The sequence below is a fragment of the Plecotus auritus genome, assembly GCF_963455305.1.
Source record: "Plecotus auritus genome assembly, chromosome: 13".
Lineage (NCBI taxonomy): Eukaryota > Metazoa > Chordata > Mammalia > Chiroptera > Vespertilionidae > Plecotus > Plecotus auritus.
This window is the reverse complement of record NC_137779.1, coordinates 2,200,621-2,488,978: the sequence shown is the minus strand read 5'-3', so window position 1 is coordinate 2,488,978 and position 288,358 is coordinate 2,200,621. Positions and strand designations below refer to the sequence as shown.

Below are 288,358 nucleotides of genomic sequence, written 5' to 3'. Positions count from 1 at the left end.
ATCAATTGATCATCTTTATTCTCTGTCTACAAGAAAGAAACCTCTGTCTAGAGGCACAACAATGAAAAAGATGTAGTCCCTGCTCTCCAGGAGCTTCCAGTGTAGATGACCTACATTGCTCTGAGGTCAGGATGGAGGCATAGGCAAGCACTGTGCTCTCTTCCTGCCTGACCACAGCTAAACTACCACCACAGAACAACCACCCTTGAAAACCACCCGAACATGAGCTAAACAGAATTCCTATACATAAGGGTATAAAGAAGACACCATATCAAGACTGGTATGAGGGGTGGAGATGTGAAAGGGGCTGGCCCAACTTTTGGCAGGTAAGGATCCAGAGGGGTTTCCAGTCAAGAAGGCAGAGGAGGTAGTGAGGTGCTGGCATCTTCCCTCAACCACATCAAAATCACAACTAAACGATAGAACAACTGTCATTGAGAACCACCTGAAATCTAGCTGAATGGAAGTCCTGCAACTAACTGTTTAAAGCAGAAGCCACATTGAGATTGGTGGGGGGCGTGGAGACACTGATTGGGCTAGTCCCACACCCACATGTGGTAGATAAAATTCAGGGAGATATCTTGGCTATGAAGTACCCCCTGAGAAGTGAGGGGTTCCAGCCCCACACCAGATCCCTCAGTCCAGGGTTCGAGTGCCAAGAGACAAGTCTCCATAACTCTGACTATGAAAACCATCATGGATTTAGGTTGAGTGAGATGGAGACTGGAGTCCCAGGCTCCATACAGACAGAGCTGGCAGATAGGAGCTATATCTGAGTTTCATCAACCTGGCTCACACCCTTTGCCCCCCCCCCCGCCACCCAACCCAACTTGCTGGCCCACCCAAGCTGGTTTCCAATGGCAAATCCATATGAATGACCTGTCTTGGTTCATGCTTCAGACTTTCTAAAATCCTATATAATAAAAGAGTAATATGCAAATTAACCATCACTCTGCTACACCCACAAGCCATGCCTACAAGCCACACCCACCAGCCAATCAGGAGCGAGTATGCAAATTAACCCAACCAAGATGGCTGCAGCCACGGAGAGAGCAGGAGAGAGGCTGGCTTGGGTTTCCCCGGCGATGGAGGAAGCCAAGCTTTCCGCACACCCTGGCCAGCCCAGGCCTCCACTCAAGGTTACAAAGTTTCAATTATAGAAGATACATAAATCCTAACAAAAATGGCGGCAACCATGGAGCTGGAGAGAGCAAGAGGCTAGGGTTGCCCTGACAATGGAGGAGGCCAAGCTTCTGCAGCCCTGTCCTGTGTCAGCCTCAGCTTAAGGCTACAAAGATTCAATTATGGAAGATAAATTAATCCGAACAAAAATGGCAGCAACCACGGAGCTAGAGAGAGCAGGAGGCTAGGGTTGCCCCTGGTGATGGAGGAAGCCAAGCTTCTGCAGCCCTGGCCTGCTTTGGCCTCCGCTTAAGGCTACCGAGTTTCAATTATAGAAGATAAATAAATCCCAACAGAAATGGCTGCCACCACGGAGCGAGCAGAAGGCTTGGCTCCGCTCCAGGCTACAAAGTTTCAATTGTAGAAGATAAATAAATCCCAGATACCAGGGCCTCCGCTTGGGTCGCTAGGGGGTGTGGCCAGCCTGCAACCACCACACCCCCCTCGCCAGGCCTCCCCACACCCCAAGGGAACTCCCACCTGATCTGGGACACCCTTCAGGGCAAACCAGCTGGCCCCCACCCATGTATCAGACCTCTATCCTATATAATAAAAGAGTAATATGCAGATTGACCATCACTACAACACACAAGATGGCTGCCCCCATGTGGTCAAAGATCCTGCCCCCATGTGGACACAAGATGGCCACCACAAGATTGCCAGCAGGGGAGGGCACTTGGGAGGGACCAGGCCTGCAAGGGAGGACAGTTGGGGGCGATCAAGCCTGCAGGGGAGGGCAGTTAGGGGTGACCAGGCCGGCAGGGGAGGGAAATTGGGGGTAAACAGGCTGGCAGGGGAGCAGTTAGGCATCAATCAGGCTGGCAGGAGAGTGGTTAGGGTGTGATCAGGCTGGCAGGCAGAAACGGTTAGGGGTAATCAGGAAGGCAGGCAGGTGAGCAGTTGGGAGCCAGCAGTCCTGGATTGTGAGAGGGATGTCCGACTGCCCGTTTAGGCCCGATCCCAGGATTGGGCCTAAACGGGCAGTCAGACATCCCTCAAGGGGTCCCAGATTGGAGAGGGTGCAGGCTGGGCTGAGGGACACCTCCCCCCACCCCCGTGCATGAATTTCATGCACCGGGCCTCTAGTCTTACAAATAAGTATCTGGCCTCAGCATGCCCTGTACCTCTCATAAAGTGGGCCAAGACTTGGCAATAACAGCAGCAGAACTTTGCAGCTTGGCTTCTCCAGGGCACCTCCAAGCCCAGCACAAGTAAAGCCATCTGCAGATCACTTTGTAGCTCATGCCGGTGGCCCCAGGCAGAACACAGATGGTGGCTTAACTTGGCCTGCAACTCCTGGGAAGCCTCAGAGCTAGCACACCCGATGGAAAGCTTCAGACCACATCAAAACACCACCCAATAACCTCCACAAGTAACACACAAAAGGGGTGGACTCAGAAAGCACCAGAGCACCCCTGAAGTCCTGCTCTGTAGGGTGGGCCCCTACACGGCTGATCCTCCACAGTAGTCAGCAGTCACAACCAGTCCTTGCAGCTGATCAGATTGGGAGCAAATACCCCCCATTGACATGCCAATAGCAATCAAGGTTCAATCTGAGTCTTGTGTAGGGTGTTCACAGCCCAAACGGGAATGGAGTTGCAACTGGAGTGTCCAGCTCAGGTGAACAAAGAGGCAGTGCCAGTTGACCCTACAGAACACCTACTATATAAAGCACTCCACCAAGCCTAGGAGATGTAATAGCTATATCTAAAATATAGAAACAAATGCAGAAAAGCAGGTAAAGTGAGGAGACAAAAACAAAACAAAACAAAAAAAAACATGTGACAAATAAAAGAATAGAAAAAAATCCAGAAAAAGAACTAAACAAAATGGAGACAAGCACTCTGCTAGAAACAAAGTTCAAAACACTGGTTATAAGGATGCTCAATAAACTTAGCAAGAACTTCAACAGCATAAGAAGGGACATGGAAACCATAAAGGAGAACCAGTCAGAAATAAAGTGTACACAATGGGAATGAAGAATAATTAGCCGGGGATAAATAGTATAGTAGATGAAGCCAAGAATCAAATCAGCGATTTGGGAATATAAGAAAGAACAAAATCACCCAATCAGAACAGCAAATAGAAAAAAGAATCTAAAAAAAAAAAATGAGGATGGTGTAAGGAGCCTCTGGGACAACTTCAAGCTTACCAGCATTCACATTATGGATGTGCCAAAATAAGAAGAGTGAGATCAAGAAATTGAAAACCTACTTGAAAAAATAATGACAGAAAACATGGTGAAGCAAATAGACATGCAAGTCCAAAAAGCATAGTCAAAAACAACATGAACCCAAAGAGGCCCAAATCAAGACACATTATAATTAAAAAGCAAAAGATTAAAAAACAAAATAAAAATCTTAAAAGCAGCAAGAAAAAGAACAGTTACCTACAAGGGAGCTTCCATAATACTGTAAGCTGATTTTTCAACAGAAACTTTGCAGGCCATAAGAGAGTGGCAAGAAATATTCAAAGTGAGAGGGGGAGAAAAATGGCGGCGGAATAGACAGACCTGTTCCGAGCCTTGTCCCGGAGCAGAAAGAAAGAACAGCTGAGGGTCGCACTAGGAGTGTTTGTTGGCAAGTTGGGGGACAGCTGAACTCCAGAAGAAGGTGGGAGACTGCTAGACGGGGTTCCCTTGACCTGGCAGCTCCCACTGCGGCTGGGTCCCCTCCCGGAGCTGCGGGCTTGGACGCGGAGTCGCCGCCATCTGGAACCGGAAAGTGGAGCTTATCGGAAGCCTGAGAATCCACAACTGCGGCACCCACGGAACAGCTGCGAGCCCCAGAACAACGCTCCCCAATTGGCGCAAACACACGGGTTCAGAGGAGCTCTACACTCCACCACGGAAAGGTCAGATCTCGCCTAGGATAAGGTGAGGTCTCTGGTCCCAGCGCGAGAGAGGTACGCGCGTTTTGCGGGAGCTGGAGGACCAGGGAAGTATGTGCCTAGAAAAATCCGTGGCTGTTGGGGCTGGCGTGATCTGTGAATGTGGAAGGGGGTCCTCAGAGCTGCTAACAGAAGGGCTCTCTAAAAAGCAACCCGTTTTGATCTGAAGTGCAGGGACACCCTAAGAATTTCAGGGGTGTGCTAGACTTACGCGCAGCCACAGAGTGCGCACACTTGGGCCTTTTCCTCTTGAAATTCTTGCTTCTGATTACTAAGCCCAATTCATAGGTTCACCCAGTTGGGGACACCCTGGGAGACTACAGGGGAAAGTTGTTTTTCTGGAACCTGGGGATCGGAGCAGGGAGTGACCATCGGAGAGCCAGCTCTGAGGCAGCCCACTCCCACAAACCGGTAGTGAGTGCCACAGGGAAAGAAGGCTCTAACACTCCCTAGAGAGGCCATAGATAAACCCAGAAGTCAATCCAGAAACACTGCCACCCAGGGGCTGAATCACAAATTGACTCTTGTGTAATCAAAAATAAGGGAATAGGAATTAAGACACACCGCCTGCTTAAAATCAGGACTGGCTTACAACACTGAAGAGCAGTGGAACGCAGGGAACTGCAATACTGTCTGGACTGAGAAACAGGCGTGCCAAACAGAACAACAGAGGAAGTGAATGACCTTCACTACTCCACATTTTATTTTTATTTTTTATTTTTTTATTTTCATTTTTTGTATCTTTTACTCAAGAAACTAATTTTTTCCTCACTTGATTTTACCTTTTTAATTATTACATTTTTATTTTCAATCCGTATTATTACTATTGCTATTTTATCTTTTTTTTTTTAAGTGTCATTTTATTTTCTCTTCATTTTGTTTTGGGATTAATGTTCTACATTCTATTTTTATCTTTCCTTTAGCATCATTTTACTCTATCTCAAATCTACCTTTATGCCATCACTCTCTTCCTCACTTTTCCCTTTTCAGTGTCCTGTTTATCTTACCCCTTTCCTGCTTTAGATTTTCCCTATTCTTTCTGTTTACCCCCTTTTAAAATTTCACCCTACTTATATATCTAATCTCCAATCCCCTGCTCCAAGTCCATACACACCTCTCTCTTCGCTGTCTTAACTATCCAAAAAATTGTTTTTCTCTCTGTCCTTTTGTTGTTGTTCGTTTGAATGTAGATTATATCGAATTTTTATGCTTTTTTGTGAGATTGTTTTGCTTATTCTTCTTTTGTTTATTTTTTTTGTTTGTTTAGTGCTTCTGTTTTCCCTTGCCTCACTCAATATTAGTTGGTGTTGTAGTTTGTATTAATGCCCAGGTACTTGTTGCTGGCATTTGCTGGGATAAGTGATTGTTCTATTGGAGTTTTATCCCCAATATATATAGTCTGTTTCCCTTTCTCTCTTAGTCTCTTTCTTGTCTCTCTTACTCTTTTTTCTTCTTTTTTTTTCCCCATTTCCCAATTTCATTTTGACACCCCTTTTTTTTCTTCTTCTTTCTTTCTTTTTCCTCTTCTTCTTTCTCTACTATCCCCTAATTTGCCTTTCTCTGGTGGTCACCTTTATTGGAGGTTATTAATATCGTGAATACATTTCTGTTCAGTGCCTTGTGTGTTGTACCTGGTAGTGCTGTGTTTTGTACCTGTAAATCGACGCAGGAGAGAGAGAACTACATAACCAGACACCCAGAGAAGAGAGACCATGGGGAGACAAAGACACAGCCCGCATATGAAAGAAAAGCAGGCATCACCAGAAAAGGAAGTAAACGAAATGGAAGCAAGCAACCTTCCAGAAAAAGAATTCAGAGAAATGGTCATAAGGTGGCTGAAAAGAATGGAAGACAAATTCGACAATATGAGCAAGAACCAAGAGGAAATGAAGAAGAACCAAGAAGAAATGAAAAATGACATCGCTGCTGTAAAGAACTCAATAGAAAGCATCAAGAGTAGACTAGAAGAAGCAGAGGACCGCATCAGTGAGCTAGAAGACAAGATGGGAAAAAATACCCAAGTAGAGCAACTTCTAGAAAAAAAAAATTAAAAGGCAGGAGGAGAGCCTAAGGGAACTTTGGGACAACACAAAACAAAACAACATCCGCATAATAGGGGTTCCAGAAGGAAAGAAAGCTGAGCAAGGAATAGAAAACCTCTTTGAAGAAATAATGACAGAAAATTTCCCTGATATAGAGAAGAAAAAACCCACACAAATCCAAGAAGCTCACAGAGTCCCAAGCAAAATGAACCCCAAAAGAACGACGCCAAGGCACATTATAATTAAATTGGCAAACACCAACAACAAAGTAAGAATCTTAAAAGCGGCCAGAGAGAGACAGAAAGTTACATACAAAGGAACCCCCATCAGACTAGCAACTGATTTCTCAACAGAAACTCATCAGGCCAGAAGGGAATGGAATGAAATATACAAAGTCATGCAAAGGAAGGGTCTGAATCCAAGAATACTGTACCCAGCAAGGCTGTCAATCAAAATTGAAGGTGAAATCAGGAGCTTCACAGACAAAAAAGGACTAAGGGAATTTATTACCACCAAACCAGCAATGCAAGAAATGCTAAAGGGTCTGCTATAAAAAAAAAAAAGAAATAGGAAGCGAAGAAGGAACACAGGTGTAAAGAATAGGAATGGCGACAAATAAGTACCTATCAATAATAACTTTAAATGTAAACGGATTAAATGCCCCAATCAAAAGACATAGGGTAATGGATTGGATAAGAAAACATGACCCATATATCTGCTGTCTACAAGAAACCCACCTCAGAAAAAAAGACGCACACAGACTGAGGGTGAAGGGATGGAAAAAGGTTTTCCAGGCAAATGGAACTGAAAAAAAAAGCTGGGGTAGCAATACTTATATCTGACAAATTAGATCTCAAACTGAAGGACATAACAAGAGATAAGGAAGGCCACTTCATAATACTAAAGGGAGCAATCCAACAAGAAGAAATAACTCTGGTAAACATATATGCACCCAATACAGGAGCACCCAAATACATAAAAAAACTCCTGGAGGATATCAAGGGAGAGATTGACAGCAATACAATCATAGTAGGAGACTTCAATACCCCACTATCACTATTGGACAAATCCTCTAAACAAAAAATCAGCAAAGAAACATCAATCCTAAATGACTCACTAGACCAGATGGAATTAATTGACATCTTCAGAACATTTCACCCCAAAGCCACAGAATATACATTCTTCTCAAGTGCACATGGGTCATTCTCAAAGATAGACCATATGTTGGGACATAGGCAAAGTCTCTTCAAATTCAAAAAGATAGAAATCATATCAAGCATCTTCTCAGACCACAGTGGCATAAAACTGGAAATCAACTACAATAAAAACAACCCAAAGAAATCAAACACATGGAGACTAAACAGCATGCTATTAAACCATGACTGGGTTACCAGAGAGATCAAAGAAGAAATAAAAAACATCATGACAATAAATGACAATGAAAACACTACAATCCAAAATCTATGGGACACAGCAAAAGCAGTCTTGAGAGGGAAGTTCATAGCTCTACAAGCCTACTGCAAAAAACAAGAAACAGGGGTAATAAATTACCTAACCCAACAACTCAAAGAGTTAGAAAAAGAGCAACAAGAAAAGCCCAGTGTAAGCAGAAGGAAGGAAATAATAAAGATCAGAGCACAGATAAACGACATAGAGACCAAAGAAACAATACAAAAGATCAACAAAACCAAGAGCTGGTTCTTTGAAAGGATAAACAAGATTGATGAACCTCTAGCCAGGCTCACCAAGAAGCAAAGAGAGAGGACCCAAATAAACAAAATCAGAAATGAAAGAGGTGAAATAACAACAGATCCCACCGAAATACAAAGGATTGTTAAAAAATACTACGAACAACTCTATTCCAACAAACTGGACAACCTGGAGGAAATGGACATATTCCTAGAAAAATATAACCTTCCAAAACTCAATCAGGAAGAATCTAAACAGCTCAATATGCCAGTAACTATGGAAGAAATTGAAGCAGTCATCAAAGAGCTTCCGGCAAACAAAAGCCCGGGGCCAGACGGCTTCACAGGAGAGTTTTACCAAACATTCAAGGAAGAACTAAAACCTATCCTCCTCAGACTATTCCAAAAAATTCAAGAGGAAGGAACACTTCCAAGCTCCTTCTATGAAGCCAGCATCACCCTATTACCAAAACCAGATAAAGACAACACAATGAAAGAGAATTACAGGCCAATATCCCTCATGAATGTAGATGCCAAAATCCTCAACAAAATTCTAGCAAATCGGATCCAGCAGTACATCAGAAAGATCATACACCATGACCAAGTAGGGTTTATCCCAGGAATGCAAGGATGGTTCAATATCCAAAAATCAATAAATGTAATACATCACATAAACAAATTGAAAGATAAAAATCACATAGTCATATCAATTGATGCAGAAAAAGCATTTGACAAAATCCAACACCCTTTCTTGATAAAAACTCTCAACAAGGTGGGAATAGAAGGATCATACCTCAATATAATAAAAGCTATATATGATAAACCCACAGCTAACATCATACTCAATGGGCAAAAACTAAAACCATTTCCCCTAAGAACAGGAACAAGACAAGGATGCCCACTCTCACCACTCCTGTTTGACATAGTACTGGAAGTATTAGCCATTGCAATTAGACAAGAAGAAGAAATAAAAGGCATCCAAATTGGAAAAGAAGAAGTAAAGCTGTCCTTATTTGCAGATGACATGATATTGTACATAAAAAACCCGAAAGACTCTATCAAAAAACTAACAGACTTAATAAATGAATTCGGCAAGGTAGCAGGATACAAAATTAACGCCAAGAAATCTATGGCATTTCTATACACCAACAGTGAACTTACAGAAAGAGAGACTAAAAAAGCAATCCCATTTTCCATCGCACCAAAAAAATTAAGATACTTAGGAATAAACCTAACCAAGGAGGTAAAAGACCTATATGCGGAAAACTACAGGACACTGAAAAAAGAGATAGAGGAAGATCTAAACAAATGGAAGAACATACCATGTTCATGGATTGGTAGAATCAACATCATCAAAATGTCCATACTACCCAAAGCAATCTATAGATTCAATGCACTCCCCATTAAAATACCAACAGCATATTTCACAGACCTAGAAAGAACTCTCCAAAAATTCATCTGGAATAAAACAAGACCCCGAATAGCCACAGCAATCCTGAGAAAGAAGAATAAATTAGGAGGGATCTCAATACCAGATTTCAAGCTGTATTACAAAGCCACTGTCCTCAAAACAGCCTGGTACTGGCACAAGAACAGACATATAGATCAATGGAATAGAATAGAGAATCCAGATATCGACCCAAACCAATATGCGCAATTAATATTTGACAAAGGAGACATGAGCATACAATGGAGTCAAGACAGTCTCTTCAATAAATGGTGTTGGGAAAATTGGACAGATACATGCAAAAAAAAATGAAACTAGATCACCAACTTACACCATACACAAAAATAAACTCAAAATGGATACAGGACTTAAATATAAGACGGGAAACCATAAAAATACTAGAGGAATCCACAGGCAGCAAAATCTCAGACATATGCCAAAAGAACTTTTTCAGTGATACTGCCCCTAGGGCAATGGAAGCCAAAGAGAAAATAAACAAATGGGACTACATCAAAATAAAAAGCTTTTGCACAGCAAAAGAAACCATCAACAAAACAACAAGAAACCCCACTGTATGGGAGAACATATTTGCAAATGGTATCACGGATAAAGGTTTAATTTCCAACATCTCCAGGCAGCTTATACAACTTAATAAAAGGAAGATAAATGATCCAATAAAAAAAATGGGCAACGGACCTAAATAGAATCTTTTCAAAAGAAGACAGAAGGAAGGCCAAGAGACACATGAAAACATGCTCAAAGTCACTTATTATCTGAGAGATGCAAATCAAAACGACAATGCAATACCATCTCACACCTGTCAGAATGGCTATCATCAACAAATCAACAAACGACAAGTGTTGGCGAGGATGCGGAGAAAAAGGAACCCTCGTGCACTGCTGGTGGGAATGCAGACTGGTGCAGCCACTGTGGAGAACAGTATGGAGTTTCCTCAAAAAACTGAGAATGGAACTCCCATTTGACCCAGTAATCCCACTCCTAGGAATATATCCTAAGAAACCAGAAACACCAATCAGAAAGGATATATGCACCCCTATGTTCATAGCAGCACAATTTACAATAGCTAAGATTTGGAAACAGCCTAGGTGCCTGTCAGCAGATGACTGGATCAGAAAACTATGGTACATCTACACAATGGAATACTATGCTGCCATAAAAAAGAAGGAATTACTACCATTTGTAGACACCTGGATGGAATTAGAGAACATTATGCTAAGTGAAATAAGCCAGTCAATGAAAGAAAAATACCACATGATCTCACTCATTTAGGGATAATGAAAAACATTATAAACTGATGAACCAAAAGATAGTTACAGAGGCAGTAAAGCATCAAACAGAGTGTCTAATTACAGCGGTAAGGTTAGGGAGAGGTGGGGGAAATAAGAGATCAACTGAAGGACTTGTATGCATGCATATAAGAGTAACCAACGGATGCAAAACATTGGGGGGTGAGGGAAGGTATGGGAGTGGGGTTGGGGGGGGCAATGGTAAGATATGTACACATATAATACCTTAATAAAAATTTGGAAAAAAAAAAAAAGGCAGTTACATAACCAGATATTTTATATCCTTTTTGGGAGCTGGGACAAAGATGTTTCTTTTTATAATGCAAGTATAATTTTACTTTTGCAGATCAAGTATAAAATGGAATTGAAGTTAGACACTTTGAGAAAAACTTATTGATTGCAAGACCTTGTTAGCACTTAACACTTCACCCAAAATGCCTTCAACATTTTCTTTGGAAGACTTCTGGAAAACTCACTGAAGTCTGAAATTTTGTTTGGTGTGACCGGGAATCAAACCGTGACCTCCTGGTTCATAGGTCGGCGCTCACCCACTGAACCACGCCAGCGGGCTCCTCTAATACTTTAGACAACAAATTAGATCATCTTATACTAGTGGTGTTTCCTAGCAATGTGTTTTGCGTATTGTTGTATTTTAAGATGTTAGCTCACAAAAAAGGTTTTTCACATACATACGTATTAAATAAAATTGAAAATATGTGCCTTTAAAAAAAAAAAAAAGAAAGAAATATTCAAAGTGATGAAAAGTAAGTAACCAAGATTACTCTACCCAGCAAAGCTATCATTTAGAGTCAAAAGACAGATAAATAGCTTCCCAGGAAAGAAAAAGCTAAAAGAGTTTATCACCACCAAATCTGTATTACATGAAATTTTAAATGGTCAAGAAGAAGAAGAAGGAGGAGGAAGAGGGAGAGGAGGAGGAGGAGGAGGAAAAATGAAAAATATAAACAAAAAGTGTCAATAAATGAATATCTATCAAAAATTGAATCTAGAAAACCATATAAACAAGCAAGCAGAACAGAAGCAGACTCATAGATGCAGAAAACATTTTGATGGTTGCCCGATGGGAGGGTGTTTGGGGAGAATGAATGAAAAAGGTGAAGGCTTTAGTAAGTACATATTGGTTATTACAGAATAGTCATGGAAATGTAAAGTACAGCATAGGAAATATCCTATCTAATAAAAGAGCAATATGCAAATTAACCATCACTCTGCTACACCCACAAGACATGCCCACCAGCCAATCAGGAATGAGTATGCAAATTAACCCCAACCAAGATGGTTGCAGCCATGGAGCAAGCAGGAGAATTGGGCTTCCCGGCAATGGAGGAAGCCAAGCTTTCCACACACCCTGGCCAGACCAGGCCTGCACTCCAGGCTACAAAGTTTCAATTATAGAAGATAAATAAATCCCAACAAAAATGGCAGCAGCCACGGAGCTGGAGAGAGCAGGAGGCTTGAGTTGCCCTCGGCAATGCAGGAAGCCAAGTTTCCGTAGCCCTAGCCTGCCTTGGCCTATGCTTAAGGCTACAAAGTTTCAATTATAGTAGATAAATAAACCCCATATATCAGGGCCACCACTTGGGTCGCCGGGGGGCATGGCCGGCCTGCAAACCACCACAGTCCCCTTGCCCAGGCCACCCCATGCCCCAAGGGAACCCCCACCCTGATCCGGGACACCCTTCAGGGCAAACCAGCCGGCCCCCACCCGTGCACCAGGCCTCTAGCCTATCTAATCCTATCTAATAAAAAAATAATATGCAAATTGACCGTCACTCCAACGCACAAGATGGCTGCCCCCATGTGGTCAAAGATGACTGCCCCCATGTGGACACAAGATGGCCACCACAAGATGGCCAGCAGGGGAGGGCAGTTGCAGGGGACCAGGCCTGCAGGGGAGGGCAGTTAGGGGTGACCAGGCCTGCAGGGGAGGGTAGTTAGGGGCAAACAGGCTGGCAGGGGAGTAGTTAGGCATCAATCAGGCTGGCAGGGGAGTGGTTAGGGGGTGATCAGGCTGGCAGGCAGAAGCAGTTAGGGGTAATCAGGAAGGCAGGCAGGCGAGCAGTTGGGAGCCAGCAGTCCTGGATTGTGAGAGGGATGTCTGACTGCCCGTTTAGGCCCGATCCTACTGGGATAGGGCCTAAACAGGCAGTCGGACATCCCTCGAGGGGTCCCAGATTGGAGAGGGTGCAGGCTGGGCTGAGGGACAACCCCCCCCCCCCGCCCCGGGGCATGAATTTTGTTCCCCGGGCCTCTAGTAGTTAATAATATTATAATAATATATGGTGTCAGATGGGTATGAGATTAATTGGGATGATGACTTGGTATGTTATATAATGTCTAATCACTAAGGTGTACACCTCAAACTAATATAATATTGTATGTCAACTGTAATTGAAAAATAAAAAATGATTTAAACAAACAAAAATAAAGAATCCATAGGGATATCTCAGCTGACAAGTTCCCCACTTAAGGATCAAGAGGTCCCAGCCCCACATTGAACTTCCCAGCTCAAAGCAACAGTGCCAGGAACAGAAGTCCACAATAAATATGGGTGTGAGAAAAGCAAAAATTCCCTCCTTGTATGATGGAGTGCTGCTGTTGACCTTGGCATCCTCTTAAAAGGCCTGTAGAGACTCACTTGCTCATAAACACTTACCCCAAGCTCCAGTAAAAAGTGCCAGAACTTACAAGGAGAGACTGAATTGACTGGCTTCAGAGTAAGGACTATAGGGAAGCTCTCTCCAGAACACAAGTGTTGGCAAGCACAGTTGTACCTTTATTAAGCATCCCCCTACCAAGTCCGGAGGAACAGGTAGGAACCATAATCTGAGTCTCCCTCAACTTGGCTAACCACCACTTACCCAACCAGGGCGATTCCCTGAGTCACCACTCCACCTGACTCTTGCACAGATCAGAACCTCTTTCAGTGTTTTTTTCTTACAAGTGGCCAGCCTTTTCCCACACTAGAGAATTTCGTAAAATTTCTCAAAGGCCCACAAATACCAAACAAGCAAAGGCTGGGCTCAGTTTGCCCTGCACCTCTAGTTAAGTGACCCCAACCCCAGTACCAGAGGCAGCAGGCCTCAGGTCACAAAATAGCCTCTCCCAACCTTTGCCAGCACATAACATCTTCCAATCACAAATCACTGTGTGGCCGCAGGCGGGACACAAGAAGCAGCTGACTTTGGCCTGCAACATAGCCTCTCCCAAAAGGCCTAAGAAAAAACACATCGGGTGACCAGCTTCAGAATAAACTTAGTTTCACAAGTGACATACCCAAAAAAGGGTTCTGCAGGTAAAAGTGCTTCACTAAAGTAAACTCTCTGTGGGGTCAGCCCCACACAACAGCTCATCTGCTGCAGTCATGGCAAATCCTCATATCCAGTCAGCCTGAGGTTCCATTTTACCCATAACATGCTCAGAGCAATCAACTACCACAGGAGGACATACACAACATCAAGGGACACCCCTGAAGCACTTGGCTCAGGTGACCAGGGAGACTCATCACTGGAACTCAAAGGACACCTACCTTATAAAGCAGGGGTGGGAATCTTTTTTCTGCCAAAGGCCTTTGGATATTTATAACATCATTTGCAGGCCAGACAAAATTATCAACTTAAAAATTATCCTGCTCTATTTGGTCAAATATTTCATTAACTCACCCCTAATGCCTTGGCAGGGCCAGACCAAATGATTTTGTGGGACTTATATGGCCCACAGGCCAGATGTTCCCCACCCCTGATACAAAGCCACCATGGCAAAACTGAAAGACATATCCATAACAAATCTATCTAATACACAGAGACAGGCACAAAAGATAAGCCAAAGGAAGAGGCAGAGAAACATGGCCCAAAAGAATAGGAAAAAAAACTCCAGAAAAATATATTAAATAAAATAAAGGCAAGCAATGTTTCAGATGTAAAGTTTAAAACACTGATTATAAGTTTACAAAATGAACCTATGGGAAGAATAGGTGAACTCAGTGAGGATTTACACAACTATATAGAAACCATAAGAAACAAAAACGAAGAATTTAATAACTAAAATAAAGGATATATTAGATGGAATCAACAACAGATTAGATTAAGCAGATGATCAAATCAGCAATTTGGAAGACAAAGTAGAAGAAAATACCTCATCAGACTGGCAAAAACTCAAAAGAATTAATGAAAATAGTTTAAGGAATCTCTGAGGAAAATCAAACATAACAACATCCATGTCATAGAGGAGGAGGAGAAGAGGGAAAGCAAGGGATTGAGACCTATTTGATTAAGTAATTTCTAAAAACTTTCCTAAGCTGGCAACAAAAATAGAAACATAAATCCAGAAAGCACAGAATCCAAGACAAGATGAATCCAATGAGGCCCACACCAAGACACATTATAATTGAAATGTCAAAATAAGAACCTTAAAAGCAGCAAGAGAAAAGTGAGCTCCCATAAGACCATCAACTGATTTCTCAACAAAAACTTAGCAGGCCAGATGGCATTGACTTGAAATATTCAAAGTAACAAAAAGCAAGGAACTACAACCAAGATTACTCTACCAGCACAGATATCATTTAAAATAAAGAAGTTTCTCATCACCAAACAAGTATTAAAAGGAATGTTAAAGATTATATTAAAATGGAAATAAATACATACCTATCAATAATCACTTTAAATGCAAGTAGGTTAAATGCTCTGACCGAAAGATACAGGATGGCTGAATTGATACCAAAACAAGATCTATTCACATGCTGCCTACGAAAGGCTCACTTCAGGTAGAAAGGCACACACAAACCAAATGCAAAGGGATGAAGAAAGATGTTTCATGCACAAGGAAACAAAACAACTGGGGCTACAATACTCATAGCAGACAAAATAGATTTTAAAACACAATGGAGTTTCCCCAAAAAATAAAAAATGGAACTACTTTATGACCCTGTGATTCCACTTCTGGAAATATATTTGAAGAAATCTGAAACACTAATCTGAAAGACATAATCAACCCTATGTTCATTGCAGTGTTGTTTACAACTAGAGGCCCAGTGCACGAATTTGTGCATGGGTGGGGTCCCTTGGCATGGCCCACAGGGATTGGGCCAAAACCTGCAGTCCAACACCTCCTGCCGCTCCTGCCTGCCGCTCCCGCTCATCCGGGCCCTGCTGCTCCTGTCACAGGCTCACACTCCTGATCAGGAGAGGCTGGCGCTGCCGCAGTGGCACTCACCAGCCATGAGCCCTATGTCTGGCACCCATCCCAAGGCAGGGGGGGGGTGTCACCTGGGATGCTATTGGCCCTCCAGGCGGGTGGTGGAACATCCTTGCTGGTCCAGGATCTGGATCCGTGTTGCTGATGTTCGTGCCGGTTGTTGGGAGCCACCTGGCAGCCACTTTTATATCGTTTCTTCCTTGCGGAGAGTCTAGGGAGAGGAAGCAGCTGTGGTGCCTGAGGCTGACTTCCAGGAGGCCGGTGGCGCTGTCAGGATCATGCCAGTGATACTGGTCCATCAGTGCCTAGCCCATTCTTCAGAGATTGGACCTGAGGGAGTGAGTGGCTGCCATGGGGCTGGTGGGCTGCCGGGATGGGTTGGTCAGCTAGCGGCACTCCCGCTGTGGGGCCACACTGACCACCAGGAGGCAGCTCCTGCATTGAGTGTCTGCTCCCTGGTGGTCAATGCACATCATAGCGACCAGTCGATGGTCATTCGGTCATTTGGTCGCTTAGGCTTTTATTTATATAGATAGCCATGGAAGCAGCCCAGTACCCATCAGTAGATGAGCAGGCAAAAAGCTCTGGTACATTTATACCATGGAATACTACTTGGCCGTTAAAAAGAAAATCCTACTTTTTGGGATAGTATGGATGGACCTGGAGAGCATTATGCTAAGTGAAATAAGCCAGTCAGAGAAACACAAATAGCATATGATTTCACTTATATGTGAAATCTAATGAACAAAATAAATCAACAAACAAAATAGAAATTGACTCATAGATACAGAGAACAGACTTATAGGTGTCAAGGGGGAGGGAGAGGAACAGGGACTGGATAAAAAAAATAAAGGGATTAAACTAAAAACTAAAGGGATTAAACTAAAAATAAATAAATAAATAAAACCCATAGACACAGAAAACAGTATGGAAATTACCAGAGGAATGAAGGATAGTGGGAGGTAGAAGAGGGTAGAGGGAGGATAAATGGTGATGGAGGGAACCTGACGTGGGGCGGTAAACACACAATACAATATACATGGGATGTATATAGAAATGTACACCTGAAACCTATATAATTTTATTAACCAATATCACCCCAATAAACTCAATAAAATTTTTATGTATTTTTTGTTGAAAGTATTACAGATGTCCCCCTATTTTCCCCATTGACTTCCTTCTCCCCACTCTTGCCCCTCCCCAGGCCTTCACCACACTATTCTATGTATCCAAAGAATTTATATGCATATATGAATTTAAAATTTTTTAAATAATAAATTATTTTAAAAGCCTAAAACAGACAAAAGAAAACATTTCAAAATAATAAAGGAATCAATTCAACAAAAGGATAGAACCCTTATATCCTTCATTCAGTTCATTTACGCACTGAACATAAGAGCACCGAAATATATAAAGCAAATAATGATAGACATAAAGATAGATATTTACAGTAAGACAGTATAGTAGGGGACTTTAACACCCCATTGACATTAATGGAAAAATCTTTCAGGCAGAAAATCAACAAGGAAATGTTGTGGAGCGAGCGCGAGTGAATGACCACTGGAGCCCAGACCAAATTAAAATTTAGGGAGCCTTTATTAGCCAGCCAGCTGGCCGGCCAGCCGGCCGGTGACTGCTCTACCTTTCTCCACGCAGGGAGTCCAGAGAGCAGCCCCCACCCTTTGTGCAGGACCACTTTTAAGCACATTAACCACATCCTGTTTTTGCAGAACAAGTAACCCAAGACAAAACAGTTTTTCCTAAGCAACGTCAGGATCATGCCATTGACGACCATGTTATTCACAGGGTCATCCTGTTCTTCAGAAAGCTGACAGTGTTCTGTGAAAGAAGGCCTATGTGCTGGGAAGGGGCCATGAGACCATATCTCAAGGCCTAGCCTGGTGTCAGCACTGACAACTCTATCTGGGGCATAGTCCACGGCCTCTCTGGAATGGTAGTAGTAAGCATGCTCAAAAATTCCCACTCTCTAACATTCCCTACTGGTTTTATGTACATGAGTCAAATCATTGACTCTTTTGGGTTATTGTTGGCAAGGGAGTTATATCGACCCCTGAGGACTATAAGCTTGATAGAATTAATTCTCTGCTGAATAAAGTCAGTGGGCCTGTTTATAAGATAAGGGCCAAGAATGAGGGCCAGGACTAATCTTTAGAGGGTCCGAAGAGTCCTGGACTCTCTATTTTCCTGGGCTGTCTTAAGCCAGGTGTGATGAAGCCACGTCAGGATCCCGTCGACCTTGACTGCCATGGGGGGTGGGGGTCCTTTCCAGGTAGGAGTCAGTCCTTGCGTGGCAAATTTCTTTACCCAAACAGAGTAACCAGGGTGGAAGGATGGACCAGATCAGACATGCTTCTGGACTGCTTTCTGAGTGGACTGTAAAGCCTGTAAGAACTTGAGTAAAGATTGGTTATGGATTTCAGCTTTTCTAGATTGGGTTTCCATGTAAGCTGCTGAGGTGGGTAGGTCAGGGTTTGGAAGAGTCACTAGAATCTGTAGAGGCCCCACTGATTTTACATCAGCCTCCCGGGCTGCTTTATCTGCAGCCTCGTTCCCTCTTGCTTCTGGGGAGTCCTCTTGTCTCACATAGGTAGAGATGGAAAGACTTAATTACATCTGGTAGTGCTAGTTGGCCCATCGTCCTTGCTCTGCTCATATCTGCCTAACTGCCTAATATATTACCTCAAGGATCCTGACTCTGAATTCTTTTAGGGAAAATGGACGTCAGTGGGCTCTTCTAGCTACTTCCTGCTGAGGAGGGTCAGAAGTTTCTCTCAGAGCCAAGAGATCCTTGCTGTCTGTCAGAGGGACAATGAGGCCTGGGCACAGAAGGAGGTGGGCTTGTGACCTGGCGGAGACAAACTGTAACAAATGGTCCGGTGGAAAGGAAAGAAAACCTTTCAGTTTTAATAACTTCTATTTAAATAGAATTTTTCTCCTCAAAATTACCCCATGTTTATCAAAAGAGCCAAATTAAGACTAATTTATCTATGGTATTTAATTTGGCCTGATTGTTTGCATAAACATAACAAGAATGGTAACTGACTACCTTTGCCAGAATTTCATGATTGAATCTTAATGTGCCCCGTAAGGCCAGGAAGCCAAGCCATCCAGCTGCCGTCAGGCCTGCCTGTAGTATCTGCTGAGTTAGGTGAATCCTCACCTGTAGTGACCCTACCAGGGCCCACGCCCTAGGTTTTAAGGCCCATCTCAGCCCTCCTACTAGTTGCGGCTCAGAGTGCATGGGGGTCCCGCAAGGATGTAGAGGTGCCCTTATTGCTCCCCTTCTACTCTGACCAACCACCAGTGATGGTAGGGCATGGGCCTGATGCTCCAGCACCAGGTATTTTCAGGGCTACCAAGCAGGATACCAGGCTTTCTCCATGGCACTCTTATTGGCTTCAAGTCTTCAGAGTTCAGGCAGGGCTCTTTAAAACATGATACTCCAGTCAAAGTTTCTGGTTAATAAAACTACCATTGGAAACCAGTCTTATTGAATTTATGCAAAGAAATGTATTGCCATGATTTATTTATTAAGTATTGCCAAATTTTGGAGGAATTGTATAAGGAGAAAAATATACTGACCTGCTTTAAGATAGAATTTTCCTTGAAATTATTTACTCTTCCTGGCTTACTGGCCTGTATTATTTAATCAATTTCTTTACAACATTTCTCTTCTCCATTTTATCACATACACAACCCTTATTAATTTTACACTTCCAAATTAGCCTTTAACCCTTCTTTCTATGTCCTTTAAAGATGCATAACCATGCCTCAGACCTTCTACTTAGTATTTCTTATTCTTTGAAATCTCAATCTTTTAATGACTCCTAAAAATAAACAGCCAGAATTTCTTAGATTAACATTGATGGACACACTTTAAATGTACTTTTTCAAGAAAATATATCTACATATTGTATTGGTCTAATTTAGTTCAAAAATATTTCTTTTTGACAGAGATTTTTAAAACTTAAACTAGTTGTCAGCCTTAAAGATATTATATCTTACCTTTGCTGAATATTCCACCACCACCCAAGAAGTACCCAGTAACCTCGCCCTGCCAGGCTCGGACAATGAGATTTTTTTTTTATGTGTATTGGAAGGGTTAAAGAGAAGAAAACAGGGAAGAGGAAGATCCACTGTGTTTTGCAGAAAGCCTTGAAGCCAAAATAGTTCAGATAAGTAAGAAACCAAGGACGCCAGCAGAGCAGGTTGTACCCAGCAAAATCAACAAAAACCTATCTCTCCCTGCTCTCCCCGCCAAGGACCCCCCTTTTCTGCATTAACTATTTACTCTGTCCTTTGCAGGGGACATAAGGCAAGTGGTCTGAGATCCTGTATAACCAGGCTTTTTACACTTAAGGAACAGCTGCTCTCGCTCCCAGATTTTCCTTCTTTACTCCAAGGCCCCAGAGGATCTCAACCTTCACCACTTCTGATATCTCCAACCATCCCCTGTCCCCCAGCCTAGGGCTTCTCTATCTCAGCAGGCTGAGAGTGAATTCCACCGCCTCTACCCTTTCTCACACCTGCTCCAGAGCAGTTTTCGGCTCTCTTCCTCCCCCAGAGAGAGACTCACTGTAACTCTATCAGGAAGGGCAGGCAGGTCCCAGTTCTCAGGACCACATGATTCTGTTTGCTAGGAGGGCTGAAAAAGGCAGCCTACAAAGCAGTTAATTATGACTAATCTTAACCCAACAAGCCTTTGTTTAAACTTCTCTGGATTGGCAACCTTCACAAATTAACCCTAGAATTCCAAAATTTTAAACTAACACAGCAAATTACAAATCAAGGAAAAGCAATTAAAAGTTCTCTACTGTCTTCCCTCTAAAGCAGGGAGGTGCACTGTCTTTAAACAAATTAAACAACAAAAAGAGATAACAAATACTGTCATGTGTACAGCCAGATGGCACAAAGAAGCTTTCACTTCACACAGACCCTCACACTCACATTTATACATCAGACAGTCTGAGTTTTTGACTTACGCGGCGGCGCTCCTGCACCAGCACTTCCCCGTTCCTGTCCCACTCACAAAATTTCTGTAAATCAAAAGCGTTAACGGAGGCTCTATAATCATCCGCTCGCCGCTTGAATTCCTGAAATTTTTCAAAAAACATTGCAGGGGAGTACAGACAGAAGAACATGAAGCAGACTGACCCATTCTAATGCTAGAGACAATTAGACCACAATAACACAGAATAACAAAAGACAAAGACAACCGACTGAGGATCACCGGGCACCATCGTGCGCCGGGATCTGGTCTCGGAAGTAGAGCTGCGTCCAGCCTTCCAGAGACCCCAGATGGGCGCCCACAGAACAGAACCAGAAATAAGTTTCCTACCAGTAAGAACCAGATCCAAGTGGCTCCAATCAGAGTCAATCAGGAAATTTAGCAGGCGGGGTCTCCGACCTCTACCAGTCCCCGGGGCTGAGGAACGTCTCTCAGAGATCTTCCCCTAGGTCAGAGAGTCTGGGGACCCCGGTGGGCTCCGGTCACAGGACCAGGCAAAGGCTGGTTATCTCGCTGGGGCATCTCCAAATGTTGTGGAGCGAGCACGAGTGAATGACCACTGGAGCCCAGACCAAATTAAAATTTAGGGAGCTTTTATTAGCCGGCCAGCTGGCTGGCCAGCCGGCCGGCGACTGCTCTGCCTTTCTCCACGCAGGGAGTCCAGAGAGCAGCCCCCACCCTTTGTGCAGGACCACTTTTAAGCACATTAACCACATCCTGTTTTTGCAGAACAAGTAACCCAAGACAAAACAGTTTTTCCTAAGCAACGTCAGGATCATGCCATTGACGACCATGTTATTCACAGGGTCATCCTGTTCTTCAGAAAGCTGACAGTGTTCTGTGAAAGAAGGCCTACGTGCTGGGAAGGGGCCATGAGACCATATCTCAAGGCCTAGCCTGGTGTCAGCACTGACAACTCTATCTGGGGCATAGTCCACGGCCTCTCTGGAATGGTAGTAGTAAGCATGCTCAAAAATTCCCACTCTCTAACAGGAAATAGTGGCCTTAAATGACACACTAGATCAGATGGATTTAATTCATAAATCTTAGAGCATTTCATCCCAAAGCAGCAGAATATATATTATTTTCAAGTGCACATAAAACATTTTTTGGAATAAACCACATGTGAGGCCACAAACAAATTTCAATAATTTAAGTAAATTGAAATCATATCATAGCATCTTCTCTGAGCACATTGGTAGAAAGCTGGAAATCAATTACAAAAAGAAAACTGAAAAACGCAAACACATGAAGCTAAATAACATGATAAACCAAAAAAAAATGGGTTGAAAATGAGATCAAGAAAGAAATCAAGATACCTTGAGAAAAATAAACATTAAAACATAACCTCAAGTCTATGGGACACAGCAAAAGCACTCTTCAGGCAGAAATTCATAATAATGCAGGCTTACTTCAAGGAACAAAAATAATCTCAAATAAACAATCTAACACATAAAGGAACTAGAAAAAGAATAACATACAAAGCACAAAATGGGTAGAAAGAAGGAAATAATAAATCAGAGGAGGAATAAACAAAATAGAGTCTAAAAAAGAGACCAAAAAAAAAAAAAAATCAATGAAACCATGACCTGGTTCTTTGAAAAGATCAGCAAAATTAATAAGTCTATAAGCAGACTCATGAAGAAAAAGAGAGGGCCTAAATAAATGAAATAAATAAATAAAAGCAATGACAACTAACAGCACAGAAATACAAAGGAAATAAAACACTATCGCCCTAGCCAGTTTGGCTTAGTGGATAGAGCATAGGCCTGCAGACGAAAGGGTCCCAGATTCGATTCCAGTCAAGGGCACATGCCTGGGTTTGTGGGCTTGGTCCAACATGCAGGAAGAAGCCAATCAACGATTCCCTCTCATCACTGATGTTTCTACCTCTCTCCTCCTCTCTAAAATCAATAAAAATATGTTTTTAAAATAAATAAAATACTATGATGGCTAAATAAATGTGTAAGAGTCAACATCCCATTGTGTAAAATGTACCACAGTTTTTTAATCTAGTCATCTACTGATGGGCACTTGGGACTGTTTCCAGATCTTAGTTATTGTAAATAGTGCTGCTATGCACATAGGGGTGATACTTTCATGCATTCTAGGAATAAACCCCACCAACAAATTAGACAACCTGGAAGAAAAAAAAGAGTAAATTCCTGGACACATACAATCTTCCAAGAATGAATCAAGCAAAGATAAACTGAACAGACCATTGTCGAATCAGTAATCAAAATCTCCTAACAAACATAATTGCTGGACCAGATGGCTTCACACTTGAATTTTACCAAATATTCAAAGAAATTAATGCAAACTTCTCAAACTATTCTGAAAAATACAAAAGTAAAAAAGGCTCTCAAGCTCATTTTACAAGATAAACATTACCTGGATTTCAAAACCAGACAAAGTCAATACAAAAAAAAAAAAAATACAGAGCAATATTCCTGATGAACATAGATGCAAATATCCTCAACAAAATCTTAGCAAACCAAATTTAACAATACGTTAAAAAGATCATACACCATGATCAGGTGGCATTTATTCCTGGAATGTATGGAAGTATCACCCCTATGTTCATAGCAGCACTATTTACAATAACTAAGATCTGAAAACAGCACAAGTGCCCATCAGTAGATGACTGAATTAAAAAACTGTAGTACACTTTATGCAATGGGATGTTGATTCTTATATGTTTATTTAGCCATCAATTTCCTCAGCTTCTTTTGGCCTTAAAAAGTCCTAATGATCTCACATATATTATAAATTCATCCTAAAGCTTATCAAAGGTCCTAGGACCCATATGGAGTTCTTTATACTTTCCTAACTTGCCATTTAATAAGACTTCCATGGGTCAAAAGTAGTGGATCCAGAAATGGTTTGAATTTACTTCCATCTTTGGAAATCCTTCAGTCATTAGGGTCCAGCAGAAACACACAGCATCCTTCAAACACTGCTTCTCTCTCTTTGCCTGGTACTGTGAACCACTTGGCAAGAAGGCCATCACTTTCTTACTAATTAATTTAGGTCTAATTGGTTTCAGCCCCACCCAGCAGTGCAGGTTGTAAGGGAGGCCAAGAGCAGGCATCTTCCACTAACAGTACCTGCTGGAGCAAAGCAGCCACCACTGAGCAATTCACTGCAGGCGGAGGAGCTCCTAAGGGTAAACAAAGAGAACTCACCCTCCCCCCAATGAACTTCAAAGAAGTTCAGGCTGTTCAAGCTGCCAGGGCACCTGGTGGCCTTTTATTTTGCAGTCGCCATTCTAATATAGCACAGTCTACAAGGAGCTACGAAGCTTCTACCAGCCTGGTGCTGTGTATTGTTGGGAAATTTTCAAGTTCTCCAAATGACTGTTATTTCCGTACGTGCCATACTCAGGACTAGTTTTATCATCTGATCCCCAGAGATCGACACAGTGCATATAGATGGTGCACCATTAATATTTGTTACACAGATGAATGACTTAATGAAGACAGAGAGGATGGAAGGTAGGAGAAAGAAAGGAGGAAGAGAAGGAGGGTTGACTTGTGGAGTTACTCCAAAATGTCACAATAAAATAGCCAGTGGGCCAGCCCCTCACCCACAGCTGTGACCACGCTACTTAATGTCTCTGAAGCATCACTTCTCCTCTTTCAATGGGAATAACATCTGCACCACATAACCACATACTTAACAAGTTATGATGAAGCTGAATTTATGAATCGAAAGCATTTTGTGAACAGTAAAAGATAGATGTTGCTGTTAAGATTGGAAATCCAATTTTATTTTTATTTGTTTTTATTTTATTTTTTAATTACAGTTACATTCTATATTTTATTAGTGTCAAGGGTACAGCATAGGGGTCAGATAATCATATAATTTACAAAGTGGTTCCCCTGATATTTAAGTACCTACCTGGCACCATGCATAGTTATCACATTTTTTACTGCATTCTCTATGCTGTACATTACATACCCCAAACGATTTAGTGACTACCAATTTGTAGTTCTTAATCTCTTCATCTTTTGCATCCAGTCCCCCAAACCCTCTTCCCTCTGGCAACCATCTGTCTATTCTCTGTATCTTTGAGTCTGTTTCTATATTTTGGTTCATTTATTTTGCTCTTTTGATTTCACCAATAAGTGAAATCATTTGGTATTTGTCTTTTGTCTGTCTGACTTATTTTACTTAGTGTAATACCCTCAGAGTTACACTATGCTGTGGCAAATGTAATATCCCATTCTTTTTATGATCAAGTAATATTCCATTGGAAATGTGCACCACAACTTCTTATCCACTCACCTAGTGATGGCACTGGGGTTGTTTCCATATCTTGGCCATTGTAAATAACACTGCAATGAGCACAGGGATGCTTATATTCTTTCCAATTAGTGTTTGGGGTACCCAAAAGTGGAATTGCTGAGTCATAGAGCAGTTCTATTTTTAATTTTTTTAGAAACCTTCCTACTGTTTTTCATAGTGACTGCACCAGTCCGCATTCCCACCAGCAGTGCAGAGGGGAACCCAGCTTTGCATTGTTCTCCATCCTGCCTGTAGTGAGATCAGACTTACTGTCCTGTAGCGATATTGTAGTCCCACGGAGCTTGTGAAAGGCCATCACCAGTAGCTTGTGCCCCGAGTGTACAAAGAAGAATGCACCCCAGCTGCTGCCTTGGGAGCCCACAGTTGGTGATAAAGGCCCACGTGGAAGTGGAAACCACAATGTGGGGAGTGTGAACATGCAGTCAAGACCCATGTCATCGGGGCTGGAGTCCGGGAGGAGGGGGAGGCGCCGGGCGCAGCAGGAGCCTGCAGCAGAGGCAGGAGTCTGAAGCTTTGCAAGTTTCAGCAACTCCTTCGCTGTGTGCATGTTTCAACTTTCTTTTCATTCAATATTATGTTTTCCACATTTACCCGGGACGCACAGTGTCTACGTGTTTTCTGGCTTCTTCCTATGTTGGGAAAATTCCATGATTACAATTTTTTTTTTTTTTTTTCAGCCCCGGCTGGTTTGGCTCCGTGGATAGAGCGATGGCCTGAGAACTGAAGGGTCCAGAGTTCAATTCCGGTCAAGGGCACATGCCTGGATTGTGGGCTTGGCTCGGTCCCCAGTAGAGGGCGTGCAAGAGGCAGCCGATCAATGATCCTCTCTCATCATTGATGTTTCTATCTCTCGTTTCCTCTAAAAAAATAAAATAAAAATAAATAAAAAATAAAAATATATTTTTTTAATTATTTTTTTTAGAAGACAAAGGAAGGTGCCGGCTGGGGAGAAGGACGTGACGGGGTTTCGGTCCCTCTGGCCCAGGTTGCAGAAGACCTTGCGTGTTGGAATGAGTATTTTGTATTTTGATGTTTGAACCAAAGGGAATCAAGATTAGATTATTAAACAGGATGGAAACGATTGTTGCTGCCGCGGGGGGCCAGGCAGCTCTGCGCAGTGCAACCAGAAGCTGGCCCGCTCCCTCTGCGCTTGCTGTTTCCTTGAATGGTGTCTGCGGACTCTGTGTGTGAACCAGGCAAGGGAGCATCGACTAGGGGTGCCTGTGATACCTTTAAGCAGCCACGCGCTTCCAAGGCCCACGCTCAAAGAGTAGCCCCCCTTCACGTCACAGCTGGAGGAGCAGCAGCCACGTGGCTGCAGGGACCCCGCCTCCCACCCCGCTGTGCGCTCATTCTCCCTGGGGCTGCAGGGACCCCCTGTGCCCTCATTCTCCCTGGGGCTGCAGGGACCCCCTATGCGCTCACTCTCCCTGGGGCTCCGGGGACCCCCTGTGCCCTCATTCTCCCTGGGGCTCCAGGGACCCCCTGTGCGCTCACTCTCCCTGGGGCTCCGGGGACCCCTGTGCGCTCATTCTGACAGCGAGTATGTGAAAGGGACACAGAGAAGTGAGGGACGTGACATGCTGTCATTAAGTGATCACCATTTCCTCCCTCTGTTAGGACAGGAGATGTCACTTTCTCATCGGGAAGGACACACAGGGAAACACCAGGTCAAAACCTGCTTAGACAAAGACAGGCGAGGGGAGGGGGCAGCTGAGTGCAAAACGGAACACGGTGTTCTTATGGGTGGCACCCCCCACCCCACTCCCACAGGCTCAGATACAAATCAGGTCTGCAAGGAACTTCAAAGGCCCCCAGTCTGACAAACAGCAATAAAACAAGAAACTGGAGAGTGAGGGCATGGGGGAGGGGTGGAATCTGCCTCAAGTGCAGGAAGGAAACAGAGCTGACCCTCAGGATGGCTCTGGAGTAGTAATGAGCACTGACCCTGCTGGAAGCAGCCAGGCTGCCCGCTGAGCAAGCAAAGAGGTCACCGCAGAGGGATCCCAGGCCCAGATAAGTGATGGCACACTCTTCCTGGCTATGCTTCTTCCACACACACACCCGCCAGCCCACAGCCTGGCCCCCTCCCAGCCCACAGCCTGCTCCAGTCCAACTGTCACAGCAACCATTCCCTCACCTCCTTGATCCAAAGGGAAATCTGTGAAATGTAAAATCAGTCCTTCCGGGCTCACCTGCCCTTTTCCTCTGTATTGGGCTGGGGTCCAGGGTGCACAGCAAGGGCCAGCTCTGGAATCCAGGGCATCTGGTTCTATTCAGACCCAGTCACTGGCCTCGGAAGCATCTTGAAAGCATTTGCCTGTCTCAACAAGCTAAAGTGAGCTATTGACTTCAGGCTCAACAGCCGGCCCTAACGTATGCTTCTATTTGGAAACAACTGGAAGTAAGACAGAGTTTCTTTCTTTCTTTCTTTCTTTTTTTTTTTTTTTAGGTGGAAATAACAATAACATAGGACTTTGAGTCAGAAGACTAACCTCCATTCCATCCCCTGCTTGGACACTCGCCTGAGACTGCTGTGTGGTTGTGTTTGGTTACCTTAATCTCTCGGCAATTTTGGTTTCTCAAATGTCAAATCATGTTTAAATTCCTCTCTCAATAAGTAATTGAGAGGCTTAAATAACACCATATGTTAAGAGCCTGGTGCAGTGCCTGGCTTCCAACCCTTCCTTTGTCAAAGGCTTAGCTGAGGATGATTTACTGGGCCTGCTCTGTCTGCCTCACAGTGCGGTGTGATGTGCAGATGAAGCATGTCTAAGTAGTGACTATAAAGGACTCTGCAGATATAAGGGATTATAGTTGGGATCAATATTTTACCAATAATGTGTAATAACATTTCAAAGCCAAATACTCTGATTCCTAAGATCAGTTAAGGGAAACTTGGAAATGAGAAGTTCCTCGACCATCACTGGACCATCACTGGACCTTTGCCTGGCTGGGCTGATGACTCGCCCTCTCAGCATTAGTCCATCCATAAGCACATTGTTATCCGATTTTCAGCTTCTTCCTAAACACTGCCCTCTCCCCATCCCTGGGCTCTGCTTTCCTGAACACCACTGAGAAGCGTCCCGCAGCCTATCCGAGAAATACCCGCCAAATGCCAAGTGCTAGTATGTGCTTCATCCAAGGTCTGGTGGGGATTGCTTCCACCTCTACACCCCTGCGCTGAGTCCATTCCCACAGGCTTTGCAGCGAGATGAAGGTTAGACCTGAGGCACCGTACCTTTAGCCAAGTGGTGGAGCCCAATGAATGTGCATGAGCTTGGCATCACTGAGAACATTTCTACGCCATCAAATCTCACTTCTCTGATCTCAGAGACTAAGAATCTCTAAGCCCTAGAAATAGGGGGAATTTGCCTGGCATTCATCCTCAGTGTGTAACTCACTGACGGACTCTCATCCTCACAATCACCCAGTAACGCTGTGCAATGTGGCAGACGAGGAAACCTGCAAGTGGCCGAGTGGCACTGCAGGGTTCCTTGCTCAAAATTCCCTGCTTCACATCACAGCTGCCACCACGCTGGCCAGGTCTGTCTCCGTGTGTGCAGGGGTGGACATGCGAGAATCCCAGGAGAGGAAAGCAGCAGGAGGAGCCAGCACCAGCCCTCAGGAACCCAGAGGAGCCCTGGGAACAGAGGGATTCCATGAAGACCCTACACAGCCTCAACCAGACAGTCCCAAGAAATACCCTCCGTGGAGAAGTTTGGACAGGTGAAACGAATTCCCATTCTCAGCTCTACTGAAACTTTTCCTGAAGAAGCCATATACTCAGCCTTAAAAAAGAGAGCATATACTTACCCTTCTTCCTAACTCCGTAACACTTTTTACTATTGGGAATTGTTTTGTTTCCATTGTTTAGCTGTTTATTGTATCTCTGTAGGAAAAACATCAGCAAAATAAACAGCAAGGGAAAACCAGAAACCCAGGCCACTTTACAGGGACCAGAAGCAGATGTGACAAAATGGAAAGGAGAAAAGTGAAAAAATATTTAACTAAAAGGTTCAAGAAAAGGAGATAACAAATGAAGCAGAATGCTTTGGCAGAAAGAACACTTCCTCCAAGAAGCTGTCTGTGATTCTCCAACTCTGAACTAGATGCTTCTCTTAATGTTCTTCCTCTGTGGTAACCTAAAGAGGTTGGACTCCAGCAGTGAAGTCTGAAGTTGTGGAATATTTTCTTATGTCCTGCATGTAGCATGGCTATAGGATGTCAATGTTCCCGAAAGAACAAACTCAGGGAGACTCGGGGGCCACCCAGCCATGACGGGCAGCCATTGACCAGAATGGCACCCCAGTGCTTTAGCACTGGTGGTCTTTGGGCCTTTGCTCTGTTCCCACTATAACAGCAGAGCTTATCCTGAGGGAACTTGAACATGGAAGTGAATCTGACTTGCTGCCTTTTAACATGTCCTTACGCTCTCTCCCCGTTGGCCAGTCCTCTTAGGTTGTGTCCAGGCTACTCTGCTGATCTCATTATCTATTAGCTAACTAGAGGTCGGATGCACGAAATTCGTGCAAGAGTAGGCCTTCACAGCCCTGGCTTCATTCAGAAGGTCATCCAGACAGTCGTCCGGAAGGTCAACTGTTCAGTGGTTCCGCTGTTCAGCCGTTCCATCGATTTGCATATTATGCTTTTATTATTATAGATAAGAACACAGCAGAGTGATAAACAACAGAACACTTCCTGACTCTTTCCTTTTAAGGCTTACAACTCATGCTTGACACCCCATAGCTACAGGACCACACAATGCAATAGCTTGCCAATGTGCAACAGTATGGTGAATCAATTGACATTATTTTTGAGTCTTGAGCATCTTTACCAAGTGGTTCCTCTCTCTTCTCCTATCAGCAGGTTTTACACACCGTACCTACCCTGATTCAGGTCACTGCCTATAAATATTAAACACATACATTCAAAATCAAAGCCTCCAGCAATTTCTAAGACCCTTAGCATCCTAAGGTTTTTTAGTCTTTCTCCAAACTACCTCTCCAGCTTCATCTTCTACCACCCACTTGATGTGTGGGGCCACACACTCACACCACAATTTAGCCAGACCCAGTGGCTTCCTTTTTTGAATGTGCCACAGTCATTTACACTTTTGTGCTGCTATACACACTACTCCCTCTACTGAGAATGCCTTCCTGTTGACCTTGCCCTTCACTGGATAACACTAACTAAAGCTTCAAGGTCAACCTCAGATGTCACATTTTCCCTGACTGAGGACGAGTTAAAACTCACTACTCCACAGGCTTAGAGCACTTAGTGAACGCACACTCTGGTCTAGATCACATGATTCACAGGACTTGGTTTATCTTCCCTGTGACTAACTCATCAGCGCCCAAACTAAGGAATTGTGTCCTGCACACGGTGTATTCCCAGCATATTACAATATTCCCTGCACGTCGCATAAGTACTTGATAAATATGTCCTACATAGATGAATGGAAATAAAACAACTGGGTAGTCAGAAAGTAACAGTGATTAAATTATCAGATACAGAATTAATTTGGGCAAGATGCTCATGTTCTACCCTATCTTAATGTATAGCCAAATACATTTTTAATTTTTTGTCTAGAAATGCGACTCCTGAACTTTATTCTAATGAAAAAAAATTTACATGCATTTAGACATAACATAGATTTTCATAGATAACTCTTGAGCATAGAAAAAGAAAAGAAAATAACTACAAAATAAATCAAAGTATTTCTTAAGCTTATTCTCATTCAGATTGCAACTCTTCAGAATTCCTTCGAGATGTTGATATCTGTACTTGTTTACACTTTTGTCTAATATACCATTAATGACATTAGTCATAAAACACCTCTTAAAATAACTGAAGAAATAACTTATAAAATGTATATGTAGAACAGTCCACTTCCAGTAATGATGGTGTGAACAAGTTGGGGGATTCCCTTAGGAGAAAACAAGCATAAAACTAGACAAAATTAGAAAATCAACCATTTCAACTCATTGAAAACATCACAAGGCAGGCAACAAGTTGACGAGTATTTACTCATGAAAAGTTATTAAGCAACTAACGAGGATGGCATGACCATGGCCTGTTGCCAATGAATGCTCCTATTGTCCCCAGATGAGGCAGTATCCGCCCACAGCTGTGGTGTGCATCTGACCAAATAGATAGATACGCAGCAGAAAGATTTCAGGAGCCAGAGAGACATAGGAGAGCTGACATAATCAGCTCCCCACTTATGCCTGCTGACTGCTAAACTACACAAGTTGCTGAAACCCCAAAGAACTCAGCAAAAAGTGTAAGCAAAGCTTTAAATGGGCTGTGCCTTTTAATGTTCTGCTCAAACCACAAACAGCTCCTGCAGCAACGAACTTACTGTTTTTCTGTCTCATTGGCTCACCTGAAACTACACAAGTTCAGGAGGAATGAAAGATCTAGACCATCATGCTAAAAAACATATGAGCAGACAACTACACACCACAGAAGAGAGAGCATAGGTAGTTTGAGTCCAAGCAGGTTGATTAAGTACTTAACACAAATTTAAAAATAACTGTCAGAACAGAAAAGAATTCAAACTCACTAGAACCTATTATTTACAATGTCCAGTTTCTAAAAAGTAACAATAGAAAATGTATTAGACATGGAAAGAACAGGAAAGTACGCCCCACACTTGAGGAAAAGGAATAGGATCAGAAACTGACCCTGTGTAGGCCCATGTGCTGGCTCTAGGATACAGGCTTTAAATAGCTATTATAAATATGCTTAAAGAGCTCTAGGAAAAAATGTTCAAATTGTTAAAGATCATTATGCTAAATCTAAGTGAACAAATAAAATATCAACAAGGAAATTAGAACTATTTTGTCTTTTAAAAATGCAATTTGTAGAAGTGAAAAGTATAGAGAATGAAGTGGAAATTTTACTAATGGGCCACAGAGTAAATCTAAGATGGTAGAAGAAAGAATCACTAACTTGAAGATAAATCAAAGAACATGTCCAATCAAAGAATAGAGAGAAAACAATTAAAGAAAAATTAATGATCTTGAGGTCTGTGAGACATTATAAAGAATCTACACTAATAAAAGGGTAATATGCTAATTAGACCGGACATCTTCCGGACGTCCTTACTGACAAAGCTGGAGATGTGGCTGGCCTGCAAACCCCGTGGCCCTTTGCCCAGGCCAGCACCGTCCCCCACACCATTGGGGGCATGGCCAACCTGCAAACTGCCCCAGGCCCCTCACCCAGGCTGGCACCACCCCCCAGTGGGGACACCCACCCCGATCTGGGGCCCCTTTCAGGGCAGGCCAGCCTACCCCCACCCGTGAACCAGGCCTCTATCCTATATAATAATCCTATATAATAAAAGGGTAATATGCAAATTGACCCTAACGGCAGAACAACCAGAACGACCACTGGACCAGTCACTATGAGGTGCACTGACCACATCTTGGTCCCTTTCCTCAGCCGACAGGTTATGATTGCCTGATGGCTACCAGATGTGGGGCAGGGCCAATGAGCAGGCAGGAACAGCTGACCTCTTGGTCCCCTCCCCTGGCCATCTGGCACCAATCACCCAATGGTGAATGGGGAGCCAGGGGTGGGTGGTGGCGGGGGACGGGGCCAGCTGCTGGCAGCTGGGGAAGATGCCACCAATCGCAGGCCAGGCCTAGGGACCATACCCATGCATGAATTTCATGCGCCGGGCCTCTAGTCCTATATAATAAAAGCCTAATATGCTAAGTGTCAAGTTGTCCAGTTGACCAAACAACCAATCAAAGCGTGATATGCTAATGATAATAAGGCTGCTCTACCACTTTCTATGATGTCACTGACCACCAGGGGGCAGATGTTCCAACCAGTAGGTTAGCTTGTTGCTGGGGTTTGGCTGGTTGAGACTGAGCAAGACGGGCCAGACATGCCCTGGAGCCCTCCTGCAGTCCCTGCTGGCCAACCTCCCACATCCCTCCCTGGCCCCTGATCGTGCACCGCTGGGGTCCCTCAGCCTGGCCTGTGCCCTCTTGAAATCTGGGACCCCTTGGGGGATGTTGGAGAGCCGATTTTGACCCAACAGCAGAACAACCAGTCACTATGATGTGCACTGACCACCAGGGGACAGATGCTCAATGCAGGAGCTGCCCTGTGGTGGTCAATGTGCTCCCACAGGGGGAGTGCCACTCAGCCAGAAGCCTAGTTCATGCTGGCAAGTGCAGGGGCAGTGGTGGGAGCCTCTCCCACCTCCATGGCATCACTAAGGATGCCCTACTTAGGCCCAAGGGCTCCCAGACTGTGACAGGGTGCAGGCCGGGCTGAGGGACCCCCCCGCACCCCGCCGAGAGCATGAATTTCATGCACTGGGCCTCTAGTCAGTAGATAAGTGGATAAAAAAGCTGTGGTACATTTGCACCATGGAATACTATGCAGCAATAAAAAAGAAAGATCTCTTACCCTTTGAGACAGCATGGACAGGCCTGGAGAGTATCATGCTAAGTGAAATAAGTAGTCAGAGAAAGACAAGTCATATGATCCCACTCATATGTGGAATCTAAGTAACAAAATAAACAGATGAATGGAGTGGATCCAGAGACAAGGAAGCATGGAACAGAGTGGGGATCTCAGAGGGAAGGTGGGGGAGGATGGGTGGGAGGTAATCAACGAAAGACCTTGTGTGCATATATGCATGGCCCATGGACACAGACAATAGGGTGCTGAAGACCTGTAGTGGGGGGAGGGGTAACTGGGGGGAAAAGGGAGATAAATGTAATACTTTCAACAATAATTATTTTAAAAAAATTATAGAATTTTTAATAAAATAAGAAAAGAAAGAAAAAAATTATACAACGTTTTATATTCACATATCTATACTAATAATAGCCTAGCTGGTCGTCACACCCTCACATCATCACAAGATGGCTGTACACACAGCGGAGGCAGGGCCTCCACGCAGCATGGAGGAGGTAGGTCCTGGCATCTCCACCACCTCGCGCGGAGGAGGCGAGTCCTGGTGGAGGAGGTGGGTCACAGCAGGGGAGGGAAATTGCAGGCCATCAGACCAGCAGGGAAGCAGTTAGGCATCAATCAGGCCAGCAGGGGAGCAGTTAGGGGGTGATCAGTCAGGCAGGCAAGTGTTTAGGAGCCAGTGGTCCTGGATTGTGAGAGGGTGCAGGTCAGGCTGAGGGACACCCCCCTTGAACAAATTTTGTGCACCGGGCCTCTAGTATCTTATCTAATAAAAGGGTAATATGCAAATTAACCATCACTCTGTCACAAAGATGGAGGCGCCCATAGCCACAAGATGGCAGCACCCAGTCCTCTCAGTCCCGCCAGAGTCCCCAGTCCCAGGGAGCCAGCCACTGAGAGAGGGCAGCATGAGTGGCCTGGAGGAATGCTTGCCTTGTTGCTGTGGTGATGAGGCAAGCATTCCACACCCGGATGCAGATGGGCCTCTGGCCAGGCCAGGGCACGGAACGCTTGCGTCATTGCCCCAGAAATGAGGCAAGCTTCCACACCCGGTGTGGATGGGCCTCTGGGCCACAGAGAGCCTCTGGGCAGCAGGCACAGAGTGGCCAGGCCCCACAGAGAGCTACTGGTGCATGGATTCATGTGCAGGGCTACTAGTCTATACTAATAAAAGGGTAATATGCTAACTAGACCGGGTCAACTGGACATCTTCTAGACATCCCACTTCCTCCCTCAGGGGGCTGAGGCAGAGGTGGTTAGGGGCCATCAGGCTATCAGGGGAGCAAGCACTTAGGGGCATGATCAGGCCAGTGGGGGAGCAAGCAGTTAGGGGCATGACCAGGCTGGCTCGGGAGAGCAGGCAGTTAGGGGCGCAATCACGCGAGATCAGGCTGGTGTGGAGGAGCAGGCAGTTAGGGGCACTACAAGGCCAGTGTGGGGCAGCAAGCAGTTAGGGGCCAATCAGGCCGGCAGGGGAGGACAGTTTTATTGGATGTGGATTCTTAGTCAATAGCTCTTTTTTTTTCTCTGCACTTTGAACGTGTTCATCCAAGGTCATTAAGCCTACATTTTTATTTAATGAAAAATCAGCTATTAATTATAATTGTTTTCTTGTATGAGTTTTTTTCTTTTAAGATTGTGTCTGTATTTAGCTTTAGCAGTTTTACTATTCTGTGTCAAGCTATTTATTTATTTATTTATTTATTTATTTATTCTACTTGAGTTTTGTTGAGCTGTGTGAAATGTTAGTTTCATCAAGTTTGGGAATGTTTAGGACATTATTATTTAAAAATATTTTATGTCCCTTTTTTTTAAATATATTTTATTGATATTTTACAGAGAGGAAGGGAAAGGGATAGAGAGCTAGAAACATCGATGAGAGAGAAACATCGATCAGCTGCCTCCTGCACACCCCCCACTGGGAATGTGCCCGCAACCAAGGTACATGCCCTTGACCGGAATCGAACCCGGGACCCCTCAGTCCGCAGACCGACGCTCTAACCACTTAGCCAAACCGGTTTCGGCTTTATGTCCCTTTATTGCTCTCTTTTTCTTCTGGGTATCCCATTATACATGTACTAGAGGCCCAGTGCACGAAATTCATGCACAGGTACAGTCCATAGGCCTGGCCTGCAATCAGGACTATCTTCCCCAGCTGCCTGCAGCCAATGCCCTCCGCCCCCCCCCCCACCGTCACCCACCCCCAGTTCCCCATTCGCCATCGGGTGATAGGTGCCTGATGGCCGGGGAAATGGACCAAGAGGTGGTCAGCACATCTCATAGTGACTGGTCCAGCAGTCATTCTGGTCTTCCTGCCATTAGGATCAATTTGCATATTACCCTTTTATTATATAGGATAGAGGTCTGGTGCGTGCACAGGTTGGGGCTGGCTGGCCTGCCCTGAAGGGGGCCCCGGATTGGGGTGGGGGTCCCCACTGGGGGAGCGAGGCTGTTAGGGCAGGGGCCACGGGGTGTGCAGGCCAGCCATGCCCCCTTTGAGGTCCCCCTCCAGCTGGAGGCAGGGCCTGCCTGGGTGAGGGGCTGAGGGTGGTTTGCAGGCTGGCCACACCCTGATCAGGGTGGTGGCCCAGGCTGGGGAGCAGTGCTGATCTGGGCAAGGGGCCTGGGGCAGTTTGCAGGTCAGTCACACTCCAGATGGGGGGTGGAAGTCCCCACTGGGGGGTGGGGCCGACCTGGGGAAGGGGCCTTGCACAGTTTGCAGGCTGGCCATGCCCTCAATGGGGGTGGGGAGTCCCAGCTGGGGGGTGGGACGGCCTGGGTGTGGGGCCATGGGCAATTTGTCGGCTGGCCACACCCCCAGCTTTGTCAGGAAGAACATCTGGAAGACATCTGGTCTAATTAGCATATTACCCTTTTCTTAGTATAGATGGGCACTTGGGCTGTTTCCAGATCTTAGCTATTGTAAATTGTGCTGCTATGAACACAGGGGTGCATACATTCTTTCTGATTGGTGTTTCAGGTTTCTTAGGATATATTCCTAGAATTGGGATCACTGGGTCAAATGGCAGTCTCATATTTAATTTTTTTGAAGAAACTCCATACTGTTTTCCATAATGGCTGCACAGTCTGCATTCCCACCAGCAGTGTACAGGTTTCTTTTTTCTTCACATCCTCACCAGCACTTGTCATTTGTTGGTTTGTTGATGGTAATCATGCTGACAGGTGTGAGATGGTATCTCATTGTCGTTTGCATCTCTCAGATGATTAGTGACTTTGCGCATTTTTTCATATGTCTCTTGGGCATCTGCATGTCCTCTTTGGAGATGTGTCTATTTAGGTCCTTTGCCCATTTTTAAATGGGATTGCTTGTTTTCCTTTTGTTAAGTTGTATGAGTTCCCTGTAAATTTTGGAGATTAACACTTTATCAGATGTATCAGTGGCAAATATGTTCTCACGTGCAGTGGGGTCTCTTGTTATTATGTTGATGGTTTCTTTTGCCGTGAAGAAGCTTTTTATTTTTGATGTAGTTCCATTTGCTTATTTCCTCCTTACTTTCCATTATCCTAAGAGATGTATCCATGGGCATATTGCTATGAGAGATGTCTGAGATTTTTCTGCCTATAGTTTTTCCCTAGGATTTATAAGGTTTCATGACTTACATTTAAGTCTTTTATCCATTTTGAGTTTATTCTTGTGTATGGTGTAAGTTGGTGGTCTAGTTTCATTTTTTTGGATATGTCTGTCCAATTTTCCCAACACCATTTATTGAAGAGACTATCTTGACTCCATGCTCTTGCCTCCATTGTTAAATATTAATTGAGCATAATGGCTTGGGTCAATTTCTGGGTTCTCTGTTCCATTGGTCTATATGCCTGTTCTTGTGCATCAGTGCCAGGATATTTTGTTTACAATGGCTTTGTAATATAGTTTGATATCTGGTATTGTGATCCTTCCAACTTCATTCTTTTTTCTCAAGATTGCTGAGACTATTCAGGGTGTTTTTGATGCCATATAAATTTTTGGAATATTTGTTCTATATTTGTGAAGTATGCATTGTTATTTTTTATGGGAATCAGGTTGAATCTATTGATTGCTTTAGGTAGTATGGAAATTTTAATAATGTTAATTCTTCCAATCCATGAACATGGCATATGCTTCCACTTATTTGTACCTTCCTCAATTTCTTTCTTCAGTGTTTAAATTTATTCCATACTACCTTATTCTTTTTCTTTGTTGCAATAGTAATGGGATTGTTTTCTTAGTTTCTTTTTCTGATAGTTCATTATTGGTATATAAAAATGCCACTGACTTTTAAATGTTAGTTTTGTATTCTGTTACTTTGCTGAATTCATTTATTAGGTCTAGTAATTTTTGAGTGGAGTATTTAGGGTTTTCTATGTACAATATCATGTCATCTATGAATAATGACAATTTTACTTCCTCCTTTCCAATCTGGTTGCCTTTTATTTCTTCTTCTTGTCTGATCACTGTGGCTAGGACTTTCAGTACTATCTATATATATAAAAGCCTTCTATGCAAATTGTCCCCATGGGAGTTTGACCAGGAGACTGATCACTCGCTGTGAAATGTGCTTACCAAAAGGGGGCAGAAAAAAGGGAGGCCCCAGCTGGCCCTGATTGCTGGCTAGGCCTAGGGAACCTACTCATGCACAAATTATGTGCACTGGGCCTCTAGTGTTGAATAAGAGTGGTGAAAACAGACATCCCCATCTTGTTCTTGATTTTAGTTTTTGCCCATTGAGTATTATTTTGGCTGTAAGTTTGTCATATATGGCCTTTATTATGTTGAGGCATGATTCCACTATTCCCCCTTTACTGAAAGTTTTTATCATAAATGGGTGCTGGATTTTGTCAAATGTTTTCTCTGAGTCTATTTACACGGTCATGTGATTTTTATCCTTCATTTTGTTTATGTGATGTATCACATTTATTGATTTGCAAATATTTTACCAGCCTTGCATCCCCAGAATAAATCCCACTTGGTCATGATATATGATCTTTTTAATGTATTGCTGTGCCCAGTTTGCTAATATCTTGTCTAGGATTTTAGCATCTATGTTCATCAAGGATATTGGCCTACAATTTTCTTTCTTTGTAGTGTCTTTGTCTGGTTTGGGAATTAGGGTAATGTTGGCCTTGTTAGAAGTGATTGGAAATCTTCCCTCCTCTTGAAATTCTTGGAATAGTTTGAAGAAGGTAAGTATTAGTTCTATCTGAATGTTGGTAAAATTTGACTGTGAAGACATCTGGTCCATGACTTGTTTACTGGAAGTTTTTGATTACTGCTTTAATTTCATTAATCTATTCAGGTTTTCTTCCTGATTCAGTTTTCATCCAGGTTGTCCAATTTGTTGGCATATCCATGTTCATTTTCTTACAATCCTTTGTATTTCTGTTGAGTCAGTTGTTACTTTTCCACTTTCATATCTGATTTTATTTATTTGGGTTCTCTCTCTTTGATTCTTGTGAGCCTGGTTAAAGATTCATCAATCTTATTTATCTTTACAAAGAACCAGCTCTTGATTTTATTTATATTTTGTACTTTTTAGTCTCTATGTCATTTATTTCCACTCTAATATTTATTATTTTCTTTCTTTTACTAACTCTGGGCTCTGTGTTCTTTTTCTAGTTCTTTTAGGTGTAGGGTTAGATTGTTTATTTAAGATTTTCCTTGTTTCTTGAGGTAGACCTGTAACGTTATGAACTTCTCTTTCAGGATTGCTTTCACTGTGTACCATAGATTTAGGGTTGTTGTGTGTTCATTTTCATTTGTTTCCAGGTAGTTTTTTATTTCTTTCTTATCTCATTAGTAACTCATTCATTGTTTAATAAAATTATATTTAGCTTCCATGTGTTTGAATGTTTTTGAGCTTTTTGTTGTAGTTGATTTCTAGTTTCATGTCATTGTGATCTGAGATGTTCGATATGATTTCAATCTTCCTGAATTTGTTGACTTATTTTGTGTCCTAACGTGATATTTTTGAGAATGCCCCATGTGCATTTGAGAAGAATGTATATTCTGCAGTATAGGGATGAAATGTTCAGTAAATATAAATTAAATCCATATGATTTAGTGTATTGTTCTAAGTCACTGTATTCTTCTTGATTTTTTTCTGTTAAAGATCTATCTAGTGATGACAGTGGGTGTTATTGTCCCCTAGTATAATTGTATTACTGTAAATCTCACCCTTAAAGTCTACCGAGAGGTGTGTTTTTTTAAATATATTTAAGTGCTTCCATGTTGGGTGCATATATGTTTACAAGGGTTATATATTCTTGTTGGATTGATCCCTTTATTAATATACTAGAGCAGTGGTCAGCAAACTGCAGCTCACGAGCCATTTGCAGCTCTTTGGCCCCTTGAGTGTGGCTCTTCCACAAAATACCATGGCCTGGGTGAGTCTATTTTGAAGAAGTGGCATTAGAAGAATTTTAAGTTTAAAAAATTTGGCTCTCAAAAGAAATTTCAATCGTTGTACTGTTGATATTTGGCTCTGTTGACTAATGAGTTTGCCGACCACTGTACTAGAGGCCCGGTACATGAATTCGTGCATGGGTGGGGTCCCTTGGCCTAGCTGGTGATCAAGGCTGATCAGGGCCATGGGAGGTTGGCCAGGGGAGGGGCTGTGGGAGGTTGGCCACAGGAGGTTTTGATCGGGACCAGCCAGCCAGGGGGAGGGGCTGCAGGAGGTTCCTATCTGGGCCATCAGGGGCTGGCTGGCTGCGGGGAGTGACCGCGGAAGGTTGGCCAGCCATGGGAGGTTGGCTGTAGGAGCACACTGACCACCAAGGGGCAAGCTCCTGTGTTGAGCATCTGGCCCCTGCTGGTCAGTACACATCATAGTGACTGGTCGACCGGTCGCTCGGTCGCTTGGTTCCTTAGGCTTTATATATATAGATAGTAACCTTCTTTGTCTCCTTTATGGCCTTTATTTTATGTCTATTTTGTATAAGTATTGCTACAACTTTTTCTTTGTTTCCATTTGTTGTAGTGCTCACTTTCAACCTGTGAGAGTCTTGTTCTGAGGTGGGTCTCCTGTAGTACAGCATATATTGGTTCATAGTTTCTTATCCATTCATTTACCCTATGTCTTGTGACTTTAGTATTTAACCCATTTACATTGAAGGTTATAACTGATAGAGACTTATTTATTGCCATTTTGTCTTTTTACCAATGTTTCTCTCTCTCTCTCTCTCTCTCTCTCTCTCTCTCTCTCTCTCTCTCTCTATATATATATATATATATATATATATATATATATATATATTTTTTTTTTTTTTCCTTCTTCTTCTTCTTCTTCTTCTTAAAGCAGACCCTTGTAACATTTTTTAGAATGCTTTTTTGGTGCTACTGAACTCCTTTAGCCTTTTAGTTTGTTTATTTTGTTTTGTTTTTTGTCTGGGAAGCTTTTTATTGAACTTCCGATTTTAAATGGTAGCCTTGCTGGATAGAATAGTCTTGGATCCAGTTCCTTGCTTTTCATTACTTCTAATACTTTATGCCATTTCCTTCTGGCCTGAAGTATTTCTGTTCAGAATTCATCTGACATCTTTATGAGAACTCCCTTGTCTTTAACTTTTGCCATTTTAATTTTGATGTGGTTTGGTGTTGCATTCATTGTGATTGGAATTCTCTGTGCTTCCTGAACTTGTGTTAGGGAAGTTTTCTACTTTCTGTTATGATTTCTTCAAATAGGTTTTCTATCCATTTCTCACTTTCTTCTCTTTCTGGTACACCTCTGATGTTGATATGTTTCATTGGTCCAAAAATTCCCTTAAGGTATCTTCATGTTTTTTAATTATTTTTTCTTTTGCTGTTCTGATTGGGTATTTATTTCTACTATGTCTTCCACCACATCTAACCTACTTTTTATCCCTTCCAGTATATTTTTTATATCATTGTTCACTTTTGGCTGGTTATTTTTTGTGGTTTCTTTTTTTTAATAATATGTTTTCATTGATTTTAGAGAGAAGAAGGGTGAAGGAGAGAGAGAGAAACATCAGTGTGAGAGAGAACATCAATCAGCTGCCTCCTGCATGCCCCCTACTTGGGATCAAGTCTGCAAACTGGGAATGTGCCATTACCAGGAATTGAACCAGTGACCTTTTGGTGCATGGGACAACACCCAACCAACTGAGGTACACCAGCCAGGGATATTTTTTCATGGTTTATATGTGCTTTTTCATGCTGTTGTAGTGCTCACTAAATTCCTTGAGCATCCTTATAACCATTATTTGAACTCTATATCTGATCATTTGCTTACTTCCATTTTATTTAGCTCTTTTTCTGAAGATTCCTCCTATTCTTTCATTTGGGGCCTGTTTCTTTATCTCCCCATTTTGGCAATCTCTTTGTGTTTGTTTCTATGTATTACATAGAACTGCTATGACTCTCAGTCTTTGTGGGGTGGCCTTATGTAATAGGTGTCCTGTGAGGCCAAATGGTACAGTTTCCTTGACCTCATGGGCTGGGTGCTCTAGGCATAGCCCTTGTGTGGGTTGTGTGAGCCCTCCTGTTGTATTTGAGTCTTGATCACTATTGGCCACACTTGGATGAGATCAACCCTCAGTTCTGGCTGACTGTGATGCTCAACCCCAACCACGGCATGCACGCTGCTGTTCAGGTGCAGTCTCAAGGTATCTTGTTAAATTCAATGGCACAATCTTCTGAGCCCCTACACTCCATGCTCTGGGAATGTCTCTTGTGGGTTACGTGTCCTCTCTGTTGTAGTTGAGGTTTGATTGTTGTTGGCCCTTTTGCAGTTAGAGTTAACCTTTCAGGCTGGGTGACTATAGGGATAAGCCTCAATCACTGTATATGAGATGCTGTGCAGGGGCTGCACCCCAATAGGTGAGGTTGTTTCCAGCAAGGTCTGGTGAATGCTGGGATCCCCCTTTGGTATGCACTTGTGTGGATAGTTAGGATGAGCTCTTGGTTGTGTTGGTTCTGAGTCCACTGGGGAGGGTTTCGGGTGCAGGTCACTGTCATCACTATTTGTGTCTGCCTCTACTGCACCTGTGTGGAGGAGGGGCCAGTCTGTGTGAAAGCATCTGCTTCTTCCAGCTGTGATAGGATCCAGCCCTCTGCCACTTCCACCTGTCAGCTACTCAATGCAGCCAAAGCCTTCCATCTCTACCAGAGTCTCCAACTCTAGTCACCTCTGGAGGGCTCGCTGCAGGTTCAGGCTGGGTACCGCCAGAAGTCTCTGTACAGAAGCAAGTTCAGCTGCCATGAGCTGGGCAGGAGGCGGGGAGGGGTAGACCAAGAGTCTACCATTGGGGATGATGTTGGCCTGCAGCAGGGGGTTAAGCCCTTCCTCCTGGTCCCAAATAATAGCTTCCAAGAGTCTCACACTTTGAATGTCCCTGCTCAGAGCCACTCTCCTTGCCCACGGCCCTGTACCCAGTGAGCGTATCCAGAACTTGACAAGACTGATTCAAACAGAGGTGGTGCCACAACCTGCGTGGGGGGGGGGGGCGGGGGGCGGAGGGGCACTTCTTCTTCATCGGGCAGTGCAGACTAAACTCACAGGGGAGCTCACATCTGCTGCCACAACGCGGCCACAGAGCCCAGCACTCACCCATCTGGCTCCCTGACAGAGCCTCCCCAGGAGACAGTGTGCAAGCCCAGCTCTGCGAGCTCCAAGGCGATCCCTCCCTGCCAAACCCAGTGGAGGGGGCCAAACATCAGCCCTGAGCAACACTCCACTCTCGGTGCAGCTGGTCTCAGCAGGACAGGCCAAAATTGCGACTTCCAGTGCCTTCAGACCCTTAAACCCAGCAATTCAGCCCAACACCTCAGGCCTGCACCATCCCCTTGATCCTCCCACCCAGCAAGATGGGGCACACCAAGCAGCTCCACAGGAGGGTGGGGCGCAGACTGCACTTTGGAGGGAGAGACCGCCCCTCTCCCTGATAGATCCTCCCTCCCCCCAACTGGTGGGCGGAGTATGACATAACCTGCATCTGCACTGGGACATCCCCGAGACATTCAACCACCAATCAGCATGTGCCAGGGGCCCTGGGTCCTTCCTTCACCACTGCATGTGTTGCTGTCTTCCCAGTCTGCGAGGCAGTCTGGCTGGGTCCTTCCTTCTCCTCCTCCCCCTCCTCTAATCCTGGTCTTTCTACCCTCCTCCATAATGAATCTCTTTCATTAGTGCTGAATAAACTTCCTCTTTAACATGCCTTGGTCTCTGACTCCCGTTTCCTATGCCTCGAACCTTACATTTGGTGCCATGAAACCCAGGAGGGTGTGAGCATCCCATTTGACCATTCACGGTCCGGGGTGCCCCCCTCTTCTCTCCTCATGGCTCGGGACCCTCAGCTTCCTCCCACCCCTGGCTCGGCAGCATCAGCGGTAAGTCCCAGCCCATGTTAATTCCTGGCAGTTGTTTCTCCGGTGTCTCTGTCCGTAAACTGCGGCCCGCGTCAGAGATTGCCTTCTGGGCATAGCCCTCCGGGCCCCTCCAGGAGGGGTTCCGAACCTGGGGAGGCAGCGAAGACATTTCTGCCCCCCTCGGTTCTCCGGCCTTTTGGCCTCCTTCCAGATCCCAGGAGGTAGGGGAGACATCCCCTACTGTCCCTCGGTTCCCCGTCCTGACCCCAGGTCTTGGTATGGGCAATCAAAAATCTAAACCGGATCCTAAGACGCCTCTAGGGTGTCTCCTCACCAATCTGGCTACTTCCGTAACGTGGCATGGCCTCAGTATGAATTGGAGTGGGTCCAGAAGACCCAAAAGCGGGACTTAACATCCTCATTGACCTTAGTAATTTCTGCCGATGAGCCAGGAAGTGGCCTGAGGTCCCATATGTCCAGGCTTTTTTTTATCTGAGTCCCTCCCTCTGCTCCTTCTGTTTCACAGCCCAGGTTCTCCTAGCTCGTGAGAAACCCCCTTAAACCAGTCCTCAGCCTCTCTCTGTCTTATGACTCTTTCGACCCAGCCGATCTTTCATTTCCACCCCTCTCCCTCTCGCCGCCCTGCCTTCTGCTCCCTCTCTTCCTCCTCTTCCTTCTTCACCACGGCCGCCCCTTTCCCAGCCAGCAGCCGCCACTCCAGGAGCCACAGTTGCCGCCTCGGGCCGTAAGCTGACCAGAGGCCACCACGCAGCACAAGAGCCGCCCACCTGCTGTCCTGCCAGCCACTTCAAACAGCTAAGTGAGATTTCTGCTTTGGGTTGCTCTTCCCTTGTACAATACTGAAACATTAATTGCTAGACATGTTTAGAAATATTTAATGGAAGGTATGTGAAAGAAAGAAAGAAAGAAAGAAAGAAAGAAAGAAAGAAAGAAAGAAAGAGGGAGGGAGAGAGGGAGGGAGGGAGGGAGGGAGGGAGGGAGGGAGGGAGGGAGGGAGGAAGGAAGAAAGAACTTCTAAATTTAACTGTTGACAAGAATTGTAAAAGGACCCACTCACCTGGACAGTCCTGCCCCAGGGGTTCAGAGACAGTCCTCATCTGTGTGGCCAGGCCTTACCAGAGACCTCCGACAATGCTCGTTAGAACCCAGCACTCTTCTCCAGTATGTAGATGATCTCCTTCTCTGCAGCCCCTCCCTGGGCATGTCTCAGAGGCATACAGCTGGCCTCTGTTGGTAGGATTCTTCCACCATGGGGTCCCAAACTTTGCTCTCCTAGCGAAGCCCTGATACCAGGCCGCTAAAGAAACACCAGTAGGCCCCTCTCCTCACCCTCCCTCGTTCGCCAGGCTTTTTCTAACTCCAGGATACCCTTCTGGCATCTCCCTCTCTCTCTCTCCCGGACATCTCTAGGCCTTTCCAACTATTTACTGATGAGAAACAGGGAATAGCTATGGGGTCCTCACCCAGCCTCTAGGGCCAGCCTTCACCCCCGTAGCCTACCTGTCCAGACAGCTTGATCCCACGGTTCGGGGATGGCAACCCTGCCTCCGGGCTCTGTCTGCAGCCACCGCTCTCACCAAGGAGGCCCAGAAGATCTGCCTCCAGCAACCCTTACAGGTCTTCTCCACCCATAGGCTACAGGACCTTCTGTCCCACCGATCCTTATCTCTCCTTGCCCCCTCTCACATGCAGAAACTCCATCTCCTGTTCCTCGAGAGTCCTGACATCTCCCTAACTCAGTCCCCAGCCCTGAACCTGGCCACTCTCCTTCCCACTGCCTCCACCCAACCTGTGGCAATGCACTCCTGCCCTGAGGTCGTCGAGGCCCTCAATCAACCTCGAGCCGGACTCTCAGATTTCCCTCTCTCTAATCCTGACTTAACTAAACTGCACATGCCCTACCACCCACAATCATCAGGTAAGATCGAGAGGATCAAAGGCCTCCTTAAAGACCATCTAACTAAACTCTAGAAATTTGCAGCTCCTGGCCGGACCTCCTGCCCATGGCCCTGACCGGAACCTGGGCTACACCAAGGAGCCCCACTTTCTTAAGCTCCAGGAACACTCTGACAGGTTTCTGCCCAGGCCAGAACCAGCCAACCAAGACTCCCAAGGACAACCTTCCAGCCGGGGGACTCAGTCCTCCTCAAGAACCTTACCCCCAGGTTGTATTTCAGCTCCAGGCCCAGAAAAGCAGCAAAACCAGACAAGTGATGCTGTAGCAGCCTCAGGACCAGCTTTTACCTCCCAAGTGACTCAACAGGATCCCTGCACCCCTCATCCAGCATGGAAAACACTCCCTGTTTTTCATTCACTTACCCCATGGCTCCTCCCATCATTAGACCCACTGGTATCTATTCCTTTAATTTTGCTCTTTGGCCCCTGTCTCATGCACTGTTTCACTAATTTTTTGCAGAACAGAATGTAGGCATTCACCAACCAGAATGTGGGAGAGATCTATCTGGCCTTAAATTCAGAACCTAGAGACACTTATGTCACCAGAATCCTTGAGACCCTGGGCAGACACCCCTGACGACGCCCCTTCTCAGCAGGAAGTAGCTACAGAAAATGGACCTTCACCCCCTGACCTTGCCTGGACTCTCAATTTTTTTAATATCACCAAAAGCCTGGAATGATAGATCCTCCCTTCCCCCAACTGGTGGCCAGAGTATGACGTAACCTGCATCCGCGCTGGGACATCCCTGAGACATTCAACCACCAATCAGCGAGTGCCAAGTGCCCTGGGCCCCACCCCTTCCCATTCCACCCTGGGCCCAACCCCTTCCTGTTCCTCCCCTCAAAAGTCGTGTTCACCGCTGCACGTGTTGCTGTCTCCCCAGTTGCGAGGCAGTCCGGCTGGGTCCTTCCTTCTCCTCCTCCCCCTCCTCTAATCCTGGTCTTTCTACCCTCCTCCATAATGAATCTTGCTCGTTAGTGCGGAATAAACTTCCTCTTTAACATGCCTTGGTCTCCGACTCCTGTTTCCTGCGCCTCGAACCTTACACCCCCCCAAGCCACACAGTGTAGGCACTGCCTGGGTTTCTGTTTAAGCCTTTCCGGAGAGAAGAGGGCCCCTCCAGTCACTGCTACGGTAGCCAGCAGACCCCTCAGAGGGCCGTGTGACTGCCCTGCAGTGGGAGTGAGGAGAGAAAAACATCGATTGGCTGCCTCTACATACTCCCTACCAGGGATGAAGCCCACAGCCTGGGCATGTGCCCCAACTGGGAATCAAACTGGTGACCTCTTGGTGCAGAGGACAACACTCAACCACCTGAGCTGCACTGGTTGGGCTAAAGATGGACATTTTTCATGATAAAGGGGACAATCCATTAAGAAGATATAACACTTATCAACATGTACATACACCCAACCTGGAAGCACCAAAATATATAAAACAACTACTAACAGACCTAAAAGGAGAAACTTACAAAAATACAATTATAGCAGGGCATAAATACCCCATTGATAACAATGGATGAATAAATAAAACAAAGCCAACAAGGAAATATTGGCCTTACCAGGCACATTAGATCAAATGGGCATAATTGATATTTACAGAGCTCACATCCCCAAACAACAGAGTATATTTTTTCAAGTGCACATGAAATATTCCAAAGGATAGACCATATGTTGGGGCACAAAATAGTCTCAATAAATATAAGATAGTAATCATACTAAGCGTATTTTTGGCCACAATAATATGAAACTGAAAGTCAACTACAGGAAGGAAACTGGAAAAATCACAAATATGTAGAGATTAAACCATATGCTACCGAACAGCTATTGGGTCAAAGAAGAGATAAAGAGATACACAGACAGAAATAAAAAATTATAATAAAACATACCAAACCTTGGGGGAGGCAAGAAAAGTGTATGTACTGGGAGGAAAGGTTATAGCATTACAGGCCTGCCCTACCTCAAGAAACAAGAGAAAGCTCACATAAACAATCTAGCACTGCCTTAACGAACAACAATGTAAAGAACGTACAAAGCCCAGAGTCAGAAGAAAGAAGAAAATAATAAAAATTAAAACAGAATTAAAGAAAATAGAGAACAGACAGTAGAAAAATTTAATGAAACAAAAAGCTGGGTCTTTGAAAGGGTAAATACGGTGGAGCAACCTCTGGCCTGACCCACCCAAGACAACAGAGAGAGACTCATTAAATAAGATCAGAAGTGCAAGAGGAGACGCTGCGATGGACACACAGGATAAAGGGTTATACAAGGAAACTGTGAGAGGGTATATGCCACCAAGTTGATAACTCAGAAGAAGGGAACACATTCTTAGAAATGTATAACCTTCCTAGAATAAACATGAAGAATTAGAAAACCTAAACAGACTGATTAGCAATAAAGAAATTGAAACAGGGACAAAAAACCTTCCAAAAATAAAAGTGCAGGAGCAGGTATTTTCACTGGTGAATTCTATCAAACATTGAAAAAGATTTAATACCTACCCTTCTCAAACACTTCCTCAAACCAGAAGAAGAGGGAATATTTCCTATACCAAATCCATGAAATGACAATACAAAAAGAAATTGCAGGCCAATATTTCTGATAAACACAGACACAAATATCTTCAACAAAGTGCTAGCTAATCACATAGGAATACATGAAAAGATAATGCACCACAACCAATGGGGTGCATTCCAGGAATGAAAGGATGGTTCACATCTGCCAATCAATTGTTGTGATATATCACATTAATAAAATAAGATAAAATTATACAGTTCTATTAATAGATGCAGAACAAGCATTGACAAGATCCAACACCCATTTATAATTAAGACACTCAGTAAAATAAGCATAGAAGGATAGTACAAATCCTCAGCAAATATGGTGACCTATTGAAAGCTTTCCTTCTAAGATCTGTAACAAGACAAAGATGCCCACTCATTCCACTCTTATGCAATATAGTACTGGAAGTCCCAGTCAGAGCAATCATGTAAGAGAAAAAAACAAAATGCATCTGAATTGGGGATGAAGAAACAAAATTGTCATACAATTAGAGAGAGTATTGTCATTATGTGGATTTGGTATTAGGGTAATGTTAGCCTTGTAAAATGAGTTAGGGACTGTTCCCTCTTTTTCAGTGTTTTGGAAGAGTTTGAGTGATAACTTTCTATATATAGATGACATGATATATATTACTCTTTTATTAGATAGGATAGTTCTTTGGTATAGTCTTTAGGGTTTTCTATATATAGATAAATATCTAATAAAAGAGTAATAAGCAAATTAACCATCACTCTGCTGCACCCACAAGCCACCCCCAAAAGCCACGCCCACCAGCCAATCAGGAGCAAATATGCAAATAAACCCAACCAAGATGGATACGGCCACAGAGAGCAGGAGGGAGGCTTGGGTTTCCCCGGCAATGGAGGAAGCCAAGCTTTCCGCCTGCCCTTGCAGGCCTAGGCCTCCACTCAAGGCTACAGAGTTTCAATGATAGAAGATACATAAACCCAAACAGAAATGGCGGCAGCCGCAGAGCTGGAAAGAGCAGGAGGCTAGAGTTGCCCCCGGTGATGGAGGAAGCCAAGCTTTCCGCACACCCTGGCTGGCCCAGGCCTCCGCTTAAGGTTACAAAGTTTCAATTATAGAAGATACAAAAATCCCCCCAAAAAAGGGCTGCCACCACAGAGCAAGCAGAAGGCTTGGCTCCGCTCCAGGCTACAAAGTTTCAATTGTAGAAGATAAATAAACCCCAGATACCAGGGCCTCCGCTTGGGTCGCCGGGGGGCGTGGCTGGCCTGCAAACCATCATAGGCCCCTCGCCCAGGCTGCCCCACGCCCCAAGGGAACCCCCACCTTGATCTGGGACACCCTTCAGGGCAAACCAGCTGGCCCTCACCCATGCACCAGGCCTCTATCCTATCTAATAAAAGAGTAATATGCAGATTGACCATCACTCCAACACACAAGATGGCTGCCCCCATGTGGTCAAAGATCCTGCCCCCATGTGGACACAAGATGGCCACCACAAGATGGCCAGCAGGGGAGGGCAGTTGGGGGGGACCAGGCCTGCAAGGGAGGGCAGTTGGGGTGACCAAGCTGGCAGAGGAAGGAAGTTGGGGGCAACCAGGCCTGCAGGGAAAGGCAGTTGGGAGGGACCCAGGCCTGCAAAGGAGAGCAGTTGGGGGTACCCAGGCCTGCAGGGGAGGGCAGTTAGGGGCAAACAGGCTGGTAGGGGAGTGGTTAGGGGGTGATCAGGCTGGCAGGCAGAAGCGGTTAAGGGCAATCAGGAAGGCAGGCAGGCGAGCAGTTGGGAGCCAGCAGTCCTGGATTGTGAAGGGATGTCCGGGATCGGGCCTAAACGGGCAGTTGGACATCCCTCAAGGGGTCCCAGATTGGAGAGGGTGCAGGCTGGGCTGAGGGACACCCCCTCCCCCATGCACACATTTCGTGCACCGGGCCTCTAGTTAGAAATAATAAACAAATAAAATTCCAGGATATAAAAAAAAATCTGTTGTGTTACTATAAATTAACAATAACATATGGGAAAAGGAAAGGAAGAAAACAATCCTATTTGCAATGACAACAAAAGAAACTCAACAAAGGAAGAGAATAAACTCAACAAAGGAAGAGAAAGACCTTTCATTGAAAACTGTAAGACGTTGTTGAAAGAAATTGAAGACACAAAGCAAAAGATATTGCCTGTTCATGGACTGGAAGAATTAACATTGTTAAAATGGCCAGGTTATATAAAGCAATATACATATTTAATGTAATTCCTACCAAAATCCGAGGGTCATTTTTGAAAGAAATAGAATAAAAAAATCCTCAAATTTGTATGGAACCTCAAAAGACCCCAAACAACAAAAGCAAACGTAGAAAAACACACAAAGCCAGAAGTATCACACTCCCTCACTTAAAATTATGCTGCAAAGATACAGTAATGAAAACAGTTGGGTATTGGCAGAAAAATGAACAACAGACCAGGGGCAAAGCATTGAGTGCACAGACATGAACCCACACCACGAGCAGCTGACTTTCCACAAAGGGGCACAACATGCAGGGGAGACTCTGCGATGGCTGCAGAGGAGCTGGGAATTATGCCACTTGCTCGTGGTTCCGGATGAATTTTCCACTCAGTTACAGAGCAACCAAACTGATAGCTCCTCCCTTCCGGCATCTGGTGGACGGAGTATGACGTAACCTGCACCTGCGGCCTGGACATTCCTGAGCACCTAACCAGTCACCTTATATGGACTACACATTGAACCACCAATCAGCACCTGCCAAATACCCTAAAAAAATACACCAAAATAAATGCACGTTCTCTCTGTGGACTGTGTCATTACTGCACTTTGTCATCAGTGCCACGCTGTTTCAGTGTATGTCCCTAGATGCTTTACTACCTGCTAGGGAATTTGCTTCATTGTTCCCCTCACCAGTTCTCCTGCTTCTCCTTGTAGCTAAAATTCCAAAGTGCAAAGTAATTGCTTTGTGATTTTGATTACATGTTAATTTTGGAAATATTGCCATTCAGGCAATAGCTGGGAGTGATGTAAGCAAGATGGTAGATTGAGGAGACTCCTTTGTTTCTGCTCTTAAATTTACAACAAGTCAAACAACTATAACTCAACAAAGGATCCCCTGCTCAACAAACAAGCATGCCTGAGATTTTCACTCATTGGTGTAACTTAAGGTGGGCGTATTCAAACCAGGAGGGGAGGCAGGATGAGAGGAGAGCTGGGGCAGTGGCCCCAGGTGTAGAGTGGCGGTGGGTACAGTCCTGGTGGAGAAGTTGGTCGCTGCCCTCACTCCACGGCCTGGGGTGGAAGAGGCGCAGAAGTGTGTCCCTCAGGGAAGGCTGCTCCCTTCCCCCTCTGCACTGCAGCAGATCCCAATAGAGGCAGCTGAGATGCCTTGAGCATCACAGTAGAAATGACATCCAGTCATCACAGTAGAAATGACAGCCCTTGCTGTCAAGAAGGCAGAGTTGCAGAATATTGTACTTACTTGCATTGCCCACCCATCCCAGATCCCTAGCTGAGACACCTCAGACAATACAGCAGGACCAGCGGCCATTAGTAACCAGGAGGCAGTGCTGGGAGCTTGCAGATCTGGTTCTCCACCACCTGCCATATTCCCCGGGGCCGTGGGGGAGGTGCCCTAAGCCTGAGGTGAGCCCCTTAGAGCGGACATCTCCCACTGCAGAGGACATATGGCATTTACCTTAACAGCCTTACTATCATTCCAGGCCTTTACAGAGGGGTCAGTGGAAAGAAGAGAAAACAAAAACTTGCTCTATAGCACCATCTACTGGAAAACAGATGAAAGAACCCTGTTTACAACTTGCTCGATTAAGAGCAAAACAGTGCCTAAGTAAGAAAAGTGTTCACTGCCTCAAATACATAAGCAGAGAAGCAATTCATTGATGCCATAAACAAACAATGTAACATGGGAACACAGAAAGAAAGTGAAAAGTCTCCAAAACCAAACTCACTTCATGGGAGACTGCAATTTAAATGGCAGATAACCCAAGACTGCAGTTAGTAAGTAACACAATGAGGTACAAGAAAAATAAAAAAGGCAGGTCAATGAGCTCATAATAAAATTAATGAACAAAAAGAGTACTTTACTGAAGAGAATTTTAGTACTTTACTAAAAAGCACCAAACAGAAATTCTGGTCCTGAGGAATTCAATAAAGGACGTAATGAATGCATTAGGGAACAATGGAAATAGGAGAGAACAAATGGCAGAGAGCTCAAAGTTAAAAATCAAAAATTACCCAGGAGGAAGAAGAGAAATAAGAATTAAGGAAGAAATGAACCTGGCTGGGTGGCTAAGTAGTTGAGCCAGGAGTTCACAGTTCTATTCCCGGTCAGGGCACATGTCCGGGTTGTGGATTTGATCCCCTGTCAAGGGCGTGCAGGAGGCAGCCGATCAATGATTCTCTCTCATCATTGATGTTTCTATCTCTCTCTGTCTCCCTTCTTCTCTGAAATCAATAAAAATATATTTTTAAAAAGAAATAAATTAACTGCTTGATCCATTAGAAAGAGCAGCATAAGGAGAATAGATCTACCAGAGGAAGAAAGGAACCCAGAGCCCATTCAATGAAATAATTGATAAGAACTTCCCCAACCCAGAAGAAGAAATGGACCCTAGAATTCAGGAAATTAGCAGAGCACCTAGTTATCTCAATGCAAAGACCTTCCAAGACACATTCTATAAAAACTGTCAAAGACAATTCTCAAGGCAGGGGAATGCAACCCACCCAGGAATCCCTGCAGGTCACCATCAGAGTTTTCAGTAGCCACATTACAAGCCAGGAGTGAAAGAAATATTCAAATTTTTGAAAGAGGAAAACCATCAGCCAAAGATAATATATCTAGCAAAGTTATCCTTAAGATGGGAAGGAAAAATCAAGGCTTTTAGAGACTTTATTACCACAAGATCTGCATTATAAGAAATGTTAATAGCTCTTTTACCAGGAACACAAAGACAAAAGTGTTAGTGGCACCAGTATGTTACCAGTGATTGGACCTGGGTTCATCAATCTCAGTACTTGTGTTCTGGCTAAGAAAGAATTCAGAGCCAAGACATAAATATAAGTGAAGTTTATTTAGAAAGTCACAGAAGTGACTTTAGAAGTGAACCACGGAGGAAGTGAACCAGCGAGGCTACATGGGCTCAGGAAACAAGTTTCAGAGGAAAAGGGGCCCTTGGAACTTAGAAGAAAGAAAGCAAGTATATACACACCTAAGGGAAGGACAAGGAGAAAACTCAAGCATGCTTCAGAGAAACCGTGTGCTGGGGGAAAAGGAGAGGAGATGCAGGTGTACTTGGAAGGGAGAGAGAAAGACAGAGAGAGAGAGAGAGAGAGAGAGAGAGAGAGAGAGAGAGAGAGCGCTCTGCATTGGGCCCTTCACCCTGAGGGTTTTTATCCCCTTTCCAAAGGTGGGGATTTTAAGGGAGGTCCCAGGGGAGGATCTCAATAGAATATGCATCAGCTTTTCCTGACATGTTATTTCAGGGTTGTGGTCTCCACTGATTGGTCGGCAGTCAGGGGAGGGTGTCATTCGTCATCCCAGCCAGTCCATAAGTCACCTGGAGTGACACCCTCCCTGGCCTTGCTGTTTTTCTAGGCCCAGAGCTGAAATACAGCTGAGGCTGAAATGTCATCTCTAGTTTGACCAAAACTCTGTCTCTGTGGTCAACAGACCCAAGATTTTGATCCTAAGATTATTTTATGTGAATCAGAACTTCATTGTCCTGAGGGCCCAGTGCTTAAGGGAGCGGTCCTACAAGGCCTTTGTATGGGAGTCATAGGAGGCTGTTCTCTTCTAAGCCCCTTGTTCCTCCTCTAAGGGGATCTAAAACCACATGACTAATGACATGCTAGGGGAGGAGAGTCCAAACTGCATGGTCAGCAATATAAAAGATCATGGGGTCTAAACCTCATGGTCAGTGATATGTTTGGGGACTAAAGGTCACCCTGAAGGTGGGGTCCTTGTTTTCTCAGTTTTTCCCATTGCTAGGCACCTGGGGCTTTTTTCCCTGGTGACCTTCTGTACCTGGCCCACCATCCTTGCCCTGCTCATGTCTGTCTGACTGCCACCACAGAAGTTTACACAACTTTGAGTAGATGACAGAAGCAGGAAATTTAAACTCTACTTCAGAATAGGATATTTAAACATAATAGTTAAAGGGAAATGACATTAATAACTGATACTCCAACTTGGTAATAAATGCAAAACATAAAAAGGGATACATTGTGACACAAAATATAAAAGGGGAGGAGCAAAAAGGTCTGATTGTGCACATGTAAGTAAAGGTGAGATCCAAGAGGATGAACTATTGTCATATATAAGATATTTCACACAAACCTAATGGTAACCAAAAAATAAAAATCCAGAGCAGAGATGCAAAATATTTTTAAAAAGGAAATGGAGAAAAATAATAGAAAATCACCATTTTAACATAGCAGATAGAAACACAGCAGAAAATAAATAATGGAGATACAGAGCAAACAAAAGACAAAAGATAAATGGCTACAGTAAGTCCTCTAATATCAATAATCACACTAAATATAAATGGACTGAACTCACCAATCAAAAAACACAGCATAGCAGCATACATTTAAAAAGACAAGAAGGAAAAAAGTTAGGAGACCCTTCTCACCTCCAAAGATACACACGAGCACCATGTAAAGGCATGGAGAATGTTACTCTGAGCCAATGCTACTCAGAGGAACCTGGGAGTAGTGGTACTTTTATCAGACAAAGTAGATTTAAGGACAAAAAATGATAATAAGAGTCAAAGATGCACATTTTATAAGCATATAGTGGACAAGTCATCATAAAGATATAACAAATCAATATATAAGCACCCAAACAGGAAGCACTAAAATATATAAAGCCAAAACAACAGACCTGAAGGGAAAAGCCAAAACAAAAATACAATTATGGTAGAGAATCTGACTTATAGCAAAGGAAAGATAATACAGAAAGTAAGTAAGAAATGTGTCCTTACAGGACACATTAGATGAAATGGTCTCAATTGATATTTATAAAACCTGCCATCCCAAAATGATAGACTGCACATTGTTCTCAGTGCACACAAAACATTCTCAAGGATAGAGCATATAATGGGAGACAAATCTACTCTCAATAAATATAAGAAAATTGAAGTTATACTAACCATGATTTCTGACCACAACAATATGAAATTGGAAATCAACTACAAGAAGAAAGATGGAAAAACCACAAATGTGTGTAATTTAAACAACATGCTACTGAACTGGTTCAAAGAAGAAATTTTTAAAAGAAATAAAGATATACATAGCCAAAAATAAAAATGACCATGTGACATATCAAAATTTGGGGGATGCAGCAACAGTGATACTAAGAGGGAATTATATAGCATTACAGGCCTTTCTCAAGAAACAAGTAAAATCTCAAATTAACAAGCTAACACTTCACTTTAAAGAACAAAATAAAAGAACAAACAGAACCTGGAGTCAGTAGAAGGATGAAAACAATGAAAATCAGAAGAGGAAAAAATAGAGAACAAAAAGACTAGAAAAAAAAACCTTAAAAACAAACAGCTGGGTCTTTGAGACCCCACCCAGTACCCTACAGCCATTGCAGCCAAAGATCTGCTACTTCAGCTGCAGAACCATGGACACCAGGACTCTAGTCTCCCTGGCTATAGGCTCCTGTGAGTCCCACAGTGTGTGACCCTCCTGCCAGCTTGCTGCTGCAGCCACAGGCCCTGCTAGTCCTGGCGCCTAGGCCCTCCAGTGACTTGGGGTGCACGACACTCCTGCCAGCCCGCCACTTTGCCCATAAGCCCTCCAGTGACTCTCAGGGTGTGCGACCCTCCCACCAAGCTCTCAGCATCAGCAACTTGGCACCTAGACTCTTCAGTAAGAGCAAAAATGGGGAGACAAAAAAACAATCCCCCAAGGAAAGAAAAGGAGACAGCTCCAGAAAATGAACTAAATGAAACAGAGGCATGCAATATATCAGAAAAAGAATTCAGAGTAAGGATCATACAGTTCATAAACCAGATGGATGAGAAAAATCAACAACTTATGTAAGAATCAAGAGGAAATAAAAAATGATATATCTACAATAAAAAACACAATGGAAGGTTTCAGCAGGAGACTAGAAGGCAGAAGACCAAATTAGTGAGTTAGAAGACTGGACAGAAAAAAACACCCAATTTGAACAGCAATTAGAGAAAAAAATTAGAAAACAGGAGGAGAGCCTATGGGAGCTTTGGGACAACATAAAAAAGTAACACATATAATAGGGGTGGCAGAAGGACAAGAAGGGGAACAAGAATTAGAAAACCTAAACAAAAAATCAGCAAAGAAACAGCAATCTTAAACATCTCACTAGATCAGATGGACTTAATAGAAATCTTCAGAACATTTCATGCCAAAGCTACAGAATATACATTCTTCTCAAATACACATGGGACAATTTAAAGATAGACCACATATTGGGACACAGGCAAAATCTCTACAAAATCAAGAAGATTGAAATCATATCAAGTATCTTCTCAGATCACAATGGCATAATATTATAAATAAACTACAATAAAAACAATAAAAAAATTCTAACACTTAGAGGCTAAATAGCATGTTATTAAACAATGATTGGGTTGCCAAAGAGATCAAAAAAGAAATAAAAAACATTCTGGAAACAAATGACAATGAAAACACAAAAATCCAAAATCTAGGGACACAGTGAAAGCAGTCCCAAGAGGGAAGTACATAGCATTACAGGGCTACCTCAAAAAAAAAAAAAAAAAAAGAAAGAAAGAAAGAAAGAAAAAAGAAAAGAAAGAAAGAAAAACATATAATAGATTGTCTAACTCTACAACTTAAAGAATTAGAAAGAGAGCAACAAGAAAAGCCCAGAGTGAGCAGAAGGAAGGGAATACTAAAGATCAGAGTGAAAATAAATGACATAGAGACAAAAAAAAAAAAATACAAAAGATCAATAAACCAAGAGCTGGTTCATTGAGAGGATAAATAAGATTGATGAGCCTCTAGCCAGGCTCATCAAGAAGCAAAGAGAGAGGATCCAAATAAACAAAATCAGAAATGAAAGAGGAGAAATAACAGACCCCACAGAAATAGAAATAATTGGAAAAAAATATTCTGAACAACTCTAATCCAACAAACTGTTTCAACCTAGAATAAATGGACATATTCCTAGAAAAATATGACCTTCCAAAACTGAAGCAGGAAGAATAACAAATCTGAATAGGCCGATAACTATGGAGGAAATTGAAGCAGTCATCAAAAAACTTGCAGCAAACAAAAGCCCTGGGCCAGACAGCTTCACAGGGGAGTTTTACCAAACATTCAAAGAAGAAATAAAAGCTATCTTCCTCAGACTATTCCAAAAAAATTCAAGAGGAAAGAACACTTCCAAGCTCTTTCTATGAATCCAGCATTACCCTAATCCTAAAAACAGATAAAGACATGGCAAAGAAAGAGAACTACAGGCCAATATCCCTCATGAACATACATGCTAAAATCCTCAACAAAGTTCTAGCAAATCAGATCCAGCATTACATTAGCAGGATCAAACACCATGAACAAGTGGAATTTATTCCAGACATGCAAGGCTGGTACAATATCCACAAATTAATAAATGTGATACATCACATAAATAGAGAGATGAAAATCACATAATCATATAAATTGATGCAGAAAAAGCATTTGACAAAATCCAAAGTCCTTTCTTGATAAAAACTCTCAGAAAAGTGGGAATAGAGGGATCATACCTCAACATAATAAAAGCCTTATATGACAAACCTACAGCCAATGTTATACTCAAAAACTAAAACCATTTTCCCTAAGAACAGAAACAAGATAGGGATGCCCACTCTCACCACTCCTGTTCGACATAGTACTGAAAGTGCTAGCCACAGCTATCAGACAAGAAGAAGAATGAAAAACATCCAAATTGGAAAAGAAGAAGCAAAACTGTCATTATTCTCAGATGACGTGATATTGTACACAGAAAACCCTAAATACTCCATCAAAAAAACTACTAGATTTAATAAATGAATTTGGCAATGTAGCAGGATACAAAATTAACACCCAGAAATCTATGGCTTTTTTATACACCAATAATGAACTCACAGAAAGAGAAACAAAAATTTTTAAAAATTCAATTTACCATTGCAACAACAAAAAAATTAAGATACCTAGGAATAAACTTAATCAGAAGGTAAAAGACCTGTATTTGGAAAACTACAGGACATTGAAAAAAGAGATAGAGGAAGACATAAACAAATGGAAGAATATACTGTGCTCATGAATTGGAAGAATTAACATCATTAACATGTCCATACTACCTAAAGCAATCTATAGATTCAATCTAATTCCCATAAAAAATAACAATGCATAATTCACAGATCTAGAACAAATATTACAAAAATTTATATGGCATCAAAAACACCCTGAATAGCCTCAGCAATCTTGAGAAAAAAAGAACGAAATTGGAGGGATCACAATACCAGATATCAAACTACATTACAAAGCCATTGTAAACAAAACAGCATGGCACTGATGCACAAGAACAGGCATATAGACCAATGGAACAGAGAACCCAGAAATCAACCCAAACCAATTAAATGACCTTCCAAAACTGAAGCAGGAAGAATAACAAATCTGAATAGGCCGATAACTATGGAGGAAATTGAAGCAGTCATCAAAAAACTTGCAGCAAACAAAAGCCCTGGGCCAGACAGCTTCACAGGGGAGTTTTACCAAACATTCAAAGAAGAAATAAAACCTATCTTCCTCAGACTATTCCAATTAATATTTGACAAAGGAGGCATGAACATACAATGGAGTCAAGACAGTCTCTTCAATAAATGGTGTTGGGAAAATTGTACAGATACATGCAAAAAAATGAAACTAGACCACCAACTTACACCATACACAAAAATAAACTCAAACTAGATAAAAGACTTAAACATAATACGGTAAATCATAAAAACCTTAGAAGAATCCTTAGGCAGCAAAATATCAGACATATGTCATAACGATATCTTTAACAATACAGCTCCTAGGGCAATGGAAACTAAGGAGAAAATAAACAAAATGGGACTAGATCAAAATAAAAAGCTTTTGCACAGCAAAAGAAACCATCAACAAAACAACAAGAAAGACGACTGCATGGGAGAACATATTCACCAATGTTATATCTGATAAGGGCCTAATCTCCAAAATTTATAGGGAACTCATACAACTTAGTAAACAATCCAATCAAAAATTGGGCAAAGGGTTTAAATAGATACTTTTTGAAAGTGGACATACATGAGGCCAAAAGATATATGAAAACATGCTTAGAGGTGCAAATCAAAACGACAATTAGAGCCCTGACCGGTTTGGCTCAGTGGATAGTGTCGGACTGTGGACTCAAGGGTCCCAGGTTCAATTCTGGTCAAGGGCATATACTTTGGTTGCGGGCACATACCCAGTGAGGAGTGTGCAGGAGGCAGCTGATCGATGTTTCTCTCTCATCGATGTTTCTAACTCTCTATCCCTCTCCCTTTCTCTCTGTAAAAAATTAATAAAATATATTTTTTTAAAGAATGACAATTAGATACCATCTCACACCTGTCAGAATGGTTATCATCAACAAATCAACAAACGACAAGTGCTAGCAAGAATGTGGGGTAAAAGGAACCCTCGTGCACTGCTGGTGGGAATGCAGACTGGTGCAGCCACTGTGGAAAACAGTATGGAGTTTCCTCAAAAAATTAAAAATGGAATTCCCATTTGATCCAGTGGTCCCACTTCTAAGAATACATCCCAAGAACTTAGAAACACCAATCAGAAAGGTCATATGCACCCCTATGTTCATAGCAGCACAATTTACAATAGCTAAGATTCAGAAACAGCCTAAATGCCCATCAGTAGATAAATGGATTAGAAAACTGTGGTACATCTACACAATGGAATACTGTGCTGCTGTTAAAAAAAAAAAAAGGAATTCTTACCATTTGCAACAGCATGGATGGAACTGGAGAACACTATGCTAAGTGAAATAAGCCAGTCAGAGAAAGATAAATATCACATGATCTCACTCATTTGTGGAATATAATGAACAACATAAACTGATGAACAAAAACAGATCCAGAGACAGAGAAGCATTGAACAGACTGTCAAACTTCAGAGTGAAGGTAGGAGAGGGTGGGGGGAGGGGTAAGAGATCAACCAAAGGACTTGTATGCATGCATATAAGCATGATCAGTGGACATAGACCCCAGGGGTGTGAGGGCATGTGCTGTGGGAGGTGGGGTGGCCAGGGAGAAGTCAATGTGGGAAAAGGTAGACATATATAATACTATATGTGATACTTTCAAGAATAAAAAATTTTAAAAATAAAAACAACACTTCCCCCCCCCCCAAAAAAAAAAGCTGGGTCTTTGAAAAGATAAACAAAATTGACAAAGCTTTGGTTAGACTCACAAAGGAAAAAAAGAAAGAAGACTCATAAATAAAATCAAAATGAAAGTGTAGTTAAAACAAACACCAAGAAATACAAAAGGTTATACAAGAATATTATGGGGGGGGAAAGGGTATGTCATCAAATTTGATAACCTGGAAAAAATGAGCAAGTTGTTAGAAATTTATAACCTTCCTAAACTAAAATAAGAATTGGAAAACCTAAATGGGCTCAGGCCCTTCCCATGTTGCTCAGGACCCACGGGGGCCTACCTCGGAGTGACCTGGGTGCTGAGAAAGTTCCTGGGACCCAGGCTTCTGGGCACCAATGTATGCAAATTAACCTCTATCTTTGTTGGGTTAATTTGCATACTCACTCTGATTGGCTGTGGGCGTAGCGGAGGTACGGTCAATTTACATGTTTGTCTCTTATTAGGTACTAGAGGCCCAGTGCACGAAATTTGTGAATGGGGGGGGTGTCCTCAGCCCAGCCTGCACCCTCTCCAATGTGGGACCCCTCGAGGGATCTCCGACTGTCTGTTTAGGCCCAATCCAGGTAGGATAGGGCCAAAACGGGTAGTCTGACATCCCTCTCACAATCCAGAACTGCTGGCTCCCAACTGCTCACCTGCCTGCCTTCCTGATTACCCCTACCGCTTCTGCCTGCCAGGCTGATCACCCCCTAACCACTCTCCCGCCAGCCTGACTGATGCCTAACTGCTCCCCTGCCAGCCTGTTTGCCCTTAACTGCCCTCCCCTGCAGGCCTGGTCCCCCCCAACTGCTCTCCCATGCAGACCTGGGTCCCCCCCAACTGCCCTTCCCTGCAGGCCCAGTCGCCCCCAATTCCCTCCTCTGCCGGCCTCGTCAACCCTAACTGCCCTCCCCTGCAGGCTTGGTCCCTTCCAACTGCCCTCCCCTGCTGGCCTGATCACCCACAACTACCCTCCCTTGCAGGCCTGGACCCTCCCAACTGCCCTCTCCTGCTGGCCATCTTGTGACAGCCATCTTGTGTCCACATGGGGGAAGTCATCTTTGACCACATGGGGCAGCCATCTTGTGTGTTGGATGATGGTCAATTTGCATATTATTCTTTTATTAGATAGGATTAGATAGGCTAGAGGCCTGGTGCATGGGTGGGGGCTGGCTGGTTTGCCCTGAACGGTGTCCCAGATCAGGGTGGGGGTTCCCTTGGGTTGTGGGGTGGCCTGGGCGAGGGGCCTTTGGTGGTTTTCAGGCCAGCCACACCCCCCAGCAACCCAAGCGGAGGCCCTGGTATCTGGGATTTATTTATCTTCTACAATTGAAACTTTGTAGCCTTGAGTGGAGCCAAGCCTCCTGCTTGCTCCATGGCCACAGCCATTTTTGTTGGGATTTATTTATCTTCTATAATTGAAACTTTGTAGCCTTAAGCGGAGGCCAAGGCAGGCCAGGGCAGCTGGAAAGCTTGGCTTCCTCCATCGCTGGGGAAACCCAAGCCTCCTGCTCTCTCCGTGGCCGCAGCCTTCTTGGTTGGGTTAATTTGCATACTTGCTCCTGATTGGCTGGTGGGAGTGGCTTGTGGGTGTAGCGAAGGTATGGTCAATTTGCATATTACTCTTTTATTAGATAGGATGATGGAATACTACTCAGCCATGAGAAAAGATGAAATATTGCCATTTGCAACAACTTATATGAATCTTCAGAGTATTATGCTAAATGAATTAAATCGGACAGAAAAGGACAAGAACCATATGATTTCACTCATATTTGGGATATAAAACAATGAGAGAAAGTGGACATATGTAATATTTTCAACAATAAAAATAAATTAAATAAATATTTGTTTAAAAGAGCTGTGTTTTTTTTCTGAGAAAACCCTTTCTGGAAATTATGGTCCTTTAAAAGTAAGATGATGGTAATAATGGATGCTGGATTTAAATATATGCATATTACTTGCAAAATAAAACATTGACCACCATACATTGGTCTTATTTATTTATTTGGGATTTCTGTAGGCTCTTTTGGTGGGTGGGAGTTGATTGTTTCTTATTTTGGGGGTGAGGGTTGATTGTTCCTTATTTTTCCTTGAAAAATGCCATTTCATTCAAAGGCATCTATAATAATAAAAGTGTAATATGCTAATTATACTGGACAACATTCAGGACGAAGCCGGGGCTGTGATGGAAGCCCGGGTCCTGGATGCCAGAGGGAAGCCGGTGCCGGCAGCGGGAGGAAGGCAGGCCTAGTCTGCATGAACGGCGTGCATCCGGCCTCCAGTTTCGTTATAACACTGATGAAATGCCACCGCGGCAACTCTTTTTTCATGTCCGTTAGCCTCCAGGGAAGTGGGTTTCTGTGTATGCTGGGGCTCCCAGGACTCACAACGCGGTTATTGCCTGCAGGTGCCCTGCTGGCCACCAGATGGCAGGTTAGCTCCACGCTCCCCTCCCCTGTCCCCGCCCCTCGGGTCCCTCTGCCCTTTCATCCTGGGTGACAATCATTCCGTCTTTCCAAAAGCATCTCATTCCCTCTCCTTAGGATATTCCCTCCAGGCGTATCTGGGCAGAAGTACGTCATATCTCCGCCTGGAGATGAATTTCCCAGCCTTGTGAGGAGGCCTGCCTCTGCGGCTTGTTGATTAAATCCCTGTGAACAATACAAAGACCTAAACCAACTGCTGCAGGGGCCGGAAGACGGTGAGGAAGGCCGGGACAGAATCTTAAATGCCCACCCCTCGCACACACCCGCGCGCACGGGGAGGGGCGCGGGGACACCCGCGGGTGGAAGGCGAGGCTTGTTGGGTGGATCGGAAGAAACGGGGTTCCCTGGATCCAGACAAGGAACCACCAGGAGGAACGAAGCGAGCGCCGCGTGGCGCAGCGCCGAGCGCCAGCCCTTCCCGCCTCGAGCAGGGGCTCTGCTCCTCGGGGGCGAGGCCCTGGAAGGACTTGGCCTCACCGCCGAGGTCCTGTCCCACAGCCACGCGGACAGCAGGGGCAGCGGCCCATGGGAGAAGGGCAGCGGCCCATGGGAGAAGGCACTTGCTGATGGAGTCACGGCCGCGCACCTGCCATCTTCCTGCGCCAGCTGCGTCCCAGCGGACCGACCCCCACGGGAACCTCGGCGTGGCCCTCGGCCCTGGTCCGAAGCCGGGATCATCGCGTGCCCACACCTCCGACACCCTCCCTCCCTCCCGCCCCCCGCCACCCCCGGGGCTTTGTCTTGACGGAACTGGCTGGGCTGGCTGCAGGGAAAGTCCGAGGCTTCCCGAGCCTCCGCTGTAGCCGCCCCGCCCGCCCGGAGCGGGTTGGGGGACAGGCCCCGGGGGTCCGGGGGTCACAGAGGGAGGCGCCAGGCTCTGCGCTCTGTTCCAGCTCCGCCTGAGGAGTCAGTAGGGCTGAGGCCCGCCTCAGTCCTTGCGTTTTTCTTCCACTTCCCGGAGCTCCTCTCTTCTCTGCTCTGGAGTTTGACAGACGGGCCCACATTCACACTCCTGCTGGCGAGCTGCCTGACATCATCATACCCCTTCCCTTCTTCCTTCTTCCTCCTTCCTTCCTTCCTTCCTTCCTTCCTTCCTTCCTTCCTTCCTTCCTTCCTTCCTTCCTTGTTTCTCTCTTTCTTCTTTCCTTCCTTCCTTCCTTCTTTATTATTGAAAGTATTACATGGGTCGTCCTTTCCCCCCATTAACCTCTTCCAGCCACTCCCGTCCACCCCCATTGCCCATGGGTTATGCACATATGCACACATATATACATATTGGCTGATCTCTTCCCACCCACCCTCCCCTGCCTTCTCTCTGAGGTTCAAGTCTGTTCATGCTTCTATGTCTCTGGATCTATTTTTGATCATCAGTTTATTTGGTTCATTAGATTCCACATATGAGTGACACTTTATCTGACTGGCTTATTTCTCTCAGCATAATGCTCTCCAGGTCCATCCATGCGGTTACAAGTGGTAAGAGTTCTTTCTTTTTTATTGCTGTGTAGTATTCCATTGTGTAGATGTACCATAGTTGCTGTTTTTTTTCCACTCATCTGCTGATGGGCACTTAGGCTGTTTCCAAGTCTTAGCTATGGTGAATTGCGCTGCTATGAACATAGGGCTGCATATAGTCTTACGTTTCCTGACCTAGCTTCTCATCCCTACAATGGAGACAACAGAACCTCACCGCACCTTCTTGTGGGGCTTCATTCCTCTCAGACTAACTTTTCCTTTAAAATAAATTGAAATTGCAATCTCTATTCCTACATTCTAATCAAACTCATTGTTCTACAATGTCAGGATGTCATGTCTGAGAAAACAAGCTCCTTGAATTAATTTACAATAATGTGAAAATGGCTAATATTAGCCTCTCTCTCTTATAGTTATTTAATGCTGTGTCAGAATTTTTAATCTACAAAATATTAGAAGTGAGGTGATGCTTAGAGGTCATCTGGCTCCACCTCATATTCTCCAAGTGATGGAATGAGCCCTGAAGACACTGAGTGGGGCCCAGTGCCCAGAGCACTTTATGGAAGAGCCCGACCAGAGTGCCACAGATTCAGTGCGCTCGGCTCTGTCCAGGTCCCTCTGACATTCCACAGGGATTCCATGCCTGCCTGTTTTCCTCGGCTTCTTCCCATTGGCCACATCTGAGCCCATTAGTACCACTCTCCTCTTCCCTCCCTTCTTCTTAGCCATCACCTCCCACTGGGACTATATTTCTCAGACTTTAATGCTTAGAATTCTTCAGGGAAGGGCTCCAGGTGCCACATTTAAGACACTTAAGAATGGAGTTATTTTGTAAGAACAAGTAGAAGGAATTTCCAGACATGAAAAAGCTACATGAGCAAAGGTGTAAGGGTGTGGAGCATCTACACTGATGACGGTAAGACAGTGCAAACTACGTCAACACTAAGGAAGGAAGCAGATCGGGTCTCATTTTCGAGTGTGAAAGTGACAACTGATAATAGAAGGAAAGCAAGAAAAAATGATGTGGCTAAGGACCCATCTGCCTAATCTAGTGAGTCTACTTTGAGAGAAGATCAGACACAGGCAGCAAGCGGGAAGGATGTTGGAGGAAGTGGAGAGAAGCTGGCCCGGGGGCTTCATGAACAATGAATGCTCAGGCCTTCTCAGGCAAACAAGTCAGACAATGCTTGTGTCCCACTCCCTCCAACATCCATAGGGAGAAATCCTAGCTCCCCATGTCATGGTGTTGGGGGGGCCCTTGGGAGGCAATCAAGTCCAGCATCTTGAGTGTGGAGTTGCCAGCCTCTAGAATTGTAAGAATTAGTGTCTGTTTTACCCAGTCTATGCTGTGCTTTCATCACTGCCTGGGCAGATAGAGGTAGAGGCATTGGTCATTTTTTTTCTACCCAACGTATGATGAAAATTCTGAAACCTACATTTGAGTTGAAAGAATTTTATAGTAAATATGTATATTCTAGAGGCTCAGTGCATGGATTCGTTTACTGGTGGGGGAGTGGCCTGCAGGGATTGGCCACTGTGGGAGTGCTGCACATCCCGATCAGCCGGTCCCGGGCAGCCGATCAGCTGTGGACCCACCCTCTGAGCGGCTGTTGAATGAGGAAATTAGTCTGAGCTGATATTTTGGGGTAATGTCTTGGGTAAAGGTGTGTTCTGTGTCCTGGAGGAACCTGGCGGAGAGCTTTGCACCCCAAAGCCACTCGGTGAATGTCCTTGATGTGTGATGCCAGGTCGGTGACACCATCAGGGATGTTCAGGGTAGCCATGCTCCAGGATCCTCAGCCATCAGGACAGCCTCCCCAGGGGGTCCACAGTCATGGCCCCTCTCGCCATCTGCCTATGCCAGCTCCCCATGCTCTTTCTAGAACACACCTTAGAGGGCCTGCATCAGCTGATGAGGTCAGGCCAGAGTCTAAATTGTCTCAGGTATTTGATAGGTGCAGAGACTCGGCCTCACTCTGGGCCTGCTAGCAGCTGCTCCCACTGTGGGAGTGCGCTGACCACCAGGGGGCAGCTCCTGTGTAGAGCGTCTGCCCCCTTGTGGTCAGTGCGCATCATAGTGACTGGTCTACTGGTCATTCTGGTCGTTCCACTGTTGGTCGCTGGGCTTTTATACATATAGATCCACCATATAAATCCCACCACTTACCTTGTTAATTTCATGTTTCATGTCATGGAATATTATTAGCTTCATTTTGGTGTGCAGATCTTTGAATTATATACTTGAACACATGTATGTATTCATGCAACCACCACTGCAGCCAGAATGATCTCTGTTGATAGTTATACCCTCTGCACTTTTTACCCTGGTGACCTCTGATCTATTCTCCATAAAATGCAGTTTTCCTTCACTTAGCATAATTCCTTTGCAGCTCTTTAAGCTGTTACCTATAGGGTGTGGCAAAAGTAGGTTTACAGTTGTTCATTTGGAAAATCATACAATAATTAATAATTTTCACATACTCACAACTGTAAACCTACTTTTGCCCCACCCTATATATCAACAGTTCATTCCTTTTTATTAACAAGTAGTATTCCATTGTTTGCATATAATACAGCTTGTATATCTACTAACCTGCTGCAGAATATCTGTGTTGTTCCCAGTGTTTGACTAATACAAACACAGCTGCTGTGTGTGTGCAGGTTTTTGTGCACACGCTCCCTCCAGCACTGTATGGGAACCCAGCTGTGCACATTCCTCAGCACTCAATATTGTCCATGTTCTATTTTTATCTATTTAATGTACAGTCACTGTGATTTTAATTTGCATGTTATTGGCTAATGCTGAGTATCTTTTCATGAGCTTTTTACTAATCCTATGTCCTTATGAGTGAAGTCTCTATTCAAGCTTTTTATATTAAAAATTTTACTATTTGTTGTCTTACATAAATGCAAATTTTCATGCAAGTATTATTCTGATATGTCCTATACATTTCTAAACGCCCTATGCAATGTCTGTAAATTCAACTAGCAAACTCCATGTAGAACTTTCTAATTTTAGTGTTTCCATGAGCCTGCATTGTATAAACCTGCAGTGAAGTGTTTGACAACCCTTAGGGTTCATTCCTCCTTAGTTGGATTTCAGCAAACTGCTTCGAACACAGGCTGTCATTACTAAATTACACAGCTACTAATTGATCAATGAATGTTCCAACATGCTCCCCAAGTTCATGCCGTTGTATTCTAATATCTCACAGACCTTAATACCATCCACACACTGCGTTCACCTGTGTATTGCTTCAAAGTGTGAACCATATTACCAATAGATAAAGCATCTATTACTCTATGACAACATATAATCAATATGGTATTTGATTAGCAAACTGTGTCTAGGATAGTCTACTATTAGTACAGGCAGTCCTCGGATTACATCAGAGATCCATTCCTATGGCGCGACGTAATGCGATTTTCGCTGTAAGTCGGAACCCACCTACATAAGCACCTATGTCACTCACATGGAGCACATACACAGCAGTAATGAAGTGAAACAGTAAAAAATTTTTAAAGAAAGATAATTCCTGACCTTTACTTGTGGTAAATAAATAATAAAAACCATAAAGCACAGATGTACATACGTTGAAATGATGGAACTTTTTTTATGAATACTGTAAATGGGAGATGGTGATGTAACCACAAAACAGCGTACGTTGAGTCCGACGTAACCCGAGGACTGCCTGTATTTCGCTGAGCTGTGCGTTGTGTACAAGCTCCAGTGAAGGGTTTGACACCTAGAAAGAATGAATACACAGTTGGATTTTGACCCACTGTTTTCTGCACAGGCTGCCATTACTGAATGTGACCCTACCTCTTAGGTAATAAATTTTTCCACCTATTCCTCAGGTAAGTGACATTACATGGCAGTATTCCAAAGGGGTTACCAGCATTCCAACCAATTGACCTATGTGTGTATTCCTTCAAAGAGTAAAACCTATCCTCTAATTGATTGCATATCTTAGTCTACGACATCACGTATAAAAACACATTTGCAAAAATTGCTAGCTCAGACCAGATGTGACGTGTGCATTCTGTAAAACAGGTAGCAAAGTGTTTGAAAACTCGTGGAATTAATTCATAGCAAGTAGGATTTGGGCCAACTGTTTCCCCCCAGACTATAATCACAAAGTGTAACTCCTGGCAACTATGTCAGGAATGCTTGAACACGTTCCCCGGGATATGGCATTCTGTTATAACATTGACAGGAGGTACTACCATTCCATCAATGAGTCTACCTGTGCATTCCTTCAAAGAATGAACACTACTCTCAAAGGTTAATGCATGGATTCATTTTTGACTGAAGAGATCAGTGAATTCACACCCAGCAGGAGTGGGGCAAGCTGTTTCTATCACAGACTATTATTGCTAAAGGTAACTCCTACTAACTACAAAAAAGTGTACAACAATGTGCAGCTCACAGAAACAGTGAGACCAACTCTTCTGGAAACTGTTTCTCAGTAGCATTTACATCTTTGGTTTCCAGGCTCTGCCAGACTCATTTGGAAAAGGTTTCCCCCTTTCAAAACTGCACTAGTGGTCCTCGTGTGGGTAAGTTGGGTGTCTTCCATGAGGTAGTGCAATGCCTGTTACTGGCAGAGCTTGCATTCCATGGCAGGAGTTCCACTGGGGAATAAGTATAATCTGTGACTAACACAACAGCAGTGTGCCTAACTGCTTGTCACTCATTCGAAGAGAGTTCGCACACTTCTCTACAGGCTGTACACAAAGTCCATCTGATTGAAACACTGACACTAGATTTTCAAAACAGACTTTCCCAGCCACGTTTACAAACGTATTTCCTATATTCTATTTCATGGATGGATGCATGCATCCCTGTCAGGGATATGTGTCGCTGTTGGAAGAAATGTGTAGGTCAACCCATTGTGTGTAATGTGTGTGTTTTTTCCTGTGAAATATCTATATATATAAAAGGCTAAGTGCTCCACTGACTGGTAGCTATGATGTGCACTGACCACCAAGGGGTAGACACTCAATGCAGGAGCTGCCATGCCACCCTATATAATAAAAGGCTAATATGCAAATTGTCCCCTCAGAAGTTCAACCAACTGGGAGTTCGACCACTCACTATGACGTGTGCTGACAACCAGGGGGCAGCACAGAAGAAAAGAAGGCCCTGGCCAGCAGCCAGGGGAAGGAAGGCCCCAGCTGGCAACCGGCAGCCAGGGTAAGGAAGGCTCCCATCGGCCCTGATTGCTGGCCAAGCCTAGGGACCCTAGCCGTGCATGAATTCCATGCACCAGGCCTCTAGTTTAAAAATAAATAGCACCACAGATCCAGCACTGACAAACCAACACTTGGCTTCCCCCAAGTGGGACACAGGCCCCACAACCACCCCAGAGCAACACCCCACCAAATCACAGCAACACTGTTAAGACCCCATAGAGGAAAATGCAGCCCATAGCCCAGCCCAGCCCGGAAACGGTCATTGTGGGTATTGGGTAATGGTGTCACATAGCAATGCCCAGCTTCCTCTCCCTAGCCACTAGCCTCTTTGGAGTTTGTTCAGCCCAGGAACCCAACTTGCTTTATAGCCAGGTGCAAACATTTTACAGTTCAACCAAATGTCTGTGAAGCATTTTCCCATGTCTCATCTCATTTGGTCTTCACTGAAGTCTTGGAGTAGGCAGATAGGAAACTCAGTAGAATCCTATTTTCTTTTCATTAGCTGGAAAATGGAGATTTAGAAAGTTTAGAAACTTGACCCAACTGAAAAGAAGTAAGAAATGGTGGAACTTGAAAATGACTTCAGGTTTTCTCACTTCACAGAATATAGTCAAACACTGCTGCAGTTAAATATTTCACCCTTTGTTCTCCCTGTGTGACCTACAATAATAATCTGCTTCATGTTGATATTTACTGCTGTGTTGCTGATAATTACCTGAAAGAGAAGTTGGCGTGCTTCACTGGGCTGGAAAAAGTTTAGCTAAGTCAGAAAGCAGGTCTAATGAAGCAAGTTTATTCTATACTAAAGGCCTGATGCCCTTGCAGCCCCAGCTTCATCTGGAAGGTCGTTCGGCTGTCCAGTATAATTACGCTTTTATTATTATAGATATACTAGAGGCTCAGCGCACGAAATTCATGCACTGGTACAGTCCCTAGGCCTGGCCTGCAATCAGGGCCATCTTCTCCACTGCCCGCAGCTGGCCCCACCCCCCCACCACCACCCACCCCCAGTTCCCTGTTCTCCATCGGTTGATTAGTGCTTGACGGCCGGGGGAAGGGACTGAGAGGTCAGCTGTTTCCGCCATTGCCGGCCCCACCCCCACAGTGGGTGGCCATCAGGCAATCAGATCCTGCTGGCCGGGGAAAAGAACCAAGAGTCGTCAATGCACCTCATAGTGACTGGTCCAGCGGTCGTTCATTCTGGTCATTCTGCCATTAGGGTCAATTTGCATATTACCCTTTTATTGTATAGGATAGAAGGCTGGTGCACTGAAGGGGGTCCTGGATCAGGCTGGGGGATCCTGTTGGGGGGGCCACCAGGGCAGGGGCTACAGGGTTGGAAGGCCAGCCCCACCCCCAATCAGGGTGAGGGTCCCTGCTGGGATGGGGCTGGCCTGGGCAAGGGGCTTGGGTGGTTTATAGGCTAGCCATGCCCCAAATCGAGGTGGGGGGGTCCCCACTGAGGGGCGAGGCTGGCCTGGGTGAGGGGCCAGGGGTGGTTTGCTGGCTGGCCAAGCCCCCAGCTTTGTAAGAAAGGACGTCCGGAAGATGTCCAGTCTAATTAGCATATTACCCTTTTATTAGTATAGACTAGTGGCCCAATGCACAAAATTCATGCATGGGGGGTTGTCTCTCAGCCTGGCCTGAACCCTCTCCAATCTGGGATCCCTCTCACAATCCAGGACCACTGGCTCCTAACCGCTCACCTGCCTGCCTGCCTGATCACCCCCAACCACTCTGCCTGCCAACCTGCTTGCCCACAAGTGCCCCCCCGCCACCTGCTCACTCCCACCTGCCCCCCCACCCCAGCTGGCCTGATCATCCCCAACTTCCCCCACTGCTGGCCTGCTCACCTCCAAATGCTCCCCCACCAGCCTGACCACCCCCAAACTGCCCTCCCCTCCTGGCCTGATTGCCCCTAACTGCCTCTGCCTCGGTCCTGCCACCATGGCTTTGTCCTGAAGGATGTCCAGAAGGTCTCCTGGAAGGTCTCCCAGTCTAATTAGCATATTACCCTTTTATTACTGTAGATAGAGGCCTGGTGCATGGGTGCGGGCTGGCTGGTCTGCCCTGAAGGGTGTCCCAGATCAGGGTGCGGGTCCCCACTGGGGGGTGTGGCCAGCCTGGGTGAGGGGCTGAGGGCTGTTTTCAGGCTGGACACACACCCTTCAGGGTGTGGGTTCCTGCTAGGAGGCCTGGCCGGCCTGGGTGAGGGGCTGAGGGCTGTTTGCAGGCTGGCCACACCCCCACTGAGGTGAGGGTCCCTGCTGGGGGGTGTGGCTGGCCTGGGCGAGGGGCTGAGGGCCATTTGGGGGTGGTTTGCAAGCCGGCCAAGCCCCCAGCTTTGTGCAGAAGGACATCCAGAAGGTCTCCAGAAGGTGTCCCTGTCTAACTAGCATATTACTCTTTTATTAGTATAGATCAGTGGTTGACAAACTGTGGCTGCCAACCTGCTTGCCCACAAGTGCCCCCCCGCCTTTGCTGCTCTTTGGCCCCTTGAGTGTGGCTCTTCCACAAAATACCACGGCCTGGGCGAGTCTATTTTGAAGAAGTGGCGTTAGAAGAAGTTTAAGTTTAGCCGAAACCGGTTTGGCTCAGTGGATAGAGCGTCGGCCTGCGGACTGAAGGGTCCCGGGTTCGATTCCGGTCAAGGGCATGTACCTTGGTTGCGGGCACATCCCTGGTGGGAGGTGTGCAGGAGGCAGCTGATCGATGTTTCTCTCTCATCGATGTTTCTAGCTCTCTATCCCTCTCCCTTCCTCTCTGTAAAATATCAATAAAATATTTAAAAAAAAAAAAAAGAAGAAGTTTAAGTTTAAAAAATTTGGCTCTCAAAAGAAATTTCAATTGTTGTACTGTTGATATTTGGCTCTGTTGACTATTGAGTTTGCCGACCACTGGTATAGATAAAAGGCTAAGTTGACTTACATGATACATATAAAGCCCTGGCTGGCACCAATTGCATGCATATATTTCAATCTGTCATTGTCAATCATGAATTTGGTTGACACTTCTATTATAGAGAAAGGGCAAATAGCTATATTAAAATATTTCTTCTAATTAATTTCCTTTCAATGTGCACAAATCAGTGCACCAAGCCACTAGTTATAATATAATGTCCTTTACTGAGGAGCTTGGAATATTCATTTTACAGTTAGTGGGAGTTTCTTTCATTAATTATTCAGTCTAAAACACAGATTGCCAAACTCACACTGGGTAACAATTAATTCTGGGAGTTTTCAAGCACTTTATTACAGGTTTTACATCACGCACAGCATGCCACTTTTCTTTTTCCTTTCTTTTTAATTTTTATTGTTGAAAGTATTGCATAGGTCCTCTTTTTCCCCCATTAACCTCTTCTAGCTGCTCCCCCCCCCCACCCCGACCCAGGCCTTCACCACCCCATTGTCTGTGTCCACGGGTTATGCATATATGCATACAAGGTCTTTGGTTGATCTCTCCCCACCCACCCTCCCCTGCCTTCCCTCTGAGGTTCAAGTCTGTTCATGCTTCTATGACTCTGGGTCTATTTTTGATCATCAGTTTATTTGGTTCATTAGATTCCACATATGAGTAAGATCATGTGATATTTATCTTTCTCTGACTGGCCTATTTCACTTAGCATAATACTCTCCAAGTCCATCCAGCACGCCACTTTTACATGTGAGGGTGAGAGTAGGAACTAGAAGTTGCAATACAAACCACTAGAAAAACAAATATGCATATATTCTGCTATTAAATCATTTTTTAAAAGCAACCATTAGGTCACTAATTGGTTAATTAAATCATTGTTGCTCTTTTGTACATGTTTTTGTAATGAAGTGTCATTAAAAAAAAAAAAAAAACTGTCACCAGGTCAGCTTTTGTGATTTAGCAAGAAAACCCAGGGAGCCAGAGTCCTGGGCCTGTTGGCACTGAGCCCCGTCTCGGGGTCGTGTTCACTGGGCATTCATCTCCCTGGCACCGAACCCGCCACTCTCGGCCCCAAGTCCATCTACACTAATAAAAGAGAGATATGCAAATTGACTGTACCTCTGCGACGACGACAGCCAATCAGGAGTGAGTATGCAAATTAACCAACAAAGATGGCGGGTTAATTTGCATATACAGATGCAGAGTGGCTGGCGGCAGGGCAGCTGCTTGCGCACACACCGGTGACAAGCAGCCTGCATCCCAGGGACAGGCGTCCTCGGGACCCAGGCCGCTCTGAGCCTGTAGGCCCGCATGTAAGCCCAGAGCAGCCAGGGTCCCAGAACGACCCCCAGCCACACGCAGGTGCGGAGCAGCCGGGGGTGAGGCGGGAACATCCACTGCATCACCATGGCAATGCGGCGGATGTTCCGACCCTGTGGCCGCTTACGTGTGTGCCCATGCCAAGCAGCCTGCGTCCCGGGGACAGGCGTCCTTGGGAGCCAGGCCACTCTGAGGCTGTAGGCATGCACGTAGACCCAGAGTGGCTGGGGTCCCGGAACGACCCCCCCAGTCACTCTGGGCCTACATGTGCAGGCGCGGAGCAGCCAGGGGTGGGGCAGGAACATCCCCGGGACCCTGGCGCTCCGAGCCGGTGCACGTGTAAGAAGCCAGGGAAAGGGCAGGAACATCCCCTGCAGCAAGCGAGCAGACAGCAGGGTCCTGCTTGCCCCTGGCCGTGGCAGCGAGAGGCAAGCAGTCCCCTGCAGGGCCCCCATAGAGAGCAGACAGCAGGGCCCTGCAGGCTCCCACAGAGAGCAGACACCAGGGCCTGCGGTGGCATCAAGCAGGCAAGTCTGCAGTGAGCAGAGAACCACAGGGAGCAGGCCTAAGCCGTCAGTAGGACATCCCCTAAGGGCTCCCTGATTGGAGAGGGTGCAGGTCGGGCTGAGAGACCCACCCCCCCCCCCATGAACGAATTTCATGCACCAGGCCCCTAGTCTTAGAATAAGTGCCCAGGACTAGAGACCTTCTTTAGGTCTCTTTCATGAAGATCAGAAGGAAAGATTTCATTTATTTTAAATATATGTTTATTGATTTCAGAGAGGAAGGGGAGGAAGAGAGAGAGAGAGAGAGAGAGAGAGAGAGAGAGAGAGAGAGAGAGAAACATCAATGATGAGAGAATCATGGATCAGCTGCCTCCTGCACACCAACACTGGGGATTAAGCCTGCAAACCAGGCATGTGCCCTGACCGGGAATCAAACCATGACCTCCTGGTTCATAGGTCGATGCTCAACCACTGAGCTACACAGGCCTGGCCAGAAAGAAAGATTTTTAATTTTTTAAGTAGTTTCACTAGTTCCATCTAAAATCTGTTCCCATCACAATACCCTGTTGGTGGGTTTCACTGACCAGTCCAAGGCTCAGTAGCATCTTCCTGCTTTGGAGTAGGGTCAGGCATCATCGGTTACGAAGCCTCAGGTCCAGGTTCAGTCCTGTCCGCTGCTCTGAGTCAGGCTGATTCCCGAGAAAGACACCGTCCTGCGTGGCACTTGGCGCAGATTCCTCCTGCCACAGGCTGGGCTCCTCCTGCCACTGCCCAGCGCTGGCTGCGCCTTGCCAGGAGCCACACTCCCCACCGCGAGCCATGCTCTCTACTGCGGGGCACTACACGACGCCCTCTGGCGCATGCGCGTGCCCTCTCATTAACTTCACCTGCTGCGTGTGTGCCTTCCTTTGTGTTTCTGCTGCTGAGCACAGCTGTGTGATGTGGTCCATGCAGCTCTTAGGACGGGAAGCTGGGAGAGAACATGTGGGAGGTGAGCATTTATCTGGAACAGCACCGCACCCTTTATTTGAAACACTGCACGTGGTAGTTTAGGTCCAGATGTTAATGCCTTAAAAATTGAATCTGAAATGCACACATGCATATAAATGATTTGAATATATTGTTATTGACTAACTTTTAACAGGTCTTGTTAAATAAACAGGATACACTTGAAATAAAATATATGGACATTTCTGCTACAAAATAACATATTGCTAGGGAAAATACATTGTCTTCAGCAGAATTTCCTACTGTAAGTACCAGGGCTTCTGGGAAAAAGAGTATCTGGGGCTGGGCCACTCTGCGCTCAGAGGCGGGCGGCCCAGAGAGCATCTCTGAGCCCGCGAAAGTGTGCCTCCACCGCCCAACAACCCTGGGGACGGCTCTCCCAGGGGTCCTCAAACTACAGCCTGCGGGCCACATGCGGCCCGCCGAGGACATGGATCCGGCCCGCCGGGTGCCACTGCCTGTCCTGCTTAGCAGCCGACGCGTCCCGGGCCCACAGTGCGCATAGGAATTTGTTCATAGTTTTTTTTTAAACTATAGTCTGAGGGACAGTGAACTGGCCCCTGTTTGAAAAGTCTGAGGACCCCTGCAGGCAGTGAGCCCTGAGCGCAGGTGCTCCCACTAACTTTCCTTAAGGCTGGACTGGAAGGCTTCAGCTGGGTCAGCCATGGCACTCGGGACATGTCTTTCCTGTAAAGGCTGCAGCTCCGCTGTGTGGTTTGCCTGCTTAGGAAAACCGGCAGAGAAAGCAACACAACTCACATGGAATACTGACATCATTCTCCTCCTTCCAGCCAAGATTGAGGAAAGATGTTGTAGAAACAATATAACGAACTGTCTGTAGCTCACACACATTTCTCCTCCCACCCTCAGCTCCCACACAGCCCACTCCGGCTAGTACAGCTGCTTCTCGCCATTTCACACCCGACTCAGTCAGAAGGAAAGAAGGGCAGCATTGCCGTGAAGACACGCTTCCTACAAAAACCTCCATACAAGGAACAGAACCAGCTGCAAAGCTCACTGCATTTCCTGTGACTCTTAACTGGTAGAATATGTTAATCTGCATGAAGAAGCAAAAGGTTGGAAGGTATAAGATTCTCGCTTTGCATTTACTTCTCTCTACTGGATCTTTGTCAAGACTTTCTCTCTCTCTCTCTCTCTCTCTCTCTCTCTCTCTCTCTCTTTGTCTCTCTCTTCTTTTCTTTTAGACTGTGTTTGAAATTTTTCTTTACATATTTTGCTTGAGGAATTGCAATGAAGTCATCCAAAAAATAAAGCACATTTCTGTTTGAGTTTGTTAGGCCCTGTATTCATTTATTCAACACAAATTCATGACTCCATTGTGCCAAGTCCGGTGCCAGGATCCGGGATGCACAGAGTAAATCCAGTTATTCACCACCTGCAGGAGAACTGCCAGGCTGAATCAGCTCCCCGCAGTGACAAGGTGATGAAGGGCTTCACGGGTAAGGGTGTCCACACGGTGCCCTGGACACAGATGGACATGCAGCCAGAGCGTCCTGCATGTCAGCGAGGACGTGGCGACGGCTGCTGGAGTCACCAGCTACATGAACTTAACTGCGACTTTTCTTCCTTTTTTTTTTTTTTTTAACTACTTTTCATTTTCAAGATGCACTCCCTTAAGATCTATAAGATGATTTCGGAAGTCGACTTTCTAGTCCTAAAAATCAAATTTTTATTTTTTTGCTCCCCCTTAAGGACAACAAATCAATGAGCTTCATTTTTCAAACATCAGGTCACATGGTTGACTTACTTTGGCCATACTTCTCCTGGGATGATGTTTCTTCATTATTTGACCTCGATTTGTAACTTTCTAGAGTGTATTCTGAAATTTCATTTTCTGCAAGAAAAGAAAACCAAATTATTAATTTCAGGTGCCACAGGCATCATCCACATGAGAAATGTATGTTTGAGTAACATGATGCCTCTGTTTCTATACAGCAGTGGAGTCAGCATTCCTCATGTCCTCAATCATTCTTATTGTTTGTGCTGAGTCCCACAGGCATGTGCGAGGCAGTACAAGAATTGCAGAAGTCACACGACAGCAGCTGGGACTCAAATGTTATCCTTTGGGAAAGAACAATCAATAGCCCTTAAAAACTGGGAATGAAGCATCAGTGGCAGCTTGTGAAACAATACTATGGCACTTCCTGTTGTGCAGGTACACAGAGCAGCCAGCCCCTGCTCCTAAGTCTACTTGTAGGGTTTTGCTGGAGACACAATGAGTCCTCTGTCACATATGTGGCTAAGTCAGCACTGTCCAATAGCAGTATAGCACAAGTCTCACATGTCATTTTAAGCTTTCCAGTAGCCATGCTCAAAGAGTAAAATGAAGCAAGGGAAATTGAGTTAGTAATATATTTCATTTAACTAGTAGACCCAATATATTATTATTAGATATGTTGTATTCTTGTGTGTGTGCATGTGTGAGTGCATATGTGTGTGTGTGTGCTGAGCCTTCAGAATGAGGTGTGTGTTTTATCCTTACAGCATATCTCAGGAGGGACTAGCCACAGGTCAGGCACACAATAGCCATGTTGTGGCTACTGTGCTGGATGGCACAGGACTAAGTAACTGCTCAGAATTAAAGAAGGAATTTAGTCCAGACCCACATTTATGGAATGAATTGAATAGATGGGTTATTCTGGATAATTTCTAAGGTCCCTTCTCACTCTGATAGATGTTGAGTCTATGTATTTTAATAGGTATTTTTCTATGCTAGTTATCTACATATATAAAAGTCTAATATGCTAAGTGTCCATCCAAACAGTAGATATGGTGCACACTGACCACCAGGGGGCAGATGCTCAATGCAAGAGCTACCGAGCAGCAGTGACTTGGCAGCGCTGGTTCTCTGTTCTCAGGTGACACACCCTGAAACCAGAGAGGAGGGAGCCCGATTCCTTGCGGGGCCGCATGATTCCACCCTCAGCCGTGGGTTCTGTGGTTGCTGGAACACTGTCGGCCCGAATCTGGTTTACTGCACACTTGTGTTTGTGTTCCACACCCTGTATGACAGCAACTTTGTAGAGTGCCCTCTCGTACCCCAGAACCCCTTGGGGGATGTCAGAGAGCCAGTTTCAGCCCAATCCACGCAGGCCAGGCTGAGGGACCCCACCTGCCGAAGGGACCCTGCTCACTCCGCAAATGCCCTTTGAGCCACAGCTCCACCCCAGATGCAGCCAGCTGGGGAGGGACCACAGGAGGTTGGCACCAGGGTGTGTCCCGCCCATCTTGCCCAGTCCTGCCCCACCGGCTACCTTCTAATTAATTTTCTTTCAATGTGCACAAATCTGTGCACCGGGTCATTAGTATAATATATTTTTTGTTTCCAATAACTTTTTAATCAGAATGCTTAGAAAAAAATTTGCTAACATGTGATTGAGGGAAGTTGAGTGCATTCTTTCAAAATGGGACTAAAGCTTTGATTTCCCACTCCTAGAAAAAGAACTCTTTGAGAGTAGGGCCTGGTCTGTCCTGTTGACAGATGTATCCCCAGTGCATGGCACACAAAAGCTGTTCAGTGAATGCTTATTGCATGGATGGACCGACAGATAGACAGATGGACGGACGGATGGATGGATGGATGGATGAGCTCTCTTTTTTGTTTCTTTTTGTGAATAGACACTTTCATAACATAATTCCAGTTCCTGGAGCTGCTCTAGTTTCTCTTGGTTTTGCACTCTTTCACTATAGTTCCTGGAGATTCAAATTCTCTGCTTACTCTAAGTCAAACAGTTGCTTATTTAAGTGACAACACATCAGATAACAGAAAAGCTCTAACTGACAGACTTCCCCTGTTGCAACCCATTGTTTCAGCATCTTGTGCTTCCATCTGCTCTCGGCGGTTCACCTTTCTTCCAGATCACGTGTGCTTTCCGAAGCTTCATTAGGAAAAGCTGGACGATGATGAAGAGAATGAAAATGAGGAAGGACACGAGTGTGAGCAGCAGTATGCCGCTTTTCTTCCTCACCAGTCCGTCATACTGAGGATGTGCAGCTGTAAGGAAACGAAACGGATTTTAGGTAGTTTGAGGGAGCACACACAGCCCTTCCAAAAGACAGGGCGGCTGATAGGCAGCTCAGATGACAAGAGGAAGAGCTTTAACCTGAAGGTGAAAAGATTCAGACTGTTTACTCTCTGAAAGCAAGAATATAAACAAAGTAATTTTGTGGGATAATTTGGAAAAGGTTTTTAATTTATATAAATATTGAACTAGTTATTTTTCATTTCTAGGGAAAACGTGAGAATATTGACTTAAATGATAGTGGGGATTCAAATTAGCTGTAAGGAATAATCTTTTTAGTAAGTGTGGTTTAGCAAGAGAGATTGTTAACTTTAAAAAAACTATGCAAATAAAATGAATATTTATTGATCTTGACTAGGTTGAACGTGGTCTTACATGAAGGCATTTGGAAATAAACTCGATGAGCCCGTAAAGGTCTTTCTTAAACCTAGGATTCTGATTCCATGGGCTCTAGCTTTGCTCAATGTCCTGGCGCCCTCAGCCCAACCAACAAGCAATAGGGAGTGCAGGCTCTGTGCGGAACGCCATGCCTGGGGCTGCAGCAGGCACGCCCCTATCATTCAGAAAAGTTCTCCATGTGTGTAAACAAATAGAATAATAAAAACAAAAAGAAGTAAGCCACCTATGCCTAAACTTAGATCCACACGTGTCACTATTATACTGTGTTTAGGGGTTCAGTCAGGAAAGTTCCAGTGAAGAAATTGACATTGAAAAGGGTTCAGGAGAGGAGTGAAGAGGTCTTTCCTTTCATTGAGGCAAGTTACAATAAGCGAGGGCAGGGCGATCTAAGCGAGATCTTTTCAGAGAAAAGTATTCTTGTCGGGACTTCACAGAGGCAGAGCTGCAGAGGACGGAGGCAGAGTGCACTCCATGGAGGGGGAGGGTTAAGGCTCACTCGCAGGAGCCACAAAGGTTCCTGAACACAGGTGGGAGAAGTGCGAAGGGATGTTTGGATGGTAAGGTGCTCACATGGATGACAGAAGGAAAGCTGAAGTTGTAATACTGCATGCAGGAGATGATGCAGGTCAGGATCAAAACACCTGAAAGAAACGACACAAAGTCCTTGGACTCAAAAGTCCCCACACACACATGCATACACCCGTGCACACACATACACATGCACAGACAGTAGTGAAGGAGGACACCATAGTTTGGGCCTGCGTGACACTTTAGACAAGCTGGTTTTGTGGGAACAGAGGTTGTTCAGTTGTTAGCAATGTTGAATTTGAGGCGTTGGCAGAAAATTCAGCTTGAGAAATGTAGGAAATGGGATGAAACAGGAACTGATGTTCAGGAGAATATTCTGAAAATACGAGTATGAAATCTCCTGCCTGGTGGCAGCAGGAACAGTCTTGGGAATGGGTCAACGCTTTCAGTATTAAGGAAAGAACCAAGGATGGGGAAGTAAAATCAGAAGCACGTCTATGTACAGGAAGTGACAGGAGGGAGGAAAGTTAGCTAATGGGCACAGGAATGGCAGCAAATGCAATGGACCAGGGAGGCAGGAGGCAGCTAAGTCAGGGGGCAGCGATGTAAGCAACAGAAAGGTCAAGAGGAATGAGGATTGAAGAAACCATTGGACTTACTGGTTAAGCGGTTAGAATGTCAAGTGTTTATTCTAAAGGTGGTGGAACACTTACCAGTCGTCAAGTCAGAGTCTTGAATGGTTTGTTCTTCCTCTTCCTTGTCCATCACTGATGTACTAAAATCTTCCATCGCTGCAGCTAAGATGAGAGAAAATAGGACATATGCCTCTGACTGTGTATATTGAGTGTGTATATCCACACAAGTTAGTCCAAAAGCAGCAAGCAGCTTTGGCGACCAAATTCAGTGATGCTCACTAAAAACAATGAGGTCACTTCTGAACGACAGATGTCTTCCCAAAATAGTTGTGAATGGTCTGGCTTACTTTGCCTTATTTTTTTAAGGTTAATCTTTATTGAACATTTACTTTGTACCAGGCCTTAGACTGAGCGAGTTACTTCTTACCACAGCTCTGGGCCAGCAGAGTTCTAGAAAACTTAAATAAATTGTCTAAAGTTCTGCAGCAAAGCAGTGGGAGAGTCAATACTGAAAGTCAGAACCCAACATTAAAACCATTATTGTGTACTTTCTTCCTGAACCAGGTCTGTTAGTGAGAAGGGCCTTAGGATGCTTCCAGGTGACACCGGGACAGTGAGGAGGCATCAGAGCTCTATGGATAGGAAACCTGCAGCCTGAATGCACAAAGCCATGACTTTATGTTAAAAGTAGGCTCAGCTGTCATTCAAACCTATGTGTGTGCCCCCCGCCCACCCCCAGAAGTGGGATGTAACAAGATGCCTTTGCTAGGGAGGACAATTTATAAAAATCATAAAAATCTTTTCCTGATTTTGTTGTTTATCCTCCCTATGTTTTTCCCATTGTAATATCTGGCTCTTTAGCCCATTACACAAGGGGAATGAAACCATCTATTCTTCTACTGAAAATGGCTATTGTTAACAGTAATAAAATTGTAAAACTTGAAAACTGAAAGGAGTTTTAGAAACCATATTTTTAAACTCTTATGTTTTATACTAGTGGCCCGGTGCATGAAATTCGTGCACGGAGGGCCGTGTCCCTCAGCCTGGCCTGCACCCTCTCGCAATCTGGGATCACTGGCTCCTAACTGCTCACCTGCCTGCCTGCCTGATCGCCCCTAACCACTCTGCCTGCTTGCCTGCTTGCCCCCAAGTGCCTCCCCTGCTGGCCTTCTCACCCCCAACTGCCCCCCCTTGCCGGCCTGATCGCCTCCAACTGCCCTCTTCACCAGCTGATCACCCCCAACTGCCCCCCCACCAACCTGCTCGCCCCCAACTGCTCTCCCCTCCTAGCCTGATCGCCCCCAACTGGTCCCCCTTGCTGGCCTGCTCACCCCCAACTGTCCCCCCACCAGCCTGATCACCCCCAACTGCTCTCCCCTCCTAGCCTGATCGCCCCTAACTGCCTCTGCCTCGGCCCCACCACCATGGCTTTGTCTGGAAGGACGTCCAGAAGGTCTCCTGGAAGGTCTCCCAGTCTAATTAGCATATTACCCTTTTATTAGTATAGATGAAAAGGCAGAGCAGAAAATTGAGTTGTTTAGTAGTGGTGTCAGCCAACTTAAAGACAACTAGATTCTAAACATTTATAAAAATATTGGCTTATGAAGCAAATGATGTGGCTGTTCCACTTCATATTTTCAATTTCCATTCTCCTTCAAAAAACTATATGGCACATAGTGTTATTTATCAGTTTAAAACCCCTAAACATTTATTTTTAAATATGATTCAAGATAAGCAATTTCTAAGTGTGATCTGATACTCAGAAGTATGCACGTGATGGTGCCATGAGTGCACTTATCCCACCAAATAACACTGTTATAGACGCCTCTGAAGAGACTCACAGCCTCTCTGGGCAAGACTCACGGTGGCGCTCACGGCACCACGGCCGGCCGCCTGCATCCTGCCCGCAGTGGTTGCTATGCACTTTCTGAGTGCTGGCTGTTACCAGAGGCTAAACTGAGTGAAATAAAACATAACTTAAATATGTGATCATTGTCCAGAGTTCACCATCAAGTGGGCTCACTGTCTGCAAGTTATAATGCAGGCTTTCTGCATTCTTCTGCTTTTATAGTTCAATTTTGTCATTAAAACTATCTGAGTTTTTGACAACCAAGTAAGTGACAAACTTTAAAAGGTGACTTTGTTATTTGATGATAAGAAACATCAAATCTCCAGATCCTGCTGCTTTGCTCTTTGTTTTTGGTCTATTCTAGATGGGAAAACAAAGAAATGAGTCTCCACAGTGGACATGCAAATGTTACAAGTGTGTGTGTGTGTGAGAGAGAGAGAGAGTGAGCGAGTGCTTACAAGGTGCTAGCTACTCTGAACCCTTGATGGTGAACTGTGGCACTTCTCCGGTCACCACAAAGCTGGAGGGAGTCCTGAATGGTCTTGTTACAAAAAAAAAAAAATGTTCTCAAAACTTACAAATGGAAAACCGAGTTCCCAAAGAGGCAGGATTTTTTTTAAGTTTGAATGATTTCCACACTTACCAGTGCTAGCGGCCTGCAGGGCATCTCGTGAGGATGGAGAGCTTTTCCCCAGGGCATCTGAGGCCATCTCTTGACGAGTAACTAAAAAAGGGGAAAAACAAAATTCTGCCACTATGAAGACCAATCCTGCCCACAGTGTACTCAGCTGAATAGGGTGGAGGATGTATTCTCCTGCTGCCTGCTCGCCGAGGTTTTGCAGAAGCCTCAGAGCTATTGCTTTGTAGCTCGCGGCTGGTGTGTGGCCCTGTGGCTGCCACTGCCCGGCTGCCCAGCTCCCTGGCTTCGGACTGCAGCCTGTGACCTCTGGGGAGGAGCGTCTGGCACCCTGGGCAAAGGGTCTCCGCTTTCTCTACTTGTATCTCCCTGCCGGTCCCCTGCCTGTCCATCATTTACCCACTCACATATCTAACCACTCACTGTTAGATGGCTTTGGATCAGGCTCAGACTGGGTTGAGTTCCAATGCTTGACTTGCTTGTTGCTGAGTGAATTCGAATAAGATGCCTAATGTTTTGAATGCTCAGTTTCTTAATACTTATTATATGAAGATACTAAGTGTATTTACCTCTTGACATTTTTTGTGAGAATTAATTCATGCCACATGTTTAGCACTATGCTGGCTATTTATTAAGCACAGTGCTTATTAAATGGTAATTTGTATAATATAAAACAGTATCTAGAAATGTTTCCAGAGGTTCTGCTTAGCATAGCTGTGAGCTGTCTGTGAATAGGCCTGCACCCAAGGAGCGTATTAAAAGGTATCTGTTAACTTGCAAATACTGATAGGTGACAAGGGGTATGTCCCTATGAAATCTATGAGTATTTCATTTAATCAAACGTTCCCTGGTTTTAGTATCTTCTTGTTTTAATCAAACATTAAATTTTTTTGAAAACTGTTTAAAAAGCCTGAATTGCATACAAGAGTGCCAAGGAAAGGAAGAAGAATCACTAAGGAAACACGAGAAATAGTGACATGGACTGAAGCTAAAATGAACTCAGTGACCACATTGTGGGAGCGGCTCTAGAGTTAAGCCCTGGACTGACCTGTTGGCAAAGCCACAAACAAGTCCCAGCTTAGAGGGCACAGCTCTCTTAGCATAATTAAGCTTGACCTTATCACACCCCCTAGATCCTTCCTGGGTAGCTAATGGGCTGTGGGAGGTGCAGCAAGTGCTGCCAAAACAAGTGAAACTCACAAGAACATTGTAACTATGGTGTTTACCTCTGACTATAAAATAAAGTCTCCGCTTGCTGGCTGGATCCTTCTCTGTGGCCTCATCCAGGCACAGGATATCCACTGAGCCCCAGCTATATTCTCTTTGTCTATCTTTTCTTTAATCCTTCACCACCCCTCCTCAGGCTCACCGAACCCTTGCCCATGCCAGCATAATCACAAAAACGCTAGAGAAAATCGAAGAAACAGGAGAATTACTGGCAAGGAAAAGAGGAAAATGCTCGAAAGCGAGGCAAATAGAAGTACTAGAAGAAAATGCAAGAAGAGCAACATATGAGAAATATTGGGGACACATAGAATAAAACTTATCCATGATTAAGGTCTTCTAGAATAATGTATACTATGTAAAATTAGGTAATTATATGTTTATGTACAAAACAGGATATATATATATATATATATATATATATATACACACACACATTATATATCTTGTTGGATATATAATAATGTATGTATAGATCTATAATAATAAAAGCATAATATGCTAATTAGACCAGACGTCCTTTTGGACCACCTTCCAGACAAAGCCGGGGCTGCAAGGGAAGCTGGTGCCGGCAGGGGGGGAAGGAAGGCCTGCTCTTGCACGAATTTTGTGCATCAGGCCTCTAGTCTTATCTAATAAAAGAGTAATATGCAAATTGACCGTACCTCCGCTACACCAACCAGCCACGCCCACCGCCAATCAGGAGGGAATATGCAAATAAACTCAACCAAGATGGCTGCAGCCACAGAGAGCAGGAGGAAGGCTTGGGTTTCCCTGGCAATGGAGGAAGCCAAGCTTTCTGCCTGCCCTTGCAGGCCTAGGCCTCCACTCAATGCTACAAAGTTTCAATGATAGAAGATACATAAACCCAAACAGAAATGGCTGCAGCCACGGAGCTGGAGAGAGCAGGAGGCTAGGGTTGCCCGTGGCGATGGAGGAAGCCAAGCTTCTGCAGCCCTGGCCTGCTTTGGCCTCCGCTTAAGGCTACAAAGTTTCAATTATAGAAGATACATAAACCCCAACAGAAATGACTGCCACCACGGAGCGAGCAGAAGGCTTGGCTCCGCTCCAGGCTACAAAGTTTCAATTGTAGAAGATAAATAAATCCCAGATCCCAGGTCCTCTGCTTGGGTCGCCAGGGGGCATGGCCGGCCTACAAACCACCACAGGCCCCTCACCCAGGCTGCCCCACACCCCAAGGGAAACCCCACCCTGATCCAGGACACCCTTCAGGGCAAACCAGCTGGCCCCCACCCATGCACCAGGCCTCTATCCTATCTAATAAAAGAGTAATATGCACATTGACCATCACTCCAACACACAAGATGGCTGCCCCCATGTGGTCAAAGATGGTTGCCCCCATGTGGACACAAGATGGCTACCACAAGATGGCCAGCCAGGGAGGGCAGTTGGGAGGAACCAGGCCTGCAAGGGAGGGCAGTTGTGGGCGATCAGGCCTGCAGGAAAGAGCAGTTAGGGGTGACCCAGCCGGCAGAGGAGGGAAGTTGAGAGTGACTGGGTCTGCAGGGAAGGGCAGTTGGGGGGACCCAGGCCTGCAGGGGAGAGCAGTTGGGGGGGGGGACCAGGCCTGCAGGGGAGGGCAGTTAGGGGCAAACATGCTGGCAGGGGAGCAGTTAGGCATCAATCAGGCTGGCAGAGGAGTGGCTAGGGGGTGATCAGGCTGGCAGGCAGAAGCGGTTAGGGGCAATCAGGAAGGCAAGGAGGCGAACAGTTGGGAGCCAGCAGTCCTGGATTGTGAGAGGGATGTCCGACTGCTCGTTTAGGCCCGATCCCAGTGGGATCCCAGATTGGAGAGGGTGCAGGCTGGGCTGAGGGACAGCCCTTCCCCAGTGCACGAATTTCATGCACCAGGCCTCTAGTGTGTATATAAAAACCATATGTACATACATAGGCAATATTTGTATATTTCCTATGTTGCATGCGTATATAGCTATAGAACCTGTTTTATGCATAAATATATATGAACTGGAGTCTATAGATAAGAAACTGGGTTTGTCCTCTCTGTGGGCAAGCTGCTGGACACACCCCATTAGACGGTTTGATGGTGGGAGTGGAGACTTGTCCTTCTGGTTGATCAGATGTCACAGCCCTTGGCTAGTCCACGCAGCACCACCAGCTGCCACGACTATTTAAATTCAAATTAATAAAAATTAAATACTATTAAAAAGTTAGTCCCACAGTTGCTAGACTTTGTTTTTAATCCCATCTTCAAATAAGTGATAGGAAATCAGGATTCCGTGTTGGTCACTTGGAGGATCAGCTCGCCAGCTGCTGCCGCGCCCTCCTCTCTCCCCAGGAAGGTTCTGTGCTGCGGGTGCTCTGGTTTAAGAATGGTCTTTCAGGAGCATCAGATACATCAAGTCTCCCTTCTCCTTGGTGACCTCCCAAGGCCCCGACTGCCCTGTGCTCCCTCCACTGATGGGCGAGGCGGAATATCTGCGTCAGGTCACAGCCCTCCGCAGGCTGTGGGTCCGAGTCTCCTAAAGGCAGCTGCCTCCAGGAGCGCTCGCGGTTTGATGAAAGCGACAGTGGGAGTGGTGGCGGTGGCGGTGAGGGGATGCGGTGAGCAAGGGGCCTTTCACGAGCACTTGCTTCCGTGGACCACAGAGGGCACTCTGCACCCGCCTGCAGGCTCCTGCCCCCCTGGCCGGGGAGCCCTTCTCAGGAAGCTCTCACCTGAGAGGCCTGATCGCGCTGCGCGCTGGGTCCCCGCATCCTCGCTGCTTCTCAGAGGATGCTTCTTGGCTCAAAAGGTTCTCTATCGGGTAAAAAGTATTTCTCCCACTTACGGGGAAGGACTCAGAAACTAGAGATTCTGAAAATGGAAGCACCTCGTCTTCGCGTTTAATATTTGATGTTTTGGTGATTTTGTCATCTTGTTTTGCTCAGAATATTAACATGATTAAACTAAAATCTTCAAAAACAGTTTTAACAAAATACATCTAAAGAATAATCATGACAATGTCACCAAGTGAGTGCTTCACATTCACATAAAATAAAACAGACAAGCTTAAATGTGTTTCAGTTAATATTGTCTCCTTTTGGGTCAAATATAAAGATGTGGTGTGGTTCACATGACCTCTCTGAAACGTGACTGCACTACAGTGAGGCGCGGTCCAGTGACCTGGCCGTCATGATCAGAAAGCCAGCTGACACTGTGAGCACGTGAGGTCAGGATCAGAAAGCCAGCTGACACTGTGAGCAGGTGAGGTCAGGATCAGAAAGCCAGCTGACACTGTGAGTGCGTGACGTCAGGATCAGAAAGCCAGCTGACACTGTGAGCACGTGTCGTCAGGATCAGAAAGCCAGCTGACACTGTGAGCAGGTGAGGTCAGGATCAGAAAGCCAGCTGACACTGTGAGCGCGTGACATCAGGATCAGAAAGCCAGCTGACACTGTGAGCCCGTGATGTCAGGATCAGAAAGCCAGCTGACACTGTGAGCGCTTGACGTCAGGATCAGAAAGCCAGCTGACACTGTGAGCGCGTGACGTCAGGATCAGAAAGCCAGCTGACACTGTGAGCACGTGACATCAGGATCAGAAAGCCAGCTGACACTGTGAGCCCGTGATGTCAGGATCAGAAAGCCAGCTGACACTGTGAGCGCGTGACGTCAGGATCAGAAAGCCAGCTGACACTGTGAGCGCGTGAGGTCAGGATCAGAAAGCCAGCTGACACTGTGAGCACGTGACGTCAGGATCAGAAAGCCAGCTGACACTGTGAGCGCGTGAGGTCAGGATCAGAAAGCCAGCTGACACTGTGAGCGCGTGACGTCAGATCAGAAAGCCAGCTGACACTGTGAGCGCGTGACGTCAGGATCAGAAAGCCAGCTGACACTGTGAGCACGTGACGTCAGGATCAGAAAGCCAGCTGACACTGTGAGATTGTGCCTAGGGCGCGGTTCCCAGGCAGCAGGGCGGCCGTGGGGGGCCGCGAGGGGGGCGGGTGGGGAGCGAGGGGTGTGGGAAGAGCTGCCCAGCTGGAGAAGCGTCCATCATTGAGAGAACTTGCTGTTAAGGAGGGCTTTGCTGACAGGCCTCTTCCTCTGGAAGGCTTTTCCCCTTTGTTTCATTGTGTGTGATAGTATAATACTGAGGAAAATCTAAAATGATGACAGACATCATCAGTTCTTACCCAAATCTTCGATCCGGAAAGAGACCACCAGCCTCCTTCCGCGGAGGCCCTCGTGGCGCACCACGCAGTCCACGGAGGCGCTCCCGCGGCGCGCGGGGATCCTGAGCGCGCTGCTGCTGTTCCAGGTCCCGAGGGCTCCGTCAAAGGCGTGCGCGGTGTCCCCTGCAGGCAACAGGCGCTGCGTGAGGCCAGGCCCTGGCTGTTTGCTGTTCCTGGTGGGTGTGGCTCTCAGAAACCAGGGCCTGGCCATCTTGCCGGCCTGGTAGACTCCTATCCTCGCTCTGACCACAGACAGCTGCCTGCGTGTGCTTGGCCTGGTCACAAAAGCAAGCGGGTGAACACAGGGGAGAGGTTCCTGTGAACCCTCCCCTACTGACAACCCCAAAGCACGCCGTGCCTGCGCCGGAGCAGCCTGGTGCTGCTGGAAACACGGAGACGCAAGCCTTCTGACCCAATCAACCAGCAGCGGACGCAGCGCCTGAAGAATCGTGATTATATAAAACCACATGTAACGCTGCTGAAATATAAACAAGCTATACACATTTCTAAGCATGACAATTACCCGCTTCCATCAGAAGGCTTGAAGTTTAGATTCTTTGTTACATAATTACTTACTGTCATTGAGGGTATGACACTGTTCTACGCCGTAAATGTGCTTTCAATGTTAACCCTACTAAAAAGCGTAAGCTCACAGGTAATAGCTCTATTTTGTCTTTTAATTTATAAAGTTTTGTCAAATTTTAAGATGCTGTAATATTACGTTTTAGATTTCTACCTTGCTTTGCACAAAACATGTTATAATGTTATTTGTGATTAGCCTTCCAAGATTAAAACGTAATAGTGATTGGTTATAAGGAATGGATAATTATTGAATGAGGTTTTTTGACACCTCCTACCACCAGAGGGCGACAGACCATTCACAGAATCCTTCGGAAATTGAGGAGCCAAGGGTCTGCACTCACCTGGGAGCTCCGTGTGGTTCCCCAGCCGCCAGGTTATCTGTGGGGGCGGCCTGCTCCTCACCGTGGAGCACATCAGTGCCACCTGCTCTTCCCTGTTTTGCGTTCTGATGACGGAAGCTTCCAGGGTTGACTTGAGAGGAGTTGCTAGAAAAAAAAAAACAGAGTTTTCTGTGCTGAATTAGCTGGTCTGCATATCTCAGGAAGCCTGGAGCCTGCTCACGCAGGGGTCACTGAGGGTCTGGTCTGAGTCATGGCATATTCTCCACCTGACCTCTCCCAGAACAGAGTTAAGAGTTTGCTGTGCCTGTGGCGATAGTCAGATAGTTGTTACCCAGCATGTGATTAGTCCCTGGGAATCCCCAAACTGACTGTCTTACAAAAGCAATGCTTCACATTTGATATATGACTGTTTTGATTGGTTGAGCACTAGGTGAGGAATAGAGACCTGAATTCTAGCTCCACCTTTGTCACCAACTAGTTATAAGAATTTGGGTTAGTCCTCCGATTTTGTGGTTTATCAGTTTCCCGGTCTGTGACATGAAGAAGTCGGGTTTTAAATTGGTTGTTTAAGCCCTAAACTTCCTGAGTCTATGACTCACTTCACCATAAGTTACTTCTGCTCTCTTCCAACATCAAAGGCATGTGTCTTACAAAGGGCTCCTTGATCTCTTTCTTCCTGCTCCCGCCTGGGACACACTTTGTAGTTAGACTCTCGCTCTCCCCATTCTACTTCACTCTTTGGTCCAGACCTGCGTTCTTCACATTCATTTCCTCATCCACCTGCCAGCCAGGCGTTGGGCAGCCAGCACCAAGCATGGCTCGATGTGTTAGATTCCGAACTAGTAGTCTAGTGATAGACTCCACCCCAAACTGTTCATGAAGAGATCACGTAGGGAAAAAGGATCGTGTTCAAGTGCAATGACGGAGGGGTGCACAGGTGCTGTGACTGCCAGGAGGGGACAGAAGGCCCTGGGCTGAGCACATGGGGTCTGCCCCAGGAGCCCCCCGCTTTCCTAACGCTTTGTCACCATGCCATTGCTTTATGGAAGGCACTGCACTATACTAATTCAGTAAGAGAAGGTATGACATGGGAAATCATGTTGTTAATTGAACTCTTCTGCCACAGAAAAAGCCTGCATGTAAAGATAGTGGACTTGAGTGTGACAAAACTGACATCCCTGAGCTGAGCCAGGTCTGGTGGGTCAGGAGGCTGTCACTGCTCCTCGAGTCCCGCCCCCCCCACCCCCGCACCCCGCACCCCGCAAGAGAGAGGAAATGGCTTTGGCAGAGGATGTGAGCCGATTCTCCAGTGCAGTTACACCTGACGTCATTGCTGTCATAATGCTCTCCTTTCTTTACACACACGTTTTGCCCTCTGGAACTAGTGTGCCAGTGCCTTGTGAACAGGGGTTGTGCCTGGTTCGCCTCTGATTCCCTAGAGCCTCGTCACAGGTCATTAAATATTAACTCTTTTTTAGTTCCCTGGAGAGGAAACTTAGTTGAGTCCAAAGACAAATTTCATGAATTCACATTTTAATCTAAGGGCTTGCAACTCAGAATGTTCCTTTCTGTTTCCTTCCAACAAAAGATGGCAGAGGTGCCCAGGTCATAGCTGGAGGGAACCTTCTAAAACTAAAATGTTAAGTTTAGAAATGACATGTAATGTTCCTGAGCACCCTGCTCCCTCCCGGCACCCCACTCCCTCCCGGCACCCCGCTTTGAGGCACTCACCCAGCACCACCACTTTCACTGCCTTAGTGCTCACAGAGCCGCTGTAATGTAAACACGTGTACACGCCTTCGTCGTGCGGGGTCACATTGGCCACACGGATGGAGAGCTCATTGGGGGAGTGATGAAGAAGCTGGTATTTGGTATTTTTTAAAGCTGTATGGGGTGAGTGGGGGAGAGCGTGTTATGAGGAAAGGTACCAGATGAATACAGACTCTTGGTGGATTGATTATTAGCAGGAATAGCTCTCGATTTCCACACTTTGAAGGAACAAATATCAATCTTGGATTGAGTTGGCTTACAAATTCTAGTGTTACCAGCTGGGTGCCTCTCCATAGCTTGAAATGAGAGTAGGAAATAAAATATGCCAATCCTGGTATCTGTGAAATAAACCATTTGCTTTATTTATGTTTGTAGGAAATTAAGAACACTGTGCTGGTGGAGGGTTCTGTGGCAGGAGAATTTTAAAGAATTTTAGACATTACATTGTGGAAAACACCCCACTAGCCCTGGCTGGAGTGACTCAGTTGTTTGGGCATTGTCCCATGAACCCAAAGGTTGCTGGCTGGATTCCCGGTTGGGACACGTGCCAGGTTTCGGACCCAGCCCCAGGGGAGTGCGCAGGAGGCACTCTCAAATCCATGTCTCTCTCTAAAAAAATAAAAATAAAAAAGTTGTGTGGTTTTTTGTTTTTTATTTTTTTTAAAAAGGATGCTTTAAAAAAATGCCCACTATGATTTACCTTTTTGAAATCTGATTCATTTGATATTGTCTTGTCAGAATGAGTGTGAAGAATGTAAAATAAATGCATTGATATTCATTGTTCCAGCTGGGTGCTTTTTATTTTTAGACTAGAGGCCCGGTGCATGAAATTTGTGCATGGGGTGGAGGGTTGTCCCTCAGCCCAGCCTGCACCCTCTCCAATCTGGGACCCCACCGGGATCGGGCCTAAATAGGCAGTCGGACATCCCTCTCACAATCCAGGACTGCTGGCTTCCAACCGCTTGCCTGCCTGCCTGCCTGCCTGCCTGATTGCCCCTAACCACTTCTGCCTGCCAGCCTGATCGATGCCTAACTGCCCTCCCTTGCAGGCCTGGTTCTCCCCAACTGCCCTCCCCTGCAGGCCTGGTCCCTCACAACTGCCCTCCCCTGCAGGCCTGGTCACCCCCAACTGCCCTCCCCTGCAGGCCTGATTACCCACAACTGCCCTCCCCTGCCTGCCATCTTGTGGCAGCCATCTTGTGTCCACATGGGGGCAGCCATCTTTGACCACATGGGGACGGCCATCTTGTGTGTTGGAGTGATGGTCAATTTGCATATTACTCTTTTATTGGATAGGATTTTTAAAGTTCATTATTATTTGAAGTTCCCCCAAAATTATGACTTAGTCCTTCCAGGTGTTTAGTTAATGGAGGATTTAAAAGTCACGCTCTGGAGGATTCCAGCCGGCAGCCGTGTTCCTCTTGGGTCTTTGGGGAGGCCCATTGCAGTCTGAGGCCCTCAGCTAACCAGTACTCCCTCCTTCCCTTTCTTTTTTTTCTTTTCTGTTGAGATTTAGAATATAAACAACAGAAACCAAGATGGCGGCATAGGTAAGCACCTAAACTGCTGCCCCGCACAACAATTTCAAAACTACAACTAAAAGACAGAACGGACACCATCCAGAACCACAGGAAAGCTGGCTGAGTGGAAATTCTACAACTAGAAGGAAAGAGGAAAGCTCACGGAGAAGGAGCGGCAAAGAGCAGAGGTACGGAGACACGTGCGCACAGAGAGGAAGGGCGGTGGAGTGCCTGGCTGGCTTTCTCTGGCGGGAGGGGGAAAGAAGCCCCCGACAGCACTGAACCCCAGTTCCGACTGCACTGAACCTCAGTTCCGGGCGAAACCCTGTGGACCCAGGCTCATACAGGGAGAGTTTGGACTGTCAGGTAGAGAGAAAGGCACACGGAGACTCGGAGACTCAGGGGAGCCACAGCGGCAGGGGTCTGGAGGCGCGAGTGTGCACAAAGACTGACTGTGGAGGTTGCCACGGGCTGTCCCTAGCAGAAGGGAGTCGGAAGCTCCTGACGGCACTGAACCCCAGTTCTGACTGCACTGAACCGCAGATCCGGGCGAGCCCCTGGGAACCCACGCTCTTACCGGGGAAATCTGGACTGTAAGGTGGAAACTCGGGAACCTCGGAAGGCAGAGGTCTGGAGACCCACCCAAGGGCAGGGCTGACGGGAAGCCAAGACTGTCTGCTCCACCCTGAGACTCCACCCCATCCAAGCTGAGCACAGAGGCTTTTGCAGTCTGGCAAGGCTAATCCTATAAGGCTGTCTCCAGCACTGAAAATCTCCCAGTGTAGACACAGCTGATCCTCACAGCCAACTAGCCTGCAGGTCAATTCCTCCCCGTGATACCAACAACAATCAAGAATTAACTACAACAAGGCTGTACACACAGTCCACAAAGGGGTGCACCAAGAGTGTCCACCTCAGGTTAACTGGGGAGGCAGACCCACGGGGCCATATAGGAAACCTAACACACAAAGCTACTCTACCAACTCAGCAAAGCAGTGAAAAATGGGGAGATGAAGAAACAGATCACAAACGAAAGAAATGGAGGAAAACAAACAACTGGATATAGAATTCAAAACCACGGTTATAAGGCTCTTCAAGAATATCCTAGAAAAGGCCGATAAATATAACGAGACCCTCGAAGATATGAAAAAGGATCAACTAGAGATTAAACATACACTGACTGAAATAAAAAATATTATACAGAGACCCAACAGCAAACTAGAGGAACGCGAGAATCAAGTCAAAGATTTGAAAAACAAAGAAGCAAAAAACACTCAACCGGAAAAGCAAAAAAAAAGAATTCAAAAAGTTGAAGATAGTGTAAGAAGCCTCTGGGACAACTTCAAGCATACCAACATCAGAATTATGGGGGTGCCAGAAGAAGAGAGAGAGCAAGATACTGAAAACCTATTGGAAGAAATAATGACTGAAAACTTACCCCACCTGGTGAAAGAAATAGACTTACAAGTCCAGGAAGCACACAGAACCCCAAACAAAAGGAATCCAAAGAGGACCACACCAAGACACATCATAATTAAAATGCCAAGAGCAAAAGACAAAGAGAGAATATTAAAAGCAGCAAGAGAAAAACAGTTAATTACCTACAAGGGAGCACCCATACGACTGTCAGCTGATTTCTCAACAGAAACTATGCAGGCCAGAAGGGAGTGGCAAGAAATTTTCAAAGTGATGAATAGCAAGAACCTACAACCAAGACTACTCTACCCAGCAAAGCTATTATTCAGAATGGAAGGTCAGATAAAGAGCTTCACAGATAAGAAAAAGCTAAAGGAGTTCATCGCCACCAAACCAGTATTATATGAAATGCTGAAAGGTATTCTTTAAGAGGAGGAAGAAGAAAAAAGTAAAGATAAAAATTATGAACAACAAATACATATCTATCAACAAGTGAACCTAAAAATCAAGTGAATTAAAAATTTGAGGAACAGAATAATCTGGTGAATATAATAAAATCAGGGGCATAGAAAGGGAATGGACTGATAATTCTCAGGGGGGAAGGGGTGTGGGGGGTGCAAGAAGAGACTGGACAAAAATCGTACACCTATGGATGAGGACCGTGTGGGTGGAGGTAAGGGCAAAGGGTGGGGTGGGAACTGGGTGGAGGGGAGCTATGGGGGGAAAAAGGAGAAACAATTGTAATAATCTGAACAATAAAGATTTATTAAATTAAAAAAAAATAGAATATGAACAAGCCTGGAACTGTTAAGCCAAGAATGGCTGAGCAAGGAAAGCTATTTCTCACCTGGAACCACAGCTGTGTCTCTCCCGATGTTACATGAACTAGAAGGAGGAATTCACCTCAGCACTATCGATGTTTGAGTCCCTAATTCTTTGTCGTGGGGGCTGTTCTGTGCACTGTAAGGAGTTTAAATGCATCCCTGACCCCTGACCCTTGATCTCAGCCTTTCTGCATACTAAATGCCAGACTCACCATGTCCCCTTTCCCCATTTATAGCAACAATCTTCCTGCAGGGTCCACCAGGGGCAAACTTGGCCCTTGGCTGTGACCCACCCAGCCAGATCCTGGCCTCCTGGAGAGACATCTGGTCATGCCATCGCCTTAAAAAGCCCAAAACAAAACATCCAAAAGCATTATGTAACAGCATCATCTATATATATAAAAGCCAAGTGACCAGAACGACAGAATGACCGCAATGACCAAAATGACTAGTCACTATGACGCGCACTGCAGCCCCTCCCTCTGGCTGGCCCCGCCCCCCAATTGGCCCCCCACCCTGATCGGGGGCGGGGTCAGCTGGCCAACCTCCGAGTGCCCTACCTCCTGCCGGCCCAGCCAGATGAGCACCCATTGGGGCGGGCTGGCCGGACCCTACTTGTGCATGAATCTGTGCACCGAACCTCTAGTCTCTACATGAAGTTTCTTGGTCAGAACTTTTAACCATAGTATTGGAATCTCGTCTTCATGGTTCATTTAGCTTGAAATAATTATTAGTTATTTTACATCCACCACATCAGTGCTTCATGGTTTCAAAGCCTGTTACTTTGTTAAAGGCTCTGCTTTTCAAAGGCAGAATAAAGTTTGCTGTTTTTGAAGATGTTCCAAGCCTGTGGCCTTGGAATTGTTGAGTGGGGATATAAAATGACCTCAGTATGAAGAGGAGGGTTAGAATCCTGCTCTCAGAAATGAATGAAACAGACATTTAAGAATCCTGCAAGCAAAACAAAAATGTAACTATGTGAGGGGATGCATGCTAACCAGACTTATTGAATATATACTCATGTCAATCATTATGTTGTACCTCTGAAACTCATATGTCATATGTCAATAATCTACACTAATAAAAGATAAAGATGTAAATTGACTGTCACTTTGCAACACCCACCAGCCAATCAGGAGTGAGTATGCAAATTAGTGGGACAAAAATGGCAGCAGCCACAGAGCTAGCCAAAGTGAGCAAAAGGCTTGGGTTAGTCCTGGCAATGGAGGAAGCCAAGCTTCCTGCCTGCCTGGGCCAGCCACTGAAGGAGGGGCCTGTGAGCGGAGGACACGGAGCCGGCCTGGGTGTGCGGGAGGCTTGGGTTGCCGTCGCCCAGGCTGGCCGCCAAGGGAGGGGCCTGCAAATGGCCCTCAGCCCCTTACCCAGGCTGGCCACGCCCCCATGGGGTGAGAGTCCCCACTGGGGGGCGTGGCCAGCCTGCAAACAGCCAGGTTGGTGCAGCACCCCAGCAGGGACCCTCACCTGATGGGGGTGTGGCTGCCTGCAAACTGCCCCAGCCCCTCACCCAGGCCAGCACCATCCCCAGTGGGGACCCCCACCCCAATGGTGGCATGGCCAGCCTGAAAACCACCACAGGCCCCTTGCCCAGGCCTCCCCATCCCCCAAGGGAACCCCCACCCTGATCGGGGCACCCTTCAGGGCAAACCAGCTGGCCCCCACCCGTGCACCAGGCCTCTATGCTATCTAATAAAAGAGTAATATGCAAATTGACCACCACTCCAACACACAAGATGGCTGCCCCCATGTGGTCAAAGATGGTTGCCCCCATGTGGACACAAGATGGCTGCCACAAGATGGCCAGCAGGGGAGGGCAGTTGGGAGTGACCAGGCAGGCAAGGGAGGGCACTGGTGGGCAATCTGGCCAGCAGGGGAAGGCAGTTAGGGGTGACCAGGCTAGCAGAGGAGGGAAGTTGGGGGCGACCGAGCCTGCAGGGAAGGGCAGTTGGGGGGACCCAGGCCTGCAGGGGAGAGCAGGGGAGAGCAGTTGGGGGGGGGGGGGACCAGGCCTGCAGGGGAGGACAGTTAGGGGCAAACATGCTGGCAGGGGAGCAGTTAGGCATCAATCAGGCTGGCAGGGGAGTGGTTAGGGGGTGATCAGGCCGGCAGGCAGAAGCAGTTAGGGGCAATCAGGAAGGCAGGCAGGCGAGCAGTTGGGAGCCAGCAGTCCTGGATTGTAAGAGGGATGTCTGACTGCCTGCAGTCAGACATACCTTGAGGGGTCCCAGATTGGAGAGGGTGCAGGCTGGGCTGAGGAACACCCCCCCCCACATGCACGAATTTCATGCACCCAGCCTCTAGTCTATACTAATAAAAGGGTAATATGCTAATTAGACTGGGAGACCTTCCAAAAGACCTTCCAGACGTTCTTCTGGAGAAAGCCATGGTGGCTTTTACCTGAAACTCATATGAGGTAGAGACAGTTGGGGCCAAGAGGGGAGGGCAGTTGTGGGTGATCAGGCCAGTGGGGGGGCCATTGGGGGTGATCAGGCTGGCAGGTGGGGGTGAGCTGGCTACAGGCAGAGTGGTTAAGGGCAATCAGGCAGACAGGCAGGTGAGCGGTCAGGAGCCAGCAGTCCCAGATTGTGAAAGGGATGTCCGACTGCTGACAGTTGGACATCCCTCAAGGGGTCCCAGATTGGAGAGGGTGCAGGCTGGGCTGAGGCACACCCCACCCCGTGCACAAATTTCGTGCACGGGGCCACTAGTCTATATATATAAAAGGATGATATGCTAAGTGTCTGTCTGTTTGACCACTCAACCATTCAACTGGCAGCTACAACAAGCACTGACCACCAGGGGGCAGACTCTCAATGCACAAGCATGGAAACATGGAAAAGACTGATGTATCTCAGAGAGAAGGGGGTGCAAGGGCAGGAAGAGATTAGCCAAAGATCTCATATGCATACTAGAGGCCTGGTGCCCGGATTCGTGCACTGGTGGAGTCCCTTGGCCTGGCCTGCACCCTCTTGCAGTCGGGAACCCCTCGAGGAGTTTGTGCAGAGGCTGGTGGAGGAAGGGGGAAGTGGAGGGCACAGGACACAGTGGCCACAGGCATGGGAGGGGGTGCCTGGGCTGCTGCCTGTCCATGTATATGAGACTGACAGCATGACGTGGGTGAGGGGCAAGGCCAGTCAGGAAAAGCCGCTTCTGATATGAGCCCCTTTCCCAGCCGCTGGGAGGTTCCCGTGCAGACGCCCGGGGCACAACCACGTGTGGGACAGCTGGTGGGGCTCCGCCCTCTGCGGCACTCCCACGGGCTTCTGGCCTCCCCATGTCTGTCCGAAGACCCCTGGGGGGAGCACTGGGGCAATTGATGTTTTTCCACTTACCAGGATGCTGGTTTAAGAAGATGGTGAACCCCGAGGGGGCCAGCCACTGCAAGGGCCCACGCTCCATGGCGGGCGCCACACAGCTCAGGGTCACCGGATGGCCCTCCTCCACCTCCACAGTCTCCAGGGGGCCCACCAGGGAGGCCGCTGCGAGTGTGATAATAAACAAGTCATCTTTTCTGTCAAACAACAGTTTAGCAGTCGCCATCTTTGCTCACGTGACTTGGCAGCCACCATGTTGGCCACATGATGTGCAGCTCCCCTGGGGGCCACCATCTTGAAATGGCAACACCAACCCCTTCCTTTGAATTAGCCAATCGGGAAAGACTGTGAGCCTGAGCTCCAATCAAGGGTGAGGGACAGGTCACGTGTGTCAGGATTAAAAGCCGAGGGACCGCCTGCTCAGGGCGCATGCTCCCTGACCATGTGCGCACCCTCCTGCAGGAGGAAAGCCGTCTGCCCTGCTGCCTGGCTCCGAGTGTGCTTTGGACCCCTGGACTTGGGGGCGCACCTTATTTCTTACACAAGGGAGAGAAGGGGTGTGGTCAGCTGGCTCCAACACCCACTCCCACCGGCAGGGACTCAGCCTCAACCCACCTACCCATTTATTTGAGCATTTATACACATTTCATTCAGAAACAGGATCTCAGCCAGCACCAACATGCGAGGCAAGGAGGGCTGAAGGGGGGAAGTCTGGATGGGAAAAGGGGGCAGTTGAACATCTACTGGCACTTGCTCTGTCCGACGTCAGTTCCTCTTACCTACATTTATTTATTTATTTATTTATTTATTTATTTATTTATTTATTTATTTATTATTTAATATGTTTTTATTGACTTTTAGAGAGAGAAGAAGGGAGAGGGCTAGAGAGAAACATGAATGAGAGAGAAACATCATCCATCAGCTGCCTCCTGCATGCCTCTGCTGGAAGTCGAGCCCACAACTGGGAATCGAACCAGTGACCTCTCAGCTCCTGGTTGACACTCATCCACTTAGCCACACAGCCAGGCTTACCTGCATTTAATTTAACTTTCAAACTAACCCTAGAAGGAAGAATTATGCGGCTCCCTCTATAGAAGAGAGGCTCAAGGTCACACAGCCCTGGGCGTGGGTCGCACCCAAGTCTGCGCGCTGCAGAGTCTACAGCCCTGGAACTCGGCTGGACTGAGTGATGAGCCCCAGGCCCCTCGGCCTCCTGGCCTTGCTGATGAAGGAGCAACATGTGCCTCCCGCACCTTGCAGGCATCCAGGATGGAGGGGAGGACGGGGCTCCCCCTCCCCCTGTCACTGCCCCAGGGAACAGTAAACAACTGATTTGAAGCAGCTGTAAGTTTATCCTCCCAAAAGGACAGTGATAGGAAAAGTAAGTTGGCACATTTGTTGCTATTTCTTATTTCTTCAAGTTTTAAATTTAAAACATACTTTTTCTGAGAATGACAATTCTTATCAATGAGAGTACAAAACACTCACAGAAGCATGAGAATATTGTGCGGTTAGAAATTATGAATATGAAATATAATGAGTTTTACTGCATTAGTTTAAATTTTTAAAAAAGAAAGAAAGAAGAAGGAAGTTATTTGCTTGTGATAAATTTCAAGTATTAACTGGTTTGGCTCAGTGGATAGAACGTCGGCCTGTGGACTCAAGGGTCCCAGGTTCGATTCTGGTCAAGGGCGTGTACCTTGGTTGTGGGCACATACCCAGTAGGGAGTGTGCAGGAGGCAGCTGATCAATGTTTCTAACTCTCTATCCCTCTCCCTTCCTCCCTGTAAAAAATCAATTAAAAAAAAATACTTTAAAAATTTTTTTTTTCAAGTATTAGGAAAAGTACTTTGGAGAGCTCTGGAAATTTAACTGTTCCATTCCAGAATTGTTCCAGAATTCTGCTTAGGTTGGGTCATTGGAAATATTCTAATCTATAAAATCAATCCATAATCTACATTATAAAAAGCCATGGCCGTAACACCATAACGACCAAACGACCAGTCGCCAGGAGGTGCATTGATGGGTCTCGCGGCGTGGCAGGTCTCGATCCGGGTCTCAGTCCCGGGCACAGTGGGTCTTGGTCCTGCGGGTGTGTGCGGGTGGGCTGGGCTGTGAGCACAGCGAGGCACACGCAGATGGGCGAGGCCACATGATTTTGCACACTGGGCCTCTAGTTGAATAATAAGGATATTAGTAGAGAGGCTTTGAGTGACAACAGAATTTTTCTAAGGTTAAACAGCTTCTGAGCCAAGAGTTTGAACCTAGAAGTAACTTCCATTGTTTCCATAACCATTTCGTTATGATTCTTGCTTTGCTCTCTAGTTCTTGTGTGTTAGCTTGCTTCCCACAAACTGACAGGGCTTTCTGGAGGGCAGTGCATATGTTTTTCATTTTTCTAAAATTCATTCCTTACAGGAACGCTCACTGTGAGCTTAAAAGACATGGTTGAACGCCCGCTCTCATGCTGGCGCTGCAATGCAGGCAGCAGGCAGGCACTGCTGCTCTCACCTTGCTAATAGAAACAGAGACAGGAGGAAGGTGGCTACATTGAATCAATGACAGAGTAAAAGCTGGTATTAATCAACACGCTCTGATTTCATCCTTGGGGCCAGAAGTTTATACTTAGCAATGTTGCCAATGTTCTTCCCTTTGGTAAAAAGGATTGCTGAGACAGGAAGCCTGCATCTGGGAGATGAGAGGGGTGAGACTTGTCAGCGGCCTGTTTATGAATAAATTAGAGGCCTGGTGCATGAAATTCTTGCAAGGGGCTCAGCCCTCGCAGCCCCGGCTTCGTCCATAAGGTTGTCTAGAAGGCCATTCTGCTGTCTTGTCTAATTAGCATATTATGCTTTTATTATTAGAGATGTCTCTCATTTTAAGGATCATGGTCTTTTGCTTGGGATACATGCCTAGGAATTAAATTGTATGGCTTTTTAGCACATGGTAAGAATTGTGTCTCCTAACACTATGTTTGCTCCTGTAATTCAGTATCAGGCGCTGACCAGACTGACCACGACTGGAGATGCCTGAGTTTAGATGGAAAGGGGCTGTGAAAGAGGCATAGAAAATTCGTTGTTTTCTTTACTCTTTGTTCCAAGCCTTGCTTTCGGCTGTATACGCCTATTTGTCCTTTGAGTTGTCATGTAGACCCCGTGCTTGATTTAGAGGCAGGCGTCACTGTAGGCAGGAGAGCAGCCTGTGCCATGGGGCTTGAAAAGCTTGCTCCGCGTGTCCAGGTGAGGTGAGAGGGTGGGAGAGGAGAGGGTGGGAGGTGAGAGGGTGGGAGAGGAGAGGGTGGGAGGTGAGAGGGTGGGAGAGGAGAGGATGGGAGGTGAGAGGGTGGGAGAGGACAGGGTGGGAGAGGAGAGGGTGGGAGGGGAGAGGGTGGGAGGGGAGAGGGTGGGAGAGGAGAGGGTGGGAGGTGAGAGGGTGGGAGAGGAGAGGGTGGGAGGTGAGAGGGTGGGAGAGGAGAGGGTGGGAAGTGAGAGGGTGGGAGAGGAGAGGGTGGGAGAGGAGAGGGTGGGAGAGGAGAGGGTGGGAGGTGAGAGGGTGAGAAAGGAGAGGGTGGGAGAAGAGAGGGTGGGAGAGGAGAGGGTGGGAGGTGAGAGGGTGGGAGAGGAGAGGGTGGGAGGTGAGACGGTGGGAGGTGAGAGGGTGGGAGAGGAGAGGGTGGGAGGTGAGACGGTGGGAGGTGAGACGGTGGGAGGTGAGAGGGTGGGAGAGGCGAGGGTGGGAGAGGAGAGGGTGGGAGAGGCGAGGGTGGGAGAGGAGAGGGTGGGAGAGGAAAGGGTGGGAGAGGAGAAGGTGGGAGGGGAGAGGGTGGGAGGGGAGAGGTTGGGAGGGGAGAGGGTGGGAGGGGAGAGGGTTGGAGGGGAGAGGGTGGGAGAGGAGAAGGTGGGAGGGGAGAGGGTGGGAGGTGAGAGGGTGGGAGAGGAGAGGGTGGGAGGGGAGAGGGTGGGAGGGGAGAGGGTGGGAGGGGAGAGGGTGGGAGAGGAGAAGGTGGGAGGGGAGAGGGTGGGAGGGGAGAGGGTAGGAGGGAGCACTGCTCCTAAGCTGCAGGACACATCTTATAATTGACCTTTCCCCATGATCCTCTTACTGACATTGAAGATGGAACTGGAGCGCCTCTGTTCAACTGTTTTCACCTAAGTTTGGAGTGAGATCTTCACCTTCTTCATTAGAGGGCTGGGGTGTGGGGTGCCCTCTCTGCTCACCACTTCCTCCCTGCAGGCTTTAGAAACATGCACCCTTTCTCTGGGGCCCTGAGCGCTTGTCCTCCTGCTCAGTGTTCCCTGTCTGAGCTCCAGAGTTCCATGTGGCTCAGAAATGCTCGGGTGCGGGGCTCGGCAGTAAGGGCCTGTGGTCTTTCTGGGTGTCACCACTCCCATTGGTAGGTCATGCTCATGGAGTGGACTGTGGCCTTCTGGGCTTGGCTGTTACTGCCGCAGCTGGAGTCATCCCTCTGTGCCCCGCATGTGCTATGAGGCTGCTTGCTGAGTCGAGCTGTGAGGTCTATTTACCGGGACTGGTTTGTGTACGGAAATGGAACCTGTGACCTTCCCCATCTCCACCTCCAACCCCATCAACCAACTGTCCTAACAGTGGGATGGCTTCACGCCAGAGCACGTGACCAACCTTCAAGCAAAAGGGCAAGCAGCCCTCATGGCCACCTGCCAGCACACAGAAGTGCAACATGGCCCTTCCCGCGTCCTCAGTGCTCTCCAGGGTTTGGGATCGCAGTGTGGTCTCCACCTCCACTGGAGGTCATCACAGTAGACTGCAGAGAATGAAGTATTCTTCCTTTCTCTTACTTTGTTGGTTAGATTTGCATATGATAATATTAAAAGCTCCAGAACAGAGTCTGTCCTGCAGGGACCCCCAATGGACATGTCCAACTGGAGCTCATTATTCCTACTGCTACCATGCCACGCGCACACCTCACACAGACGTACCACCTCTTCTTCCAGTGTTTCTTAGTCTTCACTAATGTCAGCACCAGCATTGAGAGTCTCTCTCTCTCTCTCTCTCTCTCTCTCTCTCTCTCTCTCTCTCCTCTCTCTCCAAAGCATATCTTTAATCCATTATTCCTCTCCCTCTCTTTATTTATTTTTTTACTACTATTACTACTTTAGCTGAGGCATCCTGGTTTCTTTCTTTGCCCATTGCAATCACTTCCTTCTAGTCTCTGCTCCCTCTAGTTTATCAACCTCATCTGTTTCTATAATTACATTTTTCTAGACTACTTGGAAAGGCTCCATTGCTTGTAAGAATCAGACCAAAATTCCAGAAGGTTCCTTCCTTCTCCTCAGCACCACTGGCTGATGCTCCTTTTCAAATGCTCCATGCAAAGGCCATTTGCTGCTTTCAGGGAGGTCCAGGCTCCTGGAGACACGTGGCTTTGGTCCCAGCTGTTCTCTTGGCCTAGAATACCTTTCTTCTCTCTTTCAAGACTCAACTCAAATTACACCACTTTTGTCAAACTTCCCAACAGCCTTTAGGCTCCACCCTCCCCACAAGGGCCTACTGACTCTCCTCCAGGTCCCACAGGCTTGGACTAGACTCTCTCACAGCACTTAGCACATAGTGGTTACAAGTCTGTCTCCGTGGCTAGGTTACAGTTTTCTTGGAAAAACTGTTGGCCATTCATGCATTTCATATTACCAGGTCCTAGCACAGAGTGAGGTTTTAAGTATCAGTTGAATTAATGACTAAAAAATAAGTAAATGCATAATGTATATATTCAGTAATTAGATGCTGACTTTGTAGTTATTACGCTGAATAACAAAGATTAGAGCTAAGTGAAGACCAGACACATGCAACCAGAGCCTTACTCAAACCAGAGCCTTATTCCATGACCGGTGCGGTCTGAGGCAAGCTGTGCTTCCATCAGAGAGTTACAAGGAGGAGCAGTTCTGCTTTGCAGATAGAATAAATACATGAAATAACAAGTGTGAAAATTAATCTGTCAGAATCCAATTATTTTCAATATAACTTTAAAGAAATTGGCTCAAATACATGTCAATGCACATAAGGCTATTCCTGTCCAAAGAAGAGTTAGGAGGACCCACTCAACCTGTAGCTGTGCTGTTGTCTCCTGTGTTCGACCTCCACCCAGTAACCACAGTGGAGGCTACAGGGGTGGGTTTTCATCATCCACAATACAGGGCAATGGGGTTAATTTTGAAAAATTCTTCATTCTTATTGTTTTAACCATCCTAGTACCTATTTATGCCAATGACAACCTTAAAAAGAGGGTAGGCTCCAAGATTATGGGACTTTTCTGGTCTATAAATTTTTTGCAGCCTTAGAAGTTGTACACTAGAAGCAGATTTTCTGCTTCTTTACCAACAAGAAAGCAACATGGTCAGCTCCTTTCTTGTTTGGGACTCTAGTGGGCCTGAGCAAGGTCCACAGCCAGCACACAGCCCTCGCTGAGGCCAGGTGCCCACTGGGCCTTAGGTGAGTTTTCACACTGGGGTTTCTCAATAATGGATCTCCCAACGGTGTGAGCAGTGGCTGTCAAACTTTTGATCCACGTTATGAAAGACATTATCTGTCACAACCCAGTACACACACACACACACACACATGCATATACTAGTACAAGCATACACACACACACATACATGCACACAGATTGGTTCACAAGAAAATACTTTTACTATGTGCTTTGTGGGCTGCTACTTACATTGTAATTAACTACTTGTGATAACTTGGGCAGGTTATCTAACTCCTTTTAACCTCAAATTTTATCATATGCAAATTAGGGATGTTAATACCTATCTCAGTATCTTTGCTAAAATTAAACATAATTAACAAAAATTACCCAGTACTGTGCATTGCACAATAAATATATTTCTCTCTTCTCTTTATTAATAATATTGAGTATATTTCCAAATAACTTGTCTTAGGTTTACCATAAAACATAGTCATTGCTGTTTTTATTTACAATTTTATTTTTGTAGGCAGTTTCACATGACAATAACTTGAATCCTGAAAAAAGTTAAGGGCTTTAAACTTCAGACTAATTTAAAGCGTTCTAATTTTAGCTCTCTAAATGTGTTTTTTTTTTTCTGAATGTGAGTAGCTATTATTTAAGTCAGTTATTACAGGAACTAATATTATTTATTACCAAAATTGAATACTTATCAAGTGCCTTAGGGTACAGGGATCAAACAAGAAGGCACAAATTGAAGTGTATAAAGTAAAACATAATTGAAATGCTATGAAAATAGGAAATCTAGTTTTTAAATAGAACCTTTCCAATGCGATTCTATGGTGAGTGCAGACTTAGAAGGATAGTTGCATTTGTGAAACACACCTCCAGGCCCAAGGTTTGAAAACACACACACACACACACACACACACACACACACACACACACCAGCAAGCAGCACTTTCATGTGTGGTTTCCTCTGAAGAATCTGATACTAGCTGCAATCAATCAAGGACCCCACCTTGGGCAGGAATAATTTTACCTGCGCTCAAAAGGTAACTGAGTCTTTAATTTGTGCTACATTGGCATTAAAAACCAAAAATAAAATTTGAAAGTAATAATACAATGTAAAGTATAATTGACTCTTAAGACATAAGCACTAGTTTCACTGACCTCTTGAAGAGTCCTGGAGCACTTTGCTATGTTCAAAGTGCTTTCACATTTGAAATTTGAATCTTCTAACCAACCAGGGAGTTTGGTAGATCAAACATTGTTATCATCTTTATTTCAAGATGCAGACACTGGATATCAGAGTCGTTCTATCATTTAGCTAAGGAGATTTTACATCCAAAACGGATGCTCTTTCAGCTGGTACACTTGTTACATTCTGCCACACAAGGTCCCCCAGAGACACACACTGCAGTAATCCCTGCTGTCTTACCCTTAAATAAACTCACTAACACCCCTCAGCTGTGTCATTTTGGTGTGCCTTGGGACCTCTGAGCACATTTACCCGGGTTACCTTCTATAGCAGTTCCTCTGAGAATGCAGTTGATTGACTGGTAGATTTGGCAAAACATTAAGTCAAAAGAGCATCAGAAAACATTACCTGGTAGGGAGCACCACACCAGCAAACTGCAAACTCTCCACCACATGCTGCTCTGGGTGCTGTCACCCTGGCTTCCTCCAGAGCCTGAAGGCGAGGCAGAGTGGTTTCTTTTGAAGGGGTGAGGCCGCAGCTCTGTGACCTCATGGGCGCCCTCCTCCCAGCTCTGGAAGCCCCCGCTTAGCTAGCTGCCCCCGACACCTCCTGCTGGAACATGCACAGGCCACACGTGTCACCTTGACTGTGGAGAGACGAGTGATGTGTTGGTGGCACAAATGAATCTACCCACGTGGGTAGTACTGGTAAGTCAACTAGTTGCAAGGCCTGGGGCGGGGGCCGGGGGGAAGGTGTGGGAGAGATATCAAAAAGCCCCTGTATGGTAATGTGACCTTATTGTCACAGTACTTGTCTAGTTTATTAAACAATTATAATTAAATAAGTTGGCTGAACCTTATTTCTAATTCTGGCAACAATTTATAATGGTTATTAGGATCAGAGTTCATTCATTCACATATTTACTCATTTAAAAAACCTGTATATCTACCCATCCATCATCCATCCATCATCCATCCATCCATCCCTTCATCTATTCAGCCACCTAGTGTGCATTGTTTTAAGATATAATCATATATAACAGATAAATCCTTGTTTTTAGGAGATTGTGATCTAGTTGGGGGTGACAATATATAAATGAACAATTTTGATATTTAATCCTCAATAATTGGACAAATTGAGATAGACTCAACTTCATCCTTCCAGGGATACACAGCAACATACTAATAAACTTATGTTTAGAAAATAGAGGCTACCCTGTAATATTTGAAAAATTATAAAGGAAGTATTTTCTGGTTCTAATTGACATGAGTGTTAATAGTCTGTAAATGTGTCAAGAGCTTGGGTAGGGAAAATTCTATCCATTAAAAATGTCTTTCAAATATTTTACCCATTTCAACAGGTAGAAAGAATAAGAAGAGGAGAGAGAATTGACCTTCCTTAAGAAGTTTAGTACAGCCCTGGCTGGTTTGGCTCAGTGGATAGAGTGTCAGCCTGTGGACTGAAGGGTCCCAGGTTCGATTCAGGTCAAGGGCATGTACCTTGGTTGTGGACATCCCCAGTAGGAGGTGTGCAGGAGGCAGCTGATCGATGTTTCTCCCTCATCGATGTTTCTGACTCTCTGTCTCTCTCTTTTTCTCTCTGTAAAAATATCAATAAAATATATTAAAAAAAGAAGTTTAGCACAAATCTAATATTTCTCAAATAGTATGGCGACATGAATGCCTAGGGCCATCAGCTGAAATGCAGATGGATAGGGTCAGCCCAGCTTGATTAATCAGACTCTCACTTGAATGGGGAGCCACCTGTGCCTACCACGCTCTCCAGGTGTATCTGGGAGTCTGGCCGCGCTGACTGTGAGAGTGTGGAGCAGAAACCCAGAGAGTGGGCGCTGCTGCCAGGCAGTGGGCGGGACCGTAGAAGGTTCTCCTGTTGGTTGACCGTATTGAAATATATGGACGCCCTTATGGAAGCAGGGAGTGTTGCATTGTACCATTTTAAAGAATAAGAATTAAGGCCATGCTGGTGTGGCTCAGTGGTTGAGGGTCGACCTATAAACCAAGAGGTCACTGGTTTGATTCCTGGTCAAGGCACATGCCTGGTTGTGGACTGGATCCCCAGTAGGGGGCACGCAGAAGGCAGCCGATCAATGATTCTCTCTAATCATTGATGTCTATCTCTCTCTCCCTCTCCCTTCCTCTCTATCTAAAAATCAATAAAAACAACATTTAAAATAAAGAATTAAGGACTTTGCCTGAGGTTCAGCCAACTTATTTAATTATAATTGTTTAATAAACTAGACAAGTACTGTGACAATAAGTACTTGTAGCAGAACTGAGAATACAAAACAACACTTTGAGTCTTTGGTCTGATTATTAATTTTTCCTCATAAGGTTCCCTCCATGGACTCCAGTTTTTATACTTAAGGCTCCATGGGTGTCTAAGCGTTTGACTTTCCTGCTAATGCCATGCCCTTGCTTTAGGGTGAGGCTTTATTGTTGTACCCTGTCGCCTACCCTCTTAAGAAAGCCCCAGAAAAGAACACATAAAGTTCACGGTAGGTGAGAACTGACCAGGGCTAGTGGCCAGCCTCTCACATGTCACCTAGAAGACTGCTGCTCTGTGGAGGGTGCTCTGACTTTCCCAGGCAAAGCACAGGCAGGGCCACCCGCGGTGCTGTCGGTGACATTCTGGACTCAGCAACACACGTCCTGGCTGATTTGTCAGACCTTGAGCTTATCATGTAACTTGAGTCTATGAGGAGGTAAAAAAGTCACTTTTACATGAAACAAAGTTAAAATGCCATCAAAGGACTTTTCATTTAAGCCCTTGAGGCGGGGGGTTGGGGGAGAGGGGTGGAGTTGCACCAATTTTTAACTAAATTCAGGCAAGGGGCCTGCAAAAGGTTCACTTCATTTCTCAATTGTTCAGTTGTGGTCTTCTGTTGAGTAAAAAAATGTACAGAAACACAGGTGAAAACAATGAACACAGGACTCAGGTGACCAGAGAATGAAATAGTCTGAGATTGAAACTTAAATTTACAGTGTAATCCATCCCAAATGTATTGATTTAATATAGTTTTAGTGCAATACCTATGAATGGATTCACATGACATTTACCAGTTGTTCATTTAACTGCAGACAGGTAGACTTTCTCTTCGCTTTCCATTCTAAAACTCAATTTTGATCTTCTTCTTCTAGCCAAAACTCCCAGTGGTTTCCTCTTGCATGAAGGACATAATCCAAACTCTTTAGCAAATCCTGCAAGGCCACCACACCCTGGCCACAGTCTACCTGTCAGCCCCTTTCAGCACTCCCCAATGTATACCCATAGGAAACTCTTGTTATATTTCAAGCATAGTTGTAGGCACACTGGGTCATAATTCACACTGTCCTCTCTGCCAAAAGCAGCCTCTCTTCTGGGGAGACTATTCACCCTCCCAGCCCAGGTCAAGTGGGGCGCTTCTCAGAGCTCAGTGGTGACCAGTGGCTGAGAACACGGTTCCTAACCATAGCTTACCTTCCTCACCTGTGCAACAGGTGTAATGACAGCACCCCGACATGGCTGTGGGGAGAACTGAAGACATTAACATACTTTAGTGCCCGGCACATAGTAAACACTGTATGAGTTATCTCTGACTGTCCTCTCTGCTCCCAGAAAAATTTCTCTATTTTCTTTGCCCCATGATCGTTTCTCTCTATATCCATGGTCAGCAACATGCAGCTCTTTGGCCCCTTGAGTGTGGCTCTTCCACAAAATACCACAGCCTGGGGGAGTCTATTTTGAAGAAGTGGCATTAGAAGAAGTTTAAGTTTAAAAAATTTGGCTCTCCAAAGAAATGTCAATCGTTGTCCTGTTGATATTTAGCTCTGTTGACTGATGAGTTTGCCGACCACTGCTCTATATCATACTAGTTTTATTTTTATTTGCATTAGATTTAGTTGAACACACATCTGTCTCCCTTGCTAGACTCTGAGCTCCCTGAAAGCAAAGTTTGCTTCTTACTTACCGGAGTGTCCCTGAGGCCTGGCACAACCCTTTCTTAAGATAGCTGTTTTTAAAATACTTTTGACATATAACTGACTGTCCATATTTGAATTGTACGATTGGGTAAGTTTTGACATACACATACACCTATCAAACCATCACCACAATCCATCGCCCCGAGAGCCCCCCGGTCTTTTTAATCCTCTCTGGCCCTTCCCACATCCCCTCTTAAAACAACCACCGAAGGCTTTCTGCACTGAAGCTGGCTTTAATTCTGTAGGTGCTGTGTGAATGGAATCCCACAGTGAGCACTCCCTTGCCTGGCTCCCTCACTCAGTGTCATTATTCCAAGGCTCATCTATGAGGAGCATGTGCAGGTCCCTCTTTCCTGCTGGGTCAGGGCTCAATGTGTGAACACACCCCAGTTTGTTCACCTTTCGCCTGTAGGTGGGCTTCTAGGCTGTTTGCCATAGTACAGTTTTTAATTCTTTCCTATTACATTGAAGCAATTGTAGGAAAACTTTAAATAAAGGAAAACTGTATTCTCTCACATTAGCTTTTCATGACAATCCTTTAATTCAGAGGGAAAGTTCAAGGTGAGCAGTCGTTAAACCAGGTGGCACACAGTCCTTCGCTGGCACTTGGGTGTACACTCTGTGTACCACCCAGACTCTCTCTTGATCTCCTGGTGGCCGGAAGATGAGACATGCCGGCTGGGCTCCTCTCTGAAAATTGCGCTCATTGGGAAAGAGCCGTCTCACAAGGGTCACGCCTGCAGGGCACCCGGGGTGGAGCTGAAGGCCTGCCCTGGCCTTGAGGAGGGGCGGCGCAGAGAAGAGCTCCTGCTCAGAGCTCCTGCCAGGTTGGGTGAGGCATTTGTTGGGACTGCATTTCAGCTCAGCTCCTCTCTCAGCCTGGTCTTGCTCCCTCCATGGATATTGACCCCGGAGCGCTCTGCACACCCCTGCACACAAATCTCCATTCAGCCTCGGACCCAGGCACCTGATCTGGGCACTGGAAACAGAGCGAGTGAGGGAGAGCATGAATGAGCTTCCACTGGAGATATGGACACTGCTCGCTGTGCTCTGAGCCCTGAATGGATGTTTGGCTTATCATTCTTCCCAAGCATCAAAGAAAATCTCATCACAGACTTCACTGGGCAATGAGAAGTGTATCCTTTTCACCCATGGTGGTGATATTCAGCTTGTCAGAAAACTTGACAAATGTCACAAGAGTTTATTGGGCTCAAAGAATAAACGTGGTGGTGGGGAAAATGCTGCGAGCCGGCTGTTGATGACGTGCACTGTGGTTTCTCGGCCCCTCCCACTCTCTCAGACCCACTCTCCAGCCGCAGGGGAAGCTGCCGCTGTGCTGCCTCGCAGGGTGCAGGGAAAGAAGGGGTCACAGTGGCCAACCAGTGACCTTTCCTTCTTCCTAATGGAACCATGGCTGCTGGCCGCCTTGTACGGGGGAGGCCTTGCAGCGGACGGCATTTGTCATGTTGATCCCCGTTGCCTGAAGTTCTCATGCCATGTTTTGGTGCTAATAGGAAGTAACACTTGATGGGGTGGGGTGGCGTGGGGACAGATTTTAGACAAACAAAAAAAGTTCCTTTCTATCTCCCATCATCACCTTGGTCAACATAGACCATCTTGAGAAAAAAGCAAACAGAAAAAAGAGACATTTACTAAGCAGGTGAAAGTTGGACTGCTTCAGGGGCCACAAAACACAGGGGATTTCCCCTGGATGGAAGCCACTGGGTTTTTGTTGCAATTACGAGAGAGGCCTGAACTTTCTTTTTGCCCTTTCATGGGTTTCTGTGAGGAGCACGTGGCCTTCCCCGAGGCCTGGGCAGGAGGGACTCACCTGCACTTCCCAGCAGGCGCTGTGAAGGCCAGTCCCCCCCAGTGCTGGGATTTGGGGGACTATTGTAGACTTACACAAAGTGCCAGTGAAGTCTCTAAGCTGGAGCAGCAGCCTTTGTAATTGGTTATTGATTGAGAAAAGGCTTCCTAGGATCAGCAGAACTTTAGTGGGATGCGTATGGGGGTAGGAAGGAGAGAGAACTAGACCAGTGGTCGGCAACCAGGCTGACATGGCTCAACAAACTCATTAGTCAACAGAGCCAAATATCAACAGTACAACAATTGAAATTTCTTTGGAGAGCCAAATTTTTTAAACTTAAACTTCTTCTAACGCCACTTCTTCAACATAGACTCGCCCAGGCTGTGGTATTTTGTGGAAGAGCCACACTCAAGGGGCCAAAGAGTCGCATGTGGCTCGCGAGCCACGATTTGCTGACCACGGAACTAGACTTGTCATCTGGCCCCTGCCACTAGCAGCCATGTAGCCCTGAGCAAACGACTTCCTCTTGGTCTCTGTTTCCACAATCATAAAATGGGGAGAATAACTGCGTACAAGGTGATTGGGAAGTATGAGTAAATACGGTACCCAAGTGCCCACTCAGTGGCACATGGACCCTCCATCCATCTTTAGACCCCAAAGGCCTGGGAATGCACCTCATCCCCATAAGCCCTGCAGGTCAGGTGTGCCTAGAGAAGGGTGGGAACTGAGCTTCTGTTCCCAAGGCTCTGCTAGAACTTAGTCTCATTAAACAAAACCCACGTGAAGGCTGATTTCAGGAGAAGGCACACAGGACAGCAGGCACCAGCTCTGGGTCTCGGCTCACAGGTCTCTCTCCGGACAGGGCTTCCCTCCATGTCCTAATCCACAAACGAGGAATTAGATGAGAGCAGTGCTTTCCAAGCTGTGTCCCTCAGGGGCCACAGAGTTCTGCAATATTTTCTTCAAAATTTATTTATGAAAATATTTTAAACTATTAATCCAGGATCTAGAACCAGGCTGACATGGCTCAAATCTGCCATGTGACTCACCAGCCTCATGACTTTGGGCAAACTATTGAATCCTTCTAAGACTCAGCTTCGACTTTGGTGAATTGGGACTAATAATAGTATCTGCTAAATAAATCGTGGAGGAGATGAAAGAGGCTTACACATATAAATTACTTAGAACTTGCTGGCTGTCACTTTGCCAGCTACTGGACACAATCTATTCATTTGTTATGCCAGGCAAACCAGTGTCTGCGTCAGACTCTGTGGGCTTAGAACAAATTCCAAATGCTTTATTCTGGTCTACAACAGAGGTCAACAAATGTTTTCTATAAAGAGCCAAGGTTTGTAGGCCCTATGGCTTTAACTGCTAACTTCTGCCATTGTATTCTGGAAGTAGACAGAGGCAATGTGTAAATGAATGATTGTGGCTGTGTACTAATAAAGTTTTATTTAAAGACACTGGAATTTGGATGTCATATGATTATTATGGGTCATAAAATAATATTCTTTTGATGCGTTTCAACCATTATAATTGTGGGCCATACAAACACAGGCTGTAAAAACATTCTTGCTTGTGGAATGTACACATACTGATTGTGGGCCAGACTCTGCTTGTAGATAATAGGAGTCCTGGTGTACAGGACCCCGTGTCTTCAGGTCTGCCTACTTCTGTAACCTCAGTTCCCCCACTTTGTGCCATCCCACTAAGCTTTTATTTCCTAACTCTTGTATTCTACCCCAGCCAGCTCCTTTCCACAGGGAACTTCTGCACTGCCTATCTTCCTGGAGCCTCCTTATTTGGCTCTTCACCATGACCCACTTCTGTTCAACCTTACCTGTCAGTGTTAAGTGCCACCTGCTTGGGGACATCTTATATAAAGTAGTACCCCCCTGACCCACACACCTCCCAAAGCTACTCTCTACCATATGACCCAGATTTTTTTCCTAAACAGCATTATTGGTCAGCAGCTGTAATTATGTATCTTGTCTATTTACCTGTTCATTATTCACCTGTCCACTACCTGAGAACAGGTAGTGGACAGCTTTCTTACTTGCTATGGTAGCCCCAGCCTGCCACCCTGCTAGGAACATAGAGTTCAATCAATGTTGTAGAAGGATGAATGAGTCCACAACTTCAGATCCTAGTTTTATACGATGAGTTATAATACTTGATATCCTCACTTGTAAAATGGTGATGAGAATCAAGTGAGAATGTGTTCTTAAGACTATGCAGAGTTATACAAAGGGAAGGTGGTAAGTCATTATGGCAGTTTCTTAGACAAACCACAGAAGTCAGCCACTCACTTTTACATTCTCTTCTATTACAGAAGCTAACTTGTGGGAGAATAGGAAAGTATTCTCAGTATGAATGAGGCCCTTTTCCTCCCTTGTTCCTGATACTCCCCAACAAGAAAATGGCTATATGTATAATATTTATGTTGGCGACAGCAAACATGATTATTTATTTCTTAACATGTAGTAACGCTATCTGTAGAAGTGGGGATCTTTGGGTGCAGCTGGAATAAGAATTTCTGGAGGCCCCCACAGGAGGATGAGACCTGTAGAAAGCTTTATTTCTGTGGAATCAAACCCCTGAGTTTCCAAGGCCCCTCTCCCATCTTCCTGCCAAGAAGAAGTCCCGTTTTGCTTTCAGCAGAGCTAAAATCAAACCCAGTGTTCCAGTCTCTGTTCCGCATGAGGGCACCATCCAATCCAGCATCAGAGGAGCTCAGATTGTGTTTCCTGCTGCATGAAGTCCATCATCCACTGTATGTGGGGTCTGCATGGCCGTGGGCCATGTGGCTATAGAGGGAACACAGGGGAGTACAAAGTCCAAGGAACTGGAGAATGAAGGTGAGCAAGAGCATGAACACCTTTGTTTGAGGGATTATATATTCGCAATTTTTTGTGGGTTTGCAATGGCCCTGTCTACTCTAGCCAACCCATGGCTTCCCAGGCTTGGCTGATAGGCAACTATCTTCCCTAGTCATCCTGATTCACTGCACATGCACCATCTCCCCTTAGGTGGACCCCTTCCTCAGGCACTGGCAGGGAATGGGTCAGTGATTCCTGGGGAGTGAAACTGCAGCTTCCTGATGAAGCTGCCCAAATGGCCATGCTTATAATATTTGGCCTCCCTTTCGCTCCTTTTCTATTATTAATAACTAGCTAATTGCAATGTTATCAGCCCCCCCCCCCCCGTTCCCTTAAAAAGAAACTAGCTTCTTTGTAATCTTACAAATGGCGAATGGATGAAGGTCTCTATCTTCTTGTAACTGTTTCATGCTGTCAATGGGCATAGGCCTGCCTATCCCAAGGCTCAGAGGTTCTCCCGTGACTGACAGAGGGACAAGGGAGCACACGGGATGGGGAATCTTCATGCTGGAAGAGGGATTTGGCAAAGTCCAGGTCAGTCTGGTGTCCCTGGGAGGTGGCATAGGCAATGTCAGAGGATGATGTGCTGGACAAGCTGCCATTTTTGGATTCTAGAAATGACCAACTTGACAAGAAGGTTAAAAGGCATAAGTGAAAAGTGAGAACACTTACAGCAACTAGATGTTTGGTGACAGGAAAAAAACCCATGTGACAAAGGGAAAGACTAGGTTGGAGAAGTGGCTTCACTGGAGGCAGGTGAGTCACACCAGTCTGAAGCCCTTTGACCATCATACTTAAATAAAGCAAAGGGAAATATGCTAAGACTAGAGGCCCAGTGCACGAAATTCGTGCATGGGGGAGGGGTCCCCTCAGCCCAGCCTGCACCCTCCCCAATCCAGGACCCCTTGGGGGATGTCCAACTACCCATCTAGACTGCCCGTCAACACAAGGGCAACCAGGAAGCTAAGTAAGCCTGGGTGGCTTCTCATGGCCAGGAGCAAGCCATCTGGGGTTTATGTTTATTTCTGGCAAAATGAAGTCTTTTTATTATCTCTTCAGAAGGAAGACTTTTTTGGTCCTCAACTTTAAAAAAATACATTTTGTTTATTTTAGCTTAAACAACTTCCAAGCACACGGATGCATTATTTTCCCTGTTTGCAGGCAGGCTTTACATATGTCGGGAAGGGCTGAGTGAGTGTGGGCTCTGTCACTTAGAGAACAGGTAAGAACCAGCCACAAGGCCAAACACGGCTTGGTGTTTTGTAATATGTGAACATTAGCTGCTATGTTTCTGTCAACATAAGAAACATTCAAACCTGTGAAGGATTTTCGTGAGTTTATTTGAGCCAACCTGTCAATAATTGTCGGGAAGCAGCATCTCAACAAACTGGGATAATGCTCTGGAGAATGGCAGTTTTTCACCTTGTTTTATACATTTCAATCAAAGGAGGAGAGGTAGGTGGGCTACAGGAAATCCACTGGTGATAGATTAGAGAGGTGAGAGAAAGCAAAGCAGGGAAACCTCTGAGATTGGATAAAAAGTAAAATGACAGACAGGTACCTCTTTTTGCTTAGGTGGGTGCAGGATAGTTAACAGTCAACAATGAAGTCAATAGCAATGAGGGGATGTGTGGTCTCCGCAGAGCAGTGCCTATGCTTCGAGGGGTCCAGAAATAGGGACATTACTTTCACATTTCAATATGTTATTGCAGATGCAAAAAAGACAATAGGCTCAGTTAAGGGAAGATGCCAGTCTAGAACATGACTACCCACCATCACTGCTTTTAGTTAAAAGGTTTTAGTTTCAGACCATCCTTTGTAGTTACTGCAGGTCTCTGAGTGTGTAAGGCTGCCCTGCAGGCCTCCCGAGCGGGTCAGGTTTAGTGTGTGGTCCCTTTCGTCCACATCTCCTCAGGATGTTAACCCTGCCAGAGTAGGATCTCGTTGTGTCCATGAAAACTGGCATCATTTCCTGGGCATACATTTTCCTACATGGTTTATTTAAAATCTATTTGCTTAACATATCATTACTTTAAAAATGGGGTCTATGTAAAGATTAACAACAACTAATATTGGAACAATTGTAACAATATAGGGTAATAACAGTCACGTGAGTGTGAAAAACGGGGTCTGTGGCTCTGGGCAGCGTGGAGCCTGCTGGGCTGGATTTCCTTTCTCTCTTACCCACATTCTCACACGTGGACGGCTCCTGAGGCACCTTCCGCATGGGCAGCGGTGAGGCCAGACGCTCCCACGTGGGCAGAGGAAGCGTTTTGGTGCTTGCCTTCCACCCTGGGATGGGTTTCCATCTCTTGAGCCTGATGACTCACAGGGACGCCCCATCTGAAGGGACCAGGCCCCCGTGCTGCCCAGCATCCTCCGTCTCCATCAGCAGTCGGTGGCCCTTGGCCCTCACACTCTCAATGGACATTTACCAGACCATAGTGACCACAGTAACAGCTGAACACATGACGGAGCACAGACCACTCAGACTTTAATACGAGGCCGCTCTGGGTTGACTGAGGACAGCTTCTACTAAAGCAGCTAAGGACCGCGGCAGGGAGATGCCTGCCGGCTGTGTGTGGAGCCCAGCCAGGAGCACGCAGGTGCCACAGGCATTCGTGATGCAGTTGGCGTGGTTTCTTTTTCATAGAGACCTCCTTCTCCCAATAAACACACCTGATTAGCACAGGAAAACAGCCCTGCGAGTGAGGAAGAAGCCAATATACCTCTGAAAGCGGGAGGTTTAGACTGGCCTGTGCATCACCAAAATACACGGCTGTTCTCACCTCGAGTGGTGATCAAAGAGCCAGCACACATTTCCCTGGGGATCCTGCACAGCACCCAAGAATAAACAGCTGCAAAATCTCATTTTTCTAGGAGTGATGGCAGCTACGTGGCACCAGGTCAGACATTTATAAGAACTAATTGTATATAAAGTTTGACTGCTCATCATTTTAATTTTAAATCTACACACATTGAGCGTAATATTACATGTACTTAAAAATCAAGTTATTTCTTATATATTATAGAGGCAATGCTTTTCCTTTTGGTGATTTTTCATAATGGCTAGTCACTTTTCTATGAAAATTCAATATATTGAAGTATTAAAGAGAAGCAAATCTCATTTTAATCCCATCTTAAAAAATGAAGAGCATCTTCCATCACCTAAGGAAACATCCCCCTTCACCTTTGTAAAGTGAATATTAACCTAAATAGGTGCTAACTTGCTCCTTCCCCAGCCTCCTAGGCCAGTCTGGTCCCTCCTGGCCCAGCAGCTCGCGCCTCTGGTTCTCACAGGGGCAGGACTACATTTAAAAGCAAACAGCCATCTGAGCACTTGGTGGAACAGTGCAGCTGTGACAGAGCCTGTGCGTCAAAGGCGGCTCCTCTGCATGCTAACACACACATCCGAGTAAATGAGAAGAGCAATCGGTACCACCTTCCAGCTGAACACTGGGCGGCAGCGCCCAGGCTACAAGGAACGCCTCCCTTTTCAGGGCACTGGACGCTTCCAGAGACAAGGACTCCAGGTGAGTGCAAGAAGAGGCTTTGTTCATACAAACGCACTGGGAGGAAGACATGATGGCAATGCTGAACACAGCTGGAGGGCAATCGGGATGCACTCCAAACACCACTGACAGAATGACCACGTCAGCCTAAAATGCAAGAAAATCAACAACACTGATTTATCAAACTGACATCACTCTAGAAAATATTATTTTTATTTATTTCTTGCAAAATCAGCTTCCAAATATAAGGTTACTTTAAAATAACTCTTTGGTTAAAGTATCATCCAAATAAAAAGCGGAACCTGCTGGAAGCCCTGCACTACAGGGTGAAAATGCCTCCCTCTTTCAAGCCGCCAGTGGCTATTTAACCAGCCATCAGAGTCTATGACTCTAGATGTCATGGAAACACTGTATCAGGAACTGCAGGCTGGGTGAAGCTGTAAGGCCCTGGCTACCAACCAGCGGGAAATGAAACTCAGCTTCTGCATTAAAATGGGCAGTCACTCCTGCCCACCAGGAGAGATGTGGGTTTGAAGTCACGGAAACCAAGAGCCACCCATGGGTGATACTGGGGTGTTACTAGAGCAAAATGCTGCAGACTTTCAAGCCTAGATTAAATCCTTCAGTTAATGTCACCTGTTTGTCTCCAGTAACTTTCTACACGAAAAGAAACCATTCCTTCTGCAAGGAGCCATTTGGTTTTGATCTGCATTTCCTCTCCCTTCCTTTCTTCTCCCGGCCCCCACCCCCTCAATCAACATTTGTTCTTAAGGAGCATCAGGCTGAGATAAAACATAACCAGCCTGCACTTCAGGTTGTAATATTAACCCAGAATTTTGGGATGAATATGAAACCACGTTTCTTTCAATACACATACATTCAACATGATTTCTAAAGAATTTCTCATTTGGAGTTTAAGTTTGGTTGTTTAAATAGATAAATGTGAAAAGAGAATTTAATGTGAATCAGATTTTTAGGCCATTTTGAAAAGTAATCTGGATAATCAAAGCAGAGGAATGAACTCTTTGTGTACTCAGTGTTTCCCACCTGAATTATTCAGAATGATTTCAGTCTCTGCCTCCTTTTGCTCATGCAGACAACAGCTCAAGGCTCTGTGCACACTGGGCCAAAGGCAATGGATTGCAGTCCATCCTGGGACTAAGACCACCAGAGGGAGGGGGAGGAGAGCCCATGTGGAACTTGGTTCTGTGTAAGTACAGACACAGCCCAGAACATGCTGCTCTTGTCCGGGAACCCACACGGGCGGTATTCAGGCATTGTCCTGGGCACTGAAGGCCATGGAAATGTGTGCAGAGCCTAATGCACAATGTACTAGCAAATGTGATTGAGCAGTGGCTCATGTCTTTATGGATAAAAGAACGAATGGCAGGCCAGTGCAGCTCCATGGCTAAGTGTCGAGCCAGCACCAAGAGGCCAGCGGTTCCATTCGATTCCCGGTCAGGGTACATGCCAGGGCTGTGGGCTCCATCCCCAGTAGGGGGTATGCTGGGGGCAGCCGTTCGATGTTGATGTTTCTCTCTCATTGATATTTCTCTCTCTCTCTCTCTCCCTTTCTCTCTCTAAAATCAATAAAAGCATATTTTAAAAAAAGAAGAATGAATGGCAGCTATCCTAGAGCCAGGATAAAAAAACAGCCCTTTAATGAGTATGTCACCATTTGAAGATTAAAACATTCATATTAACCACTGGTGTCAGCATAGAGTTACTTCCATATTCAGAAGCTGTTTGCACAATGCTAGAAATCAAGATTTGCTTCTTAAAATGTAAAATTCATGACACATTTCTTTAAGTGACTTTAAAACCCCCACTCTAATCCTCCGGCTGATCAGCACACATTCCCTCTTTGTTTCAAGGATCATCAAATTCCCGTGTCAAACAGGCTCATGGACCTGTTTTATACACCAGGCTTCATGCACTTGGGTTTGGAAGCGTCTTCAGCGCTGCAGTAGCTATTGGTTCTGTTTGCACTGATGTCCCTTTGTGGCTCACATCCTCACACAGTGAGCTGCACACCTGGCCACTGTCTGCTGCCCGCAGCCCTCAGCTAGCCACACAACTGAACAGACTCTGATAACTGATGTTTTGGCTTGATTGTCTTTTTTTTTTTTTTAATGAACTCCCTCTAAATGCAGCAAGTCTGAAGAGAAGCCACAGGGTGTGGTTCTCCTAACTGCATCTAAGTAGCCCTGTATACATATTTAAAATTACCCTAGAAAAGCAAACAAAAATGGCAGCTCAGGTAGCAGTGCAAGCATAACTGTCACCACTTAAACTAGATCCCTGACTTGGTTTGCACATCCCTCGTGTAGCTGGCGCCTCTGTCGCGGGCCTGGTATGACTGACGTGTACTGCATGTGAGTGGACGACACCCTGCCCTGGGCATATTGCACAAGAATGAGCTTTTTGCTCATTCAAATAATGTATGTCACACACACCCTTTCCGAACGTCAGACTCAAGGGCCAAGGAGGATCAGAAGTGCTGGGCTCCTTCAGCGGCAACACAGACCGTCAGCCACTTCGTGGTTTTCAGTTCTTTGTTCCTACAACTGACTACTTCACACACTTATCTTATTTCCTCCTGAGTATCCACAAGTGCTTCAGAGAGCAAAAGTGCTCTGTCTGCCCTTTCACAGAGCGTGGCTCTGCACAGAGCGTGGCCAGGGGCTCGGGACGCTTGAGCCGGGTCCCTGCCACCCTCTGGGCAGCGTCGGAGCTGGTGGCCCTGGTGGTCGTCTCTCGAGGGCAGAAGTCGAAGTGTAACCTCAGAACAGCTCTTTGCAGGGCCCGCTTGCTGATAACCTGAGAAGAACCCTTCAGCTTGGCGCTGCCTCACGGGAACATGGAGTTAAGAGGACCTCCCACCACCACACTGGCAGCTCAGGTCCCTCCAGCTGGGTGCTGGATGTGCTCCCTCCTCCAGCACCGCCTCCATGGCTGGCTCCTCCCTCCGGGAGCCTCGGGGTCTGGGCCAGAAAGGAAGGAAGGCTACAGCCTCTGCACTAGCAGGTGCCTCGATGTGGGAAGACAAGTCCCGAAAGCCTTGCTAACCAGAAAAGAGTCCAGAGAGAATGAGCTTTATCTCTGAGCCAAGTTTGTTTCCGATGCACAGTCTCCATCACGAGCATTTTAAAGCATGAAAGGGAGTGGGCTGAGTCATTCTGCGCTGTTGCTTATAGCGTGGAGCAGACTTCTTCGCTGTTACTAAACACACAATATGTCTCCCCCAGGCCTTCCAAAGCCTGTTTCCTTCCCCGGGTGTGGCTCATTCCTGTAGCAAGGTCTCTCTCCAGTTGAAGCCCCCAGTGGGCCCATGGGTGAGAGGAAGGATGGGTGGGTCCCTCAGCTGCCAGATTCCAGTTTCTCCCAGTTCTTCACAGGAGCAAAACCCCAAGTACGGAATCTGAAGGAAGAGTAGTAAAGAACAGGAAACAGATTTAATGCTGCAACTTTCACCTAAACAGAGATCTTCAGGTGGCCCTTGAAAATAAATATTCATAGGAATTAATAAGGGCTTTGTAGACAAGCATCCCCCCAAAACCCACAAAGAAAATGAAATGGAAAAAGCTGGTAGGCTCGAGGGAAGAGCAGTCACACCACAAAAGGACTCATCAGAAGGGCTCGTTAGATGTGCACTCTCCAGTGAGACGAACTGTGCACAGCTGGCTGCCCTGTGGTGTGGCAGGAAAGAGCACAGGACATGAAGCTGAGGTACTGGGAGTTAATTCCTAATTTAAAAAAATGTTTTTATTGATTTTTAGAGAGATAGGAAGGCAGAGAGAGAGAGAGAGAGAAACATCAATGGGAGAGAAACATCTATGGCTGCCTCCTGCCCGCCCCAAAGGGATCAAGCCCGCAACCCGGGCAAGTGCCCTGATCCGGAATCAAACTGGTGACCTCTGGTGCATGGGATGGTGCTCAACCACTGAGCCACACGGCCCAGGCAATTTCTCATTTCATAACTGCAAGTCAAGATAAAAATGAAGCTTAAACATTTCTGAAATTATAGTTAGACAATAGGAAAAATTACTCAATTTTTGAAAAGCTGCTGGTTTGTTTCACCCAGCTTTATTTATTTATTTCCATGTGTATCTGCAACATTCAGAGTTGAAGCTGGTCCTTCCTCACTTCAGGACTCATAGCTTTTAGAAGCTTATTTTTGTGTGTCCAGAGCTGCATTATAAACAAGACAAAAATCTCTGCCCTCAAGCCGCTTACAGAGCAATGGGAAGGACAGATGCATAAATAAGCTTTTAAAAACACGAGAAAAGAATTGCAATGGGGTTTGAACCAGGTTCTCTGGGATCACACAGAGGGGACATCTGAGTGTTCCGGAAGGAAATGGCGGGGGCGGGGGGTTGATGGCATGAAAAGGAGGAGTCCGAGGTGCCGGCCAGCCTCCTGGGCTCTCTGTCTCCCTGCCCTCTCTTGGGCTTGCTCTTCAGCCTGACAGTCTAAATCACTGCTTCCCATGGCCTCCCAGCCAGGCCCTCTCCCAGCCGAGCTGTCAGATGCTGTGCTTTGGCTCACTCACCGTTCTTCCTCCCACCCACAGCCCCTCAGGGGAAGCCAGACAGTCTGCTTAGTCTTTTAGCTACTTCCTATATTTTAGCTCAGAAACTAGAACTAGGTCAAACAGTTCTTTTTCTCTCACACAAGACCTAGTAAGCACCTTACACAGGTTACCACCACTCAGTAATGTTGGTGAGAGAGTCAATAAATGCATCTTCCCAGCTCAGAAAACTCAGCTGCCAGCAGTCACTGAACGGTTCTAAAGTCGCTGGGGCCACAGGCCCTGAATCGCAAGCATAATTACCTTTCGGACCATTTGTACAAAGTCCTTGGAGTTCTGAGGTGACAGGCCCTGAAGTTGGCAGGTACATGCTTCAAGGGAAGATGCATGGGCCACAATCAAGATGTTATTTCCTGGGGGGAAAGCAAGAACTGGGAAGACCATTTCTATCAAGACACATGCAAACGTTGGAAACACTGGAAGCCAAGCCTGGGCAGGGGCAGACATTCTCAAGGACACAACTTGGCCAAACAATATTTCGGAAATACTTAGTATTGTGAAGGCAGCCTAGTATCATTTTAAAAACCACTTTACTCATGAAACAACTATAGATTCATAGGAGGTTACAGATGTAGGTTACACGCACACATCAAATCACTGCTAAACTTTGCACAACATGGGTTTGAACTGTGCAGATCCACTTATGTGCAGGTTTTTCATTAGATGCTGTAAATGTATTTTCTCTTCCTCATGATGTTCTTAGTAACATTCTTTTTTTGTAGCTCACTTTATTGTAAGAATAGTATTCATACATAAACAAACAAAGTATGTGTTAACCGAAGGCTCAGTAAGGCTTCCAGTCAACAGTGGCAATTAGTAAAGCTTTGGGGGATTCCCAGCTGCATGGAGGCCGGCGCCCTTAACCCTGTGTTATTCAAGGGTCAACTTTACATGCCATAGGCATCATGTTATTCCTAAGTATATGCACACTAACATATATTTATATATTGTGTGGTACATATGTAGACTATGTATGCACACACACAGGCAGCGAAGTCCATGCACCCTCCACTTGCAGCTTCTTGCCTAACTGCTACACTTTCCCAGCCAGGAAATGCACATAGCCCAGTGCACATCGCTCACTTAGGTTCCACCAGGTGGACCCAGTTCCATCACGTTCAACCTTCTGTAAATACCACCACGATCAAGATACAAACCTGTTCTTTGCCTACTATGTGCTCCGTTCCGAGCATTACAGCCCCTCACCCTCACCCTCGGCCCAGTGGTTTCATTAAATACTGTGAGTGTATTTTTCATGTTGCCGCACTGAGACCTTCTGGTTGAGAACATGCTGGGTCTCTTTCTAGTAGGATCTCGGAGTGGTAATGAAGTGAGCGATAACTGAAAGGGGGAATCACTCACAATACTGTTGACCAGGGATTTCCATTGTTAACATTTTGGTGTATATAATTCCAGTCTTTGCTCTGTAAAGATTCATATTTTAACTTGAAAAAAGCGATGAGAATGTATCTACTCTTCTGTAACCTGCCTTATTTTGACTAAACATTTTATAGTGAAGACTTTTATATATCATTAAATATTTGAGTTCACTGTTTATAAAATTCAATAGCAAACAGATTTGAGTCTAACAGAACACTCCTTGGTTGGGGGCAGCAGTGACGGGATGTGCATTTGCATAGGGATATTTGTGTGGGGGTGTTCACCCACCTGGGTCAAATTACAGGAAAAACAGTGGTTTGCTAAAGAACTTCTAGAAACTGTACTGGGGAACCTCCATCACAGAGTGCAAGAAACATCTAAGTTACTTCATATCAAAACCAAGTCTGGTGTATCCCCATGGAATGCTCACCGCTCCAGGTATTCAAGTAAATGTCACAAATTTAACACGAAAGCATACACAAGAGTCTGGAAATATTTACTAAGCAAGTTAAAACATCTTGACTAGCCTATTAACCATGATGGAGAAATGGCCACATGTTTAAATATGGAGTCCAAAATAACACCACTTACCTTTACTTTTACATTCACTTATTATTTCTTTTGTTACTTGGAAACTTCTACTGATGTAATTGTCATAGGATTCTGAAACCACTAATTTGCTGACTGGAATGTGAGGTCTGTAATAGAAAACGAACAAAGGCAATATAACATGTTGATCCTAAGACAAAGCAATTGATATTACTCTTAAATTTTATTTCAAGACCCTTCTAAAGTTCCCATAATTCTGTTTATCCATTTCCCTAGAAGGGAAGGGGTAGAGTATTCCCACGCTTAGACATGGGGTTGAAATGTACACAATGTACAGAAATAAAGGCTATGGGTGCACAGTGTCAGAGAGACCAGCTCAAAAGTGATTCAGTGCAGGCTTCACTTGTTACTAGTAAATGATTGATAAGCAGCTTGGCCAGTTTTACTGACCATCAGTCCCAGGTCACATAGCCAAGAGGAAGCAAAGTGGAAGTTAGATCTCATTACCTATTCAGAGCACCAGATATTTCCTATGCCCCTTTTTAGTAGCCTTACAAATAATAACCTGCAAGGATAGGTTTTATTTCTTAAAATGTTGTTCCAGCTTTATTGGGATATAATTGACATATAACATTGTATAAGGTTAGGTGTATGACATGGTGATTTAATACACATGTACTGCAAAATGATTAGCACCATAGCCTTATCTAACATGTCCATCATGTAACATAATTACCATCTGTTTTTGTAGAAAGAATAATTAAGATATACTCTTTTAGCAACTTTAAAGTGCATAATATCTATTATTAACTACTAGAGGCCCAGTGCATGAAAATTCATGCACTGGAGGGGAGGTCCCTCAGCCTGGCCTGCCCCCTCTCACAGTCTGGGAGCCCTCAGGGGCAGGAGGCGACCCAGCGATCAGGGGAAGGCGATGCCCCATCACACCTCTGCTGCTGCCACTGCCGGCAGCACAGGCCTTGGCTGGCCCTGGTTACCTGAGCCTCAGGCAGCCCTGGGTGGCTGAGCAGCCGCCATCCGAGGCTTGCCTGCACCTCGGACCGGCCCTAGGTGGCTGGAGGGCAGAGGGGACTGGGGGACTCTGGAGGCAGGCCCTAGGTGGCTGGTAGGGCTGAGGGGACTGGGCACCACCATCTTGTGGCTGTGGGTGCCACCATCTTTGAGGGTGTGACAGTCAATCAGCATATTCCCTCCTTATTGGTTGTGGGCGCCATCTTTGAGGGTGTGACAGTCAACATATTCCCTCCTTATTGGCTGTGGGTGCTGCCATTTTTGCGACAGTGTGAGGGTCAATTAGCATATTTTCTCTTTATTAGATAGGATAAGCACATTACAGTCATATACATTAGATCCCCGGGATGTATTTATCTTGTAACTGGGAGTTTGTGCCCTTTGACCAACAACTCCTGTTTCCCCCCAGGCCTGGTAACCACTGCTCTAGCGTCTGTTTCTCTGAGTTTGTTTTTTGTAGATTCCACATAAGTGATGTGTTTAGATGTTTCTGAGATCCTGTTTTCCTTTCCTTTGGCTATAGACCAGAGGAGGATTGTTGGATCATCTCATAGCCTATTTTAATTTCTTCAAAAGTCTCCATTCTGTTGTCCATAGGCCAGGTACCACCCTATAAAAGGTTCCCTTTTCTTCATATTCTTGCCAAGAGCAGATAGCTTTTGCATTTTGATGATAAGCATTGGAATAGGTGTGAGGTGATAATTCATTGTAGCTTTGATTTTCATTTCATTGATGAGTGATGTTAAGCATCTTGTCATATACTTGTGGGCTATTTGTATGTCTTCTTTGAAAAAAATACCTATTCGGTCCTCCCATCAATTTTTTAACCTAAATTTCATTTTTTCAATTACAATTTACATTTACAGTATTATTTTGTATTATTTCAGGTGTACAGCGTAGTGGTTAGACAATCACATATTTTACAAAATGGCCGCCTGATATTTCCTGGACCCTTCTTGGCATCATACATAGCTATCACATGTTGACTATATTCCCTGTGCTGTCTTTACACCCCCACGACTGCTCTGTAAATACCAATTTGTACTTCCTGACCCCTTCACCTTTTCGCCCATCTCCCCTCTGGCAACCATCGTGGGTCTCTGTGTCTATGCGTCTGTTTCAGTTTTGTTTGTTCATTTATTCTGTTCTTCAGATTTCACATATAGGTGAAATTACATGGTATTTGTCTTTTTCTTGACTGGCTTCTTTTACTTAACATAATACTTTCTGGGTCCATCCACGCTGTCACAAATGGTAAGATTTCATTCTTTTTATTTTAAGGCCAAGTCACATTCTGTTGTATATTAGTACCACTTCTTTACCCGCTCTTCTGTTGGTGGACACTTGGGTTGCTTTCCTATCTTGGCTATGTAAACAATGCTGCAATGAACATAGGGGTGTTTATATTCTTTTAAATTAGTGTTTAGAGTTTCTTTGAATACATGTCCACAAGTAGAATCACTGGATCATAAAGCAATTCCATTGTTAATCTTTTGAGGCCTTTCCATATCGTTTTTCACAGTGGCTGCACCAGTCTGCATTCCCACCAACAGTCCACAAGAGTTTGCTTTTCTCCACATACTTGCCAACACTTGTTTGTGGATTTATTAATGACAGCCATTCTGACACATGCAAGCTGATATATCACAGTGGTTTTAATTTGCATTTCTCTGACGATTAGTGAGATGAGCATTTTTTCCTATGTCTATTAGCCATCTTTACATCCCCTTTTTAGAAGTATTTATTCAGGTCCTCTGCCCATTTTGTACCTGGATTGTTTGGGGGGGGGGGTGTTGTGTTGTATGAGTTCTTTATACATTTTTGTATATTAACTCCTTATCTAACGTATCACTGGCAAATCTTTTCCCATTAAGTAGGTTGTCTTTTTGTTTTGCTGATGGTTTCCTTTGCTGTGCAAAAACTTTTTAGTTTGATGTAGTCCCATTCGTTTATTTTTCCTTTGTTTCTGAAAGGGTTAAAGAGAATAAAAGGGGGCAGAGAAAGACTTACTGTGCTTAGCAGATATCCTGCAGAAAGCTTGCAGCCTTGAGCACAGCATAGCTCAGACAACCAGGAGACACCTGGCATGGCAGGAACCAAGGACAGACCGGACCCTACGTCAGCAGAGCGGCTTGCAGCCAGCCAGGGTTAATAAAAACCTCTCTCTCCCTGCTCTCTTCGCTGATGCCTTTCTCGGTCTCAGCCCACCTGCACCCAGGTGCCCGGAATAAAATCTCTTTTGATACATTATGGCCTCATGTCATAGGTATGCTACCCCAGCCCACTTGAACCTTTCATTTGGTGCCAAAAACCCGGGAAGGTCTAGTCAGGGTCTGGTAAGAGCCATTGCAGGGTTCCAGAAACCGGGCACTTGGCACTCAGAGACGTGATCATCCGGCTCCTGAGCTCCCCTTGTGTCCTGGGAAGCCCCCAGCCACGCTCCTGCATGGCTGAACTTCTGCTGAACTCATGACACTGACTTGGGCCCCCAGCCTTCCTCCAGACCGGTCTGGGTCGTGCCTGTGACTGGATAGCGGACGTCTCCTTGCCTTGCCTCCTCCTGCATCAACACCGGGCACAGATTCACGGGTAAGTGGCTTTAGTTTGTTTTCCTCTGTCGGGACTGTCCTGTCATTTGGGTTTGGAGCCAGGCTCCGGGCTGATACTGTTCAGCCGGCCCCACGGAAATCCAGCGCTGGTCAGGACAAGTCCTGGGGGGAACCAGGTTCCCTCGCCCCCTCTCCTGACGGGGATGCCTGTCACGGAGGGGGGCTCCATCCGTTTGTGGTGAACATTAGGGGGAGGCGGGGATGCCTTTCTCGGCCTTAACTTCACGGAAAGCAGACCTTAAGCCACTGCCAGTTGCCATGGGGAATTGGCAGCTGACCATTCCCTGCACCACACCCCAGGCTGTCTACCTAAAAGCCTTCAGACCCTGGAATTCATGCAGGACTTCTGGTCTCAGTATAACGGCACTTTCAATTTCCAAATCCTAACTGACCTTGACAGTTCCCCACAGGCAGGGCAAGTGGTCTGAGGTCCTGTATATTCAGGCTTTTTCACACTCAGGACACATCCTTCTCTCTGTGACAGCTGCTCTCCCTCACAGCTTTTCCTTCTTCACTCTGAGCCCTCAGAGGATCTCAAATCCTCCTCCTCCTTCACCACTTTGATCTCGCCAACCATCCCCCTGCCCCCCAGCCTAAGACTCCTCAGGCAGCCTGAGATCCCACCACCCTACCCAGCAGATCCCACCGCCACCACCCCATCTCACACCAGCTCTGGAGCAGCTTTCAGCTCTCTTCCTCCTCCAATTCCTGCACTAGCCTTAAAGGCCCCCTTGGAGAGATTGCTGGTGCCAAATCTGGCTTCATGCCCAGGGCCACGCAGATACCCTCAGCCAGCAGGCCCCTGCCCTCCCAGTCAGAGCGGGTGTTGTCCCTAACAGGGACCCACAATGGAACTATCAGGAAGGGCAGGCAGGTCGCAGGTCTCAAGACCACACTGTTATCTGCCTAGAAGGACTGGGAAACGCAGCCCACAAAGCAGTTAATTATTTAAAAAATTAGCAGAGGTCACCCAGGAAAGACACGAAATCTGGCAGTCTTCCAATCTCCTTACAGAGGCCATGAGAAAATACACCAATCTTGACCCTACAAGCCCAGAGGGGACAAACCCCCCAACGAGACCTTTTAAACATGACATTTAGGGTCTTTAATAACAGAGACAAGGAGACCCAAAACCGAAAACAAAAGATGAGACCAGGCCAAGGCTGAGGCCCAGAAGGAGGCCTTCCAGCTCCTAGCCGCTCTCACGATCCCAAACCAAGTGCTGGTCCTCCAACCAAGAGTGAGTCAGGGGCTAAGCCTCCTCCGGGCCCTGCTTCAAATGCAACAAGAGAGGACACTGGGCCAAGTCCTGCCCCAACCCGAGACCCTCGCCTGGGCCCTGCCCAAGGTGCGGGAGGGAAGGCCACTGGAAATCAGACTGTAGTCTGGCCCCTCCAGGTCGGACCTCAGCAAGGCCTCCCTCTGGATACGGTTTGGAGCTCCAGACCTCCTGGGATTGGCCACCGAAGACTGAAGCTGCCCAGGCCCTGATAGGGCCCCACAGACTTACATCACCAGGACAGAGCCTCGGGGAACAACTGTGGTGGCAGGTAAGCCCATCTCCTTTTTAATTAACACTGGGGTCACTGCCCTCTCCGAATTCACTGGGACCCTTGTCCCCTCCTCAGCCTCTATTATGGGGGTTGACAGATTAGTCTCACAGTAGCCACCTCACCTCTACACTGCATCTCACTAAATTCTCCCTTATCCACTCTTCTTGCCCGACTGAAATGGTACAGACATCCCCTCATAAAGCCCAGCTGTCCCAAACGACAGTCACCTACTTCAATTTCACTCTCACCCCATAAAGCCATGCCGTTCCTTAGTCTGTAAACGCCTTATCTCCTCCATCACTGTCCCCTCCTCTAAACAAGAAATACTCTCCTTTCTCAGGCTCACTAGGTACTCTCACCTCTGAGTTCCCAACTTCAGTTTTCTTGCAAAGCTCCACTATAACATGACATGGCAAAGGGACTCCTCACTGAGCCTTTAAATCCCAAGACCAACATTCTCACCCTATTAATGCTCTGACCTCAGCGCCTTCACACACACACACACACACACACACACACACACACACACACACACACACACCTCTTTTTCCAAAGACAACTTTCTTTACTACAAAATTATAAACGCTTACTTATTAGTCCGGCTACTATAAGAAGCTGAACTCATTATCACCCAAACCTTAGCATGTTATCTCTAAGGGAAAATGTGGCAGTTTTAAATCCAACTGGCCAGAGGCCTGGGAACAGACTGCTCGGCCTATTCCCTTCTCCCCCTGCCTTTTCTCCATCCTCATTCCCTATACATAATTTTCCAAAGTCTTTGGAAACTCTGAAACTTTAGAACATTGCTAGATTAAATCATAAACATCTAAATATTCCAACAAGTTATAAATTCACCTGATTTTAGCTTTTATTACAAAAAAATCTACAAAGTAAATTTAGAACTGTTAATATAATGCTTTGTTAAAGATATATTTCTTAAAAGTGAGAATGTTCATCAATGTCAATCTAAGAAATGCTGGCTGTTTACTTTTAATTATCATTGGAAAATTAAGATTTAAAAATTATATGGTTTTAATAATGGAAGGCATGGACATGCATTTTTAAAGAAAGTTAAAATTATAAAAATGTTTATGAAAATTACAAAAGGTTTGTAGGGAAGAATATTAAAAAATTATATAAATAACACAAACCAGTGAGCCAGGACAAGCAGAAGAGAAAAAATGAAATAATGAAACAGCAGTCCACAGCCATCTAGTAAATCCTATCTTCCCTGAACTAAGGACACTTAAAAATAAATAATTTAAGAATAAAACTCATTTTGGTATATTAGACTACAACCCTCCAAATTAATGGCTCTTTCCTTCCACCAGACCATTGGTCATAACTCATTGTTCTAACTTTTATCCCAGTAATACCAAAATGTATAAAACAGTTTGTCTCCACCAGGTTACAAGCCCCACTTGTACTCAGGAAATACCATGCCTAAACACCATCAAAACCTCCTTTTGTGCCCAGGCCTCATCATCCCTGACCCCTAGGGCAAGGACAACAGGCCAGATACAAGTGTAAAATCTCACCAGAGCAGAAAGCTCCACATGCCTAGTAAGGGGCAAAACTGAAAACAAACAAACAAAAAAAAAAACTGCCTCTAGAATAACCTACCCTCCCACTAGCCTTCCTGAGAAAAATAGGCCCTCCACATACCAGCCAAATGGCTAATGAGTTGTATACCCAGGATTCCACATTCCTACAGATTGTTAGTGACAACATTGCCTTGCCTGGCGCAGACTATCCCATCTGAACAGTGCAAGATATTTTTGAACTCATTACAGACCTCTGGCTCCAGGGCAATTTACAGGGTTTCTCTTCAGATCACATCTATTTACCTTCATAGTGCTTCTAAATCTCGCAGATCTCTTATATCCCTAAGATGGTCCCCCTACTCACCCTAGACTATCTTTTAGCCAAAAAGGGAGGGGTTTGTTTAATTGCTGACACCTCCTGTTGTTTTTATCTAAAATCTACAGATCAAATAAAGGAAAGAATACAGCGCATTCTACAGAATATGCAATGGCTCAAGGAGGTCAGACAGGACAGCCTAGAGCAGTCCATATGGTCCAGCCTACAAGCAGCTCTGCCCAAATTAACCTAGTTTTTACCCCTTTTAGTCCCCCTGACACTATTTCTCCTCCTCCTCCTCGGGTCCTGCATTTAAAAATTAGTTGCCAAGTTTATACAAACAAGATTACAAGTCTTAGTTAAGACAGTAGCACAGTTTGTCCTTACCCAGGTAAAGGGACCCTACAGGCCTATACCCCAGGAAATAATCTAAATTTACTCCTTAGGCATGCATGACAACCCTTCTCATGCAGGAAGTAATAAAAGAGAAACGGTGACCCATCCCCCTTCTTTTCCTTTATATATACCCTTTAAGATGGGAATGAAAGGGTAAAAGAGAATAAAATGGGGCAGAGGAAAACTTACTGTGCTTAGCAGATATCTTGCAGAAAGCTTGCAACCCTGAGCACCGCATAGCCCAGATAATCACTAGCCATCTGATGCTGGGAGGAACAAAGGATGGACCGGACCCTTAGTTCAGCAGAGTGGCTTGCAGCCGGCCAGGATAAATAAAAACCTACCTCTCCCTGCTCTCTTCGCTGATGCCTTTCTCAGTCTCAGCCCACTTGCACCCAGGTGCCCAGAATAAAATCTCTTTTGATATATCATGGCCTCATGTCATAGGTACGCGACCCTGGCCCACTCGGAACCTTTCGGTTTCCCTTGCTCAGGAGATGTATCAGAGAAATGCATTGTTAAAAGAGATGCCAGAGATTTTATTGCCTAAGTTTTCTTCTGAAAGTTTTATGGTTTCCAGTCTTACTTTTAAGTCTTTAATCCATTTTGAGTTTATTCTTGCATATGGTGTAAGAAGGTGGCCTAGTTTTATTATTTTTTTTTTTTGCATGTATCTGTCCAATTTTCCCAAAGCCACTTGACTGTCTTAACTCATCTGCATGTTCTTGCCTCCTTTGTCACATATTAATTGACCACATAGGCATGGGTTTATTTCTGGGTTCTGCCAAGTTTGTTCCTCTTTCTCAAGATTAGCTATGGCTAGTTGGGGTCTTTTGTGGTTCCACATAAATTTTTTATTTGTGCTAGTTCTGGGAAAAATGCCATTGGTATTTTGGTAGTAATTATACTGACTCTATAGATTGCTTTAGGTAGCATGGACATTTCAATAAAGTTAATTTTCCGATCTATGGGCATGGTATATACTTCCATTTATATCTTCTTCAATTTCTTTCTTCACAGTCTTATAAATTTCTGAGTATAAGTCTTTTAGTTCCTTGGTTAAATTTATTCCTAGGTAGTTTGTTTGTTTGAGACCATTGTGAATGAGATTATTTTCTTAGTTTTCCTTTCTGAGTGTTCATTATTAGTGTATAAAAACGAAATGGAGTTCTGAACATTGATTTTGAATCCTGCTACTTTGTGGAATTCATTGATAGGTTCTAGTAATTTTGTGATGAAATCTTTAGGGTTCTCTCTATACAGTATCATGTTACCTGTAAATAATGATATTTAACTTCTTCCTTCCCAATTTGGATATGTTTTATTTCTTCTTCTGATTGCTATGGCTAGAACTTCTAGTACTATGTGAATAAGAGTGCTGAAAGCAAACATTCCTGTCTTATTGCTGATAATAAGGGAAAAGTTTTTCATTTTCTCTGAGTATGTTAGCTGTAGGTTTGTCACATATGGCCTTTATTATGTTGAGGTATGTTCCTTCTATTCCTTGTTTGCTGAGAGTTTTTATCAAACATGGCTGCTGGATTTGTCAAACGTTTTTTCTACATCTATTGATATGATCATGTGATTTTTATCCTTCCTTTTGTTTATGTGATGTATCATATTAGTTGATTTGTGGATATTGTACCAATCTTACATCCCAGGAATACATCTCATTTGATCATTGTCTATGATCTTTTTAATGTATTGCTGAATTTGATTTGCTAATATTTTGAGGATTTTTGCACCTATGTTCATCAGTGATATGGCCTATAATTTTCTTTCTTTATAGTGTCTTTATCTGGTTTTGGAATTAAAATAATGTTGCCCTCATAAAAATGAACTTAAGAGTCTTCCAAACACTTTTCAAAGAGTTTTTCAATCCTTTGCTCGCTCTCTCTTCTTCTTATGATACTCCAGAAAATGCTATTACACTTAAAGTTGTCCCAGAGGTCCCTTAATCTATCCCATTTTTAAAAACTTTTTTTTTGCTACTCTCATTGTTTTCTGCTGCCTTGTTTTCCAAATTGCTGATTCAATTCCCACTTCATTCCTTCTAGAATAGTCTTAATTTCAGAAATTGTATTTCTGACTGGTTCTCATTATGTTTTCTATACCCTTTTTATGCTTACTATCTCTTTGTTGCAGTGGCCATTAAGTTAATCCATTCTTCCTCCAAGTTCCTTGAGCATCCTTATAACCATTGTTTTGAACTCTGTTTCTGATAGATTGCCTTCAATTCATTGAATTCTTTTTTTTCTGTGTATTTCTCCTGTTCTTTAATTGGGCTAATGCTTCTTTGTCTCCCCATTTTGAGTGCCTCTCTGTATTTGTTTCTGTGTGTTAGGTAGATCTACTATGTCTCCCAGTCTTGGTAGTAGGTTCTGTGGGCCTCAGTGTCCTTGATCACCTGAGTTACGTTCTCCAGGAATGTCCCTTGTGTGGATTATGTGAGCCCTGCTGTTGTAGTTGAGTCTATTGTTTTTGGCCCCTGTGTGGGTGAGGTTGACCCTCAGGGTGGCTGACTGTGAGAACTGACCCCGGGCCACACTGTACTAACTGCTGTGTGGAGGCTGACCACGTGAAGGGGAATTTGCCTCCATGGGGTCTGATGCCTGCTGAGATCTCCCTTTGGGTGTGTGGCTGTGGCGCTAATTAGGTTGTGCTTTGATGTGGTCTGAATCCTGCAGGGTGTGTTGGTTCTGGGGCCTCTTGGGAGAGTCTCCAGTGCAGGTCAATGTCAGAAGCTGCCTGTGACTGGCCCTGGGCTACCTGTTAGGAGCTGCAAAGCAATGATGTTTCGTGTTGTCTCTACTGTGCCTGGGTGAGTGTGAAATCAGTAAAGTTGTGCCCCATGGCTAGCTTCTACCAGCACCAAGCCGGTCTGGAATGCCTCGGCCACATTTTACTCAGACTGTGTACATTTTACTATTAAGTTGTATGAGTTCCTTATATATTTTCTATATTAAGACCTTATCAGGTATTTGATTTGAAAATATTTTCTTCTACTCCGTAGGTAGGTTGATATTTCATTTGATGGATTGTTTCTTTTGCTTATAGACATCTTTTAGTTTTATGTAGTCCCACTTATTAATTTTAGCTCTTGTTATCCGTGTTTTTGGTGTCATATCCAAAAAACCCATTGCCAAGATCAATGTTAAACTGGTTTTTCCTTATGCTTCCTTAAAAAATTCAGTTCTTATGTTTAAGTTTTTAATCTATTTTCAGTTAATTTTTGTGAATAATCTAAAACCGGTGTCCAATTTCATTCTTCTGAATATGGTTTCCCAATAACATGTATTGAAGAGACTCTCTTGTCCTCATTGAGCATTCTTGGCTCCCTTGTGAAATATTAGTGAGTATATATTTGAGGGTTTATATCTGGGCTTTGAAGTCTGTCCCATGGGGTTATGTGTCTGTTTTTATGCCAGTAGAATACTGTTTTTATTAGTATAGCTTTGTAGTATACTTTGAAATCAGAAGTGTGATGCTCCTTTTGTGATTCCATATACATTTTAGGATTTTTTGTGTGTGTGATAAAATCTTTAGGGTTCTCTCTATACAGTATTTGTGTGGAAAACATCATTGGAATTTTGATAGGGATTGCATTTAATCTATAGATGCCTTTGGATGGTATGGAGAGTTTAACAAGATTAATTCTTCCAATTGATAAGCATGGGGTATATTTGTTTGTGTCTTCAGTTTCTTTCATCAAAGTCTTGTAATTTCCAGTGTACAGATATTTTACCTCATTGGTTAAATTAATTCCTAAGTATTATATTGTTGATACTATTATGATGGGCCTATATTTTTTTTTATTTTCAGATGTGTCATTGTTAGTGTATAAAAAAACAATGGATTTCTGTATGTTGATTTTGTATCCTGCAACTTTACTGAATTTGTTGATCAGTTCTGACAGCTTTATGGGGATCTCTAGGATTTTCAATGGATACTATCATTTTCTAACAAAGACAATTTTTCTTCTTCCTTTTCAAATTGGATGACTTTTATTTCTTTTTCTTGCCTGATTTCTCTGGTTAGGGCTTTCATATTATAATCATAGTGGGAAAAGTTGGCATCCTTATCTTGTTTTTAATATTGGAAAAAAAGCTTTCAGCCTTTCACCATTGGGTCTGATGTTAGCTGTGGGCTTGTCCTATATGGCCTTTATACTGTTATGTTTCTTTTTTTTTTTTCTTGTAACAAAACTTTTATTTTTTTAAATTTCTTTATTGATTGTGGTGTTACATATGTGTCCTTATTCCCCCATTACTCCCCTACTCCCCCCTCTCATGCCCTCACCCCCCTGTTATCTGTGTCCATTGGTTAGGCTTATATTCATGCATACAAGTCCTTTGGTTGATCTCTCCCTCTTACCCCCACCCTCCCCTAAATTCCCTCTGAGGTTTAATGGTCTGATCGATGTTTCTCTGTCTCTGGATCTATTTTTGTCCATCAGTTTATGTTGTTCATTTTATTCCACAAATGAGTGAGATCACATGATATTTATCTTTCTCTGCCTGGCTTGTTTCACTTAGCATAATGCTCTCCATCTCCATTCATGCTGCTGCAAATGGTAAGAACTCCTTCTTTTTTACCGCAGTGTATTATTCCATTGTGTAGATGTACCACAGTTTTTTAATCCACTCACCTGCTGATGGGCACCTAGGCTGTTTCCAAATCTTAGCTATTGTGAATTGTGCTGCTATGAACATAGGGGTGCATATATCCTTTCTGATTGGTGTTTCTAGTTTCTTGGGATATATTCCTAGAAGTGGGATCACTGGGTCAAATGGGATTTCCATTTCAGTTTTTTGAGAAAACTCCATACTGTTCTCCACAGTTGCTGCACCAGTCTGCATTCCCACCAGCAGTGCACAAGGGTTCCTTTTTCTCTGCATCCTCGCCAGCACTTGTCGTTTGTTGATTTGGTGATGATAGCCATTTGACAGGTGTGAGATGGTACCTCATTGTCATTTTGATTTGCATCTCTCAGATGATTAGTGACTTTGAGCATATTTTCATATGCATCTTGGCCTTCCTTCTGTCTTCTTTTGAAAAGTATCTATTAGTTTCCCATTTTTTGATTGGGTTGTTTTGTCCTTTTATTAAGTTGTATGAGTTCCCTATAAATGTTGGACATTAAGCCCTTATCGGTGATAACACTGGCAAATATGTTCTCCAATGCAGTGGGCTTTCTTGTTGTTTTGTTGATGGTTTCTTTTGCTGTGAAAAAGCTTTTATATTTTGATGTAGTCCCATTTGTTTATTTTCCCTTTAGTTTCCATTGCCCTAGGAGCAGTATCAGTGAAGAAGTTGCTTTGAGATTATGTCTGAGATTTTGCTGCCTATGGATTCCTCTAGCATTTTTATGGTTTCCCGTCTTATGTTTAAGTCCTTTATCCATTTTGAGTTTATTTTTGTGTATGGTGTAAGTTGGTGGTCTAGTTTCATTTTTTGAATGTATCTGTCCAATTTTCCCAACACCATTTATTGAAGAGACTGTCTTGACTCCATTGTATGTTCATGCCTCCTTTGTCAAATATTAATTGAGCATAGTGGCTTGGGTCAATTTCTGGGTTCTCTATTCTATTCCATTGATCTATATGTCTGTTCTTGTGCCAGTACCAGGCTGTTTTGAGAACAGTGGCTTTGTAATACAGCTTGATATCTGGTATTGAGATCCCACCTACTTTGTCCTTCTTTCTCAGGATTGCTGCAGCTATTCAGGGTCTTTTTTTATTCCAGATGAATTTTTGGAAAGTTTGTTCTACATCTGTAAAATATGCTGTTGATATTTTAATGGGGAGTGCACTGAATCTATAGATTGCTTTGGGTAGTATGGACATTTTAATGATGTTGATTCCACCAATCCATGAACATGGTATGTTCTTCCATCTGTTTACGTCTTCCTCTATCTCTTTTCTCAGTGTCCTGTAGTTTTCCATGTATCGGTTTTTTACCTCTTTAGTTAAGTTTATTCCTAGGTATCTTAATTTTTTTTTTTTTTTTGGTACGATGGTAAAATGGGATTGTTTTTTTAATCTCTCTTTCTGTAAGTTCATTATTGGTGTATAGAAATGCTACATTGCCGAATTCATTTATTAAGTATAATAATTTTTTGATGGAGTCTTTAGGGTTTTCTATGTACAGTATCATGTCATCTGTGAGTAAGGACAGTTTTACTTCTTCTTTTCCAATTTGGATGCCTTTTAATTTCTTCTTCTTGTCTGATCACAATGGCTAGTACTTCCAGTACTATGTCGAACAGGAGTGATGAGACTGGGCATCCCTGTCTTGTTCCTGTTCTTAGGGGAAATGGTTTTAGTTTTTGCCCATTGAGTATTATGTTGGATGTGGGTTTGTCATATATGGCTTTTATTATGTTGAGGTATGATCCTTCTATTCCCACCTTGCTGAGAGTTTTTATCAAGAAAGGGTGTTGGATTTTGTCAAATGCTTTTTCTGTGTCAATGGATATGACTATTTGATGTTTATCTCTCAATTTGTTTATGTGATGTATCACGTTTATTGATTTGCGGATATTGTACCATCCTTGCATCTCTGGGATAAATCCTACTTGGTTATGGTGTATGATCTTTCTGATGTACTGCTGGATCCAAATTGCTAGAATTTTGTTGAGGATTTTGGCATCTATGTTCATGAGGGATATTGGCCTGTAATTCTCTTTCATTGTGTTGTCTTTATCTGGTTTTGGTATTAGGGTGATGCTGGCTTCATAGAATGAGCTTCATAGAATGAGCTGTTCCTTCCTCTTGAAGTTTTTGGAATAGTGTTAGGAGGATAGGTTTTAGTTCTTACTTGAATGTTTGGTAAAACTCCCCTGTGAAGCCATCTGGCCCTGGGCTTTTGTTTGCTGGAAGCTTTTTGATGACTGCTTCAATTTCTTCCATAGTTATTGGCCTATTGAGATTTTTAAAATCTTCCTGATTGAGTTTTAGAAGGTTGTACTTTTCTGGGAATATGTCCATTTCCTCCAGGTTGTCTAGTTTGTTAAAATAGAGTTGTTCATAGTATTTTTAAACAATCCTTTGTGTTTCTGTTGTTATTTCTCCTCTTTCATTTCTGATTTTGTTTATTCAGGTCCTCTCTCTTTGCTTCTTGGTGAACCTGGCTAGAGGTTCATCAATCTTGTTTATCCTTTCAAAGAACCAGCTCTTGGTTTCATTGATCTTTTGTATTGTTTTTGTTTTGTTTTGTTTTGTCTCTATGTCATTTATTTCTGCTCTGATTTTTATTATTTCCTTCCTTCTACTCACTCTGGGCTTTTCTTGTTGCTCTCTTTCTAATTCTTTGAGTTGTAGAGTTAGATGATTTATTACCATATTTTCTTGTGGTTTTTTGTTTGTTTGTTTGTTTTTTATGTAGGCCTGTAGCACTATAAACTTCCCTCTCAGGACTGCTTTCATGTGTCCCATAGATTTTGAATTGTTATGTTTTTATTGTCCAGGATAGTTTCCAGGATGTTTTTAATTTCTTCTTTGATCCCTTTGGTAACCCAATCACTGTTTAATAGCATGCTATTCAGCTTCCAAGTATTTGAATTTTGGGGCTGGTTTTATTATAGTTTATATAGAATATTATGCCATTGTGGTCTGAGAAAATGCTTGATATGATTTCAATCTTTTTGAATTTGGGGAGACTTTGCTTGTGACCCAATATGTGGTCTATTTTTGAAAATGTCCCATGTGCACTTGAGAAGAATGTATAATTCCGTGGCTTTGGGGTGGAATGTTCTGAAGATGTCAATTAAGTCCATCTGATCTAGTGAGTCATTTAAGATTGCTGTTTATTTGCTGATTTTTTGTCTAGAGGATTTATTCAGTGATGTCAGTGGTGTATTAAAGTCCCCTACTATGGTTGTCGATCTCTCCCTTGATATCATCCAGGAGTTTTGTGGTTTTTTTAATGTATTTGGGTGCTCCTGCATTGGGTGCATATATGTTTATCAGGGTTATATCCTCTTCTTGTATCAATCCCTTTAGTATTATGAAATGGCCTTCCGTATCTCTTGTTAGGGCCTTCACTTTGAGGTCAATTTTGTCAGATATAAGTATTGCTACCCCAGTTTTTTTTTTTTTTTTTTCATTTCCATTTGCCTGAAAGATATTTTTCCATCCCTTCACTTTCAGTCTGTGTGAGTCCCTTGTTCTGAGGTGGGTCTCTTGTAGATAGCATATATATGGGTCATGTTTTTTTTTTTCCATTCAGCCACTCGATGTCTTTTGATTGGAGCATTTAGTCTGTTTACGTTTAAAGTTATTATTGAAAGGTAATTGTTTGCAGCCATTTTTATTTTTTGTGTCTGTGTATTTTCTTACCTTTTTATTTCTTTTATTTACACCAGTCCCTTTAGTATTTCTTGCATTGCTGGCTTAGTAGTGATAAATTCCCTTAGCCTGTTTTTGTCAGTGAAGTTCCTTATTTCCCCTTTAATTTTGAATAATAGCCTTGCTGGATAGAGTATTCTTGGATTCAGCCCCTTGCTTTGCATCACTTTGTAAATTTCCTTCCATTCTTTTCTGGCCTGATGTGTTTCTGTTGAGAAATCATTTATTAATCTAATGGGAGCTCCCTTGTATGTAATTTTCTGTCTCTTGCTCTTGCAGCCTTTAAGATTCTCTCTTTGCCCTGAACACTTGCCATCATAATTATGATGTGTCTTGGTGTGGATTATTCGTGTTCATCTTGTTTGGGACTCTGTGCTCGTGTGATTTTTTTCTTCTCCACATCACGGAAGTTTTCTGACATTATTTCTTCAAATAGGTTTTCTAACCCTTGTTCCTTTTCCTGTTGTTCTGGCACCCCTATTATTCATATGCTGCTTCGTTTCTTGTTGTCCCATGGCTCCCTTAGGCTCTCCTCCTGTCTTTTAATTTTTTTCTCCAATTGCAGTTCAGTTTGGGTGTGTTTTGCTTCCCTGTCTTTTAATCCACTAATTCAGTCCTCTGCTTCTCCTAGTCTACTGTTGAAACTTTCCATGGTGTTTTTTATTGCAGTTATATCACTCTACATTTCTTCTTGATTCCAACATAAGTTACTGATTTTTTCATCCATTTCTTCTTGATTCATACATAAGTTGATTTTTTCCTCCATCCAGTTTATGAACTGTATGACCCTTATTCTGAATTCTTTTTCTGACATATTGCTTGCCTCTGTTTCGCTCAGCTGCTTTTCTGGCGATTCCTCCTTTTCTTTCCTTTGGGGGTTTCTTTGTCTACCCATATTTGGTCTCACCTACTGATCTAGATGTCGAGTTGTGCAGGAGCTGCTTTTTTGGTGACAGTGGTTCCTCAGGCTACGGTTGCTCTTCAGGCCGTTGCTGAAGTGGCTGCTCCTCAGTTGGCAGCGGCTCCTCTGGTGGATGCTGTTCGCAGCAGTGGTGTCTCCTCTGGCTGGTGGGGGAGGCTGCTCACACAGCTGCTGTTCCTTGGACGGGGTGGGCTGCTCGTGTGGCTGCTGCTCCTCAGACAGGGGCGGACTGCTCACATGGCTGCTGCTCCACAGATCAGGGTGGACTGCACGCTGATGCTGTTCTTTAGATGGGGCAGGCTGCTCATAAGGCTGCCACTTCTTGGACAGGAGCAGGTTGCTTGCCAGGCTGGTGCTTCTTGTATGGGTGTTGGCTCCTCATGCAGCTGCTGCTCTTCGGACGGGGGACGGGCCGCTTGCTTGGCTGTTGCTCCTCAGGCGGGAGTGAGCTACACGTGTGGCTGCTGCTCCTCGGACGGGGGTGGGCAGCTCACCCAGCTGCTGCTCGTCAGTTAGGTGCAGGCTGCATGTGGCTGCTGCTCCTTGGACCAGTGCGGGGTGCGCAGGACTGCCGCTCCTCAGACATGGGTGGTGTGCTCACATGGCTGCTGCTCCTCGGTCTGGCGGGGGGGGGGCTGTTCAGGCAGCTGCTGCTCCTCGAATGGGGGCGGGCTGCTCGCGGTGCTGCTGTTCCTCACATGGGGGCAGGCTGTTCACACAGCTGCTGCTCCTTGGACAGGGTATGGGCTGCTTGAGTGGCTGCTGCTCCTCAGGCGGGAGTGAGCAGCACATGCGGCTGCTGCTCCTCAGCTGGGGGCGGGCCACTCACCCAACTGCTGCTCGTTGGACTGGTGCAGGCTGCATGTGGCTGCTGCTCCTCGGACCAGTGCGGGCTGCTGCTCCTTGGATGTGAGTGGTCTGCTCATGTGGCTGCTGCTCCTTGTTCCGGGGCAGGCTGCTCAGGCAGCTGCTGCTCCTCGAATGGGTGCAGGGTGTTTGCAGCGCTGCTGTTCCTCGTATGGGGATGGGCTGCTCACACAGCTGCTGCTCCTTGGATGAGGGAAGGCTGCTCACACAGCTGCTGTTCCTCGTATGGGGGTGGGCTGCTCACACAGCTGCTGCTCCTCAGACAGGTGCAGGGCGCAGGCTGCATGCAGCTGCTGCACCTCGGATGGGGGTGGGCTGCACGGGGCTGCCACTCCTCAAACGTGGATGGGCTGCTCTTGCGGCTGCTGCTCCTCAGATGGGGCAGGCTGCTCACGTCGTTGCTGCTCCTCAGACAGGGGAATGGGCCACTTATACAGCTGCTGCTCCTTGGACAGGGGCCGGCCATGTGAGGCTGCTGCTCTTAGGCCTGGGGCGGGCTGCTCATGGGGCTGCTGCTCTTTGGACAGGAGTGGGCTGCTCATGTGTCTGCTGCTCGCGTGGTTGCAGTGCCCTGGACTGCCAAGTCTCCTTCGCCAATTCGGGTTGGATGCTACTCGTTTCAGCTGTTCTTTCTATCTGCTCCGGGACAAGGCTCCGGACACATCTGTCTATTCCACTGCCATTTTGTCTCTCCTTGTAATAAAACCCGTTCCTCTGCACCGAGCAGAGCTGCGGAAAGACAAAAGCTTCAGAGTAGCCGCTGTCTCCCGCACCATGGCCAGGAGTCCAGCTAGCCTGCAGCCAACTCCTCAGACTGCTGAGATGTCAACAGTCCTGCTGTGCAGCCAAGTCTCTTATGTTTCTTTTATAGCAAATTTGTTGAGCATTTTTATCATGAAGAGATGGTGTATTTTGTCTAATTTTTCCCCCTGCATCTATTGAGATGATAAAATTACATTTATCTTTTACCCAACTAAAGGATGTCTATGTACCATGTTTATTGAGTTTTTTGTGCTGAACCACCCTTGCCTCACAGGGATAAATCCCACTTGGTGGTGATGTAGGATCCTTTTAATATGCTGTTGAATTTGGTTTGTTAATATTTTGTCCAGAATTCTTACATCTATATTCATCAGGAATATTAATCTATAGTTCCATTTTCTGAGGTGTCCTTATCTGGCTTTGGTAGCAGGGTGGAGCTGGCAAATATTAGGTCACTACTATTTAGAGTTTCTGATCTATGAGATATTTATCTTGTTTTTGAGTCATATTTTTTGTTTTCTTATTTTTGCCTTTCATTTTTTATATTTAGAGCATGGTGGGTGGAGGTGGTAGTGAGTTCTCAAAGTGATTCACACAAAGTCTTGATCAGAACACATCAATGCTGCTATTACCACGATTACTAGAAGGACTTACTGAGGCTCTGTGCAGAATGCCTTCTCCCAGCTTTTGAATATAACCCTTCTAGCACCCTTTCTGCAAATCCCGAGTTTATGGATGACAAAACTGAGCCTCGGAAAGGCTGCTGATGACTTGCCTATTTTATGCCATTAGCAACTCTTCAGAGCTTTGATTTGAACTGGGGCCTGAGATCAAAGCCTGTGAATTTGTCCTCCACTCTGGACCATATAAATTTTTGACAGTGTCATCCTCAAGGCTGCCCCTCTGTGCACTTGGGTTTACTGTCCAGAGAGAAACACTGTTGTTCTATTTGAAGGAACCTGACCTCATACTTCTAGGAAATAGCCTCTGAATCTCAAAACACCCTGGGGGCTTGGGGAGAGACATGATCACCACTCATTAAGGATGCACCTCATTGTTCTGGAGCAAACTCTTTCGCTCCAACCTCTCATCCAGTGCTATTACCACTTACATTGCCTGGTCTTGCACTTCCCTTCCCCAAGGAGAAAAGGCCTCTTTGTATGGTCCAGACAGTAATTTAAAAAGTTAAACCACATTGTAAGTAAAGAGCAAGTGGCCACTGGGATCCAGTTCCTCCTGGCCAGCTCTTGCCTTTGGCAGTTCTTTTTTATTTTTTACACCAACTGCTTTTTATTACTGAGTTTCCAAACCTTTCACAACATGATAAAAAAAAAAAAAAAAAAAAAAAAACAAGAAAAAGAGGGAAAAAACCCAACAACATGACAATCACTGCTGATGTCATTCCCACTGTTCCCAGTCAGCTCCAAGCCCTCTGTGTGCAAAGCCCACATCCATGCACCTACACGAGATGCAGGCTTGGAGACTCTTTATTCTGGTTGTAGCAGCTTATGATGCAGGTGCAGCCAAATACAAGCTCCAGGACATACTGGACACAGACTTTACAACGTGGGCTTTGAGGTGCAAACATGGAACAAAAATCTATACGGAACTGATAGAAACCGTGCACAGACCAGGTGGGCCTGGGAACACGTGTCAGTCCTGCCTCCTTGAGTGCTCTCCTCTGCACAGACCAGTCAGATGAAGATGCAGAGCTCTATAGTTAGTTAAATTATACACTCTATAGATATTATACTGACTTTAAAGTTACACATAGACCAGGAAATACCCATCAGTTCATTCAGATCGACAGACCCTCTGGCTGGGCCACTGAAGACCAACCGGGCACATGGAGGAAACCCGCCCACGCTGTGTGGCTCACTAGTGGGCAAACTGCATGCCTGGGCTGTGGTGGCTGCTGCTCTCCTCGTCGGAGCTGTCGTTGTAGGCCTCACGCCTTTGCCAGCCTCCTGAGCCCCGAGTGCTGTCAAATTCCTAAAGCTCCACCTCCTCTGTGTCTCTGATGATGTTCAGGACTTCTGGTCAGGATGGCAGAAGGTCTCCTAGTTCAGAAAGCTTGTCGGGGCTGACCCAGGTGTTCTCAGGAAACTGCACGTCAAACTTTATGTACAGGTTGCCTTTCTCAAATGGGTTACGATACTGTGGCATTCCTTTACTTGAACCACCCGGATGCACCCCGGCTTGATGACCTTGCCGGGCGGGTACTTCACCACATTCTGATGGGCATCAAGGTGCTTGAATGTGAACTGGAAGCTGCTGAGAGCCTCCACGAGGCCGATCTTGTGCGTCATGTGCAGGTCGTTGCCATCTCACTGCAACACCTCATGTTCTTTCTCTTGTAGCAAGAGAACAATGTCGCCCGGCTCCACGCCGGGGGCCTGGTCTGCTTCCCCCATGAACGTTATCCTCTGGCCATGCTTCATGCCCTTGTCCACGTGGACCTCAAGAATCTTGACTTCTTTAATCACCTTCTTCCCTTCGCACTTTTTACAGCGGTCCGTCTCATTAATGACCTCTCCTTCTCTGCTGCAGTCGGAGCACACAGACTGCATCTGCTCACCATCCCCGGGGCCAGCTGTCAGATCACGATGCGGACACCGTGACCCCGGCAGGCAATGTACTTCGGAACAGCCCTTGACTTTCCACCTTGGCCACTGCACGCACTGCAGAGCACGTTCTTGCTAAGCTGTAGTGTGGAGGTCTTGTCATTATACAGATCTTCTAAAGACACTTTGAGTGGATGCATCATATTCTCCTCTTCTGCCATTTCGACTTCTACTCTGATTGCCCATGAAGCCAAACAGTCCCCCACCAAAAATGTGAGAGAAGATATCGTCCATGCCACCGCCTCTGCTGCTGCCTTCCCAAAGGCCTTGTTCTTCATATCGGTCATATAACTCGCGTTTCTCAGGATTTGATCGTACTTCATACGCAAAACTTATATCTTTGAATCTGTCACAAGCATTTGGATCCTTATCAGGGTGGTATTCCTTGGCTAATTTTCTGCACGCCTTCTTCAGCTCGTTCTCGCTGGCACCGGGCGGCATGCCCAGGATGTCATACAGCTTCGTATCGACCATGTTCGCCATGGCAGCCGGCTGGGCGGCACTCAGGCAGGAAGGCAGTGGAGCAGACGGAGCGGCGGAGCAGTGGCACAGGCCGAGGAGACAGCGAGGGGGAAGCACCTTTGGCAGTTCTTGACTTGAAGTTGAACCCATGAAGGGCCTCCATGTTTGAGCCACCAGTCCTGATGGGCATGGGACAGAGTCAAAGATTTCCCACCCTATCAGCAGCATGTGCCATGCTCTAGCCACACCCGCAGGGCACATACACTCAGCGTCAGGTGGCCTCCAACCACCAACTAGACCTGGAACCCGGAGCTTTGGGTTCTCAGGAGCCATCCCTGGAATATGATTCTCCCAGTAAATGCTCGCCTCCTCACCTTGCTTGGGCTAGGCTTCTGCTTTGAGCCCCACAACGAAGTGTGTGTCATCGCCCCTGTGACACTCTGAATCCATAAGCCCCCCCCCCCACCCTGTTTCCTAACACACCAAGGCAAGGCCTTCTCTGAAGCTGCATCCAACTGCTGTATATATGTTTTCTGCCTTGCTCCTTTGGGTCCAGCGCCCTAAGATTGGGATGCTTTCTGCCCCTGTGAGGTCTGCTGCCTGGGGGTGACGTGACACTGGAGATCAGTCAGCAGCCTGGTTAGTTTCCCTTCACCTGACTCCCAGCCCTGCCTCATCCTGTTCTAAGGTGACAGGGCTCTTCAAACAGAACCTGCTTTAGCTATAACAGCCTGTCAGTCCTTGCCTGTCACTATGTTTCTTCAATCATCTTCTAAAGGCCCAATCCTTTGCATAACTAATTTCAGAGAAAAATTTTACCCCAGGTGGTAGCTCTCACATGCTAAAGCATGTGATAAAATATTGACTTTCACAATTGATTTATAAAATCAGAGGCTGAACCTTTTTCCCCTCTTAAAAACAAAATGATTGAATTTTCATTTTCTATAGAGGAAGAGAAAATCTGGAATAAAGACCCTGTTCTGACTCTCAGGTTCCTGGCATTCATCATTCGGCTTATACTACTAATGGGGTGTGAGGTCTGTGTGTGCCGTGGCAGGGGTCGTGTTACATGCATGCAAACTCACAGATAGAATGATCCTGGAGATATTTGTAAATCAGCTTGGGAAGAATTGCAGGACTCACTTAAGGGAAAAGCTGAAGCCCAAGTGGACCTGCGAGGTGCTGGGTGGTGAGTGAGGAAAATTGTTTTACCAATGTTGGCAGCAATTCACCCTCTTTCCAGGCCAGAAAGATGATGACTGTTGGCATGAGACAACAGCTTATTGCTATTTTCCTCAAAGAATAAAAAACAAATGGCCATAGTGTGAACAGGACAAAATTTGAAGGATATTAGTAAGGGCTTTAATTTTATTTTTAAGGAATGTGAATTCCTCTAAGCAAGAAGTAGGCAGGCACATTAATTATTTATGGAATTCCATGAGATCTTATTTGCAGAGCAGGAAGATGAGCATGGGGAAAAAGATGTTTTCGCCTACCTTAGCTAGAAACTCATATGGCTGAATTTGTGGTTTGGGTAGGTATTTGAAATGAAAGGTCAAAGGGTATCACAGGGAAGAAATCTCTGCTTATATTGGTCACTTGTTCTAAATTCTGCCCTAAGAGTATGAACTTAATTTCCCACCCTAACGGTTATGGCTATGTATGTGTCCCTCCACAAAGACATTTTACAAATGTCTGAGTGAATTTCTGATAGTTAATGTAACTGTATCATTATTGGTTAATTCTGAATTGTTTACATCTGGGTTATTCACTTGTGATCAATGTACAAACACTTCTTTTTAACCTCAGCACAGTCTGGTTCAATGGAGAAAAGCAAAGGACTGAGAACAAGAAGACTGTAAAGGAGCTTACGCAGTCCTTCACACGCAGAGAATGATCAATAAAGACTAGTTGTTATGATTATTACTGTGATATGTGTCCACTAGACATACAACTTTAGGCAAAGCCACTGTATTCTCTTATATATAAAAGTGGCTTGTTTATATTCTGGGATGATGGCAATAATAAATGATAAAGAGAATTAAAAATGCTTTGATCCCTGGCTGGTGTGGCCCACCAAAAAGTGGCGGGTTCTGTTTCTGGTCAGGGTACTTGCAGGAGGCAACTGACAGATGTTTCTCTCACATCGATGTTTCTCTTCCTCTCGCTCAAGCAATAAAAAATGTTTTGAAAAATTAAATATGACAATTTACGACATGGTCACTTCCCTTATCTCCCAACAAGCTTCTGGAACTCTCTCATCATTGGCTGGTGCCTGACCCTGGGACACAAAGTGGTTTTATTATTCACTGAAAGAGGTAGAATAAAGTCAGGAAAATCCAGTGTGTACGGGGGTTGGGGGGGATATAATCTAAAGTAAGCTAAATACAAGAGGATTCTGGCTTCCTCCACTTTGGGTGTTTGATATCATAGCTTGGCCTCCAGCAATGTGGATAACTGCCTGTGGGCTCTGTCAAGTCCTTCATCTCCTTAAGGAGCTGGCCTGCTGTAGAAAGCACTTCCACGTTGGGCTCAGGAAGCAGCAGTTTCGGGGTTACCTGTAGGTTGTATCAACACTCAGGTTGGCTGCAGCTAGCTCTGACGGAGGCATCCACGCAGGTAATGTGTTCCCAGCGACCCATTTTGTCCACTCAAATAAGCCAGGCTCTACACGGATCTTCAAGTGATTTTCTTGTTGTAAACCTTAGAGGTAAAATAAAATAAAGGTGAAGGAAACACCACTATGTTCTCAGAGAAAAAGCAAATAGAGGCCAAATTGTTATAAAAATTCTGGTCAACCTTCCATTCTCTTTTCAACCAGATATTGTTATACTAGTAGAGCAAAATAAAGTGGAAGCATGTGGGTTTGGACCACGTGTTCAATTTTTGGAGTTACAAATGTATGAGTTGAATACTGGGCCTTATCATCAGAATGGACGTATGCTAGCTTGAAGTGGTATGTGGTTTAGAAATAAACCACAAGTCATTATCCCCATAACTTACACAGTTCTATGACTGCTACGATTCCTTTTCATAAGTAAGTGCCAAGACTGTCTTATGAAGACACTTGAGAGATTCTCTTAGCATCCACTAGTCTACAGTAGCTTTCACTTTATTTGAATATCCTGTAAATTATTCACTTTCTCTATCAGAGTATCCAATGTTGATTATTTACAAGTGCCAGCATACAAGTTCGTGTTTTATTGCTGTGTAATTACCCTCAGAGTGGGGAATTGGCCCCTATTAACTCTCTTTATATTGCCTTAAGCCAAGTTTTTCTATGCAAATTTAATACATAATGCATTTTAATATGTAAATACATTCTGGTTTACTTAAGACTAATGATAGCAGTCTAATACAGTGTAAATTATTTGTAGGCTTAGCTGTTTCTGGCTCATTCCTTTGTTTGGTATAAGTAAACAGTCCCACGTGGTTTCTTCTAGTTTTCTTTCCAGTGAAATGAGAATGGCGATCCCTAGAACTCAAGCTCCTAGGATTTCAGGGTGAACACTGAGCACCTTTATAGCAATGGTGCTTTTACCTTCCCGTGAAGAAACCAGATGACTGAGGTTTGCAGGCACCAGGACCACTGCTCCGGGGAGCAGGAGGAAGAGCGCCGTTGGGGAGCGGCCCTATTCAGGGCACTGCAGGCTCTAAGCAATTGCCAGACAACAATACTTTACATGCCTGCAATTCACCCAAGAAAAACATTTTCAAAAAAATTATTTGTATACATCCTTTCATCACACTTTATGCTGGTAGCATATGGTTTGGGGACTTTTATAGAGACATCTTCCAAAAGAATCATTGCTAAAAATTCCAAATTTGAAGCTTTGACTTGGCTAATATCCCATGAGTCTAGGAATCTGCCTGGAGACAGAAGGATGGACTAGTTGACCTTTACCAAGTCTTACCTTTCAAGATGTTGTGTGCAGTCTGAACACAGCGCAGGGATGGGGAACAATAGACATGGTCAATAATGGTGTTACTTTCTAATAAGGCTTCACCTGCAAAGAAAACCAAAGGAGAATCAATCTGATGGACTCAGCCTCCACGTAGGCAAGGGGCAGGGACTTGCTGACCTCTCCTTTTCTGGGAGGGATTACATACAGCCAGCAGTTTCTGCCTTTTTTGTTTGTTTGTTTGTTTGTTTCCAACAAATCCTTTGATAGAGATTTATTTGTAGGCAAAGAAGCCAAAAGACTCCTTTTCGTCTTTTTCTTTCCTTCTCTCTGGTGTTACCAAGTGACAAAGTTTCCATCTAGGAGATCTAGAAGCATGATAATTCTCTGATTTCAAGTTTGTCTTAAAAGTAGAAGGGTTTATATTCTCAAAATTGGGTCTTGATTTAATTTTATCCTGTGCTAAACATATTCTCGGCCATATTCTTGGACATCAGAGGTAAATCTCAACACCCAAAACTTCAACACTGTCTCCTGGAACCCAATCCTTCCCTCCACTGGATAAAGTCCCAACTCCCTCACAGTAATCAAGGTCTTCCCCAGACTGGTCTTTATTCATCATCCAGCCTCCTCTGTTGCCCTGACCACAATCTACGCTCTAGAAACTAGACAGCCTGTCCCTCCACACTCCATGCTGCTGTTCATGTCTCTGACTTCCTGTTGCTCTTCCCATAGAGATGCCCTTGGGAGAGCAACAGGAAGTCAGAGACTAACCCTTCCCTCCCTCCTGCTCCTTCTCTATCCAGCTGGCTTTGACTCAAGATTGCAGCTTACCTCTCTTCCCCACTTTTTTGCCCTCATAATTCTTTTTCTTTTGATTAGAAGGTTGAAATCAATGTAGTCTTTATAAATTTTGTTTTTCAATTACAGTTTACATTCAACGTTATTTTGTATTAGTTTCAGGTGTACAGCATAGTGGTTAGGAAGTCATACTTGCAAGATGTCCCTCCTGATATTTTCCGTACCCACCCAGCACTATACACAGTTATTACAATATTATTGACTGTATTCCCTATGCAGTACTTTACATCCTCACAACTGCTTTGTAACTACCAATTTGTACTTCTTAATCCCTTCTGTAAAGAGCGCCTGGGAGAGCACCTGAGCAAAGGTTGTCAGCTGAATCTAGCACTGTCAGCAAAGCCATGTCCTGGAAACATACCTTGCCAAAGGCAGGAATGTTGTCAGTCCTGACCTTTAGCTCAGGCGCCAGGGGGTGGGTGCCATTATCTAGGCTCACTCAGGCGCCAGGGGAAGATGCAATTATCTGGGTCCAGCCAGGCCTGACAATTATGAGAAGCCACAAGAATGAAGAATGCAGCCTGATCTTTAAAGCATGATTTCACATAATTTCCTTTGTCTTAAATTCTAGTAAAACATCCTGGTATCATACTGTATATAATAAACGCACTGCACTAGGTCTGAGTCACTGTCTCTCCATCCGAGAACAGTGTCCACCTGGTCACAGCTTTACTTACTGTCTCTGAGAGTGTCTCTCTCTCTCTCTCTCTCTCTCTCTCTCTCTCTCTCTCTCTTCTTTCTTCTTCTTCTTCTTCCCCTTCTTCTTCTTCTTCTTCTTCTTCTTCTTCTTCTTCTTCTTCTTCTTCTTCTTCTTCTTCTTCTTCTTCTTCTTCTTCTTCTTCTTCTTCTCAATCCCCAGTCACCCCTATTCAGGTCTCATTCACTCTCTAGCCATGCTAGTTGTGGCTAAACCCACATCCTTCACCTTTCCACTGAGTCCCCTCAACCCACCTCTTCCCTGGAAACTATCAATCTGTTTTTGGTATCTATTTCTATATTATTTGTTCATTTATCCTGTTCTGTATTTGTCTTTTTCTGACTGGCTTATTTCACTTAGCATAATATCCTCTAGGTCCAGATGGTAAGATTCCTTTTTTTTCTTTATGGCCGAGTCATATTCCATTGTATATATGTACCACTTCTTCTTTAGCTACTGTCCTTTGATGGACACTGGGTTGCTTCCATATCTTGGCTATTGTAAATAATGCTACAATGAACATAGTGGTATTTATATTCTTTTGAATTAGTGTTTTGGGTGTGTTTTTTTAAGATATATGCCCAGAAGTGGAATCATTAAGTCAGAAAGCAGTTTCATTTTTAATTTTTTGAGGTAACTTCATACTGTTTTCCATAATGGCTGCACCAATCTTCATTCCCACCAACAGTGCACATCCTCACCAACTCTTGTTGTTTGTTGATTTATTGATAAGGGCCATTCTGGTTTTAATTTGCATTTCTCTTATGATTAGTGACATTGAGCATCTTTTCATAAGTCTATTGGGCATCCACATGTCCTCTTTTTAGAAATGTCTATTCAGGTCCCAGCCCATTATTATTATTTTTTTTTTAGCCTCACCTGAGGATATGTTTTTATTGATTTTAGAGAGAGAGAAAGAGGGAAAGATCAATGTGAGAGAGAAACATCAATTGGTTGCCACCCATACAAGACCAGATGAGGGATCGAACCTGCAACCCTATGGAGTCTGGGATAACACTCCAACCAACTGAACAACCAGGTCAGGACATCCTCTGCCCATTTTTAAGTCAGGTTTTCCGTTTCAGTGTTGAGTTATATGAATTCTTTATAAATTTTGGTATATTAACCCCTTACCTGATGTATCACTGGCAAATATCTTTTCCCATTAAGTAGGTTGTCTTTTTGTTTTGTCGATGGTTTCCTTTGCTGTGCGAAAACTTTTTTGTTTGATGTAGTCCCATTTGTTTGTTTGTTTGTTTGTTTGTTTTGCTTCTCTTGCCCAAGGATACATATCAGAAAAATATATTGCAAGAGAAATATCAGAGATTTTACTTCCTTAGTTTCCCTTTATGATAGTTCCCTTTATGATAGTTCTTCTAAAACTTTTATGGTTACCAGGCTTAAGTCTTTAATCCATTTTGAGTTTATTCTTGTATATGGGATAAGAAGGTGGTCTAGTTTCATTTTTTTATGTATCTGTCCAATTTTCCCAAAGCCACTTATTGACTGTCTTCACTCATTTGTATGTTCTTGCCTCCTTTGTCACATATTAATTGACCACATAGGCATGGGTTTACTTCTGGGTTCTGCATTCTCTGTGGTCCATTGATCTATATATATGTCTGTCGTTATGCCAATACTATGCTGTTTTGATTACTATAAACTGGTAGTATATAGTGTGATACCTCCAAGTTTGTTTCTCTTTCTCAAGATTAGCTATGGATAGTTGGGGTCTTCTGTGGTTCCTTATAAATTTTGCCAGTGTGTGTCATAGCGACCAGTCGACAGGTCATTTGGTCACTTAGGCTTTTATATATATAGACTAGAGGTCCAATGAATGAAATTCATGCATGGGGAGGGGATCCGTCAGTCCGGCCTGCACCCTCTCATAATCCGGGACCCCTCAGGGGATGTCCAACTGCTAGTTTAGGCTCCATCCCTGCAGTCAGACATCCAGTAGTCGAACACCCCTCTTGCAATCTGGGACCACTCCCCTAACCACTCGCCTGCCTGCTGGCCTCTAACTGCTCACCTGTCTGCCTGCCTGTCTGCTCACCCCTAACCACTTGCCTGCCTGTCTGCTTGCCCCTAACTGCTCGCCTGCCTGCCTACTCACTCCTAACCACTCACCTGCCTGCCTGCTCAGTGCGCACCATAGCGGACGATCGTTCCAGTTGTTCCTCCATAACAGTTGCTTAGGCTTTTATATATATACTAGAGGCCCAATGCACAAAATACATGCAAGAGTAGGCCTTCCTTCCCCCAGCTGCCAGCACCAGCTTCCGTCTGGGACCCAAGACCCAGGCTTCCAGCAGGTTCCTGGGACCCAGGCTTCCCTCTGGCCACCAGCAGGGACCTGGGACCCGGGCTTCCCTCACAGCCCCAGCTTCATCTGGCAGGTTGTCTGGAAGGATATCCGGTCTAATTAGTATATTACACTTTTATTATTATAGACTAGAGGCCGAGTGCATGAATTCATGCACTCGGTGGGGATCCCTCAGCCTGGCCTGCACCCTCTTGCAGTCCAGGAACCCTCGGGGGATGTCCCCCTGCCAGCTTAGGCCCGTTCCCTGGGGGATTGGGCTTAAGCTGGCAGTTAGACATCCCTCTGGCAGCCCGGGAGCCCTCAGGTTATGTCCAACTCCTGCCACTGCTGCTGAGCTTGCAGCCATCAGCCCGGTTTGTGGCTGAATGGATCTCCCCCGTGGGAGCACACTGACCACCAGGGTGCAGCTTCTGTGTTGAGTGTCTGCCCCCTGGTGGTCAGTGAGCATCATAGAAACCAGTCATTCCACCATTAGGGTTAATTTGCATATTACCCTTTTATTATATAGGATAGATATTTATGTTCCTCTGTTTTTTCTTTCTTCTTAAAGAAGTCCCTTTAACATTGTTTGTAATACTGATTTGGTGGTGATGAACTCTGTTACCTTTTCTTGTCTGGGAAGCTCTTTTTTTCTCCTTCAGTTTTAAATGTGAGTTTTGCTAGGTAGAGCACTCTTCGTTGTATATAGATCCTTGCTTTTTATCACTTCAAATACTTTGTGCCAATCCTCTGGTCTGCAAATTTTCTGTTGAGAAATCAGCTCACAGTCTGATGAGAGCTCCCTTGTAGGTAACTAATGTTTTCTCTTGCTGCTTTTAAAATTCTCTCTTTAACCTTTGGCATTTTAATTAGGATGTGTCTTTGTGTGGGCCTCTTTAGGTTCATCTTGTTTGGGACTCTCTGCACTTCCTGAACTTGTGTGTCTTTTTCCTTCACCAGGTGGGAAATTTTCAGTCATTTTTCAAGGAAGTTCTCAATCAATGCTATCTCTTTCTCCTGATGGTACCTGTATGATGCAGATGCTTTAAACTTCATGTTGTCCCAGAGGTCCCTTAAGCTATCCTCATTTTTTAAATTTTCTTTTTGATTTTGCTGCTCTCATTGGGGTGTTTTCTGCTACTTTGTCTTTGAAATTGCTGATCAGATCCCTACTTCATCTCACCTGTTGTTCATTCCTTTTAGTATATTCTTCATTTCAGATATTTTAATCTTCATTTCAGACTAGTTCTTTTCTATGTTTTTTATATTTTTTATGCTTACTATGTCTTTGTTATAGTTCTCATTAATTTAATCCATCCCCCCCACACCCCAATTCCTTGAACATCCTTATAACCATTGTTTTGAACTCTGTTTCTGATCGATTGCCTTCAATTCATTGAATTCTTTTTTTTCTGTGTATTTCTCCTGTTCTTTAATTGGGCTAATGCTTCTTTGTCTCCCCATTTTGAGTGCCTCTCTGTATTTGTTTCTGTGTGTTAGGTAGATCTACTATGTCTCCCAGTCTTGGTAGTAGGTTCTGTGGGCCTCAGTGTCCTTGATCACCTGAGTTACGTTCTCCAGGAATGTCCCTTGTGTGGATTATGTGAGCCCTGCTATTGTAGTTGAGTCTATTGTTTTTGGCCCCTGTGTAGGTGAGGTTGACCCTCAGGGTGGCTGACTGTGAGAACTGACCCCGGGCCACACTGTACTAACTGCTGTGTGGAGGCTGACCACGTGAAGGGGAATTTGCCTCCATGGGGTCTGATGCCTGCTGAGATCTCCCTTTGGGTGTGTGGCTGTGGCGCTAATTAGGTTGTGCTTTGATGTGGTCTGAATCCTGCAGGGTGTGTTGGTTCTGGGGCCTCTTGGGAGAGTCTCCAGTGCAGGTCAATGTCAGAAGCTGCCTGTGACTGGCCCTGGGCTACCTGTTAGGAGCTGCAAAGCAATCCATGTTTATTGGTTGCCTTTGCTGGGCCTGGGTGAATGTGGGAGGAGCTAAGCTGTGCCCCAAGGATGGCTTCCACAAAGCTCTTGGGACAGGTTAGTAAAAGGTCCAAGGACCCCAAGACTTTCCTCCACCTGCATTAGCCTGCTGTTAGGCTCAGTAACTGAATGAGTCTCTGGTGACACAAGATTTGCGTGAGGTAGGTTCTCAGTGAGCCAACAGGTCAGTGTAAGAGCGGCTCATCAGGCTGATACAGGTTCAAGTGCATGTTAGTGCTGTGTCAGAAGCCACTCAGCAAAAGTTTGAGGGTTCACCAAAGCTAGCTGCCACCTGCTGTGTGCCTGCTGACCTTTTTTGGGGGTGTATTCTCAGGGACAGAGGGTGAGGCCAGCAGAGTTCATCAGGCCCAAAGAGACCAGGATTTAGCCATGTGAAGGTAGGGCTCTGCACAGGAACGGTGGTGCCAGGAGGTGTGTGAGGGAAAAATGGCCCATACCATAGAGCCACATGCCTCAGTCTCTCCCTGAGCTGTGTGGACCCTCAGAGCCATCCAAGGAGTGTGCACTGAGGCCTCGGCTGGCATGAGCTTGGTAGGGCCAGGCAATGGGGAGTTGGGAGGGTGGGACTATTGCATTCCTCTAGGGTGATGCTGTATGAAGAGCAGTGCTCAACCCAGGAATGATGGTGTTTGGGGGCAGGGCTGGAGAGGGACTCAACACAGGGACCCTGGTAGCTGTCCCTTCAGCTCTCGCTTGACACACGATTCCATATTTGCTCCAAGCCTCCTTCTTCTGTGGGAGCCCAGGGTAACTGGCTGCAAATGAGATTTTGTGTGTTTGGCCCTTTAAAAGGGCACCTGGGTTTCTTAGGAGACTCCTGTCTTTTCTTAGCAGACAGAATCCTTGCTGATTTCTACAGCCAGGTATTATGTGGGCTCCTCTTCCCAGATCTGGTGCTCGGGGCTGGGGAGCCTGGCGACCTGTGTAGCTGGGATAGCCGCCCTTTGGGGCAGGGCCAGCCCTTTTCATATCTCTGCCCTTCCTACCGCATCACTGCGGCTTCTTCTGTAAGTCCTTGGCTATAAGACTTCTGTTCAACTGGTCTTCAGCTGGTCATGCAGGTTTATTGTTCTACAATTTAATTGTGATTCCAGTTTGATCCTGGGAGGAGGTGAGTGTAACTTCCACCTACTCCACTGCCATCTTGGGTCCCCCGCCTCCCTTGTGCTCCCATAATTCTGTGTACATTGTTTTATTTTTGGATGCCACCTTGTGAGGCATTTATGTACTTACAAGTTTGTTTCCCTGAGGGTGGGGACTCCTGCTTGGATCCTCAGCACCTAGCACTGTCTTGCACAAAGAGTGATCATCAGTACAAGTGAGGTCACTGGATAGGACAAGGCTGCTGTCTCTCTGGGACAGGCTCTCTGCAAAGAACTGAGCATCTTCAAAGGATCAACTGGCCACTGTACATCCACCCTCCAAGGTTCCCTGCTCCTCACCCTTGTGCTAGAAGCTGACCTCTCTGCCACACCAAGCATGACCTTGCCCATCACTGGTCCATACACCCTCAATAGGAATCACACCTTTTTCACTTTGGTAAAGTACCCGGTGCCAAGTGCAGTGTCCTAAACTTTATGGTTATGTAAGAAATCCCTTGAGGAGTCCTGGCTGTTTTGGCTCAGTGGATAGAGCATCTACCTGCAGACTGAAGGGTCCTAGGTTCAATTCTGATCAAGGGCACATGCCTGGGTTGTGGGCTTGATCCACAGTGGGGGCCATTCAGGAGGCAGCCTATCAATGATTCTCTCTCATCATTGATGTCTCTATCTCTCTCTCCCTCTCCCTTCCTCTCTGAAATCAATAAAAATATATTTTAAAAAAGAAGAAACTCCTTGAGGAAGTTTACTATCTGTAGAGAAGTTATAGAATCCCTCAAGAAGTGTCCTGTCATGCCCACTGGAACCAGAATCCTGAACATGTGACCAAGCCAGTTGTGTGATTACTCCAGGACACTCACCCACTAGTCTTGCTTGCATGCACCCAAACACAGTGATTGGAGCGTCTTTCTCATAGTCCCGGAAGCCACCGCTCCGCTGAGGTAAGCTGTGAGGCATGTTCAGGTTGGTGCGAATGTAGCGGCCTAGAAAAAAGTCGTACAAGGCTATGTGAGTTTCTTGTTTCCTTTAGGATTTTCATTGCTGATCCTGACAGCCTCTCTATTTCCATTCCTTTTTGGCCAAAGAGACGAAATTGAGCTTTCTAGAAAATATCAAGGCCGACACTTTTCCTTTGTTAGAATGTCTGGGAATCCACTCCTCTATTCTGCTGACAAAAGTGACAAGAGGTGGTTTTTAAGTGAAAATAGTAACCAGACACTCTTCAGCAGGGGGCTGCTCTGAATTGTAACCTCCCTGTGTGAAACAGGCCACTCAAAGGAAAATGGAACCAGCATGAGTCAGGGCGAATTGAGCGGGGAGCTCTGGCCATGGAATCAGGATGCCCCTCCCTGCCTCTGACTTGGCCATGTGACCGTGGGCGAAACATCTGCCTTTGGCCCCTGGTGTCCCAGTTTACAGATTGTAGACAAGAACACTTAATCTGTTCCCTAACAAGACAATCAAGGAGGGCTTATGAATGTAATATATTCCAGGCTTTTCTACAGCCCACTTAGCCAGGAATGAGCACTCCATCTAGATAAATGTAGCTTGACTGTGCCATCTAGAGGCCATGATAGGCATAGCAATGCTGAAGAGGACAAACAGCTACTCACCTTTGGCATCAAAGCACTGTGATAGCCAGTACTTCCCAAAGACGACGTCCATCCTCTCGCCATGCCGACACACGAAGAGGCATCTCTTTTGGGGGCCAGGCTGGCTGCTGGCCCTCAGAGGCTGCAGGTAAGGAACAGCTGTTAGTGGAGAGAACACGAGACAGTGGACAGGCCAGGCCAGGTGCAGGCGAGCTGAGCTCCAGAGCAGGTTCTGCAAATGTAGGTCTTGGCCTATCCTCCTGCAGACCTCACAGGTTATTTTGAGGCGCAAATGTGATGAGCTACAGGTGCTTTGAGAAATCAGAAGGGTTAGAAAATGGCCTTATCAGTGCAACTGCTCTTGGCAGTAGGAGCAGTTACTGCTTTGAGGTGAAACTAGCTGGCACGTTGAGAAAGCCACTGGTGGGACAGCATCCTCCCCCCACAGAGGCCTCTGCAACTCCCTCAGGGAGTAAGGATGCTCATTACCACAAACACGTCTGCCTCACCACTACGTGCATGGTGTTAGACCACATGGTCCAGTGGTCTCCTCCAACAGTGAGGGCCTGCCTTCCTGTTCTAACCATGGTTTAGGCTCTATTGTCCAACTCCTACAAGTTGGTGCTCCTGGAAATGGTTCTGGGAGGACAGTTGCTGTGTCCGGTGATGAAACAGGCAGGTCTGGTCAAAGGCATGTCCAGATGACGTTGGTCTCTACAACTGCCGGGTGGATCGCGGTAGATGTCCCTCTAATGCCTTCTTTCTGAGAGCCATTCCCAGTTTCCCTAGGGCTACAGCATCATGCTGGCCAGCATTTACCTTGGTTCCCAAGGAGGAAGTTAATATATGGGTGGTGGCATGTCTTCCCCACAACTTCCCTTATTGTTTTCTAATTCCAGCCCTGGCCTCTAGCCAAAGTGATCTCTAGTCTCTTAATCCTCAACATGTTTGAACTTTCAACTTGCCTTTGTATTGTTCAAACTACTCTCCCAACTCTTCATTCTGAAAACTTTCTGACATATACCAAGCACTCCAATGTACACTGAACACTCACTGTGCACCAGGTACTGTGCTATCAGCCTTATTCTTGCCTTTAATATTTTTCATTAAAGTATAATTGACATATAACAGTACATTAATTTCAGGTGTACAACATAGCGATTTGACATTTATATACCTTACGGTGTATAAGTAACCAGCTGTCACCATACAGAGTTATGATATTACTAGAGGCCTGGTGCACGAAATTTATGCATGGGGGTGGGGGGGTGGTGTCCCTCAGCCCAGCCTGCACCCTCTCCAATCTGGGACCCCTTGAGGGATGTCCGACTGCCTGTTTTTAAATGGGCAATCGGACATCCCTCTCACAATCCAGGACTGCTGGCTCCCAACCGCTAGCTTGCCTGCCAGCCTGATCATTCCCTAACCACTCCCCTGTCAGCCTAACCGATGCCTAACTGCTCCACTGCTGGCCCAATTGCCCTAACTGCCCTCTCCTGACAGTCTGGTCACCCCTAACTGCCCTCTTTTGCCACCCTGGTTGCCCCCAACTGCCCTCCCCTGCTGGCCCAGTCACCCCTAACTTCCCTCCCCTGCCATCCCGGTTGCCCCTAACTGCCCTCCCCTGCTGGCTTGGTCGCCCCTAACTGTCCTCCCCTGCCAGCCTGATCGATGCCTAACTGCCCTCCCTTGCAGGCCTGGTTCTCCCCAACTGCCCTCCCCTGCAGGCCTGGTCCCTCACAACTGCCCTCCCCTGCAGGCCTGGTCACCCCCAACTGCCCTCCCTTGCAGGCCTGGTCCCTCCCAAGTGCCCTCCCCTGCCGGCCATCTTGTGGCAGCCATCTTGTGTCCACGTGGGGGTGGCCATCTTGTGTGTTGGAGTGATGGTCAATTTGCACATTACCTCTTTATTCTATAGGATTCACTATATTCTCTGTGCTTTCTATTACATCTCCATAACGTATCTATTTTATAATTGGAATTTGCACCTCTAACTACTCTTCACCTTTTCACCCACTCCCCCGCCCTGTGTCCTCTGATCTTCACCATGGCCTATGATTGCTGCTGCACAGATGATGCGCTCCCCTCTGCAAAGAGCCTTCCTTACAGCCAAGACCAGATGCTGTCAGGACCCCGTCTCCGCTCTTCCAGTCTCCAGTGTGTATGTATGTTAGTGGCCTCATCCTTAGTAACAGGTGCTCAGGGAACCTGGAGTGCCTCTGAGGGCATACCCTGGTGGCAGCCTCACCTGCGAGGGCTGGCAGACGATGGTGAGGGGCGCCATCTCCCCCAGGCCCTGGTCCTCGTACGACCATCTGTCCAATATGCCGTCACCAAATGGGAGCACGTTGGAAGATGATGCATTTAAGATGGAGTAAGAACTGCAGAAGGAGATAAAGAAGAAGTTCACTGCACCAGCTGGGAGTCCTCAGCCCTTCAGCCGTGGACTCCTGGAGCGTGGGGACTGGCAGCAAACACTCTGGGACAGTCTGGGGCTGGGAAAGCTCAGCAGGAGTGACCCCTTCCGGGGATGCACATCTTGCTTTATGCTGAAGTCAGCTGTTAATCAATTAGGGGCAGATGGCGTCTCTGTTTGGAATAGAAGAATTCACCCCCTGGGCAAGAACAGGCCTGCATTCTGTGCTAAGATGCCATAGGCATGGTCGACATGAAGTCAGGAAAGAATAATGAAGTGTCAATTTTGTCCCATTGTTTCCACCTATGTTTCAGGCTCAAAAGAAATAAACAATTCCTGTTGTCTTTCATCTTTTCTGTGGTGATTTTCATCCTGACCCACACATTCCAGGCAGCATTTCCACTGACTCCACCACTTTGCCTGTGGCTCCTCATAGTTGAGAAAACCTCATGGCCACTTCCCCCTCCCTTACCCCCCCCCCCCCGCCCCCCACACACACACTTCTACCTACCGGTCCCCAAGCCCCTCCTTCCTCTCAGAAACACCTCCAACAAGATTACCCACAGGGCATTTCCGACCAGATGCTGGGCTGCGAGCCTAGAGCTCCCCTTGGGGGTGACACCAGAACTGCAGGAGCCCAAAGAGGCCTTGCTAAAGGGAGGCAGCAACTCACGCCAGGTTGAAATTACTGGAGTAGTAAACCTCCAAAAAGCCTTATTTAATAAACACTGCGATTTAAGCATGGCTGTTAGGCAAATCCGGTGACCATCTCCGTCAGCATCCCTGGGCAGTATCAAGGGAGAACATTTAGGTTTTAGATTTCTCGCTTCTTTAGAACGAGGGCAGCCATAGGTCCCAGTCAGCCCTGCACAGTCTGGTTTGTATCTGCTGACCCAGGATTCTGTGCAGTTTAACATCCACTCTGGATTGTTTATTTTTAACACAGTATTATTCTTAGAATTTTAACTTTAAAAAAAAAACTTCTTATAGTTACCAATATAATAAAGCTAACTGGTTGTTAGTAAAAATTCTTTCTAGAAATTGTACGGGCATAGGCAGTTTGGCTCAGTGGATAGAGCATTGGCCTGTGGACTGAAGGGTCCCAGGTTAGATTCCAGTCAAGGGCATGTTACCAGGGCTGCAGGCTCAATTCCCGGCCCTGGTTGGGGAGCCTGCATGAGGCAACCAATTGATATGTCTCTCTCATATTGATGTTTCTCTCTGTCTCTCCCCCTCCTTTTCACTCTCTCTAGAAACCAATGGAAAAATATCCTTGGGTAAGGATTAAACAAAACAAAACAAAAAACCTGTCTGATTTTAATAATTTTAGCACCCTTTTCATTCTCCAAGGTGCCCCTTTCTATAACTGTAAATAGACTCCCCCTCTCTATACACAAAGGTCACCCAAGCTCACACCTGAAGACTGGTGTTTCAGCCCCTGCACACATCCTAATCACCAGGGGAGGTTTAACACACGCATGCCGGGCCACTCCGCATAGACCAGGACTCACAGTGTGGGGTGGGTCCAGGGACCCAGTTTAACAAAGATGCCTCAGTAAGTGTGATGTGTGGCCAAATGAAACCTATTTTGGTAAAATTTAAGCAACTGTAGACCAAGGAAATCTTGTGCGGTTCACAGAGTCTAACAGACCGGTTATTCTCTTTTGTTTTAAATTGAGACCTCCCAGCATCTCAGAGTTAAAGAAAATCCAGTCTCACTCTCCGATTCTCAAGCCTGAGGGCCCCACATGCTGGGTGGAACCGCCTGCCCCTGCTCGCCCTGCCCCATCGCTGCTTCCTTCGCTGCTATGAGGTCTGAGAGCCCTGCCACAGGCAGTTCCAGGAGCGTGCCCCCTTCCACTCTGGGCTGAGGCCTGGGCTCCCTGGAGCAGTGGGGCTGTCAGTTCCCGCAAGACCACAGGCAGAGCTCACACCCAGCGCCGCTTCCCAAGTGCCAGGCCTGAGGATAAGCCCAGGACCAACCATCCACCCCAATTCAGAAGACACAATGGGCCACACACTGACAGCTGTCTAGGGACACTCAACCAGGAGAGATGCTCTGAGAAAGGGGGGAGGACAGTGTTCCTCGGGACACACTCAGAGACCTGAGGATAGGGAGGAAGGGTCGTGAAGGGTCACAGGCCCCAGGCTCCACTTGTTGCTTGAATCTCCTCCCCAGGGCCCACCAGGCCAGCCAGGCCAGACTCCATACCGCTGAGGTTAGCGGTGAGGGAAGCCTGCCTCCCTGAGCCATTCCCACCTCTGGGGTAAGTAGAAAGTGCCCTTCTCTTACAGGATCAGTTTTGGAGAAGAGACAATTGACTTGCTGAGCATATAAAGGACTAGAAAATGCAGGTTAGAAAGAAGAGAAAATCATAAAGCTAATGACGACTTCAGTTCAGTGCTGCTAGGCAGGTGCCCTGATCCCGGTAAAGCTAGGCCCTCCCCTGCAGCCCCTCCTCTCCCCCAGCTGACTACAGTTCATTATCACATACACTTTGTAGATCAGCAAACAGAGGCTCCAAGGGTAGTGCAGCCTGGCAAGGTCACACAGCTAGTAAACGGGAGAGTCAGGAGGACTGTTGGAATAAAAACTCCAATTCTTCATTCCGATGTCCTAGTCCAGGGGTCCTCAAACTTTTTAAACAGGGGGCCAGTTCACTGTCCCTCAGACCGTTGGAGGGCCGGACTATAGTTTAAAAAAAAAACTATGAACAAATTCCTATGCGCACTGCGGGCCCGGGACGCGTCGGCTGCTAAGCAGGACAGGCAGCAGCACCCGGCGGGCCAGATAAATGTCCTCGGCGGGCCGCATGTGGCCCGCGGGCTGTAGTTTGAGGACGCCTGCAGCCTAGTCCCTCACGTCAGTGTTTCCGCACTCAGCAGGGCTGGCTGTGGTCTCAGGAGAACAGCACACGAGTCATCTCTCAAAACAGAAGATGACGACGCAGACCTCCCTGGACCCAGGGACGGACAGCACTCATTTCAACCTGAGCTCTAATCTGGGCAAGAGTGGGCTGGGCACGGGGCCTGGCAGGCTTCCATGTCCGCTCCTCGTGTGTGAGCCTGCTTTTAGGAACGTGATCTAAGGGCGGTGCATCATCAGACAGAGCCTTAGTCCTCAGTTTACTCATGAGTGTTATGCTTCACTTGCTTTCACAGGCTAAAAGGGCAACTTTGGAAACCCAATTTATTTATTTTTATCTTCAGAAACATTTCTGAAAAAGCAAATATTTAGGGAACATGAGGCAGCTCCGACTTTCTGGTCTGAGCCACCAAATTCTGGGTTGTTTGTGGGGTCGCGTGAGGGGACTGGAAGGAAGAGGGAGCTGCTGGGTCCCGGGGATCAGGGAAGATGTTCTCTCCCCACTCGGGTGTGTGCTGCCAACCCGGGCAGCGATCTATCCTTTTCTCCCACCAGGCAAAACACGCACTGAAGCCGCCGTCTGCTGCTCTTCTGTGGTGACCATACGATGCTGGGCCCGCACCACTGTGCCCAGAGCTTCCAGCTCAGCCACGTGGGCCTGGGGCACACACAAGAGGAGGAGGACAGACCTCACACACACACTGGTGGGACCCCTGCGTGTCCGGGGAGGGTAGGCTCAGAGCTCCTCCGAGTAAGAAAGAGAAGGCGCCTTTATTTCTATTTTATTGTCTGCGACACAAAGCTAGCCACAGGCCACGCCCAAAGACGACCAGGGACCGTGTGTCCCCAGTCTCTGCAGTTAGTTGCCTATTTCCTTGAACACACACTGTCATCTAGACACTCACGTGCAAGGTCTGAGCACTGGCTCAGAGCCACCTACTAAATGAGGGCGTGTGGGTCTCCTGACACCTGCAAACGCTGTCATTGCTGGCCTGGCGGTGTCTCGGGAACTGCCTCGCTGCTGCGCTGGGGAGTCGGGCCATCCCAGCAACGACCCAGGACACAGCGGACATAAACCTGGAACCATGAAAACTCAGGACCCACACTTCAGCTATCAGAGGGGGACCCCAGCAGCCTCAGTTTAGTCTCCGATCTGGAACTCGGACCGACAGTTACATTGGACGGGGCAGCAAGAGCTACCCATTGCTCAGTTCTCCCATCCCCACGTCAGATCTTCCCTGGAGCCTGGAGCCGACAGGCTTTCTTCCCAGGGCCTCCATCCGCAGGAACTGCTGCCCTGCGTGGCCAGCGTCAAGCCCAGACCCCACCCCTCCTGGAAGTCTGCAGGCACAGGCCTCGGCCAGCTCACCTGTGGAACACCCAGGTGCTGCATTCATCGGCCTTGGTGATGTAGTTCTCGGGCAGGAGCCCGGAACCGCCGGTGGTCAGGGAGGTGCCGTAGACCCAGCCCTCGCTGGTGCTGGCCTGCTCCACGGGAGACATGAAGATGAAGTCCCCCGGGACCAGCTCCAGCTCGTCGTCATTCTGGGGGGTGTAGGGGTAGATCACCTGCAAGGTCTGGAGAAGAGAGGGCAGTGAGGCCCAGCCTTCCTCCCACCAGGCGGCCCCAGGTTCTGCGTGAACACGTGCAGGGGGCTCAGCGGGTGCCATGGCCTCAGAGGGGAGCCCCTCAGCAGGGACAGGACAAATGAGCTTTAACAAATAAGAGACAAAGAGGCCACGTTATTTTTAGAAAATAATTCATTTGAGCGTCTCTTTCCTAAGTGCCAACCGAGCCAAATGTGGGTCAGGCAGGCGACCGAGGACAGTGCTGACTGGAGGTGCCCTTGGAAAATGCCATCGCCTCCCTGCTCTCCGCTCCAAAGCGGCTTCTCTCGGAAGGCAGGCGGCCAACCAGCCACCGAGCACTGCCCCGCCTGAGGGTGACGAGCACAGTCTGTGGAGGCCGCTGTTCAGGAGACGCCAGAGTCCCGAGTCAGGTCCAGCCCAGGCTCCTTGCAGCGTCTTCCCAGAGACGCCAAAAAGGCTTGGGGCAGCCGCTGGGCAGCCGGGAGCTGCGTCCCGGGTCCCTGTTCCCAACACTCCAAATCGATGATGAGCTTGTCTGGTCTAGACCCTGAGGTTCTAACAATTTTTCATATTTTACAAAATCTAAAAGAAATGTTAAAAGACTATATAAACTTTAAGAAGTCAGTTCTTCTGCTGTTAAAAAAAACTAGGAAACAAATGTAAGTGCTATTAATAAATGTAGTTAAACTGGATGGCTACTGTTTCATCAAACCATGTGGTCTGTTTTTGGATGGATTGCCCATCTTCACTGTCAAAATCCCTGAATTCTGGTTTCAGCTCTGGCCCTAAATTATTCCGCTTCAGACCAGCCCCCTAACCTCTGTGACTCAGCTTCTCCTTCGGGGATAAGGACAGTGTTACTCTTCAGAGATGGCCTGGCCGGGCCTCAGCGCAGTGCGGATTCCCTCAAACGGTGGCGCCAGGATGGTCCACATCCCCCTGCCCCCGCCCCAGCAAGCAGCAAGGCTCCTGGCTTTGCCTGCTCCCTTCCCCGCTGCTCCTGTCAGGAGCCACAGGAAACATTACCTCATGGTTAGCAAATCGGATATCCCGGGAGAATATGGCTGCCAGCCAGTCGCACCCTAGTTTGACATCGATGCTCTGGGCTAGCTTCTCCAGGGTGGGCAGGTGGCTGGCTTGGAAGTGGTAAGCCAGGGTCACGTGCAGCTGCTTCTTATGAGGTTCCACGTGCACTTCTAGAAAAGGAAGGAGCCAGGTGCTGTTAGCCTCGGCGCTGCCATCAGCGGTGGGGCTGAGGGAGAGCCCCGAGTTCTGCCTCCCCAGGCACAGCGCAGGGCCCCGCTGTCAGACAGCCGCACCTCCCTCCCCGCACAGTGCGGGGCACAGACCGGAACACCGCCTGAGGGTGACGAGTGCAGTCTGTGGAGCCGCAGGCAGGTCGGGAGGCAATCATTCCGGTTGCTCCCCTCACGACAACCCCGGCAGGAGTAGCCCACCACTCAGAGGGGGAAACCCAGCCCGAGAGAGATGCACTCATTCACGCGAAATAGAGCAAAGGTCCTCAAGCGACTCTCAAAGCTACGCTGCCTTTGTTTTGATGAAATCAAGTCTCTTAGCTTCTGAGTGGCTCTGATGGAGAAATGAAGAAAAACAAATATTTTCTAAGTTTAAAACAGGGATTCTCAACAGCATTTGGGTGAAAGGACTCTGTTTGGGTGCTGCCCTCCTCGAGGCCACAGCAGCGCCCAGAGTGTGACCACCGGAAATGACTCAGACATTGCCAGCCGTCCCCTGGGGCAAACATGCCCTGGTTGGAACCCCCGGCTTAATACAGACAGACCGCTCCTCTAAGACACCCCAGAAACAAGCAAAGCCAGCTGCTGCCTCCAGGGCCCGCTCTTCTTCCTCGTCTGTCTCTCTGAGTGGGGAGCACAGCTCCTGTCCATGCCAGACTCTGAAGAAGCTGCAACCGGAGAGGGTTAGGGTAGCAGTGGCCACTGGTGGTCCATGAGGTCCGAAAGGTTGGCGACTGCTGGTTTAGGGGGTTGAGAAACGAAGAGGCTCACTCAGACCACACAGAGATGCAGCGGGAGCTGGGTCCTTGGGTTCTGAGCGCTTTCTCTGTGATACTGCATTGCTTCTCTCTGGTGCGAGCCTGGAAGGCCAGGGCTCTGTGTCTCGTTCACACTGGATCCCAGTGCTCAGCACATGCCAGTGTCAGTCCTTGTTAAATGAACAAAGACACATGAATGGATCTCCCTGTGGAGGGCAACACTAAATCTACCTGCTGAAGGAATCTGGGGGTCCCCCAAATTCCAGAACACCAAGGCGAAGCCCTGATGGCTGGCTTCTAGGTTACAAGGAGCTGGGTACGCAGTTCTGCAAACCACCAGCAGGGGGCGGCGAGAGGGCCCAGAAACCGACTCAGGGGCCGGGGAGGTGGGGAGTGGTGGTAGGGGAGGGGCATCTTGGAAAGGAAGGGCTGTCTCTCCCTCCTGCCAGGAAAGCAGGCCAGGCCCAGGTGAAACCCGCTTTGCTCCTTCCTGTGTGAGGCACCTGGGTTTCGTGGCTACAACATGAGTTTGGTTTCTGTGGGGGTATTCGTGGTGCAGAGGGTGAACAGGAGCCATTTCCCTAAGAAAAGAGGATGCACACTGGACACCACCGTCCTCTCTACTGGCCATTTCTTTGAAATGTTCAGGCCCTGTGACATGACAGGCACCCCAAGTCCAGAAGCAGACACTCGTCCGGGAGCAGGGGGTTGGAAAAGGGACCTTCCAGGCTGGACAGGAGGGAGCCCGAGCAGCTCGGGGGCTGGCCCTCCACACACTCCCGGCCCAGCCCTGCTCAGGCTTTTCCGGTGAAGAGGTGCCCGCACAGTCCCAGCTGGGCTGGGAGGACACCGCCTCGACCCCAGGTGGCCCTGTCCTGCCTCCACATGAGGTGGCACAGGCAGCTTGGGTCCCTCTGGCCCTGCGCTCAGCCCTCCGCCAGGGCAGACGGGGGGCCTCCGTGGCCCTCTCTGCTGGGGCGCCTGCCCTGCAGGGACCCCTTCGTCTAAATCGACATGGCCCTGAGAGCTCCTTCCTGCTAAGCGGGTGAGCCACCCTCCAGGGATGCCCTCTCTTCTGGGCTCTGCTAGCCCCTGTGCTCAGCCAGGCCCCCAGCTCCGCCGGGAGGAACCACGTCTGACTGTCCTATTCATGGAGACACCGCAGCTTCCCACTGAGCCCCTGCCTCTGACTCCACTCTCAGGGAACCCAGACACTGCCTCACCTCACTGTCTGTCTGTCCTGCAGCTCGGGGAGCTCATCTGCACCTGTGGTCAGAGAGGAGGAACACCCCCCGCCCAATGCCTGTCGCCTGTCACCATGCATCCTGAGCATCCCTTCAAGCTAACTTCTTTGGTGGGAAATCGCAGCAGCTAAGAGCTGCCACGGAGAGAGCAGAAGAGCTGTTGGAGAGGGACTAGTGGGAGGCTTTTGAAGCTTAGGGGCGTCTAATGGTTTCCTAGGTGAAAGGGCGTGGCTCGGTGGAGATGACTGTTACTTGATTCTGAGAGGTTCCACTCTCCTCTCTGGGCTGTGCTGCCCTGGCCTGGAGTGCCCAGCCCAGGTGGGTGCTGTGTGGGAGGGTTGGGGGGGAGGAAGGTTCCTAACTCAGGTGGCTCAATGGGGAGCAGGTGTCTGTGCTCCTTCCGCTTGGTGTGGGGGAGTAGCCCTGGGCATTCTCTCGGGAAAGTTAGCAGAGCAGCACAGAGGTGTGCTCCCGGGAGGGGATGTGCTCCTTGTCCTGCTCGGACCCTTCCTGCAGGCCACCTCCCAACCCCATCCCGCTTGTCACAGCACCCTGTCTCCCCCACTCTGAGGGACGGCCCGGCTGGCCAGCCTGGCTCACCGGTTTTGGATGCAGCCTCCGCAGCAAAGTCAGCAGCGAACTTCTTGAGGACGTCGGCGCTGCCCTCCTCCACGAAGAGCCCGATGAAGTTGGAGGAGGTGTAGAGCTCCAGGGGCAGCGGCACCGAGAACTTGCCCTTCCAGCGGCTGACGGTGGCCTGCAGGGCCTCCCCCAGAGCATCCGCCTTGCTGTCCTCGCACTGGAAGGGAAGCGGCGCGCTGCACGCAGGGGCTGGGGGAGCTTGGCTCCACAGTCCTCAGGGCACCCTCTGCCCAGGCTGAGGCTGAGGCCACCACACACACACACACACACACACACACACACACACACACGCATCCCATCTGTGAGGAGGGGAACTGCACACTCCCAATGACCTGGAACTGGATCACACAGCTCTTACGCCTGTGACTCCCAGGTCCCGCCAGGCGGCTGGGGTCTGGGCACCACGTCCCGGCAGGGCTGGGGGTGCCGCTCACCATGAAGAACTGGCAGAGGGTGATGTGGGGGAAGATGTTGTGTGCCTTGTTCTTTCCGCAGATCTGCTTCGACTGCTGCCAGAAGTCGGAGAGCTTCTGGGCTAAGGGACCCGTGGGGCGCAGGTACAGCACGTACTCCCGGGGCAGCGGGTCGTCCAGGAAGGGGTCGCCCACGTGGGAGAAGAGCCTGTGGGAGAGCGGGCAGCCTTGCTGGAGAATGGCTAGCGGGGCGGCGGGGGGCGGAGGGGAGGCTCAGACGCGGCTGCAGCTGTGTGGGAAGGGCTTTCCCTCTGTGCTTGAGGAGCTACCCCTGGCAGCTCACACTTCACAGCCGACCTCAGCCACCGCCTTGCCTGCCGGCGCCTTAGCCCATGGCTCCCTCAGAAACCTGAAGCCTCTCCAGGAGCCATTCTCAGGTAAACCCCAACCCCTTCCTAACCCAGGGCCATTCAACGGGTTCCTTCAGCTCCGTCTAAGATTAAACCTGGTGCCTCCCAAAGACAAGGGAGGCTTGGGAGCCGCCCCTGGGCTCTGCCCTGGGCAGTGACATCCTGAAAGGTGGAGAGGTCTTTTCCTAAATTGACTTGGGCAGCATCCACACGGGTTCTTTATATCTGTCCGGGGCTGGAGGGCAGGCAGCTATTGGATAGGGGCTCTCTTAGAAGCACTTGGCCACCTTTAACCACTGCTAAGGAGAAGCACGCCCTGGGCAGCGTGAGGAGGCAACTGGCTGGATGAATGGTCCAGTCACAGGGTCTTCCTCGCCCCACCCCCCAGGTTCATTAAAGAGGCCACACAACCTTGCTCATGCACATATATTTAGAGTCGATCAAGTGTCATGTTATCAATTTAGTTATTTTATACCAACCAGTCACATGCGGCTTGAACACTTCTTCCTCCGGTGGACGCCAAAGCTTTTTGTCTAAAAGAAGAAATCAAATTTCTATGGTTAGTATTTTTAGCCTCCTATCAGCTGCTCATGGCAGTGGCAAGAGGTGAGTGTGAAGTAAGGGACTAAGCCTCTCAGAGGTGGGCAGACATGGCAGCAAGGCTCCCCAAGACCACAGCCAGGCACTGGGACACAGCACGGGCCTGCAGGCACCTGAGCCGGGTGGACTATGTCAGCAGGCTCCACATTGGAGTTTTAGTTCTGCTTCCCTGCAGGTTGTCATGTCTTGCTTTTGCCTCCTTCATTCTTGTGCACTCACTCTGACTGCCCTAGATCCCTTACAGAATGCTGTTGCTTATTCACAGCTCTTGGCAGAGTATACGAGAAAGTGGGCCAAATGCCCACCAAGGACATTTGATTTGGTTTAATTCAATGCCTCCTCCCGCCCACCTCCAGCCACCACCACCAGGCTCAGGAGGATCCGTGATCTCCAACCAGTTCACAGACATCTTTAGGGTCCGGTGTCCAGAGCAGCGCTGCTGACCCTCCCACTGCTGGAGAGACAAGGATGGCTGTGGAGCGAGGCCCTTGCGCACCAGCACACAGCACAGTAGATGCTTCTGAAGTTTCAGTCTGGTCTCCAAGAGCCGAGAGTTCTGGGTTTGTGCCCAGCTCTGCTATTCACCCATCCATTCGTGCACTCATGCTTACGACGCCCATTCAAGAAACCCTTAGTGAACTGCTGTGATCTCATCAACACTGTGCTAAGTTCTAGGAACACAGCGAAACAACACTCACATGGTTCCTGCTCTCATGGAGATTTCAGCTGAGCAGGCATGAAAACATTCATCTGTACAGATAGTTATTTAATTACATCTGTGGTCGGGGCAGCGAAGGGAAGTAGGGGAACCATAACATAGGACAGGGAGACCTAACCCAGGCCCAAAACACCTATTGTTTCAAAAACAATTGAGAAAAGGAAACTCATTTGTGGTACAATGTGCTATTTATATAAAAGATCCATTTTTTTTCTATGCCGTTCCCCTGGTGAAATATACCCTACTGAAGTTTACTTTTCTTTAAGCACTAGGAGAATAATCTGAAAATGAAAGGTCTAATTAAGTCATGATCTCCGTGACTCAAAAACAAATTTTGGAGGGGGTTCAAAACTATAATTGAGACAGATAATGAAGGGTTTGGGTGATAAGGCTCTGATAAAAATTTATGGAAATCCAAATTCTTCTTTGTGAAGAAGACAAGTCTGAAAAGGCTTATGGGAATAACACCTCTCCTTCTGAAACTACTCAAAGAAACTCAAGAGGAGTGAAGGCTTGTTTTAGGCTCATTTATGAGGCCAGCATTATTCTGATTACAAAACATGACAAAGACATTACAAACGTAGAAAATTCTCAACAAAATATTAGCAAACAGAATTCAGCAATACATTAAAAAGATCACATACCATGATCAAGTGGATTTATTCCTGTGTGAAAGTTTGGTACAATATCTGCAAATTAATTAACTTGATATACTACATAAACAAAAGAAAGAATAAAAATCATATGATCATATCAATAGATGCAGAAAATCCAGCACCCATTTATAATAAAAACTCTCAGCAAAGTGGGAATAGAGGAAATATACCTTAACAAAGGCCATATATGACAAACCTACAACTACATTATACTCAACAGGGAAATGCTTAAAGTGGTTTCCTTAAGATTGGCAACAAGACAGGAATGTCCACTTTCACCACTCATATTAAACTCAGTATTAGAAGTGCTAGCCATAGCAATCAGATAAGAAACACAAATAAAAAGCATCCAAATTGGAAAGGAAGAAGTAAAACTGTCATTATTTGCAGATGACATGATACTTTGTATAGAGAACCCTAAAGATTCCACCAAAAAAACAATAGAACTGATAAATGAAGTTATTAATTAGTGGGACACAAAACAAATATTCAGAAATTGGTTGTTATTTTATACACCAATGATGAACTATCAGAAATAGATACTAAGAAAACATCCCATTTTCAATAGCCTCAAAAAACATCCACAACAACCTAGGAATAAATGTAACCAAGGAGGTAAAAGACCTGCACTCAGAAAATTGTAAGACACTGCCGAAACTGGTTTGGCTCAGTGGATAGAGCGTCGGCCTGCGGACTGAAGGGTCCCGGGTTCGATTCCGGTCAAGGGCATGTACCTTGGTTGCGGGCACATCCCCAGTGGGAGGTGTGCAGGAGGCAGCTGATCGATGTTTCTCTCTCATCGATGTTTCTAGCTCTCTATCCCTCTCCCTTCCTCTCTGTAAAATATCAATAAAATGTATTTTAAAAAAAAAGAAAGAAAATTGTAAGACATTAAAGAAAGAAACTGAAGAAGATACAAGTAAATGGAAGCATATACTGTGTTTATGGATAGAGAGAATTAACATCATTAAAATATCTATACTACTCAAAAGCAATGTACAGATTCAATGCAATTTCTGTAAAACTACCAATAGCATTTTTCACAGTAGAACAAAAAAATCCAAAAATTTATATGGAACCACAAAGACCCTAAATAGCCATAGCAATCTCAAGAAAGAACAAAGGCCGAAACTGGTTTTGCTCAGTGGATAGAGCGTCGGCCTGCGGACTGAAGGGTCCCGGGTTCGATTCCGGTCAAGGGCATGTACCTTGGTTGCGGGCACATCCCCAGTGGGAGGTGTGCAGGAGGCAGCTGATCGATGTCTCTCTCTCATCGATGTTTCTAGCTCTCTATCCCTCTCCCTTCCTCTCTGTAAAATATCAATAAAATATATGTATATATTTTTTTAAAAAAAAAGAAAGAACAAAGTTGGAGGGATCACACTACCTGATATCAAACTATACTACAAGCCTTAGTAATCAGAATAGTGTGGTATAGGCATAAAAACAGACACATCAATGGAACAGAAGAGAGAACCAGAAAGAAATACACACCTACATGCACAATTAAAATCTGACCAAAGAAAAGGCAAGAATATATAATGGGGTTAAAGACAATCTATTCATTAAACAGTGTTAGGAAAATCGAACAGATACATGCAAAAAATGAAACTAGACCACCTTCTTAGACGATATACAAGAATAAACTCAATATGGATTAAAGACGTAAAAGACCCAAAACCATAAAACCCTTAGAAGAAAACATAAGCAATAAGCTCTGACATTTCTCTTAGCAATATTTTTTCTGAAATATCTCTTAGAGTGAGGGAAACAAACAAAAAAAAGTGAACTAATGGGACTACATCAAACTAAAAAGTTTTTGCACAGCAAAGGAAACCATCAACGAAATGAAAAGGCAACCTAGTGAATAAAATAAGATATCTGCCAGTGATACATCAGATAAGGGATCAATAACAAGGATTCATATAGAACTTAACACCCCCTCCTGAAAATCCAATTAAAATATGGGCAGAAGACCTAAATAGAGACTTCTCCAAAGAGGAAATAAGATGGCCAGTAGACATATGAAAAAATTCTCAAAGTCACTAATCACCAGAGAGATGCAAATTAAGACCCTGCTGAGATATCACTTCACACCTACCAGATGACTATCATCAATAAATCAACAAACAAGTGTTGGTGAGATGTGGAGAAAAGGGAGCCCTCAAGCACTGTTGGTGTGTATACAGACTGGAGCAGCCACTGTGGGAAACAGTATGGAGGTTCCTAAAACATAAAACATGGAAGTGCCTTATGACTGGGTATATGTCCAAAACATTAATTTGAAAAAATATATGTGCCCCATGCTCATTGCAGTGTTATTTACAATAACCAAGATATGGAAGCAACTTAAGTGTATATCAACAGATGACTGGATAAAGACATTTTGGTATATATATACAATGGAATACTACTTGGTCATAAAAAAATGAAACCTTACCATTTGTGACAACATGGATGGACCTAGAGGATATTATGCTAAGTGAAATAAGTCAGCCAGAGAAAGACAAGTACCATATGATTTCATTATGTGGAATCTAAAGAATAGAATAAACAACCAAACAAAACAAACTAACTGGTAGATACAGAGAACAAACTGATGGTTGCCAGAGGTTCTGGGTGAAAGGAGAAGCGATTAAGAAGTACAAATTGGATAGGTAAGCACCTAAACTGTTGCCCCGCACAACAATTTCAAAACTACAACTAAAAGACAGAACGGACACCATCCAGAACCACAGGAAAGCTGGCTGAGTGGAAATTCTACAACTAGAAGGAAAGAGGAAAGCTCATGGAGAAGGAGCGGCAAAGAGCTGAGGTACGGAGTTGCGCACGCAGAGAGGAAGGGTGGCGGAGTGCCTGGCTGGCTTTCTCTGGCGGGAGGGGGAAGGAAGCCCCCAACTGCACTGAACCCCAGTTCCAACTGCATTGAACCTCAGTTCTGGGCGAAACCCTGTGGACCCAGGCTCATACAGGGGGAGTTTGGACTGTCAGGTAGAGAGAAAGGCACACAGAGACTCGGAGACTCAGGGGAGCCGCGGCGGCAGGGGTCTGGAGGCGCGAGTGTGCACAAAGACTGACTGCGGAGGTTACCACAGGCTATCCCTAGCGGAAGGGAGTCGGAAGCTCCTGACTGCACTGAACCCCAGTTCCGACTGCACTGAACCGCAGTTCTGGGCGAGCCCCTGGGGACCCACGCTCTTACGGGGAAAATCTGGACTGTAAGGCGGAAACTCAGGAACCGCAAAAGGCAGAGGTCTGGAGAATCGCGGGCAAGGGCAGGGCTGATGGGAAGCCAAGACTGTCTGCTCCGCCCTAAGACTCCACCCCTTCCAAGCTGAGCACAGAGGCTTTTGCAGTCTGGCAAGGCTAATCCTATAAGGCTGTCTCCAGCACCGAACTTCTCCCAGCGTAGACACAGCTGATCCTCACAGCCAACTGGCCTGCGGGTCTATTCCTCCCAGTGATACCAACAACAATCAAGACTTAACTACAACAAGGCTGTACACACAGTCCACAAAGGGGTGCACCAAGAGTGTCCACCTCAGGTTAACTGGGGAGGCCGACCCACTGGGCCATATAGGAAACCTAGCACACAAAGCTACCCTACCAACTCAGGGAAGCAGTGAAAAATGGGGAGACGAAGAAACAGATCACAAATGAAAGAAATGGAGGAAAACAAACAACTGGATATAGAATTCAAAACCACGGTTATAAGGCTTTTCAAGAATATCCTAGAAAAGGCTGATAAATATAACGAGACCCTTGAAGATATGAAAAAGGACCAACTAGAAATTAAACATACACTGACTGAAATAAAAAATATTATACAGAGACCCAACAGCAAACTAGAGGAACACAAGAATCAAGTCAAAGATTTGAAAAACAAAGAAGCAAAAAACACTCAACTGGAAAAGCAAAAAGAAAAAAGAATCCAAAAAGTTGAAGATAGTGTAAGAAGCCTCTGGGACAACTTCAAGCATACCAACATCAGAATTATGGGGGTGCCAGAAGAAGAGAGAGAGCAAGATACTGAAAACCTATTGGAAGAAATAATGACAGAAAACTTCCCCAACCTGGTGAAAGAAATAGACTTACAAGTCCAGGAGGCGCACAGAACCCCAGACAAGAGGAATCCAAAGAGGACCACACCAAGACACATCATAATTAAAATGCCAAGGGCAAAAGACAAAGAGAGAATATTAAAAGCAGCAAGAGAAAAACAGTTAATTACCTACAAGGGAGCACCCCTACGATTGTCAGCTGATTTCTCAATAGTAACTATGCAGGCCAGATGAGAGTGGCAAGAAATATTCAAAGTGATGAATAGCAAGAACCTACAACCAAGACTACTCTACCAAGCAAAGCTATTATTCAGAATGGAAGGTCAGATAAAGAGCTTCACAGATAAGAAAAAGCTAAAGGAGTCCATCACCGCCAAACCGGTATTATATGAAATGCTGAAAGGTATTCTTTAAGAAGAGGAAGAAGAAAAAAGTAAAGAGAAAAATTATGAACAACAAATACATATCTATCAACAAGTTAACCTAAAAATCAAGTGAATTAAAAATCTGATGAACAGAATAAACTGGTGAATATAATAGAATCAGGGGCATAGAAAGGGAGTGGACTGATAATTCTCAGGGGGAAAAGGGTATGGGGGGGTGCAGGAAGAGACTGGACAAAAATCATACACCTGTGGATGAGGACAGTGTTGGGGGAGGTAAGGGCAAAGGGTGGGGTGGGAACCGGGTGGAGGGGAGCTATGGGGGGGAAAAGGAGAAACAATTGTAATAATCTGAACAATAAAGATTTATTAAATTTTAAAAAAAGTACAAATTGGTAGTTACAGAATGATCATAGAAATGTACATTCCAATGTAGGGAATAGAGTAGTAATATTGCGATAACTATGTATGTGACAGGGGTACCTGAGTTATTGGGGGACCACCTTGTAAGTTGAATAATAGCCTAACCACTCTGCTGTACACCTGAAGTAAGCCTAATATATAAAAAGCCAGGGGCCATCACAACCAAAACAACCAGATGGGTGACCGAACAGCAGGCTGTGTGGGGTAACCAGGCTGGCAGGGGGGTTAGTGAGGGATGACCAAACGACTGAAAAGCAGGCTGCATGGGAAAACCAGGCCGGTGGGGTGGGGGGGGAAGGTGGGGGCAACCAGGCTGGCAGGGGGTGCAGTAAGGGGCGACCAGGCTGGTAGGGTGGGAAGTTGGGGGCACTAGGCTGGCAGAGGGGGGCAGTTGGGGGCAATCAGGCTGTCAGGCAGAAGCAGTTAGGGGTGATCAGGCTGGCAGGGAGGCAGTTAAGGGCGATCAGGCAGGCAGGCAGGTGAGCAGTTAGGAGCCATCGTTCCCAGATTGTGAGAGAAATGTCCGACTGCCGGTTTGGGCCTGATTCCGCAGGCCTAAAGTAGCAGTCGGACATCCCCAAGGGGACCCAGATTGGAGAGGGTGCAGGCTGGGCTGAAAGGACCCTCCTCCCCGTGCATGAATTTCATGCACCGGGCCTTTAGTATAAAATAATGTTGAATGTCAATTGTGATCTATATATATAAAACTCTAATATATAAAACCCTAATATGCAAATAGACCGAACAGTGGAACAACTGAACAACTGGTCGCTATGATGTGCACTGACCACCAGGGGCACACGTGGAGCATGGAGGGTGTCAGCTGCGGAGGAATGGTGGAGCAGGTGAGCAGGGGCACCAGACCAAGGCTGTCGCTGTCATTGGGGTGAGCCTCTGGTGGTTACTGAAAATTCTTTGCTCCCACGCACTGTGGTCCCGCCCAGTGCTCGCACCTCCTGCCAGCGCTCGCCCTGCTCACACCTGCTGCTTGCACTCAAATCGCTGCTCACATCTGTTGCCAACCCCGATCACTCAGCACCATCAGCGGGTGCAAGCAGTGGCTTCTGGCCCCAATCGCCCCTCAGAGTTTCTCCACCTCCCCCTGCTCCTGAGGGGTGATCAGGACTGGCAGCCGCCTCTCACACCCGCTGCCGGCACCAGCCCCACTTGTACCCGCAGCCAGTGCCAGAGCCGCCACTTGCACCTGCTGCTGGCGCCTGGCACCGGTCCCAATCACTCGGTGCCGTCTGTGGGTGCACAGGGCAGCTGCTGGCCCCGATCACCCCTGAGGGCTTCTCCGCCTTCCCCTGCTCCTGAGGGGCGATCAGAGCAGCAGCCGCCACTCACACCTGCTGACAGCACAGGCCCCACTCACACCTGCTGCTGGTGCCAGCCCTGATCATTCCACGCTGTCAGCAAGTGGGAGTGGCAGCCGCGGGAGCAGGGTTCGGGCAGACAGGGACAGGGGCCTGTGGTGGGAGGGGCCAGGTGGGGGCACAGAGGAGGGGCCAAGACCCTCCTCTGTGCCCATCGCAGCCTCGCAGCCCACAGTTCCTTTCAAGGTGCATGAATTCGTGCACTGGGCCCCTAGTTGAAAAATAAAATTAAAAAGTGTTTTATGGAAAGTTATTGTATCTGATACACCTTCTCTAGCAAATGTCACCAAGATAAAACAAGCTTTAGCAATAGCACAAAGGGCTCACCTTAGTCATCAGAAGGAATTTCCTGGCAGTATTGCTACAAAGCTGTTTTGGTTTTCTTTGAAAGTTTCTGGTAAGTAGTTAGTGATCTGAAACAGGTGTGAGATTCTCTATACAGGAGGAGAAAACTGGTTTCCAAGGAGGCCTGGACAGAGCTCCTGCTGGAGGCGTGGGTTCATTCTGTCCCCAGAACTCTGTCCACAGGACAGACTGAGCACGGGCAGCAGCAGGACACGTCCCGTCTCCGCCTCACTGACAAAAGACGGTGCAATAGAGCTCCCGCCAGTCTGATGCCATGGCGGTGGGGTGTGCAGGGTGAACCCCAAACATCAGGTTGAGCTTGAATGGCTGCTACCTATAGAGTGACTCAGAGTTGGCAGAGACAGTGGAGATCTTGAGCAGATAACAGAGGAGTAGCCCTTTAAACCCAAAGGGGAGGAGGCCAGCCCGAGAATCACAGCAGCGATTGTTGAGGTGGGACCTCGGCAGTCGGAATCTGAGGCCCATGAGCTGCGTATGTTCTCAGGTGAGAACAGAAACTTGCCTCCTGGTCCTGGTCCTGCTTAATCTCCCCATTATGCTGAAGGTTTATTCTCAGCAGAATGTGAAAAAATGATGCGAATTCTCAGGCCTCACCGCAGTGCCCACGGCCAGGCCTCCTCAGCTGGGATGGCGAGGCCTGGGGTTGCCCTCAGCTCTGTCACATTTTGGGTTCCAGGTTGGTCTGGCTCCAGGGCCACAGCTCCCCCCACCACCAGCTGGAGATCCTCATGACCCTGTCACTCTGCACACAACCAAGGAGCACTTCTTCCCCCTCTTCTCTACCTCTTCCTTCCTTCTTTTCTTTCTTCCTTTCTTCTCTCTTTTCTCCCTCCTTCCCTTCTTTCCAATCTCTATTTTTCCTTCTCCTCCCAGGGAACTCTTAATAGGAAACCAAATGACAGTAAGAAATGTACTGGATAGAGCTTTCTGATTCACGCCTGATCCAGTAGATCAAGCATGTCAACTCGCGGCCCGGCCCACATGTGGCCCACAACGAATATTTTTGCAGCCCAGCCAATATAACGGCAAGAAACATTTCAATAAAAATTTTGTAACTTAATTTTTATAATATCCTGTTATACATAATTATTAATAACGAACTACAACGTTCGCTAATGACTGATTATAGAATCGTGTTGCATTCATTTCCCTTATGTGCCTTACGCGCAGGCACCATTTCTCTCTACTAATACTAGCAGCGAATATTTTAGCAGCCGATGGCCACGTCATTAGTCTTGTACTGACTTGTTTGGTGTGCACAACAGAAAATATTTCACTTTTGGAGAAAAAGAAAAATAGGTTTATTTGCTTTACACTTACTACTTTGTGCAGTTTTTCAGTGTCTGGTCAGTTAATTTTCAAGAAAAAATATTAACTTTTATTAAAATGTTCTATTATTCTATGTTAAGGATTACTCATTTATTTCAGCCCTTTGTATTCAGCATGTCTCTATCGAAATAAATCTACATTTCTATGAAAATGGAAGCTTTTGTTTTTTGCAGCCCGTGTAGCCTTCGAGTTTGACATGCTTGCAGTACATGCAGGCTGGTCCCACTTCCAGGCCCAGCAGAACCACAGGTTAGAGCTGGACTGGAATTTCCTACTTCATTGTCCCCAGGCTGGTTTCCTCTGCAACCGCACTGGTCCCTGGGGTCCAATGTGGCTCTGACCCTTCACTTCCTCTCCGCTGAACAGCAGCGTGTGCCAGGCTCTGTGCTGCCACTGGGAACACACAAAAGAGGAAAGAGCGGCCCTTGCCCCTTGCAGGGGTGAGCAAAAGTAGAGTTACAGTGCGAGAATCTGCATTTATTCCTGTGTCACTGTGTGCTAATGGGTGCACTATTTATTGGCAGGGACCCACTCCTGCCCTGCAGAAGTCACAGTGGGAGGAAGAAACAGAGGCAAACAGCCTCCTCGCTGCCTGATGGCGCTGCCGTGGCTGAGTGCCGAGGGGCGGGAGAGCTGTGGCTGAGCTCACAACTGAACACAGAGCTCCTCTAGGTCAGGAGGCCTCAGCAAACCCAGAGGTTCTGGGGGACAGTTTAAATTCTCGAGGGAAACAGCAATACGCGTCATCTGGTGGACATCCCACAAGCTACTAGCTCAGCAGCCACAGTTCCAGTTAGGTTGTGTTGCATTCCTCTTGACTTCCTATCGTTGTGAACTGGGATTTTGGAAACGGTTGTAATAAGAAGCAAGTGCCCAATGAAAACCGGGGCGGAACAGTACATGAGAGCGGCAGTGTCCAAACTGATCCTAAGGTTTGAGCCGCTGTGCAGTGCCCAGCAAACACACATCCTATTAGTAGATAGTTGTGGTTATTTAAGAATGAAATAAAAATACTATTTTTCTTTCAGTTGTGTGTGTTATTTTTCACATGGCCCTTACGCTGTCAGGAGATGAATACGCACTAAGTTCTCTGGGTCCACCACTAAGTGAATTATGAGGCATTCACGTTGGCCTACAGGCTCTACGTTAAATGATTGAGACACTAAGGATGCTGTGAACTGAGAAAGGTTGGGACTCTGTCCTAGAAGAAATGATGCTTGATCGAGATCTTAAAAGCAGAGTAAGAGCTGGCTAGAAGAAGAAGGGTGGGAGAGGGGGTCTGAAGTGGAGAGCATGACAGGAGCTAAGGTACGTGTGCAGGGGAATTAGAGTTCGTGCTGCTGGAACAAAGATGGTAAAGCTGGAAGGAAGTAAAGATGAAGCTGAACAGGTAGGCAGGGGACAGCTCAAGAAGGAAGGTGTGTGGGCCAGTTTAGAGGGCTTGGCCCTGATTAGCTTATGGAGTGGGGACAATAAAGAATGGTAAGTGAAGAGGCGATCAGAACTGCACATGAGGGATGGATTTGGGGAGACTATCACCACGCTGGTGACTACTTAGAAAGGGCGTGTTGAGAGGCTGAAGTATAATGACGAGGGGATGTTGGGAAGGATGTCTGGGTTATTGAATGGGTGACTCCTGGAGAACTGTAGCTTGAATGTATGTGTGGATGGTGGGGACACCCATGAGTGAGAATGTAAGAGTAGAGACACGTTTGGGTTGGGGTTGGGGTAGTAATGGCTGCTGAGCTCAGTTATTGTTCCCTGGAGAAGCTGGGGTCTGGGTTAACTGCCAGACCAGATATCATTAACAGACACCGCTCTAGCTGGGTACTATGTTCTTCGAGTTTTCGGCTACTTCACTTTGATTCCTTGTCTCTCTGTTTGCAAGCCAGACATTTCTTTAGACTACCCATTGAGTGCCTGCATCCTGTCTAAGGAGTCCCTTCAGATCTCAACTCACTCAAAATTGAGGTCAGTAAATACTCAAGCCACCTGGCTCCAGTGGACAGGCTAACCCAGACCCCAGGTTCTCCAGGAAGCATGATACATCTCTCACTTGTCTTCAAGTGACGGGTCAATCCCTATTTTATTGAACTAATAAAACTCAGACCTGAAACCTGAAGCAAAAATATTAGGAAGCATGTATACTCATAGAAATGGAAACATATCCCCTCAAAATAGCAAGACTTTGATTTAATGAATTAGAAACCTGATTTGTTAAGCTTTCCAATTACTTGTTCTGTCCTTAGCTTTGGATTGCTGATAGACGTGTACTCACGGCCTCAGGGCCTCATTGCTCTGTGCACTGGGGCTCAGGGACCAAGGACTTACTGGCTCAGGGACCAAGGACTTACTGGTGTAGGAAAAGAGTAGATAATGGGGTAAGTGTAACCCTCCAAGTGGATGAAGCTTCCTATGCAACCAAAACTAAATATTAAATGTCCTTCATGTATCTAAGAAAATCTCAACTTTAGAAACATTTAATGCTAACTGTAAGATTTTTTAAAATGTTCTTACCCTGTAGGATATTAATTGTTAAATTTTCCACATCTAATACTGTAAATTCAATTAAAAGATGACCCAGTTATTCACATAGCTCATCCTTTTCCCTAGATCTACTCTAGGCTGGGGGATGGGCAAACATAGGTAGAATCTAACTCCTATTTTTCCTGGTTGGCGACTTCAGTGTATTACATAAAGAGGCCACTTGTGCCACAAAGCAACAAGGAGGAATTCATTTAGGGTGTATTTAAATACAGATGCTATCTGGTAATGTGATTTTAGGTAGAAATATCAGAGGCCTCTGTTGTGCTCTATGAGGAATCCCCTGCCCAGTGCTACTTTCATAGGATAATAGGCAGCTTAACAGTCTTCCAGAGACTGACAGCTACCCTGAGGACAGAGGGCAAGGTGGTGACTGGGCATCTATTTGCTTCTCTAGTTGGAGAAAACTGTATATATAAAAGCCTAAGCAGCCAAATAACTGAACAACCGGTCAGTATGATGCATACTGACCACCAAAGGGCAGATGCTTAATGCAGGAGCTGCCCCCTGGTGGTCAGTGCGCTCCCACAGCCAACCTCCCGCAGCCCCTCCCCGCCCCCAAGACCAATTTCCCTTGGCCCCGAACACCCCGTTCGCCAGCCAGGCCGAGGAACCCCACCCATGCACCAATTCCTGGGCCTTTTAATATAAGAATAAGAAAGTCAGTAATGACTGAAGACATTCCACACACCAGGCACCTAAAGACTTAAACCCTCATAACAAATGTGAAGCCGTACTGTTAGGAGTCTCTGGACCTGGTGGCTCTGCCTGGCACTCGGCTGTCCCACGCCTCTGTACGCGTTTTATGGTGGCTGTCCCAACCCAGGGGCAGGTTCTGAAGCCGTGGCTAAAGTCTGACTCAGTGAAAGGAGTCTGCTGAGTAGTTGAAGCATTGAGCCCACAGCCTCTCACTGAGCCTGGGAAGCATCTCAGCCAATAGCCTCCCACCTCCCTCTTCTCTGGAAACCAGGCAGAAGTGGCCCCAACACTTTTGCTAGATGTAATCATAGAGCTCTGCCCAGACCCCTGGGGTGCCTTTCAGGATGGAATGGGGTTCTCAGCAGCAGACAGAACCCCATGTGCAGAGCTCCCCCATCACGGCGGGGGATCTGAGGATGGACACAAAATAAAGCGCAGACATGTATCCATGCAGTCCACTGGCCAGGGACAGGAGATGCTTACAGAGCTACCAATCTGACCCCTGATTCATAGCCTGCACCTCCTCTCATGCATCACTGCCTACTGATTGAGACTTCAGTTTCTGATGTGGTTACCCTCTCATCCACAGGGGCCAATAAGATCCATACAGTGTTAGTCCCACTTTTAATTGATGATCAGAGGCCAAACGAATGTGGAGAGCATTTGAGGAGCAGCTAAGAGGCACACAAGCAAAGGATGGGCACACGTGGTCCTTCAGCTAAGCCTTCCTGGCTTAAGGAAAATCAAGGCCAAACCTGCTGCCTAGTGGGTCCTTAAAGGAGCTAGAACATGGGCACTGGTTTTCAGGTGCCTCTTCCCTGAAGGAAGTCATTTCCCAATTTGGTGCTTTAGCTTCTTCATCTTAAAAGAGGAGGTGATGAATGGCACACAAGGACACTGGTGAGAAAGAAAGATGTGACATGTATAAAGTGTTCTGAGGTCCTCAGAAGCAACGATACGTGATAAAGAAACTGATTCTTGACTGCCAAGAAAGTTGAGACCTCTCTGTTTATCCCTCCTTATCCCCAGACAAGATAGTACTTCCTCCACGGTTGTACCAAAGACTGTTTCTTGTTTCCGCAGGCCTTCAGGAGAGGGGCCTCAGCAACATCTCGACTACTCAGGTCCTTCCATGTGTCCCCCTCCTTCTACCTGTGACCAGGCTCACGCTACCTCTCCATACCTGCCAGAGTTGGTCACGCTTTCCCTACTTAACAACATAATTTATTATGTCGCTTTAACACAAGGAATTTCAGCTACTTTTTGTCGCCAAGGCCAGTGAGATAGGCTTGCAAAGAGCCTGGGCAGCTCACCTTAACGAATTCATCTCTGGGGCCCCAGCCCCTCAGGCCACCTCCCTAGGAAGCTGAAGGAAATAGTGGAGGGCCCTGTCAATAAACTAACCCAGAATGGCCCCGTTTCCTTCAGAGGAATGAACCCAATGGAGGAAGATGGATTGATCACAGAGACCCAGGTTCAGAGTCAGGCTCCTGGCGGGGAACCCTCTCAGCCAGTGGGTTAATGGCCGATGTTTTTAGAGGCTGTAGCCTGTACAGCTAACAGCCAACGGAGCAGCAAGCCAGCTGGGCGAGGGACGCTTCCACCAGGACCAGCCAATGGCAATGAAAATGCTACAGCTTTCTGCTGTTGTTTTAAATAAAACTAATCAGAGAAGGGGGATTGGGAGCTATTTGGGGGCTTAAGGACTCCAGTTGGAAAACTTCACCCTGCCATGCCGCCCTTTTCCTCTCCCGCCAACAAGACTCTCTCCCAACCCACAAAGAGCTGGTCAGCAGCTTTCCTGGGGAAGGGGTCCACAGGGCACGCTGCTTAGGTTCCGGTGCTTTCCTGTGGCAGGGCCCACGCCCATAGGAGAGCCCTTGTTTTGATCTTGCTGAAAAGGTGCTGGAGCTCTGGCCTGGGCTGTAGGTGGGAACCAGCCATTAGACCACGGGGGGAGCAGTGAGCGTGTCCCTCCTGGCCTCTGAGTGCAGCGCCCGGGGGATAGGCAAGACCCCTGCCGGGGTCAGGGAGCTGCTGCGGAGGCACAAGTGGAGGGTGCAGTGTGACAGGAGCATGTTCTGGGGAGCAAACTCTTCCTGGTGGACGGACTGTGACTAATTAGTTACCCTAACATTCCTTTTCCAAGTCTCCTAAGTGGGTAACAGTCGCTGCCCCTTGCAGGCAGATGAGGCTCACGGCAGCATTAGTGTATCTGAGAGCTCAGCACATACTTAAAAATAGCATAGGCCTTTGCGATTATCTATCATCTCTGCCGTTTTCCTAGAATAAATGTCTCCAATTCCATGCTAATGGACACATTTCAAGACTGGCATCATAAGACCCAGATCTCTTCTCTGCTAAAATGATCAACAGCCACTTGGGAAGGTCTTGAGGAGTGTTTGGGATTTGGGGAGAGAGAAAGCTTTCCAGACAAGGCAATCCACAGGAAAAGGGGCAAAGGGGCGAGCGGCTGGGGGGGGGGGGGGGGGCGCGCGGGGAGCCACCTGCAGAAGTTGCTGCCACACCGAGGCACTTCCCTGAAAGCAGGAGCCCACTGTCTGTGAGGAAGCAGGTGGGAGCCGTTTTGGTCAGGAGGGAAGTGGGGCGTCACCGGGGCTCTGAGCTGCGGAGGGGAGGAGTCCAAGGAGAGCACAGCCAGCCCCGAGCTGGGTGTCTAAGTCGTCCGGTACTGGGTGAGGCTAGCCGGGCTCCCCTCTTCCTCGAGGACCCTAAGAGCCTAAGTTACTTGCACTTCCTTGGGGTCTTCATTCCGGCTCTGCAGAGTGACCCCAGGGAACTAGGATAAACATTTCAAAGGTTCATGATGACGTGCATGACGAACTATTATTATTCCCTAACAAACAAGAGGATCAGAAGCTGCCTCTGTTTTGCCCAAAGACACACAGCAAACTGGGGACAAAGTGATCCCAAATCATATTAAATGCGGTCCAGAGTGTTATACAGGCTCTCAATGAATATGGCCATGATTTGCGTTTTTATGCCGGTCTCCTCTCCAGCCATCTACCTCCTGTGTGACTCACACTCTTTTCCTCCGAGGGACACCGGAGCTTCCGCGGGGCAGTGCTCCAGCCAGCAGCCCAGTTCAGTTTCGAGGTTGCGGTGTCATCTCCAATTCCTTGTCAGCCCAGAAGGTTCTGTTTCTAGGTTACAGGTCCTATAGGAAGCCATGGGAACAGGCAGCCTGGAAGGCAGTGTCTGTCCTGCAGAGTCTGTGTTCTGAGGAGGAATGCCCTGTGGTTTAGGGGCAAAGGTGTCCATGGCATAAGGGGCTGTGGGGCTCTGTGGGGGTGGAGGTTAGAGAGACACTGGAGCCGGAGGCCTTGCTGGCTGGTAGCCCTGGAAGTGCCCTGGTGTGGCAGCAGCTTCTGCAGGACATGGAGCCAGGGGCAGGGCCGGGCGGGCGGACAGGCCCCAGCAGAGGCTAAGCTCCCTCAGGGCGGCATGCAGCCCTGCCCGCAACGCTTCTCACAACATTTAGTCACCTACAGTTCCTCCACACAGCCTATGAGGCAGGCAGCACATCACAGATGAGCAAAAGGAGGCCCCAGAGAGGTTAAAGACTTGTTCAGCTCATGGGATAGCATAAGCCAGAGGTGTGACGAGAAGTCTGACCTGCCTGTTCTTGTCCAGACACCTGAGGGGCACTGGGTCTCAGGGTGAGAGAAGGAGGCCCAGTGGTTAATCTCTGCAGCAACAGCTGGCAGGTGGGATTTAAAATCCAGAGAGGGAACAGCCCCTCAGCCCCCACCAAAGGGCCTGGGAGGAACAGGGGAAGATGAGGCATCATTTCATGTTGCAGAGACTAAGCTTTTCTTCTTCTAATTCCCACCTCCTTCCTCACTAAACCGCTACAACCAGCCCAAAGTCCCTAAACACAGATGCCTGTTAGTCCTTCTGCAATGTTTCAGCCCAAAGCTACACGAGCGGCAGACTCACAGCCTGGGTGGGTTAGAGGAAAGCACCTGACCAAACAGACCACTGTCACCGTCTGTACCTGTGCATACGTGATGTATTAGCTAACATGTACCTGCGCGCATGTGATGTATTGGCTAAACATATGCTGAGAAGCAAGGCACTGTACTAAACATTTTAAATAAAACTAATTCCTGCACAGGCAGGGTCCCTAGGCCTGGCTGGAGACCAGGGCCAATTGGGGCCTTCCAGCTGCCGGCCAGGGCCTTTCTTCTCTCCGCGCTGCCCCCTGGTGGTCAGTGCACGTCATAGCGAGCGATCAAACTCCTGGTCTCCTGGTTGAACTCCTGAGGGGACACTTTGCATATTAGCCTTTTATATATAGGCTAGAGGCCGGGTGCACAAAATTCATGCAAGAGTAGGCCTTCCTTCCCCCCGCTGCCAGCACCGGCTTCCCTCTGGCACCTGGGACTCTGGCACCGGGGACCCAAACTTCCCTCCAGCCGCCGGCAGGCACCCAGGACCCCGGCTTCCCTCGAAGCCCCAGCTTCATCTGGAAAGTTGTCCAAAAGGATGTCCAGTCTAATTAGCATATTATGCTTTTATTATTATAGATGCTCTCATTCAGTCCTCCCCTGAATGACAGGTGCCATCATTTCCCTCACTGAACATGTGAGGAAAGTGAGGCTGAGAGGGAGTGCAGAGCTTGGCCCAGGCCCCACAGCTGGGAAGAAGATACGGCATTGATGTGTGAGCACAGCCACTGGCCGCGTGTCCTCCGTGGCCATGTTTCTGGACCACAGTGAGGTCAAGTGCCGCGACACGCGTCCCTGGAAACTTGCTACCAAACATTACATCACTGCTCTCTCAACCCAACACTTGACAGTGTCCGTGTGTTCCTTAAACAAGTTCATTTTGTGTCAACTGTTGCCAGGCACTGGATGAAGGGCTGTGACTATGAAGATGGAAAAGATAGCCCTGCCCTGAAGGGAAGTCGTTAGATGGCCACTTCAACAAACAGCCGTTGGAGAGAGAAGAAGCTAAGGCTGATGGAATACTTATTATGTGCTCTGGATTGACAGGTGCCATCTTATTAAACTTTTAAGCCAACACAGTGGGTGGGCTGCCTCCTGTTTCCACACGATGGCACTGAGGTGTGGAAAGTTCACACACGCGGCTCCACTGCACGGGGAACTGTTCGCAGTGGCTGTGCTGAGATCAAACCAGGTCTGATTTCAAACCCAGGTCCCAACTTTCCTGGCGCCTCCAGAACCCTCCCTGCAGGGAACGCCTGAGGCCGGCTTCAGGAGGAGTATGCGGGTGAATGAGTGATTCCTGGGTTTGAAGAGTGAGATAGGCCTTCTCTGAGGGAGATGGAAGGACCAGTCCAGAACCAATGGAAACAGCTGATCCGAGTCCTTCAGCGTGAACTCCTCCTCAGCTCATTCCTGCCACCTGGTGAATTTGATTTAGGGGATTCAAGGTGAGAGTCATAGCTTGGTACTTAAGGGAGGGGTAGACTGGAGTGACCAGGACACAGACCTAGAGTCAGACAGAATGAAGCTGCAGGCTCCATGAAGCGAACTCTCTCTGGCTCAGCCCCTGCCTGAGTGAGTGAAGGCTGATGCACTGCCCTGCCTGGCACGTGAAATGGCATAAGGAAGTACCAGCTGCAAGGCAGCCCAGGCCTGTCTCCCGCCCCCTTCCCTGTAAGGTACCCTTCCATAACACAGCTCTTGACTGAGTCTTTGGAGGCTCATGCTGCAGCTGAGAGCCCAGGGGTTCCACAGGCTGAGCTGCTGAGTGGCCAGGCCGTTTCCTGAAATGACTTACTGCTTCCTCTTTCACGGGGCACTTTCTGTTTAATAAATGGGACTGCACCAAATACACCGGGACACGGAGAGGCCCCCAACCTTCAGGCTGCCTTTGCCGCAGCCCGACTCCAGCAGGCTGGCCCCTTCCTGGGCTCCGGGGACTCTGAGGATGCCTCCTTCAGAGTGGCTTTTTCTTCTTTTTTAAAAATAAGGTCTTGTCTTGCCACTGGCCTTCTGAGAGCGTACAGCCCTTCTATCTCAGGGGCCCTTGCCCTCAGACTCAGGAAACAGCAGGAAGGCGGTGACTGGATTCGTGTGATGGACAGAACATACACCTGGCTGTGTGCTGTCCCACCGCCTGGAGTATCTAGGTTATAAGACGCCTACTGATGCCCACCCTGCCAGCCTGGGCGTGTGACTGTGCCTGAGCAGAGCCTGCAACGTCAAGATCTGCTGACAGCACATGGTTCAGATGCAACAGAGGACGCCCACAGATTTCACAACGGAGGCTGGGGCCGCTCACTTCAGCTCCCGTGCTGCGCAGGAGCAGCCCCGGCCAGGGTGGTGGAACTGAGGGCCAGCTCTTTGCGCAACAGTTAGATCTTGAGGCCACATGGCTGCTGCTGTGTGGCTCCTTGGACGCACCCACAGAGGCTGGTGGCCGTCACCCCCTCCCCCCCAACTCCTACCCCCTCATCCCAGGCACGTTCCCAAGGGCATCTGTGCTTAGACTGCGCTGCCAACCTCCTAACACCCCTTCCCGACTCCAGGCAGGGCCAACGTGCTGGGAGCCTTAGGACCACTCCTGGGGAGCAGCACCGAGAGGCAGCTCTAAGCTCCCTCAGCCCCGGAGCTGATCTCCTGCACCAGGGCCTCCTCACCCCTGGGTGTCCCAGGCCTACCTCAGGCCTAACCTCTGGGCGTCCCAGGCCTACCTCAGCCCTAACCTCTGGGTGTCCCAGGCCTACCTCAGGCCTCTCCTCTGGGTGTCCCAGGCCTACCTCAGCCCTAACCTCTGGGCGTCCCAGGCCTACCTCGGGCCTCTCCTCTGGGCGTCCCAGGCCTACCTCGGGCCTCTCCTCTGGGTGTCCCAGGCCTACCTCGGGCCTCTCCTCTGGGTGTCCCAGGCCTACCTCAGCCCTAACCTCTGGGCGTCCCAGGCCCTACCTCAGGCCTCTCCTCTGGGTGTCCCAGGCCTACCTCAGCCCTAACCTCTGGGCGTCCCAGGCCTACCTCAGGCCTAACCTCTGGGTGTCCCAGGCCTACCTCGGGTCTAACCTCTGGGTGTCCCAGGCCTACCTCAGCCCTAACCTCTGGGCGTCCCAGGCCTACCTCGGGCCTCTCCTCTGGGTGTCCCAGGCCCTACCTCAGGCCTAACCTCTGGGTGTCCCAGGCCCTACCTCAGGCCTCTCCTCTGGGTGTCCCAGGCCTACCTCAGCCCTAACCTCTGGGTGTCCCAGGCCTACCTCGGGCCTAACCTCTGGGTGTCCCAGGCCCTACCTCAGGCCTCTCCTCTGGGTGTCCCAGGCCTACCTCAGGCCTCTCCTCTGGGTGTCCCAGGCCCACCTCAGGCCTCTCCTCTGGGTGTCCCAGGCCTACCTCAGGCCTAACCTCTGGGTGTCCCAGGCCTACCTCGGGCCTAACCTCTGGGCGTCCCAGGCCTACCTCGGGCCTCTCCTCTGGGTGTCCCAGGCCTACCTCAGGCCTCTCCTCTGGGTGTCCCAGGCCTACCTCAGGCCTAACCTCTGGGCGTCCCAGGCCTACCTCGGGCCTCTCCTCTGGGTGTCCCAGGCCTACCTCAGGCCTCTCCTCTGGGTGTCCCAGGCCTACCTCAGGCCTCTCCTCTGGGTGTCCCAGGCCCTACCTCGGGCCTAACCTCTGGGCGTCCCAGGCCTACCTCGGGCCTCTCCTCTGGGTGTCCCAGACCCTACCTCAGGCCTCTCCTCTGGGCGTCCCAGGCCTACCTCAGGCCTCTCCTCTGGGCGTCCCAGGCCTACCTCGGGCCTAACCTCTGGGTGTCCCAGGCCTACCTCGGGCCTCTCCTCTGCGTGTCCCAGGCCTACCTCAGGCCTAACCTCTGGGCGTCCCAGGCCTACCTCAGGCCTCTCCTCTGGGTGTCCCAGGCCTACCTCAGGCCTCTCCTCTGGGCGTCCCAGGCCTACCTCAGGCCTCTCCTCTGGGCGTCCCAGGCCTACCTTGGGCCTCCCCTCTGAGGCATGGCAGCCTCCGGGGACCAGCTATAACCACTGATGATGTGAAGGGAGGGGAGTCTGCAAATAGGGGCTCCCCTGAGACCTAGGTACTGGACAGGGAAACAGATCGGATGTAGGGGGGAGGGGCAGGGAGGAGAGTGCACAGAGGGCCTGGCTCAGCTCTGGGTAACTGAGTGGCTTTCCAGGCCAAAAGCGGGAACCGTTTTACACAGCCCTTCTCACTGCCACATGCAGGCGCCACCGGCTGCAGGTGGCCTGGAGCCCTCTGGGCACGCACGGTAGCGCTTATGCCTGAAACCCAGCTCAATTCCTTCCATCCGAGTTGACTGACCTCCTCCTTAGCCAGCTCACACTGCCAAAGGGAGGGGTACCCTTTCCTGAGGGACAGGGGGCTCTGCAGGGTCTGGATACAAACAATTTCTGAATAAGCTCCGAACCCCAGGAAGCGGGTCATCTAATAGCCAGCGAGTAAGAAAGCCAACGCAGATGACACTCAAGCACCCTGTGAGATGAGTCATCTTTAGCCGTGAGATTCACAAGAGCTTTCTGGCCTGTTTTCTTTTTTTCTAAATGTAAATCCAGTCTTAGAATTGTAGGACCTTGAGCCAAAGTTGACAAAGGCTAAGCTGACTGTCCCCAGCTCAGAGGATCCTAAATGAATCATTTCTTCTGGCCCTGCTTCCCCTCAGCTGAGAAGGCCTCCCTCAGGGACAGGAGGGGAGGCCACCCTGGAGCCTGGGTCAGGAGCTGAGGGGACATCCTGCTCTGTGACGCCTTTCATTGACATGGGAAGCTTTTCTGGACCCTCTGGACGCGCTAGACAAAGCCCTTTGGTGCCAGACCATCACTCCAAGTGGCCTCCATGCCTCCCATGACTGAAACCTGATCCTCACTTTCCTTAAAAAGGAAAAAAAAACTATAAAATGTTCAGGCCTTTTCCCCAGAAGACAAGTCAAAAGGTCGTTTCCCTCTGGGTTATCTGAGTTGCTCCGTGAAAAGCTGGTGAGCAGACAGAGACAGAGGCTGCGGGCTCCTGGGCCCGAGCACTGAGCTGACTCCACAGTGAGCGCAGTGTGGCCACAGCACCTACGTACTGCCTCTGATGTGCTCGGCTGAAACCCATGCAAACACCCGCACCATCGGAGGGTGAAGGCGAGAAGTCATGTGGTCTGACTTCTCCATTTTACAGACCAGGTAGCTGAGCTTAGACAAGGAAACGACTTTGTTATGGCCATGATGAGCTGGTCTGCGACTGGCTTCAAGTCCGGCGGACACGTCCCTGGGATGTATCTTCTCCCCATTCCACCCAGGCCTCCTCTCCACCTGGTGGTTCCTTGCGTCTGGGACAGGGACGCACTGGCGGTGCAGCCAGGTTCCATCCCCCCATCACGTGTGACCTGGGCAAGTCCCTTAACTTCCTGGGATCGTGGGAAACAAAAGGGCCTACTGAGACCTCCGACGCCACGCCCTACCTGTGAGTGCACTGCGGGTTCTCCTGCCTTCCACACGCCAGGGAGGAAGTCGGTGTTTGTTTAACCTTAGGAGGCAAAAGGGATTAAAAAGGAAAGGTACCAGGTGTAGTACTGATTTGGGGCTGATCTCGAGGCGTGCCCTGCAAGGGAGGGTGGGAGAAGGTCATGCAGAATCCTCAGCGGGCACTGATGCCAGAGACCAGAGCAGAAGTCACACCCACCACGCCTGGTGCAATGCAAGCCCTCCGCAGGCAGGCCCTGTGCCGAGCCCCTGTGCCCAGCCCTTCCCTGCGCAGCCCCAGCCTCGCGCTACTTCACTCCAGCCTGGAGGGGCATAGGCTTGAGCTCTTTAAACAGTCCCGCTCCGTCGGACCCCATCCTGCTCTCCCTGCTGCAACACAGCTGTGTCCTTCAGTCACTGCTCTGTGTTCAGTAGTTTAGACCCAAAGAGGAGAATTCTTTGGGAAAATGAGGTGCCATTTGAGCTGATGAGGAAGACAATGTCCTTGGTCTGCACACCTGAGCCTGGCTGACATGCCTTTCATTACATGCAGGTGGGTGAGAGGGCACCTCTCTCCACCGTCCTTTCATCCACCCAGGTATGCTGAACACCGGAGAAGGGCCAGGGCCTGTGCGAGGCTCTGGGAAATCCAGCGACAGACAAAACGCAGTCGCTGGCCGCAGGGAGCTGTGCTGAGACAAAACACAAATCTGGAGCAATAATCACAACGTCCAGGCATGCCTGCTCCTGGTCCTTTCAGGTCCAGGTGGGTCTCCAGCAGAAGCCTGAACTTGGCCACACAGTGGGCAGGATCCGAGCTACGCCCTGATGCACGAGTAGCCGAATGTTGTCATCCAGACAAGAAGGGAGAAGGGACAGGAGGTGTGATGGGGGAAAGGTGGGAGGTACGAGAACACCACGGTTGCCAAGGGGTGGAGGAGGGCCTGCAGGAGGGAAACCTCACTCAGGTACCTTTTCTCACTAGGGGAGATTCTGTTTCCAAAAGACGGGGGTCGATACTGTTCTCTTAGTTGTGGAGACAGGCCCATTGGTGATGGCCTTCCTTCTGTGACAGCCAGCAAAGCCAGAGCCTCGCCTAAGGCCACAGGAAGCGCTGTGAGGGCATCTGCGCGCTCATGCCCTCGCACAGCACCTGTCCCCCGCGACACAACGGGCCGGGCCGCCTGCCCGGAGGGCTGTGAGCCCCTGGGCCAGGCTTCCACTGGCCCATGCTGACTCCCAGGAGCCTGGAGCCTCTGTGGTACTCAGGGAGCTCCCCGCCCACTTGCTGAAGGAACTGGGCCTCCGCTACCTGCAGGAGCCGTTTGAGGTTCTGGGGATGCAGAAAGGAACCAGACACATCTCCTGCCTTTCAGCTCGGCTATGACATGGGACCTGAGGAAGCCGTTTCTGGTAAGAAATTACTTCTGTTTTAAAGCCTGAAAAAAAGACCTGTCCACAGCCTGAGAGATGAGCTCTGGAGCTGGCAGGCCCTGCAGCTCCCCTACAGTGTGACCTGCTCCTCCCGCTGCCTCCTGCGGGTGGAGGGAGAAGTCTGGGAGGAGGCAGGTAGCAACTCCTGCCCGCCCCCACACAGGCCCCTGAAAGGGCTGCCTCAGCGCCTGGCCAGGCAGTGCGCACACTCCAGCTTGCTCAGTCCCACACACTCACAACTCATGCTCATACATGCTCACACTCACACACACAACACATCCTCACAGTCACACATGATTACACTCTCACACATGCTCACACACATATCTGCCCATTGACACAGACATGTGCACACACACAACACAAGCTCACATATTCACACTGCACACTCTCATACACTCAGGTCTCTCACACACTCATACACAGCCTGAGCCATTAAAGTGACAGCACTCACATTTTCCATCTATCGGTGGTTTCAAAACAGGAAGCCAGAGTGGGGAGGAGAGCGGTGTGAAGGGCCAGGTGCAAGCTGGACTCCTCCCAGCAGGTCTATCTGCAGCGCCAGGCCACCCCCCGTCCCCCGCCCCCAGCGCCAGCGCCCCGCCCCCTCCCGCTTCCTCCCAGCAGCCATCCTGCCCAGGCCACTGGCAGCCTGGGTCCTGACTGTACAGCTGGCCACGTGGCATTGAAGACAACCCCCATCAGATTGCTTCTCTCCTCTGGCAGGGGTTTGCTGCAAGGAAGAGGGGAGCACGCTGCGCCTTCCGGTGTGCCCTGTGGAGCCCCCTCTTCTAGACACCAGCTCTGCAGGCAGGAGCCCTCAGGGACCATTCCTCTGAGGCTCCCTCCCTGCCCCGTCCTCTGCTGCTCGCTCCGTCACGCCCCCTTCTGTTCTGTGCTTGTCCCGATCCCCTCTATGGAAAAATGCTCTCTGATAGCAATCTGTGCAGCACCGTGTATTTCAAAGTCTGCACAACCAGCGTCTCCTTCCATTTCCATGGGGTTGCTAACACTGTACCCACTTAGCAGACGAGGCAGCTGAGAATTAGGCAATCAGGCACCTGTTCCCGGACTGCAAGCAGATGCTCTCACCCCATTTCCAGGAGCATCACCTCTCACACCTCCCCCCGGGCTCGACCGTGGGGTGTCTAAGATGAACAGGCCCATCACAGCAGCAGAGCAGACGCTGACGGTGAGGAGCTGAGAGGAGAGGAGACTGAAAGGGAAGGAACAGGCTCAGCAAGGCTGGCGCTCCGAGGCCCACCCCGGCCACACGGCACCTCCTCTCACACCTGCGTGCACACACACACCAAACCACATGCAGAAATCAGCGCTGGCTGGCTTGGCACAGAGGCGCCTGGCACAGAGGTGGCCTGGCACAGAGGCGCCTGGCACAGAGGCGGGGGAGATCTGTTTATACTTTAATTGCCCAAGTGGTTGGGGCTGAATCCCGCAATTTAATGAGAAAGACTGAGGGAGAGCCATAGTGACAGGTCGTGGCTGGAGGTGAATGACATTTCTGGGACTTTGCGCTCTCTCTCTCTCTCTCTCTCTCTCTCTCTCTCTCTCTCTCTCTCTCTCTCTCTCTGAAAGAGATTATTAAAAACATTTTCCCCGCAGCAGTGACCTTCAGAGGAGCTGGCAGAGAGCAAACCACACGCTCCCTCTGCACTCTATTCCTAACAAAGGGTCTCTGAAGAAGGGGTGTCAGCAGGCAGCTCCCCCAAACCAGCGCAGGAGAAGCAACCTAGTGACAGTGCTCATGTGGCTGGAAGGAGAAGAGAGAACAGAAAACCAGGCCAGACTGGGGGTTCCTGCAGGCTAGCACCTCTGTCCCACACAACCTCTTCCTCAGGTCCCTTCCCACAGGCTTCCCGTATTCACAGCTGGACTAGAGAGCGGGCATCCGAGGCCCACGACAGAGGGTGGTTAGGTTTGGGAGAGGCCCTGGGACCTTTGTTCCTGTAGGTCTTCCGGGCAGAAATGAGAGACTCCTGGACTAGGGAGAATTCCTTGTTCTTCTTGGCTCGCTTTGCTTCTCCTCTCTGAAACATTGTCCAAATCTCCTTCTCCAAGTCCCACCCTTTTCTTAAATGCCTCTTCTGACCCTTCCAGGGTTCAACGCTCCCTGAGGTCATAGACTGTGACCAGTGGAGTCTCGCTGACTGACAGTAAGAAAGCAGAGGCTGAGGTGACCTTGGATTCCACCACCTCCAAAATGCATTGTCACTGCTGTTTCGGGAGGAGGGCAGGGTTCTTGGGGCTGGGCTCACTGTGAGGCGAGCCCCCAGCTGTGAGGAGTGCCAGCAGTGGATCCAGAAGCACTGCCCTAGCGCAGCTGGGCTGGGGAATTGCTCAAGGCTGGTCTCCTTGCTCAGCAAAAGGTTCCAGGAAGCAGAAGCCATGGGAGAGACACAGGGCTGCTTGCTCCAGAAGAGGCCCTAGTAACCCGGCCACCGAGGTGGGGCCTGGGCCTCGTGAGGGCCCTGTGGAGGGGAACGGCTGTGCTCCTTGCTGTGGGTCTGCTTTTCCAAGCAAAGCACCATGGGGCTCATCAAATTAGGCCGGGGCAGCCAAGGTGCTGAGGCTGCATGCTTGAGCACCCTGCAGCTCGGGTGTGGGGAGTGAGTAACCACTACATGAACTGGCTCATCTTAGAGGGATGGACTTGAAAGAAAGCCAATCTGACCTCCAGTTATGTTCATCAGCTACCTTCTGACATGAACCCAAATGATGCTTTATCACTAAACAACCAGCACATGGGCTATTTTTGTGGTTAATTTACATTTTTGTTTTTGGGGTTTCTTTTTGCTTTTTGAAACGCTTCATAAATATATTTTCACAAAAATCAAATAATTCTTAAAACTCACTTAGAAAAAAAAAGGCAGAACATGAAAATGTTCTATGAGCTCTGTCCAATGTGGCTCACTGGTTAGAGCATTGGCCCATGCACCAAAGGGTCTCGGGTTAGATTCCCAGTCAAGGGTGTGTACCTGCAGGCTCGATCCAGTCAGGGCCAGGCAGGAGGCAACCGGTGGATGTGTCTCTCTCACACTGATGTCTCTCTGTCTCCTCTCTCGCTCTCTCTCTCTTTCTCCTTCCTCCTCCATTCCTCCCTTCTACTCTCTTGAAAAAGCAATGGAAAAAATGTCCTCCAGTGAGAATAAAAAGAAAAACAGAAACAAACAAAAAATGTTCTATGAACTGCAATTGAAGAATTTTTTTTCTGTGCAAGTTCCTATAGAAATCTAAATCATATAACAACTTCAGTCTTTAAAATATGTTTAAGCCTGTCTACATTAATTTTTAATAGAAAATAAACTGCATCATTTTCAAGGTGAAAACAATGACTAACTTAGAAGTACTTTTACTTTATTGGGGTTTACATTATCAGGGTTTAGTTTATTGGGGTTTACTTTGATGACTGAAAATCAAGTTAAGTATCAGTGTGCATTTTTCAAGTAACGAGGACTTAAAATTCCTAAGAACAATTGCGTTTTCAGTTAGATTTCTTCTCCTAATCCTCCTGTCTCATTTATACAATTATTATCTCCCATTAAAGTAGGCCTTCTGCTGAAAAATGTGTCTAAATAACAGGCTCTATTTCACTTCACAAGTAACACAATTAAATGTTATAAAACACAAAAGTCTATCCACTACCCCCATTAGTGCTCTGTCCCTCAGCGCTGTCTCCATGCCCGCCCTCCTGTCTGTGCCGCCCTGTCCTCTGTGCGGGGCCAGAGCCTGGCGGCCAGTGCCCAGCAATACTCAATTTTCTAACACGGTTTGTTTCCACCACGTTACAAGCGCTACTCCCACCTGGGCAACACCACCTCTAGGCACCACTGCCGCCTCCTTCTGTGCCCAGGCCTCCGCATCCCTCTGACAGAGAGCAAGGGGCTCTTGGCTCTGAGACAAACCTTCGACCCCCATCAGCAGGAAGCAGTTAAGAGATCCAACACGCCCTTTCCCTGAAAGAATTCAGAGCCAAGATCCTTGAGGGGGTGTGGGGTCAGTCAAACAGACCCAGAGCAAGGATGATGAGTCACCTGGAGGAGAAATGGGCCCTGAGGTGCGCTTCTCCCACTCCCACTGCTCTGAAGCTACAATGGAGGAGCTGAGTAGAACTGGCCTTCAATTTTAACTAATCAGAGTTTACGGTTTCAGGGACATAGAAGACATACGGTATAAAGATGAAGGAAAGAGAAAGGGAATTAACAAACTGAGAGGGACTAGGCAGACTGCAGAAGGTATGTGTAAGTTGCAGAGGGTCTGTAAAGAATTAAAGTTGAGGAAGTAAAAATGGTGAGGAGGATATAAAGAAAGGGATAAAACAGGAAGAAAGGATATTGGAGTAGGAATACTTAATAGAAGGCATGAGGCATAGAGATGCATTTTGAAGAGAAAGGTTTATGAAAGTCATAGAAGGGTTGTGAAGAGAAATCTTCAAAGGAAATTATCGGCATACCGAATAATAAATCTAATTAGATAAATGAATCTAAAGTACACTAATTTGTTTGGTTCTTTTCCAGTCATCAGACTTAAAAGGGTTAATCACATGTAGCAGGGGCAAAATTAGTAGTACTATAGCAATATAATAAATTTCAAAATAAAATCTAGTGTAGTATAAGGTTGATAGATATCAATCAATCTAATCAGAGGGGGAAATGATTAGGGGGACTTATAATCTAGAGAGCACTTATAATCTGACTTAAGCTGAAAAGTAATCATATTATTTTAAATATTAGAATACATATACTTATGTGCATAGGGGGTTAAGTTTCTTATGTACGAATAAGGGGTTACGTTTTTCTTAAAGTTTCCTTTTCAAGGCCTGTGCGAAGCAATTGAGAAGTGACTCAGCTGTGAATCCAGCAAGCAGAACCGATAAGCATGGTCAGGAGTCAAAACATTATCTCATTAACATCATCTCATCACCTGATGACTAATTATAATAGCTGACGTCTGCAGACCCCCAGGCCTCACATAGCTGCACTCCTCACCCCAGCCCCTTCCCCTATATCATCCTGTCCCCTGCGCCTTGCAGAAAGGCAGGATTTAATGCTTGTAAGCATCTTCTTGGTTGGTTAGCCTTCTCAAAGCGCCTAATATGATTCAACCCCGCCTTCACTATTAGACACAGCGACAGGCAGCCTGAGCCCACCCAGGGGTTTCCTGGCAACACTAACCCCACATTAGTGTTCAGTACCTCAGAGTTGTTCTTAATGCCCCCCCTGCCTTTGCTGCCCCTTGTCCTCTGTGCCACAGCCAGGGCCCAGAGCCCAGAGCCCAGCGCCCAGAGCCCAGCGCCCAGAGCCCAGCGCCCAAGGCCCAGCACCCAGAGCCCAGCGCCCAGAGCCCAGAGCCCAGCGCCCAGCGCCCAGCGCCCAGAGCCCAGCGTCCAGAGCCCAGAGCCCAGAGCCCAGAGCCCAGCGCCCAGCGCCCAGCGCCCAGAGCCCAGAGCCCAGCACCCAGAGCCCAGCGCCCAGCACCCAGCGCCCATGGACTGGTACAGAGCTCAGGATGCTGGATCAGATGGCTTATGTTCAAATCACAGCTGCATCACTGTGATCATGGGATAGTCATTCAGCCTCTCTAAGCTTCAGCCACCTCCTGAGTAGAATGGGAATAATATTAGGACCTGCCTCATACGGTTGTTCTATGAATAAAAAAAAAAAATACACACCAAAAAACCCCACACAGAACCTAAAGCACTTAGCACGCTGCAGGCACACCTAGGCTCTCAGTGAACACCCACTGGCATCCCAACCCTGAGATGACGGATGGCGGGTTCTTCTCAGGCCAGACGTCCAGGCTCCAGACGTCCCCTCAGGCGCCTATGGTTCCCCAGGAACATATCAGGAAAGTACGTCTCCTGTCTTCATCGGGGAAAACTGTGCTCACACTTCAAGACTCGGTTCAAATGCCAGTTGGGCTCACACTTGTTCCTGCAGCTCCCGGCCCCACCCACGTTAATGCTGGCTGGTGGCACCTCCCTAACCTAGCCACAACCCACTGAAGCTACTGTGTCTCTTTAGGTCTTGCTTTTTCACAAAATACAGCAGCATTTATAGTTCAGAGCTGAACAGTATTCCTCTGCTCAGTAGATGCCAGGTACCAAGCAGACACTCTATAAATATTGAATGAATAAAACCAAATGGTAGCCCTGTGGACGTTAGGATGTATGGAGCATATGGTTTTGGAGAAATATAATCCAGATTACATCTTTCCAGAAACCAGTTATTTCTGGGTATAAATGAAGTTAACCAAATCAGATGCCATGGAACACGGAAAAAAGAGAAACTGGAGGAGAGATTAGGGCGGTGCCACCTGTTCAGGGGGATGTGTTCTCCGTCCTGTAGGTTCGAGCCTAAAAGCCTTACTCGGAAAGGGATGCTCTCAAACCACCACCCAGCTCCAAGCACACTCTTGCATCAAGGCATTTCGGTGGAAAGCAAATAAATTCTGTCAATCTGCCAAATCAGAGCGTGAGCAAAGCTGACAATTTACCTCCTCGGAAAGGAAGCCTTTGGAAGAGACGCCTGCTGCTCTGTTATTGTTAGGCAGGAAGCAGTCACTTGAAAACCAGTGACAGCAAGGCATTCAGGGCACCAAGAGGCTGGAGAGGGGTGGGGAAAATTGATCAACGTGTTCACTGTATGCCAAGCACCTACCGTGTTTCCCAAAAAATAAAACATCCTCCGAAAATAAGACCTACTTACAGGTTTCCTTCTGAGTGAAATATAAGGCATCCCTCGAAAATAAGGCCCGAGGCTCTGTCTCAGAATGAAAATTAATTTACCGTAAACTGGTGGCTAGGGCCGCCCCGACTGGCGTCTAGCAACCAGTGACGTTACGCGGAGTCCTGACGTCACTGCTGTGTGGAGGCGGAGCGGAGGTCGGAGTGAGCGGTGAGCGCGGGGCGGGAGAGAGGAGGAGACTTTCACAGATGCGTGTAGAAGAACAGGAGGATTAGAGCGGATGGGACGCAGCGAAGGTGGTGAGTGCTGGTCTGTATCTGGTGACACTACCTGATGCTCGCTGCCACCTTCATGATGACTGAAGGTTCTCAGTCAGTGGCAGACCCTGCTCCAGCCCAGATCCAGGCCCCAGCAAGCCCAGTGACAGTCCCCAGGCAGGCCCCAGGGAGTAAATGTCTGATAAAGGGGTAGGGGGGATGTCTGGTGAAGGTGTTCAGTGGCACAGGGGTGGGGGGGAGGGGGATCACTTCAAATGACACAGGAGGATCAGAGGGGACAATCAAAATGACACAGGAAGATCAAAAGGGGTTACTAAAATGGTAATCCCCCCTCTGATTCTCCTGTGCCATTTTGATTCCCCCCTCTGATCCCCCCTGTGTCATTTTGAGTGATCGCCCTCCCCCCACCTTGATACCCCAATTCCTTTTTTTTACCCCTAGAAATGAGCGCAAAAAGAAAAAGCTACTCCGTGGAGTACAAGAAAGGAATCGTGGAAGACTCTTGGGGCCAAAATCTTACTGCTTTCTGCAAAGAAAAGATGTTGAGTATCCGATTGGTCCAAAAATGGCGAGCAGAGTATGGTAACCTCATTGAACAAGTGGTCAAGGGAAATGCTAAAAAGCGCAAGTGTGGATCAGGTCGGCAACCATTATTTTCCGAGCTGGAAGACCTGATCTGTGAATGGGTTGTTGACAGGAGAGCAAAGGCTTTGGTTGTGAATAGGGCTCAGATTCAAGAATTTGCCCTTGCAATGGCACCACAGTTTGACATAGCCCCCGAAGACTTCAAAGCATCACAACACTGGCTGGATAATTTCCTTCAGCGAAGTGAACTGTCTTTAAGAAGATCTACAACACTGTTTAGGTTGGAAGATACTCAAGTTATTAAGCGAGCACTTGCATTCAAGTCCTTTATTGATGATGCTGACTTCTCTAAATACAATCTTTCCAACATGATTGCTATGGATGAAACTGCAGTGTTTATGGGCCAATCATCTCAAACAACAATTGAACAGTGGGGTGCCTCCTTGGCGTACATTCCCTCCACTGCTTACGAAAGTGCACGTTTCCTGTATTTTGGCAATTCGTCTGGATGGCACTAAAATCCCACCTTTAATCATTTCTAAGGGCAAGAAGGAAAAGATTGAACGTGTTTTGGGCGTTTTTATTCTTGAAACTGAAAAAGCCTGGGCCACACAAGCAGTTATAAGGAAGTGGGTCGATTTAATGCTGCTGCTTGTTATGCGAGGGAGCCAAAGAGGTCTGCTAGTCTGGGATGCAGCCAGCACTCACCGCGCTAAAGACATGAAGACATTTCTTCACGAAAGAAAAATAGATCAGATAATGATTCCCGCAGGAATGACGGCCTATCTCCAGACTCTTGATATTGCAATAAACAAGCCATTCAAAGACAATTTGCGCATGGAAATTAATGACTGCATTGAAAATAGAATGGAGAGAAATCAGCGTGGAAACTTTGTGAAACCTAAACTGCAAGAAGTTGTGACTTGGGTGAAGAATTCATGGGAGAAAATCACTGATAGTTGCATTGCAAATGCACTGCGAACAGGCTACCTTGACAAGAAGTACTCATTTAAAGACAGTGCTATTGCTAAACATGAGAGATTTGGTCCACTGATTCTGAAAGAAATGGAGTCACAAGAAATTCACCAGGAAATTCAGGAATTGGATTGTTATGATGATGTTCCAGAAGATGATGACATGATTGTCATTGAATAAATGAGTAAATTCTTGATACTGTAGGATTCACAGTTTGTCTGGTTTGTGTTGACAACTACCGTACTACCGTACCGTATACAGGTAATAAATTTCCTTTATTTTCATTTAACAATAAATGTGTACCGTATTCTTCTTCATGGAAAAATAAGACATCCCCTGAAAATAAGACCTAGCGTGTCTTTGGGGGCAAAAATTAATATTTTCGGGGAAACACGGTAGGTACTTGACATAAAATAGGTGCTCAAAGAAACCCAGGAAGCAAAGCATTATCATCCCATTTTACTGATGGGAAATCGAGTCTTGATGAGGTTAAGTGACCAAGTCAAGGTCAAATGCTGAAGTAGTTTTTTGCTCTGTAATGAAATTCTTCCACCAGCAACTCTTATCTAAACCTTTCTCCCCTATAATCCATCCTTCTCTCTGCTGTTAGAGTCATTTTCAACAATGAGTTTAGTTAAACTCTCCACTATTAAAACTGGTCCATGGTCCCCTAATGTTCACAGAATGAAAATTCAAATATTCAGACTCATTAATGGAACATCGTAATAGGCTCAACTCCCAGTGTAGCTCACCCTGCACCATCGCACTTGACCGTGTCTCCCTGCTGTGCTGTGGGATCCCATGCTCAGGTTCTCTGGCTCATGTGTGGCCTGTCATTTTGCTTTATTCTCATTGAAAGCCAGTACATTCCACGCCTTCCTCCTTTACATTTAGACAATCTCTCCCAAGCCCTCTGTCTCACTTTCCCTTGACTAAAAGTCATATAACTGGCACTTCACACTGAAGTTGCTCCCCCTACAGTCCCAACAGTTCTTCATGTCAAAGATAATGTGAAAATGAATGGCTAATATTTACTGAACATTTATATACGGATCTGTGTAATCTACTCTGACGCAGAGTACAGATGAGGTTCAGAGTAAAATTATGTACCTGCCTCCAGCCGGTTGGCAGGCAGCGGTGACATCCAGATCCCTGCGGTGACTCAGCTGTGAGTCTCCGTCTCCCAATGCCTCGCAGCATGTCCTGTGTGACACTCCTTTGCCTCTACTTTTTACTTCCGACATGGCAATTATTTTCCCCTACTGTTCCTTCTGTTCTCTGTCAATTCTGACTTCTACGCGCACTTTAATTGCTGGTATTCCTCGAGAATCTTTCTTTTTACGTCCTAGCCGCTCTCTAGCCGAACTCAGCTCTGCCCCAGCTCCCACTCCACATGCTTGCCCACTTCTCTCTCTTATCCTGCTCCTTACTGGGAATCTCCACTTGAATATCTTGCTTGATTAAACCTCATATGTTTAAAAACCAAGCTCACCTTTCCCAACTTCAAACCTGCTTCTCTCCAGATTCTCTCAGTTGATGACACACCATCCATTTAATTTCCCAAGTTAGGAACTTAAGATCAACCCTTGACTTCCCCCTGCCTCTCTCTCGTCTCAGACCCAAGTCTGAGACCTGTCCGAGTCTGCCTAAACTCCTTACACCCCTGTTCTCTCCTACCTGCCATCTCCCCTCTGTGCTAAGCCACTGTCACTTCTCTCTGTGACTATATAAGTTTTCAAACAGATCCACTGCTTCCAGTTCCGCCCTTTCCAATTTATTCTCCACGTAAGCAAGAATCACACTGCTGTTCTGCTTAAACTCTCAACAGCTTCCTGCTTCCCTTAGGTCGGTTCTCAACCTTTCTAATGCCGCGACCCTTTAGTACAGCTCCTCATGTTGTGGTGACCCCCAACCATAAAATTATTTTCGTTGCTACTTCATAACTTTAATTTTGCTACTGTTAATGAATCGTAATGTAAATATCTGTGTTTTCCGATGGTCTTAGGCGACCCTGCTAATGGTTCTCAACCTGTGGGTCGCAACCACTGCTGTAGAGCCTAAGACCATCGAAAACACAGATATTTACATTATGATTCATTAACAGTAGCAAAATTAAAGTTATGAAGTAGCAACGAAAATAATTTTATGGTTGGGGGTCACCACAACATGAGGAACTGTACTAAAGGGTCGCGGCATTAGAAAGGTTGAGAACCACTGCCTTAGGATAAAATTCCAAAACCTATGTATGGCTAACCAGACAGTAGGCTCTATTTTCTGGCCCCTCCTAGCCTTATTTTAGGCCACGCCCCCTTCTCTATTTGCCCTCATCACGATAGATTTCCTTCTGTTTCTTGTTCATGTTAACATGCTACATTTTCTCACAGCTGCACATGTGAACACAGCATGTCTCTTCAGGAACATTCCTCCATCCTCTACGTGACAGCTGCTCACTGTCATGTCCCAGGTGAACCCTGCGAGCCTTCTGCCTTCTCCAGGCTCCTCTCCGTGCCTCCACAGCCCTCTGGCTTGCATCCTGCCTTGGCTAGCAGACTGTTTTAACTTCCTCCTCCATTCGCCTAAGCTCTTCTTGAGGAAAAAAGACTAGGTCTTCATCCTGCAAGACTCATCTCCTAGCATAGTGACAATGTTGTTCATTGGATTAAAGAGGAAACAGCATGCGCCTAAACCTTACACATTATAAATCCTCAGACCTAAAAGAGCCAGGGATGTGGACTGAGGCCGAGTCTCTCAAACACTAAGGATGCACTGCCTTTTCTGAAAGGAGATGGAGGCAGGACAAGCAGCAGGAACTGTGTGTTAGCAGTGAGACATGCTTATCTGCACATTTTTTTAAAAATGGCCATGCCATTGAAATCTGTTGAATAAGGAATCATTCTCAACCTCCCCATCTTTCTCACACCCCTTCCTCTATTGGGCACCGAAGCATCCTAATGTGGCCGGCTGCCTTTGCTGCTCCATCTACACCTCCTCTATCCTGGATCTTCATCTCTCGCCTGGCGTTCCCACTCTGGTTCCCCTAGTCCAGTGGTTGGCAAACTCATTAGTCAACAGAACCAAATATCAACAGTACAACGATTGAAATTTCTTTTAAGAGCCGAAAACCGACTTCTGCGCATGGGTCACGAAGTTTCAATCACACTGTACTTTCGCGCCTGCCCGTGGTATGTTGTGGAAGAGCCACACTCAAGGGGCCAAAGAGCCACATGTGGCTCACGAGCCGCAGTTTGCCAACCACTGCCCTAGTCTTTCTCCCTCTCATATACCATCCACACTGCTGCCAGAGTCATTATTCTAGAACTCATATTTGGCCATATTACTTCTACTTAAGCCTTCAGAGACTCCTTTACCTACAGGATAAATCTTCGCACACGGCATCCAAAGTACTCCCTCACGGTGCCCAAACTCACCTTTCTAGGCTCCCCCCTGTCATTTCCCCTCTTGTCCCTACATCCCAAAAGCCCTGAACTCTCTCTCCGTTAGGACAGTCCTTCCTTTGTAGTCTTTGCACATGCTGGGCCCTCTGCCTGGAACCCCTCCCCATCTCCGCCCATACATGTCTTCCGCATACTTCTCTGTGTCCAGGTAAAATATGTCTCCACCATACAGTGCCCCCACCAGGGACTCGCCCATCTGTTTGGATATCTGTCAAGCTGTGTTTTCCTTTACTGAACCCAAGAAGATAGGGCAATGTCCTTTGCTTTTCTGAATCTCTGGAACCTATCATACACTAGGTGTTCAATAAATGTTGAATAAATAAAGGAATGCAGTCTAGTCTTTGTGAGTCAGGGTGGTGGAATAGGCCTTCCTGTCTGTCTAGGCTTTTGTTTCTTTCCTTAATTAGAAGATTGTATATTTAGCCTCTCTTTGTGATGAACTGTTCTTGTTAGAGAAGAGTCATATTACACTAGCTTTCTGTTACCCACACATTGATGGGCTACCTAACTAAATTGTGTTGCACATCTACAATTCATATAAGAATTGGGAATTGACACAGTTTGGTGTGCTAAAAACAAGATCTTACCTGCATTCAAAGGCCACTGGTTATTATCTATGTCATTGCTCTAATGTTATTTTGCTGATAATTTATGCAGTTCCCCTTCTCTATTCAACTCCCTAAGTGCAAATAATTGAAGATTGTCAAAACAGTCCCAATAATTGTGACCTCCGTGGGCACAGGGACTCAGAAGGTGCAGAAGAAGTGCTGGCCTCCACAAAGGGAAAGGCCCCTCCTGAACAGCTCAACAATGACAAAATGAGTTTATATGAAGTTTGATAGGAAACAGGAAGGTTAAAAAAAAGTGCAATATGGAAGCCATAGAGAAGTGCTTCCCAGAAAAGACAGATCTGAAAATGCAGAGGGAAACGTTTGGGCAGATAAAGGGGTTTTCTTTTAACCTCAATTTTCACTGATGGCTCATATATATATACACACACACACACACACACACACACACACACTGAGTGGCCAGGTTATTATGACCACCCCATCAGTACTTCGTTGGGCCACCACCTTTTGCCTTCAATACTGCGGCGATTCTTCTTGGCATTGACTCCACGAGATGTTGAAAGGTGATGCGAGGAATCTGACACCATGCCTGATGAATAGCACTGTCCAGTTCTGTGAGATTTGATGGTTGTGGAACCAGCTGCCTGATGGCTCTTTTAACTTCGTCCCACAAATGCTCAATTGGATTGAGATCTGGTGCTTGTGGGGGCCACCTAAGCAAGGTGAAGTCTCCCTCATGTTCTTGAAACCACTCCTGCACAATACGAGCACCGTGGCATGGCACATTGTCTTGTTGGAAGAAGCCATCTCCATTGGGATACGCCATCAACATGATAGGATGAACTTGATCAGCAATGATACTTAGGTATGTTGTGCTGTTCAGACGTTGTTCCACATGAATTAAAGGGCCCAAATCATGCCACGAAAACAGCCCCAAACCCTAACATTGCCCCCACCAGCTTGAAGGGTTGTACTCATGCATGTGGGGTGCATGCTTTCATGCTGTTTCCGCGAAATCCTCACTCTGCCATCTGCATGATGCAACTGGAAACGTGATTCATCAACCACATGACTTTTTCTCAATGCTCGACTGTCCAATCCTTGTGTTCCTGTGCGAACTGGAGACGCTTTATCTTGGTGACTGCAGACAGCAAAGGTGTTCGAACAGGCCTTCGGCTTCCATATCCCATAGGATGCAGTGTACGGCTAATTTGCTTACAAACGTCAGGTGGGTATAATAATCTGGCCACTCGGTGTATAACTGAGAGTATTACAGATGGTCCTCTTTTCCTCCCCATTGCCCCCTTCCACCAGTAACCACCTGCCCTTGTCCTTCACCCTGTGTCTGTGTCCATGGGCACTGCATATATTCATGTACGTTCTTTGGTTAATCTCTTCCCGCCTTCCCTCCCCCTTCCTTCTGAGATTCCTCAGTCTGTTCCTTTTTTTTTTTTTTTTTTTAAGATAGGGCTGAAAAAGGGAGAATTGAACTCATCATAATTCTGTAAGACCAGCATGTCTGATGAGAGGGAAATGATTATTCACTCTACTTGGGTTGCTTTAAGGGAAACTTCTTGAGGAAAGCTGGGTCTTAAAATACTCGCTCGGTGAGGAGTTATTTCAAGATGTGAATCACTGTGGAGGCTGCAGGGGGTTTGCATGTGGAGAGAGAGGCCTTGTCTTCAGGAGGCTGAGCTGAGCCAAATGAGCAGTGTGCTGACCCTACCCCCCGGCCTTTCTGGACAGCTGGTTCCCAACCCAGTGGCATCCTAGAAGCCTCAACAACTGGTAGGGCCATGAATATCACCCAAGCGAAAGGGCCGGGTTACCCTTGAGCCCTTCCGTTTCTCCTTGGCAATCCCTGTCTGCCCAGGCAGAGTCCTGCCCAGGCTCCATGTTCTAAACACTTTCCAGTTCTCTCTCTCTTCACTGTCACTGGGCAAGGCCTCCAGTGGACCTTTAGGCAAAGCTCCATCCCTCTTTCTGGGCTCATGAAGATCAAAAGGCTTGGAAGTGGAAATCTCGAGAGGAGACATTAAATCTCAGCTGCTGCAGTCAGCTGTCCCTGTTCTCCTGCATCAAGATTCAAGTCAAATGTCACCTCCTCTGACACTTCCCAGTTCTCCCAGGCGGAAGACACTACCCCTGCATCCTTAGGTTTCTGTACATGCTTCGTCATACACTCTTCTCATCACTGTGATCACCTGCTTACATGCCTGGGTTCCTTTAAGGGAAGGACTGCATCATAACCAGTCTCCCTCCCCGGAGACTAGCACGAGCCACTCAGTGCGCCTCTGTGAGGTAACTGTATGAATGAATGCACAGCATAAGGGAGGAGGATTGTGAAAAGGAGATTCCGTCTGTCCACACCCAGTTAGAGACAAGAGCCAAGCATGTGGAATGGCAAGACTTGGCAAGGTGAAACTCTGACCTGGGCCAAGCTTCAGTGGCAAGACGCCTGAGCTGCATAAACAAGCCACCTGGATGTCTGGGATGTTTCCAGTGACTAATGGTAGACACACTTGAGGATGTTAAGACTCCTCTTTCCAAAGTCAATCCCTTTACCCAGTCAATGCCAGGCATCTTTCCCTGATGCGCTTAAACTGGGACCGGGGAGCCCAGAAGTAATGGAGCTTGAAGAAAGCACTTTGCATTCATGATGATTTGGATTAAAATTTAATTGGGACTTGAGATGGGTTGAGTGGGAAGCTGCTAAGGTTGGTCTTCCGTGCTAAGGGAAGCATGTTTTTTGTTTGTGTGGAGTCACTGTTTGTTCACCCAACCCTCCACTCACACCACAGAGCTGAGAGCTGTGGTGCTTCCTCATTTCCTATTCAGCACGAGGGCTCTGGGTCAGAGAGAGAAGGTCAATCACATAACCAACACAGGTGGGAGACACTGAGTTGGAATATCCCAAAGGCCTTTACACTTCTCTTTGATATTATGTAGGTGTAGTGATGGGTGTAGTGATGGGTGTACCCCTATAAGTCAGGAATGCCAACATAGCACATTGGGGAAATGAAAACGTCTCATTGAGGAAAGAAAGAAGAGTGGGAAGGAAGATAGAATTCAGACACTATTTGAAGAGAAGAAGCCATTTTGAGAAACTACAATATAAAAAATAGCTCAGCTTTTTGAGTCTTAAGGATAATAACTATTAAATGGAGCCCAGAACACTGCCAGGCCCTTCGAAGGGCCTAGGAAATTCAGGGGAGGCCTTGTGACCTCACACAAGCGACCTCACTTGAGGGCTATTTTAAAATAGCTTGTGAGCTTAGGGAATGGAGGCTTGTTGGGAATGAGGAGTGGAGGGTGGAAGGACATGCCGTGATTTCCCCTCCATTATAAACACGGGGTCAGGGTGCTGCCCTGGGACTTCACACGCTGCGTTTCCACGCTGCAGGCAACACCATGGGACGACCTCAGCTCACCTGGTGGTGAATTGAAGTCCAACCAGGAGCAAAATGCCCGCGTCTCAATTAGGACACAGACACCTAAAATGGGCAAGAGTGTAAAGGGAGGCCCACACACCTAGTGTCTACATGCTCACAAGTAACAAGCCAAGTGAACGAACTGGCAAATGAAATGGGTTTTATCCTCCCAGTTGACAAAGCTACCTTCCCAATGGCCTGGTCAGATTTCCCAGACTCCTTGGCATCCCATGAGAGAGCGAGGCAGCTTGGAAAGAGACAGCGTGGCAGCCCGACCCCTCTCCCTGTGGCCTGCCCCACCACGCCGGGTCCCAGAGGGCCCGCATGCATGTGTATGGACACCTCGGGAGCAGGACAAAGTTCCCACACAACTTCTCCCTAGTCACCCCCAGGGCTAGAGGTCTGTCTTCAGGAAGCTGGGCATGGGGCGGGGGTGGGCGGAGGGGCGCAGGACATAGTCTCCTAATCACTTGGATCCCCAATACCTAGTGTATGGGGGTGGGGTTGGGGGGAGGTTACACAGGCTCTAGGTAAGTATGTCTCCATCAACTTAAGGACTCTGTACTTTGCACTGAAGGGTATGGCCACAGGAAGATCAGAATGGGCCTCTGGTCTAAGAACAGGGCTGGTACAGAAACTTCCATCTCAAGTGAATAAACAAGACAGAAACCAACTCACAGATACAGAGAACAAACTGATGGTCACCAAATGGGAGGGGCTTGGGGGATGGGTGAAAAGAGGATGGGATTGAGATTTATAAATTGCCGGTTACAAAAACAGTCATGAGGATGTAAAGTACAGCATAAGGAATATAGTCAATAGTATTGCAATAAGTATGTATGGTGTCAGATGGGTACTAGCCTTATGGGGTGATTACTTTGTAAGTTATATACAGGGTGGAGCAAAAGTAGGTTTACAGTTGTTCCTATGGAAAAATAATACAATAATTAATAAATTATAATACAAGAATAAACTCTGTGTTTCACAAACTCACAACTGTAAACCTACTTTTTCCCCACCCTATAAATGCCTAATCACTATGCTGGACATCTGAAGCTAGTATAATAATGTACGTCAACTGCAAAGAGAAAATAAATAATATAAAGGAGGTGTGCCAGTCCTTCCATGCATCTCTAAGATAACTAGGAGTTCAAGCGGATTCCCATGGGGCCTGCAGCGGCCTCGCTGGTCTGCCAGCACCAATCAGGAAGGCTCACTGGTGGGCATGGGGGACACAGGGACAGATCCAGGACCTATTTTTTAAAATTTTTATGCTGAAAGTTTTCAAACACTGACAAAGCAAAGAGCCTAGTGTGACACCCCCACCTCCCAATTTGTGGCCCAGCTTTAATAATTACAAAGATTAATGTTTCATCAACTTGTTTATCTATTCCTCACCTTTTTTTCCTGGAATATTTTAAAGCAAATCCAGACATAGTAACATCTCACTCCACATTCTTTGTCCTCATGTAGTTTAACACAGCCTAGTCATCACTGTGCCTCTCCACCTGATGACTAATAGTATCCTATCTCACATTTATGACCACTCTTTAATATCACTGAATATCAAGTCCACATTCATTTTTCCCTGATTGTCTCAAAAATGTCTTTTTACATTTGTTTGAACCAGGGCCCTGGACTTACTGTAGCAGGATAGAAAGGCCTTCATGTGGTTTAAGAACCAGAACCTCTCACACACCTCCTCCTGAAACCCAGCAGGCATCGCAGCTGACCGGAGCCGCAAGATCAGAACGACAAGCCAGCTGGAGAGGCTGGCCTCTGAGGGTGAGGCTACTGGGAGCCGCGGGCAGCTGGGTCCCCACTGCTTTCAAGTCGCTCTCTCTGCAGCCCATGTCTGAGAACCAGTGCCCAGAGCTTCCAAGCACTCACAGGATTTAGGTCACCGAGAGTGGCCGTGGGTGGTGAAAGTGAGCTCCTACTCTCCCTGGCACTGCCTCTACTTTTCAGGATTCGCTCTTTCTAGTTAAAGGCCAAAAGCAAACGCATGAGGTGCTGCACAGAGCTGAAAGCAGGGACTGCAGACCCATCTCTCTCTGGCTCCCAGCATCCTATCATTCTAACTCAGCCGCCACGTGGCCACCATGCTCCCGGCCACGCTAGATGCTGCAGGACACAGACACCTCTCCTCCTACATTACAAACTCCATAGAGAGAGCGGCTGTATTTTATTTTGGCACTACCAGGTTTTAGTCCATATTAGGCACTCAATGTTACTGAATGAAGTACCTAATCCAACAGCAAATTGTTGAGTATTGACAATGAGCCTGACCCTGGACTAGACCAGGGCTCACAAACCCCCGAGAGGCTCATGTTTAAACGGGGAGCTGTCAGTGGAGGACAAAAGCTCTCTAATTGTAACAGAAGTCACGGGTCTTCAAACCTCAGACCCAGGAGAGAGCTATGGGATGGCTGGCCCCAATCTCTGCGAGCCCTGCTTCCCAAGTTGAACCCCATCTGCTCCAACAGGAACCCTGGAGAGTGGTCCTATCCAAAAGGAAGTGCATCCCCCAAACAGCACCTGCCCTGCCAGGGTCGGTGCTCCTGAAAGGGGGCCACGGGGGGACGCCGATGGCGAGGCTCCATAGTAACCTCAGCAGTCCTTGCAGCCTGCTGAAGCCAGGGCCCAGCCGGACAGCCACAGGCTTCCTCTTCAACATGAGCTGAACCACAGAGGGGGCAGGGGTTTGCCATCTGGACTCGCTCTGGGTGAGAGGTGAGCTCTCAGTGTGGGGAAGGTAGCACCAGCTAGCCCACTGAGTGGAATAGCGAAGCGGCTGTTCAAGGTCCCTCTGGGTCCTTGGGTGGCACAGAGATTTCTTGTATTCATGAAGCTGGCACTGGCAATGTTTTTAATCATGACCCAAAATTAAGTTCCCCATTCCCAAGTCCATTTCTGAGAGACAATGGCCTTATGCTCTCTCTACCTGAGAACCAACATAAACATCCTGCCTCAGAGAATACTTCCGGGAAACATTCCAATAAAATAAAACCCAAGTCCCTTTCGGAAGATGAACTGGGTTCTGTGGTTCTGTCAACAGCATCACGGCCCCTTTTCCCCTGGCGCACAGCTCAGAGGCCGCCCTCCACTGCCCACTGACCTGCCGTGCGGAGGGGACACTGGCCAGGCAGCCTCTGAGCTGTCACAAAGAACTGAAGAGACCTCGAGGGCATCTAGTCTAGCCCCTGCCCCACTGCACAGATGACTGCCTTCCTTGGAGCTTCCCCAGCAACCCTGTGGAAGGCAGGAACGTCCCACCGTACGTGAAGGCGGGAAGCTATGAAGTCTTTGTACACCAGCACTGGTTCACTCTGGGCTGTGAGTCGGGGTCTTAGGCTTCTGTGTGGCTCAGCACACGTGTGGAATAAATAGAAATCCTTCAACAGATCCCACGTGGAGCACTTAGAGCCAGGTGTGCAGGCAGGGGACTCCGTGCGGCCCCAGCAGGGGTGGGGGCTGCACGTTATGGCGCATAAGTTTTCAGGGGAAAAGCTGGAGGGAAGGAAAGGCCCAACAACTTGTTAACAATTAGAGTCTAATTTTGCTTTTTCAATAGGCCCTGGGGCCAGTGAGCAGGAGGAGATGTCACTTGAAAACCATGCGGCCGGCCACGTGACACCCCTCCCACCAGAGAGCGCAGAGCAGTTACGAACGGGAGATTCCTTGTAACTTCCCCACACGGAGTCGGGGTGGACAGAACCTTGTCTTTATTTTACGGAGCAGAGAAGTGGCACACAACGCTTCTACTCTTCTTCCATTCTAGAAGGGGCAGCCGGACTAGTCAGACGTCCCTCAAAGAGTGTGATTTTTATTTTTTAAAGAGCTTGTTGATATGCTGCCTGAGGAGAGATGCTTTATATTTTAAAAGTGCCCGTGCTTACATAAGAAATGGGCACAGGAAGAATCCAAACTCATCTTTGCTCCTATTTGCATAAATAAATGCTGGAAGGATACCCAAGACACCAGCAAGATAGGTTTCCTGTGGCAGGAATGGGGCAAGGGGGGAGCATAGGTGCAGGAGCAAGATGTGGAATGTATTCCTTTTTCTATCACTTTGCTTTTTGAATTATGAGAGTTCTACCTATTAACAATGACATTAAATGCAAATACAGTCCACAGACAGACAGCACAAGCAACAGCCCACAGTGCCCCTCCTGGGCAGGCTGCCTTACCTAAACCGGAGGTGGACGAGGACCACAAGGCCCACGGGCCCACAGATCAAACAGGAGCCAGCCACCCACAGGCCTTCCCCAGGTCCTGGGCACAGGGGCACCAGGTTCTCCAGCCCGTGCCTGCTGGCCACAGTTGGTGTTGAGCCCGCTGAGAAATGGTGGATGACCCACACTCACATTAACGAGGGTGAGAGACTCAAGTCGTCGAGTTGGTTTGCTTTCTTTCTTATTGTGCTGGGCTCCCGAAAGCAACCAGGCTGATCTTATTAAAACACGAACTTGAGCTCCCAGAGCTCTTCCTTCAGGGGAAGGCCAAACCCGCAGCACTCCTCCCGTCCTCCCGAGGGCACTCACTGACCCTCCAACCGCCCAGCCACCTCTCTCTGATGCCTCTCCTTCCCCTCTCCAGCTTCTGTCATTTCCTGCACATGCCAGAGTTTCCACAGGCCGTGGCCCTGCGCCTGCTGCGCCTCCATCTGGAATGCCTGTTCCCATTCTCCACCTGCTGACCCTGCTGACCTACGATGCGATGCCTCTGTCCCCGCAGGAAGCCACCTGGGCTCAGGCGCCCTGCCCTCCCTGCTGCACAGCCAGCCGCTGGTCTGCTCTGGGCACTCTGGCTGCTCCTCCACTACGGCACTTCCCGCTTCCCACGACAACCCTGCATTGCAAAGGTCTCTCTGTTCCCAGCAGACGGTGAACACCACACGCAGGGCCATGGTTGGTCTGCATGCCACAGTGGTTTGCTGAGCAGCAGTGCACAGCCAGTGAACACTAGCACCGGGCACTGGCAAGGTGCCTGCCTCCCTCCCAAGCACTCCACACCCAACTCACCTAGTCCTCCCACAGCCCTACGCAGCTGGTACCAGTGGGATCACGATCTCACGGATGAAGAAACTGAGTCATCATAACATAAATTACAAGATTGTGAGAGAAACCAAGATGGCAGCATAGGTAAGCACCTAAACTGCTGCCTCACACAACAATTTCAAAACTACAACTAAAAGACAGAACGGACATCATCCAGAACCACAGGAAGGCTGGCTGAGTGGAAATTCTACAACTAGAAGGAAAGAGGAAAGCTCACAGAGAATCAGGGGAGCGGCAAAGAGCTGAGGTACGAAGACGCGTGCAGAAAGGAAGGGCGACTGAGTGCCTGGCTGGCTTTCTCTGGCGGAAGGGGGAAGGAAGCCCCCGACTGCACTGAACCCCAGTTCTGACTGCACTGAACCCCAGTTGCGACTGCACTGAAACCCAGTGCCGGGCAAAACCCTGTGGACCCAGGCTCATACAGGGGGAGTCTGGACTGTCAGGTAGAGAGAAAGGCACACGGAGACTTGGAGACCCGGGGGAGCCGCGGCGGGTCTAGAGGCGCGTGCATGCACACAAGTGCTCGCAGAGAAGACTGAATGCGGAGGTTGCCGCAGGCATTCCCTAGCGGAAGGGAATCGGAAGCTCCTGACTGCACTGAACCCCAGTTCCGACTGCACTGAACCCCAGTTCCGGGCGAGCCCCTGGGGACCCATGCTCTTACAGGGGGAATCGGGACTGTCAGGCGGAAACTCAGGGGAGTTGCGGAAGGCAGCGGTCTGGAGGCGCGTGCGCAAAGGCAGGGCTGATGGGAAGCCAAGGCTGTCTGCTCCGCCCTGAGACTCCGCCCCATCCAAGCTGAGCACAGAGGCTATTGCAATTTTGCAAGTCTAATCCTATAAGGCTGTCTCCAGCACCGAACTTCTCCCAGCGTAGACACAGCTGATCCTCACAGCCAACTGGCCTGGAGGTCTATTCCTCCCAGTGATACCAACAACAATCAAGGCTTAACTACAACAAGACTGCACACCCAGTCCACAAAGGGGTGCACCAAGAGTGTCCACCTCAGGTTAACTGGGGAGGCCGACCCACTGGGCCATATAGGAAACCTAGCACACAAAGCTACCTTACCAACTCAGGGAAGCAATGAAAATGCGGAGGCAAAGAAACAGATCACAAACGAAAGAAATGGAGGAAAACAAACAACTGGATATAGAATTCAAAACCATGGTTATAAAGCTTTTCAAGAATATCCTAGAAAAGGCTGATAAATTTAGCGAGACCCTCAAGGATATGAAAAAGGACCAACTAGAAATTAAACATACACTGACTGAAATAAAAAATATTATACAGAGACCCAACAGCAGACTAGAGGAACACAAGAATCAAGTCAAAGATTTGAAAAACAAAGAAGCAAAAAACACTCAACCGGAAAAGCAAAAAGAAAAAAGAATCCAAAAAGTTGAAGATAGTGTAAGAAGCCTCTGGGACAACTTCAAGTGTACCAACATCAGAATTATGGGGGTGCCAGAAGAAGAGAGAGAGCAAGATACTGAAAACCTATTGGAAGAAATAATGACCGAAAACTTCCCCTACCTGGTGAAAGAAATAGACTTACAAGTCCAGGAGGCGCACAGAACCCCAAACAAGAGGAATCCAAAGAGGACCACACCAAGACACATCATAATTAAAATGCCAAGGGCAAAAGACAAAGAGAGAATATTAAAAGCAGCAAGAGAAAAACAGTTAATTACCTACAAGGGAGCACCCATACGATTGTCAGCTGATTTCTCAACAGAAACTATGCAGGCCAGATGGGAGTGGTAAGAAATTTTCAAAGTGATGAATAGCAAGAACCTACAACCAAGATTACTCTACCCAGCAAAGTTATCATTCAGAATGGAAGGTCAGATAAAGAGCTTCACAGATAAGAAAAAGCTAAAGGAGTTCATCACCACCAAACCAGTATTATATGAAATGCTGAAAGGTATTCTTTAAGAAGAGGAAGAAGAAAAAAGTAAAGAGAAAAATTATGAACAACAAATACATATCTATCAACAAGTTAACCTAAAAATCAAGTGAATTAAAAATCTGATGAACAAAATAAACTGGTGAATATAATAGAATTAGGGGCATAGAAAGGGAGTGGACTGATAATTCCCAGGGGGAAAGTGAATGGGGGCGTGTAGGAAGAGACTGGACAAAAATCGTACACCTATGGATGAGGACAGTGGGGGGGAGGTAAGGGCAGAAGGTGGGGTGGGAACCGGGTGGAAGGGAGCTATGGGGGGGGGGGAGGAGAAACAATTATAATAATCTGAACAATAAAGATTTATTAAATTTAAAAAAATAAAGACAGGATTTAAAATCTTGAAAAAAAAAAATTACAAGATTGTTAAGTGGCACAGCCAGATTCTGAATCCAGGTAGTCTGCCTCCCCATTCCTAAGGCAAAGGTCCCCCAAGTTCCAGTTTCTGAAATCCTAAGAGCAGCCACCACCCGGGGTCTGCCCTGAGGAGGGCACCCTCCAAAGTCAACCCCATGTCTCCACTGCAGGGGCTCCCCAGGGCCCAGGGCCTGTGACCGTGGAGCTCTGCCCTCTAGTTATGTGGACACGCTGACATCTTCGCGCCACAAGCACCAGAAAAGCCACTCAGAGTTCCCTGCCCAGGCCACCCTGCTCCCTTCTCATCACAAGGAGACTTGAGATTGTGAGGTCTCTTCAAGATGATCTAACTCCCAACACCATGGACACCGAAAGAGGAAGATTTCCCACTGACCCTCCCACCCGTGGGCAGGCGTGTCTGCCTGTGTTCTCAGAACGGGGCTGAAAGACTGGTTGGGGCACGCCCAGTCTTGGGCCCTGCACTGTTCACCAGGCTGTGCCCCCTGCAGCTGAGTCTGGCCTGGCCGTCATTGTTGCCGGACAGGCCGAGCTCACTGACACGGAGGTCGGTGGGAAATGCTTCCTCCTGTATTTCCACGTCTTCTCCAAGCTGCTCAGAGCTGCCCCTGGGGAAGGAGCTGGACCTGGTGAGGAGAATGCTGATGAACAATCAGAGTAGAAGAGAAATCAACACCCCAGTGAACTGAGAGCTGGGGTGAGCCGGGGAGGGAGGCTATAGGGGGAAGAGACTCAGGCTTGGAGACAAAGGCCTGGGCTGGAAGTCTGGCTCTCCGATCCCCTGACTTAGAGACTCAGAATAAGTTACTTACTTGATTTGAGCCACATCTGCAAATGAGGGTAACAGCCTCCTCATGTGTTGTGGGGAACAAATGAAACATTACAGACAAAAGGGCCTGTAACCTAGATAGTGGTTTCCAAGCCGGGCTCATTGTCAGACTCATCAAGATGAAAAAAACACACAGATTTCTGGATTTTTCTCAAAACTACTGAATTAGTATCTCCAGAAGAAGAGTCCAATAATTCTAATCTTTACAAATGCTGGCATCGCTGCAAATCTGTGCTGAAACCAATGCCAGGTGCCCTCCAGAGCGGCCTGACTTCTAAGTGGAGGACTTGGAAGGGCTGTGGCTCCACAGGGGATACCCAGAGAAGAACCCAACTCCGCTGAGAGACCCTGAACTCAGGCGGCAGCTCTCTGTGGAAACAGACGGCACCTCCTGCCTCTGAGCATTCTCCAGGGGAAGAACAGGCCCAGACTACAGACAAGGACATTCCTTCTCTCACAGCCTTGCAGCAGAAGCAGGATGTGCAAGTTAGACATGGACGTCTGCAATGAGGGACGAGCGAGCGGATCTGAGGAGGAACTTGAGCTCCTGCAGGGCAGGGGAGACGGAGGGATACACCTCAATATCGAGGGGCAGCTGCCGCTGCCTGGGAGAGACTGGGTGACCGGCCCACCCCCTAGGAGCACCGCCCTCACTGGGCCTGGGCTCCTCTGTAAAATGTGGGGACAACCCGTCCACTGTGAGGGGCCGCCAGCGACATGACAGATAGTGAAGGGCTGCAGAACGCGAAAGGCCATGCAGGCACAATGCAATGCTTTTGTGCTTCAAAAGTATCACGACTGACCCACTGTGCCACTAACGTGGAGCATGCTCCCAAGTGCAAGCGTCTGTGAAACTGGCTCATTGAAAACAAGTGTCCTCTATGAATATCGCTTTTGACTCCCCAAGAAACAGCAACGCCCTCTCCTAAGAGACACCCCAGAAGACCAGAGTGTCCTGTTTCTACGTTTTGGTCACAAAGAGATGGAGGTGCAGGGGCCGTGCCCAAGGAGCCGCGCTGGCGAGCCGCGGAGTCTAGGTTATGTTCAGGGACTTAGAAAAGAAGGGTCACAAGTGAGCACACTCTTTGGGGTAGAAAGGAGGGAGATCCTGGGAGGCTTTTCAAAACCGCGAAGTAACAAGTGTAGCGCCCACCTCCCACCCACACGCCACTGGAAATAACTTTAAATAATGCATCTGAGAACGCCCACAGCACAGGCATCTGGATTGAGGACTTTTAAAGGGAGGGTGTTACAACAGGATTCTTACAGGGAAACCGTTTTAAGAATCATTTAATCCTCAGGCAAGTTCATCCCCGGGATTTACCCTTAGGCAAGCTCAGAGCTTGTGCTGAAATCCTGGTCTGGCAAATACCATCAGGTGGAAAAGAAATTTATGGCAGAAAAGGGATTTATGGCAAGAAAGGTCTTGTAGCCTTCCCAGGCCCCGTGCTCCCACACTTACCCAGCGGCGCTGCGGAAGTCACTGGTGCTAAGTGAACAGAGTTCCACCAAGCTTGGCTGGTTGCTCAGAATCTGCTGAGAAACTGAGCAAAGACATTCATTCTTTTAATAACTATTCCCTGAGCTTCTGTCAGGTGCCAGGCATTGTCTGGCCCTGAGAATAAAACAGTGAACAAGACATACAAGAATCTTCACCCTCAACAGCTTATATTCTCAAGGAGAGAAATGACAATAAAGAAATGAAAGCGCCCGGCCTGCCTGGCTCAGTGGTTGACTGTCGACCTAGGAACCAGGAGGTCACAGTTTGATTCCCATCAGGGCACATGCCCAACTGGCAGGCTCAACCCGACCAGGAAGGGAAGGCTTAGAGGAGCGCTGACTTTCTGGCTCTCCAGTTATCGGCCGGGTGGTCTTGGGCAGTTACCCTTCACTTCACTGTCGTTAGCCCACCTGTACAATGGACACTTGTGAGAATACCCACCACCGTGGGATGGAATGAGGGTTAAGACAGGCATCACTGTGAGAGTCCTAGGACAGTGCCTGCACGTAGGAAACGCAGGTCGCATTTTGGCTGCACAAGCCACTCGGAGGGTTTGTGTCGTGTGGAAGCAGCAAGGTGAAGGCAGAACCATCATCCACTTCCTGATGTGAATCCTGACATACAGCCTCATCCTTCCTGGGACACAAGACTTGCACCTCATAAGTGACTAATCTCTGCCCCTCTATTAGCCCTCTGTTGCTGTAATCAAAATATTCTTATTCCATTCTGTTCCCATTAATATGAAAAGCACTGCTCTCGAGGGTCTGATGAGCTCCATGGCATTTGCTTTTGCATACGTCACAGTCCCACGAGGCAAGTTAACTACCCCACGGGCGAGGTCACGGGCGCTGCTGAAAGGTGAAGCAGCTCGCTCAGGTCCTGTGGCTGAACGTGGCGGAGCTGGAATCCAAACCGAGGCCATCAGACACAGAGCCTGGGCCTTCCGCAGCAGCCACCGATGTCTCCGGGGCCTCCCCAGCCTGCCTCTGTGGGACTTGGTTTTGGAACAAGAAAAGCAGCTCCATCTGAACTGTATGTTAAACACATTGTGAGGTGCTTAGCATCTACCTTCTGGGAGGTGTTGAGAACTTGGGTGAGAAATCCGCTTACAGTTGATTTCATTCTTATCGAGCAATTGCCAGCCTGGTGTTCCTGGGGGCTGGGCCGTGAGGGGAGCGGGAAGGAAACAGGAAATCACTTGCTGGTGGTTGACCAGGCCAGGCCCCCTGTGACTTCTCGTTACAGAGCTGCCACCAACAGTCACAGCAGCTCCCGGAGAGCGAGAACCTCGGGGTCAGCGGAGGCACCTGTGGCGACATCGGGGGCAGCAGAGGAAGCGTGGTCTCCAAGGGGCTGTGAGCAGAGTAGCGGAGAAGCTAAGTACACCACCCGGCCCCCAGCCTCTGAGGCCTGGCATCCACAGGCCTTTGCTGAGTGCAGTGTTTCTCCCCTATTGATCTGCAGCCATAGCCATGCCTAGTACATGCGGTTCAGGCAACATGTGTGTGGGCGAGGAGACCCTCAGCCCACCCCCCAGGTCCTTCCAGAACCCATCTCAAAGCCCTTGAATGTTAAATTGGGTTCCATGGGACTGTCGTGTGGGACTGCAGGGCAGGATCCCCTCTCTCCAGGTGGCAGCTCCTGGGCAGGTCGCATGCCTTCGAGGGGAAGGAGGAGAACCGCTCCCTGTCTCTGGGCCTCCCAGCGTCTGGCTGTGTGTGAAGATTACTTTGGGGCCTGGGGACAGGGGCCCTGCCGCAGAGAGCAGAGAGCAGCCAGACCGGCAGAGAGGAAGCCCAGAGGGAACCTCCGGAGGAGCAGCCCGGGTCCCGCACGCGGGGCAGGTCTTGCCCAGCTTGTTATACTGTGTCCTCTGCTGGGCCAGGGGGTACCAGGCAGGAGTCTCAGTGCCTGGGCAGGAGGGAAAGGAGAGGCAGCAGTGACCGGATCCCCCTGTGACCCACATGTGAGAGGTCAGAGCAGCAGGCCCAGAGCCTGCGCTGGGGAAAGGGGGCCTTTCCTCCCCTCCACCCTCTGCAAACCTCCTGGGCGCCCCTCCCACCTGGTCCGACACCCACGGTGCTGAAAGCTGAACTTGGTGCACAGACAGCATCTTACCTAGGAGGGCGATGGCGCAGCGGAGCTCCTGCACCCCCGCCTCCTCAGAGAGCAGCCAGACGGAAGGAAGCCCAGAGCCAGGGTCCGAGACAAACCGGCCCAGGAGTGTGGAGGGGCACCCGGACCCCCAGATGTCGATGTGCCGAAATGCCCTGCTGCTCCTCCATACAGAGGGGCTGCGTCACAACCAGGAAGCCCCACCTCCCGTCCTCTCCATCAGCCCACTGCTGGCGGAAGGGGGAGAGGAGCCTGTGAGTCACCTCCATTTTTGGAGCATTTTCAAAACAGAGGAAAATGTAATTTTGATTAACATTCAAGGGCTTGAACTCCATGGCCCCTGCTCTCTGAGGAAGGTGCTGCCTGCCGCAGGCAGTTGGAGCTGGGCCACGCTGACCGCCGAAGACCTCTGCGTGGGGTCGCAGACCTGGCAGTGCCCGGCAGCCAGGCTGTTCTGAGACTTCGGCGGGATATTTGGGTTTGGTTTTGAACTATCCCCAGTGTGAGAGGGAGCAGTGTGTCTGTGTGTGCATTGAGGGCAGGAAGAGGAGGAAAGCACTGGACTTGCTGATCAGCGTTTCTCACAAGCTCTTGTCTTCTCTGGCGACAGGTGGGGAATGGCCTCCTGTGGCTCCATGCCATCGCAGGACCTGGGGAGTTGGCTTCCTGGCTGCCGCTGCTGGCCACGGAACAGCTGCCTCAGTCCCCCCACCAGGGCCCTGGCAGCGGACACTGCTCTGAGAGGCAGACCCACCCCACCGGCGGCAACGCAGCCCTTCCCCAGCCAGGAGTCCACCTGGACTGCCAACCAATAGCGACAAGAAATACTCTACGTACTGGGCACTACGTGAGCATGTGACACTGATCTCCTCAGCCTTCAGTATTGACAACTCCAGGGTACAGCTCCTACACTCCAAATGCCAGCTTCACAGACCAGCAGGGGAGGCCCTGTGATTTGCACATGATCATGCAGGTGGTCCCGGCTCCAAGCAGTCTGCCTGGTCCTCTGCTGGAGCCACACTCTCCCTGCGCCCCTGCCTAGGCACTGCTTTGCTTCGCACCACGCCCCCCGCCCGCCCCCCCGCCCCCGCCGCGTCTGGGAACTGCTCCCTCCCCCCTCCCTCGCCCCCCCCACCCGCCCCGCACCTGGGAACTGCTCCCCACGTCCCCCACCCCCCCGTGCCTGGGCACTGCTCCCCCCCCCCATGCCTGGCACTGCTTTGCACCCCCTCCCGCGCCTGGGCTCTGCTCCCCCCGCACCTGGGCACTGCTTGCCTGCACACAAGGCTGGACAGAGGTAGCAACTATAAGGTGTTTTAACTTAATTATCTGCCCCATCAGTGCCTTTAGTACTACTGGTGAGGAAACCATGGGTCGTGGGTAACATGCACGACTGACTCCGCCCTCGGCTGCTCCACTTCCCCCTCACTGCCTCCGACCGTCCGTCCGAGAGTGGTCTGCTTCTTGCTGCTTCAGAAGTTAACATCAGGGTGGAAGAGGAACCAGAGGCTGTGCTGAAATGCCTCATCAATATGTTTAGCTGGGATTTTGGAAAAGACTTCAAACTAAGGGCCATTGGGAGCAATTTCAGGACAGATTTCTAAAGAACTTTCTAATCATCAAATATGTCCAAACAGCATGGACGGCCCTGGAAGGTGGAAGATCCCCGACGACGGAGTTCAGTCTTGAGCTCTTGGTGGCAACCCTCTGGGGCACTGTAAGGGGCTGCTGTTGGGGCCACCCGTGTCTGAGAGCCTTGCTCTTCCCTGGCATTCCAGCACAGCGGGGAGCCTGTGGGCAGATGTTCTCTTCAGCTTCCTGCCAGACAGCACCCAGGCGGGGACCCAGACTTGGCCCGTCAGCTGCTCCCTTCAAGGACGGAGACCCTTAAAGGTCCGCCCCAAAGTGTGTGTGTGGGGGGGGGGGTGGTGGCAGTGTCCTTGGTGCTTGATTCCAGAGCGTGGTACCCAGGCTTCAGGTCAGGTCTGTGAGCTGACCAGGTGGCCAGCGGTTTCTGATGGATCCCAGCGTTGAATGGAAGGTATAGGGCAGCTCTCCACGCTGGCTGCATCGCTGGGGCAGCTCAGAAAAAGTGTAGACTCCAGGCCTCAGGCTTGCCAAGATGGCAGCACCGGACCCTCAGGAGCACACTCTAGATGTCCATGTGCTGCTTTTCTTTAAACTCCTGGGTGATCTTGACAGGCAGCCACATTTGGGAGTAAGTCTCTATAATCCCCAAAACAAAATAATATGATTCTCTGAAAAACTCTAACCAAGAATTTGGGCATGGCTCTCAGAAAATGTAGGATGTCTATTGTGTATTTATATTTGCTAACAAGCTTATCTCATTCGACAAATAACACACACTCCCCAGAGGCCAAAGCTACACTATGTCCTCCGTCTTCACAGGACATTCCTTCCCAAGGGCTTCCGCCCTGCAGATCCTCACCTCGTGGACAGCCTTTCTCTGTGTTTCTATGCGCATCCACTCAATGCCGCGGCCCAGCGAAGACCGTTTACTTCCCACACCCAGGCCTCCCTGCATCCCGGGCGCTGCTCTTGCCCTCTGGGTGCTGGCTCTGTGCCCGAGGGACACCCACTCGGAGCTCTGCTGCCCTGCCTGAACGAGGAGCAGAGGACAGCTGCCTGTCCAGTCTCATGGCCTAAGGAGAACCAAAGAAGCCTGGAAGGTTGGCACAGCACAATCTCCAAATTCTGACGATGAAGGCTCAGAAAGAAAGGAGGCGCTTCCGAGATGGAGATGAACATCCAGTCAACTTTCCGGGCCTCCGCTCAGCAGTGCACGTCCCCGTGTCGCCGCTGCTCAGGCATCCTGGAGAAAAATCCCCATTTTCCCTGCAAACAACTGCTTTTAAGAAGCTGCACTGGAGCCACAGAGCTTTACATGTTTCAGGTGTTGTTTTGTTTTGTTTTGTTTTGTTAGCACCATGGGTAGGAAGACTTGTGAACCCCACTGACTGCTCCCCTTGCCTCCAGCACTAGATCTTGGAGTCAGGGCACCCTCTGGGGAGGACACAGCTTCCCCTGGTCACCCTCCTGGTGCGCAGCCAGGCTGGAGAGAGCAAAAGATGGGAGCCAACTGAGCCACTGTGCTGGGCAGCAGGGAAGGAGGCAGGAGAGCCTTTAGGTCCATTCAGGCTCCTGGGAAAGCCCCTGTCACAGTTACAGGACCCCTTCTCTGGAGAAGCTTCCAAGCCCACCCTGGGGGTGCACCCACCACGGCAGCTCCTCAGGAAAGTTAGCTGACCCCCCACCTCCTCGCCCCAGAGCTTGAGCTCAGCCACTACCCTCCAGAGGGCCTTGAGAACAATGTGGCCATCTGGTTGCCATTCCATTTGCATCTGTACAGAGCACATCAATTCATCTCCAGCGCCTGCAGAATGTGCACAGCCAAAGCCCACTGCTGACGTTGGCACTCACTGCTGGTATCTGAGAAGAACAGATTCAATTAAAAAGGAAGTCACAGATGCTGCAAATCACTCCCTCATTTTCAGAGAAGTATTTTTCCCCAAATGGCCTGAATTACTTGATGATGAACAGCAATGCAGGGAAAAGAAAAAAGAAAGAACAAAAGAAAAACTGTCACAACAACTTCCAACTTGGCTTCCACCCAGGGGAGCTGCAGGCCCTGCCCCAGGTGGCTGCTCTGCCAGGCACTCTCTCTCCTCGCATGGGCACTGTTGTGTGGCGGTGACAAATGGACAGAATCACCCTAAGTGCTTTTTAGCCTTGCGATGCTTTGTTTTCCTTCCTTATCCTCACGGTGTCGTTGTGAGGGGTATATGAAGACATTAGGAGCAAGGTCAGCTCCCCATTTTAGAGGCCCCAGGAAAGCAGGGGCTCTGCCCAAACTGAAACACAGAAAACCGCTTCTGTCAGGAAACCTCAGCTCTTTTCCCACATGCATCCGTGTCAAGTGCGCAGAAGGAGGGAGTGCCAAGGCCAAGGCCAGGCTGCCGTGCCCAGGGCGCCACTCAGGAGAATCACAGGCATGTGTGCTCCTGGTGGTATGGGTCCTCAAAGGACACTGAGTGTTCCAGTGCTGGCCTTACTCACCGACCACTCAGACCTCTAACCAGCCACCCCCTGCCTGAGTGTGGCTCTACCTGCCTGTGTCCTGGGAGCTGCCCACCACTCAGGGACTGGTGACCTTTGTGGGACACGCCGACCTGGAGAGTGTGGCAAGGAAAAAGGAAGGAAGGAGATGGAGTTTTGAATGGGATTCAATTACCACTCCTTTTTCTTAAACACAAAGCACTAAAAAGATGATGAATTCCAGGGCATGGGGTCCCCCTCCCAAAAGAAATATCTGCTTCACAGATTTTGAGTCTGAACTACAGGCTGAGATCCTTCTTTGTCAGTGACTTTAAAGAGGGTGGATGGGCCCCCTTCAGCACTGGCTGAGGGAACTGCGCCAGCACACAGAGGCAGAAGCCAGCACGCTCAGACCTTGCTTCCCAGGAATCATGCGTTCAGGAGACAGAGCTCCCACACTTCCTAACCCCAGGCCTTTACTGGTGACCTTATTTGCTAAAACAAGAGTCAAGATCAATGTTTTGCCTATGGCTTGTCAATTAAAGGCACCATTTCAAAATTAAGATTGTCCTGGAAAACCTAAGGTGGACACTTAGCTATTCCCAACTCTCCCCACCCCTCCCCCTCCCCTCGGAATGAGAGCAAACCCTGGAGAAGGGAGGTGCACACTAGGCTCCTGTCCCTGGCTCTCCCCAGTCTGCTCTCCGGGTCAGCCTCTGCCCCCACCACCACTTCTACTGGGGCACCTTTACTGCCCATTTTGCTGTGTCAGGGCCAGCTGCCATCTGACTGCAGCCCTCTGAGTGGCTATGATGTAGAGGGAGATAATATATGCAAAAGATGGCACCATGCCTGGCAGATAATATTGCCCCCCCCACTCCCCACCATCTCCCTCACTGTCTACTGTCAACACACTCCCATACTCCTCTTGCTCCTGCTGCTGCTGACCTCCCTTGGCACATTCACCTGGACATTCTAACTTCTGTTACCTTCCTCCTGTTGTGGTGTCTTGGAAGGCAGCACCACATCATTTATTCTCCATCATCTTATATTTTTTTAATATATTTTATTGATTTTTTACAGAGAGGAAGGGAAAGGGATAGAGAGTTAGAAACATCGATCAGCTGCCTCCTGCACACTCCCCACAGGGGATGTGCCCGCAACCAAGGTACATGCCCTTGACCGGAATCGAACCTGGGACCCTTCAGTCCGCAGGCCAACGCTCTATCCACTGAGCCAAACCAGCTAGGGCTCCATCATCTTATTTAAAAATATATATTTTTATTGATTTCAGAGAGGAAGGAAGAGGGAGGGAGAGAGATAGAAACAACAATGATGAGAGGGAATCATTGACCAGCTGCCTCCTGCATGCCCCCAACTGGGGATCGAACCCACAACCCCGACATGTGTCCTTTGCCAGAATCAAACCTGGGACCTTTCAGTCTGCAGGTCAACACTCTATCCACTGAGCCAAACCGGGTAGGGCACCCATTATCTTTTTTAAAGTATTTTTCTTTATCTCAGAGAGAAAGAGAGAGAGAGAGAGAGAAACATCAATGATGAGAGAAAATCATTGATCGGCTGCCTCCTGCACACCCCCCATTGGGGATGGAGCCCACAACCCCAGCATGTGCCCTGACCAGGAATCGAACCGTGACCTACTGGTTTATAGGTCAGCGCTCAACCACTGAGCCACACCAGTCAGGTTATTCTCCATTATCTTAAATCCCTGAGAATGTTCCTTCAATCTAAGGCAACTGAACAATGAATCAATCAATCAATCAATCAACAAACACATAAAGCAAAAACAACTTAGAACCCTACCTTCTGAGACCAGCACTCAAACCACCATCAAACTAAGAGATGCTCAGCTTCTAGGCCTTTTGAGAGGTACAAGTGAATGTTACCATTTACTTGGCAATGAAATTTGTTGAAAGAATGTACAAATAGGTTACCAAAAATCAAATGAAAATAAATTTTTAAATAATTTAGTAAAATTCCCAGGAGACGAGCCATGCATCTCACATCTGAGGGCCCTCCCCTCCACCCTCTCCTCTCTAGTATGTGGAGGATGGTGAGGACCTGTGAGATCAAAGAGAAAGTGACTTGGGACAGAGTCAGAACCAGAGCCCAGGTTTCAGATTCCTGGCCCACTGTTCTCTACTGATATTGTTATGATATCAGGAGAAGAGATGGCCAAAGAGGGAATCCATCACACTATTCAATAAAGAGAATTTATAGATATAAAAGCCTAAGGGACCATTACGACTGAACAACTGGAACGACTGAACAACTGGAACGACTGGTCGACCGATGGCTATGATGCGCACTGACCACCAGGGGCCAGATGCTCAATGCAGGAGCTGCTCCCTGGTGGTCAGTGAGCTCCCACAGCCAATCTCCCGTATCCCCTCCCCATGGCCAGCCAGCCCCCTGATAGGCCTCAATCTCCAGCCAGGCTGAGGGACCCCCACCTGTGCATGAATTCATGTACCGGGCCTCTAGTTTTAATATAAGAGACTAGCTATTTATTGCTACCCAAGGAGATCAATGAGTCAGTAGGCTTTAACTGCAACCTGATTTAGGATGCTCATTCGTTCAACAAATATATCCTATCTAATAAAGAGGGAATATGCTAATTGACCATCACACCCTCACAAAGATGGAAGTGCCCACTGCCAATAAGGAGGGAATATGCTAATTGACTGCCAAGCCCTCAAAGATGGCGGCACCCACAGCCACAAAATGGCAGCACCCAGTCCCCTCAGGCCCCCAGCTGCCCAGGGCAAGCCCAAAGTGCAGGCAAATCTTGGATGGCAGCTTCCCAGCCGCCCAGGGCCACCTGGGGCTCAGATAACCAGGGCTGGCCAAGGCCTGCACTGCCGGCAGTGGCAGCAACAGAGGTGTGATGTGGGTGTCGCCTTCCCCTGATCGCCGGGTTGCCTCCTGCCCCTGAGGGCTCCCAGACTGTGAGAGGGGGCAGGCTGGGCTGAGAGACCCCCCTCTAGTGCATGAATTTTCATGCACCAGGCCTCTAGTACTAGTATATATTTATCAGGCATTGTACTTAGTAATGACAAAAAAGATAAAAAGATACCTTCTTAATTTTGAAATCATGTCTTTAATGGACACAGCTTAGTGAGAAAGAAGTTCTTTCAAATGACTATCATTTATCATCATAACAAAATATGGACAAGGCCCATAGGCAGTCCAAAGGAGGAAGAAGCAAATTAATTCTCTTGCAAGGGTATCTAGAAGGTTTCAAAGAGGAGAGATAAGGAATGAGGGCATCAAACAACGAAAGCACAGACTAGGAAAAGGTTACAACTCTCCATCAGGGGCAAGAAGAAAGTACTGGAAAAACCTGCAGAATAGGGATGTAGAGTCTTCTCTCAGGATAGGGAGCAGAAAAGTTTTATCTGCCAGGTGGCATACACAAATATGGATAAATCAGTTGGTCCCAGATATTTGTATTTTATGGACCAATTACTTTGAAAACAGGTCAGTGGGATAGGAGTGAACTACATGGGACTGTTCAATTTTAATTTTCTCAAGTAAGAATCTTTTTATTTTATTTTTTAATCCTCACCCAAGGATACGTTTTTTTTAATTAATTTTAGAGAAAGAGGATGGGAGAGGGAGAGAGAAGCATTGATGTGAGAAACATTGACTGGCCACCTCCTACACGTGCCTCCTTGGGGAATGGAACCCACAACCCAGGCATATGCGCTGACCAAAAATCAAACCCATGTCCCTCAGTGTACGGACAACACTTCAATTAACCAAGCTCAAGTAAGAATCTTCATCTAAAATTCCTGCTACCGATGATCACAATTAATTCATAGAAAAAAGAATGTTTCAATACCAAAATGGTAGGAAGGGTACAATTTCAGAAGAAAGGCCATTTCTTCCCAAGGGAGCCCATCTGGCAACTTCCCCCATAACCTGTTTACTTTGCTCTTTTCACTTTGGACTAATGACAACGTTGAAGGAATTTGGCACCAACACCTGATTGAAGACGTCAGCCCATCAGCCCTGGCAGGTCAGGTAGAGGCTACACCAGCCGTGGGCAAACTACGGCCCGCGGGCCGGATTCGGCCCGTTCGGCTGTTCTATCCGGCCCGCGGAGCCGAAAGAGCGGAGGGTTCTCTTGCTCTCCCCTCCGCTCCTTTACTTTGAATTTATATTAGTTCACACAAACACTCCATCCATGCTTTTGTTCCAGCCCTCCAGTCCAGTTTAAGAACCCATTATGGCCCTCGAGTCAAAAAGTTTGCCCACCCCTGGGCTACACCTTTCCTTCACCTGGGTCGGGGCCATCCTTGCTCAGCACACGGACGGCATGCAGCTGAGAGTCTCCCTCATACTGTCCAGTCCCTTTTCAGTATATGAACCCAATTGTAAGTTATTAGTTCTGTGTACATACAGGTTGGGGCAAAAGTAGGTTTACAGTTCTTTGCATGGAAAATAATACAATAATCTCTATATATAAAAGCCAAAGTGACTGTCCAATCATTCGACCAGTAGCTATGATGCACAATGACCACCAGGGGGCAGAGGCTATGACTGGTAGCTATGATGTGCACTGACCACAAGGGGGCAGACACTCAACGCAGGTGCTGTTGAGCTGTGGTGACTTGGCAGCTGTGGTTCTCGGGTGACACACCCAGAACCAGAGAGGAGAGAGCCCGATTCCGGGGTGCATCACCCGAGAACTGCCCTCTCACAATGTTGGAGAAATGGTTTCGGCTCAATCCCCTGGCCAGGCCGAGGGACCCCACCAGATTCGTATTTGTGCACCAGGCCTCTAGTTAATAAATATAATACAAAATAAACTGTTTCATGTGCTCACAACAAAAACCTACTTTTGCCCACCCTGTATGACTTCTTGGTACTCCTTCCAGGCAAGGATTTCTGTAACCACCATAAAGAGTTCTGAAAGACTTCTGCTCCCTTTTGGATTCCAACATCAGCCTTAAACTTATTATTCTGAAGACTATCCCCATACTAGCCACCCGCTCCAACACATTCGGTTACGCGGATCTGTACTTCCTTAATGGAATCTGTGTCCAGGGTGCCAGTTGCCAGTGCAACGTGTGCAATGTACTCTGGTGAACAGATTGTTGGCAGCAAGCCCCCCCTTGCAGCCTTTGTGGTGGACACGCTCCCACAGCGCCAGATGCAAAAGCAAGGCCGCTGCGCTCCTGAGTACTCGCCGACTCGAAGTGCCGAACAACTCGCTCAGGAGGGCATTCTCAAATCTGATTCCAACTTCATTTAGAAGGGGATGGATGGATTCTTCCAAAGAAGCTATACCTTCTAAAGTCCTGAAACCTGGACCTGAATCCGGGGTGGTACTAAGAACCAGAGCTCCACAGATATGGAGGGACTCTCTGCCTTCTGTCTCCAGGATGGGCACTCTGACTCGTTACGAACAGCCACAGGTGGCCTGAGCTGCAGACCCAGTCCGGCCAGGTGTGCCAGGATGACCTGTGGGGACTAATGCCACACTGCTTCCACCACAGAACCGCTTGCTCCCTTCTGGATTCCAACATCAGGAATCCAAAGGAAGGACATCTGCCTCTGGGACTGAGTGAGGCAGAAGGGCGTGGTGGAAGGTCTTTCTTCCAGGGGACTGTCTTTTCCTTTCTTCTAACCCCAAAATAAAGAACACACAAGAGAGTTGACTATTTCTATCCTCTGCCACCTCTAGACAATGCAGCCCGTGAAAGCAAGTTCTCCATTTAAAAGGGAATAGAAACAGCTGTTTGGAGAGCCGCCAGGCACAGCCTCCAGGACAGCACCCGGCAGCCGGAGGAGAGGGTCCCCCACTCAGCCCACCAGCCCCATCCCAACACCATCCACACCCGCTGGCCTCTGTCCTGTCACGAGGCTTCTGCAGCACAGGAATGAGCAGTAGGTGCTTTCAAGACTGAAAACTAAGGACTTCTTCCAGCACCTTCTCAGAGGAAGACCCGGGGCAGCTGTGATTCAGATGCTCCACACTTGGCTAAATTAGAACACGTGGCTGGCAGGTTCAGGGTGCCCAAGCCGAGGACTGAGCCCGGGTAAAATGCCAACCAGCTCTGGTTTCTCTGAGTTCGCACACAGCCTATGGAGCTCTCGTGCCTATGGGCAAAACTTTGCTTTGATGTCCATGGGACCGGCAGGGTCACAGCTCCTTGACCACGGCAGGCTGAGGTCCAATTCCAGTGAGTCATTCGGGACGTGAATGCTGGTTTGTAAGGGCAACGGCCCCTCGGCTAAGGCACCCTCTTGTCCAGGAAGACAGAGAGGAACAGCCATGCTGAAGCCCGTAGGGCACGTGCCATGGACACCAGGTCCTAAGAGGGCACCTCCCAGGGCCCATGCCACCAGGATCTCTCTTCTGCCCTAAAAACTGCTCTCCATCATCCTAACCCAATACCAGGCCCCAAGTCCTCTTTCTGTTAGAGCTGCTCAGCCAGACATCTTCTGTGTCCTGGGAGGAAGTAAGTTCGACCTCACAGAGCAAATCTCAGAATGCTCTATGTCTATGCCAAGAACGCTGGAGTCTCAGGTACCCACTGATTCTCAATGTCTCAGCACTTCTATGGAGACATGATATAGACTTATTTTTAAAATCAACTACTGCCCAAGTTTCAAAACATAGTCTATGATTATTAATCAGGTGCACTTTCCCATATTTTTTAAGGGGATATACATTATTTGACTGATCATTGTTTTTTTAAAAAAAGAAATTTCAAAGAAGTGTGTGGCATGTCTGCAACCAACCCAGTTCAACAACCAGGTACTACGTACCTAGTGTGGGCCTCGCTCAGGGACAGAGGGAAGAACCTGACATGGCACCCACCCTCAGGGAGTGCGTGACGTGTTTCATGAGTGAGTGAATAATTGAACAAATGAATGACGAATACATGCAAATCAGGAGTGGTAGTAAGTTTCATAGCAATTTCTCTTCTTCATTTTAATTGCATTAATATCATCCAAAGAAGAGTGAGGGAAATATACATTTTCCCTGAGTTAAAATCTGATGGTTCTTCTTGCTTAATGTTTTATCTATTCCCCAAAATTCCAAGCATTTTTGGTTTCTAGAATCTCTTGTAATGGGTTCTCTGAAGCCTCCAACTTGACCTTCCCTAAGAAAAGCCAGGAGTCCTGTGTCTCCTGGGGACAGAGTCCTGTATCTCATTGTACATGATGACGTTCCTGCTCTCCTTCGAGCACTTTCCACAGATCTTTAGTTTACACTCTCCCATCTCTCCATGCCGATGCCTCAGTGTCTTGGATGAAATGTTTCCTTGCACCTCACTATGTTAGACTTGGATTCATTCTTAAAGCAAGTAAGTTCATTTCTGAGGAACAAATGGCACATTTCCTCTTGGGGTGTTTGGTGATCATCTCTGTTGAGTGTATACTTTGGTATTTGTGATCCCCATGTCAGGCCTGAGGGAGATGGGATCCCAGCACCAGGGGTACACCATGGGGGCGGCACAGCTCCTAAGGGGGAGGCCACAGGTCCCGGGAGCTCGGAGGAGCTCAGAGGGGGAGATGACCTGCTGTGTTTGGGCCAAAGGTGTCAGGAAAGGTTGAGATGGAGGCAGAGACATTTCCACTGGACAGTCAGAGGGAAGAATTGGTCTTATTCTCAGCTCCCCAGCCCTCCCACTGGCAAGCAGCAGTGGGCTGGCCAGGGTGCTCTGGGGGTGCGTGTAAATGCAAGCCTATGGCCCCAGGGAACCCTCTGGAAGCTCCTAATTGGCTACCACTGGCCTGTGGGTACCATTGTCAATTCCTTAATCAATTTTCAAAATTAAATAACATCATTTATATGGAGCTTAATACATCACAAAACATGGAAACTCTGTCATCTGATGTGTTTCTCAATCATTATGGAAGGCAGATGCTATTACTTACAGACTAGGAGGCAGCACAGAGCAATGCCGGGGACCTAGGATGCTGCTGGGATTCAAACCCAGCCTGTGTCCCACATGCTCCTCCCGGGGGAGCTGCAGAGGCAGCACTCTGCTGCAGGTGGCGCACAGCACAGCGGACAGAGCATGCACTCCCAGAGGCTGGACACTGCTCCTGCTCTGTGAAGTGCTGCGGGGACCGTGAGCACGTGGCCACCCACCGTGAGCCTGTCTTCCCTGTAAGAGAAGTGTTGCTGTGAGGGTCACATAGAATAGCTCTCTAGAGCAGACACCTCATCGACAGAGTCCCTTCCATGAAACCCTCCACCTCTCCTGGTCATGAGGCCTGTGGGACCAAGAGTTTCGGAACTGATGGTTTGCATATATTACATTTATACACACAACTTCCAGTTAAAATGAGCATCAGTGGAGAAAGAAGCAAAACATTTCCAAAGGGGTGGGGAGTGCAGGGGGTAAGGAGAGTCGGGTGGAGGTGTGAACGCTGGGTTGGTAAGCTGGCTTTAGGTCCTGGCCTTTGCAGAAACCCAGGGAGCCCCCACACATGGCAGCCAGGGTGCCCAGGCCTGGGTGGTAGTACCTCGGAGCTGGTGGCCACTGAACACATGCCTGAGCTTTCACACAGGTGGGCGCTGTTCCCACTGTGTCTGCACACCTCTCTCTACTTTAGCTTGAAGCAATTCTTACTTTTCTGTAGTCTCCAAAGCCATCCCTCACACCTTATTGTAAGACTAGTGGCCCGGTGCACAAAATTCGTGCACATTGAAAGGGAATTAATTAGAGGAAATAATTTAATATTGCTATTTGCCCTTTCTCTATAATAGAAGTGTCAGAGATGAAAGAAAATTAGTAAAATGTATATGAAAACCTTCCTCCTGTCGGAGTCTGGGGTGCACCATGGGAACCAGATCAAGTCCCTGCCCACTCATGTGCACCTTGAAATCGCATGAGACCCAGACTCGGCCGGCCCCACCCCCATTCGGCTAGATCCAGACCTGGCCAGCCCCACCCCTGTCAAGCCCGCCAGGCGAGGGGCACGGCCTCAGGTCCCCTGGCCTGACGCTGGGGTGGGGGGCGTGGCCTGATGTCCCCTGTCAAGCTCCGCCAGGTGGGAGACGCAGCCTGAGGTCCCCCGTCAAGCCCTGCCAGGCAGGGGGCGCAGCCTGAGGTCCCCCAGCCTGGCACCAGGGTGGGGAGCATGGCCTGAGGTCCCCCGGCCTGGCGCTGGGGCTGTTGGCATGGCCTGAGGTCCCCTGTCAAGCCCCACCAGGCAGGGGGGCGCAGCCTCATATCCACTGCCCTGGCCCAGTGCCACACAGCCTCAGGTCCCTGCTGATAGCTCGTTAAGGCTCATTACGGGAACTCGGCCTTTGCTGTGAGTGCAGCCATCTTGTATCCGGGATCCCTGCCTCCGCTGTGGGTGCAGCCATCTTGTATCCGGGATCCCTGCCTCCGCTGTGGGTGCAGCCATCTTGTATCCGGGATCCCTGCCTCCGCTGTGGGTGCAGCCATCTTGTATCCGGGATCCCTGCCTCCGCTGTGGGTGCAGCCATCTTGTATCCGGGATCCCTGCCTCCGCTGTGAGTGCAGCCATCTTGTATCCGGGATCCCTGCCTCCGCTGTGAGTGCAGCCACCTTGTATCCGGGATCCCTGCCTCCGCTGTGGGTGCAGCCACCTTGTATCCGGGATCCCTGCCTCCGCTGTGAGTGCAGCCACCTTGTATCCGGGATCCCTGCCTCCGCTGTGGGTGCAGCCACCTTGTATCCGGGATCCCTGCCTCCGCTGTGGGTGCAGCCACCTTGTGTCATGGGATCCCTGCCTCCGCTGTGGGCGCAGCCACCTTGTTACAGCGCGATGGTCAATTTGCATATTCCCTCTTTATTAGATAGGATAGGAAGAATCATACTGATCAAATGGATCCAATGAGGTTACTTGTCAACAACTTTTGTCAAAGCCCAGATGAGGGGCATGGAGGATTCTGGAAGGTGGACAGCAACAGGAGGCAGAATTCAATGGCTGATGTGAATTGCAACAAAACTTTCTCATGACCTCAGGGGCGTAGGTGAGGGGAGAGGGCTGCCTGCAGAGCTGGCAGATGTCATCTGACAGGACAGAGAACCCACCCCTGGCACCGAGGCCTGCGGGTGTGCTGGGCAGAGGACTGGGCTCTGCTGCTGAGGCCATGGCAGGCATTCCGCCATGGTGCCCCATCATGGAATGGGGTAGACGGGCCGGCTGTGGAATTAGGCGAGCCCAGGTTTAAATTCAGGCTCTACCACCTACTTGTGACACAACCTTGGGCAAGTTCCCTGTATCTCCAAGCTCCAATGTCTGCCGTGTGACGCAGGAACCAGGAGGAGGTGTGCAAATTGTGCCCTCGTGCATGACAGGCCCAGGAAGCTCCCAACACAGTGACTGCTTGCTCAGCAAACACTAGTGCTTTCCTTGAAGTTATCTCTAAATTGCTGTAAACTTAGGGATCTACTAGTACATGATGCAGTGGGTTAATCTCTATTATCCTACATGTCTGCATTGCCCCCCCTACACCACAACTAGCAAGGCCTGAGATGCTACATGCTAACACAGCAAGTGGAGAATTAAATTTGGACAAAAAGACAGAAACAAATGTGAGGCAGGATGGTAGAGGAAGACTCAGAACTGGGAAGAGACTGGGGTTTGGTTTGTAGCTGCCTCAGTCACTACTGGCCATAAAATTTTCTCAATATTTCTGAGCTTCAGTTTTCTCATCTGTAATATGGGAATAATCATATATGTAAAAGAGCTTCATGGATTGAAAAGTACAATTGGAATGTTAGTGGTCAATTGCATGCTATAATTCCTGGAAATTGATTTGAAAAACTGTCCAATTATTTGAGCTTGAAAATGTAGTTTAGATGTTTTGAGATCTGCCTAATGTCCAGTAGCAGGCAACCTAATCACCACAAGATGGTGACATGTGGGCGTGGATGTGGTCCCAGAGATTGCAATCACCAACTACTGTCCTGATCTTTACTTGAAAAACAACACGATAAAAGCACCCTCTTACTTTAACAGTTAGCAGAGGGCAGGGTGGGAGGAACCCCTACTCACCCTTGTTCTGAACAGACCTGAGTTGCAACTGATGTGAAAACAAGATAAAGAGAAATGTCTGTCAACAGCGGGGCCTCCATCCCAGCTGGGCTGCTTTCTGCGCTCGGTGGCTTGCAGTGCTGCCCACAAGGCTGGGAGTCTTGATGTGGCCAAACACATGCAACTGACTCCTTCTAGCCGTCAGCTGTCCTTTAAAATACATATATTTAGAGACAGAATGCCGTGCAGAGATATCATTTAGGTTAAAATTCTACCCGCTCAGTAATGAGACATTAAAAACTGGTCATTAGGCCAAAACCATATGCTCAACGTGGCTGCTCAGTGACTTCCCGGCAGCGTAGTTCTGTGGGCAGCTCTGAGCAGTGCCGCGGAAACTTCATCTTAAAGCCCTTTGGTCGGCTGGGATGCAGGAGCCGATGTCCTGTCTTTCCTGAGCATCAGGGGCCTCCAGGGATAGGAACAGTGTAAATGAGGGTGCAAACCACATACCCAAGTACTAAAAGGTTCGCACTGTATAAAACATGATATGCATAAATGCTTACGAGTAGTAAAAAAAAATCTTTTTAAGGAGAAAGAAAAGAACCATAACATCTCTTAGAGCTACTGATGACAACGGTCTCAGACACTCAGCAACATCTACCATCTCTGGCTGTCATCTCTCTGAGAACGAGGGACTCTGATCCCAGGAAGGGGGTGTCATCACGTCCTCGTGCTTGTGGAGGACCCAGGCATTCACGCTCTCCAGCCGAGCCCAGCGTGGGACCTCCTGAACACCGCAGGCTCCTGTCAGCTAACACCAGCTCCCCACTCCTTCCCAGGACCCATGCATCTCAGTGATGGCCCTCGTAGATGGAGCAGAAAAATAAATGCAAGCGTTGAATTCTGGAGATCAGTTGTGAATGGCACGCCCTGAGAGACCCACAGGCTAATGCCAAGCTCTATGCTGGGAGCTGGGACTTCAAACCAGTATGACGCACTGACCTTGGCACCCAAGGAACCCCACCAAACACACCTCCCAGCCGCTCTTCTCCATCTGAGTCAGTCGCAAGGCCCTGCTACCTGGGCTCAGCCTTACCAATGCCGTGGTTTGCTACATCTGCATCAGTACCCCACCATGTTTAAGTATTTTTTTTTAAATAACACATGTACTTGAACTCAAATACATTTTAAAGAAAAATTTATATGACTTCTATAAATAAAAAACTAGTACCATTCGCCATGAACAGAAAATTCCCAATTTTTTTAAAAGACAGGAAACAAAACAATCTTACTAAATTCTAGTTACACATTCTTGCCTGCCAGAGTGCTGAGCCTCAAGCCTGTAGCTCTCTTGTTAAAAAGACAGGTTAAATGAGAGAGGTATTAAACATGGAAACATTGATTAGCTGAGCTGAACCTCTCTTGTAATCAGAATTGAAAAATAAATAATTGCTCACCATATGCATCCCTGTTTTCTTTCTTTTTTGTTAATCCTCACCGGAGGATATTTTTTCATTGATTTTTAGAGAGTGGACGGGAGGTGGAGAGACAGAGAGAGACTTCATCGATTGCCTCCCACATGAGCCCCGACCAGGGCAGGGATGGAGCCTGCAACTGAGGTACATGTCTTTGACCAGAATCAAACCCGGACCCATCAGTCAGCAAGCTGACGCTCTATCCACTGAGCAAAATGGGCCAGGGTGTGTCCCTGTTTTCTTAATGCCACGTAGGCATAGCACCCCAATCAGTCCCCACAGCCGCTGACATTGAAGCGGCCCGCGCACCTCACGCCTGGGCCTGGGCCTGGGCCTCGCAAGAACACGGTGGGTAGGCAAGACACACCTGCAGAGCGAGTGCGCACAGGCACAGTCGAGCCGCCACCTCTTTGGCCCTCGTTGTTCTTTCCTGCAGCTGCACTTACAGCCTGGTTTTTGCTCCAGTGACAGCACCCACTCAGAAACCTCCTCGCCCTTGTCCATTCGGACACTTTATGAAATGTTTTCCCTTCTCCCCCACTTTCCTCCAGCTGGCTAATCTCACATCTGCCGTCTTAGGCTGTCATCCTCCCTCGACGACTTCCCCATGCTCTGGGCGGAGAAGAGCCATCACTCCCAGGATGCCCTGAGCCTCAGGACCTGAGGATGGTTTCACAGATCACTCATTTGCTGGGGCACCTCTCCCCACTGTCCCTAGACGCCTTGAAGGAGGAAATGTGTCTCCTCTCTCTGGTGCTGAATGGAAGCATCCCTGGCTACTCCCCGTATGCTGTGACAAGACGCGCTGCCCCCTCTACGTCTGCGGACAGCTTCTGCCTGGGACGATATGCAAACTCCCCTCCCTGCCCCTCTCTGAGAAGCCTTCAGTGCCCACTCCCCATGCCAACTGCTGCCACAATCCCTTGATGTCACTTTCACTGTGGGGTCTACCCCACGTCCTGCAGGTCCACTCTATGCACCAGGTTCGGTGCACTAGGAGCTTCTCAGCTGGTGCAGCCAGCTGGGAGTGTCGCTGGGTGTTTTCTGGAGGAATAAATGAATGTCTAGTAGGAAAATATTTCTATTGGCCTCTCTCCTCTTATCAATTCTAAAAGTACCCAAAGTCCCGATCAGTAAAAGCGTAAAAACATTAACTTGATGGCTGACATTGCAGAGCACTGACTACCTCCGGGTGCTTCATAGGCATTCTCCCTTCTAATTATCCCCGACGTGTAAGGTGGGTACTCCTATTGACACCAAGATGAGGAAATCTGAGTGTAGGGAGATTAAGTCACAATATTGGTGGAGCCAAGAAATGCACCCGGCCTGGAAAACTTCCATGTCCTTCTCTACCACTCTGGCCTCGTCTGTGACCTTATTCTGTCTGGCCTACTGCCCTCCTTCATGATCAAAGCCGAATCTGGCAGGCAGACCGGACCTGCTGCGGGTAGCTGTGACTGTACCCTTGAAAGCACGCCTAGGCCACCAGGCTGGCCCGCCTGAAGCACTGGCCTGGCCACAGAACAGCGACCAGGGCCTCTGGCTGGATCTGTGGGACTCGGCAAAAGACCAGATCCACACTTAGCACACAGTTCTCCAAAGCAAGGCAGCCTTTCTCATTTGTACAGTAACCCACAGGTTGACATTTTACCATTTTCCCGCAAGTGGTAGGTGGCTACTGCAGTAACAGATGAACTAGTGTCTTTGAAAGTTCAATAAAACACTTTTTTGATAAAGATTTTAAACTTTAAATTGACAGGAGCTACGTGAGGTCCAGAAGCCCCAGAGGAGGAAGGTCTCAGTGCAGTTCTGAAGCCAGCTCAGTACAGGAGGGGCCTCGCCTGCTTTCTTCGCGCCCAGGCCCGTGTTGAAATCGGCTGAGGAGTCAAGGGCCAGTTTCCTCTACTTCGCACCTGGGAAGGGAGACAAACGCTGCTGCTGCTGCGTGGCTGCTGAAGTTTTTATGCAGAAACAGTGACTTTGTCCTGCAGAAACCAGCTTCAAGTGTCTGTGTGACATGCGGGAGGCAAGGAGAGAAACGAGGCGCCTGATGGCACGCCTCCCGGCTTCCCCATGATGTTAACAGAAATACCGTGGGAAGGGCCGCCACAGGCTGAGGGCAGGACACAGGACCACGCAGTTTCATTTTTCTGGATGAACCTCTCAGGAAAGAGAGGCAGACATGTCTGTCCAACCTAACCATGACCTCTAACCCCGGGTTCCCTCTCATTTATTGGAAATAAGCACGTCCAGGGAGAAAACACTGTGGGGGCAGGACCCACCTGACCTGGGGTTTGGTTCTGGCTTTGCCACTTATTGCTTTAGGGCCCTGAACAACTCATTTCAAGGCTCTGGCTTCGGCCTTCCACGGGCCGAGTACCGCTGACACTCTGACGTTAGACCATGCACTGTGCAGAGCAAGGTGATGGGTTTGCAGCACTCAGGGACCCACGAGCCAGCACCCACCCTCAGCCACCATTCCCTACAGTTCAGGCACGAAGGTGAGCAATGAGAGCACAAGGACGAGTCTTGAGGAGAGGATGGCTTCCCAGGCTCTTCCAGGTGTGTCTTCAAACTTCAGCAGCTGCTGGGCCACATAGGGACATGTCAGGACAGACACAGTGATGGCCATGACCCCATCCAGGCCGCCGTACCTGACAGGCGTGAACCGGAGCTGAGTTGCTCTGTCCTGTGGCTTCTGTTTCACCCGATCTACCTTCTACTGACCTTCAGAGTGACTCACACAGTCAAAGCACACCGTTCTCCAAAACCCTGAGGACATAATTCTTGACACTTAAAACAATCAGACACACAGTAAGCTAATAACAGTGACTGCACACGGAGAGCTAGCTGTGTGCAGGCACTGTGCTAAGTACCTCAACGCCCTCGCCTATATCATCAGACAGTGCTCTGAAATGGTATCATCACCTCCATTTTACCAAAGATAAGACTAACGCTTTTTAAAAAATGTTTTTGCATTATATTTCTCTTTCTTTTTTATTTTTTAAATTGAATTTATTGGCCTTTTAATCTCAGTCTGCTATTCAGGACACAGACATTTATTTGTAAGAATGTCCATCACAACAAAATGGTCCAGATTTCCAAAAACAGGGAATTGATTGCATGGCATATTCATCTAGTGGCCTATGAGAAATCAAGTTAGCATAACTAATGACACAGAAAAATGTGCACAACAAATTGCTAAATAATAATCCCAGCTTTGTTTAATTTATATATAATTATATGTAATGCTAGAGGCCCTGGTCTGTGGGGATCAGACCGAAACCAGCTCTCCAACATCCCCCGAGGGGTCCCGGATTGCAAGAGGGTGCAGGCCAGGTCGAGGGACCCCACCAGTGCATGATCAGGGCTGGGGAGGGACCATGGGATGACTCCAGGGTGTGTCCAGCCCATCTCTTCCAGTCCCAATCAGCTGTACCCCAGCAACAAGCTAACATACCACTCAAAGCATCTGCCCCTTGGTGATCAGTGCACATCATAGTGACTGGTCAATGGTCGGAGGGACAATTAGCATATTAGGCTTCTATATATATAAACTAGAGGCCCAATGCACAAAGTTCATGCAAGAGGAGGCCCTCGCAGCCCCAGCTTCGTTCGGAAGGTTGTCCGGACAGTCGTTCCATTATTCGGCCGTTTGGTCGATTTGCATATTATGCTTTTATTATTCTAGATGGCATTTGCTTGCTCTTTGTATTTTTTCTATATTTTCCTAAATTAACACAATAAGCATACCCTATATTTTAAGTTATAGGGCTATTTAAAGGCTTGTAAGAAATAACTAAGAGCCCATCCCCCATTCCTGTTGGTATCTGGATCCTGGAGGTTTCTGAACAAGGACATGTCCCCGGTCAGAACCAAGAGATCCCCTCAGCTCCCCACTTCTTCCTCAGGCAGGCAGTGCACAGGTGAGGAACTGAGGGGGATTTTAAGCCAGACGAACAGTTATCTCTCTAAGGTTGCATCTCCTACCACGCCACATGGCCCAGGTTGCTAGGCCCCAAAGAAGTCAGCAGAGAACCCAAAATAAACCATCTAGTAAAACAAAACGAAATCCTGACCCCATTTACTAAGTGACCCTGGGAAAATTCTTAACTTCCTCATCTGTAAAATGGGTTTACAGGGCTGTTGAAAGAAGCAAGGCAGCATGAAAACACCTGGCGTAGTAGGGGGCATGTAGTTAATTCTTAACATCTTCCTCCAAGCCCCTCCTCACACAGCCTTTCCCCAACACACAACACACCTGTTCTCCATCGTCAGGTTCTAAAACTCTCCCCTTGCAGGAGTAGCGAACACCCTACCCCTGAAACCCAGTATGGTGAGGCACCATCTCGAAGGGAAGGTTTGAATCAAAGCATCCAGCCATTTAATCAACCATTATTGCCAAATGAGATTCAGGCAAGATCCCGAACAGACTGCCACCTACATGTACCCAAAGATACCATAACCCTATCTTATTTATTAGACACCGACAGTGTCTGAGGTGATGATAACAAAAACATCTCCCATTTGTGTGGCTTAGGATAAACTTCCAATTTTTCATATTTATTGAACCTCACCTCACTGGAGGTATAGAAAAATAGGAACTAGTTTCATTTTACTTAGGCAAGAAGGCTCACTCAGAGACTGGTGGATTTGTCTGAGGTCATTTGGCACATGAGCAGAAACAGGGGAAGAAGGGGGCTTAAGGGAAGGGGTCAGTGCCCGACCATTATTCCCATGAAGCATTAGTGCAGGCAAGGAAAGGAGACAGCACGTCTGCTCTGTCCTCCCTCTGCTCTCCTCCCTCCTCCTGCCAGGACCGTTCTTTCCCTGCACGTCAAAGCTGAGGGCCATGCTCACCTGCACAGACCCAGCCCCAATGTTTTGTAAACTTGGCTTATTAACCTCTAAGGTTGCTCCAGCACCATTCCAACCCTTCTCATATATCTGCCAATGCACAGCCCCCCGACCCCCGGCTCCACGTGGAGCAATGCTCCTGCCAGCCGGCCCTGAGGTCAAGTGGGCCTGGCTCCCTCACCCTGCACGTGAGGCTTGCTGGTTCCACACTGCTCACATGCTACTAGTTTTCTTACACACTCTTCCTTCCTTCCACACATCCATCTCTGACTTGTCACAACTCAGCTCGATGGAGAAAGAGCCTGCTCCTCTGGTCCATTGGCCGCGTCTGGCAGACTGTCTGCCAGAGACCAAAGCGGCTTCTAAAGAGCCCGAGCCCAGAGGCTCAGAGCGGGTCCACTCCCCCCAGGCTCTCTGCGAGGCCGGGGTCAGACCTCCCTGTTGGTCTTTCTATTCATGAGCAGAGAAAAGAGATCGGCCTGTGATCTTGGGGCTTGTTTGCTGGGCCAGAGAGCTGCCTCTCCTCCTGGGCCCTGCGACCTTGTGCAATGACCTTGTGCAACTCACTCGGCCTCTCAGCTTTGGTTTCATCACCCACTGATGGTGGCAACAGTATCTGTTTGCCACCACCTTAACAGGCTACTATGAAGATCAAGCAAAGACCAGGAAAACAGAAATGCCTTGTAAACTGTGATGTGCTATAACATGAGGGGCTGTCGGGAATGCGTCTGGTTATTATTCTCCACATTTTAGCAAGTGCGCTGCTGTGTGTAAGCTGCAGCACTCACATGAAGCAGCGCTCAGAGACAAACAGCCCTGGTAGGAAGAGCAGGGGCAGCATTTGGCAAACTCGTCTAGACAGTAGGCTCAGGGGGACAGAGACACCAGGCCTGCCATCAGGAAGCTCCTCCTAGGAGCAGGAGGGGATCAGCAAACAAAACCCAGGGGAGGGGCCTCCCCCTTAGGCATAAGCTGGTTTCCGCCTTCTCCATCTTCCTATTCTGAGGCTGCAAAAATGTTGGCTGCAAACTTGGTGCTAATGCAAGGGTTAGACCCACAATTGGTGAGAAAAGGAGTTACCTTCCTTCTCCCTGTGCCCACCGCGCTCTTGCCAACATGGAAATGGTCCTAACCCACGGGCATTCTGTAAGAGTGCCTTCCAGAGCTTCTAGAGCCTCTAGTGTGAGCACCGAGCACCGGCCCCCTGGAGTGGCCAGGACAGGGACAAGAAGCCTCCATGTGCAGGGACTCCCCTGCGGCTGGTTTTCTGCAAAAAAGCTACAGCTACAGAGAAGGCTGTGCTGAGGCCTGAGGGCTCTGAGCTCAGCCGTAGGTGCGAGGAGGCTGGCAATGAAGACATGCAAGCATTTTGAAGTGGGAGGAGGTCAGAACCAAGAGCCAAGCAACCCAGTTCTAAGCTTCATATTTTGTTTTATTACGTGACAATAAAATCTTGGAGGATTAAAAAAAAAAGAAGTCCTCCCCACCCCCCCACCCCCCGCTGCCAGGACAAGACACACAGTGCCACCTGGAGCAGGTGAGGATGTGCTGGTGCCTTACATGTGTGGTGCAGTGACAACAAGACAGAACGTGGAGTGGAGGGACCAGAAAAGTTAAGGAATGGGAGATCTGGACAAATGATTTCCCAGTGACATGAGGATTTCAGGCCTCAGCTTGGAATCCATGTTGAAAATCTTAAAAAATAAATACAAGTTTACTAGTACATCACCATGAATTCTATTTTATTTTTCCAAACACAGGAAACGGAATCAAATACTGCAGTTCTGACACTGCTCACACCTCATCGTCCACATGCAGCACCTCCCACAGGAAGCCGCGCATTGCCGACTGGGACGAACACCGCCTTCCGCAACTGCATGTGGAGCTTTCACGACGCACCATTCCTGTTTCATTGGCTTGCCCCTCACAGAGGCCAGGCATGCCCAGACCAGGACTCGGCTTTATTTGACTTTGAATCCCCAGCACCTGTCTCTGGTGGACACATACCAGGCACTCAATAATGCTTACTCATCAGGTCACCTCCCATTGGTCAATCTTGTATCTAGAGCCAACTGAATAGATGGGTTAAACATGAACACAGACTCTAGGGCACTCTTTGCAAGTTGGCCTCACAAGACAAATGCCCATCTTACCTTCCTCTTCAGTGACCTTCCCGTTTCTCATAAGGACTGTGCTTAGCTGGTTCCTCAGCAGAGTTTCTGGTCAGTTAAGTAAAATCTACATTAAAAATCGATAGTTCCTCTTGCTCTAACGATCAGTTCATAAGAATTACCAGAAAAATATGTTCCATAGCATCCTGGGCTGCCATCAGCATGACCCAGACTACGGGAAACTATAGACGCAACTAGTTTACAAAAAATAATAATAATAAGAGCAGGGAGGGAAAGGAAGGGAGCTGCACCGAGACACATCCCATCAATTCAAGTATGAACTTACTTGAATCCTGGTTCACACACAAAAAATGATTTTTTTAAATTATAAGATAATTCATCCTATCTAATAAGAGTAATATGCAAATTAACCGTCACTCCGCAACAAAAATGATGGCGCCCATAGCCACAAGATGGCGGTGCCCAGTCCTCTCAGCCCCGCTGGAGTCCCCCAGTCTCAGGGAGGGCTGCCACTGAGAGCCTGCAGAGTAAGCGGCCTGGCAGAATGCTGCCCAGAGGCCCTCCTGACCCTTTATAAACAAAAACAAATTCACTCCCCACAGCCCGAAACCCTCCCAGCAGCGGCAGCCTGGGGTCTCAGCCTGGGAGGGGTGCGCACCCCCACGGCGCGATCCCCTCCCAGCGGCAGCAGCCTGGGCTGGGGTCTCAGCCTGGCAGGGGCGTGCACCCCCATGGCGTGATCCCCTCCCAGCGGCAGCAGCCTGGGGTCTCAACCACTGTTTCATACCAGCCAGGCAGATATGGAGGAATCTTAAATGTTTCTCTTTTTTTAATATATTTTATTGATTTTTTACAGAGAGGAAGGGAAAGTGATAGAGAGCTAGAAACATCTATAAGAGAGAAACATCAATCAGCTGCCTCCTGCACACTCCCCACTGAGGATGTGCCCCCAACCAAGGTACATGCCCTTGACTGGAATCGAACCTGGGACCCTTGAGTCTGCAGGCCAACGCTCCATCCACCTAGCCAAACCAGTTAGGGCTGTCCAATATGTTAAAGAAAAATCCCTATCTAATCAAGAGGGAATATGCAGGGGAGGGCATTTGGGGGTGACCGGGTTGTCAGGGGAGGGCAGTTGGGGATGATCAGGCTGGCAGTGGAGCAGTTAAGCATCAATCAGGCTGCCAGGGGAGTAGTTAGGGGGTGATCAGGCTGGCAGGGGAGTAGTTAGGGGGTGATCAGGCTGGCAGGCAGAAGTGGTTAGGGGCAGTCAGGCAGGCAGGCAAGCAGTTGGGAGCCAGCAGTCCTGGATTGTGAAAGGGATGTCTGACTGCCTGTTTAGGCCCGATCCCACAGGGATAAGCCTAAACAGGCAGTCGGACATCCCCCAAGGGGTCCCAGATTCGAGAGGGTGCAGGTTGGGCTGAGGGACACCCCCCTCCCCTGGTGAACAAATTTCGTGCACCGGGCCTCTAGTACTATATAACCACCAAATAGATATTGATATCACATAATTATTTATTTTTCATGTGTGATCACTGACCCTGTGGTTCCATTCCGGTAAGAGTTTAGAGACACATATGGGATATTTACAGAGGAAATGATGGTGGGAAGTAGACAGGAAAGTGCATGACAGATGAAATAAAATCAGGCAGGAATAGCTCAATATGTTGTTTCACTATACTACTCTCACTCTGTTACGTAAGCTGGAAATGCCCATCGTTTTTTAAATTAGTAGTTTATTACATGTCCTCTCACTACAGGGCAATGGTGAGTTTATAGAGCAGCTCATCAGGCTGTACTGTGCTTGGCGCAGCCCCTCCGGGAGGCGAGGGCAGGCTGCAGGCTGGGCTAGTCCTCTCGCCCCCAGCGTTCTGATCAACGTCTTCCTCAGAGAAGGTCCTGGTTAGATAGAGGCTCTGGAATCAGTGGAAGGGAAGTAAGTATTTCTCAGCTTCTCGTTTGGAAAAATAAAAGCTCTAGAAGGCAGACCAGGAAGACTATGGGATTTTGAAGTCAGAAGTTTTGGATTCACTCCTTGCCCAACAACTGGAAGTGAACTTCTCAGTGCCTCAATGTTCTCGTCTACAAAATGGGAATATTACTACCATCCATATCAAAAAACTGTTGTGAAGATGAGATCTCATATGGGAGGGTGAGAAGTGGCATGGTGCAGTAGGTCAGAGACTTGGGTCTGAACAGTGGCTCTGTTGTACCATACACATAAATAAATGAAAACTGTCACAATTGATTAAGACAAAGCAATTTGGTCAAGGCCTCAAAGTGAGTCAGCAGGGTACTACTACTAAGAAGAATTTGCACTCGGCTGTCCTCCCCACTAACCCTTCAAGCGTCCCGGCGGTGGTGCAGGGAGATGGCGAGGAGGAGATGGATGGACCAGGCTTGTTCTGACACCTGAGACCCCCGGATGGCAGTGATGCATCAGTCTGGCCACTGCCATGCTCAGCACCCATGGAGCATGCCCCAACCACGCCACTGCTTGCCCTCCCTGTGCACTCAGTAACCTCCCAGCCTCTCGGCCTCCAAGCAGAAGCTCATTTTCTCCCAACTGTGTAGGAGCAAGAGGGACGTGTGTGCGAGGATGCATATGAGCCTGCACCTATTACCTCCGCGGGGCAGTGCACCGTCCCAGAGCCCTGGTGGCAGGACAGGGTCCCAGGAACAGCACCCCCAGACAATACACCTGGACCCCAGTCCCAGGCCAGCTTCTCCAGGCTCCCAAGGACCTCCCTGGCAGGTGACTGCAGAGCAGAGCATGGGGTGTGGCAAAGCCAGAACCCATATTCTGAATCTCATTGTCTGAGTCCAAAAACACAGCGCAGGAGGTACACAAAGGCCACACTACATTTCCTCTGTGAGCAGCTGCTGCTTAACTGGGAGTTGGGCTGGGAAAACGAAAAAGGGCCACAGGTGGGGATATGTTTTATTGAGAAAATAGAATTTATTGATGGACTTTTTAAATCTACAATGTCTTGGATTTTGCTATAAGATTCTCTTAGGCTTCCTCCAGTTTGGGGTACGAAAACAAGTGGAATATGTGCTTCATTCTATGATGCTTTTAAATAAAGGTTATAATTAACAACTAATAACTGTGATGAAGGTTTAAATAAAAGCACAGGCATAAATAAATAAAACAGCTCTGGCATCTTATTTCAGGCATTGGAAGCCCTGGGACCTGCTGTGGATAACACATTTTCCTAGGACAGGCTGCTTATAGCATCTATAATAATAAAAGCATAATATGCTAATTAGAACGGACGTCCTTCTGGACAACCTTCTAGACAAAGCCAGAGCTGCAAGGGAAGTCCGGGTCCTGGGTGCTGGAGGGAAGCCGGTGCCAGCAGCCGGGGGAAGGAAGGCCTATTCTTGCACAAATTTTGTGCATCGGGCCTCTGGTTTTGACAATGAGAAGCCCTTACTAACCATTTGCAACTTAGCAGAAAGAAAAGGTCCATCTGCCTTGTAAGTATGCCTTACTCCATTGTAGTCACGGGGAAAGACAGCACTGTTGTCCTGCTTTCAAATCAGCTCCACGTGGAGCAGGGACCAGCCTTTGCCTAGAAGCCAACAGGCTTGGAAGCTGCTACGTTACTTTGAGCAACTCATTCTTCCACTCTGGGCCTCCATTTCCTCATCTGCAAATAAGGGGCTGTTCTGAATGTCACTGGCAGCTCATCTGATTTTCACAATAAAGCATAAAGGTCAGAGGTATTATTTGCAAATTGAAGGTCAAAATCCTACAGATCAGAGGTCAGCAAATTACAGCCCATGGCCACATCCGCCTGCTGCTTCCTTTTGTACAACCTGTGAGCTAAGAATGGTTTTTATATTTTTAAGTGGTTGAGAAAAATCAAAATAAGAATATTCTGTGAAAGGTAAAATTTACAGGAAATTAAAAGGTCAGTGTCCTAAAGAAGCTTTTATCGCACACAGCCATCTCACTGGTTTGTATATTGTCTGTCTGCTTTTGCACTACAACATGAAGTTGAGTAGTTGCCACAGAGACCATGAGGCCCTCAAACACTAAAATATTGATTCTCTGGTTCTTCACAAAGTTTGCTGTCCCATACTATAGCTCTGTGCATCTCCAGCTTCTCTGCCCACCCAGGAAGTTTATGAAAATGTAGACTCTAAGTCAGTGGGTTGGGGTGGAGCTGTGACCCTGCATACCTAGCAAGCCCTGGTGGTGCCACAGATGCTTGTCTGGGGACCACACTTGAGGGTGAGGCACTCTCTGACCCTCGGTGATGCTGTGAACGTGCTCAGCACTCTCTGGGCCTGTCCAGAGCCTGAGGCTCTGCAGTGTGATGTGATTCTTGATAGTCTCTCCAGCTTCACTGCCCACCACACACCTGGACATATCCAGGTGCACACACATGCCCTTCCACTCCTGGAGGTACCAGTTTTCTCAATCATGTGCCCATGACCACACTAACCTCTTTGCCTATATCAGCCCCTCCTCACCACACCCCTCCACCCTCAACATGTCCAACCATCCAACCTCTTGTCTTTCATGCCCCAGCTCACATGGTGCCTCCTCCGAAAGGATCCTTCCAGATCCTGAGGCTGGGCTACATGGCCCCTTAGTAAGGTCCCTTAGTACCTCTTCACATCCTGGACCACAAGGCCGAGGACACGGAAGTCCGTAAAGCAGAGGTCATCTTATTTATTCCTACACACCCACTAGCCAAGCAGTTCTTGGGACATTGTAGGGGTAGAACCCATGTTATTTGGAACGGAGCCAATGAATTGCCCAGGATCATCCAGAAAATCAAGTGCAACACGGGGACCAGAGCCCACACCTTCTGTGTCCTGGTGTGCATTTTATTGCCCCTAAGCCATGCCTCAGGAATGGATGCCTCTGTTCTGAGGAAGGAATCGGTGCTCCGGCATTTCCCGCAGAGGGTGATGCAGGCTGTGCTCTGAACGGTCGGGGTGTTGGAAATGGCGTCCTGTCCCTGGCTGCCCCTTGTGGAGCACAGAGGACTTCTGAGCCCAGGGGCAGCTCCTGAAAGCACACCTTTTGGCCTCAGTGCCACAGGCCCTGGTCATTCTGGGACCTGGTCATTCTGGGACCGACTGCGTGCAAGTCAGGAGAAAGCCTGGGAGAGACACTGCCCTTACCACCTCTCCCTGAGTGGCAGGCATTTCCCTTCTCAGATCTTGAGGCTTCTGTTTCCTTATTGTTCACTTGGACCCAGAGGAACGTGGGTCAGCCATGGATACCCGGGCTGAGAGCCACAATAGAAAGAATGGCAGCGAGCGTGACCCCCTGGCAGCCCAGCCAGTTGAAAGGGACAGGGCACAGGGAGGGGTGGGAGGGGTCATGTGTACAGGGAGCCATAATCTGCCCTGATCTATGCCCCCACTTGCTCAATGTGGCATCCTCCCCACCCTCCTCCACCTGGCTGGAAATTCTTATTAAACTCAGAGGTCTTCTCTCCGAAGGTCACTGCTGGTTGCTATGAACTGAACTTAATTGTCTCCCAAAAATGCATGTGTGGAAGCCCTAACCACCATGGTATTTGGATATGGAGCCCTTGGGAGGTCATCAGGGTTTGATGAGGTCATGAGGGTGGCACAGATCTAATAGGATTAGTGTCCTTATAAAAAGAAAAACCAGAGAACTTGCTTTCTCTTTCTTCACAAACAGCCACCCTGGAAGGGCCATGTGATGACACAGGAAGGTGGCCATCTGTGAGCCAGGAAGAGGCCTCAGCAGAGCCCGGACCTGCCAGACCTTGCCTCTCGCTCCAGAATGGAGAACACACGTGTCTGTGGGAGCCCCGCCGGCTGCAGCACTTCGCTGTGGCGCCTGACTGCCTTCTTTCACAGGAAGTCAACTGATTTCAATTTCTTCTAAAGAACCTTAATTAAGCTCATGCAGACCAGGACAAGCCTAGCTTTGCTCGCCATCGTCGCCCTCGCACAAGGCATAGGAATAATAAATGTCACTAACGAAAGGAATGAGTGCGGTGAGTGCCTGATGCGTACTAGGCACCACACCAAGTGCCAGGGAAACAGAGAAGAGGAGTCACTGTCACTCCCAGGAGATTGCTGTAACTGATATGAAAAGTATTGGATGGGGTACAGCCAATGTACGTGGGCAATGCACACACACAACATACCTGAGCAGTGCACACACACACACAATGTACTTTTGTAGTACACACACACACACAATGTACTTTTGTAGTACACACACACACAATGTACTTTTGTAGTACACACACACAATGAACTTGGGCAGTGCGCACACATACAATGTACTTTTGTAGTACACACACACACACAATGTACTTTTGTAGTACACACACACACAATGTACTTTTGTAGTACACACACACAATGAACTTGGGCAGTACACACACATACAATGTACTTTTGTAGTACACACACACACAATGTACTTTTGTAGTACACACACACACAATGTACTTGGGCAGTGCGCACACACGCCATGTACATGGGCAGTACACACACACACACACATTCTGTCTTGAGATGGGAGTGGAGAGGAATTTTCTCAAAGGAGAGTGTATTTGAAAAGGATGTATGTAATTTCACCTAAGAGAATAGTGCACCCAGGAAAAGACATTTGTTGATTCATTGACTGATTGAAAAATTTGAGCAAGACCCAGAGGTGTTGAAAATATAGGAACTTGAGCGGTCAAAAGTAGATGAATGCCAAAGAGGGTAGGGCAGGAGGCAGAGAAGCAGGGGCTGGAAATGGGAAGACAGGGATGACCTCCTGGAGACGTGCCTGGAGTCACGCAGAGGGAAGTGGAAAGCACTTCCACCACAGAGGGATGTTGCACAGTAGAGATCTTAAAACTTTAAAATGAGATCTTATGGTGAGGTAGGAAGGCAAAAGGCTCGAAAAGTCAGACTAATTCACAGCTGTTAGTAGCCACAAGTTAAATAACCCTTTAATTGGCCTGCCTTGCTTTTCCCATTGTCTCGGGATGGGTAAAGAGGAAATTAAACACATAGTGAGTTCACAACACTGTGAGCACACCAGCTGTCTGAGTATTTACTGAAGAAGCTCCAAACTCCTGCATTCCCAAGATGGTCCTTTGAAAACTTGGAGGAAACACAGCTCCCCCTCCAGCAGGCCGTGGACCCTGAGAGAGAAGACACTTACTAAGAAGGGCTCCTGGTGGCTAACTGGGCTCAACTTTAAAAAAAATAAGCGTTAGCCAGTTTGGCTTGGTGGATAGAGTGACGGCCTGCAGACTGAATTCCGCAGATTCAATTCCGGTCAAGGGCACATGCCCGGGTTGTGAGCTCGATCCCCAGCGGGGGGCGTGCAGGAGGCAGCCAATCAGTGATTCTCTGTAATCACTGATGTTTCTATCTCTCTCTCCCTCTTCCTTCCTCTCTGAAATCAATAAAAATATTTTTTTAAAAATAATCTTACCTAATAATAGACAAACATGTAAACTGACCCTACCTCCCCTATGCCCACCAGCCAGTCAAGAGGAAATATGCAAATTAGAAGGACAAAGATGGTGACCGCCCAGCTGCTCCAGGCATGGAGTGGCCAGGCGGGGCAGGACGCCTGCTTTGAGAGAGAGGGCGGGGGCGAAGGGATCTAGAGGAGCGGCACTCAGGCCCCCGCAGCAAAGACAAAGACAGCAGACTCCGGCCTGAGTCTGCAGTGAAGACGAAGAAGACTAAAGGCCTGGGTCCCCGGTGCTGGAGGAAAACTGGTGCTGGAAGCCAAGGGAAGGAAGGCCTATTGCACGAATCTCTTCGTGCAACGGGCCTCTAGTAATAATAAATAAAATAAAATATAAAATAAAATAAAATAAAATAATAAAATAGAATAGAATAGAATAGAATAGAATAGAATAGAATAGAATAGAATAGAATAAAATAAAATAAAATAAAATAAAATAAAATAAAATAAAATAAAATAAAATAAAAACAGCCTAGCAGACATTTCTGCACAGAGGCCTCTCACACAAACTGCATGACAGGGAGCAGCCTGCGCTGAACTGCCTGCCTGCACTGTTTCTGCCCACTGAGCAGTCCTTATAAAGCAGTTCCTGGGATCCTATTTTAACCAATAGGACTGAGGCTTTCCCCATCCAATTGGACACGCACAATTCTGACCAATCAGGACAGTGCCTTTGGACCAATCAAACTGAGAGGTTTTAGAGTCACATTTGCATGCAGACAGACCAATCAGGGACCAGGAGTGGGCCTTCTGTCCATTTAAGTCAGTTCCCCTCTGGCTCAGGAGTACCTTTTTCCTTTCCACCAAAGGCTGAAAACTGTCTCCCTGTGAGCAGGAAGAGGCCTTAGCAGACAGGCACAGCCTAGAGCAGAGGGGCCAGGCCCTAGGGCCGCCTCACTGCTGTGCTGTTTTCCCTGCTATGTCACACTGGGTAGCTGTTTTGCACTGAATAGTTTCCTTCTTCACCACACCCCAACTTGAGGATTCCTGTTGGCACTGGATTGGCACCAATGACCACAGGTTGACAAGGCTACCCCCTTGTTTGGTGATTATCCCTACCTACCTCCTTCCTAATCCCAAGGATTCACAGAAGCCAGGAATGCATCCTATTGGTCTCCGAGGCCCATGGATCTACACAGTGCTTGGCTCACCGGAGAGCTAAATTGCACAGATGTGCAAGCAGATGTAAACTGTCTTAGCCAAAGTCACAGGACAGATTGGCAGTCGAGTTTATTCTAGAACTTTGACTTCACAGTCCATTGATTTCTGAGCCACATGGCCCAGACCAAACAAAGGTTCTGATCTCATCCGGAGACACTGGCATTCCTCTCCAATCCCCACCAAATGGGAACTGCCACCCAGCACTAAGCACCCATGTCACCCTCCTCTCAGAAGCGGCATCCACACTTCCACATGGAGAGCAGACACAACACTGAAATAACTCTTAAACACGTCCCTGCAGTGTGGCTATAAACACAGGAAGCGGCAGCTGCCGAGCTGCAGCAACATTTGCTTGCCAGTCAGGGTGCTCAGCTGTGTGTGTGAATTACAAGCTGTGATCCAGGCATGAAAATAAACCTGTGAGGCAGCAACTGAGGCAGCAACCGACCGTGGATCTAATGCAAAGGCCTTTGGATCCGAAAAACTAGGGCTAGAAACCCAGCTGTGCCACTTACGTACAATGCACACCCTTGTGAGTCTCTACTTCATTTTAAAACGTGTCTGTTAATGCTTAATTGCAAGGTTCTCAGTGAAGAGTGAGTGGCAGAGTCTTTGTAAGTGGCAGCATTATAACGTAACCTCGTTATAAATAACAGGAGCCGAGCTGATGGGAGGCCAAGTACAGGGGCGTGCCATCTGTGCAGCTTTGCCAGGAGCTGCAGAGTCACTCCCCAGTGACTGGAAGGGGAAGATGGACGCAGGCCCCGAAAGGCTGGGTGACAGAGGGGAAAAGACATGCCTGTCAGTCACACCTGGAAGCAGGTCACTGGCCAGGGTAGGTGTGGTCACTGCAAGTGCAGGAAGATTTAAGATGTTTAATCTCCTCAGCAAAGGAGTTCTCTGTCCTTTCTCTTGGGACTCTGTTGCGGGGGGTGGGCTCACACTCCTGCATTCGTCCACACGGCCACAGCCCTGTGGCCCCCACGCATTGGACTGATGGACGCGACAGCCTGATGCTAGAATGGACCCGGCTGCGATGTGGAGTGGAAGCTCTGGACACTGGCATTGCTTCTAGCTCTACTGAGTCCCCAGCTGCACCTCTTTCAGGACTGGACTCAGGAAGATGGGACTTTGCAACCCCAAGGATGTAATTCCACACAAATAAAAATCACTCATCTTTCCGTGCAAATCTCAGAAAATTCTTTTCCTTGAGATATCATAAGGATCAGACCCCCACCATCGGGGGGCGGGGGGGGGAGGGATACCTCACTTTCACCAATAACATGAGGCACTGAGGCTGGTGACTGGTACATAAGATATAAGATTATTAAAATGCCATTTTCGGCTCCATATTGGACGTATTAGGAGACAGAGACCATTCTTTATTCACATTTGTTGCTTTTAATCCTAGCAGAGTGCAGGCCCAATCAATGTGTTGGGAGAAAAGGCCCTGTTAGCTGGAGATGAGTGGAGGGGGAAGTGGCACCTGAGCCTTGGAGACAGCTCTGCAAAGGCACTCCGGCACTGGGCAGCACTCCAGCAGTAAGCAGAGAAAAGCTGAAGAAACACGATAGTACTTCCTCCTCCAACATGATCTTCTTCTTTTTCTTTTAAAGAACACTCCCTTTGTAGGAAAGCAATTCCAGAGCAAAGAGGACAAACAGGGAACTGGACTTGGATTCTTTAGCAAAAAGTGTTGCAATATGCATACTCCTCATTATCAGAAATTACAGTGACAACAGAAAGAACACCAGCCCTTCCGGAATTTTCTATTTTAGGAGTTAAACTCAGGCTATTCCTCTTCCTGCTGAAAACGTCAGCATCCTAAGTATATTATAAACTTAGCACCATCTGCATTCCCCTTCTCCTTAGCTGGACAGTGCCTTCCTTCTCAGGTGCTGTCCTGCCCTGGCTGCGGACACTGTTGGTGTCTCCTTCGCCACAGCTCACTCTGTGCTGCTTCTCCAGCCGCCACCACTCCTTCCGGCCCAATGCTGTTACCGCCACGGCCACTGGTCCAGAACCCAGCAATGGCTGGTCCCCAACAAGTGAATGCTCAAGGGCCAACCCTCTGAGGCTCCTGCTCACCCCCTCAGCTCAGCGGTCCACATCCCGTCAACTCTTGTGTGGACAGTCCACTCGTAACCAGCCCGAGTGGCGTTACCCTCAAAGATGCCTGGGAATCAGGCGTTCAGGGAATCCCAGAGACTTAGCACCAGGACACTTTAAAAACAGCAGGTGGGAGGGGAAGGCCCACACCTGTGGGGTCACTCCCGCAGCCCCTCCTCCTTGGCTGTGCAGAATCTGTGGAAAAGCACGGCCTCTGTGGTCTCTATCTGGACACCCGTGGTCTGGGACTGGTTAGTTGTACCATTTAGTAGCTTTGTGTGCATTTCCCTCCTGTAAACTTCCATTTTTTTAATCTTTTAAATAGAAAAGTGTATCTGCTTCCTGTCAGAGCTGTGGAGAGAGTCCTGTCTGTGAAAGCCCCTCCCTATGAAGGACATCTTCAGCAGCTTCTCCTTCCCGGAGGCCCTGAGCCCGGGCTGCCTGCTGACCGCCCTGGAGCTTCAGAGGACATTTGATCGTGGCCAAGGGCAGGAAGCATGGCTCCGCAGGCAGAGCGCTCACTGGGCCAGGATTTCCAAATGTCGTTTTTTCCTGGAAACTGAAATCTGCGTCCCCAGAAATTAGAGCTACCATTGAAGTGTCCTCTATCCACATGGCAACCCTCCAGCCGTGAGAGGAGAGGGCCTCCCTCCCTTCCCACCTCATCAGCACCGTACACTGACATCATCCGTTTGAGTGTTTCCTCAAGAGCGTGGGAGCTCTGTGGTCAGAGACTAGGTCTCACTCATATTTGTCCCTCACTTAGCACAAACCCTCAGTGCCCGGCACAGGGCCATTCACTGCTCGGGAAAAGGTGGTTGAAGGAATAGGGTCTTTCTGCCCTGCCTGGGCTGCTTCCTTACCCCTTGAAGTCCTCTTTTGACTAAACATATTGAGCCTCACACTACCTGTTCCCCAGGCCAACTCAGCAAAGCAGTAGCTAGTTCTACAGGCTGCTTAAAATGGGAAGGAGACATTTTTTTAAAAATTCAAATGAGATTTCACCTCCACACCTTTCACAGCCAGCTGCCCAGCAAGCAGCGGCCTCCTCCATTTGCTCAGGTTCCCCGAGAGCCACTCCACGGGGAAGCCTTCCCCCGGGGCCTGGCACACAGGCCATCTCGCTGGAGGGTGCTGCTGGCATCCATCGCTCTTCCTTCACTGGCCCACCTCGCCCTCCACCTGCTGAGAGCTGGCAGCCCAGCCATAAAAAGACAGTCACACTTACCACCTCCCTGCCAAGTCTTGGTGATGAAGTGACACCAGAGACCTAGGAGCCTGAAGCAGCTGAACAGCAAAAGGGCATGGCTGTCTATTTAGCCTCATAGCTCTAAGCCTGTGACCACACACTCATCTATATATATAAAAGGCTAGGTGACTGGGCTTACGTATGTACGTCCAACCGATCGACCAGTTGGTACATATGACGAGCAGTGGCAATTTAAAAATAAATGTTGACTCACGCATGCACGATACATATAAAGCTCTGGGTTGTTCTGATTCCAAGAATTGATTTGTCCCCATCTACACTGGCCTCCCATTTTAATTAATTCAAAGACAGTTTCCCGTGATGCCAGCATTTGCGATGACTATTAATAAATCACAAGGACAAGCTCTAGACAGAGTAGGAATATTCCCACCTGAACCCGTTTTCAGACATGGTCAGTTATACTAGTATGTTTCTTTCTCTCAAGTTCGAAGAGCATGTGACATTAAAGTTAAAGTTGTAAATACTTCATATCAATGTTGTTTTTATATTATGTTTTTGTTGTTTTTATATCATGTCTATGTTGTTATTGTTTATTCATCAATTTATATATTATTTTCATATACATTTTACTAATTTTCTTTCATCTCTGACACTTCTATTATAGAGAAATGGCGAATAGCGATATTAAAATGTTTCTTCTAATTAATTTCCATTCATTGGGCACAGATCCGTGCCCCGGGCCACTAGTTGGAAGATAAGAACTTCAAAGTTTTCAGTCTTGACACACAAAGTGCCGCCCACATGAGTGAGGTCTGAGATCCTGAGGCCGGCGTCAATCAATCAGTGGATTTTCAGCACCTGCCTACAAACTGACACTCCCCCGGCGCCCCAGCCCGGGGTCCCTTGCCTTCAACACCACACAATGGCATGCTAGGGACTCTGCGATGAGGAGAGCAGCTCTGGTACTTGTGAGGCCAGGCAGATGACAGGAGTGGCCACCATAGGATTCTGCACGAAGAAGAGAGCCCTTCCACATCCTCACCAGCTCCCCCGCCTCGTGTCCCTCCCAGAATGCACATCCAATCAATGAAACACTGCTTAAATTATCCCTAAGCCCCAGGACTTAAAGAGGTTGGGCAAGAACTTAGAAGCCCAACACTCACCAAAGATTTAGAAAGACATGTCCCCAGAGTACCCTCTGTGCCCCACAGAATGCAGTACTAACCCCTGTGATCACCCACCATGTCCACCACTTATGCACTTAAGAGTTATTTCTGGCCTGGCCGGTGTGGCTCAGTGGACAGAGCATCGGCCTGTGGACTGAAGAGTCCCAGGTTCGATTCTGGCCAAGGGCACATACCTGGGTTGCAGGCTCGATCCCCAGTAGGGGGCGTGCAGGAGGCAGCTGATCAATGAGTCTCCCTCATCATAAATGTTTCTATCTCCCTCTCCCCTCCTCTCTAAAATCAATAAAAAAATATATATACTTTTTAAAAAGTTATCTCTGCATTAACTACTTTATATTTATTATTTCATTTAATCATTATAACCAACCCTTGAGGCAGATACATTACCTTCATTTAACAGATGAGAAAACTGAATCTTAGAGTTTAGTAACTTGTCCAACATGGAGTGGGAATTTGAATATACATCACTTTGACCACAAACTCTAGTCCCAGGCAAATCCCTATGATCTGCCCAAGGAGGCCTGCCCCAGGCACAGGAGCAGGAGACAGCGCCCGTTCCACTGAGGGTTAATCTGCCAGCAGGCGGAGGCTAGGAAGAGGGGCAGCAGCGACTTGCTGTTGTACTAACTCCTGAGCACAGTCCTGTGCCCATCTGCTCATCGTGTGGCGCAAGAGGGGTAGTACGCCCATGAGCACACATGCTTTTAAAAAGGGCGAGACCACTGTCCCTCCAGACCCCATCACCAGACAGACAGCCCACTGCAGTCAGTTGAGGCCCAGTAACAGACCAAACCGAAGGACAAGTAAAGGGCACCCTGCTGCACTGCTGGTGTGATTGCAGACGGTGCAGCCACCACAGCTATGGTGGAAAACAGTATGGAGTTCCCTGAAAAAAATTAAAAGTAGAATTGCCTTTGACCCAGCGATTCCACTCCTAAAGTTATCCGAAAAAATCCAAAACACTAATTTGAAAAGACATGTGCATCCCAACGTTCATTGCAGCCTTATTTACAATAACCAAGATATGAAAGTAACTTAAGTGTCTATCAATACATGGGTGAACAAGAAGATGTGGTACATCCTATACAATGGAATACTACTCAGCTATAAAAAAAGAATAAAATCTTACCATTTGTGACAACATAGATAAACTTATGCTAAGTGAAATAAATACTAGAGAGAAAGATAAATGCCACATGATTTCACTCATATGTGTAATGTAAAAAAATAGAATAAATAAACAAACAAAACAAAAACTAACTCACAGATACAGAGAGCAAATTGCCAGATGGGAGGTGGTTGAGCAGCAGGGTGAAAAAGGTAAAGGGATTAAGAATTACTAATTGGCAGCTACAAAATAGGCACGGAATGTAAAGCACAGCGTAGGGAATATAGTCAATAATATTGTAATAGCTACATATGGTGTCAAGTGGGTACTAAACTTACCAGGGGGGATCATCTAGTAAGTTATATAAATGTCTAATTACTGTGCCAACAAAATGCTAACCACTGTACTGAAACTAATAAAATACTGAATGTCAAGTGTGACTAAAAATTTGTTTTATCTCTGTGCCTCAGTTTCTCATCTTAAAATGGGAATGATAGTTCCCATCTCATAAACTTGTGGGAATGCACAAAATAATGCTCATGTAAAGTGTTTAAAATATTTTCTAGTACACAGTGGGCACTCAAGAAAAGCTAGCTATGAATATTTGATGTTTGGTCTGGGAATAGTGAAGGTGATGAGTTAGCAATAGGACATGCAAATGAGGAACATCTAGTAAATCTCTATTCTGTGAAAAATACCATGAACTAAGGAAAATGCAGAGTGAGTGCTTACACACACACACACACACACACATACACTAAACACCTCACCTCTTGTTTTCATAAAAGCTACTTGCTGTTCTGTGTAGACAAAACAATGGCTCCCCAAAGATGCCCACATCCTAAGCCTTATGAATGGGTTCCCTTACACAGCAAAATGGACTTTGCAGACCTGATTAAGCTAAGAGCCTTGAGCTGGATAGCCATCATCCTATCTAATAAAGAGGCAATATGCTAATTGACCCTCACACCATCACAAAGATGGCGGTGCCCACAGCCAATAAGGAGGGAATATGCTAATTGACTGCCCCATCCTATAAGATGGTGGCGCCCACAGCCACAAGATGGCAGTGCCCAGTCCCCTCAGCCCCTGCCTCCAGAGTCCCCCAGTCCCCTCAGCCCCTCTATCTTACCAAGGCTCAGGTAACCAGGGCCGGCCGAGGCTTGCGCTGCCGGCAGTGGCAGCAGCAGAGGTGTGATGGGGCGTCACCTTCCCCTGATCGCCAGGTTGCCTCTCGCCCCCAAGGGCTCCCGGACTGTGAGAGGGGGCAGGCCGGGCTGAGGGACCCCCCTCCAGTGCATGAATTTTCATGCACCAGGCCTCTAGTAAAGATTATAACAAGGGAAAGAATGAGCAGGATTTGGAGACAGAGAGGAAGGGCATGTGATGACGGAAGTGGAGGTCTGCATGAGGCATCAGAAGGTGGAAGAGGTGCCACTGACAAGGGGATCGGCTCCAGAGCCAGGAAGGAAGGAGACTCGCTCCCACGGCCTCATGATGATTACAGCTCCATTGACATCTTCATTTTTGCCCATTTTACCCACTTTGGACTGCTGATCTCCAAGCCAGGAGCTAAACTGGGTTGTTTTGTTACTAAGTTTGTTACAGCAGCAACAGCAACTGCTGCGTGGCTTTGGCTACATGTGCGAGGTCCCACAGCACCTCTGGTTTTCAAAAAGCCACTTGCTAACTCACTATGACTCACATTCCTTCTTCCCAAGAGGTGAAATAAAAATTTAAACTTCCAGAAGGAAGTGTTCACTTTGATGGGACTGGCCCCTTAAAGGGCTCCTCACCACCCTCACTGCGATGGAATTCTCCAGAGCAATGGGCTCGCTTCACACGACACAGAACCCAAGTGTTCGCAGACTTTCTGGAAGAGCCTCAAAGTACCATGACCCAATGTTCATGACAAACACCAATATCACTCTATGTGTGCATGGCTTTTTGTAGTTTTGTTACTTTTATAAACATGGCCTCATTTTGATTCACTCAACCTATAGAAATAACTTGTTCAAAACCACATCCTCAGAAAGTGACAGATCCAGAATTTGAACCCTATCTTTTCTCTCTAAAGCCAATCTTCTTTGCCCCACTGCAGAACATAACTTCTGCTCTTACCTTCCTGGGTGGGTGACAGACAACCATGGATGCCTCCCAACACCTGCTCTGCCGCTGGTGTGAGACTTCCTCCCCCACCAGCCCACCCTGCTTCTCAGGGGCAACTGCCTAGCCACATGTCAGTTTCATCTTCTCTAGGCTGAGACATAAATAAATGGCAGGAAAAGGGAGCAAAAGAGAAAGGAAGAACAAGAGACCAGCCCATTCCTCCAGAAAACAGAGCCAAAACCTTGTTAGAAATCGATTTCCTGGAGGCAGAGCCTGGACTCAGGGAAGCAGCATGAGAAGAAACTGTGGTCCAGGCTGCAGGTCAGGAGACCTGAGCTCCACTTCCATCGACGTCCAGAGGCTGGCCCTGGAAGTGACTTCACTCGTCCTTACAGGTAACAAGAGGGCGCTGGCCTAGGTAAGCTCTCCTCGCCATCCCGCCACACGTCTCTGAGATTCTGTCTGCAGGCTTTTCCGAGGAGGGATACTCTATTTCAAGCAGGTGCAGTTGATTTATCCTAAACACAGGGCAGAACCAAGTGAAACCTACCTTCCATCATACATGACCCGCAAGTCAGGAGCAAGTGATCACTGTCATGCAATTGCATATTAGGAACAGCCTAGGAAATGCGTAAGTAACGTTTCCTGAGCACCGAAATTTAAAACTGTACATTCTGTGTTGACATTTTCAGTGTCTACCAACCTTGGAATTCCATGCCCACGAGCACACACCTATCATGGAAAGCATGGCTGCCCTTTCTTTGGGATAACTGTATTTTCTCCAACCTTGATTCAGGGTACCCTGGTTCAAAGTCTTTATCTTGTTTCCTCCTCCATCTCCCTTCTTCTATCATTTCTTTCCATAGCACCCAATACATCCATCATCTGTTCTTCTTTCACACCTTTACACTCACCTCCAGATTGCAGGTGAGTGTGGACAGACCCAGTGTTCAGAACAACATTCAAAAGCTTAGAAAACTGGAGAAAGCCTTCCCTGAGGAACCCAGAATTACTCCAGCCCTTTGGAATGTTGGTGTCTTACAGACAAGAGCCTAGACCAGGGGTGGGCAAACTTTTTGACTCAAGGGCCACAATGGGTTCTTAAACTGGACCGGAGGGCCGGAACAAAAGCATGGATGGAGTGTTTGTGTGAACTAACATAAATTCAAAGTAAAGGAGTGGAGGGGAGAACAAGAGAACCCTCCGCTCTTTCAGCTCCGCGGGCCAGATAGAACAGCCGAACGGGCCGGATCCGGCCCGCGGGCCGTAGTTTGCCCACGGCTGGCCTAGACCCTCTGTCTCCTTGAAGAGGTGTTTCTGGTGGAGGAGGTGGTGGCAAGGACTCCCTGGAGACAGGGCACAGGAAATGGGCCTTGTGCCTGGCAGGCTGAGACCTCAGCATCTGTGACCAAACAGGGCAGGGACTGAGGAGGTTTCTCAGCGCTTCACCCACAGCACTGAGCTCGAGGGCCGGCAGGACGGACCAGGAAAGAGTCGGTTACTGCATGAAGGGTCACTTCACCAAGGACAATCAGGTGACCTCACTATGGTTTCCAAGTTGCTGGGGGCTGGCGGGGGGGAGGCGGCAGGGGGGTTTTGTACTGAGGTAGAAAGGGGGGGCAGGTAAAATCTGTAAGTGGAATTTAGAAGGGGGGACTCTAAAGGGCAGGTGATTCTTACATCAGAGATTCAATGATCTGTCTATTCCCAGCCAGAGAGCAGTCAGCAGCCTCCATCTCAGAGAGCAGAGCCCAGCATCCTGCAGGAGAGCACAGTGGCCCGGCCCAGTGCCCAGTGTCGGCAGGACACCAGAAACCCTTGGAGAGGCTATGGGATCATTCACAACCGGCGATTTCACTCACTTTGGAAATGCAAAGGAAAAGAAACATTTTGTTGACCTGAATCTTTTTCATGAAGCTCTCTCCTTCCCTGTCTCCTCCCAGGCTCCCTCATTTGGCTCTTTCCTGACTCTCCAGCCACTCCTCCTGCCACCGTCATCCGTCCTACACCTCAAACTTCTTCCCCTGGAAATTGGTTTCACTTCTTCCCTTCACACTCTGCCTGCTCATTACACCTACCCTCACGTGCCTACCACCAACTCCTGCCTATATTTCTAGCTCAACTTCTCCTCTGAACTCCAGATCCCTTTGTCCAATCGTTTCCTTCATGTGTTTGTAGAACCTAATACATCTCAAACCAAACGTGTCCCCTGGTCCTCTAGCCCTAACCCTTCCTCTAAAAGTGTCCTGCTATCTATGTGTCCTATCCAGGTTAATATCATCTCTGCCTTTCCGGTTTCTCTAACTGTTCATCTTAAAGTTAATTAAACTTCAAAAACGTCTCTAGAATGGCTCTTGTAATCCTAATCCAAGCCCTATCCACCTCTCATCGGGCCTGTTACAACCACCTTCTACGGGCTTTCATGCCTAGTTTTCCTCTGCTCCCTCTGGTTTCTATACTGACTTCAGGGAAAGTGCTTTGAAACGTCACTCTCCATAATGCCGAGGCCCGACCCACATCTCTGCTCTCATCTCTCACGATCCTCTTGTCTCCTTCCCACAACCCTCAGCTCCGTGTGCTCTCACACTGAACTCTCACTGTCCACTCCGACCGAATGCCCTTCTGCCTGTGCCTAGAACATCTATTCATTGTCTTTCTTACCTGTCACCTTCTCAGCTTCCCTCAACCTTCTCCGGTTGCGGAATTATTTTTTTCTGTGGTCCTACAGAGCTTCCTTCAAATCTCTATGGCACTAATTGTATTGAATCACTTTTATGGTCTACTAGAGGCCCGGTGCACAAAATTCGTGCACGGGAGGGGGGCAGGGTCCCTCAGCCCAGCCTGCACCCTCTCCAATCCAGAACCCCTCGGGGGATGTCCAACTGCTGGTTTAGGCCCCATCCCGCAGTCGGACATCCCTCTTGTAATCCGGGACTGTTGGCTCCTAACTGCTCCCCTGCCTGCCTGCCTGATCACCCCTAACCACTCTACCTGCCTGCCTGATCACCCCTAACTGCCTCTGCTTGATGGCCTGGTCACCCCCTAACTGCCCCCCTGCTGGCCTGGTCGCCCCCTAACTGCCCCCCTGCCAGCCTGGCCACCCCCTAACTGCTTGCTTCCCTGCTGGCTTGATCGCCCCTAACTGCTTGCTCCCCTGCCGGCCTGATCACCCCTAACTGTCTCTGCCTCAGCCCCTGCCACCATGGCTTTGTCCAGAAGGAAGTCAGACATCTGGAAGATGTCCAGTCAACCTGGTCTAATTAGCATATTACCCTTTTATTAGTATAGATGTTTTTCTCTTTTGCAGAAGGCTGAGCACCTCTAAAGAAAGACAACCTTCACATCCTTAACAAGTTCCTCACATGTGGTGGAGGCACCAAGTAAGTGTCCAATGGGAGAATGAATAAAATAATGTCCAATCTAAACCCAGGCCCAAGTATGGCCAGGTGTGTGTGTGTGTGCGAGTGTGAGTGATAGCCAACATGTCTCCTTTTCTTTCTAAACCAGATCGCAGCACAGGACCTCAGGGACTTGCTGAGCGGGGTGCAGTGGCCGTGGTGAGACTGAGGTGGGAGGAGATCAGAATGATTCAAGAAGCCCGCGTTTAAATTGCTATCTGCCTCTATCTTACCCTGAACTGTCTCTGATCTTCCCAAGCTCCTACCTCTTAAACTTATGAAGGGCATTGCTCTCATGTTATTTGCACTTTAAAACTTACCTCAGGTCTGTCTGGCTGTATTACCCTCTTCATGTCCTCACACAGTTACTGAGCCTGTCTTTTGTACCACGTTTTATTATAAGTCTCTGTTTTTGATACTAGTTTGCAAGAAGGCCTGAGGACAGATATTATCCCTTATTATCTTTTTACCCCCACCTACTGTGAGAGGCCATACCAGTTGCCTGTAAATACACAGTGACTGCCTGTGCATTAAGAAAAAAAGGCATCACCGGGAACTTGCCATGGAGATAAGACAGATACAATGTTTCGCTTTGTTTTTCTTGTCTTGTTCTTTGAAGATTTCCATTGTCAAGGTAAGAGGCTCCAAAGAGAAAAGATCACTGTGAGTGCAGGTGGCTGAAGACCCTGGACCAGAACTCTGTCCCTTTGCAGGCAGCTAGGGACCACCCCACCGCCTTGCTGGCTCACTGGGTGGAGCTTACTTAGGCTTCAGGGAGAGGGATGAGGAGAAGACAGGAGACGGGAGAAGGGACCAACAAGGAAGGTGAAGGGAAGCCAAACGTATTCCGGCTGCACTAGGCCTCCAGGTTAGGCAAACTCTGATGAGGCAAAGGAGGGGGAGGGGCAGGCTTCAGGCTGAGTGAGGAACGAACACAGGTGCCCCCGCAGTGGACCCAGGGGCCCGTGCAGCTCTTGGCGAGCTGGTCTGTTTAAACAGACTGCACGCAGCAGCCACTGGCACAGGCTCTCCTCTCCAAGTGCTTCCTACCCGAGAGAAGAGAACAAACAGGCAGTGAACGCATGCTCACAGTAAATATTTGTGAATGAGGCACAGTCAACTCGGAAGCAAGATTCGAAACAACGCTGCTGTCTGACTATCGAGAAGGGTTACCCAGCAAAACCTGAGTGGCTGCCTGTGGCCACCCGTGCTGTCAGCTCCTCGGTGGCTGTGCCCGGACTCACGCAGCTGCTTCCCACTAGGGTGGGCCCAGGCCTGGGGGAGCTCCCTGCCACTGCGCTTTAGGTACAAGAACGTTTCCAATGGGACAAAGGACCACAATGGGGACTGTTACACAAACAGCTGGTGGCCCTGCTGAAGGGGGGCTGGCCCTTTAATGAAAAAGGTGCCCAGGAACACCTCCAGGAGCTGGATCCAGGCACTGAGCTCCTCCCATTTAACCGACACTTCAGTCATATTTGCAAGGAAGACATTATGAACCAATTGGAAAATTATACTAACGCCTCCCAGGGAAACCATTCCTGTAACTGCTGCCTCATGTCTGACTCTTCCTGTTTCTTTACTCTGGAATAGCAACAGCCCAAAGAGTTTTCTTTAAAGGGAGAAGAGAAGAGAATTTGACAATAAACCTCTAAGGAAAACAAAACAAAATTAAAATTAAAACAGAAAAGCCAGACACTCTGAAACAGAAAAGTATACCTGAAGCAGTAAAAATACCTCTCCGCTGCCCCAAACACCTGCCCATGTCACCCCCACGGCACCCAACACACAAGGCGCCCGAGAGGCGGTGGCTGGCATCAGCCCTGCACCGGCGCACCCAGGCCATGTGAGTCCAAACAGCCCCACGCTGTGAGCCGGAGGAGCAGAGCCGGGGCGGGGGGGAGACTTGCTTTCCTTGTGTCACTGTTGGGCGGCCTGAGGAGCGCAGCCAGTGGGACGGCTGGACACAGACACCCTCTTCTCCTCCCAAGGACTGGGAGGAACTCGGGAGGATGCTGTGCACACTGTGGACAAAAAGGGGCCACACAATAACCCGCCACGCCCAGGGGAGGCCAGTTTGCGGCCTTACAAACTCAGAGACCCACAGTCACCCCATAGGTCAGTCTGAAGCTAAACCTACAAGCAGCTATGGCAGCTAGGCATGTCCTAGGCCAGTATTTGTCACTCACAAAGGTCAGTCTTCACCCTAACAAAGCCTGTCTGTCATCTTTTTTGCATCCACAATAACATGCCTGATGACATGCCTTTGGAATAAGTAAGTTCCTCCTTTCCCTCCCTCAGAGTGCCACCACTGCACCAGAGCAGAGACCACAGCCCCCTCATTGTTACCATGTTCACTGTCAACCCTCCGGACACCCACCTTGCCAAAGTATGTGTACATCTGTTTTACTTTCTATCGAACCCCAGAGATCCCCCCACAACCTATCACCAATGACTTTCATGTAACCCACTTACGTCTTCCCCTCTGATTCTGATGTACAGAATAAATGGTAAAACTGCCATTTTTAAGAGCATTTTCTCAATCTGCTGAGATTTTGCTTCCCCCATGCAGAGGAGCCATTCATAGTGTGTTTTTTTCCTCTCCAGGGCTGGACTCAGATTCCATTTGAGACTAATAAGAACACAACCATATGGCCCTCCTCCAATCCCCAACCCAGGCTGTTTATCACCGTCAGCAGTGTGGACGGCACTGAAGCTGGCTCTGCCTCCCCAGGCCTGGCACCCTCAGGCACCTACAGCGGCTCTGCCTCCCCAGGCCTGGCACCCTCGGGCACCTACAGCGGCTCTGCCTCCCCAGGCCTGGCACCCTCAGGCACCTACAGCGAGAGGCTCTGGAGAACAGGGCTGGAGAAAGGACTGAAGTGCCAAGGGCACCACCAGCGGCCTCTACATGCACTACTTCCTGAACACAGTTCAGTGAGAGGAGGGAGCTGTCAAAGTGGAGGGTAATCCGGGCACACAGGGAGCCGGCAGAATAAAATGCCATTGGAGCAGCCACACCTGCCTCCTCACTGGGCTTCGCCAACGCCAGGCTTCCCCAACTGTTTGCATAGCACAGCACCCTGAGCCTCACAATAATGCTCTCAGATAGACTATTATCGTCAACGATTTACAGACAGGGAAACTGAGGCTCAGTGGATTCAGCAACTCACCCAAGGTCAACCAGCTGCTAAGAGGCAGAACTGGGATTTGAACCCAAGCTGAGTAAACAGCCGCCACAAGTTTAGACTTCGGGGTATCAGGCAGGTAATGACAGGGTCTCTCCAGCTGTCGAGAAGAGGGCCATCCTGACCCCACACACACCCCAGATGCCTGCTGACAGATCCACCACTACTGTCATTGGAAGGAGCAGAGCTGGCGGGAGACACAGGATTCTCTAGTTTTGTTGTCTCTCTGAAAAGCAAAACCCTCAGCTCTGAGCATTACTGTCCAATCAGTGAAAAGCAACTAGAGTTTGCGACACCAGAGGACACTATGTGACACTCAATCTTCTGAAACTCAGTTTTCTCATGACATGATCATGGCTGAAACTTGACTATGATTATTTATATAAATCTGCTTTGTAATCTCTAAAGGAGTCTGGAAGCTAAGGTATCATTAGAATGCAACAGGAAGAGTCGCAGCGAAACCTGGGAGCTGAGGCGCAAGCACACAAATTCAGAGGAGCTCTACACTCCCTCACAAAAAGGTCAGATTTTGCCTGGGATAAGGAGAGAGAGAACTACATAACCAGACACCCGGAGAAGAGAGACCATGGGGAGACAAAAAAACAGCCCCCATATGAAAGAAAAGCAGGCATCACCAGAAAAGGAAGTAAACAAAATGGAGGCAAGCAACCTGTCAGAGAAAGAATTCACAGAAATGGTCATAAGGTGGAAGAAAAGAATGGAACACAAATTCGACAATATGTGTAAGAACCATGAGGAAATGAAGAAGAACCAAGAAGAAATGAAAAATGACACTGCTGCTTGTAAAGAACTCAATAGAAAGCATCAAGAGTAGACTAGAAGAAGCAGAGGACCGCATCAGTGAGATAGAAGACAAGATGGGAAAAAATACCCAAGTAGAGCAGCTTCTAGAAAAAAAAATTAAAAAGCAGCAGGAGAGCCTAAGGCAGGGGTTGGCAAACTTTTTGACTCGAGGGCCACAATGGGTTCTTAAACTGAACCGGAGGGCCGGAACAAAAGCATGGATGGAGTGTTTGTGTGAACTAACATAAATTCAAAGTAAAGGAGCGGAGGTGAGAGCAAGAGAACCCTCCACTCTTTCGGCTCTGCAGGCCAGATAGAACAGCCGAACGGGCCGGATCCGGCCCGCGGGCCATAGTTTGCCCACGGCTGGCCTAAGGGAACGTTGGGACAACACAAAACAAAACAACATCCACATAATAGGGGTGCCAGAAGGAGAGGAAACTGAGCAAGGAATAGAAAACCTGTTTGAAGAAATAATGACAGAAAATTTCCCTGATATAGGGAAGAAAAAAGCCACCCAAATCCAAGAAGCTCACAGAGTCCCAAACAAAATGAACCCCAAAAGACCGACGCCAATGCACATTATAATTAAACTGGCAAACACCAACGACAAAGTAAGAATCTTAAAAGTGGCCAGAGAGAGACAGAAAGTTACCTACAAAGGATCACCCATCAAACTAGCGACTGATTTCTCAACAGAAACACATCAGGCAAGAAGGGAATGGAATGAAATATACAAAGTCATGCAAAAGAAGGGTCGGAATCCAAGAATACTGTACCCAGCAAGGCTATCAATCAAAATTGAGGGTCAAATCAGGAGCTTCACAGACAAAAAAGAACTAAGGGAGTTTACTACCACCAACCAGCAATGCAAGAAATGCTAAAGGGTCTGCTGTTAAAAAAAAAAGAAATAGGAAGCGAAGAAGGAACACAGGGGTAAATAATAAAAATGGCAACAAATAAGTACCTATCAATAATAACTTTAAATGTAAATGGATTAAATGCCCCAATCAAAAGACATAGGGTAACGGATTGGATAAGAAAACATGACCTATATATGTGCTATCTACAGGAAACCCACCTCAGAAAAAAAGATGCACACAGACTGAGGGTGAAGGGATGGAAAAAGGTTTTTCAGGTGAATGGAAATGAAAAAAAAAAGCTGGGGAAGCAATACTTATATCTGACAAATTAGATCTCAAAGTGAAGGACATAACAAGAGATAAGGAAGGCCACTTTGTAATACTAAAGGGAGCAATCCAACAAGAAGAAATAACTCGGGTAAACATATACACACCCAATACAGGAGCACCCAAATACATAAAAAAAACTCCTGGAGGATATCAAGGGAGAGATTGACAGCAATACAATCATAGTAGGAGACTTTAATACCCCACTATCACCATTGGACAAGTCCTCTAAACAAAAAATCAACAAAGAAACATCAATCCTAAATGACTCACTAGACCAGATGGAATTAATTGACATCTTCAGAAAATTTCACCCCAAAGCCACAGAATATACATTCTTCTCAAGTGCACATGGGTCATTTTCAAAGATAGACCATATATTGGGTCACAGGCAAAGTCTCTTCAAATTCAAGAAGAGTGTGGGAAGGTTGATATGATAGAAATCATATCAAGCATCTTCTCAGATCACAGTGGCATAAAACTGGAAATCAACTACAATAAAAACAATCCAAAAAAAATCAAACACATAGAGACTAAATAGCATGGTATTAAACAGTGACTGGGTTACCAGAGAGATCAAAGAAGAAATAAAAAAACATCATGACAACAAACGACAATGAAAACAAAACAACCCAAAATCTATGGGACACAGCAAAAGCAGTCTTGAGAGGGAAGTTCATAGCTCTACAAGCCTACTGCAAAAAAACAAGAAACAATGGTAATAAATTACCTAACCCTACAACTAAAAGAGTTAGAAAGAGAGCAACAAGAAAAGACCAGTGTAAGCAGAAGGAAGGAAATAATAAAGATCAGAGCAGAGATAAACAACATAGAGACAAAAAAAAACAACAATACAAATGATCAACAAAACCAAGAGCTGGTTCTTTGAAAGGATAAACAAGGTTGATGAACCTCTCTAGCCAGGCTCACCAAGAAGCAAAGAGAGAGGACCCAAATAAACAAAATCAGAAATGAAAGAGGAGAAATAACAACAGACCCCACAGAAATACAAAGGATTGTTAAAAAATACTATGAACAACTCTATTCCAACAAACTGGACAACCTGGAGGAAATGGACATATTCCTAGAAAAATACAACCTTCCAAAACTCAATCAGGAAGAATCTAAACATCTCAATAGGCCAATAACTATGGAAGAAATTGAAGCAGTCATCAAAAAGTTTCCAGCAAACAAAAGCCTGGGACCAGATGGCTTCCTAGGAGAGTTTTACCAAACATTCAAGGAAGAACTAAAACCTATCCTCCTCAGACTATTCCAAAAAATTCAAGAGGAAGGAACACTTCCAAGCTCATTCTATGAAGCCAGCATCACCCTAATACCAAAACCAGATAAAGACAACACAATGAAAGAGAATTACAGGCCAATATCCCTCATGAACATAGATGCCAAAATCCTCAACAAAATTCTAGAAAATGGGATCCAGCAGTACATCAGAAAGATCATACACCATGACCAAGCAGGATTTATCCCAGAATGCAAGGATGGTACAATATCCGCAAATCAATAAATGTGATACATCACATAAACAAATTGAGAGATAAAAATCACATAGTCATATCAATTGATGCAGAAAAAGCATTTGACAAAATCCAACACCCTTTCTTGATAAAAACTCTCAGCAAGGTGGGAATAGAAGGATCATACCTCAACATCATAAAAGCCATATATGACAAACCCACATCCAACATCATACTCAGTGGGCAAAAACTAAAACCATTTCCCCTAAGAACAGGAACAAGACAGGGATGCCCAGTCTCACCACTCCTGTTCGACATAGTACTGGAAGTATTAGCCACTGCAATTAGACATGAAGAAGAAATAAAAGGCATCCAAATTGGAAAAGAAGAAGTATAGCTGTCATTATTTGCAGATGACATGATCCTATCTAATAAAAGAGTAATATCCAAATTGACCGTACCTCCGCTACACCCATAAGCCATGCCCACCAGCCAATCAGAGCGAGTATGCAAATTAACCCAACCAAGATGGTTGCAGCCACAGAGCGAGCAGGTGGCTTGGGTTTCCCTGGCAATGGAGGAAGCCAACCTTCCCACACACCCTGGCCGGCCCTGGACTCCACTCAAGGCTACAAAGTTTCAATTATAGAAGATAAATAAACCCCAACAAAGATGGCGGCAGCCACGGAGCTAGAGAGAGCAGGAGGCTAGGGTTGCCCCGGTGATGGAGGAAGCTAAGCTTCCTGGCCTGCCCTGGCCTCCGCTCAAGGCTACAAAGTTTCAATTATAGAAGATAAATAAATCCCAGATACCAGGGCCTCCGCTTGGATCACCGGGAGGAGCGGGGGAGGGGACGGCGTGGCCGGCCAGCAAACCACCACAGGCCCCTCGCCCAGGCTGCCCCATCCCCCAAGGGAACCCCACCGTGATCCCAGACACCCTTCAGGGCAATCCAGTTGGCCCCCACCCGTATACCAGGCCTCTATCCTATCTAATAAAAGAGTAATATGCAAATTGACTGTCATTCCAAAATACAAGATGGCTGCGCCCATGTGGACACAAGATGGCCGCCACAAGATGGCCAGCAGGGGAGGGCAGTTAGGAGGAACCAGTTCTGCAAGGAAGGGCAGTTGTGGGCGATCAAGCCTGCAGGGGAGGGCAGTTAGGGGTGACCAGGCCGGCAGAGGAGGGAAGTTGGAGGCAACCGGGCCTGCAGGGAAGGGCAGTTGGGGGGGACCCAGGCCTGCAGGGGAGGGCAGTTAGGGGTGACCAGGCCTGCAGGGGAGGGCAGTTAGGGGTGACCAGGCCTGCAGAGGAGGGCAGTTAGGGGCAATCAGGCTGGCAGGCAGAAGCGGTTAGGGAAAATCAGGAAGAAAGGCAGGCTAGCAGTTGGGTGTCAGCAGTCTTGGATTGTGAGAGGGATGTCCAACTGCCCGTTCAGGCCTAAACAGGCAGTCGGACATCCCTCGAGGGGTCCCAGATTGGAGAGGGTGCAGGCTGGGCTGAGGGACACACACCCCCTCTCGTGCACGAATTTCGTGCACCGGGCCTCTAGTATTGTACGTAAAAAACCTGAAAGACTCCATCAAAAAACTATTAGACTTAATATATGAATTTGGCAATGTAGCAGGATACAAAATTAACGACAAGAAATCTATGACATTTCTAAACACCAATAGTGAACTTACAGAAAGAGAGACTAAAAAAGCAATCCCATTTACCATCGCACCAAAAAAATTAAGATACCTAGGAATAAACTTAACTAAGGAGATAAAAGACCTATACACGGAAAACTACATGACACTGAAAAAGAGATAGAGGAAGATATAAACAGATGGAAGAACATACCATGTTCATGGATTGGTGGAATCAACATCATTAAAATGTCCATACTACCCAAAGCAATCTATTGATTCAATGCACTCCCCATTAAAATACCAATGGCATATTTCACAGACCTAGGAAGAACTCTCCAAAAATTCATCTGGAATAAAAAAAAGACCCCAAATAGCCACAGCAATCCTGAGAAAGAAGAACAAAGTAGGTGGGATCTCAAGCTGTATTACAAGGCCACTCTTCTCAAAACAGCCTGGTACTGGCACAAGAGCAGACATATAGATCAATGGAATAGAATAGAGAATCCAGATGTCGACCCAAACCACTATGCTCAATTAATATTTGACAAAGGAGGCATGAACATACAATGGAGTCAAGACAGTCTCTTCAATAAATGGTGTTGGGAAAATTGGACAGATACATGCAAAAAAATGAAACTAGACCACCAACTTACACCATACACAAAAATAAACTCAAAATGGATAAAGGACTTAAACATAAGACAGGAAACCATAAAAATACTAGAGGAATCCACAGGCAGAGAAATCTTAGACATATGCCGAAGCAATTTCTTCACTGATACAGCTCCTAGGACAATGGAAACTAAAGAGAAAATAAACAAATGGAACTACATCAAAATAAAAAACTTTCGCACAGCAAAAGAAACCATCAACAAAACAACAAGAAAGCCCACTGTATGGGAGAACATATTTGCAAATGTTATCACTGATAAAGGTTTAATGTCCAACATCTACAGGGAACTTATACAACTTAATAAAAGGAAGATAAATGATCCAATTAAAAAAATGGGCAATGGACCTAAATAGAATCTTTTCGAAAGAAGACAGAAGGAAGGCCAAGAGACACATGAAAACATGCTCCAAGTCACTAATTATCCGAGAGATGCAAATCAAAACGACAATGCGGTACCATCTCACACCTGTCAGAATGGCAATCATCAACAAATCAACAAACGACAAGTGCTGGCGAGGATGCGGAGAAAAAGGAACCCTCGTGCACTGCTGGTGGGAATGCAGACTGGTGCAGCCACTGTGGAGAACAGTATGGAGTTTCCTCAAAAAACTAAAACTGGAACTCACATTTGACCCAGTGATCCCACTTCTAGGAATATATCCCAAGAAACGAGAAACACCAATCAGAAAGGATATATGCACCCCTATGTTCATAGCAGCACAATTCACCATAGCTAAGATTTGCAAACAGCCTAAATGCCAATCAGCAGATGAGTGGATTAGAAAACTATGGTACATCTACACAATGGAATACTACGCTGTTATAAAAAAGAAGGAACTCTTACCATTTGCAGCAGCATGGATGGACCTGGAGAGCATTATGTTAAGTGAAATAAGCCAGGCAATGAAAGAAAAATACCACATGATCTCACTCATTTATGGAAAATAAAGAACATTATAACCTGATGAAAAAAAGATAGATACAGAGGCAGTAAAGCACCGAACGGACTGTCAAATTACAGCGGGAAGGCTGGGGAGTGTTGGGGAGGGAGGGAAAGAGATCAACTTGTATGCATGCATATAAGCACAACCAATGGACACAAGACACTGGAGGGGATGAGGGCATGCGACAGGGGGTAGGAGAGGCTGGGGGAAGGTCAATGGGGAAAAAGAAAAGGAGATATATGTACTACTATGTAATACTTTAAACAATAAAAAAAAAAAGAATGTAACAGTAAGTTTTCATAGGAACTTGTACAAAGGTTATAATTATGTTCCTAGCACATTAATGTACATCGAAATCTACTCATGAGTCACAGGAAACAAGCTACGGATACAGCAATATCACGGCCAAGTCTCAAAAATATCAGAAAAGAAGCCAGGCAGGCCCGGGAGTGTGCACGGTGCCAGTCCACTTACACATAAGCCTAGGAAATGCCCCCTAATCTGGAAGGACAGGAAGCAGGTCATCACTGCCCAGGGTGGGGTGCACAGAGCCTGACAGCAAAGGAGCACGGGAAACCTTTAGGGGTGATGGCACATATTGTGTCTGTGGTGCTGACTCCTCGTGTGTTCATCTATCAAACTGACCACCCCTGAATAGGTTAATATAGCACGTAAATGCGACCTAGATAAAACTGGAAAAGAACACAGGCCAAGGTATTTCCTTTTGAACCTATTTCCTTTGGAACCAGGTCTACTGGACTTACAGTTGTAGCCCAAGGCTGCCCGCAGACGTAGCCCCAGGCTGGGTATGTCCTCACTCCTCAGAGCCTCTTCTCATCTTTTTTTTTTTTTTTAACCTCATCCCCAAGGATAATTTTCCATTGATTTTTTTTTTTTTTTTTTAGAGAGTGGAAGGGAGGGGGAGAGACAGAGAGAGAGAAACATCAATTGATTGCCTCCTGCATACAGCCTACCAGGGCTGGGGATTGAGCCTGCAACCAAGGTAGCTTGACTGGAATTAAACCAACCCTTCAGTCCGTGGGCTGATACTCTATCCACTGAGTCAAACCGATCACAGCTCAACTCATCTTTAAAATGAGGCTCTAATCGTGAGCTTTACCTCACAGGATGGCTGTGCTGATCAAGAGGGATATTTAGTGAATGAGAGCAATTTTTCAACTGTAAAATAACACAAATGGAAGGGCGTGCTGTGGGCAGCTGGCCATTGGATAGAGACTTCCTTGCTATAGCCACCTGTAAGATCCCCTTGGCGCCTGTGGCACTTGTCTTCTCTTTCTACCCAACATACCTGGGAAAGCAGCTGTAGCCCCACCCAGAATCTGCCACAATTCAGAAATGCTGAGTTGACTAAGTATTCTCAGGGAATCCAACCAATGTCAATTACCAGGTAAGCTGGAGAAGGCTAGAGACACTGGATATTTTAATTCATGGGCTCTCCAAGTTCCTCTCAACTCCTGTACAGCCAGCTTTGAGCTCCTTTATCTTCGGGCAGGGGTTGTAGCTAACGCAGCTTCCTGTCCAGGGTAAAGTCGAAGGCACTTCTTCCAGCTCTCTCCTGTAGCTTACTCGTGCACTAGGCGTTGTCCAGATATTCTCAGCAGGAGAAAAGACAAAGAACAGCACCTGTGACTCCTTGCTGAGGATCTCAACCACCCTCACACCCAATCCAACATAATAATATCATAATCATACTTCTTGTGTCCAGATTATACTTTTAACTTCTCCAAGTCCTTTCCTGCCCTGATATCATTTTGTCTTTACAAAGCCTTGTGAAGACAGGCATTGCGATGCCTGGTCAGGATATTAATAAAAAGGTGTTAAACAGAAGACTTAAAAGCATCTAGTAGTCAGTCAGAAGCTGAACTGGAAGGTCATCTGACCCCAGGTCACAATATCCTTTTGCAAGATTATATCTCTCAGAGATTATATCTCTGGATCATTAGGAAACATGCTAAAGCCTTTGGCTACAGATAAAGTACTAGCCACAGGCAGCCTCAAACCCCAACCAAAAAAACAAAAATAAAAACAAAAACAAAACAAAAGGCAGAGTTGTATCAGCCAGGACTCCACAAATGCATTGTTCAGTGACTCACTTCCACAGTCAGCCTCAAACTACAGAAGAGATAAGAGATAAGATAAGAGATCAGAGATGAGAGCCTCACTCCCCAGGCAGTGCAGAGGCAGGCAGGGAGAGAGGACTGACATAGGGCTATGCCCACAACTCTCCCAGAGTTCCTGTGTAGCCATCCTCTTCCTCAGTCCTTTGCCCTTTCCTTCCCACCAACCTTGCTCCAGTCTTGACAAAGCTGGACCTTTATTTTTAGAACTTTTGGAACATAACAAAACTATTGGACACAGATAAAAAAGAAAGAAAAAGAGAGGGATAGGCTACCAGTATTTTGACTCCTTGAAAGTTTTCTTCCTGAGACCTCCCCAACACTTCCTCACCTTCCACTTGCTTACACACACACAGACACCACTCCTCACCCCTTCTCCACAGGCCGGGTTTTCCCCAGCACAGTCTAGGTTGAGCTAATAGGTCCTAAGGTGGGAGAGAAAGTCAGCACAGGTCCAAGGGGGTAGGAGCTGGAGAGAGTACAGCCCAGGTCCCCCTGCTTGCTCAGGACTTCCTCCCTGTCGCTCAGACAAGCCCTGAAGAAGCAGGTATAGATCAACCCTGTGCCCCTCAGGAGGCCAAGGGGCCCAGGGGGCAAGTAACTTCTCCAAGACCACAGGCCACTCGCACTGGAATGAGGCCTGGCTCCTGAGCTCTCTGACAGCACCCAGACCCGGGGGAGGCTCCCTGTGCGGCACAACACTAGACCCCTAGCGCGGTCAGCACTGGCTGCCACTGTGCTCTCTTCCAAGTGCCAAGTCCCAGACATCAGTGTCATCCTTCTTCCCTTCACTGCCAGGTCATCCTGATCCCAGGAGACCGCCCCTGCTCTCTCCTGCTTTCAATGTCATCCTGCTCCTTCCTCCAGGCCTAAGGCCTAAAAAGGAGGATTCTCAGGAGCTAAGCCTGACACTCTTGCTCTCTTTCTTGTCAACTGTCCAAAATAAAGTTAACAGTCTGCTCTCTGAAATCTCAGGTGGCCCAGGGAGCGGCGCCTTCTTACTGACCTGAGTTTTGTTAAGAAGGCTGACCACATCGGCCTTTCTAGGGGGAGTAGAAGAGATACCAACCTAGGTAGGGAGTGGAACTAGGTCAGGGATGCCAAGGGCTCAGCCCACATGGAGGCAGAGAATTTGAAGGAGACAGAACACTCTCAGCTTTTCAGTAAAGAGAGGCAGTGCTAGTAGCAATAATAGTAGCTGTAATAGGTTGAATAATCCAGGAAGGCCCTAAATATATTCACAGGTGTCTTTATAAGAAAGAGACAGGGAGATCTGACCGACAGAAGAGAAGGTAATGTGACCATGAAGGCAGAAACCAGAGTGATGCGGCCACTAGCCAAAGAATGCCAGCAGCCCCCAGGAGCTGGAAGAGGCAAGATATGGATTCTCCCCAAGAACCTCCAGATGGGGCACAGCCCTGCTGACACCTTCATTTCAGCCTATTGATGCTGATCTAGGGCCTCTGTCTTCCAGAACTATCCTATCTAATAAAAGAGTAATATGCAGATTGACCATCACTCCAACACACAAGATGGCTGCCCCCATGTGGACACAAGATGGCCGCCACAAGATGGCCAGCAGGGGAGGGCACTTGGGAGGGACCAGGCCTGCAAGGGAGGGCAGTTGGGGGGAGGGCAGTTGGGGGCAATCAAGCCTGCAGGAGAGGGCAGTTGGGGGGGACCCAGGCCTGCAGGGGAGGGCAGTTGGGGGTGACCAGGCCTGCAGGGGAGGGCAGTTAGGGGCAATCAGGCTGACAGGGAAGCAGTTAGGCATCAATCAGGCGGGCAGGGGAGTGGTTAGGGGGTGATCAGGCTGGCAGGCAGAAGCGGTTAAGGGCAATCAGGAAGGCAGGCAGGTGAGCAGTTGGGAACCAGTAGTCCTGGATTGTGATCGGGCCTAAATGGGCAGTCAGGCCCGATCACAATCGGGGGGTCCCAGATTGGAGAGGGTGCAGGCTGGGCTGAGGGACATAGCCCCCCCATGCACGAATTTCATGCACCAGGTCTCTAGTGAGAGAATAAATGCATGTTATTTTAAGTCACCCAATTTGTGGTAGCTTGTTACAGAAGCCACGGAAACAGATGCAGTAGCTGACATTTAATGGCTGCCCACTCTGTACCAGGCCTTTCACTATTTATCCACATTCACTCATTCTATCCTGGCCCTGGCCATGAGGCACACTGCCTGGGCGTGAATCCCCAATTCACTGCTCACTATTGTGACTCTGTATGTAACCTCTCAAAACCTATTTCCCAACTCATGTAATGGGCATATAGTTTCCTTTCTCATTGGGTGGCTAAGACAATAAAATGAATAACAGGTAAAGTTAGAACTGGACATATGAAGTACTCAGTGAATGCTAAATATGAGATCTCAGGGGGTGAGCAAGTAAAAATTAGACCATCATCCTAATGTCAATACAAGGACAAGACTCCTGGACCCAGTACAGTAAAAAGACGTCCCTTTAAAGCCAGCTTGAATGGCAAACATTATGGTCTGAGTAGTTAAGTATTTCTTCCCTTGACTAAACAATTTAAGTCCTAACACTGGCCTCATTTCTTGAAGAGAAAATGCCTCTGCCGGTGCTAATTCTGCAGCATTGTCCAGCAGACTTGCGGCCCCTGCATCCCATTCTTGAGGACAGCTCACCGTATCCACCATCCCACACAACACTCCCCTGCAGAGCCCACATCTCCCTGCACCGCGGGCGTCAGGACCCAGGCCCAGTGCTTGGAGGCCCGTGGAAGAGAAACTTGGGTCCATTCCATGGCCTTCCCAGCAGGTGGGTGAAATGGAAAACTAGGGTCTGCTTTGATGTAGAGGTTACAGCCAGGTTAGTAAAGAATAAACAAGGCCTGCCAGAGGGCACCCTGAAGGGGAGGGCACCCTGAAGGGAAGGGCACCTTTCATGACCTCAGCCTTCCCAATAAAGTTTGCCAACTCCCCCTTCAGGGATGTAATTCTCAGAAGCAGCGCCACCGGCTCCCAGGCGATGTGTCCCCACCTAAGAGCTGCAGGCATCCAGGGAGAAGGGCTCCTAGGCATGGTGCCAGCCCGCAATCTGGGATGCCCAGCTCCAGAGACTCCTGCTGCTGCCGCCTGTGAAGACCAGGCCTCTCACAGGGCTGCAAGGCGGCCACCTGCGCGCTCAGCCCTGGCCCGCCCCGCCCTCCGGGAAACGAGGACGAGGGAGGACCGCTCCCCTCCTTCCTCTCGGACACCCAGTGTCTGCGCTGGCGTCAACCACTGACGAGAACCGAGAACCCAGGTCCCCTCGAGAAGTTGCTTCTCCTCATTCCTTCCTCCCCACCAAGGAACGCAGCCCCACCCGCGCCGCTCCTCCTACTCGGGAGAGACGGAACCGAGCGGCCTCGGAGCTGGAGCCGAGGCAGCAGGAGCGCCGGCCTCCAGCCAGCGGCACCTTCCCTCCCCCGGCCACAGGGGGTCCCGGCCACCCCGGCGCTTCGGTCCCGAAGGGCCTGACCCTCCACGGGCCCCGCCTCTGGGAACCTCGGGGAGCCCGCGAGACACTGGCTGAGACACCGGCTGAGCCCCGCGGGCGGAGACGGGCGCTGGGCAAGTACCAGGGACTCCACTCGGTGCCCGCGTCCTCGGGCATCCCCTGCCAGCGCCCATCCGCCCCCGCCCACAGAGAGCGCGCCGGGCTCCGCGACCCGCCGGCCCCCACGGGACAAGGGAGGCGGGCGGGCGGTGGAGACAAGCCGGAGCGAAGCCAAGGGGCGGGCGGGGCGGGGCAGGGGTACCAGGCTGCAGCCCGCACTTACGCGCGCGCCCGCGGGAAGCCCATGGATAGGAGCAGGTCCAGCGCGGATCCGTGCCTGACGGTGCCGGGCCGCTGCTGGCGGCTCCGGCGTGGGGCCACCTGGCCGTACAGCTCCTCCCTCGCGGCCATGCCGAGCGCCCGGCCGTGCTGTGCCCCACTCTGCGGCCCGCAGTCGCCCGGGAGGCGCGAGCCCGACAGTCCGGAGGGCGGGGACCCGGGCCGGGGCGGGGCGTCCGGGGCCGAAGGCGCGCGGAAGGCGGTGGAGCTCCGGCCTTCCTGGGGCGGCCACTGGGGCCCGAACTGCCGCAGCGCTAGGCCAGGCAGCCGGCCGTCCGTCCTCGGCCTCCGGCGCCCCGCGCGCCGAGGCTGATGCGCCCCCCTCCCCGGCGGCCGGGAGTCGTGGTGAGTAATTTCTGAATGGATCCGAGCACCGCGCGTGGGCGCCCAGCCCCGCCCGCCGGCCCGCCCTCCCTTAAAGCGGCCGCGCGCGAGGCGCTGGAGGCGGCGCAGGCTGAGGATCCCGGCTGCTGGGCAGGGGGGCTCCCATCAGGGCTGGCTGCGTGCGCGTGAGCTTGGGGAAGTAGCTCCCAGCGCCCCGACCCGTGACTTGCCAGACACCACCAGATCAAGCCAACTCAAATTTCATGTGGTTCTAGATGGGGTTAATAATGGAAATTGAGTGAACTGGTGGATGACTTAATGAACTAGAAGGCCAAGCCAGAGGCCAGATGAAAGGTTTTGTTTCCGAAAGACCCTGCAAACCACAGCGGATCGTTACAGCCATTGAAGACCGATTCCACCAGCCGATGGACGATTGGTCACACTGAAAAGCTGCCAAGCTCTCCAAGACTGAGATAGTGAGGTCAGAGTGGGAGCTCAGACTGGGGCCTAGGAGGGAAGAGGGCAGGAGGGGAGCACGGGGCTGAAAGAGGAAGAGGGAGGAGAAGATGAAAGGAGGAAGGAGGAGGAGGGAGAGGAAGCAGGAGGAGGGAGAAGAAGGAGGAGGAGGGAGAGGTAGGAGGAAGTGGGAAGTGGAAGGAGGGTGAGGGAGGAGGTACAGAGAAACCTGAAAGAGATATTCAAATGAATGGTATTCAAACTCCATTAAGGAACAAGTGCCAAGTCAATAAAAGGATTCAAAGAGTGGGTCCTTCCTGGTCGGCAGTGAGGAGTAAATACATTGCCTCATAGGTTGGACAAAACTACTCGCACCTCCAGCAGGTGGATTTCCTACCCGTACACTCTCCTGCATGCCCACACCAGGAGCTGGGCTCAGAGCTGTTAAGGTTCTTTCCTTTGGAGGTAACTTATTTTCCTCCGTCAGGGACAAGGGGTTCACTTGGAAAAGGCAGGAGAGCAAACCCTAGCTGCTCCTCTTTCTCGGGTAATTTACTGGACTCCTGTATGTGTCAACCATTGTGCTAAACATAAATGACTCAACTCATTGAATTTTTACAAGAATCCAATGAAATGCGTGTGATTATTATCTTAATTTTACAGATGAGAAAACTCAGCTCTGAGAAGCCGAGGAAGATCGTGGCGCTGGTAAATGCATGACCAGAGCTTCTATCCTCAGTGGTGCACTGGGCAAGTTGCTCCTGCCTTCTACAGCCCCATGCCCTCATCTGTACCAGTACGCATCATAGTTCCTTACGAACACTGGGTTCCTCAAAAATGTCAGCTCCTTGCCCTTTATGGAGTGTGGGGGAGGGGTGGGGACCAGCATTCATGAGCAGCTTTTTCATTTTGCTTTAAAAGACATCTAAAAGTTTTACCAGGGAAAATGACAGTTTCATTCTCTTAGCCCAGAATTGGTTTTCTAAGGAATACCCAGAGGTATTTGAAAGTGGGAAGATAAGAACTACTGGGCCTTAAGCAACAATGTGCATACTTCCTGGGGGGGAGCTTCTGTCAGAGCAAAGAAAGTGGGCTGGAGCCTTGCAGAGTGTTTCTCCTGGGCATGGAGCACAGGGCTGGGCTGGGAAGACAGTACCTAGTAGACATCCTCCTTGGGAATGTGTTCAGTAGAGGATGGTGGACCTTCCCCAATATTCCAAACTTCTTCCAAATGCCGGGGCTTAGAGTCAAGATCTGGAGCCTAGTCAAGAGCTACTAATGCCTGTGGAAGCTCTTTGTAACCATAAGCACTACACAAATCATAACTCAAATTTATTGAGAACTTACTATATGCTAGTGCTGTTTTTAGGTTCTCAGAGATAGAACTCTCTCAATAAGGCAATGAAGTAGGTGTTACTGTTGTAGGGGGTGGGAAGGGCACCAGGTGCCTGACAATGAGGTCAGACCAAACCTAGGTTCAGCATCCTCAGTTCTTGGGTTCTGGCTAGGAAAGAATTCAAAGCCAAGACTCCCAACTATAAGAGAACGTTCATTTATAAAATTACAGAGGTAGAAGAAGTAATTCGTAGAAGAGATGTGCTGAGGAAATGAGTTATGGTGGCAAAGGAAGGGTCCTAGGGGCTTGAAAGTGAGGAAGCTAATGGTAACATGAAGGGGCATAGAGTGGTTTTGGAGGGGAAAGGGAAAGGCACGGGTGTGCTCCCGGGAGGGAGAGGGTCTGCCTTGGGTTTTAAAGGTGGAGATGTTAGGGGAATAGAAGATTCAGCAGCTGTCCAGGCGTGTCCTTTCAGGGTTGTATTCTCCACTGATTGATTGGTTGGCACCAGGGCAGAGGGTCATCATTCAATGCAGCTGTTCCTGAGGTCAGCCATGAGGTCACTGGTCTGATTTTGCTGCTTTTCTGGACCTGGAGCTGAAATACAACTGAGGCCTTATTATCTCTAAGGAGGAAAGGTCAGGAGGTCTAAACCTAATGACCAGTGATATGTGAGGGGAGGAAAGGCCACCCTGGGGGGCGAGTTCCTACCCTACAATTGTTCTTTGCTAGGCACCTGGGGCTTTCCATTCTGGTGACCTTCTGTACCTGGCTCACTTCCTTGCTCTGCTCATGTCTGTCTAACTGCCTAGCACATCACTTCTGTAACTACCGTGTTTCCCCGAAAATAAGACAGTGTCTTATATTAATTTTTGCCCCCAAAGACACGCTAGGTCTTATTTTCAGGGGATGTCTTATTTTTCCATGAAGAAGAATACAGTACACATTTATTGTTAAATGAAAATAAAGGAAATTTATTACCTATATACGGTACGGTAGTACGGTAGTTGTCAACACAAACCAGACAAACTGTGAATCCTACAGTATCAAGAATTTACTCATTTATTCAATGACAATCATGTCATCATCTTCTGGAACATCATCATAACAATCCAATTCCTGAATTTCCTGGTGAATTTCTTGTGACTCCATTTCTTTCAGAATCAGTGGACCAGCCCTAACCGGTTTGGCTCAGTGGATAGAACGTCAGCCTGCGGACTCAGGGGTCCCAGGTTCGATTCCGGTCAAGGGCATGTACCCTGGTTGCAGGCACATCCCCAGTAGGGGGTGTGCAAGAGGCAGCTGATTGATGTTTCTCTCTCATCGATGTTTCTAACTCTCTATCCCTCTCCCTTCCTCTCTGTAAAAAAATCAATAAAATATATTTAAAAAAAAAAAAAAGAATCAGTGGACCAAATCTCTCATGTTTAGCAATAACACTGTCTTTAAATGAGAACTTCTTATCAAGGTAGCCTGCTCGCAGTGCATTTGCAATGCAACTGACAGTGATTTTCTCCCATGAATTCTTCACCCAAGTCACAACTTCTTGCAGTTTAGGTTTCACAAAGTTTCCACGCTGATTTCTCTCCATTCTATTTTCAATGTAGTCATTAATTTCCATGAGCAAATTGTCTTTGAATGGCTTGTTTATTGCAATATCAAGAGTCTGGAGATAGGCCGTCATTCCTGCGGGAATCATTACCTGATCTATTTTTCTTTCGTGAAGAAATGTCTTCATGTCTTTAGCGTGGTGAGTGCTGGCTGCATCCCAGACTAGCAGACCTCTTTGGCTCCCTCGCATAACAAGCAGCAGCATTAAATCGACCTACTTCCTTATAACTGCTTGTGTGGCCCAGGCTTTTTCAGTTTCAAGAATAAAAACGCCCAAAACACGTTCAATCTTTTCCTTCTTGCCCTTAGAAATGATTAAAGGTGGGATTTTAGTGCCATCCAGACGAATTGCCAAAATACAGGAAACACGTGCACTTTCATAAGCAGTGGAGGGAATGTACGCCAAGGAGGCACCCCGCTGTTCAATTGTTGTTTGAGATGATTGGCCCATAAACACTGCAGTTTCATCCATAGCAATCATGTTGGAAAGATTGTATTTAGAGAAGTCAGCATCATCAATAAAGGACTTGAATGCAAGTGCTCGCTTAATAACTTGAGTATCTTCCAACCTAAACAATGTTGTAGATCTTCTTAAAGACAGTTCACTTCGCTGAAGGAAATTATCCAGCCAGTGTTGTGATGCTTTGAAGTCTTCGGGGGCTATGTCAAACTGTGGTGCCATTGCAAGGGCAAATTCTTGAATCTGAGCCCTATTCACAGCCAAAGCCTTTGCTCTCCTGTCAACAACCCATTCACAGATCAGGTCTTCCAGCTCGGAAAATAATGGTTGCCGACCTGATCCACACTTGCGCTTTTTAGCATTTCCCTTGACCACTTGTTCAATGAGGTTACCATACTCTGCTCGCCATTTTTGGACCAATCGGATATTCAACATCTTTTCTTTGCAGAAAGCAGTAAGATTTTGGCCCCAAGAGTCTTCCACGATTCCTTTCTTGTACTCCACGGAGTAGCTTTTTCTTTTTGCGCTCATTTCTAGGGGTAAAAAAAAAAAAAAAAAAGAATTGGGGTATCAAGGTGGGGGGAGGGGATCACTCAAAATGACAGGGGGGATCAGAGGGGGGAATCAAAATGGCACAGGAGAATCAGAGGGGGGATTACCATTTTAGTAACCCCTTTTGATCCTCCTGTGTCATTTTGATTGTCCCCTCTGATCCTCCTGTGTCCTTTTGATTGTCCCCTTTTGATCCTCCTGTGTCATTTTGATTGCCCCCTCTGATCCTCCTGTGTCATTTTAAGTGATCCCCCTCCCCCCACCCATGCCACTGAACACCTTCACCAGACATCCTCCCTACCCCTTTATCAGACATTTACCCCCTGGGGACTGTCACTGGGCTTGCTGGGGCCTGGATCTGGCTGGAGCAGGGTCTGCCACTGACTGAGAACTTTCAGTCATCATGAAGGCGGCCGCAAGCATCAGGTAGTGTCACCAGAGACAGACCAGCACTCACCACCTTCGCCACCTCCCATCCGCTCTAATCCTCCTGTTCTTCTTCACGCATCTGCAAAAGTCTCCTCCTCTCTCCCGCCCCGCGCTCACCGCTCACTCCAACCTCCGCTCCGCCTCCACACAGCAGTGACGTCAGGACTCCGCGTAACGTCACTGGTTGCTAGACGCCAGTCAGGGCGGCCCTAGCGACCAGTTTACGGTAAATTAATTTTCATTCTGAGACAGAGCCTGGGGCCTTATTTTCGGGGGATGCCTTATATTTCACTCAGTAGGAAACCTGTAAGTAGGTCTTATTTTCGGAGGATGTCTTATTTTTGGGGAACACGGTAGCTAGCTACTATTAATAAAGGAAAAAAACAAATGGAATGCCAGACATTTTAAGCATGGTCATCTGGGCAGCTTCACCAGAAAACTGCAACATCGCACTCCACTGGGAACTACCAGTCCATTCCCTGCAAGTCACTGGGGGAAGGGACCCAACAAGGGGAGAAATGGATGCATGTGCAGTGAAGCTGGGGTGATGTAGGAAAGCTGCTTGTCTGTCAGTCAGTCTGAGGAACAAAGATAATTGGCTAGAGGGGGTAGAGCACTGCAAGCTCAGAAAACACTGAGGGACCCATTGGTTAAGCTCCTAGTTAAAAACCCCAAAGAATTCTTACTTTCTTGTTTCTCTTGCATGTTCCTGCTTCCTTGCATGTGCTTGCTCTGTGACCCAAGCTAGCCTACCATGTGGCCTTAGCGCAGCATGGTCCAGGGCCATGGGGAATCCACACTCAATGGACTATGGCAGGGAACACAAGCTGAGCGAGGAAGATGCTGGACTGGACGTGCTTCAACATGGAATGGAAGCTTGGGCAGTGGCTTTAATTCTAGCTCTGCTGAAGACACGGTGGGACTTTTTCATGGCAGTAGGGAAGGAGGTAGGACCTTGCAAGGTAACTGCTTTAATGTTACCTCACCAATAAAGCTTTCCATGATACCTCATCCTCCTGTGGGAGCCTCAGGAAAGCCTTTTTTCTGAGGCAAACCAAGAGCTCCACTTCTACCTGCAACAGGTAGGGATGGTAGGGCCACCCTACCAGTAACATAGGTACAACCATATTATCACTGGCCACTTTACAAATATATTGAAGCAGACAGAGGTCAACTATCTTGTCCAATATCATATGTCGAGTAAGTGGTAGAACCGTGATTTGAACTCTTAAAGTTTGTCCAAACAGCCATTTACCACCATTGTCACGATGGTAAAGAGATACCAACCATTAAAATAACATGGTTGCCTAG

The 288,358-nt window shown here is 47.4% G+C and overlaps 2 protein-coding genes and 1 long non-coding RNA gene across 4 annotated transcripts; 1 reads left to right on the top strand and 2 right to left on the bottom strand.

The window, feature by feature from the left end:
- Positions 1–75,532: 75,532 nt before the first annotated feature.
- On the bottom strand, positions 75,533–117,736 carry CRTAM (cytotoxic and regulatory T cell molecule; the record flags this gene model as incomplete). Its single annotated transcript, XM_080649862.1, is given in 15 exon segments — positions 75,533–75,663; positions 77,470–77,556; positions 79,570–79,716; positions 81,385–81,468; positions 83,799–83,924; positions 89,170–89,331; positions 90,132–90,275; positions 91,863–92,015; positions 99,012–99,158; positions 107,042–107,161; positions 107,164–107,183; positions 107,185–107,202; positions 107,204–107,233; positions 107,235–107,279; positions 117,636–117,736. Coding segments are annotated over 15 exon segments (1,515 nt in total).
- Positions 117,737–119,010: 1,274 nt separating this feature from the next.
- Positions 119,011–282,091, bottom strand: UBASH3B (ubiquitin associated and SH3 domain containing B). Its single transcript, XM_080649825.1, has 14 exons — positions 281,824–282,091; positions 171,308–171,361; positions 170,440–170,626; positions 169,964–170,162; positions 167,132–167,301; positions 165,885–166,093; positions 161,482–161,614; positions 159,255–159,375; positions 158,502–158,624; positions 150,687–150,779; positions 149,331–149,475; positions 125,380–125,486; positions 123,652–123,761; positions 119,011–122,238 (listed from the first exon to the last, which is right to left on the bottom strand). The coding sequence occupies exons 1-14, from the start codon at positions 281,949–281,951 to the stop codon at positions 122,101–122,103; spliced, it is 1,917 nt and encodes a 638-aa protein (XP_080505951.1). The 5' UTR covers positions 281,952–282,091; the 3' UTR covers positions 119,011–122,100.
- On the top strand, positions 281,253–285,382 carry LOC308238161. 2 transcript variants are annotated; one of them, XR_013959529.1, is made up of 4 exons: positions 281,253–281,614; positions 282,479–282,684; positions 283,323–283,455; positions 285,157–285,382. It is a non-coding gene; the product is annotated as an uncharacterized lncRNA (long non-coding RNA). The 2 variants fall into 2 exon arrangements; XR_013959530.1 differs by lacking the exon at positions 281,253–281,614 and adding an exon at positions 282,058–282,224.
- The last annotated feature ends 2,976 nt before the right edge of the window (positions 285,383–288,358 follow it).

Coding starts and splice junctions, on each gene's coding strand:
- UBASH3B (XM_080649825.1), bottom strand. CDS start 281,951: ATGGCCGCGAGGGAGGAGCTGTACGGCCAGGTGGCCCCACGCCGGAGC. Junction 171,362..281,823: donor GGCTTCCCGCGGGCGCGCGC/GTAAGTGCGGGC, acceptor TTCTTCTTTTAG/ACAAAAAGCTTTGGCGTCCA. Junction 170,163..170,439: donor CCCTCTGCCAGTTCTTCATG/GTGAGCGGCACC, acceptor CTTCCCTTCCAG/TGCGAGGACAGCAAGGCGGA.